Source organism: Cotesia glomerata, linkage group LG7, assembly GCF_020080835.1.
Source record: "Cotesia glomerata isolate CgM1 linkage group LG7, MPM_Cglom_v2.3, whole genome shotgun sequence".
NCBI lineage: Eukaryota > Metazoa > Arthropoda > Insecta > Hymenoptera > Braconidae > Cotesia > Cotesia glomerata.
In genome coordinates this window covers 206,871-465,184 of record NC_058164.1, presented here as the reverse complement: position 1 = coordinate 465,184, position 258,314 = coordinate 206,871, and the positions used below count along the sequence as shown (strand labels likewise).

The 258,314-nt window shown below is 32.2% G+C and overlaps 32 protein-coding genes and 4 long non-coding RNA genes across 67 annotated transcripts; 17 read left to right on the top strand and 19 right to left on the bottom strand.

Moving 5' to 3' along the window:
- On the bottom strand, positions 1-1,670 carry LOC123268252 (uncharacterized protein C9orf85 homolog; the record flags this gene model as incomplete). The annotated part of the gene is given in 3 exon segments (XM_044733180.1): positions 1-54; positions 981-1,419; positions 1,530-1,670. Coding segments are annotated over 2 exon segments (484 nt in total), but the record flags the coding sequence as incomplete, so codon positions are not given.
- A 1,293-nt stretch (positions 1,671-2,963) lies between these two features.
- LOC123268941 (speckle-type POZ protein-like) lies at positions 2,964-8,400 on the bottom strand. The gene is made up of 3 exons (XM_044734404.1): positions 8,300-8,400; positions 5,692-5,924; positions 2,964-3,613 (listed from the first exon to the last, which is right to left on the bottom strand). Exons 1-3 carry the CDS (start codon positions 8,398-8,400, stop codon positions 2,964-2,966), a joined length of 984 nt encoding a protein of 327 aa, XP_044590339.1.
- Positions 8,401-39,947: 31,547 nt separating this feature from the next.
- LOC123268390 (cysteine-rich with EGF-like domain protein 2) lies at positions 39,948-42,559 on the bottom strand. The gene is made up of 4 exons (XM_044733399.1): positions 42,178-42,559; positions 40,604-41,267; positions 40,431-40,526; positions 39,948-40,340 (listed from the first exon to the last, which is right to left on the bottom strand). Exons 1-4 carry the CDS (start codon positions 42,343-42,345, stop codon positions 40,117-40,119), a joined length of 1,152 nt encoding a protein of 383 aa, XP_044589334.1. The 5' UTR covers positions 42,346-42,559; the 3' UTR covers positions 39,948-40,116.
- A 425-nt stretch (positions 42,560-42,984) lies between these two features.
- LOC123268388 (coatomer subunit alpha) lies at positions 42,985-48,310 on the top strand. Its single transcript, XM_044733398.1, has 4 exons — positions 42,985-43,211; positions 44,395-45,619; positions 45,698-47,812; positions 47,900-48,310. The coding sequence occupies exons 1-4, from the start codon at positions 43,132-43,134 to the stop codon at positions 48,134-48,136; spliced, it is 3,657 nt and encodes a 1,218-aa protein (XP_044589333.1). The 5' UTR covers positions 42,985-43,131; the 3' UTR covers positions 48,137-48,310.
- Positions 43,400-44,202, bottom strand: LOC123268391. Its single transcript, XM_044733400.1, has 2 exons — positions 44,033-44,202; positions 43,400-43,962 (listed from the first exon to the last, which is right to left on the bottom strand). The coding sequence occupies exons 1-2, from the start codon at positions 44,060-44,062 to the stop codon at positions 43,468-43,470; spliced, it is 525 nt and encodes a 174-aa protein (XP_044589335.1). The 5' UTR covers positions 44,063-44,202; the 3' UTR covers positions 43,400-43,467.
- Positions 48,311-50,316: 2,006 nt separating the features above from the next.
- Positions 50,317-51,214, top strand: LOC123268744. The gene is made up of 2 exons (XM_044734094.1): positions 50,317-50,446; positions 50,517-51,214. The coding sequence occupies exon 2, from the start codon at positions 50,535-50,537 to the stop codon at positions 51,039-51,041; it is 507 nt and encodes a 168-aa protein (XP_044590029.1). The 5' UTR covers positions 50,317-50,446; positions 50,517-50,534; the 3' UTR covers positions 51,042-51,214.
- A 433-nt stretch (positions 51,215-51,647) lies between these two features.
- Positions 51,648-60,936, top strand: LOC123268976 (host cell factor 1). Of its 2 annotated transcripts, none has more exons than XM_044734442.1 (5): positions 51,648-53,011; positions 53,635-54,342; positions 55,044-55,189; positions 55,283-59,165; positions 59,993-60,936. In XM_044734442.1, the coding sequence occupies exons 1-5, from the start codon at positions 52,852-52,854 to the stop codon at positions 60,103-60,105; spliced, it is 5,010 nt and encodes a 1,669-aa protein (XP_044590377.1). In that variant the 5' UTR covers positions 51,648-52,851; the 3' UTR covers positions 60,106-60,936. The 2 variants fall into 2 exon arrangements, with proteins under 2 accessions (XP_044590377.1, XP_044590376.1); XM_044734441.1 differs by having other exon boundaries at positions 55,044-55,195.
- Positions 60,937-63,679: 2,743 nt separating this feature from the next.
- Positions 63,680-76,941, top strand: LOC123268979 (dihydropyrimidinase). 3 transcript variants are annotated; one of them, XM_044734450.1, is made up of 11 exons: positions 63,680-64,016; positions 68,084-68,178; positions 68,240-68,552; positions 70,182-70,361; positions 70,483-70,596; positions 72,236-72,465; positions 73,351-73,687; positions 73,755-73,910; positions 73,975-74,260; positions 74,338-74,413; positions 76,805-76,941. In XM_044734450.1, exons 1-11 carry the CDS (start codon positions 63,978-63,980, stop codon positions 76,827-76,829), a joined length of 1,851 nt encoding a protein of 616 aa, XP_044590385.1. In that variant the 5' UTR covers positions 63,680-63,977; the 3' UTR covers positions 76,830-76,941. The 3 variants fall into 3 exon arrangements, with proteins under 3 accessions (XP_044590385.1, XP_044590384.1, XP_044590386.1); XM_044734449.1 differs by lacking the exon at positions 72,236-72,465 and adding an exon at positions 71,157-71,389; XM_044734451.1 differs by lacking the exon at positions 76,805-76,941 and having other exon boundaries at positions 63,681-64,016; positions 74,338-74,422.
- LOC123268978 (epidermal growth factor receptor kinase substrate 8-like protein 2) lies at positions 76,565-88,148 on the bottom strand. 3 transcript variants are annotated; one of them, XM_044734447.1, is made up of 11 exons: positions 86,969-87,160; positions 80,816-80,871; positions 80,451-80,683; positions 80,041-80,377; positions 78,754-79,961; positions 78,447-78,564; positions 77,494-77,538; positions 77,264-77,410; positions 77,033-77,198; positions 76,824-76,959; positions 76,565-76,750 (listed from the first exon to the last, which is right to left on the bottom strand). In XM_044734447.1, exons 2-11 carry the CDS (start codon positions 80,859-80,861, stop codon positions 76,667-76,669), a joined length of 2,520 nt encoding a protein of 839 aa, XP_044590382.1. In that variant the 5' UTR covers positions 80,862-80,871; positions 86,969-87,160; the 3' UTR covers positions 76,565-76,666. The 3 variants fall into 3 exon arrangements, with proteins under 3 accessions (XP_044590382.1, XP_044590381.1, XP_044590383.1); XM_044734446.1 differs by lacking the exon at positions 86,969-87,160 and adding an exon at positions 87,995-88,148 and having other exon boundaries at positions 76,566-76,750; XM_044734448.1 differs by lacking the exons at positions 77,494-77,538; positions 86,969-87,160 and adding an exon at positions 87,995-88,148 and having other exon boundaries at positions 76,567-76,750.
- LOC123268981 lies at positions 82,381-88,537 on the top strand. Of its 2 annotated transcripts, none has more exons than XR_006510337.1 (3): positions 82,381-83,787; positions 83,861-84,058; positions 88,160-88,537. It is a non-coding gene; the product is annotated as an uncharacterized LOC123268981 (long non-coding RNA). The 2 variants fall into 2 exon arrangements; XR_006510338.1 differs by lacking the exon at positions 88,160-88,537 and having other exon boundaries at positions 82,381-83,094; positions 83,356-83,787; positions 83,861-84,389.
- A 230-nt stretch (positions 88,538-88,767) lies between these two features.
- LOC123268980 (cytochrome b-c1 complex subunit 8) lies at positions 88,768-89,540 on the bottom strand. Its single transcript, XM_044734452.1, has 3 exons — positions 89,389-89,540; positions 89,012-89,180; positions 88,768-88,944 (listed from the first exon to the last, which is right to left on the bottom strand). Exons 1-3 carry the CDS (start codon positions 89,395-89,397, stop codon positions 88,850-88,852), a joined length of 273 nt encoding a protein of 90 aa, XP_044590387.1. The 5' UTR covers positions 89,398-89,540; the 3' UTR covers positions 88,768-88,849.
- A 415-nt stretch (positions 89,541-89,955) lies between these two features.
- On the top strand, positions 89,956-102,233 carry LOC123268977 (lysine-specific demethylase 5A). Of its 2 annotated transcripts, XM_044734444.1 has the most exons (13): positions 89,956-90,905; positions 91,095-91,455; positions 93,565-93,781; positions 93,863-94,023; positions 94,104-95,238; positions 95,371-95,498; positions 95,584-95,778; positions 97,591-99,567; positions 99,655-99,739; positions 99,835-100,334; positions 100,430-100,570; positions 100,655-100,797; positions 101,875-102,233. In XM_044734444.1, the coding sequence occupies exons 2-13, from the start codon at positions 91,210-91,212 to the stop codon at positions 101,957-101,959; spliced, it is 5,013 nt and encodes a 1,670-aa protein (XP_044590379.1). In that variant the 5' UTR covers positions 89,956-90,905; positions 91,095-91,209; the 3' UTR covers positions 101,960-102,233. The 2 variants fall into 2 exon arrangements, with proteins under 2 accessions (XP_044590379.1, XP_044590380.1); XM_044734445.1 differs by lacking the exon at positions 89,956-90,905 and having other exon boundaries at positions 91,029-91,455; positions 100,450-100,570.
- A 1,091-nt stretch (positions 102,234-103,324) lies between these two features.
- On the bottom strand, positions 103,325-104,622 carry LOC123268973 (protein roadkill-like). The gene is made up of 2 exons (XM_044734440.1): positions 103,624-104,622; positions 103,325-103,534 (listed from the first exon to the last, which is right to left on the bottom strand). The coding sequence occupies exons 1-2, from the start codon at positions 104,489-104,491 to the stop codon at positions 103,530-103,532; spliced, it is 873 nt and encodes a 290-aa protein (XP_044590375.1). The 5' UTR covers positions 104,492-104,622; the 3' UTR covers positions 103,325-103,529.
- A 168-nt stretch (positions 104,623-104,790) lies between these two features.
- Positions 104,791-106,373, top strand: LOC123268975. The gene is made up of 3 exons (XR_006510336.1): positions 104,791-104,823; positions 105,386-105,566; positions 105,894-106,373. It is a non-coding gene; the product is annotated as an uncharacterized LOC123268975 (long non-coding RNA).
- A 729-nt stretch (positions 106,374-107,102) lies between these two features.
- LOC123268434 (plastin-2) lies at positions 107,103-118,387 on the top strand. Of its 3 annotated transcripts, none has more exons than XM_044733480.1 (4): positions 107,103-107,508; positions 116,309-116,739; positions 116,813-118,028; positions 118,101-118,387. In XM_044733480.1, exons 1-4 carry the CDS (start codon positions 107,458-107,460, stop codon positions 118,347-118,349), a joined length of 1,947 nt encoding a protein of 648 aa, XP_044589415.1. In that variant the 5' UTR covers positions 107,103-107,457; the 3' UTR covers positions 118,350-118,387. The 3 variants fall into 3 exon arrangements, with proteins under 3 accessions (XP_044589415.1, XP_044589416.1, XP_044589414.1); XM_044733481.1 differs by lacking the exon at positions 107,103-107,508 and adding an exon at positions 114,930-115,006; XM_044733479.1 differs by lacking the exon at positions 107,103-107,508 and adding an exon at positions 116,118-116,232.
- A 785-nt stretch (positions 118,388-119,172) lies between these two features.
- LOC123268435 lies at positions 119,173-121,043 on the bottom strand. Its single transcript, XM_044733482.1, has 3 exons — positions 120,799-121,043; positions 119,991-120,718; positions 119,173-119,565 (listed from the first exon to the last, which is right to left on the bottom strand). The coding sequence occupies exons 1-3, from the start codon at positions 120,827-120,829 to the stop codon at positions 119,326-119,328; spliced, it is 999 nt and encodes a 332-aa protein (XP_044589417.1). The 5' UTR covers positions 120,830-121,043; the 3' UTR covers positions 119,173-119,325.
- A 1,013-nt stretch (positions 121,044-122,056) lies between these two features.
- LOC123268322 (dehydrogenase/reductase SDR family member 11-like) lies at positions 122,057-123,326 on the bottom strand. The gene is made up of 5 exons (XM_044733299.1): positions 122,991-123,326; positions 122,807-122,933; positions 122,514-122,646; positions 122,292-122,435; positions 122,057-122,234 (listed from the first exon to the last, which is right to left on the bottom strand). Exons 1-5 carry the CDS (start codon positions 123,289-123,291, stop codon positions 122,199-122,201), a joined length of 741 nt encoding a protein of 246 aa, XP_044589234.1. The 5' UTR covers positions 123,292-123,326; the 3' UTR covers positions 122,057-122,198.
- LOC123268321 lies at positions 122,441-132,928 on the bottom strand. Of its 2 annotated transcripts, XM_044733297.1 has the most exons (4): positions 132,794-132,928; positions 132,039-132,724; positions 131,721-131,968; positions 122,441-122,463 (listed from the first exon to the last, which is right to left on the bottom strand). In XM_044733297.1, the coding sequence occupies exons 1-3, from the start codon at positions 132,825-132,827 to the stop codon at positions 131,735-131,737; spliced, it is 954 nt and encodes a 317-aa protein (XP_044589232.1). In that variant the 5' UTR covers positions 132,828-132,928; the 3' UTR covers positions 122,441-122,463; positions 131,721-131,734. The 2 variants fall into 2 exon arrangements, with proteins under 2 accessions (XP_044589232.1, XP_044589231.1); XM_044733296.1 differs by lacking the exon at positions 122,441-122,463 and having other exon boundaries at positions 131,648-131,968.
- Positions 124,462-127,590, bottom strand: LOC123268939 (putative oxidoreductase SadH). The gene is made up of 10 exons (XM_044734403.1): positions 127,266-127,590; positions 127,081-127,207; positions 126,886-127,018; positions 126,652-126,795; positions 125,701-126,013; positions 125,494-125,620; positions 125,286-125,418; positions 125,056-125,202; positions 124,588-124,944; positions 124,462-124,525 (listed from the first exon to the last, which is right to left on the bottom strand). The coding sequence occupies exons 1-9, from the start codon at positions 127,564-127,566 to the stop codon at positions 124,909-124,911; spliced, it is 1,461 nt and encodes a 486-aa protein (XP_044590338.1). The 5' UTR covers positions 127,567-127,590; the 3' UTR covers positions 124,462-124,525; positions 124,588-124,908.
- LOC123268318 lies at positions 128,339-129,782 on the bottom strand. Its single transcript, XM_044733294.1, has 3 exons — positions 129,632-129,782; positions 128,865-129,541; positions 128,339-128,779 (listed from the first exon to the last, which is right to left on the bottom strand). The coding sequence occupies exons 1-3, from the start codon at positions 129,660-129,662 to the stop codon at positions 128,429-128,431; spliced, it is 1,059 nt and encodes a 352-aa protein (XP_044589229.1). The 5' UTR covers positions 129,663-129,782; the 3' UTR covers positions 128,339-128,428.
- LOC123268320 lies at positions 130,111-131,499 on the bottom strand. The gene is made up of 3 exons (XM_044733295.1): positions 131,352-131,499; positions 130,524-131,230; positions 130,111-130,446 (listed from the first exon to the last, which is right to left on the bottom strand). The coding sequence occupies exons 1-3, from the start codon at positions 131,383-131,385 to the stop codon at positions 130,225-130,227; spliced, it is 963 nt and encodes a 320-aa protein (XP_044589230.1). The 5' UTR covers positions 131,386-131,499; the 3' UTR covers positions 130,111-130,224.
- Positions 132,929-135,409: 2,481 nt separating the features above from the next.
- On the top strand, positions 135,410-136,252 carry LOC123268323. Its single transcript, XM_044733300.1, has 2 exons — positions 135,410-135,595; positions 135,672-136,252. The coding sequence occupies exons 1-2, from the start codon at positions 135,425-135,427 to the stop codon at positions 136,026-136,028; spliced, it is 528 nt and encodes a 175-aa protein (XP_044589235.1). The 5' UTR covers positions 135,410-135,424; the 3' UTR covers positions 136,029-136,252.
- Positions 136,253-137,054: 802 nt separating this feature from the next.
- LOC123268317 (ataxin-7-like protein 1) lies at positions 137,055-141,675 on the top strand. Of its 3 annotated transcripts, XM_044733292.1 has the most exons (7): positions 137,055-137,297; positions 137,820-137,876; positions 138,018-138,122; positions 138,188-138,582; positions 138,613-139,086; positions 139,875-139,925; positions 140,050-141,675. In XM_044733292.1, exons 1-7 carry the CDS (start codon positions 137,213-137,215, stop codon positions 141,058-141,060), a joined length of 2,178 nt encoding a protein of 725 aa, XP_044589227.1. In that variant the 5' UTR covers positions 137,055-137,212; the 3' UTR covers positions 141,061-141,675. The 3 variants fall into 3 exon arrangements, with proteins under 3 accessions (XP_044589227.1, XP_044589226.1, XP_044589228.1); XM_044733291.1 differs by having other exon boundaries at positions 138,188-139,086; positions 140,050-141,674; XM_044733293.1 differs by lacking the exon at positions 139,875-139,925 and having other exon boundaries at positions 137,056-137,297; positions 138,188-139,086; positions 140,050-141,670.
- A 5,083-nt stretch (positions 141,676-146,758) lies between these two features.
- Positions 146,759-168,173, top strand: LOC123268306 (KN motif and ankyrin repeat domain-containing protein 2-like). 2 transcript variants are annotated; one of them, XM_044733270.1, is made up of 11 exons: positions 146,759-146,989; positions 156,391-156,480; positions 157,005-157,207; positions 157,285-157,543; positions 161,873-161,988; positions 162,216-162,296; positions 163,677-163,907; positions 164,232-165,490; positions 166,231-166,834; positions 166,910-167,351; positions 167,412-168,173. In XM_044733270.1, exons 2-10 carry the CDS (start codon positions 156,438-156,440, stop codon positions 167,336-167,338), a joined length of 3,225 nt encoding a protein of 1,074 aa, XP_044589205.1. In that variant the 5' UTR covers positions 146,759-146,989; positions 156,391-156,437; the 3' UTR covers positions 167,339-167,351; positions 167,412-168,173. The 2 variants fall into 2 exon arrangements, with proteins under 2 accessions (XP_044589205.1, XP_044589204.1); XM_044733269.1 differs by having other exon boundaries at positions 146,760-146,989; positions 166,910-168,173.
- Positions 168,174-169,321: 1,148 nt separating this feature from the next.
- LOC123268315 (BET1 homolog) lies at positions 169,322-170,511 on the top strand. Of its 2 annotated transcripts, none has more exons than XM_044733290.1 (4): positions 169,322-169,464; positions 169,587-169,711; positions 169,786-169,949; positions 170,021-170,511. In XM_044733290.1, exons 2-4 carry the CDS (start codon positions 169,693-169,695, stop codon positions 170,177-170,179), a joined length of 342 nt encoding a protein of 113 aa, XP_044589225.1. In that variant the 5' UTR covers positions 169,322-169,464; positions 169,587-169,692; the 3' UTR covers positions 170,180-170,511. The 2 variants fall into 2 exon arrangements, with proteins under 2 accessions (XP_044589225.1, XP_044589224.1); XM_044733289.1 differs by having other exon boundaries at positions 169,587-169,720.
- A 778-nt stretch (positions 170,512-171,289) lies between these two features.
- LOC123268314 (growth factor receptor-bound protein 2) lies at positions 171,290-174,238 on the bottom strand. 3 transcript variants are annotated; one of them, XM_044733285.1, is made up of 7 exons: positions 173,672-174,238; positions 172,883-173,333; positions 172,465-172,562; positions 172,276-172,395; positions 172,017-172,182; positions 171,756-171,929; positions 171,290-171,681 (listed from the first exon to the last, which is right to left on the bottom strand). In XM_044733285.1, the coding sequence occupies exons 2-6, from the start codon at positions 172,958-172,960 to the stop codon at positions 171,756-171,758; spliced, it is 636 nt and encodes a 211-aa protein (XP_044589220.1). In that variant the 5' UTR covers positions 172,961-173,333; positions 173,672-174,238; the 3' UTR covers positions 171,290-171,681. The 3 variants fall into 3 exon arrangements, with proteins under 3 accessions (XP_044589220.1, XP_044589222.1, XP_044589223.1); XM_044733287.1 differs by lacking the exon at positions 173,672-174,238 and having other exon boundaries at positions 172,883-173,034; positions 173,108-173,606; XM_044733288.1 differs by lacking the exon at positions 173,672-174,238 and adding an exon at positions 173,533-173,551 and having other exon boundaries at positions 172,883-173,138.
- Positions 174,239-179,176: 4,938 nt separating this feature from the next.
- LOC123268316 lies at positions 179,177-184,530 on the top strand. Its single transcript, XR_006510209.1, has 7 exons — positions 179,177-179,734; positions 179,830-180,434; positions 182,109-182,370; positions 182,428-182,492; positions 182,559-182,786; positions 183,322-184,346; positions 184,420-184,530. It is a non-coding gene; the product is annotated as an uncharacterized LOC123268316 (long non-coding RNA).
- A 1,886-nt stretch (positions 184,531-186,416) lies between these two features.
- On the top strand, positions 186,417-192,194 carry LOC123268311. 3 transcript variants are annotated; one of them, XM_044733280.1, is made up of 6 exons: positions 186,417-186,511; positions 186,943-188,038; positions 188,103-188,646; positions 190,734-190,830; positions 190,939-191,254; positions 191,574-192,194. In XM_044733280.1, exons 3-6 carry the CDS (start codon positions 188,498-188,500, stop codon positions 192,014-192,016), a joined length of 1,005 nt encoding a protein of 334 aa, XP_044589215.1. In that variant the 5' UTR covers positions 186,417-186,511; positions 186,943-188,038; positions 188,103-188,497; the 3' UTR covers positions 192,017-192,194. The 3 variants fall into 3 exon arrangements, with proteins under 3 accessions (XP_044589215.1, XP_044589213.1, XP_044589214.1); XM_044733278.1 differs by having other exon boundaries at positions 186,943-188,646; XM_044733279.1 differs by having other exon boundaries at positions 186,431-186,522; positions 186,943-188,646.
- Positions 192,195-199,753: 7,559 nt separating this feature from the next.
- On the bottom strand, positions 199,754-202,506 carry LOC123268308 (integrator complex subunit 13). Its single transcript, XM_044733272.1, has 8 exons — positions 202,428-202,506; positions 202,127-202,357; positions 201,984-202,058; positions 201,626-201,912; positions 201,473-201,563; positions 201,200-201,407; positions 200,248-201,121; positions 199,754-200,172 (listed from the first exon to the last, which is right to left on the bottom strand). Exons 2-8 carry the CDS (start codon positions 202,340-202,342, stop codon positions 199,893-199,895), a joined length of 2,031 nt encoding a protein of 676 aa, XP_044589207.1. The 5' UTR covers positions 202,343-202,357; positions 202,428-202,506; the 3' UTR covers positions 199,754-199,892.
- Positions 202,507-202,956: 450 nt separating this feature from the next.
- LOC123268313 (40S ribosomal protein SA) lies at positions 202,957-205,171 on the top strand. 2 transcript variants are annotated; one of them, XM_044733283.1, is made up of 5 exons: positions 202,957-202,989; positions 203,316-203,474; positions 203,572-203,777; positions 204,275-204,562; positions 204,759-205,171. In XM_044733283.1, the coding sequence occupies exons 2-5, from the start codon at positions 203,342-203,344 to the stop codon at positions 205,062-205,064; spliced, it is 933 nt and encodes a 310-aa protein (XP_044589218.1). In that variant the 5' UTR covers positions 202,957-202,989; positions 203,316-203,341; the 3' UTR covers positions 205,065-205,171. The 2 variants fall into 2 exon arrangements, with proteins under 2 accessions (XP_044589218.1, XP_044589219.1); XM_044733284.1 differs by having other exon boundaries at positions 202,963-202,993; positions 203,333-203,474.
- Positions 205,154-206,597, bottom strand: LOC123268310 (SUN domain-containing protein 1-like). 2 transcript variants are annotated; one of them, XM_044733275.1, is made up of 6 exons: positions 206,465-206,597; positions 206,070-206,398; positions 205,806-206,006; positions 205,579-205,746; positions 205,435-205,518; positions 205,154-205,369 (listed from the first exon to the last, which is right to left on the bottom strand). In XM_044733275.1, exons 1-6 carry the CDS (start codon positions 206,526-206,528, stop codon positions 205,199-205,201), a joined length of 1,017 nt encoding a protein of 338 aa, XP_044589210.1. In that variant the 5' UTR covers positions 206,529-206,597; the 3' UTR covers positions 205,154-205,198. The 2 variants fall into 2 exon arrangements, with proteins under 2 accessions (XP_044589210.1, XP_044589211.1); XM_044733276.1 differs by having other exon boundaries at positions 205,229-205,369; positions 205,435-205,529; positions 205,580-205,746.
- Positions 206,598-206,705: 108 nt separating this feature from the next.
- On the top strand, positions 206,706-208,331 carry LOC123268312 (abscission/NoCut checkpoint regulator). 2 transcript variants are annotated; one of them, XM_044733282.1, is made up of 6 exons: positions 206,706-206,886; positions 206,976-207,181; positions 207,255-207,480; positions 207,551-207,847; positions 207,928-208,112; positions 208,150-208,331. In XM_044733282.1, exons 1-5 carry the CDS (start codon positions 206,839-206,841, stop codon positions 208,096-208,098), a joined length of 948 nt encoding a protein of 315 aa, XP_044589217.1. In that variant the 5' UTR covers positions 206,706-206,838; the 3' UTR covers positions 208,099-208,112; positions 208,150-208,331. The 2 variants fall into 2 exon arrangements, with proteins under 2 accessions (XP_044589217.1, XP_044589216.1); XM_044733281.1 differs by having other exon boundaries at positions 207,928-208,331.
- Positions 208,332-208,661: 330 nt separating this feature from the next.
- LOC123268309 (BAG domain-containing protein Samui) lies at positions 208,662-221,557 on the bottom strand. 3 transcript variants are annotated; one of them, XM_044733274.1, is made up of 3 exons: positions 214,941-214,979; positions 214,385-214,841; positions 208,662-211,085 (listed from the first exon to the last, which is right to left on the bottom strand). In XM_044733274.1, the coding sequence occupies exons 2-3, from the start codon at positions 214,439-214,441 to the stop codon at positions 209,232-209,234; spliced, it is 1,911 nt and encodes a 636-aa protein (XP_044589209.1). In that variant the 5' UTR covers positions 214,442-214,841; positions 214,941-214,979; the 3' UTR covers positions 208,662-209,231. The 3 variants fall into 3 exon arrangements, 2 of the variants coding, with proteins under 2 accessions (XP_044589209.1, XP_044589208.1); XM_044733273.1 differs by lacking the exons at positions 214,385-214,841; positions 214,941-214,979 and adding an exon at positions 221,074-221,557; XR_006510208.1 differs by lacking the exon at positions 214,941-214,979 and having other exon boundaries at positions 210,998-211,085; positions 214,729-214,934.
- A 782-nt stretch (positions 221,558-222,339) lies between these two features.
- Positions 222,340-226,076, bottom strand: LOC123268307. The gene is made up of 10 exons (XM_044733271.1): positions 225,928-226,076; positions 225,516-225,806; positions 224,784-225,439; positions 224,495-224,707; positions 223,977-224,423; positions 223,696-223,894; positions 223,446-223,618; positions 223,288-223,385; positions 222,957-223,218; positions 222,340-222,889 (listed from the first exon to the last, which is right to left on the bottom strand). Exons 1-10 carry the CDS (start codon positions 226,055-226,057, stop codon positions 222,374-222,376), a joined length of 2,985 nt encoding a protein of 994 aa, XP_044589206.1. The 5' UTR covers positions 226,058-226,076; the 3' UTR covers positions 222,340-222,373.
- An 8,905-nt stretch (positions 226,077-234,981) lies between these two features.
- On the bottom strand, positions 234,982-245,371 carry LOC123268874. 7 transcript variants are annotated; one of them, XR_006510317.1, is made up of 8 exons: positions 245,178-245,371; positions 244,442-244,952; positions 244,236-244,375; positions 242,762-242,859; positions 240,135-240,276; positions 239,750-239,937; positions 235,703-235,791; positions 234,982-235,015 (listed from the first exon to the last, which is right to left on the bottom strand). It is a non-coding gene; the product is annotated as an uncharacterized LOC123268874 (long non-coding RNA). The 7 variants fall into 7 exon arrangements; XR_006510316.1 differs by having other exon boundaries at positions 244,442-245,042; positions 245,178-245,192; XR_006510319.1 differs by lacking the exons at positions 234,982-235,015; positions 245,178-245,371 and adding an exon at positions 235,585-235,605 and having other exon boundaries at positions 244,442-245,030.
- LOC123268873 (bypass of stop codon protein 1-like) lies at positions 238,239-248,369 on the top strand. 3 transcript variants are annotated; one of them, XM_044734299.1, is made up of 5 exons: positions 238,239-238,353; positions 239,466-239,980; positions 240,056-240,310; positions 247,578-247,666; positions 248,336-248,369. In XM_044734299.1, the coding sequence occupies exons 2-4, from the start codon at positions 239,535-239,537 to the stop codon at positions 247,645-247,647; spliced, it is 771 nt and encodes a 256-aa protein (XP_044590234.1). In that variant the 5' UTR covers positions 238,239-238,353; positions 239,466-239,534; the 3' UTR covers positions 247,648-247,666; positions 248,336-248,369. The 3 variants fall into 3 exon arrangements, with proteins under 3 accessions (XP_044590234.1, XP_044590233.1, XP_044590235.1); XM_044734298.1 differs by lacking the exon at positions 238,239-238,353 and adding an exon at positions 238,823-239,001; XM_044734300.1 differs by lacking the exons at positions 238,239-238,353; positions 247,578-247,666; positions 248,336-248,369 and adding exons at positions 238,823-239,001; positions 245,353-245,663.
- The last annotated feature ends 9,945 nt before the right edge of the window (positions 248,370-258,314 follow it).

The following is a 258,314-nucleotide window of genomic DNA, read 5'->3' as shown; positions in this document are numbered from 1 at the left end:
CTTCTTCTGGATCATCCTTGGAATCTCTCGGTTGGGCCGCATCTTTTTTGATACCTGGACAATTAAATAAATTATCAAATTACTCTAATGAATTATTTATGATAGAGAAATCAGCTTACAAGAAATGACCTTGTATCTTGTGAACTATTAACATTTTTGAAGATATAAACTCATCGAGACCTTTCATTTGAGTACCCACATCAATTTTTCATATATTTTATATATTTATATATATGTATATATGAAAAATATATCAAAAATGCATGTGGGTACTCAAATGAAAGCTCTTGATGAGTGTAACATCGGGATGAGCTTATATCTTTTAAAATATCATTAGTTGACAAGATACGATATCATTTCTTAACTATTGATATTTTCAAGAATATAAGCTCATTTCGATGTTACACTCATCAAGAGCTTTCATTTGAGTACCCACATGCATTTTGATATATTTATATGTATATATGAAAAATATATGAAAATGCATGTGGGTACTCAAATAAAAGGTCTCAATGAGTGTAACATCAGGATGAGCTTATATCTTTAAAAATGTCGATAGTTCACAAGATACAATATCTTTCCTTAACTATTAATATTTTTAAGGATATAAGCTCATCCCGATGTTACACTCATCAAGAGCTTTCATTTGAGTACCCACATGCATTTTTGATATATTTGTCATATATACATATATATAATATATATAAATATATAAAATATATGAAAAATTGATGTGGGTACTCAAATGAAAGCTCTTGATGAGTGTAACATCAGAATGAGCTTATATCTTTAAAAACGTCAATAGTTAAGAAAGTACAGTGCAATTTAACAAATGTAATTATTTAATGAAGCAAAATTTTATTTATTTATAGTTCACTATAGTGACTGGCAAGGTTGCTAGTTATTAAAAAAATCTAAAAATTTTCAGATATCAATTACTTTCAATATCACAAATTAATTTAATTTCGCAAAGTACTAACCATTTCTATTCATGTAGCGCATAAACGTCCTCCTACGCCTCTCAGGCAAGGTCTTGAGCATCAGCCTGAGTTCCCTGTCGAGCGTCAGAGGTTTATCCTCGACAGTGGGCTTGACAACCTCAGTCTTTTCCCCGCACTTGGGACAGACCTCGTGCTTACTGGCACAGGGTCCACACATGATGTGATACGCATGTTTAACGCACCTCTGCTCACACTTGCAGCAATTACTCGGAGCCTTTAACGACTTGTACTTCTTGTACTTTATCTTCCACTCGATAACTTTCTTGCACTTTTCACAGACGTTGACAACCTGGATTTTGTTTATCGCCTTTGTCGTATGTGAGGTGTCGTGCAAATTATTTTTAAATGCGTGTCTATTCTGATGCTTCTGCGGTCTCGAGCGAGCCGAATTTCCCTTTTGACAGCTCATTTTGTTTCACTACAATGAAAAACTTAATATTATTGCTGTTATATTAATAATTCAATAATAAAAATTAAATTTTTATTCCGTAAACTACTTTATCAACATAAGCCTGATAAATTACTCACCTTTTTTTTTGGAAAATATTTTTATTTAAACTTAAATAGTGATTAGTAATTTTTACAAAAAATTATAAATTTAATTTTTTTAAACAAATTAGATAAATAAATTTTAACCTTATTGACACGTGTTAACAAACTGGAAAAATAACAACTAGTAAAGTGGCGCGCGCGTGGAGAAAGTTGAAACTCACGCGACTTATGCGCCATCTGGAGATGGTAGAAATTTTTTTAAAAATATGCTATTGTCAAGAGACATCTAATTTTAATTTTTACTTTTATTAAAAAATGATATTTTAGAAAATTTTTAAGTTAAAAAAAAATTTTTTTAATGGAATAATGTTTGTTAAAAAAAATCAGAAAAAAAATAATTGAGCGGAAACATGAAAAGCTTTATAAAAGCAAGTACGTTTGACGATAAGGGACAGGCTAATGAGTTAAGCGGCGGATAATTAGACCTGGGAGGTAATAAATGTAAATATATAAAACTGGGTAAATTAAAATGTCTTGTGATAAGAGGAGGGTCAGTAACACTTGATAGGAAGATAGGAAAATAGTAAGATGGCCATATTATCGTTGTCAGCGATCCCCGAAGAGATCATTGAGATCATCAAGAGTTAGCAGTGAGTACAGGCATGGTTTAATATAAACAAGCGTATAAGTACCAAGTAGCCTGGTACTGGGGAAGCCGAAGAAGCCCCCGAGGCCTCAGACGAATCATCGTCTATGTTTTATCCTCAAAAACCAGTTATTGCCTGAAAGATTGTTAGTAAGTTCCTTTCTTCTTGATCAAGTCCGTCCACATCACTATTTTTAAAATTAAATAATTATTATTTTATTTTTTTTGCCTTTCCCCGCTGATTGTTTTATTCGATAACGATTCGCTAATGAGTGTATTGAATCGGGAATTAACGTAAACCGACTCATCTTAAGATCTGTGTCCGGATAATCTTATGATAACGGGGAGATAATTGTAAGATTTTATCTTTTTTTTTACCTTTATTATTTTCATCTTAATTTACTTGCGGTACATAATATATTATATTTATGGACGAAAAAAATACAATATAGATTTATAATTAATCCTTTGAGTTTATCCAAACTACACATTAACTATAATCGTATGTAATGTATGCTTTCTTGTTCGTAAATATATTATTTATAAATTATCCCTCGTTCATTCATTATTTTTTATTGACTTATTCAATATTTTATTCCATAAACCTTTTCAAATCTTTAATTGATAATATAAAAATTTTTTTAAATATAATTAACGTAATTTAAAAAAAAATATTTTTTACTAATTTTTTCAGCTTTTTACTCAAGTCTTGATATTTTTTCCTTTCCTTCTATTTTTGAAGATTTTTCATCTATAAATATCGAAAATTAACAATTAATAAAATTTAAAACTATTTAATTGAATCTTTAAAAAATGAAAATACTTTATGGACGTTTTTGCGCATTTTTCCGTTGATAAAAATCCGTTGAATTTTGAAATATAATCAAGCCTGGATTCAATTTTTCTTTCTCCCATTGCTTGTACTCATTTGACTGGAACACCTCAGCAGGATTGATATTAATGAATTTGATGACATAATCAGCCAATTTTTGAGAATTGCCTAACTTAGCCACGGTCAAGGTCCTCAAAGCATTCTCGGCAGACAAAAATTGGCTAAGTGATACTTCACAAATATGCTTGAGTGCTTTTACTTGATATCTCTCGGCAACTTCAAGCAAATTCTGAGCAAATTCATCCAGGTGGATCACCTGGTCTGTATAAATAAACTCCAGTAATTTAGAAAAAATATCAGCTTTAACACGTGGGATTGAAATTTCACTTATTTGGCTAGATATGTTGTCCTGGGTAAGCATTGCTGAAAATACAGAACTTCTAGCATGCAGCAAAACTTTATGTGCTTTAAATTCTCTTTCTTCGAATTTTATCACAATGTCGGAGCCTTTTTTAGTACGATACAGTTCTTTAATATCATTAGCTATCAGGCTTGTTTCAATTTTGGAAGGCAAACCATGCAGATTGGAATCAGTGTCGTAGACGAGAACCTGAAGTCCTACAGTTAAAATATCATTTTTTGCTCGACGGGCAGAAAGCGTCAACTTTCGGCCCGCTGCGCTAAACGAAAGTGCCGCTTTCTGCCTTCGTCGAGCAAAAAAATAGTATACACCCCACGGGAAGTAAATAAGAAAGCCTCAGATCACATGTTTGTCAACCTCGGCTTCGCCTCGGCCGACAATTACATGTGATCTGAGACATTTCTTACTTTACTTCCCTAGGTGTGTAATATACTATTACCAATAATTCATCTTTTAGGTCCCATAATTTTTTTTTTTCGATAAATTCCCAATAACCGTTTTGAAAACCAACCATAAATACTTTCCTCAAATCTTTAATCATTACTCTTTCATTTTTTTTATCAAGAATATAAAATGTTCCATCAACAATAAATTTTATCATTTTGTGTACCACAGGAGCTGTTTGTTTTAGTAACAACGACACCCATTTGTTATTTTCAGGATTTTCATAGTTGTTGAAATACAAATTTAACTGCCAAGTTTTTTTATTTGGACTGATCCCCGATGAGAATTCGTCCGAAAGAACAGCCCCGTAATTATCCTCATAATCCGACTTTTTGTTGAATAATTCTTCAAAATTATTTACTTTCCATTCATAGTTTAATTGTTGAACCTTTTTATTGTCGACATAACCTCGATCCATTTTTGCTGATAATTTTAATCTGTTATTATATATGGTTGAATTGAAATATTTAATATGAATAAAAATGTTTTCTCTATAATTTAATCCAAATATATGAGGAGGTATTATTTGTTTATCGCGATATTAAGAAATATTAATAATCGTAATTTTGTAAAGCGTAAACTTTGTTCTACGTCGCAGAATTGCTAACGTAAAGGACGTATACCACAGTGGAATTTCCACCTTAAAAGAGTGATGCAGCGCCACGAATAAATTTTAAATTAAATTTAAGACTAACCAATTAATTTAATTAAATTTTTTTTCCTTTATTATTCAATTTATTCAAACAAAAAATCAGAATAAAAAATGTTTGTTAATGTTGGATTATTTTGTCAATAATTTTATTATTAAAATATTTTTAAATTTATTAAAAAAAAATTTTTTTTATCTAACAAATTTAAACTTATTAATAAATAAAAAACCAAGTTATCTAAATAGAAGCAAATTAAAATTAATTAACGCTCGGATTTAAGTTGTTAATTATTTAGATAGTCGTCAGAGTATGAAGCCAGAGAGGAAATTAAATAGTTAATGTACAAACAAAAATAGACAATGCATTTAAATATCTTATCGAAGAAAGGAAATAACAAAAGTAGGAGGTGAAGAAGGTTGAGGAGGAGGAGGAGATGCAAAAAGTATAACCGTGAGTAAAAATCACTAAAGGCTAAAAGTAAAGTCTATCATTATGAATAAATGATATCGTCATTAGTGATTCTCGGTAGAGATCAGCTCCAGGACAACCAATAATTTATTCGGTAACAAGAGCTGGTGGTGTTGCCGATGAACCTGGAGGTGGAATAGGAGTAGTAGGAGGCCAAGCCCAGATCAAACCAGCGGAACAGACAAAGACAGATAAAAAGTTGAGATTGATTTTCACATTAAACTCATTTAGCTTCAATATCTATCTATCTATCCTATTTGCCGTCTGGTTATCTCTTTCTCTCTCGATCCATTGTATCAGCATAATATCCACACACCGTTCCAGGTGATTCTGATGCTGGCTCTGCTACTGCCGGGGTCATTACAGGTCGAAAGTTCGCCAGGGCACCTATAGATAGATCACCTATCAGAGACCCTCTTTCTTCTCTTCTCCCCCCTGCTCCCTTCCGTCGCGCTCTGACAGGTGAAACAATATAAAATATTCAACGAGAAGCCTTAACACGACCGACTGTCAATCTGTCAACTATTTCACCAGGTTCATTTCCCTGCTTCCGTAGCTTTTCCTCTCCGCCACGTCAAAAATCTCTCCCTGGCAATCCTGCTCTGTCACACCGCCATTACATAATAATATACCATAAATTTTCCTCTTCCTTTTTTCGTCTGGCTGGCAGACTGGAAGACTGATGCTAAACATTTAACTTTCTATTAAAGTCGTAGGTGGAGATCAGAGAAGCGAACTTGCTTCAACTAGCATCTGCTTCATCCTCAGCCTCAGCCTCAACCTCCAACCGGGATAATAACCAACGAGGTTTACTGTAACGTAGACAATAAAAGTTAGAGCCACCGGCCAGCAGACTGGTGAATGAGCAGTACTTTGAAATGCTTTTAAAATTTTAATATTGTATGTCTGACCCATATCTTCTCCATCCCCATTGCACGTTTCATACGATAACTTGTGATTCGTCTCTCCTCTTAAACAATACCATATAATATATAATAATGCATATAAAGAGAATACGAGGACGAGCTACGGTTTGACAACCAGAAAAACCAACTCTTTATATGTTATATAAATATATACCACATCTTCCACGTACGTACGTACGTGTGCCAAGCTCCAGGATTTATTCAGCTGGTTCGTGCTCGGTAACAGAGAACACCGAAATCCCCGCTTCTGGTCCTGCTTCTCATGATACACTGTCACCTGTATAGGAGATACGAGCTTTGTAAATGCAATATTTATTTTTATTTTTATTTGCTTTATCCCAAACTAAAAGGTGTATCCACAGAAGAGACTAATTTGAATGCAGAGTGACACGTCCAAATTTTCATATATATGATCAAGGGAATTGTTCGGCCGGGGAATTTTCAGCAGAGAGTTTATTTAAAAGATCATTTTTTATTTTTCTGTTGGTAAATTTAATATATTTTTTATTTATATAAAAATATTAATTAATAAACATTGTTTGCTGTTACAGAGCCAGGAGTATTTACGCTTGAAAATAAACGTCCAAGGTAATTAAATCCCAGCGCAAAAATTTGTTTTTCAATCGCTAAATCAACAGGTAAAAATACTAAAATGTTTTTACAATAATATTTATTTTTATTTTATAAATTAACTAATAACAATTTTGTTTTTTTTTTTTTTTTATTTAGAATTAAAGATAAAGGAAAATTTATCTGGGATTTGTTGGGTACATGTTACTTTAAGATTGAAGCCATGGTGAACAGGAGAATAAAGGCAGTCGATTCCTAGAAAATCGGTGAGTAAAACTAAAATACACATTAGTTAGATTTAATTGATTGTTTGTGTTTACTTCAACACGTTTTATCGTGATCTCAGCTTCTTAGAAAGCGAATACTCGCCCACCTTACCGGTGTTTGCATTTATCAGGCAGCTCCTCGCTCCTCGCGGTCCAGAATCTATTCTCTCGAGTCAGGACTCAAGTCAGTGGATATAATATAATATTATACACAACTATAGGCCTCTGTACTCTGAGGCGAGTAATTAATAGCTGCGTTTACCGAGCTGATGCAACAAATCCATTAGATTTAATCCCCGGCGTATGTCATTGGCAATTCGAGTTTCATTTTACATTTTATATTTATACCATTGCAATATTACAATACCATAAACATTTACAACTCGACAGGTACTTACAATATTAAATTCATGCTAACATCACCAATAATTATTGAAACTTTTACTTGTTCTTGATAAATTATACTATTATAAATCTAAATCTAAATTGTTGGATAGATACCCTTCTCTGATTATGATTATTGCCCGAAAGCCAGTTTCAAAACAAGGCTTTCTGAGCAACAATCAAAAGCATAAAGAGTATTCGATGGCACTTTCAAGTTGATCAGATGTCTTGAAACTTTATCCTGCAAATTAAATAAATAAATTTTATTTATAGATAAAATTAGTTAATTAAAAAAAAAAAAAAAAGAAAAACAAGCTCAGTTTCTTTGATGTCCAATGCAATGGATTAAGCATCAATAGAGTAGAGAGTAGAGAGTAAAATTTTTATTACTCGCGACAACAATAAGTGGCTTTACCCTTTCACGGTATTATTTTTTAACTTGTTCTGAAAGGGATTAAATATTAGTGAAGATTATCCGATAATATTTTTATGGGAGTTACCTCGAGTTTATATTTTATTAGACGTATGACGCGCTGCTCACAATAATAAAACCTAAAATAAAATAAACCATAAAGTGAATTGAATTTACAAATAGCTTCATCACTCTTGAGCAATTATTATTTGAATAAAATTTTAGATTGCAAATCACTTGGCTAAACTTGTTGAAACCACAAACGAGTCACTATTGAAATCCCGAAAGTTAAACAATTAACGAAGCAAATCAAAGCAAAACATAAGTAAAGTTTGGTATTTAGTTAATAGAGTGAAGTAATGAGTAAACTAAAATCACAAGTCACTAACTGTTTGTATTGTATTGCTAGACTGGGTAGCAATAGACTGATGAACTGATGGAGTGATAGTTGAAGAGGCTGATAGTTGTAAGAGGTTCGACCTCGTTGCTCCGAGTCGCGAGCGCGAATGATACCACCGAATGAAAGGGTTGAGATGCTGGGCAGCTTTCGGATGAAAGCAGTGGGGTAGTAAAGGTCTGGGGTAGGATACTTGGCTCAAGTGCTAATGGAGGGAGTTAAATATACATGTATATATCGCGGATGGAAAATGGAAAGGGCTGCCGGAGGGTATATAAGGTGGTGGAAGAGCTTGAGGGTGGGATTCGCCGGGGGATTCTGCGCGCAGATGAATTATTCTCTCTCGCGGTCGCCGCGGCAATTCGCATGTCCACGCGACCACCGGTTTACCTATACGGTGTCTGTCCATTAATTGTTCTAATCTCCGTAATTTGACAATTAGCCAGGGTCTGCAACCGTCGTAGACGGGCTAACGGAATCGCGTCAATCATTCCGCTAATGCGACCGAGTCAATGCACCCACCGACGCTCTACTCCACTCTGATGATGTCTTTCATCTCCGTTTGCTCTTTCTCTCTCTTTTCATTTATATATATTATATTATTATACATATATACGTCCTGATAAATTTCCGTCTGCTCTCCCTCGGTTTAATTCCAACACACGTCATTGGGGTTGATTGATTTGTTTTTATTAAATACACTAAATATTCATCTACATTTGCGTCAATATTTTTTAAAATTCTTACTCTAGTAAATATTATTTGGTTCAAGGATTTTTTTCTTTACTAATATTCATTTTTTTATTTTTTATAAAATATTCAAAGAAATTTATCATCCGAGAAGAGTGAACTGGTTTATGGGCCGCCCAATCTGAAACACACAAAAAAATATTATTAATATTTGTAATATAAATAAAAGTGAATTATATTTATTAACATTAAGCGCTTTGGAGCGTAAAAAGTGGTAAAAATACCGAGAGTATAGTTGTCTCGAGTTGTTGAGGGAACATTAAAAAGTACTTTACATCTCTGGTGGCAGTTTTCCTCTTTCCAAGTGCGGGCGTTGGAAAACCTAAATAAAGAGCAAAAAATAATAACGATAATTCAAGTCGCGAATAAAAAGAACCGAGAGAAGGCAATGAACGGGCCAGGGCCAGATACTGATACCAAACTGAGCAACCAGCCAACTCTGATGGAATGGAACGGGAGACCAGAGACCGAGAGATGGATAACATAACCGAATGCGAATTCGAATGCGAATAGATTTAATGCTTGAGGGACTGCCGAGCAAATGTATGTGAGTTTGTATCCATCCCGATGTGGGTCCTAGCAGAGTTTAAAGTTTAATCGAGAACCAAGGTCGCCCGGGAGCCACTGAGGAGTTGAGAGGCCACGTGAGTAATCGCAACCAGAGATCCACGTGGCAAATGCTCTGTAGAATATCCACACACCAGTTCAGTCTGTTGTCCCCTGTCTATCTGTATAATGCGTATAATGCCTGTCTGTATAATGTTGTAGCTTGAGTTTATAGCAGTGTACCTACCAAGTGTAGGCTCACGCTGTGTTCTGTTCCTGTTGATGCTCATGTAGGTGTGGGTGTAGCTGTAGGTGGAGGTGGAGGTGTAAGATAGGTTTACTAATGTACACTTGGCTCTAGTTTGAGGATCTTGAGTGTCTCGAGTACCCGAGGGATGTTGCGACACGCTCAAATCTCATCTCTCAAATCTCACAAGAGCTCACTGCTGCTTAGTATGTTGAATCGCAGTCCAGTCACCAGTCAGCACTAATGCTTGTACATATCTACAGGTATGTACTACTGTATGATGTACCGTAAGTGTTAGTCCATCGCCCAGAGGGAATATGCAACATTACATTACATTCCGGATTAACGCGTTTGATATTCTGAAAAAAAAAAAAAAAAATTGAGTTAATTAAAGAAAAATTTTTTCATTTTAAAATTTAAATTAATAGTTTAAAATTTTAAATAAAAAATCTCTCAAAGTATTAAACAATAAAAGTCAAAGTTTAAAAGTTTCAAAAACACTCAACTCTTATCTTATAATCTTTTTTAACTTTTAGTCGATCCACGGAAGATCGTATCCACATTTCCGAGCGGCATACATAACAGTTACAAAGTATTTTATTTAGTTTTTTATTGAGTATATTTGAGAATTGGGGAGCACATGTCGGTTCTCAGCTACTAGACTACTCGAATGGTCCTTATAGGGATTTTTTATGAAGATTAAATGTAAAAGTATAAAGCGGAAATAGAAAGATAAAATAAAATACCGAGAAGATAAATCGAGCGGTAGTGTAACTGGGATTGTATTTTTCGATACAAATATTTATCCTGCTACTTGGAGTTTTTTAATGTACCGTGTACCGTTTTTGCGAATATAAATGAATAGAGACAAGTGGGTAAGCGGTACAGCTAGGAAGTGAAAATAAGGAACAGAAGGGATAGGCATCATTTTCTATTTGCCTCAATATAAATACAACGGCGTATATCGTATCGTATCGGGTCGTTTCCTCGCTGAATGCCTAATGTATTTGTCCTGTAGATTCGATTCAACATTCAACATTCAACTTAAACTGCTCTGTAATATATAATAATGGTACATATGTACACTATATTATATTATATACTTATACACATGCGAGAACAAGAACAAGAGCACGAGGAGGACAGACAGCAGTTCGCTGTTTCGACATTTATTTATATGGCATTTGAATCCCATGTCGATCTGTTAATTTTTTCAACGTCTCCCGATTCGAGAATTTAAAAGTCAATGGGGTGAGGTCACGCGAGTTCGAGTTGACAGTCATTTAAATTCAGTGGTCTATTTTAACAATGATAACTGATAACAATATATCAAGTCCACAATTATCCAAATTATCCAGAGTATCATTGCACACAAATATATTATTAATATTATTATAATTAATAATAATAAAAATATTTAGAAAAATTAAAATTTTATTGTCTAAAAAAATTCTTCTTGTTCCAAAACAACTTAGATTAAAAAAAAAAATTTTTTTTTAATTTGACAAACTTTCAAGACAAGAAATTTTTCTTAGTATAAGATTTTTTTTTTTTTTCAGTGTAATAAAATAAAAAAATAGCATGTGTAAAAATGTTATTTCTTTTTCTTCAACAGAGAATATTTATTGGACAATTTGAAATAAATCCCGACGGATACGGATACGGGTGATCAGTTAATCGACTTAAAAATAAATACCATTTTATTTACACAGTAGCGTTAAATTATTTGTCGGGTTTTTGCGATAAACTTGTTAGTAAATTCCGTTAGGACAGAATGGAGCTAATAAATAAATATTTAAGCTCGGCTGAGTTTAAGCAAAAGTTAAAAAAAGGTGATGAACACACAAAAGAATTTTGTCAAAGTGTTGAAGGAGGAAATAAGCAAAAATGTAAATATATTGAGAGATTTAGTGAATTTCATATGCAATATAGGGTTATTGAGGAATGTTATCGTCATAGTTGAAGGTAACGGAATATCCCAGACATTTCTGACAGTAGCTACTCCCCCTGTATGCATAAGTATAAATGCGATAACATACATAGGTGTATACATCTACATCACTGCAGCAGTCTCATTGGATTTAGTTGCCTGTTTGTGAGCATGAATACACTCGACGTACATGAAATTGTTTTGGGAGTGCGTGTTTCGCTAATTCTAATAACAGCGGCAAAACACATTCTCCACTCGGCTCAGTCTTTGGGCACATATATGTCATATATGTAGTACACGAAGTATGTATTTTATAGAATATCTTGTTAAGGTATACGCTGATGATGGATGTTTCAGGAGATTTAGTGATATATAAGTGCGCTCTCACACATGTGTGCTGAACCAACACACTCATTTCGACTACAATCCACTGTACGCTCCTATATTATCTCGAGAATAATGAGCATATGTTGGCGTTGTTCAACTCAAAGTATATACGCGCCAATGTGGATTTTAATTAATAGCCTTTCTCTCTATTATTTCTTATGGCATATCAAACCAAAAAAATTCTATCTTGTCTTCATTATATTGCCTTTTTTTGGCCATTAAACGTCTTTGTTGTCAACAATCAACCGACAAATCTTTCTCTTTTTGTATTAATATTCTTAACTGTACATTTAAGCAAATACTCTCAGTGAAATTAAAAATTTTTATTAAATATTATCAAGGATTATAATAAATCAAAAACTAAGAAAGATGAAGTAGAAATAAATAAAATTTTAAAAAATGATCTGCCAAAAAAATAAACCAAGATAAATGAATATATTATTTTAGAATAAAATCTATTTTTTATAAACGTCATGACAAGCAGAAACAGATGAAAGGAAAGCAGATATAAGAGAAGTATCATAGGTATGATATATATACAACACCGGGGATGATATTTTAATTGGGTAGTATTATCGGATCACCGCGTTATGTAGCAGCAGTTTAGTGGAGTATAGGTGACATAAAGGAGTTGAGGACCAGCCACTGTTGTAATATGTAGTACATGCATTAGCATACGCGTGTCTTGGTATGTTCCTGTCAGCCACATCTTTATCCTTAGATTATCCTTCGGGCACGAGCTCACATCACAATACCGAATGAACAGGTGGTTATATACTTCCCAACACACGGGGTTGTTTGACATTCTTATTCTTGTCCTCATTTTTATGTATATTTTTATTACATCTCTCCATAAAATGCATCCTTGCACATCTAGAGTCGAGATTAATAACATTTTGATTAACCCGTTAAAAAATTTAAATAATTACCCGATCTAATCTTGAGCTCGGGGGCTTAAAGCTTGCCAAGGTGATAGACTGATAAGAATAATTAATCTTGAGTCCAGCGAACGAGTTTAACACAACTTATTTATCGTATAGAGTCTGGAGTTACAAATAGTAGGTACCTTTGAGAATAATGAAGGCTAACGATATCTGCTGGAGGATCAATAGAAGTTAAGCCAAGGCGGAACTTGTATGATTAGACGTACGCAACTTTTATTTGTCTATATATCTGTTTTGTGATCTTTTATGAGCAACTAACGAAGAAATAAACAGATTGCCTTCGTTAATATTATATTAGTATCTTGCATTGATCTTAGATGCTTCAACAATAATTAAAGTAATAATAATTTATAGAAAAGTATCGATTATAAATTTGCTAATTAATTTTTAATTTATTTAAAAAAAAAAAAACTTCTGGGTTCTAATTACTCTATTTCTTAAATTCTGGGAAAAAACAAGGCGAGGATTTAATGCCAGCAATTATACTGTTGAGTCAATGGTTTAATTGTTATATTACATTATTATCTGACAAGAAGCGTCATTAAAACGAATGCAGAATGATAATAACAAGAATAACAAAACGAATAAGAATAAGAAAGATAAATTTGATGAGCAGTGAGCACGTACCTGCTACAAAACGCTCACCGGTGGGTTCTGAGTAGTCTACTCGGTTTCTAATCCCCAATAATTCTCAGCTAAGTGTATTATACTGTACTATATAATGTTATATATATATATATATGACAGCGGAGAGCAAAACTGAGGCTGATTCCGTCAAAAGTTTAATGAAAGGATCTGGGGAATAAAGGATAAAAGAGAAAGCATAACTGGGTCCGACACGATTAGTTGTTTTTTTAGCGATTAAGGGAAAAAGAGGACACAAAATTAGATTCTTACGCTTGGAGATCCTTGGCCCCCTTATTCTAACGACTCTCAAGATACAAACGCTTTAGTTTGTAAAGTCTTCCTCTTCCTCTTCCTCATCATCATCCTCCCCCGAGCACTCGAATCTGCTCTCTACTTATTCGACTCTTTACTTCTATACTCTCTTACTCTATTTTTCTTTATTCTACTTTATACTCCTCTTTCACTGGAAAACCACTCGAACAATAATTTCTCGAGTGTCTGATTAAAAATAAAAAAAAAAAAAAAATCCGATTTCAATGACTGGGAATTTAAATTTATAATTCAACATTTTTATTATCTATTATTCATTTTAAAATTATAAATTTAAATTAAATATAAAGCAAACTGCTTAAATGATTATTATAAGTTGTTAATTTTTTTTTGCTATGATAAAAATAATAATGATAATAGTGTAGAGTAGTGGTGATGTAATTGCGGTGGAAACGACAAGTTTTATAATGCTGGGTGGGTAGTCATTCGTTAGGTATTTTAGAGCGCGAAAACCCTGACAAAATGTTTCTCGCTCTCGTACACCGAGTAAGTATCGTCTAGAGCACAGTAGCGATGGTTAGCTATATGCGTATGCTGTTCACTTGTACATTTAAACGGCACGTCTACATTTTCAACCGGTTGCCAAGTGAAGTGGTATCGTTACCGGCTGACGTGATGCATAAATACTACATACACTCTGTTTCACGCAGGAATACCAAGGAAAACTCAACTCAACGTCGACACCCCAAGGATACCTATCGAGATAAATGCAATAAAGAATCCACTAAAAAAATTATTCTATAAAAATAAATATAATGATGATAATAATAATAGTAATACAAGCTAGTACGGTGGAGAAAAAAATTCCTAAGCGAGGTGTTTCCCAAGACACCGCATCTGTCTCCTAAGCACATTTCTTTCAGCTCAACAAGCTAAAACTTTTCAACCGAGATGACAGCTATTTTATCACTTTAACACTTTAACACTTTTGACTTGAACTATTTGATGACTTTATACATGTATAATATATTAACCGGTGAATTTTCTTGTACATATTAGGGTGCATTGAAAAATTGACAAATATTTTCTTTTTCAATAATTTAAAAATTTTTTTTAATTTTAAAAAATAACTTGCGAAATATTATTTGTCAATGTAGTGTAATGTTATTTTAATCCCATTCATCAGATGATGGATATTACACTTTATTTGACTTATGTGCAGTAGCAAGACCTCTTTGATTGAAATAAATAAAAATAAAAATAGTTGCGAGTGCTGATTGAAAGAGACGTGTAAATATTTATTGAAATTATAAAATAGAGAGTTAATATTTGTAATTGAAATGCTATTTGAAAGTTGACATAATAATAATTAAGAAAATGAGAATAAGAAGATCGAGTTACAAGTTTTCTCGACTACCGTTCGTTTGGTTTTACTCACTCGATGCTTTGATATTGATGGACGGCCAGGCAAAAGGAATAATCGAATATATTACCATTATCATTGTTATTATTGCTGGTGGATCGTGTGAGGCGGTTTGTAGATGCAAAGGATGCAGAGGATGTTGAGTAGGCTGTAGACTGAGGACCGGGGGGATAATATAAATAAAAATAAAAGAAGGTGGAAAGAGGAAGAAGTTGAGAGAAAAGATGAGAGTGTAAAAATTTAGTAGGGGCCTGCATGGTGGAGGATGGAGGAAGCAGCTCGAGTTATTCTCGGTGATGCAGCAGAAATCAGAGTCGGGTTCCATTATCTGTGAGAAATAATCGGGAAAGCACGTAGGCGTAGTCTTACGCCGGTTTAAATGAGATTTACAATAACTAAGCAAGAAACTCCGGCAGGATGCGATCAACCACCAAAGCGGAAACCTTTTTTTGTCGGTCAAGGTTTTTAAATTAACACTGACGTTTTACTTTTTTACTCGGAATCCACAATTTGATTACGCGCGCTTCTTTTTTATTTACTTTTATTTTATCTAACTAACTGTTAAGGGAGATAACGCCGGTGATACCTTACTCTGCTTTGATTAATAGATTACACCACCAGCAATTTCTGGGGAACGGATTTTAATTATAAATTTGACAACAGATCTTTTTATTTTTATTTTATTGATTCGCGGAATAAATTTGTGAGTCCTTGACAAGGTTATAAAAAATTTCTAAGATTGTTTTACAGCTGGCAGTTGAATAGAACAAGCTAATAATTATTGTTTAAAAAAAAAAATGATCATTATTGGGATTACGAAAACGAAAATCAGCTCGACTGAATTAACAAAAAAATAAATGAAATGAAATTGATAAAAAAGAATATAGAGTTGAGTACGTTTTATTGGTTATTTAAAATTAAATGTTAGTTCAAGTGGTGTGTAAGTAATATCGAGACTATTGACTAAACGCATTTTACGTATGGTAGACACGTCCGTAAGCGATAGCACGAAATCGATATGAATAAAAAAAAAAACTGTATATGAAATAAAATAAAACAATTATCTTGGCATTGTTAATCGCCAGCAGACTTGTTAGACTTTGAAATAAAACAAAACTGCCATATGGAATCGTATTTGATATTTTTATTATAACAGTTCACGTAGCAAGTCTTCTCTCAAAGAATTTGAATATTTATCAATATTTTAATTGCGATCGGTATAAAAAAATAATTTAACAAAATAAATTTTTAAAGATGCTGTTTATTTATTTGCTGTTGGTTATTATTTATATTTTTATATAATTATAAAATTAAATAACGTTAGTTTGCTCAACAAACGATTGCAGCATCAAGTAATCTATCAATCACTTAAAAACTCGATGGTTGATATCGCAATATCAATATTTACTGAATCGACGATCGCTCAGGAACACATATATCTATATATATATATTGTATCGGCTGATAAGTAAATAACCGCGACTGAAAAATATCTGTAATTAATAAATTAAATGAACTAACAAAAATGGTTACCTTTATCTGGCGAGTTATGCAAGAGGTGAATTTTTTGAAATATTAAATATTAAATTAACTGCAAATAGAATTTTTACACAGACCAAAAATTTAGTTTCTTTTTTTGTTGAAGAAATTTAAATATAGTCAGATGAAAATACATCTATGATATTTCTCGTTTTGATTGAATCGAATGGTAGAGTGTGTTGGGCAAATATTGAATCGTGGTTAATCCTGTCTGGTCTCTACTCGCGATATCCAACAACTAAATTCCTCTTATAATTGTCAATTTTATATGCTGTTTTCAATTTATACTACTCTAGTTTGTTCATATCGTTGAAAATTTGATAAATTACTCATTTTATTTTTAAAAATTTTACTGAAAACATAAATTCAAATTAAATTAAATTTTTTTTTCTACCACTGTAGCATGGATAGCCTTGAGAAGAGTTGTAAGCAGGCGTTAGAAGTATTATTATATCTTATATTGCATTTATATTGCTCCAACTGTTGGAGTTTAGTTAGCAGGTTCCAGGGTAAAAAGAGCGCCAGAAGGAATGGAACCAGTTGCAAATTAATGCTCAGAAGCGATTCCGGGAACGCAATCGCAATATCCAACTACCAACCAAGCTGGTAATATCTAGGGAAAAGCATAAATATTATTCCAGCAAACTATTAGCGCAAGAAGTAGAAGAGAAAACTCATGAGACTCTCGAAGAATTCACAGGCTAGAGGTGTCATCGACGAGGTTTTCTAGCAACTCGTCTGATAAACTTGTTATTCACTTATACTTTATCTTTGCATAATACTTAAACAGCTGGCTGGTAATTAATGTTTCAATTAGAATCGTTAATTATTGTATTAATAATAATATTCGTATTGAAATCGTTCCTCACATGTCAATTATTTGCTTTTTATATTTAATTCTCCCAGATTAGCAACTTTATTCTAATCAGGCTGAATATTGGGCAACGATAAAAATATTTCATCCAAAAAAACACATTCGTTCTAAATATATATCGTCGATCTGTATCTGGATCTATCTATATCGTGTGAGTTTAGTTGTTAGCGTCGTGTGATGTTAACTATCTATCAGTTATGTAGAAGAAACTCGTTTGGTACGCCGACGGCGACGTCCAAGTGCGAATTCCATCCATGGTCCTTTTATTCCACCTTCCACCTTATTCCACGGCTCCAACTTGAACTTATATTCAACTTCTCAGTCTCGGTCTAACTCTCAGTCGACATTCTCTTGCCCGAGGCCTAGCATCAGACTCCTGGTAGCTCCCATTCTTCCTAGTCCTGCTAGTCCAAACCTGAATAGCAATAGCGGGAAAGTAAACAGGCTTCCAGCTCCCAGAACAGGATCATATCTGAATTTAAATCGGAATCGAGCCCACGGGGCTAAACTTCCTTAATAAAACCTTCGCGAGTCAATAGTCCTGTCTTTCGTTCTTCAAAATGAAATAGAGAAAATATTTAGCCATGAAAAATACTACCGTGGAGAGAAAAAAAGATCGGATATTGAGAGTAGTGTAAAGATAGCCGTAAGATATTTAAAATGCCTCGGGAATCCTTGTCCTCGGAGTTTCATCGTTTTGTATCTCGGTTGGGTTGTAGGTTGTTATGTTATATTTTGCTCTAAGATTGCACGAGTAGAGTTTAAGTTAGTGTATATAAATGATGAGATGAGGATACACGGGTAAATACAAGTCATGCTCCAACCGTACATTCTTTGTGTGCAGAGGTTCTCTACATCACAATATTTTCAGGAGTTATTGCTTATAAATATAAACATTTTTTACTACGTTAACTCGACTCTATTTACCTCAAAACATTTTTATACACGTCAATTTATTTCCCCTTTAAATCTCCCGTCGATGCAAACACTCTTATCTCATCTGTTTACTCGGAAAAAAATTATAATGACTTTTTCATTGAGATTAACTGTGAGTTGGGCTCGATCCTTGGACTTCTTGGTTAATTTGAAACGACGCTAAGTCTTGGGTAAAGATAGAGTGACCCAATTGGGTACAAACTGTGACATTAAATATTTAATAATTTATAAAAAAGTTTTTAGGAAACAAAGAGGGGATTTATGATTCATAGGGGAAGAAAAGAATAAAGGAAAAAAAATATGTAAATTTGGTCTTATAAATGTTACTTTAAAAAATAATTAATAACCATAATGGGAGTTTATATTAAATGAATAATTTATCTGGAAGAGGATGTTCCGTGGTTGAGATATTTATATGAATATATATAAATATATATTAGGTAGGGAAGCGAATGAAGTGGGGGAGGGCTGTACTTGTAAGTATGATAGGTTGTGAACGAAAGCTCAAAGGCAATGCAACTTTTCCAGTACCATGATGGCAAAAGGACCTCTCGAGACGACTTGTAGTAAATTGACCCAGTTTAATGATCTCTTCTCTTCCTTTAACATCTTCTTCTGCTTCTTTTCCTCTTCCTGTTCCTTTTTCTTCTTCACTATCGGCTCTCAACTCAAACTGCGATGCTACATCCAGCATCCAGCATCCAGCATCCTCCATACCAGGAAAATTTATTCTGGTACGCTTTTATTACCTCAACATTTCAGCAGAGCTTAAGGCCAAGGGTTTACCAGTGAATTGTCAAAGAAAATAATGTATATAAAAGACCATTGAAAAATGATTGAAAACTTTTGCATTACGATTGACTGCTTTTTAAATATTTCTCTCCGGTTTTTTGCCTCCAATTTTTTCCCTATTTTGTCGCACTTTTTATCATCCTTTTTCAAATACTAACTTTTCCGCGCATTCAAATATCAATTTAATGACTACAACTATTCCACCGTCGCCATTTTATTTTATTTATTTATTTTTTTAATTTAATTAATTTTCCGTTTTCATGTTTCGATATTGTTTTTATTTACAGCTTCATTTAGTTATAGTTAATCAATGGCTAAATTTAATCTCATTAAAACTACAGCTAAATTCTGAATTGCGCGTCTATTAAATTCAACATTATATTATTTTAATTATCTTCGGTAAGTTTGTTTTCCAGTAACGAATATTCCGACGTTAATTACATAACGTTAAATATTCAAACAATTTGTTTGGTAAAATTTAAAACAATATCTCGAGCTCTTATTGTTTTCCATCTGTATTGTTAAAACTTTCTAAATTGAGAAAAAAAGAAATAATAAAATAAAGTAATCGTCGAATGAATCGTTATGATAAAAAACTCTGCTACAACATATACTTTTTAATCTTCTATATTACATCTCCAATCAAGAGTCAATCCTTTTTTCTCAGTTTGTTTGTATTTTTTATAAATATTTTTATTTATTTTCCCGTTTATCAAGTTTTCACGTGAATGAGTCGACGCAGCCTGTCAAATGTATGTAAAATATTGGCACATCTCGGGAAAAAGCTCTTTAAAAAGCCTTCAATTTCATCTCTCGGCTCTCGGCATTCGGCATTCGGTTGGTGAACGGAAAAACGTAAAAGAGCAAGTAAAGGAAAAAAATTATAAATAAAAGTATTTGAATTTAAAATAAAGATCTGGTATAAAATCTGGCAGATGAAAAAAAAATAAAACCCAGTCAATTATAAATTGATTATTAGATTTACGTAATGTAAATTACTCGAGTACATAAAGCTTTAAATTTAATAGTCTGTACCAGCAGATAATCCGATATTTTTAAAAATTCTTCAATTGAAATTTATTATCATTCACCCTAAACTAATCTCTCTCTTTATGTTGCGTTTTTTGTGACATTCCCCTTTCCCCTCTGGTATTCTCGTCATCTGTCCTCACACATGTACACACACTCGCCATTTATAGATCTGCACGTATAGTACGGTATGTATAGGCACGGTTTTCCATCTTGGTCATCATCAGGATAGGAACCCTCATCTCCGTTCTACACGTGGATCCTCGGCGCTGGTTTCCGTTTCACCCGTTCTCTCTTCTCCCCTTGTCCTTCTTTTAGTCCTTGCCCAGCTACATCAAGCTGCGGGCTCCACACCCGATCATACCCTACCGATACAATCGATCGTGGTTTCCCTCTTTACTTTACAAACGACTCGTTTCATTCCTCTTATATTTAGTTTATTTTATCTGAAAGTTATTTTTAGTTTTTTTAAACACACCCTTTCATTAACCAACACTTTTTTTTACAACTTCCAACATATGTGTGTCACCGAAAGTCATCTCTCAATATTTATCTTTTTTGACACATTGAATAATGTTAATATTAACAATTCTGCCGATAAAAAAGTATCTTAAATATTTTAATCAATTAACAAAGTGGCAAAGAGTCTCAATTTAAATTTACGAAAATGAGTTGCTAAATAGCTTGTACCTAAATCCCGTAAAATCTGGTCAGCCGCCAAGTTTATCGCAATACAGATGCGAAAGACTTTAGCTGCTATCTCCTGTCTTATTCCTCGTGGAATATAAGAAAATAAAGAAAACGTAAAAACCGGGGAGCAAGTTGGTATTGAATAGCGGATAGGAGGATAGGAGGATAGGAGCGCGACTGAAAAAAGGGGAATATTTATCTCAACAACACAAGAGACGGTCTACGGTTAGGTGTATACTCGCCATTTACAATCTACATACATACATATATACGCTAAATAGAGCCAAAGAAAATATAAGAAAAAGATAAAGAAAAGTTTAGAGCAAAGCGTATACACCACACACATAACAACCACACCGCAATCTTTGTTGGTATTGGTGAATACATAAATGTATAAGTGTAGAGCTTTAAAGTAAGGTGATGTACCCTGCTATATGTTATATATTATATGTTATATGTTATATGTTATGTGTATGTGGCTTGACCTCAACAGTACGTATTTCTCGCGTTTACGGCTACTGGTCTGCCCCGTACGTGCTGAGTTGTTAAATATGTCGTCAACTTGGAAGGACCTTTGACCCGGTACGGGTACCAAGTGCTAAAACTACGTGCCTCGCTACCGGTTCCAAGCGTATAGTAGTCCGTCCCGAACAGTTTCAGTTTGTAAGCTCTCCGAGTTTACTTTTTTTGCCGAGATGATGACAAGAGCTGGTTTCCCCAGAATAGCCGACACACTGCCGAGCAATCACCCAATTTCTCCTTTCTCCTCTTGGAGCTTTAATTTCAAACTTCCAGCCATTCTCTATACTCTATACCAGCAACGAACACATACTCCGCACTACACGCTGTTATTTCAAGCTTCTCGAGCTTTTTTTCCTCTTCCTCTTTCGCTGAACGACTTGACCAACACGATTTCGAGGAGGTCGTTAAATGGAATTTCGATTTATTAAATTAAAAAAGTTGCCGCGGGAGAACTTATGGGTTTGTTATTTAAAAAAATATCGATGTTACACATTTTATTTTATAGAATAAAATTAATATTAATGGTTTTGGGCTCGAGAACACACCCCGGGTGTCTTGTACTTGGGTATAAGAAAAAGCAAGACAGCGGGCAAAAAATACGGAAAAGGGATAGGCCTAGCTCGTCCCACTTGGATTGTTGTCATAGCAACCAGCTAGGGATTTTCGTTCAACCAGTACAGCTCTTTTCGTTCTTTCTTCTTCCTTCTTTCTTCTTTATTCTTCGAGTGACTGGCTAGAGAAAGAAAGTAATGCGCCCTTTACTTATTTTCTGGAAGCTGGAGCTGAAGGAACCATCTTGAGAACAGAGCCCACGTAATGACTAAGTTTATTGGTGAGACCTGTCACCGGCCGATGGCTTTTAAAACTCAGCGGAAACTTTTGAGCTTAATAACAACGATACAAGATTAGCCGAGATATTTATAAAGCTTTAAAAGACTCTCCTGTTTAGTTTTTGTTGCTGCTGCTCCTGATGGTAATTTAAGTTTGACGTTAATATCAATGTAACGTTAAGAAGCTGAGTTTCTTTTTTTTTTTTTTTTTTTTCCAGTTTGATTCTTCCTTTTTCCGTCTGAAAAATTGCCAATTTCTCAATGGGTAATTAATTTCCAAGTAGTTTAAATTAGCCAGGCTGGAAATTCCTGGGAAAGCTCGCTTTTTTTATAATCCAAGAGGATAATAAAGTAATTAATGAACAAATAAATGGATCAATCGAGGCACTCTGTTCCTTGACATTAAACAAGAAGCGTAACAACCTACAGGAATGCCGACTGGCTAAAAAAATAATGCTCGGTTAATTTTTCAACAAATAATAACCTTTTTATATTTTTTACAGCCGGTAAGAGCCGTCTTAAATCCCCGGCAAAAAAGTTTTAAATAACAACAGCAATACTAAACTAAAAAATAAAGAATAAGAAAAAGTTATTCCGTTATAGAGTGGTTAAATTGTACGTGATGCAACCGGAGCATAACGCCAGTGGGTACAATAGTTCTTTCTCATTCTGTGCTGAGGAATATAATGTAAGAAGCAAAGCCTAATACTAAAGAAGCCTCTTGTTCGTTCTTGGTTCTTCTTTATACTTTAGTTTACTTATTGGTGAGCGTACTGGAGGATCCAACTAGCTCTTGTGATTTGCGATCTTCCGAGCGCAAGACAACAAATGTACCTACTACATCTATATAGGATGAAACAAGTGAAGGTAAAGGTAAAAGCTAAATAAAAATGTCTGTATTTTTATCTTCGTTTAACCAATGAACGTTTGAGTACATGACAGCAGAAGCGTAACGCTTCGGCTGACTCTTCGCACGCTCAGGCCAACAAAATTACAGAGGTTGTTTTTCGTTCCATGAAAAATCAGGCAATAATGCGAAAAAGTTAGTGACTGAGAGATGTTTATATTTTTGCTGAGAAACCGAGATACATATTATATTATATTGTACACACTACTGTCATTATTTATATTTATACCTACTGTAAAGCTACACTAAAGATGATAATCCTTTTCAAAGAATTACCAGGAATGTGATTTTTTATTGTGAGAAATTTTTAAATTATTGTTATTTCTTGGAAAATTTCATTACACTTTCATTTGGTTCTGTAGCTTACTACAGAAAATAATAATATAAACATAAATAATCGTAGCTAAATTAAATTCTGAGAATTCTCATAACACGTGAGATATTTTTCATCTTTTATCCAAACCGGTATTTTTATTAAAAATACTTCAATAGATAATAGACTGTTATCAATAACTTTAAATCTCGAGTTAGTGACACAGTTTGGGCGTCAGAGCGTGGCAAAAATGTGAGCAAATCTCTGAGAATCACTGGAGCAGATCTAATTATTTCCTTCTGTTTCTGTTGCTGTGAGAGGTTGAAAAAATAAATTATTTGTTTTCAGTGATGTCTTTCGGCCGTTAAAATTATAAATTCAAATTAAAATAGTGTAATAATTTGCGTGAGTAAATAAATAAAGAGGGACTGAGAGTTTAGAGGGCAAAAAGTAGAAGCTTTATTGGAGATAGTAGGGCGCTAAGATTTTAAACATTAAAGTAAAAGCCCGAGGAGGAGTTTGGGAATAAAATGATTCATAGCGGGTTTTGGAATATTATGAGACGGTCTAGGCCAACTTCCCATCTCCATCTCCATCTCCATTTGCTACTCGTGCAACTTTCATCTCTGATTAATTACTGCGTCGTTCAATTACTAAATCTTAAGTAACACTTAATTACAGTGAGCATCGAGCGCTGAGATAACGACAGTAGTTTCCAAAAATTATTTACCCAGTTTAGTTTAGTTATACATCTTATATATATATATGTATATCTTCATAGTAAAGTGTTGCTGCTGAAACAGAATTGACCGGGAAAACTCAACGACAGCAATTTTAATATTTACTCTCAGTTATTTTAAATTCTAGCCTCTACTGCTACCAACAACTTTGTAAATATTTCATCTGGGAAATTAAACTTTTCATTTTCGAAACAAACTCAAATAAAAACTTAACTAGATTTTTTTTCTCTTAGTTTTTATTTTTTATCCAGCTGTTAAGTTTTCTCGCTTTCAACACTTGCTTTTTATTTTAATTAAACAATTAGATGAAAATAAATAAAATAACGAGTAATGAGTAACGCCACGAGCATTTATTTCCAGTGACTCATAAATATAAAGCATAATCGAGAATTATTTTATTGGCAATAATTAGAGCATTTGAATTATTCCCACATAAAATCACTCTTTAATTGATTTTTATTAAGTTTAAGTCAATTAGAGACACCTGATTACGATAAGGCTTTACTTAAAGAACATCGGTGTAACTGTTGCACGAGCTTAAGTCCCGCATTACATTAATGTCTAATAAAAATATATATATATATTGGTTTATAGTCCGATTGCGGATCGAGGGAAATGCAAACTAGCCACGTTAAACGCCGAGGAATAACTGAATAGAGAATAGACTGAAGACATTAATGCCGAGCTTAGGATTATATTATATCGTATCGGTGGTGCTTATACAGTATATGGCAAAACTAAACCTGTAGAGCAGTCTGTGTCTTGGATACTCTTGGAGGAAAGGAACGCGGTCTTTATTTCGAGTTAAATGGTCATTAACCACTAGATTACAGACGTACGGCACTTGTCCCATCTTTATCGGGCTTCTTAACTCCCTCTGTCCTCTTTATATAGCATATAGTTTATAGTATAAATATACACCACACGGTAGTTGTTACTCTTAGGTGGCCTTGAAAATAAATACTCGCTAATGAGATAATCCCGGTTTACTTCAATCGCCAGGACACATTGATGCAACAATTTATAAATTGCTAAAAAATTTATTTATTTGTTTAGAAACAATTTGTTTATTTTTATGGAATTGTATAAAGTGTAAAAATAAAATTTCTACACAAAAGGAAAAAATTCTTGACTTTATCTGTGTACACTCACTTATTATTGAAGAGTCTAAATCAATGTTGATTAACAAATAAAAAATATTTATTAGCAGCTGATTTATTATATTTAAACAGCGATTTGTTAACTGTTAAATATTTTTTAACCATTAACAAATATTGACTCTATTTCAATAAATCATCCTCAAATGATTTATTATCTATTAATAAATCTGTATCAAAGGATCTAAAGTTAAAAAATAAATTATCAATAATTAATAAACATTACAAAATTCTTGAGTCAGTATTATAAAACACCCAAACGGATGAATAGAATATCGAGTGATTTTATTTGTTTTTGGATTGACAAAACCGCGACTAGACTGCTGAGAATTTGAGATTTAGTATTATACATAAGGGGAAATAAAAAATATAAATAAAAGAGAAGAAAAGAGACTAAGAGAAGGGAATAAGAGTAACGGTCTCTCGAGTTAGCTCGTGACTGAAAGAACTAAATAAAAAGAGCCTACATCTTCATTCTATCTATTCCTCAGCTCCTTTTTATTTCTTTATCCTTTTTTTTACTTTTAGTTTGTGTTTTTATTTTTATTTTTTGGTCATTGTACTGGTACACCGGAGCCTAAGTGAATTGAAAGAGCCTCGGGCTAAAGGAGCACCAGTCAGTGACATTTGACTTCTCGAATTCACATTACATCGGGTTTCTTTAAAACTAGGCTGCCTGAAATCCTTTGTGCGGATCAATGCCTCCGCTCCATTCACCAATAAACAATAAACAATTAAAAATAAATAAAAAATTAACAATTAGCAAGAATTTAATTTCGGTATGGAGTTTAATAATTTAGACGTAAATATTGGGTAGAGTATTCCGGTGGGAATAGCAAGGCTCGAGAATCCTTTTAACACGAATAGAATGGAGTAGAATCCTTGTAGCTGAAGGAACGTCGTTCAGCAGCCGATCTGGCGGTAGCTGAAACCACGAGCTGAGAGCCTGGAGGGTATCGACCTAGCCTAGCGGAATCTCTAACCTCGAACGCGGTGGTGTACACGGGACACGGGGAACATAACCAGGAAATGGTTGTAGAGTTCCACAATTCTCCAACTAAACGTTACCTCTAACTCTGATATACATTTTCCTTCATTCCCTGTTTCTGCTTCTGTCCTCAATCATTCTCCAACCCGATTCCCGCTATGTAATGACAATGACTATCAGCAATGTGTACCTTGATAGGGTAATATCCGAAATATTGTCGCCGACAATTCGATCAATTCTCTAAACACCGAATTTACATCAAACATTTCAAATTGCTGAGCTCCATCAAATCAAATCAAATCAAATAAAATAAAATGATTAAGTATTAATTTAAATTGATAAAACAATTTACCTTATTATCCAGCGTCCTTGTCCTCAAGTTATTGCCAAGCGGTGACCTCGTCCTTGGGGCGAAAAGTTTATTATCTTCCTCCTTGCAGTCGGTCGTTGGTACGGAGCTTAAGCAGCTGAGAAGAATAACCACGCGTACCGATAAATCACGACCGAATAAATTTTTTGTCGCGTTAGTTTTTAAATTAGAACAAAAAATATAAAGTGCAGTAGTATAGGGTAAAGTGAGGCAAGGGCAGTTAAGGTTCTGATGCAAAGGTTCGAATAGTTTGAGTTAAGTGTAAAACACGTCCACCTGACTCGAGTCCCCGTGACGGAGTGCCGAGACACAGTTGTGCCGACGCGGTTACTACTCCGGACTCCGAGTATCCCTCTCATGCGCTTTTCCAAACTCGCTCCACCCCACCCTCGCCCGCGCTGCTCCAAGTGGGTTCACTATCATCCAACAATCCCCACTCTTATCATCCTCTAATCTTTCTCTTCCCTCTCACCTCTTTCCTCTTTCCTCTTTCCTCCTTCCTTACACTGTACCATTACACAAGCTTATGCTTGTACTCGTACTCACATTATCTATATATACATAAAACAAGTACTCTTCTTTAGTTCTTCAGCCTCGTAGCCTCAGATGCTATTTCTTTATCTCACATTTTAGCCGTGCCCCGTACCGGTTAAGCTCTATCGTGTCACACTTGCTTTACACTTTACACTTTTTATTCCACACAATTCTTTTCATTCTTTCCTAATTACACCATTACATACATTAATCCTTACTTGTCTTTTTTCACACCAAGTACTCAACTTTTTAAACTTTTTTTTTATTTTTATTTTCAATTCTTGAATTCTTGAATTTAATTGATGCCTTTGAGAACAATTACTCAAGGATTATTTTTAAGAATAAAAAAAAATAAAGTGGATCTTTGCCCTTCCCTCGCTAATTCATCCCTTAGCTCGGCAACCACATACTCACATATTATATACATTTATATATATATATATATTGAAGATATAGACATGTGTGTGTGTTGCGTATTCCCCACTTGAGTATTTGGTATCGCGAACCAGTCAGCAGGACGGCGGAATGTTACGTCACGGCGTGGGCAGGGACCAATCAGGAGCAAGCTGGTTCTACACATTTCGAACCGCGACACGTGGACGCGGTCGTTCGTGAATGCGTAAATACATTCGCATGATAATGCTCTGGTATATACGCTCTATGTATGTACGAGGGTTAAACTCTCTACATACATATATAGATGTACATATGTGTTACCTTCATCCTTAAATTCAGCACACGGTTCAGAGCGATTGCCAGGAAAAATTATACCCTACACCCGTTTATCCATAAAATGGCGAAAGTTATTTTTTTATTAATTGTTTTTTTGCATAAATTTATTCCGGATTTTTTTGAGGTAAAGTTATTGAAGTTTAAATTTATTGAAGTTCAGATTTTAATCAAATTATTATTTATTTGAAGTTTGAAAAAGAATTATTGTTATTTTTTAGTTAATCGAATTTTTGAAATATTCCTTCGCTAAATTTATTATTGAAAAGTTTTTGAATAAAGATAGATAAATATAATTAGATTAGACGTAGAAGCCATTATTAAAACATCCTGTCAGTCAACCGCGAAGGATATGCGAGGAATGACTAGTTAAAAAAAAAAGTCGTGATGATCTCCATAATTCTAACGGAGGAAATGAATTTTGGTAAATGAAATTAAACACAGATAAAGCGAAACTGGCGTTTATATTTTATGTGTGACAAGATAGGATAATTTGTAATTCAGTGAATAATCCATCTGGACTGTCCCACTTACCACTTGTCTATCGGAAAATCGAGCGATCAGTCTGACATTTTCTGACCGGAATAATTGAGAATAATTAAGCACGATTGGTTTTAAGTCGGCATCAAACTTCCATTTAGTTTAATTTATAATTTATAAACCGCGTCGTTGTATTCATAGAAACGTCATTTATCCAGAACTCGCGAGCCGTGAATATGAAATATACCACGTATACCTATAGTATAAATATGAATATCATTATTATAGTCCTCCTCATCCTCATCCTCTTCCTCCTCCTCGTATGCTAAAATTACAGAAATAAAAAACCGATCATAAACCTCTTACTCGGCAGTCTTTTATTTTTTAACCTTTTGATTTATAACTCCACAGTTCTGCTAAATAAACGTCCGTTACATTTTTTTTTAATTACTCCACATGTCACGCGCATACACACGCACTTTGTTTTCTTCTCTAGAATTAAATTGTGCGTCGAATTTTCGTACAAAGGGATTTTTATACGACTGATATCATGTCATGAGTTTTTGCGATCCTGTTATTATAGTTTCTTCAATTATTGTTATTTATTTGAATTTTATTTTTTTGTTATTCAAATTATTGTATATAAGTTTAAGTAAGTAATAGGATATTTTATTACAAATCAGACAATTTTTTTTATAAAATTCTCACAAATTAATTTTTAAAAAATTTTCTTATCAATGTATGAGCTTTTTCCTGAGTGTTATTGGGCGACTCGTTGAAAAAATTAGACTGCGTAATGTGTGAGTAATCAAACTGACGGAAAAATAAAAAAATGGGTGGTACAAAATGTCATTGATGCATCAAGAGACCACACCTTCCTAGATGAGCTTGACCAGCAGTTGCCAGCTGAGTGGCTTATTACGTTTCGTATCAAGGACAAATAATCGATATGTCCATACCATAGGGTCGTAGATTTGATTCCGACCAATGAGCTGAATTGCCGGTTTGCTTCTCTCCGTTTTTGGGGTCCCAAATCCACCCTCGAACCTTTCTAACTCAAATTTTTTCCCCTAATCTCCGAAAAATAATACAACAAACTTATCTCTCCTTCCATACAGATATATTATCCGGATGAGTGTGTGCGTAAGCGTCGCATCGGACATGTATCTTAATTTTTCTTCCACATAACAAAATGGCGCGAGCAGGCCTAGGTTTTTATAAAAAGTTTTTTCCCGAGTATGGAAACATTTTATTTCCAATAATAAAGGATTTGTAATGAACAAATAATTGGATCGGATGAAAAAAAGGTTAGAAAAGAATTTCTTAATAGGCACTTTGTTCAGTAAATAAAAATTTTATGCACTTCTTGGATGAATAACTTTTTAAAAATTTTATTTTATGAAGAATAGACGGAAAACACCGAGAAACTGGTTTTAAACTATACAATAGTAATTATAGTCTTTCCGAGTTTGTTGTATATTATATTATATTATTATATACATACATTTATACCAAGAGTAGGCTTTACTTGTATTCCTAGGTTATTTCAATGTTCGACGATGCTTGATGAATCGAGACGAGTCGGTGATCTTTGACGATCAACGGGAATTTACTTCCGCGAGGTTTTTTTATCCCAGCTGCCGCCAATTTCCTATTTCCTCACTAACAAATTATTCTTTTTTATTCGTCACCATCATTATTATTTTATACTCTAATCACTGTCATCTATTACTCTGATAATTGAATAATTCAGCCTCTTAATATATTTTTTATTTCACATATACACTGATAAAAAACTAAAAAATGTAGGCCGTAAAACACTTCATAATAATTTTCTTGCATCAAAATTATATCTTTTTAATCAATTTAATATTTTTTACCAACGTATAAAATTTTACATTCGACAGAATTTAAATTGAAAAGTTAAAATCGAAAACCAATACAAAGATTTAATGCAGCATTTCCCAACAAAAAATTTTTCACAGTATTTCAAACCGTGAAACAACTTTCTCATTCCTCACTGGAATTTCTCAATGTATCTATAAATAATTTTTTTTTTTTTTTTTTAATTGAGGGATGAATCAAAGTCATGCTACAAAAGACAGGTTTTCCGACGGAAATAAAAAAAAATGAATCAGCTAATTTGTCAAGGTATACCGTGGAAAGCGGAGCCAACGGTGCAATCGAAACCCAACAAAAAGTAAACGGTTTAACTCGCGTTACATAAGTATAGGGCTAATCAAAAAGAAAAAAACACAAAGCCAAAGCCCGGGAGCCGCTGGTTTCTTCCCCTCGTCCCGAAATTCCATCCAATTTCATTGAATTTCGAAACACCTACCATTAATTTCCAACCGCGATGTCTTAGCGCCACCTACGATATACAATTACAAATTACACTAGAGCAACGGAAATTGAAAATTGGAAATTCGAAACGGTCATTTAAATAAACTTCATTTCCCCGACTCACGCATCGACAATTAACGCATTGCTGTTTTATAAATAAAATAACAAATTCCGTGCGTCTTTGCTTTGAGTATAAGGTAGACGGTAGATGGTATATCGATGAGCGAACGGCTGACTCGTACCCGATACCCGAGGGATGACGATGACACGGTTATAGGGTGGGACACCCCTAAAAAACTAACCCACCCTCTTTCCTCTTACCCCCTCGATCCCTTTCTCTTTTTCGACCACCAAAGAACTCAACTATTATACATATATACAATCCACACACATATCCCGTTGGCTTGGTCCCTTTTTTCCAGCTCGGCACGCGTCGAATGCGCAAGAGTTGACGAAAAAAATAAAAAATATAAATTTATAAAAAAAAAAGCGAAGAGTTGATGCACCAGGGGGTAATGAGTTGGGAAAAATTAAACGTGACTTGAAAATATTTCCTTTCGGATTTAGCCATCTGCTATCTGCTATGATTTATGATTGATTGGGCCCCGAAAAGTTAAAAAAGGCGTTATTGCGTCAATGTAATGCTATGCATTGGATAGAAATCTAAAAATGAAGAAATGAGAAATAACTCGATCTAAAAATTGAATGTTACGGGGAAAAAGTAAAGCTGAAAGAGCAAATCCGTGTGGAAGCAAAGGTATTTTACTTCTCGCGAGAAAATCTCTTCGGATCATTGTACCCAGAGCCAGAACCAGGAAGATCACGAATTCACGGCAGCGTGCATCATCGATTCCTTTCGCTCTGCTCGAACGAGCATCTCGCTCCACTCCAGCTAGTACAGTCTACCGATGGATAGTAGAAGCTGGTCCTTTTCGAGTATAAGGTACAAGGTACAGTCCCAGAGCCCAGAGTCAGTCGAGCTAAACCGACCTAAAGACGTATATATCAGTAAAACACTGTAGATACCTCTCTCTCTGCCTACATCCATTCCAGTAGTAATAGTAATAGTAATAGTAGTTGTAATGGTAATACTAGAGACCAGAGAACCGATCGCGCACTTATCTATGCGGTCCTTGCTCCTCCATCTTCACAGTTCAACTAGTGCTCATAGTTTTAGTACATAACGGAAGTAAAGGATGAGAGAAACTATAACGTTTATCCCTCCAACTGCTCAAAGCTCTTCCGAGGAATCAAATAATTTTCTTATTCGCGTATATTACGTCTGTACACAGTCAAACGCTAAATTACTCTCAGCTTTGCTTTACTTTATTTAACTCTACTCTACTTACACTGAATTGAAGCACCGCACTGTCAATCTCAAAACATTAAACATTTGTAAACCTCTTTTAATACTCCGGCTAAAAACTATTTCGCGTTTTACTTCCTCGGTCATTTAACAATATTCCTTTAAACCATTTAAATTTACCGTTAGAAGAATAAAAAATTGCGGTAAACTATAAAAAACAAATTAAATACAATAAAACCAGCTAAGTGACGGACTAAAAAACCGCAAGTTAGAATTAAATCGATTTCGAAGAAAAAAAATAACTTAAAGTACAAGAGTAAGTTTCTTTAGAGTTAGTTTTAGTTTTTTTTTTAATAATAATAATGGTCATATTTACCGATTTACACATTTTGTTGTTTCGATATTTTCGATTGTTTGGCACAACACAAAGGTATTGATTCAATTTACATCTATAAATATTTATAAATAGCTCCTTAATATTAAATTGCTGACAATAAAATAAAATGAAATGAAATGAAATTAATTTAAAATATACGAACGCATTAATGAAATTTATTATTGGAATTTAAATTTGTATTGCGAACAATAACAGTTAGTAAGAATGAGAATAAAATCTAAACGTGTGTAGATCTAAAATCATTGGAGTGAAACAGTGTAATCCATCACTTGAATCCCACTAAAATTCTATTAACCACTGAGCACAATTACAATTCCAAATCGATCCACATATTTAAATATAATCAAATTTATTCGACAGGCTCTATCGGGTTTTCAATCAAATTCAAAGCAGTTCAGTCTAAAAAGGTACAGAGACAACATAACAACGCGAAAGAGTGAAAAGAGAACGAAAGGGCACGTGTCCCTTCGCGTAACACACTCACGTCAAGACTGGTATGGCGCGAGAGTTCGACCCAAGATCGGTTCGCGTATTATTATTTAAAACAACCCTTCGAGCGATTGAGCAGGGGGTAAGGACCACGATCCCGGTCCCGGTCCCAGTTTTTACGCACACTTACTATATTGCTTGTATTACCAGCCCACATGCAATGGTTAAGACTTGTGTTGTGTCGACCGTTCCCATTTATTTATATATCTATATTTATATGTAAGTCTAAAATCCGCGACGTGTGTGTGAAACTGTCTGAGTGTGTTATGAGGTACAAAAATTCAGTGGGGGGTTAAAAAGTTGGGGTAAGGCTTAGTAAGGAGGAAGGGTGAACAGCCTCGCGCGTAGACTAGGTCCAGGTGCCCGAGTGAAGCCTTTAGGGTTGTTAAAAAATATTGAAGGAAGGGGACCAACTCTATTCTCCCTTTTTTTAGACCAATCTTTCTTAAATCGAACATCAATACATAAAAAACACTCGATAAGAATTTTTTAAAATTATTATTACAAAAAAAAAATAATTTATTTATAAAAAATTTTATTTTTGGCCTATAATAATAAATAAATAATTAAAATTTTATAATAATTATTGTTATTATTTTTATAACTATTATTTATTACATTACCTAGAAGAATTAATTTTATTTTAACAAAATTTGGGCGGACCATTCTGGCGATCCATCTCTACAAAAATTATATTATATGGATATATTATATTGAATATTGCGAAGTGTTTGCGACGAAAAATAGTATTTAAAACTTCGAGTACAAGTTTCAAATACGAGAAAATAAGTTATTTACGCGCCATCTGTTATCATCGACCGCGACTGCGTCTTGGAAAAATGTGTAGCCTACTCTTGAAGTAACGTGCACTATCGCTGTCTTGCTTCTCGGGCTTTCACAAGCGTTGTCTCCGTCTGCTTTGTTGTCGTGCTTTTTCACTGGGTTCCAAAGACTCCATCGATAACTGGGAGTACATAACAATTTCGGAAGTAAAGAGATAATCATTGATTGACACCGAGGAATGACGTCTTTGCAATTCAATCTGCGTCACTCACGTGGCTTTTGTTTGAATATTTAGCATTACTTCTGGACTATTCAATGACGCTATGACGCTCGAAGATCTTTAAGAATTGAGTGGACAATTGTTTTGCTCGAGTATTTATTAATTAAATCAATAAAAAATTACTACTATTATTTCAATTTGTCAACATGAATTAAATTTTTTACCTTTCAAGGTGTAAAAATTTAATTTTGTTTCGAAGCTAAATCTGAAAAATATTAAATTTTGAAGATAATAAACGTGTTGTGTTACAAACAGCACCGTCAAAAATTATTATTAGATATATATTTCAAATTGAATATTGCAAATGTTCCATCAAAATTATTGGAACTTAACAACATAAAATTCCATACTGCAAAGAAGACAAAAAGCAGCAGCTAGCCATCTACTGGCAAGTAGAGAATCAATTGACAGAACACTTAGACTTGAGGGAGTATATTGTGTAGTGTATATTGTATATTATATATATAGCAGTGTGAATTACATTCCCTTCTATTCCCTTAAGTACAGAGCTTGACAGTCCAAAAGGGTTGTCATGAATAATACAATCCCGTTGCGTGGTTTCGTGAATGACAACTACTGCGTAAAAGAAATAAAAACACCCGAGTCAAGGATTTAGAAAATTTTTTTATCTTTTTACAAAACACTGCTGAGTGATCGTAATAGGATAGGAGTTCTTTTCCAGTCTCTTCGGTGCGGGCTTCTGGGGACTGGGAAGAGGGTTGTCGTGTTGACAAGCCCAGAGAAAATAGAAAGGGTTGGAATGACGACTATTTTTTTATCTATTTTTTTTTAGTCATTAACGTTTATGTTTATTTTTGTCTTATGTTACTTAAGAGTAATAAATTATTAAAAATTATAAATATTCATATATTTTCATGTTTATATAATTGTGTATTGATTTGTAAAAAGTAGTAAATATGTAGACGTGAGGTTCTTTAGAGTTGTTCCTGAAATTAAGTTTTAAATTTATTTGCCCGTAAGATAGACGGTCGAAGATATATTGGAAGGGTCTGAGAATGAGATTCGTGTCGTATGAGAATGTGTGACTCGGTTTGTATGAGACACTTGTGTGTAGGATGCTGGCTTGCTGGTTACGTTAGAACATTTATATAAAATAAGAAAAAGGTCGTTGGTTCAGATCTACGCGGCTCGCTGCAGGCGCTTTTACTTCGCTCCGCTCTGACTTCAACTTCACATGCATTATGTGCTCCTGATACTTTAAACTTTCAAATCGTTTAATTTTTAAATAAAAAAATTATTTTTACAACTAAAGGGATATTTTAAACGATTAATCTTTATTTTTCCTGTGAAAAAATTTTTTTTTCAAGTAATTTGGAGCTACGGGAGTAGCCGCTTGCTTCAAAAATTATTTAATAGATATACATTTCAAATTGAATATTGCAAATTTTTTTCGACAAAATTTTACTTATAAAAATAAATTATAACTCTCTTCATAGGAAAATTTTTTGTCGTTTTAGCCATCTATCGGCAAGTTGTGTTTGATGCTATTTTTGAAATATTATTAAATAAGAAAATGTAACTGTTACTGATTAAAATTTACCACGATAAAATAATTAACTACAATTATTTTTATCCATAAAAATGACGTATTTATCTACTAATACTTCGTGATCGTTTTCCTCGTCATATTGATCAATCACATTATTTGCAGAAATTATTATTATCCGTTTTAGAAAAGCCCACATAAGTGAGAAAGCTTTGTCAAAAATTGGAATAGATATATATTTCAAATTGAATATTGCAATTTTTTAAATACCAAAATTTGATTATAAAACATTAATCCAACTCTCTTAGTAGGAAAATACTTTGTCGTTTTGGCCCTCTGTCGGCAAGTCACGAATTATCTATTGGCATGCAAATAAAATCTATTTCATTAATTACATTAAATATACAACTTTTCTTGAAAATAGAAAAATAATTCAAACATCAATAAAAAAAAAAGTAATTTTACATTGAATTTTATGAAACAGTATTTAATAAATTTTTAAATAGCAAAACAAAGTTTGAAAACTGATATTTTTATTTTAATTTCCAGCATGGATATACATTCTCCAAAAAAAAACCTAAAAACTTTTAATTTGACACTTAACACCTGAAAAATTATTGAATAACCAGAATCAGATCCCATTTATCCCAGTACGGAACAAAAAATAAACCCCAGCGAACCTCCACTTGTCTAACGAACGAATAAACTGCCCGGACTTCACCCTCGATTTGCAGTCTCCATCTCTCTCCCCGACTCCTTGGATCCATTCGTATCGCTCTAAATAATTCTTGAGCCGAAACTGCAAGCGAAGCACAATTCGCCATAAACTTTCCTCCTAACGATGACGGAAACAAGCAGGGAGAAAAGAGTTTCCCGTGAGTTTATACACACATCAAAACTAAACAGACGTGAACACGATTTGTCTGAAATGTACAAGTTACAAACCATCAACTCTATTATCAGTTTATTTTTAATCCCTCAAACTTCTCGGACACACATCAGACAGCTCCGAATCATAATACAGCTAAACTTAAAATCCATCCTCTATCAAAATCCTTTCTCTTGTGGTAAATAAAAAATCAGAACTTTGCTTTCAATAATTAACCCTCTTAATAGCCTGCCCATTAACAATTCGGGGAATTAAAGGACAAAATATTCATCGATAATAAATAATAGATGAACAGAAAGTTCATTGACTTTGTTGAATAGTGTAAGACTTGTAGGACGTAACTTAAATAAACAGGGTCGTCGCGACGGTTCAGTTGTTACCTCATGGTTTATGCTTTCCTACTACTCGCGATCAATCGGATGATGACGATGCTAGTGTCACTTTCCACCAACACATTCCATTCTGTATATATCATTACAAGGGATGTACTTTACTTAGAGTTACATCGGCTGGAATATACTCTATAAAATAATAGGATTGCATCTGTATGATATACTCGAGACTTGGAGATGTTTTAAATAATAAATGACCATCACTGTCACTCTGTGTCACCGAATATGCATTGGAACCCTCAACCTCTCTTGGAATATGCATTTGTCCCTCGAATCAGTTATCTGCTATGCTCACCCCTTTCCCTCAGAACCTTAACTCATCATCGAGCCCAACTCATCCACCCTTTCTCTCTTATATATTCCTACCTTTATCTATTCTCAACTAACTCCTCCTCTTCCTATTCTCGGTATATTCGAGATAGATAGATAGATAGGTATACTATAGATATAGATAGAGTTAAACTGTAACTGGAATACTCGATCTAGCATTTAGCAGCCCTTCCTTTCCTAAATTATAAACCATTATGTCATTATTAATTCGTAATGCCGGACCTTTCAATTCACCTATCAATTTAGCCAGTTGCGACCCCTAATGCATAAATATAGAAACGAATCGCGTGTGGACGTCACAAAATCAACGTGTCCAGTTTATACGCCGAATTAAATAGCTATATAAACTATTACACTTTAAATTCCGACGACAGACGAAAACACTCACGCTTTTGACAATTGATTTTGATAATTTAATTATCCTTGTCACGTGGCCATAACCAACATCAAGCCGGAAGCTAAACTCTATTTTAAATCGCCATCAGCTCGATACTCTTCTCATCAAATATGCTCATTACTTTCTATTTAAACATTCGAATATTTAAATAAAAATTAATTTTTACTCGAAGGGAAATCTGATAAGTCTTTATTGAAATCTATAAATTTTTAATAATGATTTAAATTTCTTAATCATTGAATTTAATTTTTTAATTTAAAATATCATTGGAAAATTAAATTAAAAAATTTTATGTATAATTTTTACAACCCCGGATAAATTATACTATTTTAATCGTAATTATTTAAATGATTGACTTGATCAGATAATGAATCAAAAAAAAGAATCTTTTTATATTAAACTTATCGGATTATTAAATTTATTAGTAATTAGATAAATTGAAATATAACTGACATGATTGCGGGATAAAGTTAATCAAGAAGTGCCCCGTGAAATCGAATTACAAAAACATAATTACAATCATGGAGTAACGTGTGTATTATTGAAATTATATACCTTGAGGATTGAGTAAGGATATGTACTTCTTGCGGTGTGAGATGTGTGCATAATTTGTAAGGTTGTGAGAGAATACGAGAAGCTTCCTATCCCTATTTATCCATATCCATCTCTCGCAGTGCAACAATCTCTTTCTCCCTCAATCTAAAGTACAGAGCGCAGAATACAGACTATTATTCAATTCCGTGAAACATCATTTGAGCAGCTGCCAGTCTATTCAAAATCGTCAAATGGATATAGACATTATTCGCAATGCTTAAATGTGTGACAATTACGCCGAGACTTAATCCGGATACCGAATTGATAATTCATCTCCTCGCGGCTCTGATATATATAACTTCCATCTCAAAAAGCTCGCTAATGTAATATTACTTTTAAATTAATATTTTAATAAACTCACTTTATTTAATATTTCATCTTTCATACCATACAAGTCGCTTGAATTTTTATTTTAATTATTAATTATTTTTATTTTAAATCCCGCTTAAACATTCAAATGAAAAACTTATGTAGCGGCTGCTAGTTAAATATACAACAGTTTAATTGCCAGGTAATAAAGTTTAACAGATTTTATTTGAGTACCTGAGTACTTTATAGTTTACTTTATAATTTACAATGAAAGTCCGTTATAAAATTTGATACTGAGGGTGAGCGTGAATTTAACGCCCTCCCCTTACTATTACCTTTAAGAGTAATCTATATTTCCGATTTTCTACGCAATACTTTTTATTGGGCATCGATTGGCCCCCGTGGAGCCTAGCTGAGCAAGAGCTGCCTAATATTTAACCCCGTTTGGAGAAAAAGACTCTTGAAAAAAAGAGTGCGTTGGTAAAAAATATAAAAATGGTGACAATGGTCGGGGGCCAAGGGGGTAACCCGCAGCGCGAGAGGGGTGTGCTGGTTCCTGGTTGAAACTTTTATGAAAAAATAAAAAAGAGAGTTGAGAGATAAAGGTGGAGCGAGTAAGCGGCTGCATGGGTTATCCATTATCCATTATGTTATATATATTTGTGCCCCTCGTGGGCTAAAAAAATCGAGAAATCCCATTGACGATCACCCTATCCTCGAAATATCTGCAGAGGAAGGAAGGAAGGAAGGATTTTTGAAAACCCGTGACAAAAGTATTGGGTACGATATTTTACCCCTAACTTGTGCTATTTTAAAAGCTACGGCTAATAGACAAAAAAGTATAAAAATATAACAAAAAAGGATACTCTTATATATTATTATATAAAAAAGACCAAAACTATTGTATTATTTTACGCAGACGCTTAGAGGTCGCCTTTGGTTCTTTTAAAAAATAAAACTTTTTAAATAATCGCTCCGCTTCCTGCTCTCGGTTATTTTTTCTCCACGCATTTACGGCATTGTCCTCTTCCTATCCTGTGCTCTGTTGATGCTGATACCCAGTATCGCACCACCATAGGGATTACCGTCTTTTATTTCGGTCTTACGCTCTGCAAGGCACAATAAAATAAAATAAAATAAAAATATAGTCAACAAAAAGCCTCCGTACTTTTGGATTTTCTAAATAAAAATTCCACTATTTTTAAAACTTTATTACCTGATTTTTATCTTCAAGATTATATACTTACTTTTATATTAGCGGAATTTATTTGGATTAGTAAAAAAAAATATTCATAAATTAAAAATTCACCGAGTTTATTTTAAGCTTTTTGATTAATTTTTTTCATTTAAATCAATACAGTCTTAAAATAATTAATCATCTAAATTGTAAATTTCATTAAAATTGGAAGAATAAAATAACTCCACTTATTTTTCATTAAATATTAATAAAATTTCAAACTTATCCAATAAATAAATAAGCAGAGTTGCTCGTAAAATATGTACAAAAGTTTAAAACAACTAAAAATATAGATCTATGAGATCTATAGACACTTCTAATGTACAAGAATTTCCACACAATTCATCTCAACTAAAAATAAAACTTTGGAATGTTTTGAGTTAATTAAAAAGAACTAATTTCAATTTGTAGGAGGTAAAAAGTCAACATTGGGCGTAGTGTCTTGAACATTAGTGTTAGCAATCATGTACTCGGAAACAGATATGTAGAGTGCGACCATCAACCCGATAGCACTAGCAGCATAGACATTGCCCTGCAGAATAATGTAAGTTGCTAGGCAGAGTCCAAAGTAAGTTGCGTATCGCGCCCAATTCTCGCGCTGCTTACGACCGAGGATATCCGGATCTGCATTAAAAAGAACAGTCTCGCTTTAATTTAACAATAATTATTTATTTATTTATTTATTAAATAAAAATTACAATTCGTCTTTCATACTTATACAAATATTGTCTTTCTTCTCGTAGTCATCGGCGCATTTGACACACATGTCTGGGCCATCTGCTATGCATCCGTTGCACGCCCGGTCACATTCTGCAACCAAGTCATCAGTTAATAATCACATACTCAATAATTTATGACGGTGATAAATCAAAATCTCAGATACTTACTCAGACATGAATATCCGCCGTCTTTATTCACGCAGAATTGATTGCCAGGACAATATTTATCGCTCTTGACACATTCGTTTACATCAGCGCAGCCTCCTTTCTCCTGATCGACGACCCAGCCTTTTTTACACTCACCCTGGCAGTCCGCGGGGCCAGCACCTGTACACCCGTCACCACACGCCTCGTGACAACTCGAGCACAATAATTTCGTCTCGTCTTTGTAAGATTGATAGTACTTTTTATCGCACTCGCTGCAATGCTCTCCGGTGTACCCTTTGTCGCAGTGACACGTGCCGTTGCCTTTTCGCGTGCCAGCGCCGCGACATTTTCCATTGTTGCCGCAGACATTGTCGGGGTAACCTGGACACTCTGAGCAGTCTTTGCCCCACCGGTCCTTCTGACAGCACCTGGCTGTGAAATCCACGCAAATGTAAGCGAAGATATCCGGATGGAGGTCCTGGTGCTTGAACCACCACTCTTCTATCGCGGTTTCTAAGTCCTCGGCTAATTCTTGGCACTGGATTTCACCGCGGATTACGTCCTTGCACAGGTTCTCCTGGATTTCAGTCAGTCTTACTTCACTTCTGGCATAAGATTTCTGGTTGTCTTCTTCCCATGCCGTGTCACCGCCTTCAAATTTGCCTCTTTTGGTTTTTTCTATACCCTGTAATGAAATACAATATCTATATTATTAAGAAAATAAGAAAAATTTTTTGGCCAGTGTATTTATATGATAAAATGGGTTAAATTTGGTATCATTAGAAAGGTCTTGACCTGGAGTTAACTCTTTTCAAGGTTTCATATCATTCTCACCAATAGCCAATTTATGATGATAAGTATTTAGGCTGCATTCAAAAATGCTCTATCTCCAGATAAATAATTAAGAAATGACCTTTTATCTTGTGAACTATTGACATTTTTAAAGATATAAGCTCATCCTGATGTTACACTCATCAAGACCTTTCATTTGAGTAGCCACATCAATTTTTCATATATTTATATATATTATATATATAAATATATGAAAAATATATCAAAAATGGATGTGGGTACTCAAATGAAAGCTCTTGATGAGTGTAACATCGGGATGAGCTTATATCTTTAAAAACGTCAATAGTTAAGAAAATACAGTGCAATTTAACAAATATCTCATGAACTATTGACATTTTTGTACTGTATTTTCTTAACTATTGACTTTTTTAAAGATATAAGCTCATCCCGATATTACACTCATCAAGAGCTTTCATTTGAGTACCCACATCAATTTTTCATATATTTTATATATTTATTTATATATATATGTATATATGAAAAATATATAAAAATGCATGTGGGTACTCAAATGAAAGCTCTTGATGAGTGTAACGTCGGGATGAGCTTGTATCTTTAAAAATGTCAATAGTTAAAAAAGTACAGTGCAATTTAACAAAATTCATTATTTAATAAAGCAAAATTTTCTTTATTTATAGTTCATATGTTCCGGCAATCACACAGTGACTGCAAGGTTGCAAGTTTTTATTAATATTATTAGTTAAGAAATTAATTAATAATACGATAAGATTGATTGCAATTACCTTTTGAAAACTTTCAATGAGCACTCTGCAGGCAGCACAGTCAGGAAGTCGTTCAGAGCGAAGTTTCTCGGCTTTTACATCAGTCGGCGGCTGCAGAGAAGCTGTACTGTATATAATTGAGCAACTTGTCAGAGTAAGTAATAATAAAATAAACTTTATATATTTCATATTAATCACAAAACACTTTTAAAAAAATTTTTTTAGGTTTTTATTTATAAAATAGAACTTTTGTTTAAAAAATTGTATCTGTAACTGGATACTGTGTAAAAATTAGTTAATAATTGTGAAATAGTTATTGTTAGAGGTTGGATTTTGTAAAATGTTGACAGCAACAAAGGCCACCTGACAGTTCAGCTCCAATCCCGACAGAGCATGCGTAACTTCTTGGCCAATCGTTACCTACCGCGTATTATTTAACAATGAATCTACCAAATCTACCAAGTAACAACAATATATCTCTTAGAAATTAAATACGTGGTAATTTATTATTTTTTTATTCTAATGATATTTTTAAATTAATATAAATAATTAAATACTTTAATTTAATTATAAAAATTTATGAGTGATGAAAAATAAATTTTTTTTTTTTTTTTGGCGTAAATAATTGAAAAAAAATTATTTTTAAAATTTTACAAAATATTTTATATTTTAAAATTTTTTTCAAAATAAATTTCACTGATGATAAACAATTCTTCAAGCTTTAAATATTTTCCGACAGGTGGAACGAGTTTCATATTTTTTTATTTTGAATTATAATTTCTGTATTATCAAGCCAGTGTTTAAATTTCCCAGAAGAGTGCGCTAAAAGCACAATATGTCAAAGACGAAATGTTATCACTTGTGACGTGTCAAATGCCGAGTTAAAAAATTACTTTTAAGAATAAAAAAGTTTTAATCTGTTGTATGAAAAAAATAAAATAAAAATAAAGACACTTAAGTAAAAAATAATTTAAAATGCTGACTAAATTTGAGACAAAGTCAGCTCGTGTCAAAGGGCTGTCTTTTCACCCCAAAAGGCCGTGGATTTTAGCAAGGTAACCTTCAAACCTCACATTAATTTATTTATTTAAAAAAAAAGTACAAATATTTATTACTTACTCATCTAATTATTTAAAATTTATCTAATTAATCTCCAAAAAAAATTGATACCTTTTTTTGACAATTTTTTAGTTCAAAGTTTCGCTAAAATCTGTTGGGCTCTCTGTCAATAAAATTCATGAAATTAAACTTTCTCAAAAAATTTATTCAAATTTAATTAAATACATAAAACTAATTTAAAATTTAATAAACTCAGGCAGTAGTTGAATTTTTATTTTCAATTCTGGTATCTGTCGAGTTGTCACTGGAGATTTCTACTTCCAATCTCGCCCCAGTTGCCAACGTATCATTGCTACGGTCATCCAGCTTCGCCTGAACAGTCACATTGGTACTCAATTTTTCATCTCCAGTAGACTTTCTCGCCGAATCAGTGTCATTTTTTTGTTCTTTCTTCTCGACAATCACAGACACAGCGCTTTTACGAGCAGAACCATCAGTTTTATCGTCAGGCGTGTTAAAATTATCCCGAGAATTAACAAAAGGGTTTGCTGTTCCGTCGTGAATTGGTGCAGGCGTGATCCAAAACAAACGATACGCGAATTCATTTGGCTGGTAATAACCCGGTGGGTAAAAAATCTGTGGAAAACTCTGTTGAAATGGATTTCCGAAGAGGTTTGATGATAGCGGATAAATAATTTGTCTCTTCTTCAGGTTATTTTCACTGAGACTCTCCCTGGCTGCCAGCATCTGCAACCAAACAAATTTCTATTTAAATTCTCTCTAATAAATAGCAAAATAAATTAAAAAAATAACTTACAGAAATAAATATCAAATAAATAGACCACATATTTAAGATTGATAAATAATTATCGTGTTCTTAAGACGAATTAACAAAAGCTACTGCATAAAAAATAAATCCAGAGGCAACAGTTATTGCAGAGATTGGTTATCGCGACTTCATGGTCAATATAAAAGCAATAAAACATCATAAATCTAAATCTTAGTCATTAAAATTAAAATAAACTTCTATAATCGATATTTTGCAAACTATCAATAAATTACAGCCTAAGACTGCATCAGTATTATTCATTTCACCTGAAACTAATGAAATAATTCAATCAATTTATCACCACACACAACTAATATATTTTAACAAATTAATTATTTATTCCATTACAGTTTGCACAATGGAGTCATCCAGCTGTGGGACTACCGAATGTGTACCCTGCTTGAGAAATTCGACGAGCACGATGGACCAGTCAGAGGAATTTGCTTCCACAACCAGCAGCCGCTGTTCGTTTCCGGAGGAGATGACTACAAAATTAAAGTATGGAACTACAAGCAACGTCGCTGTATCTTCACGCTGCTGGGCCATCTGGACTACATCAGAACCACGGTGTTCCACCACGAGTACCCTTGGATCCTGAGTGCCTCTGACGACCAGACCATCAGGATCTGGAACTGGCAGAGCCGAGCATGCATTTGTGTGCTCACCGGACACAACCACTATGTAATGTGCGCCCAGTTCCACCCATCAGAAGACATGATTGTCTCCGCGTCGTTGGACCAGACCGTCAGAGTTTGGGACATCTCCGGTCTGAGGAAGAAGAACGTCGCTCCTGGTCCCGGAGGTCTGGAGGAACATCTCAAGAATCCTGGATCCACGGATCTCTTTGGACAAGCTGATGCTGTTGTAAAGCACGTCCTGGAGGGCCACGACCGAGGAGTAAACTGGGCCAGCTTCAATCCTACTTTACCATTGATTGTCTCCGGGGCTGACGACCGGCAGATCAAGATGTGGCGAATGACCGACATGAAGGCCTGGGAAGTCGACACCTGTCGTGGGCATTACAACAACGTGTCTTGCGTGCTGTTCCACCCACGTCAAGACTTGATTCTATCAAACTCTGAGGACAAGAGCATCCGAGTCTGGGATATGGCCAAGAGAGGCTGTCTCCAGACATTCCGCAGAGAACACGAGAGATTCTGGGTACTTGCAGCTCATCCAACGCTCAATCTCTTCGCAGCTGGTCATGACTCGGGTATGATAATCTTCAAGCTGGAAAGAGAGCGACCGGCTTACGCTGTTCATGGAAATCTTCTGTACTACGTCAAGGAGAGATATCTGAGGAAATTAGATTTCACCACCTCGAAAGACACCGCAGTGATGCAGCTTCGTGGAGGAGGAAAAACTCCAGCTTTCAGCATGTCGTACAACCAGGCTGAAAACGCGGTTTTAATTTGCACCAGAGTTCCTTCCAATATTGAAAACAGCACGTATGATTTGTACATGATTCCCAAGGACGGAGATTCGAGTTCTGATCCTGAGACCAAAAGAGCTTCGGGTGTCACTGCTATCTGGGTGGCGAGAAACCGCTTTGCTGTTTTAGATCGAGGATACTCGGTAATTATTTATATTTTTTATTTTAATTTTAATTTAATAAAAAATTAATTAAATACTTATTTTTTTTTGTTTTTTCAGCTGGTGATTAAAAACCTTAAAAATGAAGTTACGAAAAAGGTACAAATTCCCAACTGCGACGAAATATTCTACGCTGGAACTGGGATGCTGTTGCTCCGTGACTCAGATCAAGTCACACTGTTCGATGTTCAACAGAAACGTCAGCTTGCAGAGGTCAGAATCTCCAAATGTCGATATGTAGTATGGTCAAATGACATGTCACACGTCGCCCTACTGTCAAAGCACACTGTAAATATCTGCAATCGTAAACTAGAGTCTCTCTGCTCGATTTCTGAAAACACGAGAGTCAAGTCCGGAGCCTGGGACGATTCGGGAGTTTTTATTTACACAACCAGCAACCATATCAAGTACGCGATCAACTCCGGCGACCATGGAATCATCCGAACACTGGATTTGCCGATTTATGTAACGCGTGTCAAGGGCAATCAAGTCTACTGTTTGGACCGAGAATGCAGACCCAGAATCCTGAGAATTGATCCTACTGAATATAAATTCAAGCTTGCTTTGATTAATAGAAAGTATGAGGAAGTTTTGCACATGGTAAGAACTGCCAATTTAGTTGGACAGTCTATCATAGCGTACTTACAGCAAAAAGGCTACCCAGAAGTGGCTCTGCACTTTGTAAAAGACGAAAAGACCCGTTTTGGGCTTGCTTTGGAGTGTGGAAACATCGAAGTTGCTCTTGAAGCTGCTAGAACTTTAGATCAAAAAGCTTGCTGGGAGAGTCTCGCTCAAGCTGCGCTATTGCAAGGTAACCACCAGGTCGTTGAGATGTGTTACCAGCGAACAAAGAACTTTGAGAAGCTGTCGTTCCTCTACTTGCTCACTGGCAACTTGGACAAGCTGAAGAAGATGACAAAGATCGCTGAAATACGTAAAGACGTCTCGGGACAGTATCAAGGAAGTCTTTTGCTCGGAGACATCTATGAACGCGCAAGAATTTTAAAAGAAGCTGGACAAGCTTCCTTGGCCGCAGTGACCAAGAAGATTCACGGAATCGCGAACGAAGATGACGAAGAACAGGTTGAGTTAATTGGAGATGAGTTCCAGGAATTGGAACGTGGTGCTATTTACCTGAGACCTTTGGTACCAGTTCAACAAGTAGAGAACAATTGGCCGTTGTTGACCGTCTCTAAAGGATTCTTCGAAGGCGCGATGATGTCAAGAGGAAAGAGTCAAGTCGCTGCTGCTCTGGCTGCTGTCGAGACTGAAGATGACACTGGAGTCGCCGAAGGCTGGGGCAATGATGAAGAACTAGGTATTGATGATGAAGAAGGAGTCGAGGGTGGTGAAGCTGGCGAAGACGGCGAAGAAGGTGGTGCCGGATGGGAAGTCGAGGACGTCGATTTACCTCCGGAGTTGGAGACAAATGTTGCTGCTGCTGAAGACGGATACTTCGCAGCTCCTACGAAAGGAGTCCCGCCGTCTCACCACTGGGTCAACAATTCTCAGCTGGCTGTAGATCATATTCTCGCCGGGTCCTTCGAGACTGCTTGCCGTCTTCTTCATGACCAAGTCGGTGTTACCGAGTTTGAAGCTTACCAAGCTCACTTCCTAAACACTTTCGCGAGGTCCAGGACCAGTTATGCTTGTTTACCGAATATTCCTTCGCTGAATGGATTCCCGCTGCGTAACTGGAAGACAGCTACGCCTAAAACCGGGCTTCCTGCAGTTGGTCTTCAATTAACGGAATTGGTCCAACGCTTGCAAGTCTGCTACCAGCTGACAACTGGTGGTAAATTCACAGAAGCTGTTGAAAAATTACAGGCTATCCTTCTGAGCGTTCCTCTGTTGGTTGTTGACACCAGACAGGACATCGCTGAGGCTCAGCAGTTGATACAAATTTGCCGGGAGTACATTCTTGGTCTGAAAATGGAGAGCGAGCGTAAAAACGCTCCTAAAGCAACACTCGCCGAGCAAAAACGAGTCTGCGAGATGGCTGCTTACTTTACCCACTGCAATCTCCAGCCAGTTCATCAAATCTTGACCTTGAGAACAGCTGTTAACTTATTCTTCAAGCTGAAGAATTATAAAACTACCGCTTCCTTCGCCAGACGGCTCCTCGAGTTAGGGCCAAGAGCTGAAGTTGCTCAACAAGTTAGAAAGATTCTTCAGGTATGTTATTTTTTTTTTTTTTTTTTAACTATTTTTATTTTAGAGATATTTGGTAATTATAATAATTTGTTTCATTTTATTATTCAGGCTTGTGACAAGAATCCAGTTGATGAACAACAGCTGCTGTATGACGAGCACAATCCGTTCGCGCTATGTGCTTCAACTTACACGCCGATTTATCGAGGAAAGCCGGAGGTGAAATGTCCTCTCTGTGGTGCCAGTTACCACCCGCAATTCAAAGACTCTCTCTGCAAGGTCTGCGATGTCGCTCAGGTTGGAAAGGAGTGCATAGGATTGAGAATAAGTTCTTTACAATTCCGATAAATATTATAAATATTGATAACTTGATTCTCGAAAATTTATCTTTTATTATATAATCGAAACTTTTTTTTTCGATTCCAAACAATCGAAGTATTTTTCTTAGCATTTAATATGATTAATATTGAATTATTTTATAAGAATATTTGTAATTAATCAATATATTATATAAATAAATATTATAGTCAATTATTAATACATGTTCCTATTTTTACAGGAATTTTAATTATTAATTTTTAATTTATTGACTTCAATTGTACTGTACATCCCTTCACAACTCAGGTCAATTTTAATTCTAAATTTAACTCGGGTTTGGATCTCCAAAAATTTGTAGATACCTTCTTAATTTTAAATAATTATAAACATAATTCTCTCAACCTAGCTATGAAATTGAAAAATCGCCAAACGTTTATTAAAATTGTGTAATTAAATAAGAATTAGTACTCAAAATACTTTTATTAAATATACAAGTTGTATACAGTACTTGTGATTAGGAAATATCTTCTGCTTAAGCGTTTGCACAATAAATTGGCACACTAGAGTGCGAACCTCTCCCACCTGACAGAAAATCAAAATACAAATCCTCACCTGCAGCGGTCAATTTTGAAATATTTTAGTTCCACGCTACCACTGCTAGCGTCTGTTTCGTACAATATTCATATTTATACATATAGTATATAGTTAGTTTAAATGTGGCTTCAAAAAAACTAAACACGTGTTGTTTTATAAGTTTCAAACATAAATATTGAGTTTGAAAGATGAACGAGGTTTTCTAAACATATTAGAAGCGAATTGTTTTATAAGTTTCCAAATATTGTTACAAATATAAATATTAAGTTACAATTATAAGTGAGGCTTCAAAAAAACTATACACGTGTTGTTTTACAAGTTTCAAACATAAATATTGAGCTTGAAAGATGAACAAGGTTTTTTAAAGATTTTAGAAACTATTTGTTTTATAATTTTGCAAATATTGTTATAAACATAAATATTATGTTACAAATATAAGTGATGCTTTTTAAATATATTAAACACAAGTTGTTTTATAAAAGTTCAAATATTATTTATTTAATAAATAAAAATGACGAGTGAACAAAAATTTATCAACTTGGTTACAAAATTAACAGAAGACTTCAATGTTCATAAACGACATTGCTTCAAATTTGGATCCAAGCAGCTGACCGATAAATTGATGAGATCGTTGGAGGGAACTATAAATAAAATTACAAGGTCTATTGAATATGTGAAAGAATTTTCGAAAAGAGACCAATCTGAATGCTGTACCAGAATGTTGGAAGAACTTGTCGAGGAAGTGATGGAAGATGAAAAATTTCTTTGTAAGAGTCATTTTTTAAAATTTCTTCAGTACCAATATCGAGAGCTTCAAATATTGTTCCGGGGCTACGCAAGAGAGAAGCAAAGAGACGCGGAAAAGCTTGACAGAAAAATTGGACAATTCCCGGAGTACGCTCTGAAGACGCCGGAATTCCCGCAACATTTAACATTACTGGGGATTCTCGACGACGAAGAGTTTTCTTCTCGTGACAAAACAGTTTCGGAACGCGTTGAGGACTATAAAAAGAAGATACAGAAATTAGTAGATGACAAGCGACACTTTGAAGCTGTTGAAAAAACCAGGCTCGAAACTTTTGTTACAGTACAAGAGTTATCGTTGATAGAAATACGAAAAACTCAGGCATTTTTGCGTGAAAATTCTATCGACCACATCTCTACTGTTAGGGACTTGGGAAAATTTTGTAAAAAAGGCTACCTGGATTCTTTGGATTAATTATTTTATAAGTATTAATTTGTTTTATATTTATTTTAGGATATAAAATGATTGGAACTATCATTCCAAAATTATGTATTATAAATTAAAAAATTTTTTTATTTGCTATTTTTTATATTAAATCATAAATTATATAATAATATGTATAAGAAAAAAAAAGTTATTTTTTTATTGTATTTTAAAAACTATAAAATTTAGTTTATTTTAATGTTATCATACAAATTATAGAAAATTTCTATTTATTATGTTAAATTTTATCTTGAAATTGATTATTTTAATAAAAACAAAAATATTATGCTCAGCTGCTTCATCTAATTATTATTATTAAATTAAATTTAAATTTTCCCTCTACTTTCGCGTCATCAAATAAAACCGCGTGCTTTTTTTCTCCCCACCCGGAATTAAATTCACACTACGAAAAATGTATTTATTTATATTTTTAATTACACATTGTCTTTAGTTCAGCATTATTTGTGTATAGGCAACCGAATCGAACTATTGTTTGACGTTTCTTCTAAAAAATTACCGTAAGTATTAAACAAAAAAAAAAGTAAAAACCAAATGTAATATTAAATTTACAAAAAGTTTCTTTATTAGAATAGAAGATCGAAAAAGATGGCAACAAATGCACCCCGAATAAACGAAAAAAAATTATCTGATGATGAATATAGTGCGCTGTGTGAAATAAAGTATCTTCGTTCAACCCTGTCATTTCTTCAGAAGCGCGTAAGGAGAAAAGCGCGAGTCCAGTACCCGTACTATCTAATGTACGATGAGATAATTGGAAAGTTACCGAAATACGCGGAAAACTCCTCTGAATTTCCGGTACATCTCCAGTTTGAGGGAATTTGGGACGATCCTGAAGACACACACGACCGACAGACGTTGCATCCCATTCAGTATTACAAGAAGAAAATTCGCGCCCTCGAAGAACAGTACATTTCAAAGCTAGATGAACTTATGGACAATCAAGGACAGCTTGCCAACGAGGTGAAGAAAGCTTTGCGTATTGAGAGAGCAAAAGAGAACAGCTTTCTCAAAAAAGTTGATTTTGATGACTTCTGGCTGGACAAACTTTCCCAGAAGAATAAAACTTCCGGGTATCTTGATGATCTTGATTAACCTTCGGTTACGCTTCCTAATCAATTGCCAAATCGATCTTTCCTGATATGTATTACAGTCATGCTCTATTTTTAAATATCAATATTACACACTAGTCATAAGTCATAATTATATTTATTTTATTTATATTTATTTATTTAAATAGCCAATAAAAAGTATTACTAAACAACTTATTAATCATTATCAAATATTTACTTGGTATTTTAATTTAAGTGTTAATTTATACGACTTCCGGTGTATTTTTAAAAATTCAGTACCGGAGTTTAAATTATTGCGCCTAATCCAATATCAAAAATAATTAAATTTTCAAAATATTTGATTGAAATAAAAAAAAAAAATTTAATTTAAATTAATTTAATTTTTTAGTTAAAAAATTTTAATTAAATAATATGCGGTACTTGTTAACCGACTGCGGTCCTGTGCTCATACTTACTTTATTAATCATCGACGAGACCTTCAATTGTGTTGCATATAAATTCCTGCAAATTTCTAATTATAAATTAAAATAATCAAATTAGACATCGCAATATTTAAACAAATAAATTTTTAGTTTAAAAAAAAAATTCTCTAGGAACAAAAAAGTTTTTATAAAAAAATAGTTGGCAGCATTTAATTATTACAACGCGTGCAATGGTGGATGTGTTTAGTGTAGAGTTTGTGCTAAACTTTATGCAATTAAATTGTTTATCCAGCTAACACTTATCCAAAAAAATTAAATCCATTCACCGGCATCTTGTAAGGGTAATTTCCTAGATACTCAGCTTTTATTTAAATAAATTTTCTCGAACATAAACAGTGCGCGCGAAGGATCTGTGTGTATGTATTGTGTCGAGTTTTCATTACAAACCCGTCATTGTAACCTAAAAATAAAAATAAAACCTGAAAAATAAATAAAAAAAAATAAAAAATTTATTGTCATGCAAATAACTCAGCATTTTTTTAATTGTAAAAAATGAAAAATATTTGATTGAAAACAGTTGAATAAAAAAAAGAGTGAAAGCCGAAATATAAATCAGTGTCAGCAACTGCCGGCAGTGCAGTAAACATTGTAAATTTATTTAAGGTTACCTAGACTGGATTGAACGTATGCAAGTTCTCACACTCACAGTCGTGTGGGTCTTTCTTGTTTGTGTTGAGTTGTTACAAGGTCCTCTATCTTCGTTCTCGGCACACACTACACCCGCGTAGTGGAAAGTCTCGAAAAGATATACATGGTCTATAAGTATAAGTATATATCTATAGTATATATAGATAATACAGATATACACTCACATTTAAATAGAAGAAGACGAAGAGGGCCCCTGCGAGGGTTGCGTTCACGGTAGAACCCGCGCGTATTTATCACGCTCTCCATTGGAATAATAAAATAAATAAACTTGGGTGCTGATAGTAACCTGTAAACAGAGAGCAATCGACCAAGTGTTTTATATTAGGTTGGATCGAGCTTACGAGCTGTGCAATGGTGGTCAGTAATTGTTGAGGGAGTTGCTGTGTAATAAAAGGTTGTTCGGGTGAACCAAAACGCCGGGAAGGTTAGTTGGAATAATCTCAGCCCAGGGCAGTACAACACCAGACTCTAGATGGTGTGCAGTGAAATAAGTTTTTGAGTGACTCTAGTAGATTGGTGAGAAAAAAAACAACTTGGTAAATACCGAGTCGGTGTTTGAGTTTATTTAAAATATCCTCCAGACAGTGATAGTCATTAAATAATAAATAAATAAACAAATCTAAATAACAATAAATAATAACCGGGCCGTATGCTCGCAGGGTAATACGGTGTTATGAAAAAATGATGTGATCGACGGTCATCATGGCGGCACCCATGTTGAAGTGGAAACGGATCTCAAATCCAAGCGGACCTCAACCTCGACCTCGTCATGGACACCGAGCGGTCGCTATTAAGGACCTTATGGTCGTATTCGGAGGAGGAAATGAGGGAATTGTTGATGAGCTTCATGTCTATAATACAGGTGACTTTTATTATTATTTAGATTTTTAAATTTTAAATTTTTACAAAGCCCGTAACGTTTGGACGGCACTACAGCCCTTGTGCTGCCTGCCTGCCTGCGTCTATAAACCGACCAGAGCGCGCCGTTTCCGTGATCCAATATGGCTGCTCACTGCAACATCATGATCACCGGCCGGACTTGATAGTAAACACCGATTATTTATTTTTAAAACACCCAGTACAATTAATAAAAACCTGTGAAAGCATTAATTAGGCGGTTGAAAAGTAATTTTACGGTGCTGCCGGTGATCTCGGGCTGATAAATCTCCATTAAAGCTCGGGTAATCTGACATTTTTACAGTGTATACGCGCGCGGGAGCGGCCATTGCTGTTCTCTTCCCCCTCTATTAAAAATTACCCACAATTCAATGCGAGATTTTTACTCTCTCCTCTTCCTACCTCACCCTATCTATAGTTACCTTTATTTTATGTACGTCCTCTGCTATGCAAAGTACGGCCAGTTTCAGGTTGATGCACCCGCATGCGCGTCCAATAGGCGCGTACTTTGATTGCAGCTTTGAGTCATAATGATAACTGTACACTCACGTATTTACTTATTTTTTTTTTTTTTTCTTTTTTTTCCAGCAACAAATCAATGGTTTGTTCCCTCTACAAAGGGAGATATTCCCCCAGGTTGCGCCGCCTATGGATTTGTCGTCGACGGGACGCGAATTCTAGTCTTCGGTGGAATGGTAGAGTATGGAAAATACTCTAATGAACTTTACGAGCTCCAAGCCAGCCGATGGGAGTGGAAAAGACTCAAGCCAAAGTCCCCCAAGGATGGACCACCACCGTGTCCTAGGCTTGGACACAGCTTTACGTTGATCGGAAATAAAGTTTTCCTGTTTGGAGGTCTCGCCAACGACAGCGATGATCCCAAAAATAATATACCGAGGTACTTAAATGACTTGTATACTTTGGAACTGCTGCCAAATGGACAGACCGCGTGGGAAGTCCCCAAGACTTATGGGCCTTCTCCACCACCTAGAGAGTCACACACCGGTGTGGCTTACACTGATCGAACCACCGGGAAATCCTGCCTGGTTATTTATGGGGGAATGAGTGGTTGTCGTTTGGGTGATCTCTGGTTCTTGGATGTCGATTCAATGACCTGGAACAAACCAATCGTTCATGGACCGACACCACTGCCTCGGTCACTACATACCGCAACTCTTATCAATCACAAAATGTATGTTTTTGGCGGATGGGTGCCTCTTGTTGTTGATGATGTCAAAGTTGCGACACATGAAAAAGAATGGAAGTGTACTAGTACTCTAGCTTGTTTAAATTTAGGTTTGTTTTATTTTTTTAATTATTTTTTAAATAGTAAGAAATATTTTATAATCTATATTATTAAGAGAATAAAAAAAATTTTTTGTCCGGGATATTCATTCGAAAGTTCTCTATCTCTAGATACATAATTAAGAAATAATCTTGTATCTTGAGAACTATTGACATTTTTAAAGATATAAGCTCATCCCGATGTTACAATCATCAAGACCTTTCATTTGAGTACCCACATCAGTTTTTCATATATTTTATATATTTATATATTTCACAAATACTATAAATATAAAATACATGAAAAATGCCATGTGGGTACTCAAATGAAAGGTCTCGATGAGTGTAATATCAAAATGAGCTTATATCTTAAAAAATGTCAATAATTATGAAATGACATTGTATTTTGTCAACTATTGACATTTTTAAAGATATAAGCTCATCCCGATTTTACACTCATCAAGACCTTTCATTTGAGTATCCACATCAATTTTTCATATATTTTATATATTTATATATATTATATATATGTATTTATGAAAAATGTATGTGGGTACTCAAATAAAAGCTCTTGATGAGTGTAATATCGGGATGAGCTTATATCTTTAAAAACATCAATAGTTAAGAAAGTACAGTGCAATGTAATAAAAGTAATTATTTAATAAAGCAAAATTTTATTTATTTATAGAAATTTAATTATTATTAATTTATAGAAACGCTGACTTGGGAACAATTGACCGTGGACTCGACGGAAGAAAATGTGCCTCGAGCTCGAGCTGGACATTGCGCCGTAGGAATACACAGTAGACTTTACGTTTGGTCTGGCCGCGATGGCTACCGTAAAGCATGGAACAACCAGGTTAGGGTTAGTTTTTAATTAAATGAAAGCGACTATCGCTTTTGTAATATATTTTCAATAAAATCTAATTATTTTATTTAATATTCTAAATAGGTATGCTGTAAAGATTTGTGGTTCTTGGAAGTCAGCAAACCTCCAGCACCATCGCGAGTTCAGTTAGTCCGAGCATCCACAAATTCTCTGGAAGTAAACTGGACCCCAACACCATCAGCTCAATACTACATCCTTCAAATACAAAAGTACGACATGCCCCCTGCGACTGCATCATTCCCCGCAGCATCTATGCCAGCAGCAGCAGCTACACCAGCTCCTCCGGCGATAACTTCTGCGCCAACACCAACACCTGCTGTGCCAACTCCAGCTGTTCATCCTCCAACCCTAATTTCTACGCCAATTCAAGCTCCACCAGCACCGGCCCCAACTCCAGCTCCAACTCCAGTTCCAGTCGCTGCACCAATTGCTCAACCAGCTCCTCCAGTGGTTCCGAAACCGGTTCCAGCAGTTCAACCACCCGTAGTCACCACTGTGACTCCAGTCGTAGCTGCTGCTCCACGCCCAGCAATCACCCAGAGCCCCATTCGCGTTCAAGCTCCAATTCAACCTGGAACTCTTCGACCCATCACAACACCAATTGTCAAGCCAACACCTCCTTTGAGTCCCCGAGTGGCCACTGGCAATGTCATCAGAATTCGCCCACCTGTAGTCACTTCGGTGCCCGCTCCAGTGATGCCAACTGCCGAACAGACTCCAGTCTCAACAGTGACAACGACCGCTGGACAATCACCCTCGGCGATGTCTGGTATCGCCACTTTGGCCGCTGCTGCAGCAGCTACTCCTAAAATCAGCATGAACAATGTGCCAACCAACGTAGTTGCTCAAAATCCTACCAACACTGTGCGAATGAAGACTATGCAACCGGGTCAACAAATCCGATTCGCAGCACCGGGCTCCACAGTCCTTCGTGCAGCTTCTCCTCAACACAGTAAGCAAATAATCCTTCAAAAATCTGGACAGAACATCGCTGGACAACCACAGATTGTTCATTTACTGAAAACGGCTGGTGGAATGATGACCACTGGTCCTAAAGTTAATTTAATACCCGGTAAAACTGTCCAAACAATTGGTGGAAAGACCATCAACCAAGGACCTACTATCCTTCGACTCGTTAATCCAAACACTGTCGCTGGATCTAAAATCATCACATCAATGAAGGGATCTAATATAGTAACGATGAGCAAAGGCCAAGCTATTGCGGGCAAACAGACAATAATGATCACTAAACCCGGCGGCAATGGAGGCATCGTCGGTAGAACAAATCAAATAATCGTCGTAACAACGGGAGGTGGTTTGAGAACTGTCCAAGCTGTTACAACGTCCCAGGCTGGTCAAGGTGGAACGATTACCACTCCGGTTAATGTTTTACCTTTGTCAGCGGCGAACCATGTCACCAATCAGCAAGGAGTCAAGATGATTGTAGTATCTTCGGGTGCAATGGTGGGAGGTACTGGTGGAAAGCCAATTACCATAACAGTACCTGGACATGGAGGTGTTCCAAAGACTGTTACTATTACCAAAGGTGGTCAACAAGCTATATTTAACCCGGCAAAGACTCAGATCGTTACGAGCTCCCAGTTCCAAAAGGCCCAAGACGGTACGGGCAAGCCAGTGACCTTGCAAATGGCTGGAGGCATCGGAGGAAAAACAGTCACCCTGGTACCGACTACCAGCTCTATTGTCAGCACTGTTGGAGCTGGAGATTCATTTGATACCAGTAAAATGCTCTTTATGCCGCAAAAACAGCCTTCAGCCTCCTTGGCGTCGACTTCCGACGGTCCAGCAACTACAGACGCTGCATTAGCTGCCCTGGCTGCTGAAGCTGGTCTCATCGACCCGGTTCAGGAATCCTCAGGTCTCAATTTTATGGTGAATGACGACGGAGCTGATGAGAAAGCCGAGGACAGTTGTAACGGCAATGAAGCATCAACAACGGCTGCTTTGGTATCTGGAGAGGCGATGCAAGTCGACGGGGATGGTAACTTTGTAATTCCTCAGGTTGATGGACCTGGAGATATTTTTTCAGACGACGATGACACTCCTGAAGCAAATGACGAACCAGAAGTGGAACAGTCTGAGGAAGCGGATCCCCCTCCGCAACCCGAAGCTCAAGAGAACCAAGAAGCTGAACAAGAAGTCGACCAAGCTATCACTGAAGACGCGCCTCAAGTTGAAGAAGCTGCTGCGAAAGAAGAGCCCGAGTTGGAAAAGAATCCCGACACTGAAACGGAAGAAGCTGACACTGCTTCCGCCTGCGAGACGCCCATGGAGGCCAGTGAGCCTGATTTACCGTCTGAAAGCGATATGCAAATTGTCAGCAACGCTCCTTCCGAGTCGTCTCTCAAGTCTGAGCTGTCTGAGCCCACTCAGCCGACAGAGTCGATAGAGGCCAGTTCCAAAAACGAACCTGAAGATAAACTCGAAGCTGAAGCTGAAGACAAGCCTACTGTTGAAGACGCTGAGACTTTGCAAGAGGAAAGTAAACCTGAGAGTCTTACAGCAGAGACTCCTGCTACTGAAGCTGAAGAAAAAAAAAATCATGACTCTGACGGTGACAATGAGTTTGAGAATCTCAATGCTGCGATACAGGAAGAAATGAACAAAGCCATGGAGACTGAGAGCTCGCTTATGGCTGATAAATCTGAGCCAGAAGTCCCGATGGATGTCGATGAGCCGAGTGTTAAACTTGAACCTGAAGCTCCTGTCGCTTCACCAGTTGCTGATCGAGTTCCATCTCCAGCTGTAGCTCCATCACCGGTTGCGTCACCCGTAGCTCGGGTTGCGTCACCCGTAGCTCGGGTTGCGTCACCTTTAGTAGCTCCAGTTGCTTCACCTGTGGCTCGAGTTCCCTCCCCAGTAGTAGCGTCACCAAGAGTTGCATCACCAGTCGCCCGAATTCCATCTCCAGAAGCCCGAGTTCCGTCGCCAATAGTCCAAGCTGCGTCTCCAGCGGCTCCAATGGTCGCAGCGGCGTCTCCGTTGGCTCAGTCACCACTTGGACAAATAAAAACAGAAGCCATGGAGCAGTCTGCTGCTAAGGAACCAACTCCACCGCCAACTCCTACAGCCGTGACCAATGGACGCATCGCTGAGCCAGAAGCCAACGAGTTGTCGCAGAAAGTAAATGTTCCCAGTCCCACGGAGCCAATTGCTGTTAGTGAAATAAAACAGGAGGCGTTTGTGAAGAAAGAGTTGCCCAAGATTGAGAAAGAAAACAACTCGAGGGAAGCTGATGACTCGACGGCGTTGACGACTCTCGCGACCGCCGCGCTGGGATCTGCCGAGCAAAGTGTCAAAGTAAAAGCTGAGCTTACTGAAGAGGAAAAGAAGGATCTGGACTGGTTCGATGTTGGTGTAGTTAAAGGTACTACGTTTGTTGTTCAACACTATCATCTTCCTGGAGACCAGCCACTTGATATGTCGTTACCTCCTGCGGAAATATTCAAAGACAGGATCCAAGTTAAACTGGAGTCTGGTACCGCGTATAAATTCCGCGTCGCTGCGGTAAACAGCTGTGGAAGAAGTCCTTGGAGCGAAGTTTCTGCTTTCAAAACGTGCCTACCCGGTTACCCCGGCGCTCCCAGCGCGATAAAGATCTCCAAGTCTGCAGAAGGTGCTCAGCTCTCTTGGGAACCGCCTCCCAGCAATCTTGGACCCATTTTGGAGTACTCGGTGTATCTGGCTGTTAGAAGCGCCAGCGCAGTGTCGAATAATGCAGGCGAGCCGACAACAGTCGCGGCGAATGCCAATCAACTGGCTTTCATTCGGGTCTACTGCGGGCCCACTAATTCCTGCTCTGTGCCGAATAGCTCTTTGAGCGCTGCTCATATGGACGTCACTACAAAACCCGCGATAATATTTAGAATAGCTGCTAGGAATGACAAAGGTTATGGACCTGCTACCCAAGTTAGGTGGTTGCAAGGTAAATATTATAATTTAATAATCTATATTATTAAGAGAATAAGAAAAATATTGTGTTTAGGATAGTCATATGATAAAATTGATTTTTTTTAGTTAAATTTAGTGTCATTGCAAAGGTCTTGACTTGAATTTGTGTCTTTTCAAAGTTTCATATCATATCTTCATAATTAAGAAATGACCTTGTATCTTGAGAACTATTAACATTTTTAAAGATATAAACTCATTCCGATGTTACACTCATTGAGACCTTTCATTTGAGTACCCACATCAATTTTTCATATATTTATATATATATTATATATATGTATATATGAAAAGTATATAAAAATGCATGTGGGTACTCAAATAAAAGCTCTTGAAGAGTGTAACATCGGAATGATCTTATATCTTTATAAATATCAATATTTAAGAAAGTACAGTGCAATTTAACAGATATCTTGAGAACTATTGACATTTTTAAAGATATAAGCTCACCCCGACATTAGACTCATCAAGCCCTTTCATTTGAGTACCCACATCAATTTTTCATATATTTATATATATTATATATATGTATATATGAAAAATATATCAAAAATGCATGTGGGTACTCAAATGAAAGCTGTTAATAAGTGTAACATCGGGATGAGCTTATATCTTTAAAAACGTCAATATTTAAGAAAGTACAGTGCAATTTAACAAAAAGTCATTATTTAATAAAGCAAAATTTTATTTATTTATAATTCACAAGTCACGGCAGTCACACAGTGACTGCAAGGTGCTAGTAATTAATTAATTATTTATTTGAAGCATTGTAATTTATAAATAATTTTTTATTTTTAATTCCAGATCCAGCGACGGCTGTGAAAAGTAATCCACAGGTAAAGAGACAAGTAAGTGATGCTCGTGCAGTAGGCAATTCGCCGATGAAAAAATTAAAACAAGAAGACTACCACTCGTGAGTACGTACTTCCTACAAGTTTGACGATGTTTAATCGTCCACAAACCCCGTTTTAATGCTACTAAACAACAACAGTAACAATAACTAACTATAAATAAATAAATAAATAATATAAAATAAAAATTCTATATACAACTCCCCCGTATTGAAAAAACGTCACCTTTAATTTTCACTAATACGCATGACAAGGCGTTAATTACTGCGCCAAACAATCGATTGTGATTAGGTAATTTAACTCGGACCACGAATACGTGACTTGAGTAATTAATTATAATAATAATAATAATAATGTAACAAAGAGGTACACCAGGTGTTCGTTTTGCATTACTCGGTATCAAAGCCTCAGACTATCTATTTTTATTTTCTAAATAATTTTTTTACTCCAGTAAAATTTTTCAATACATATCGTTAACTACAGTGTTATTCGCATAATCTAATAGTTGAAGATATTTTTTTTTATTTACAGCTCGTTTTTATTAAACATATACAGAATAATGTTCATTAATTTATTTATTCGTTCTAATCTTGGGGGATAATTGGATACTTTTAAATATTTTTATTTTAATTATCAAATGATGTAAAAAAATCAATAATAATAATAATAATGGGTAAATTTGTGGATTTTGATAAACGTGAGGAAGAAATTATGTTGAGATAATTAAACTCTTGTGAGTTGATGCAATGACGGTGCTAACGTCTCAAAAAAATCGTATTCGTTTAACTAAAGTAAACGAAAGTAGACAAAAAAAAAGAAACTACTGACAAACATCGTATAAGTAGCAAATAAAGTAATTGAATCACAATGAAGAAAAATAGTAATGATTAACTGTTAGAAAAAAAACAAATGGTAACAAAACGTTATGACGTTATTTTTTTACCGATTCCATGTATACCCATCCCATTTGATCAAAGCACTCTAAGCTAAATAAAAGTTAACCAATTTAATAATTTAACAGAACTATGATCACTATAAATAATCACATAACACCAGAATAAATAAAATAATATGGAGAAGATTAAATATCGATACAAGAACTATTTTATTATTATTAATTAATTAATATTATTATATTATATTATTATTATTATTTTTTGTCGGTTGTTATATAAGATAAACTGTAAAGCTCTATGTATTTTATGTAATGCCGACTTCTAAATTTTAATTTTCACAAATAAATAAATTTATAATTATTATTTTTATTTTTATTGTATCATGTAGAGTTTTTAAATGCCTACATTCGTGGTTAGACGGCTATAACTTAGACGCAGAGGAAAGAAAGCATAATAAAAATGTTTAAATGGTCATTTATTGGCTCACTTTTAATTCTTCCAGTTTATTTTTCAATAATTAATAATTTTGATTTGATTTCATTGTCTTTCATGTGTAAGTGTGATTTTTGGTTATTTTATTCATCGCTAAAATTTTGGCTGAATTTTATTTACTCTAGAAATAAGAAAATAGTTCAATAGACTTTTTATTTTTTGAAAAATGGCCTTATTTTGTTTAATCATTAAAATCTGTGGGATTTAAAGTGCCTAGGATGTAAAAGATAAAAAAAAAGAACATAAAATTTTTATTTTATTTATATTTTAAATGGAAGAATTGAATTATTTAATTTAGAAGCAATCTTATGAGTGTATTTATTTCTAGAGTGAGGAAGTCAAAAATCAAGCGTGTCCATAGTTTTACAAAAGAACTATGTAGAGTAATTTATAAGAGATTTTATAAATTGAACAAAGCTAAAGAAATGACAATGCAACGAATGTTTATTATTAAAACATTTGTTAAAAAAAAAAAATGATAAACTTTCCTCAAAAATTAATGACTTGGTTGTAAATCAAAAGCAACAATTTATTTCAATCAAAGATTAATTTTTGTCGATTGTTTTAATTGTCGCAATTTAATATAACAAATATTAATTTAATTAAAATGATACTTAGACTAAGATCCATAATAAATATTATTATAATAATAATTATTACGAATTATGCTTGATGATTTCAGTAGTTCTTCATGGTGAAGATAGACTGACTGTAGTACTAGGTATTGAATTTTGTATATAAAAGAGGATTAAAAGTTTAAGTTAAAAATTACTCGTGTTTTACACGGCGATGGATTTTATATTTATCACTTTTTTTTTGTATAAAAAAAAAGTAGAAAGTAATAAGTGTAGATGTGAATGAGGAGGAGCAAGATAACGAGAATTTATCTGGAATATTTATAAATTCAAAAATATACTAAACACATCTTGTATATTTCTGCTTAGAAGCAACTGAGACTATTACAATTGAATTGAATATTAAATTATATTAAGGATAAATAATAATAATTAATTAAGTACTGAGTGGTCGTGTGAGTGTAATGATTTATTATCGAAATTTGATATTGAAAGCTAATAATGATAATTATTATTACGATAAAATAAATAATTTCAGTTTGTTTAGGTCTCGAGTAAAATTTTTATTAATGTAGCTAATTATTTAAATGTCACAACATATATATGGTTTATAAAAATATGAAGATGAAAATTTATTGTATTTTTAGTGGCAAGTCTTGAACTATTTATAAGTTAATTTTACGGCAATTAGTTATTAAGATAAAAATATATATATACATATGCATATAGAAAATTAAATAAATTGATAAAGCGAATAAGTAATAATAATAAATAATGACATTTTCCTCTCGTTTAAGTTACAGTTACTTACACATTTTGACATCTAATAAATAATAAATAAATTCTCTTCTATGGTACGATTAAGTAAATATAAATACATTATATAAATATTAAATATATATTATATAATAAAGATTCAAAAATAAATGTCAATTTTTAATTCTTACATTCATTTAAATTTCTTCCTTGATCCTTAATTTATTTTTTTAATAGAATTAAATAGTGTAAATATATTTTTTTATAAATTATTAGTTACAAAGGTTTGATTTATTTCTAAAAATAATTTATTTTTTACAAATTGAAAGAAGTGTAGTACTCTTGTAGAATTGGTAACGACCGGTTATGTTGAGCAAGCAACGAACTAGCGTAGGACATGACAGGGAAGTTGAGAAAAAGAAACATTCAATGCGGTTCAGCAGCAATCCTATCACGTAAATCCTCTACTCGCTGTCCATAACGATTAGTGTCCTAAAATAGTATTAATTTTTTCTATCCACTTCTTTTACCATATCAGTAAATTCAAACGCAATAATTTAATTCTACAAATTATCCATTTATAAATTTATAAATTTATAAATTAAAACTTTACAAATTAAATCCCAGCTTAGGTCGGAAAGTCTCAGTATCCAGTATCCAGGATCCTGCAAGAATAAGGAAGCAAGATTTAAGCCGATTAGAGTGAAAAAGTAGTGATTTAAAGGAGCCGAGTCGTTGAAGTAAAAAGGGAGGACAAAAAAACCCCAGCTCATCTTCTAAAACATAAAAAATAACTCTCATATCTTCTGTTGTCTGCTCTGTGATACTTATACAAGATACAAGCAATATTGTAACTAGTGGGCGTCGAAGTGGGGACCCACAGCACAGCCCCTTCTACGAACCGCGAGTCTTACACACCGTACATCGCGCAGTGCATTTACGACACCAGTCGATCGCTGGCTCTTTAAACGCGAAGCGCAAGCTCGAGCTTACTCTCTTCAGCTCCTCTTTCATCTTCTCCGTGATCCTGCGTACTCTGCCGAGACTCGAGTTTTATCTCCGGTGGCCACCTTTTTTACTCAATTATTACATACCCTGGACTTGTTAATTCGCTGGAACAATAAATCCAAGTAAAATCGATAAAACTTTAGGACTGTGAGTTTTTATTTCAGTCTCAGTGCCAGTGGTTTTATTTGAAAAATTTTTCCAGTGATACAAAATGAGTACGCCGGTGAAAAAGGTCCCGATTCATCTGCAGGTCAGTTTCTTTTATTTATTTATTTATTTATTTACATTTATAATAAATTCATATTTAAATTTAATTAAGTAATTTTTTAATTTAAATACCTTGAAGATTTTTTTAAAGCTGTATAATTGATACGCCCTTAATTGCAGTAGTAATTTTTACTTGCCGGCTTACTCGGTGATTATTGATGAGCCCGAGAGTACAATAGCCACTCAATGTTAAAATAGTATCAGTAATAGTAATAGTAATTGTCGATTTTATTTATATACGTGATCGCTCGGTTGCGTAACTGTTGATGCACTTGAACAGAGAAATACGAATATAATTATTGACAGGTTCGGATCCCATAACAGGCGATCGCTAAAGTTAATAATAATAATAATAATAACTAATAATACATTCGAATTAAAAAACAAATCTCAATACGCGTGAGTTAAATTGCTCGTAAAATAATAAATCTGAATAATTTATCCACGGAAGTATGCTTTGCAATTTATAAATAATAATTTTATTTTCATTTCTATTCTGTTTAAAATAAAATAAAATCTCAGCAGGTGTTTCGCGACTTTTGAGCACTCGATATTACCGAGAGATAAAGTAATGAAATGAATTAAAAATAAAAGTAGTGATTGATAGGACTTAAACTCAACTCAAGTAGCTTGTAAATCTTTCACCGCTCTTAGGCCTCTCAGTCCTTTCATCTCTGATCTCCGATCTCAGATATATCTCGGAGGTATTTTTTTTTTCCTCCAACTACATGTATTATGTATCGGTTAATGCCGCTAAAAACTCCAGAGTAAATCGGTAATGCCAGGACTCATCAACTCGGTAATATTATTTAGTTACGGTCGTTGGCTCCGTCATCTCGGCACGTGGTGTCAATTCTCTTGCTCATTATCTCTTTAGAAATTGAATTTACACGTTTTTGTAAAATAAACTACGGAATTTTATTTATCATTAGCTGTAAAAATAAAAATAAAATTTTATTATTACAGCTAAGCAGAGGAATGAATTATATTTAGTAATTTATGTATCAAGGGTGAAGAAAATAATGCGTAGGTAACCATGTGGGCATGACCAAACTAAGAAAAATAAAAGGGAAATTTATTTTTAATCATATCTCCACAATCACTCACCACTCTCCACTAAAGGGATCGCCGAGAAATTATTGATCCGGGTTTTTTAGTCCCTGGTATTTCGAACAAATATTTTCTGTAATATAAATTATATTATATATAATAATCAGGTATTTTATCTATCGGCTGATAGATAAATTTGTTATCATACCGTTAAAACGGGCAATTAATTTAATTTATCGAATTAGAGCTCTAAAAAATAAAGTTTTTTATTCTTTTGATGCTCATTAAATGTTGTTATTTCTAGAAAATTGTTTGCCGAGCAGTTAAACTTTAAGGAGAACTTTGATGAGCTGAAATACAGAGACAGAGTGTAGGACATAACAGAGTAAGTCAGCTCTGTAACTGACAACCGGAACAATCGGTTGTCCCGTTAGAATTTACGGTTGTAGTTGGCCGAACTAAACAGCGAATTTGTTTCATGATAATGGTAATGAAACCTGGAATTACTTAAACAAATTTTCTTGGCTTTGAATGTTATTGAGGTGAAGATAAAATGAATTGTAAATCCGCAACTTCATTGTCTTGACTTCAGAAGTCTGCGGTTTTAAGAATCAATCTTACGTGAGAGTTTATTACCGTACAATGCATGCAATATGTAAGAAATGTCTGTGCCTTGGTAATGTACATGCTAAATTGCGGAGTTTTATGTACTCGAGCCTTCCGAGGCACTGCGATATAGAGGATGATATAGACTTGGAATGGAACGACCCGACACAAATCGATAGTTCGTCGACACTATGTCGCGCTACGGATAGAACATTAATGTGAGAATTTTTAACATCACACTCCCAACTTATATAATTATTTTAAACATCATGCGTGTCATTTAGTTTATCTATAAATAGCCTTTTGCTTACGACTCTTTATTGTTTATCATTTTTTTTTTTTTTTTTTTTTTTCAAGCAAAAAACATTTATCAATATAACTGTTTTTTATTCAAATCAAAGTATCAACTTTGTTTATTAATTACATATCGCAAATAAATAAATAATTTAAAATACTAACTTAAAAACTTTTGTATTAATAGTCGCAGAATTAACTCGAGCAGAGTAATTTTTATTTTTTCGCACCGTCTGATATATCTATATTTATCCAGATGATGCTCGCGATCTACTTGTGTCTTTGCATTCAGCTAGTTCATCTTCAATACATAAAGTACGGTCCTAGGGGCTATTATACGCTCTGAAATATTGAACTTGAGCCAGAATAAGCGGGCATTTGGGTCGAAGTACTCACTTCTCAAAATACTTAATTTCCCAGCCTAGTTTTAAACTTATTATTTCCACGAAAATCGACATGGGAATGCTTTCAATTTGGTCTCCGCCCATGTAAATATTTTTCACCCACGAAAAAACATTCATTTATTATTTATAAATATCATAATACGGGACAGGTGTCACTTTGTCTATCATTTCCGGGGGTTTTCGCACCAGCCCGACGTTTTTTGTTATTATTACTTTCTATCTTCCCTCACCTGAAACAAAAATAAAATTAATTCGTCACTCAAAAATAAAACTTTTAAAAAATCCAAACAAAATCAGTTGGTCTAGACCTTTACGACGTTTTTTAATGACCTTTCACTTTGTTTACCGACCCTGACATGGAAGAATATTAAAAAAGTGGAGGCTGGGGCTCTGTTGATAGTCAGAAAGAGTGAAAGTGTCTGATAGTATCTAAATTACAGGAAGTATATTTTGGAATAGTCTCAATCCGGTTTATTTAGTTTTCTGAGGTCTGAAATATCGAAATATCAGAAAGAAAATACAGCAAGTTTATTTATAAAAGGCGTGAGCGGTAGATTACTCGTAATGGTTCAGGAGGTCAGCGATTTGCGAGCGCATAAATAATACGCTCAATGTTTACGCTCCGTAACAGCGCCGGGAGATTAGGATCCGTTTTGCGAATATGAACGTCCACTGGCTGGTATGGTGATACTATACGCCGTCTATTCTACACAGGGGCCAGTCAAGGGTAGCCGTCAACTCTCCAATGTTAAACACTAGAAAATCCATACCTTAGTGCACTCTACAAGCTACGCTGAGGTCATAGATGGAAATAATCACGGGGTAACAACCCTCGCCACAATACCACTGCCTAGCTTGGGGTTGCTTGTTACTTTCTGTACAACTCCTCTGCGTGGAAGAAATTTATTCGCCCTCCGCTTTCTCCCTTTTAGAAATATATATTCCTTCAGACTTACGAGTCTTTTTGTATTTTTATTCTTCTTTTGATCAATACGAGGATTTCTAAAACAGTAGACCAAGATTTAGATTCCGATTTGAATTTATAATTTAAATAAACACCAGATGTTCTCAGATTGCCTCGGGTCTAGTCTAGAAAAGTAAACAGTCGAGTTAATATACAAGTTTTTTAAAACCTTTCACTATCTTAAAATCAGTAAATTTCATTTTTTTAAGTATATTGTGTAATAATTAAATATTCTATGTCTTCTTTATGTAAATTCATTAAAATAAATTCGATTTTAAATTACATTTTGTAGAAAAAAAAAAATCAAAATTTATCAATATACTGATTTAAAATAATTTTAGTATCAAGTAAAATTCATATTTTTCGATTAAAAAATTTTTTCTATTGAATTAAGCTGATTGTTTATCAGTGTATTAATAAATGATACCTCTTCGAAAGATAAAAAATAAAACTACAACATATTTAATATATTAAAGGTAAAATTACATTGCAGTGGCTCGTGCCGTATAATAACAATCGACAAAATTACATAGAATTATATGAACACGGTTGGATAGGCAACTAAGCTGTAAGACGTCAACTTAATGATGTACTGACACACTTTATCATACAATATACAATGAAAATGATAATGATGTGCTTTACTTGCCAACGAATCTATGACATCGATAATAAATCCTGTCAACCGTGATTCGATCAATTGAATAAAAATATCCATTTATTTTTTTACAGAGTGCTGCAAATCGGCTGCTGATTAAGAATGGAAAAGTTGTCAACGAGGACGGGATCGTTGACAGCGATGTTTACATCGAAGACGGAATCATCAAGTAAAATTAATTTTAATTATTAAATTGATAAACTTCGATTGACCTTTTACAATTTAAACAGGCAATTGGGTCGAAACTTGATAATCCCCGGAGGGACGAGGACAATAGATGCACGTGGTAGATATGTGATGCCAGGAGGTATTGATCCTCACACTCACTTTGAGCTGGAGCTGATGGGCGCGACTTCGGTGGACGACTTCTATCAGGGGACCAAAGCCGCGGTAGCAGGTGGGACCACCATGATAATGGACTTCGTCATCCCCCAGAAAGACGAGAATCTTCTGGAGGCTTACGAGAGGTATCGGGCCACTGCTGATGAAAAAGTTTGCTGCGACTACGGGCTCCACGTCGCGGTCACCAGCTGGAATGCCAGAGTAATGTCGATCATAAATATTATTATATTACATAACAGATTTTATTAGTATCAGTTGAAGCAAGTAGAGTAAAATTATAATGATAATAATGGATAAGTGGAAATGAGCGTAAGGTCGTTGCGCTGTATGTGCTCTATGACTTTCGCACGCTTCTACATGTCCTACCGATTACTCTACAGTGAGTCATAATTCACGGGTCTTAATTTTACAAAGTTACTTATGTAATTTATTTATCTAATCGCAAAAGTCTTGTCAGTCATGTTTTTTTTTTTTTATCTATTTTAGATTTCAGAAATTTTATTATTGTGTTTGCAAAAATTTTTCTATTTTCTGATTGTAAAATTTTATTATTTCATTGTTTTTTTTTTTTTTTTCCAAAATTTTATTAGTTTTTAAAAACAAAAAAAAAATTAACTTGCAATTTTGGCTCTCAAATGACCTTCTTTAAATCATCAGGGATAATAAGCGTTATTTATTACCTCAATGCTCTAAAAATAACCCCGTATAATTACGAAAATAATAGCTTATCACTCAGACCTGTTTCCAAACTCCCACGCTATTTAAAACTAAAATACCCCGCAGTAATTTAACACAAATCATCTAAATGTTTAGCAATTAAATTTTAGCTAAAAAAATGTATCACGTGATTTTGAATTTAATTTCCTGTTAATATGTAACCAGGAAGTTTGCATAAATGAATCAGGTTAATAGAACATACCTATTTTTTGTCTACACTACAAAGACCGTTTGTGTTAATTGTACATTAATTATAATTATAAAGGTATTGTTGCGAATGTGTCGTGTAATTTTTTTCTAATAATTACTCTACCGCGCGACCGTGAGAAGAAACTTTTTTACAATCTTTTACTTAATAAAACAATTAATTATTAGTATTAGTTTGATAATTAATTAACGCCTCGGCTTACTTGCAAGTTCTTATCGACAACTTAGGAACGTGTCAAAGTTTTTATCGCCAATTAGTTGAATCTAATGCGATAGTCGCAGAAAGATTGATAATTATTAATTATTTTTTATGTCAAAGCAGGGCTAAGAAAGTGTTGCGGGATAAAAAAGGGCAACAAAACTCGTTGGCAGCTTTCTACTTTTTTATCGTTTAATCCAAATAGAAACACCGGCAAGTACAAGTACCAGTGATTCACCCATACTTTTAAGTAATGTGTTACTTATTCTATCTTTATGTTAGTCTTGCTGGTACTTCTCGAGCGTGATAAACAATCAGCCTACTTATTTTTTGCCTCCAACGCTGCGGCGTGACGAGTTCAACAAGCTTTGATCAGATGAAAACAAAAACAAATCTTATTTAAATAGTAATTGCCCTATAAGTAAATTAGAAATAACAGTCTGTATTTTTTAAAAGAATTTTTTAATTAAATTTTCTTGTTATTAGTGATTGATTTTTTTTTTTTTTTCAAGTCATTGAGAAAGTAGTTGCGTGCATTTGCATCGTATAAAACCTTTGACCCAGTTTTCCGACCGGAGAATGATGAGAACCGAGATTACATCGTTGTTATCGTCTTAAAGTTATTAATTTCTTTTATAATCAATAACTTATTTTCTCCTTGTTTAAAATTAATTAAAAATATTTTTTTTAACTTGTTTATTTTTTAGACAAAAGAAGAAATGTCAATTCTGGCCCGAGAACACGGAGTAAACAGTTTCAAAATGTTTATGGCGTATAAAGATTTATTCATGCTTCGTGATCCGGAATTAATAGAAGCATTTACCGCCTGCAAAGAATTGGGAGCCGTAGCGATGGTCCATGCAGAAAACGGCGACATTATTGCCGCTGTAAGTTATAATTCATAAGTCATAAGTCACAAAACAAAATAATTAATACCAATATAATTAATACGCGGTACTTGCTATTCTTCATTCGGGTTTTCATGATCGAGTGATTGATTTATTGCAGAACACAAAGAAGTTATTGAACGCCGGAGTGACAGGACCGGAAGGTCACGAAATGTCTCGTCCGGAAGAAGTTGAAGCCGAGGCAACACACAGAGCTTGCGTCATTGCCAGTCAGGTACTTTTAATCGATCTTTATACGATAAAGTTTCACTTCAAGAACAATATTTTTTTATTATTCCGCTTGAAAAATTTCTTTAGTATCTAGTCGCTTGTTATTTATTATTTATTATTTATTGTTGTTGTTGTTGTTGTTGTTGTTGTTGGTGTAAATTCAATTGTCAATGTCACGAATTTGCGGGCAGGCACTTATGTTTTATTCGCTCGTAAGTTAACAGCATAAATAAGGAGCTAAGAATTTTAAAAACTTCTATTCCGCATCACAGCATGGAATCTCACTTTGTTTTTTACACTTAGCTAGCGTCCTGACAAAAGTAACATTGACATAAACGTGCCGACACTCGAGAGTTACGACCGGATGTCACGACTCGTTTATAGTCTCTACTAGCGAACTATCGCCATATTTTATTTATTTTTAAAAATCATATTCTTCTCTGGTGAATTATTAATAATTATCTGAAAAATTTCATCAGGATAATTGACAATTGAATTTAGCGATATTATTTATTGTTATGAATTATTATTGCATGTTAAATATTACGGCACAAATACAATTAGGTTGGCTGTCCATTGTACGTAGTGCATGTGATGAGTCGTAGCGCAGCGGAAGCTATTGAAGAAGCCCGGAAACGAGGGGTTTGTGTTTGGGGCGAGACCTTGGCCGCAGCTCTTGGTACCGACGGCACCAACTATCATCACAAATGCTGGCGACATGCTGCTGGACATGTCCTCAGTCCACCGCTTAGACCCGACGAAGATACTCCCAGAGATCTTATGGTCAAATTGGCTTTGTAAGTTTTCTTCTTGCCGACTGTAAATTAAATTGTCCAGCATTTAATAACATTTTATTCATTGGTCATGATATAAAGTCAATTATTGTTCATAAAACTTGTCTTCTTTTTTATACAAAAAAGAAGTAAACATTTAAAATTTTATGTAATCTTTAGTTATTCATGATTGTAATTGAGGGCATCAATTATTTACACTGTGTTGAAAAAAATTTGGAATTCAATGAGCCTGATAAAGCAGAATACAAATAAACAGTCAACAAAAGGTTTAACACCTGCGATATTGCCCGATGAATGAACTGTTATTAATTTTTTTAAGGACAATAAAAATAAAGACTAACATTAAATGTAAGAGCTGACAATTTACCTGACGACTTTTTACACCGGCTAAGAATTTTTTCCAGAGAAAAGACGTGCCGCAGTTATTTTTATCTCGTTACCTTTCATACTTTTATATTTAATGTATAAAGAGCAAGTAAAGACGATAAATAATACCCGAGGTGACAGATATTCTCACTATTTATTTTCTCAGTTAGTCATACATTGAAACTACATAATTGTCAATTGTTAAATGTTTGCTGACTCCATTTATAAGAATAAGGTTCAAAGTTAGTATAGTGTACTCGTTTAATTGTCATTTATTTTTTTTTATTTGCTATGCACTTTATATTTTTTAGCATGACATCAGTTTTCCTTGGCTCATTGTCTGTATTTAAGTTATTGTTTAGCACGAATTTAATGTAATCCGTAGACGTTTAAGAAAAATTAGCCATTTTTGCACTGAAAAATAATTTTTACTTGGAATGCGTCGCAATATATAGTGGCCTATATATTTTTATAAATATATAGGTGAATTGTCCATTGTACGTATCGGCAGTGATGAGTAAGTCATCGGCGGACGTAATCGCCTCGAAGCGGGAGAATTTTGTGGTGTTTGGGGAAGCCACGGCAGCTGGTGTAGGCGTCGACGGGAGCGAGCAGTACGGAAAAGACATGGAGAAGGGACGACGTTTTGTTACTAACCCTCCTCTTAGACCCGACCCCACGACGCCGGCCTATTTAATTGAAAAGCTTGCCGAGTAAGTATTGTGATGAGTCCCGATCAATGAACCCACTCCAATGTTGTCATCACTCTCATTATTACCAAATAAAAATAAATATTGAGTTTATTTGAATAAAATATGGATAAATATCCGGTATTTCAACTTGATATGCTATTCGAAAGTTTTAAATTATTTAAAACTCAAAACTTTTATAGAAACTTGTGATAAATAAACTACATATTTATATATGTATGTATGAATAAAATCGATTAAGAGTAAACTCTCGAATTTACCTTTTTAAGGAGTTTCGATGAAAGTTTTGTTTTAAATCATGAATTTCTTTTGAAAGTTTACTATTTTCTATTCATTATTCCCTTTTATACTTTTGCAACATTCTTAATTAATTACTTCTTTATAAAAAATTAGTAATTGTTTGTTAGGCCGTAAAAAATCTGTTAAAGAATTTTAAAAACTCTTAAAAACATTTTCTTACAAATCAATTAAAGTTTGATGAGAATTTTTACTGAAGAAACATTATAAATTTATTACAAAGTATTATTAATGTAAAATAAATTATGATGTAATGTATTTAAAGAGTCTGTAAGTTTGATTTAAAGGAATTGAGTATAATTTATATAGTGTTACTGAAACAGGAAGTACGTAATAAGTAATAATCTAAACAATTTTGCCTATTTTGTCACTTTATATAACATAAATTATATATTTATTTATCATCAACGATTCTCTAGCATAAATATTTATAAACTATTATCACTATTCATTTATTACAACAAGAGCTGAGGAAAACTGAATAATCAAGTCAATATAATTATAATATATATCTCTGAATTTGATTAAAATAATGTATTTGTTAAATTTATACAAATTTAATTGAATGAAAAACTGATATTTTTAATTTAGGGACGGATTGCAATGCGCGGGAAGTGACAACTGTACTTTCAATGCCGACCAAAAGGCCTTAGGCAAAGATGACTTCACTAAAATACCCAACGGCGTCAACGGAGTCGAGGATCGGATGTCTGTTGTTTGGGAAAAGGGCGTTCATGCTGGTATTATGGATCCCACGAGATTCGTCGCTGTTACAAGTACAAATGCTGCTAAAATATTCAATTTGTATCCGCGAAAGGGAGTTATTGCGGTAGGGTCGGATGCTGATATTGTGATTTGGGACCCGAACCGCAAGCGAGTTATCTCTGCGGATACTCATGTTCAAGCTGTTGATTTTAATATTTTTGAGGTATTTTTTATTTTCTTTTTCAACAGGAAGTTTTTTATTTAAAAATCTATTCAATTGATTTTTTTAGGGAATGGAAGTTACTGGAGTTCCAGAGTATGTTATTGTCAGTGGAAGAGTTTGCGTTGATGAAACTGACTTGAAAGCGGTCCATGGATACGGAAGATTCGTCGAAACACCTCTCAATCCTCCGTATGTTTATGAAATGGTTGAAGAACGTGAAAAGGTAAAGAAGAAATAAATAAATTGACTTATAATTAATAAATCTAATTAAATTCTTTTAATGACAGATACCCCGAGGAGTAGCAAGAAGTGCAGCAGAATCTAAAAAACACGCTGATGAAGACCTGGCGCGTGCAAAAGCTCGCGAAGCTGCTAAAGTCGCAGCTGCTATGCGAATGCAACCGAATAATAATCACACCAACGGCAACCACGAGGCCATGCGCAATAAACCAAAATTACGCGAAATTTCTTGCACTCCTACATTACCAGAATCCGCAGTTGTCACTCCTTCAGCTAAGGGACCGCGTCTAGAAGGTCAAAGAAATCTTCAAGACTCAACATTCTCTATCAGCGGTAATTTATTCTTCATTACCTGATTTCCTCTGTTTAATTTTTAATTATTTATTAATAAAATTAATTTAAAATTACAGAAGATACTGACGAAGCCCGACGTGCCTGTATCCGGGTAAATAACCCACCGGGGGGTCGTAGCGCCGGAGGATTCTGGTAATTTAATAAACAAACAGCTGAAGGGTATGCTTATGCGCGGGTAATATTTATTTTGACCCAACTATCGGATAAAAAGTTTTAAATGGACGCAGGATAATTAAAATCCTCAAGGGGCTTTTTATTTTTCGCTACTCACCAAATACTAATTGTTAAGTTGTCTATCCTCTGTCGTTCTCAATCTTGGTCACCATACAACTCATATTTATCATCAAAATATATCCATGATAATTAATAATAATAATAATAACAATTATTATTGTTATTTAAATAAATAATCAGGCTTAATCAATTATGTTTAAGTACGACCAAATATTTTAAACTCATATTTATACAAAGGGTGCATTTCGAAATATTTTATGGAAATTTGTAGCGAAGAAATAAATTCAGCGCTTCTTACAGCTAAAATAATTTTTTAAATTAATTAAAAAATATTTCGGAATACACCCGTAATATCACTCATAACTCATACTTCATTATTTATCAGTAGAATTCCGACGAATTACTATTTAATTTTATTTATTAACTCCAGTAATGACTTTTAATACGCCAACTTAAAATAAAAAAATTACACAAAAGGCTAATAAGTAATAATTATTAATTAATAATTACTAACGTAGTAGTGTAATCAATAAATTCATTTTATGTTAAAATGAACATCAAAATAAATATTATAATTTGTGTAACGATTGGTCGATTGATATATAATTAGTTTTAATTGATTAACAGGTTGGGTATGTTTATAAATAAAAGTATATATAATATACATATATGAGTGAGTTTTGAATGTTATGTGTATGTAGATTTACCATGCACTGCGTCTCGAAGCTTATCCACGTGAAAATAAATATTAAAGTTTTAAAAAAAATATTAATTTAAGCTTTGTTTCGCGTTCATTAAATATGAGACGAACGCACAATTAAATCAAATTTATTTGTTTAATTATTATTATTATAAAAGTATGTTATATATTTAAATTGATCTCTACAATAATAAAAATAATTGTTGTGCTCGTTGCAATTGAACTTTTTTTCTTTGATGTTTTTAAAAATTTATTAAATAGTTTATTTGTTTTATTTGTTGTTGGTATTTATCGTAATTAAATACGCGAAAGTATAAATGGTTCAACTTGCGAAATAATGAATAAGATAACTTTTTTCAATTAAAATAATATAACTAAATATTTATTGTTGAATATTTAGTTATAAATAAAATATTAAAGGATAATCAAAGATATTTAATAAATTTTTACATATGTTAATACGTCATACGGATGTATAAAATAAGTGGATTACGCTGCATACATTTTTACTGTCATTAAATTTCAAAAACAATTTTATAATAAAAAAAAAAAAATGAAATAAATATTTAAAAGAAACAGCCAAGAATTTTTACCATCGACATATCGGTGTTTAATTAATTTTTTTTATACTAATAAACATTATTAATTAATTGTAAATGTTGTACAGTGTAAATCCACTTTATTATTTATATTTTTTCTGCAAGTCGGATTATCGAATTCGGCTGCAGTCACTGTGGGTATTTTACTCCAAATATATATATATCACTCGAACCTTGAATGTATTAAACCAAAACAATAATAAAATAAATAATAATAATAATTATAATAATGATAAATAGTAACAATAACAATAAGAAGGCAACTAAAAGTAGTTTAGAGGAACTTTTCTACCGATTCGCGATCGCATTTTAAATTTATTTATACTTGAAAAAAAAAATATTTTGTACTAATTATTTAATAAATAAACTCGCGTAAGAATTGACGGTGCCTGATTAATGTTTCGTTTGCGTTTAAGCAATTTATTGTACTTTTAAATAAATTACAAGGTCTACGCATACCAATAAAGGATATGAGAATGCAAATGGTGAGAATTTCTTCTTTTAAGGTAGCTTGCGCTGAGTTCACATCTGTTTACAAATTAATATTTAATATTAACAATACATTATTATTAATTATTAATTATTAATAAACATATTTATATTAACAGTTGAATCCATATACTTAACGATACAACTTTAGAGTACATTTATTTATATCTGTTATAAATATGTATGTGATTGCTTTTAATAAATATATTAACATACAATAATAATTATCAATAACTACCGCATGAGTTTATTTATTTTATACTATAATTATAATTATAACTAATCAACTAATATATATTTTCTGACACCAGTCTTGTGTGTCTTTAAGAAAATAATCTTATAAAAATATTTATTCAGAGGATTCTAGTCTTCAATGCTAGTTTCTTCAACTTTCTTCCTTGCTTTCTCGAGTATTTGTTTCAATTCATGAGTTCTTGCTGTGTGATACTAAAATATAAATTTTCGACGATAAATAATACTAAAATTCAATTTTTTTTACAGGAATTCCGGAGATACTTACGCCTGAAGCATTTCGCGAAAGCGTTAACTGCCCATCTAATCTTCTTCCTTCAACTAGACCGCAGTACTGTTCCAATTGTCTTTTCGTTAGACTGAATAACTCTGAGCCAGTCATGTCTTTTAACTGCCTGCATATTCTGTTGAAATATATATGTCAATAACTGCCATAATTAATTAACAAAAAAAAAAAAAAAAAAAAAAACTACTTACTTATCAGAGAAACCTTTAGCAGAAAGCCAGTTCTGAACTTCGCTGGGCGTCGATTCCTGATCAATAAAAATTTCAGGTGTCTTCACAACGTCGAGATTTTTCTTCTTGTCCCGGAAAAGTGTTAACACATACTTCAACTCTTTGTGCATTTGATCTTTACCATTTTCTTTAAAAATATTTATCATTAATTGTTTTACCAATCAAAATAAAGTTATAGAATAATTATTATACCTTCAGTATAAGAAGAATTACTTTTCATAGTACCACTTTTGCTGGAACTGATTGAACTTACTTCCGGTGCTGAAGGAGAAGGTAATGGTGGAGGGGGAGGAACTGTTCCATGATTTTTTTTTTTCTTCTTTTCTTCTTTAGGCTCTTCTACAAATCAAAAGTATGAACAATAAAAAAAAAAAAAGCCATTAATTAATAATCACCCAGAATAATAATTATTTTATGCGTACCTTTGATGAAGATAGCTTTTAAACAAGAACAGGAAGCGAAAAAAGCTGTAAAGCTCAAAAAATAAGTAGAGGGTAATACGGACACATTTAAACAACAAGCTAAGGACTCCCCAATTAAAAGCTCACAAAACAAAGACAAAGCAGACAACTTATATGTTTATATGTTGGAATACATTTATTGATATTAATTAAAAAATATACGATTTACATAAATTACAATAGAAATACTGGACGGATTTAATATCCTTGTCCTGCAGACAAAGTCGCTTGTATTTATATTATTTAAATTATCCGAAATTAATTTTTTTTAACTTTTCAATCACCCAGGACGTTGTGAAACCGACTTTCAACTGTACCTTCATTATTTAAGTCTTTGTAACAATGATTTCACAATTATAAATTCATTAAACCAGTCCCACGGTGTCTATATATTTTTTTTACCCACTGGAAGACACAATTTTTAATTTTTCGTAATAATTATTCATAGATCGATTTGATTTAAAGTACAAGTACAAATACAAAGCACATTAATTTGTTGCAAACAAATACATCCCAGACAATACAGAGACAAGACATACTTATAAAATTATTTTATTTATATTATTATAATTAATAGTAAATCCTAAAAAAATATTTCAATAATTCGCAGTTAATTTACGATACTATCAAAATATTTTTAAATAAATTTACTGGGTTGTTAATTATTTAAAAATAATTATGTAAGTTTTAAAGTAGTTTTATCGACTAAATTTGGTTAGTTGATTGATAAATACTACTTACAAAATTATAATTAATATTTTAATAATAAACACTGATTAAAAAACACTTAATTTATAATATATATGTAATAAAATATATTCCAGTTTTAATAATTTCCTAATCTTAAATTAAGCTGTAGTAATTTAAAAATAAAATTTGTTCATTAAAAGGGACTTAAAAATATCGAAATTCACCTTTTTTACCTAGACGTTCTTTTCGCACCCAGTCGGCAGGTGCGGGTGGAGGAATAGTGTGAGGTCTGTGAGTCGCTTCCGGTCCAGGACTAGTACTAGTTCCTTCAATCTCTGAATCCTTTAACATAAATCATAAATTAAATTATTAACAACAATTAATCTCCAATTGTTATCTTTCACAAATTAACTGTTCAAATGCCAAGTAAATGTCAAGCAAAACAATGATCTTTGACATTCTATTCATAAAAACAATTCTGCTAATAATAATATATAATAACGGATTAAAATTATTCAAATCTCAACTGACCTCATAATTATAACCGTGTCCTTGTCTCTGGTATCTCGAGGTGTAGAGCGGGTTGTTGAAGACATCATTATCCCCAGCGTGGGCTTGATTATGTGGAGCGACAATCGTGTGAGGAACATGAGCGACCTGTCCCCTGGAATTCCTGGCCTTCCACCAATTCCTGGTGTCATCCAGGACCTCCAGATACTCTCCCCTGACCACAGTCAACTCCTTGTCATTATTTGCGGTGCGCGGGTAAGTGACCTGGACGATTTTGGCCCCCTTGGCCAGCAAGTCGTCGAGCCAAGCCTCTTGAGCGCGATCAGTCGCAGGAGTTCCGCGAGGTCCGCGTTCAATCGAGTCGACAGAAATGTCGCTGTGAGCTCGCGTCTGATCGACTCTTTCCCGGTCTTCTCTGCTGTACAGCTCCGACCCAGGGCCGTAATTTCTGTCAAAGTAATCGTTACCACGCTCTTCGCGGCTCTCGTACTCCAGGTAGTCGCTGCTGTAGTGAGACTCTTCGACGTCGCGATGGTTATAATAATTATCCGTCTGCTGCTCGGGAATCTCGTCGCGCTTCTGCTTGTCTGCATTGAGCAGCGAGGCCAGATGATCGTGGTCGCGGTCTTCTGGGATGGGATACTCCGGGGACCAGCCGTCCATGAAGATCGGGTGGTACGGCGGGACGTGGCCTTTCCACTGATCGCGAGGGACTAACCAAGTGTCGCCCAGCGAGTGCCACAGCTCCGTTTCCTTACTGGTGACACAGTTTATCAGTAAATTAACCGCCTCGCGGGTCAGCAATGGCGACACCACTTTGCTGGGTAGATTCGTGTCGTAGTTGGTATCGTGAGAAGCGTCGACGATCAGCGCCAGAGGTGTAAAAAGGAAATGCACTAGCTCTGGAGCGTTTGGATCGTGGATATGAGCTTTTAACTTGGCGAGTAAGTTGAACGACAGCTTGAATTTCTGAAAAATGTCAATGAACTCTATTTCTGGAGGTGGCTTTGCTCGCATGGTCAACATTCCGTCGCCCAAATTCCGCTTCTTGCTCTTGCGATTGCGACGTCTTCTTTCCAGTTCGCGAGAGGCTGCTGCTGCGTGTTGTAGCCGCGCGATGAATTTTTCTATGTCGTCGAAACAGTGGTTGAGAATCGTCACATCACGCTCGTACTTTTCAGACGATGTTGATGATACTTCATCGTTGTTTTCTTCGCGATCATTTGGACCTTAAAAAAATTTTTTTTTTAATTAGTATGTCAAGTAATAAATATAATTGATAAATTTTTTTGTAAAAAGAAGAAATACCATTGGCATTGAATGCTGAGACCTGCTCACGAACATTGACGCCATTGAGCGGTGGTTCTGGAGGCGGTAGAGCCGGTGGAGGAGGTATCTGTCCTCTGGGACCACGTGGCGAACCTCCGGGGACTAATTTTCCCATTTGTAGCATCTTTAAATCCTCGACCAAGTCCTGAGCGGATATACTTTGGCACTGGAAGATATGCATCTCTGCGCGCTGCCCAGAACCACTGTCATCTCCCACGGTGAACACCAGAATGTTGTTGTACATCTCCATTGGGTCTCGTGACGTAAAGGCCGTTGGTTCTTGGATCAAGGCTGCTGGAAATCGTTCCATAACCGCCTGAAATAAATTAATTATCTTGTTTAATGTAATTGTCCATAAAGATAATGATAATTATTGTTTTAATAAATACCCCGGTTTCGTTGTCCATTATTAAAACCCAATTACGCTCGAGACGTAGCTGCATTTTTTGGCTCCAGATACCATTGCTCTTCTCCAACTGAAGAAGACGACGCATGCCGTCAGCCGGGTAGACTATTCCGGTGTCTTTAGTGACTGTGAAAGTGGCCAAGTGCTCCATCATGTAGGTCGGCTCCGTTCCGCCACTACGACTTCCAGATGAATTCGATGGTCCACTTGGCACATCTTTGTAAATAAATTATAAGTTATTGTAATTTATTGCTAAACTTTTTACTGCTGGCCAATTATCCGTGATTTTATTAAATGAGAGAAAATATTATGGTAATTTTTTTGTTAAATTAAACGAATATTAATTACCTTTGGAATAGGGTGAGGAACTGTGGCCACTGTTATAGTACGGCATCTTTGTTTATCTGTTAATTGCAAAATAAAGTTGTTTAGATAATTAATATGTACTTGAAATTAAATTAAAAAGAATGACATAATTTTTTTTAAGAACAAAGTTAGTCCGGACCAACAAAGTTGGTAGCTTAAGCGGTAGTAAGTAATATAATGTCCGGCTGTTCTTGCTCATCGCGACATGTCGTATCCGGCAAATGTAAGCAAGACCATCAATACAACAAAACCCAACCCGAGAGCTCCGTACTTGGTGACAGGAAAGCTAAACTACTTTATGTTGAAATGAAATTCCAATCGGCCTAATTTGCCCCTTGTATTTTAAAATCCTATATTACTTCCATTTATAGAAATGTTTTATTATTTTTATTGTCATTACAAGTTTTTTCTTCCCCCGATTGGCAATGTCTTTCGTGATAGTATTTTTCCGATGACTTTATTTAAAAGATGAATGAAATTTATTTAAAAATAATATTATTTATTGTCAACATTAGTCGATCACGTCCAACTTTCTCATCGTGGAATCACGGGGCACTCAAGTCGAGTCAATTGATCATCCACCAGTCAAGTGAAACTTTATATCTCCGGCGAGATTTTTTTTTTTTTTTTTTCTGGTGTACAACATACATTTCGTTATTATACTTTATATATTATGCAGGCATATACATAGTTATGAGACAGATTCTGCAGAATGGACTCTCAGCAAGAGCTTTTGGAAGATATACTTTATCTCGATACTCGGATCACAATATATATGTGTAATAAGAATAAAAATAAAAGTAAGATGAATATAAGTCGCATGAGAAGTGCATAAGACGGGCAACGAACTGCAGGATAACGGCATTTGCCCATCTCAAGGAATTTTATTCGATTTAACAAATAAAATATCTCATTTAATTTAATTTACTATTTTTTTATAGTTAATAATTCAACCGGGAAGATTTGCACAGCAATTATTTAATATAAAAATAACAAGTGCATTCAAGGACTTGGAAATGTCTACTTGACTCTTAAATGTCACTGAAATATGTCTGAGATCCATCTAGGGAAGTTTCACTGACTCGCTTCTTTCATAAAGATTCAAAGCCTTGTATATACTTATCATTATACACATATACTCAATGAAAGTACTTAACTTTATATATATATTATTATTGCTGAAACAAATTGAGCAACAAAACTTGAAATAGACAATTAAAATTTATAAAAAATATTTATATGCATATTGTGAAACAATTACCGGATTTTTCTATCGACATTTAAATTAACTTGAGCTGAGCTAATAGTCATCTTACGTGTTTTTAATATTAGAAAGTTTTTATTGAAAAACAAATACCGTTTTCCATCATTACACGCAATAAAATATTTAAATTGCTATTGTGCATTTTTCAAAGCGAAAACTTATTTCATTTATAATGATAATGTTCCATACTATATGCAATAACTAATAATAATAATAATAATAATAATAATGAACAAGTGGTTAATAAAAAATGATAAATTAAACACTTGATTACAGGATCATTATACGCCACGACATGTAACGAATTATTTTTTATTTAAAATGTAAATGTTGATGATGTACGATGAATCATGTAAGATGTTTTCGTAAAAGGTATGATGATTTAACGTCAAGAGTTCATCAACTATTGAAACAAGTATTGTACTTGCGTTGTGTAGGATGTTAATTACACAAAACAATCTTTTTTTACTCGTTCAAATGAGAATAAAAGTGAAAATATAAATACCATTATTTTAACACGTAAACTTTGATCACTGAAGCAAAACAGAGAAGACTAAGAAGAATAAGAGTGACAACCAAACGTGAGTAAGCTAAACCACAAATTGGTTACTCCACCGAGTACGGTGATTCATTTTCACATGGGTATTATTGTACACCTTTTTGTAAATTTTGTTTGGAAGAAAAAGTGATGAATCGCTTGATACTGCTGCTGAACTCTTCTGTTCGTACATGAGCCATAAAGTACACGTAATGTCATTTGAGCCTACGCTGGTAGCATTTTAAATGAAAGGTCGTCGCAATATAATATATATATATGTATTTAACATTCAGCATTTATGTATTGCAGTTGCCAGTCAGGAGTGAAATATCAATGTATGCCAACCATGGATCAACTATCGATAAATATTTTCACTTAAGAGATTAATAACTACTAGTAAATAGCTAGTTAAATAAAAATTAGGTATCGGCATCGACTGTCACCGGAAGTTAAGAGAAAGTGAGTGATGAAATTATTGGACGGTAACATCGGATCCAATTGTCGTGACAATTATATAACATTTAAAGACAATATAATAGACTAACTGTGTCATTCTTAAAGTTAACTTGTCTTCCTGAGTTGCAAATAGACGGGGAAAACAATTAGGCTATTAAAATAATTAACATGTCTTCAGCCAGCAGTCTAATTATATTTTACGTCGCGTTTTTTATTTTAACTATTTTTTTTTTTTTTTTATTTTTTTTTATTTTATTGTTGCAGAATTCTGTAGCAGATAAACCGAGTTAGAATATTCTCAACATTCTTTAATTACGTATGGACTTAAAAGGGAAAAAATGATCGGGGATGCCGATCGCTGACCCATAAAAGTATGTAACACACCTACTATTATACTTGAGAAGTAAACGGAAAACATTTAAACGAGAATATATTTGAATATCATGTACAACACCACGGTGCGATATATATTTATTGACGTATAACTATGGTTGTATGCAGTGAGCCCAAGGCAGTTTTAATTCATTTTAGATTAGACGTGAGTAAACGCTAAAAGCTTTAACGATTAGATCGTTCTAGGATGATAAGTGATATTTAAGTTACAGCTGATAATAATAATAATGATAATTAAATAATGTTTGAGGAGTTTATCGAAAGTAAACAATTGTTTATTGCCAGCTTAGGATTTCTTTCTTGGTATATTTTATTTCTTCCTTGAGTAATCGTCACTCGGTAGTATTATATTATAATACGTGTGTGTTTTTTCCAGATAAGGGATGTGCTTTTGATTGGCAGTAACCTTGAGGTCTTCAAGGCTAGTAAGTCCTCAGTTGCAGTTAAAGAAAGATCTTCCGGATATAAAAGAAAGTTGGACGTGGACTTGGATGGTTATTGTTATTATCCACGCTGCATATTTGTATACTGTACGGGTCGGTGCAACCAATGTGTACTGCTCTATGCATTATAGGTAGATATAAATACATAGATATGTAGATGTAGAGTGAGGACTTGGGAACCCCATAACTATAATTAGAGAAGAGTTACCACACTCGCAGTTCATCGACCGTTACGCCTATCCGTGCGCGCCATTTCGCATTCGATGCATCCAAGGATTTCGTTTCGAGTCTTCATATGTATTAATAAATTTATATAAACATATATTAACCATCCACGCGATACGTCAACCCGTCTTTGCATTCATTTCCTCAGCTATTCTTTGCTGATTGTTGTGATACACCTTGAGCAATTGTTATAAGTTATAAAAAGTAACTTGTTAAATATTGAGCAATTTTTTTTTTTTTTTTAGAATATATATAATTCGGAAATTGTAATTATAATTTAGAAAGTATAATTTATTTAATAAAATTAATTTAATGAAAGTATTTTAAAGATATTAAAAATAGTTGTCATATTTATGAGCTTTTATGTATTTAAGATGTTTAAAGAGGACTTTGCGGCTTGTAAACTTGATGTAAGAGTATTTTTTTATTTTATACATTTATACACACGCATGAATATATGATATTAAAAGTTGGATATGGTATAGTACCTTTAGTTGTGTAAGAAGAGTGAAGAGAACCGCGTGAAATTACTTATGAATGCGCGACTCGACACGCCCAAGTTGAGCAAAAAAAATATTAAATTATGGAATGTGTCGTGTAATACCGTCTTGTTTGTTACGTCCTTGAACGTACTCGTACCTTCAGTGAGCTAAAGAATTTAGGACACCATTATGTATTTTTTATTGCTAAATTTATTTTCGTTAAGTAAATATTGTCTTGAATCTCGATAGATCTGCGAAAGAAGAAATGTCATAAACCTTTCCAGCTGAACGTACTTTAACTTATTATTTTGAATTATATCACATCAAGAATCCTTGACATGATTTTATATTATCTACCACTCCTTGATCAGAAGTGATGAATAAATATTTATATGTTATTATTATTTTTATCATTTGATTTTTTATTGATATAATAGCAATGAAATATCCCAAGAATTTATTTATTTCTTTAGTGAATGAACTTTTAATCAAAGACTTGGACTGTTAAGTAAAAAATTCTCTCGAATTGCAGCTTAATATGTTTAAGATGAGGAAAAGAAAAAAGAAGTTATCGAGAAAATGAGAACAAGAGATGAGAGGAGAGAGCACGACCTCTTCTTAGGAATGCCACTCGAGAGATTCTCATCTCAACTTCAATTTTATTATTTATTACTTTTCATTTTATTTATTCCACTCTCATGATTAAACAATTTATTTATTCATTCATTCAAACAACTGTATCCATCAATAAAATAATTAAAGGGTGAATAAAATCAACTCCCACGAAAAGGTACACAATAATATTACTATCGGAGCAATGTAATTATCAAAACCGATTGAACAGAGTGTATACAATTAAACCGGATACGAATGGTGAATTTAAAATAAAAATAAAGCAGAAAAAATGTACCGGAACGTCAGTACAAAGAGTTAAGTAGCAATAAGGGAAAAAGGGGGCCGGGTAAGGAAAAAATCCCGGTATTTTGCGCTGAACTAGCCGTATTATACTACATCCAAGTTACGGTACATTAAAATGATAAGGTTGTGCGGGTAGAGTAAAAAAATGAGCAGTCTATGATGTGATGTGATGTAGAAATGGAAATCGCGTGACACGAATATTTTGTTTTATATTATGCAGGTTTTAACAGTAAAAAGGGGTTTTAATTTATCGAACGCTTATCAATTATCATAGAAAACGCGATGGGTAACGTTTGAATCAAACCAGTCGAGATGCCCGCGGTGAATCGTTATTAATGACGCGGAAACTGACCATATATATCGCACCTGATTACCTGTGTATCTTTATGTACTTTTAACATGATACATTTATTACAAACTCTATTCATTCATAATTTTTATTTATCATACGTGCGCTGAACTTGGTTATTATTCTTATTACTTTTTAATAACTACCTACGCTGTCCAGTCAGTGCCCGTGAAAAAGAAAACAAATTCATTTTAATAAATTATATCAACAGTTTGGATTATTTAATTATAAAAAATTATCTTTAATTATACTTTAGATTGATAAAAATAGTCACAGGTTCATCAAAGTTTTTAATAAAAAATTTAAGTGATTTTTAGAATTGAATTAACGGCTAAATTTATTACATTAATTAATTTAATATCGATCAATTAAAAAGTTTTTATTTTTTTTCATCAAGCTAATAGATATTTATTAAATATAAAAATTACTTAGAACAATTAAAATCGATAAAAAATTTTTTTTTTCCTTATTTCAAGTAAAATAATATCTTATCGCTATTCCACGAAGGTTTTTTTTTTTTTTTTGATTCACCGATAAAAATGTTAAAAAAAAAGTGTTTGTAAGTAGTAAAAAAATATTTTCATTTTAAAATGACAATTGTATTGAAATAAGAGTCATGATTAGAATAAATAATTCAATATAGTTGGACGTGACGTTAAAAATTGATTGAAAGAAGATATACCCAGCTGCGTTTGCAACGTAATATTGTTACATGAGGAAGAAATATATCGATAAAATGAATGTATATTTATCTTGATACGATGACTACCGATCAAGATATATTTTTATGATTTAGTTTATATGGTATCGAATGTTTGCGAGAATCTCACAGAGTCTGTCAACTAATAAGTAAACACGCGATCTCATGACAATTCACTTAATTTAATATGTGTTACATTACATTAAGTGTAATTATTTTGATAGTAACCACACGTGGAGTTTATTTGAATAAAAATACTCGGAGCATCAAGTTTTTTGCAGGAAAAGTATTCATATGGTATGCAACCTCAAGTATATGTTAAAGATACCGTTAATTCGAATGGAACGTGGCAATTATGAATTCTTACCGTCACTTATGACGTTTGATATTTCAGCGCTATCACATGTCATTAAATAAATCTTAGCTGATAATTTAAATGAATAATATCCTCTGTCGATTTAAAATACCAATCTCAGTCTGGGATTTAAAGCAATAACAATTATTTATATGGAATATCGGCAAGCAACACCTCTGCCTACTAGAGTTGTAACAAAACAATAAAACGATAAATTTAAATAGTGAAATAGACAAGACAGAGATACCTAATGCATTGAATACTATCTCTTGTAATACAAACTAGATATTAAATTTTAAATTAAAATATTTAGTAGTTGTAAAGATCGGAGTTTTAGCATGTAACACGTAAAACCACACAAGAAACATCTGGCTTTATTGGTATCTTTTTTTATCGAGCGTAATAATCCTATGCCCATGGTCCCATGAACAAGGACACAACACGGAGTATTTAATGGTGTTGGTATGCCCAGAGAAAATAATCGGGAGTTCACTGAATTAACATAAATTCCAACACTTTACGTCAAGAAAGTAACCGTTTGAATGATTATTAGAATTCTCGAGTCAAGTCTGCTACACCTTGCTACCGATTCTTCATAAATAGGCTAGTAAATAATAAATAATAAATGGAAAAAAAGTGCATGCGGGAATATCGTCAAGTATGGAGAACGCCACATCAACTAAAAATCCACCCATCCTGGCTTGTATTAAACCAGACTTCCGTTTTAAATCAATTGTACGTCATTAGCGAGAGAGTTCCTTCATATTTGATAAAACAAACTAAGCAATTTGCTACTTGTGTATCCACCTCATAAATACCTTGATAAGTGTCTGAAGATAACTCTTATTTACTTAAAAACTAATTTACTTTACTTATTTTTTAACATTTTAAATATTTTCAAATCAGGTTTTAATTCTAAATCACTCAAATTTTAGTATTATTATTATTATTATTATTATTATTGGTTCCCGGCACTTGCACAGTATTTTAATGAAGAATACTTAGTTTAGGACACACACTTAATTGTTTATTACTTACCTATATGTATATATTTACAAGACTCGCATACTTGTACGCACACAAGTGTTTTTTATTTTTTATTATATTATATTATACTTTGAATAGAACTTGTGCTCAAGTCGCACTCATCCTCGACTGGAAATACCTGAGCTACTACCTGAGGTCGTCTCTTCTACCTTTCAGACGCTGACTTTCTATTAGGCGACCGCGATTGGTAGGATTTCACTCCCACTTACGAGACATTATTAAATCGGATCCGAGGCTCCAAATCGGTCACTTATTCAGGTGCGTATGGATTAAAACTATTTTATTTTTTTTATCGTCTTACCTGGGGTTTTTTTTTTCAGCCCAATCACTCACATTTTTTTCCAACCCTGAATTTTTATTATTTTTTAAATCTTCGTCAGTCGCTGAAGCATTCTATTAATATTTTTTATCTTAACAAGTTAATTAAACTTTGACAAATATTACCTAAGCGTTGATTAAGACATTTAATAATTAAAAAAAAATATTTTACATTGATGAAAAGCTGAGGCGTAGATTAAAAATAAATAATGAAGACGTCGTGATCGTCGAGCGTGAAGAATTTCAGCAGGAAGAAATATCCATAAATAAAATCAGAGCTGACACAAAAATTTACCGCAAAAAATTTGATTGCTTATGAAATAACCGTGCTGGTGAATGCTGAATAACTAAAGTAATTTAAAATTATATTTATTGGAGCATTGAGCTTTATTTACATGTTTATTTTTTGACTATTTATTATTGAAGAAATAAAATAAATATGTATCTTATTTTAACCAAGTTAATTATTTAATTGTAAATGTGAATTTTAATTAACTAGCATTTTTTTAATTGACATTATTTATATATTTATACATCATCAGCAAAGTCACCAGGCTTCTTTCTGACAACACGCTCGTGTTCTTGAATAGCCCATGAGTAAATCAAGTAGTAGATGGCGATTGCTGTAACAAAAATTAAAATTGTTACACAATTTCATTGGAAAAATTATTTTATCATAAAAATACATACGCGGAGCGACACGAAGTACATTCTCACGGAATCTACGAAGCATGTTAGGAACTCCATGGCTGATTGCACCACCAAAAGCCTTCTGCTCAAAAGGACTGAGTCTGAAGTAGACAATACCTCGGATTTTGGCTAAAGTGCCAAACCCTCCTCCAGAACGCAAAATTTGAGTCTGAAAAAATTATTTATATATTATTATCAAATATCTCAATGAGTAAATCAATAAATATGACAGATTTGCGCAATCATTAAAAAAATTCATTTCATCATCAATGACATATTAAAGGTTAATTTTTTTTTTTTTTTTTTTTGACAGAACAATCAATAATTGTTATTAAAAAATATATATTTTTATTAATAATTATGTAATAAATACTTACAAGACGCATTTTTACTCCAGACGTGAACTAAAACCACACAAGAGTGAAGTAAGTCTAATTCTCAGCAACCTGACCAAAAATATTTCCTAGATCTAGTGTTTATTATAGAACTGCCAACAAAAGAAATTATAAATTAATTGGTAAGTTTTTTAATTTTCTCATTGGTCAATTGCGTCGTCATCTTAACTTTCTCTGACCAATCGCGAGTCTCCGTAAATCTCCGGAACTCGAACATTTCCGAATCCAACTGTCAGCAGCGCCACTTTAATCGATTATAAATTCGACAATGTGTTTGTTAATAAATTAATAATTAATAATTAAAAATTTACATGAATTTCTGTGTTGATATGAATTATCAGAGCTTTGCGCAATGTTTTCATAATTTTAATCAATGATATTTAAAATGACAGTTTAAAAAAATTTACAAAGACATAAGTGAAAAAAAAAAAAAATTTTTTTTTAAATAAATAAACTATAATTTTCAAGAATAATAAGATGATTTTGTGACTTTAGATTTAATAGAATGTAGAGAGAGTAATAAATTTTGAATATGGTAATTCCATATTTGCCCGTACGGCGGCATATCGAACGTTTTTCACATAAAATTAAAGGGAATATCCGTAAAGGTAAATTCACCAACACGAATAAAATATTAGTACGAGTAGGAACCCTGTGATAGGGGCAGCGAGGGGAGGAATAAAATCTGCAGAGCAGAAGCAGCAGCAGCCTGGCAGTGGCCCGTGCGCGAACGCGACATACACGAGATCAACTACACCAATACACTTATATATATGAGAACAAACACATCCCACACTGATAGAGCACATATTTATATAATATATATATATATATATATATTTGCAGGTACATACGATATACTATAACCGAAAACTAGTGACTAGTGTGTGGTGTATATATTCGAGTGAGGAGCAAGGAGCATTGTGGATTAGTGGACTAGTCAGTAGTGTTGTTTGTCCGTTAGTACCTTGCGTTTTGGTAGCCATCCTCGACCCACGTCGTCTTCGAACGGATCTCGTCATACTCTTACTCATTACTCATTACCGTCTTTCGCAGCGTACTTTTAAAAGTACAAATAATTATTTATTGTAGTACTATACTGATAGCAGGTGCTGAGATTGGTAATTTCGACGGCGCTCAGAGTCTCAGAGAAATAAAATGTACCATTACTTGTGTTCCTGTCAATAATTTGTTTCTACATTACTCTACGAGCATCGTCAGTACTACTTACTACAGCAATCGTTGATATAAATTACCATCAACATCTACAGCTCCATTCGACATTATTCTGCATGTAAAATAAATATATATCTGATTGTATAAAACTTACGACAAAACAACGACATCGTCACGGACATGATCGTAATGATGGCAGGACGGGGAAAGTGTCGAAAGAACAGTGAAATGGATCCAGAGTGATTTTTTACTTTACAAATGATATATTATTTATCATTGGATTTATTAAAAACTGATACAGATACAGAATAATAATAAATAAGGTAGAGAGAGGCGTGACAGTGATTTATAATAATAACTACAGACATTACGCGATAGCTTTTCAATTTTGTTAAACTATACTCATTTTTTTTTTGTCAATAATTATTCTTAAAAAAAAAAAAAAAAAAAAAAATTAAAAAGAAACAATTATTTAAATTATCATTATTATTTCAAGTTTTGTGGGATTTTAGTGGCTGGTGCGTAGCTGCGTAGGATCCATCTAAGTTGGCGTCGTCGTGGCTGCTAATAATTGTCGAATTTTGAGTTCTCGTCGTGCATCGTCGCGTGCACTAAATAGGACGAGACATGGTGTCCAAGGTAAATGATTTTGAAAACTCAAGATACAGCAGGGCTGCTGCTTACATGAAGAACATGATAGGCGAGAAAAGTTCTGGCTGCGGGGCTGCCGATTCCGACTTTGAGTTCGGTGCACCTCCTGAAGCCCCTGTCTTCGAGCCAACAGCCGAGGAGTTCCTCGATCCTCTGGGTTACATCGCCAAGATTCGCCCGATTGCTGAAAAATCCGGGATATGCAAAATAAAACCACCGCCTGTGAGTGTCTTTATTTAATTTACTAATTATTTCCGTCACATGTTTTTTGCCCATTGTTTTTAATTTTAAGTTTGTGTCTCGCGTTAGATTACATCAAGGTGGATCAGGATGTTCTTTGTTGTGTCACGATTTTTGCCAGTTACCCAATCAATCGAATATAGGGGTGTAGAAAAAAAAATATTCGTCAGTTCGCTGTTTCGTGTCAATGTCCTCTTTCTTCTCCCGTGTTTGGCTTTTTTTTATTAAATGAAAGCTGGACGAGTTTATACCGACACAAAAGTACTCTCGAGTACTTGTAAAATCCCTACTAAAAGTAAAAAAAAAAAAAAATAAGAATAATTATAATTGGGATTTTTTAAAAAATACATCAGGGTAAATCGTGCAAACGGGCCATCGCGTTGGTACGTGACAATAGAAAGGAAAGTGGGGGTAATGTTAGGTGAGACATCGACAAGGAACTGATATAAATGCACATTTCGAAAAAAAAAAATATTATTTTATGATAATTATTCTTATGATGTAACAACTTTTAAAGAGTTGGAGTAATTTTTAAGTTTCCATTGATGGAATTAGAGTAAAGCTCGTTGGAAAATAGTTTTTAAAATTAAATGTTTCGGATTTATAAGTAACGGTAATGGCTCTTAGGCCAAGTACACCCGCAGCAGTCTTTAGAGTTTTCTCGATATATAAAATGGCCGGGACAAAATTAACAATGTCAGCAAAGGGCATGCTTCCATTTTCTACTTCCGGATTTTATCTCTTTTCTTAAACTTTTTCTCGGTCTTTCCTTTTCTATCTGGCTTATTTCATAATTATATGGAAAGTAAAAATATCAAATGACTCTGAATACATAATTTTATTTTATGATCAGAACGTAATTTATTTTTAAAATAAATTGTGTCACAAAAGAGCTTCCAAGTAATAACTATTGTAATTAAAGTCGATTTTTAATTTACAATTCCGATAGAATTTATAAATTTAAAAGCTAATAGAAAAGGATTGACGGGAAAATTCCCTCGCGGCTTTATCCTAACGAATCGATAAAGACAATTTACGATCCCCTTCTTCTTTTATTCATACTTTATATAGACGTCATTCAAAACATTTTTTTTTTTTTTTTTTTTTTCAATATTTTTTTCTAATTATTCTATCCTTAAGTTTTAATTTTCAACAATCGAACTAATTTTCTCAGTATTTCATAATTAAACTTATTTCAACATTGATACTAATTAAAACAAACTAATCAGCATTACTAATGAACAATGAAGAATAATAATGATAATAAAAAAAATATAATCCGTGATTCTAATTTAACTTTTTAAATATGTATGTATAAAATATGTTTATTATTGATAAAATTATTTAGAGCAGACTTTAGTTTGAAAATTGATTTTTTTAAAAGATAGCGTGTCTTTTATCTCATAAATTATCGGGACATGTCGATATTATCCGTAGGATCCTTGTGAAATAATTTTAAATTACTATCCTTGCGTATTGTGTCACTTTAATTAAACGTTACAAAAAAAAAAAAAAAAAAATGTTTATTAAAAAAATAAAAATAGTGTTTGTTTTGGGGGAAAATGGCCATTTTTATCGGCGCTCTAATGCACGGTGAAAAGAAACTTTGGGACGCCATTATAGATGTGATGTAACAAAGAGAAGCCGTTTCATATTCATATGGAAACTTTACATGTGCTCGCAACGTTATTTAATCTCTAGCAATTATTTTAGTTTATTATCTAATAAATCATTAGCTGAAGATAAATAAAAACAAGCATTAGACACAGTTAATAGCGCTCCAATTTGTTGTTTGGTCTATTGATTTTCGGCTAGGCAATATATAATTTGATTTTAATTTTTAACTACAATGTCCATAGACATATATTAATTTGGTAATTATTATTATTGAGCAATATTGCCCTGAAACTTTAATAATTGTTTATTGTTGCCAAGTTTTTAGTTTATTTACAAACAAGTCATAATAAAAGATTGCGTGTTGGTATCACATTACTATGCTTGATATTAATATTATTTTCATTTTGGTATATGTTTATAAAAACTAAAATTTAAATCCCATTGCTAACGACCATTTTGAATTATTTTGTATAGAATTGGCAACCTCCATTTGCCGTGGACGTCGACAAATTTAAATTTGTACCGAGGATACAGAGGCTAAATGAGCTGGAGGCTAAAACGAGGATAAAACTCAATTTTTTAGATCAAATTGCTAAATTTTGGGAGCTCCAGGGTTCCTCGTTAAAAATTCCACTTGTTGAAAAGAAAGCGTTGGATCTTTATTCGTTACACAAAATAGTCAGCGAAGAAGGTTTGTAATCCAATTTATTTTATTCAATTGTCAGTTCTTCAGATTATAAGTTCAAATGACTAATTGATTCGTTAATTATAGGTGGAATTGAAACGGTGAGACGAGAACGAAGATGGGCGAAAATAGCGAACAAATTAGGATATCCCTCAGGAAAAAGTGTCGGAAGTATTTTAAAAAATCACTATGAGAGAATTTTATATCCCTTTGACGTATTCAAGCAAGGAAAAAATCTCGGTGATATTGTAAGTATTTTTAAATCCATGTAATTCGATTGGTTTAGGTAATTCATTTATATTAATGACGGTTAAATTAATTTAAATAGAAAATCGAAGCTCCAGAAATAGAAGCAAGCGAGAAGAAAGATCGCGATTACAAGCCACATGGTATTATATCACGTCAACAAATAAAACCACCAGCAGCTAAATTTTCTCGTCGATCAAAACGTTTCACTGGACAAGATGAGAAGCAAGATGTTGCTGCAATTAAGCAGGAAGACTGCAAAGAAGAATGCGACTCGGACAATGAATGTAAGGAAGAAATTAAGATGGAAGACGATAAAGACAGTAAAGAACTCAAGAAACTCCAGTTTTACGGAGCTGGACCTAAAATGGCGGGCTACAATACCAAAGAGACTAAAAAATCAAATAAAACACGCGGAATAAAGTATACGTATGACTACGATCCACTTGCCAAGTACATTTGTCATAATTGCGGACGAGGAGATATGGAAGAGAGTATGCTGTTGTGTGATGGTTGTGACGATAGTTATCACACGTTCTGTCTTCTTCCTCCACTCACAGAAATTCCCAAAGGCGACTGGAGGTGTCCTAAATGCGTAGCCGAAGAAGTTTCCAAGCCCATGGAAGCCTTCGGGTTTGAACAGGCCCAGCGGGAGTACACTCTCCAACAGTTTGGGGAGATGGCTGATCAGTTTAAGAGTGACTACTTCAATATGCCCGTTCACATGGTACCCACCTCACTTGTCGAAAAAGAATTCTGGAGAATAGTGTCTTCCATTGACGAAGACGTCACTGTTGAGTACGGAGCTGATCTTCACACTATGGATCACGGTTCTGGATTCCCCACAAAAACCAGCGTTAATTTATTCACCTGCGATCAAGAGTACGCCGAGTCTGCGTGGAATTTAAATAATCTTCCAGTACTCCACGGCAGTGTTTTGGGTCACATTAATGCCGATATAAGTGGTATGAAAGTCCCGTGGATGTATGTCGGTATGTGCTTTGCTACATTCTGCTGGCACAACGAAGATCACTGGAGCTATTCGATCAATTACCTGCATTGGGGAGAGCCCAAGACTTGGTATGGCGTTCCTGGGTCAGAGGCCGAAAAGTTTGAACACTCGATGAAGTCTGCTGCTCCAGAGCTGTTTCACAGTCAGCCTGATTTACTCCACCAGCTGGTTACTATAATGAACCCGACTATTTTAACAAATGAAGGTAATTTTATTTGTTATTTTTTTTTAAGATAAATAAATGGCACTTGATTATCCGTTGATTGAATAAAAATGATTGAAAGAATTTTTAGTGGATAATTTAATTAAACGCCGGGGCTATTGATTTAATTTCCAGGTGTCCCAGTATTCCGAACGGATCAACATGCCGGTGAATTTGTTGTTACGTTCCCGCGAGCTTATCACGCAGGCTTCAATCAAGGCTATAATTTTGCCGAAGCTGTCAATTTCGCTCCTGCCGATTGGGTATGAATTAATATTGATTCTAATAATTTTATTTTATTACAACCAATAACAGTAATTTTAATTATTTATTTATTTAAATTTTTAGCTGAAAATTGGGCGAGAGTGTATTACCCATTACTCAAATTTACGCAGATTTTGCGTATTTTCACACGATGAGTTGGTTTGCAAAATGTCTTTGGATCCAGACTCCTTGGACATTGGAGTTGCGACCGCTACTTATCAAGATATGTTAACGATGGTCGACGACGAGAAGAAGCTAAGAAAAAATTTGCTTGAATGGGTAAGTTTTATAATTTAATTTTCTTATCATCGTATAATCGTCGAGTATAAAAATTAAAAAAAGTTAGACCTAAAAGTATGAAATTCATTAAAAACAATAAATACGTGTTATTTAGTCGATTAGTTATCAAATATACCGATAATCTATATCTAAAATAAATGCTAAATATAAAATACGCACTCACACACGGTTGAATGAACATTACACCGTGTATGTAATAATAACAAGTATAATATCCTACATACACCTACACATCCAAATAAATAAATAAACACTCACAACGAACGCATGACATTAAGTCTCGTTTACATTTAAAATGGTCGACTGTTACCGCTCGTGGCTTCCACCAATACATTTTGAATAAAAATATCATCGCGCGCACCTTTAGCTTCCATTTTTCCCACCGCGGATTATTTCTCCTACTTGTGGATCCCTTCCCCACCTCGTAACCGCCATACATTTTGAATCAAACATTCGACGCGCGCATTACCAACACACTCTCAACAATGCCTGTTTCTATTATCAAACTATACAAAACTTACTATACGTATTAATCCACATACTCACTAACACAGCTACAAATACTTGTCCGACTAGTTGAGAGTTGCTGAGAGCACTGTTGTCCACGTTACTAGTAAAAAAAGAAAAAAAAAAAAAAACTAAGATAAAAGATAAAATAAAAAGAAATCAAGTCCCGGACACTAAAATGCTTCTCAACAAGTAAAGCCTCGCAACGTTGTTCGTTGTTGGCGCGTATTAATTTTCTACCGACTAGCAACATCGTCATCATCGTGTCGTCTTCTATCAATATATATATATATATATATATATGTGTATGTATATGTATTCGTATCATTTGCTCCATTTCGTACGACAGTAACTCGTAAAATATATATAATCTAATAAAATAATACAAAGTATATTTATAAATAAATATTAAGGTAGTTTTTAAATAACCGGCGTTAAAATTTTATTTGCATACGTTATTGTCGCGCTGACCTTGTGATTATTAGCACCACTTGTGTATCCATCATTTGTGCTTTACTTGTGGAATTATATAACGTATTAATTTTTTTTTATTCTTTAAGGTAAGAGCAAGTACATACATGTTATAACACACAGTAGAGTGCTTATGAACAGTCATGACGAGGTTATGTTATTAAAAAATAATATAAAAAGTCATTTTAAATCCCACTGTCGTCATTTCGTGTTCGATAACTTTATACATTTAATATTTAACATGTGTATACATCCATTTTAGTTGATTTTGACGAGTCACATTACTCATAAATTATATTATTATTTATATCACGAGGTAAATTAATTATTTAGTTTTACCAAGTTATTATTTATTTACTGTTATCAACTAAAAGAACATTTAAAAAATTTTTTTTATTATTAATCAGATTGACCGGCAAGTTGAGTGTTGCTTTTTTTTTTCTTCGACATTCATTTATTTTTTAATTGACCCATTAAAACAGTGTGATTGATTTTAATGTACGTGATTACAAACATATTGGCGTTTTATTACTTTATCTTTTTGTTTTAATCAGAAACTTAAAAGTCTAGCAGAATCTAATATATCGAAGTTATATTGATTAATAGATGAGACGTAATCTTAGTGAGTGCTTGTGTTGGAACTTGCAAGTGATCTATTTATAATTTATTATAATTACAATATTTAATAAAGTTAGATTTTTGAGGTTAATAGTATTCATATTGAGTAAATAAATTTTTCTGAGGATGAATTACATTAAATTTAATTGTTAAAATGAAAATTAACGATTAAAAAATATTTTTTTTTTTGTGCAGGGTGTTACAGAAGCTGAACGTGAGGCATTTGAATTATTACCAGACGATGAACGTCAGTGTGAAGCGTGCAAGACGACATGTTTTCTCAGCGCAGTGACTTGTTCGTGTCAAACTAACCAGCTGGTCTGTCTGAGGCACTTCCGTAATCTTTGCGATTGTTTACCGGAAAAACATACCCTTAGATATCGTTACACGCTTGATGAATTGCCAATAATGCTCCAAAAGTTAAAACTTAAAGCCGAGTCTTTTGACTCGTGGGTGATCAAAGTGAAGGAAGCAATGGACCCCAAGGGGGAGAAAATTGAGTTGAGTGAATTCAAGGATTTGCTGAGTGAAGCTGAAAACAAAAAGTTTCCTGACAGTGAGCTGTTGACAGCTTTGACCACCGCTGTTCAGGATGCCGAAAAGTGTGCCAGTGTCGCTCAACAGTTGTTAAACAACAAACAACGGACACGAACTCGACAGACTGTTGATACCAAGTACAAATTAACAATCGAAGAGTTGACACTTTTTTACAAAGAAATAACTAATTTATGTTGTGAATTAAAAGAGTCAGACGGTGTTAAATATATATTGGATCAAGTTCTCCAGTTTCAGAAAGACGCCGAGGAGTTTGAAGCACAGAGTGATGACTGTGATTTAGATAAACTTGAGAAGTGTATTGATTTTGGTGATTCTATTTGCATAGAACTCCCACAGCTTGTCAAATTGAAGCAAAAGTTACATCAGATACAGTGGCTGGATGAAGTTAAAACTATGTTGGACGAATCGAAATCTATTACAAGAGAAGAACTCGTTAAATTGATCGATCAAGGTAGGACAATTTCACCCCACATAACCGTTGAAAATATGCTATCTAAATTGCAACAGCTTGTGGTCAATATTGACAAGTGGGAGGAGAAAGCTAAAGGATATCTACAAGCCAAGAATGGTCAGAATATCAGTGTTATCGAGGAATTCATCCAGGAAGCCGATGAAATCGATGCCTATTTACCTAGTCTTGATAATCTGCAGGATATATTGAACAAAGCCAAAAACTGGACCAAGACTGTCGAAGAAATTCAGGCACGTCGTGAAATTTTTCCGTATTATGATACTCTGGATGAGCTCGTACGTAAAGGTAAAAATATTCCTCTGCATTTAGAACAACTTTCAGTCCTTGAGTCGACGTTATCACAGGCGAAGGCCTGGAAAGAACGAACAGCCAGAACATTTTTACGTAAAAATTCGCATTATACTCTGATGGAAGCTCTATCTCCGCGAATTGGTGTCGGTGTTCAGGCAATGAAGACCAAAAAGAACAAGGGAGACGAGAGTGCTGGTGCTCTCTATGTCTGTGACACTAAACTCGATGACTCAAGTGACTCTGCGAACGTTGTTGCTGCTTTTAAACTTGCAGAACAACGTGAAATGGACGCAATGAGGAGTTTAAGGGAAAGAAATATGCAGAAAGGAAACACCGACGACTCCAGGTTTTGTGTCTGTCGTAGGTCACGCTTCGGCTTGATGCTCCAGTGTGAGCTGTGTAAAGATTGGTTCCATTCGAATTGTGTGCCTCTTCCAAAGACAATACACAAGGGTAAAGTACAATCCTCACGGGAGATTAAATTTTTATGTCCGTGTTGTTTGAGATCGCGTCGACCACGTCTAGAATCGATTCTGGCACTGCTGGTGGGGCTTCAGAAAATTCCCATTAGACTACCAGAGGGTGAAGCACTCACTTGTCTTACTGAGCGCGCAATGAACTGGCAGGATCGTGCCCGGCGTGCTCTAGCCACCGAAGAAATATCCTCGGTACTCACAAAATTGTCGGCATTGTCACAGAAACTCGTTGAAGCTGCTGCACGTGAGAAAACCGAGAAAATAATAACTAGCGAGCTCAAGAAGGCGGCTAATAATCCAGAATTACATCAACGAGTACAGGCTATTGCGCCACTGAGTGGTGTACATTCTGATGACAGTGTACTCAGCGCTGCTGTAAGTATTATTATTATTTTTATCACACTAGACTCGCATTATTATGTGAATTTATTTAAATATTCATTTGTTATTCAAATGTTACAGGATGATGACGATGATGTTGTTACTCTTGATGGTGATGAACCTTCATGCAGTACTTTCAACAGTAATGAACATGCATATTCGTTTAGTGAGTTTTTATTTATTAAATAAATATTATTTATTTTATTTTTAATTAACTAATTGATAAAATATTTTTTTTTATTTTTTTTTTATTTTTATTAGTATCTAAATTACACCGTAAATTACAATCGCAAGGAGGTGAGAGTGCAGTAACCTTGTCGATAAGCGCTCGAACAAGACTTGAAGACTTAATGATGGAAGGTGATCTACTTGAAGTGGCTCTTGATGAGACTCAAGACATTTGGCGAATTCTCAGCCATACAAATAGCCCCACAACAGTACGCAAGTATGCGACATTCGAAGAAGTCCAGGCAAGTTTCAATTCTGATATGAAAGACGCTAAAAAACGTGGAAGAAAAAGAAAGTCTGACGAGTTTGATATGGGTAAAACAATTAGTCGGCAGAAAATAGTTGACGAAAAATCTCCAGCTAATACTCCGAATGCTATTATCAAGAAGAAAGGTGCTAATACACCGACTGGAGGAAGTGGAGCTGGAGCTGGAGCTGGAGCTGGAGCTGCAGCTGGAGCTGCAGCTACTGGGTTAAATAACAAAGATAAGAAAATAATGCCACAAAGTCCGCTGAAACGTGGACCTCGTAAGGTAGGGAATGCAATTCTGCTTATTTAATTGGATTTTAACGGTACCCGGCTACACAAATTACTGTGGTCTGGGATACAATGTAAGCTCGATTTCAGTTTTATTTGAATTGTTGTAGATCAAACGAAAGGATGGCGAAGATGTGCCCAAAAAGAAAGGAGGAAACAGGAAAAAAACCAAGCAAGATACCTCTGACGAAGAAGACGATTGTGCAGCCGACAGTTGCCTTCGACCAAATGGTAAATTTTTGTTAATTTAATTTTTTTTTATCATTTTTTTTTTACTTGCTTATTAATTTAAATGTTAAAAATTTTTTTTTCAAGGACGTGAAGTCGACTGGGTACAATGCGATGGTGGATGTAACGGGTGGTTCCATATGCACTGCGTTGGTCTCGACAAAACCGAGCTTGCCGAGGAAGACGACTACATTTGCAGTAATTGCAAAGACGCGGATCAAAACACAACGGTACGAAAAGTCAGATAATTATCCATCTTTTCGTAACCTATACCTAGCCACATCACTTTAATGCGACATTCTTATTCTTATCATTATCATTATTAATTACAATTAATATTATTATGATCAATAATTTACTATTACTACTATTATTATTACTCATTTTATTTTGTTTCTTTTTATTGAGTTTCGGCTCGCATGAAGGCTGGTGCTATTTGTTTCGAATATTTTATTTTTCATTTTTCATGAACAATATTTCGTTGATTATTATTATTTTTATTCGTTTCTTTCGTTACTGCATTCGATAAAAAAAAATGAAGAATATATATATAAAAATATATTTGGTATTAGATGAGTTTAATAACATTTTTATGCATTGTAAAAAAGAAAAAAAGAAAATAACGTCACATTTTTTGTACTTTCATTTCATCATCATTATTTTTATCGCTCTATTAAAATAATAATAATTATTTTTTTTTGTTCGTCTTCCGTAGACTAGAGTTTAGAAAAAAAAAAAATTATATAATATAAAATTATTATTTTTATTTTTATTACTATGATTATTATTATTATTATTATTATTTTGTTTAATTTGAAACTGCGTGTACCCACCAAAATATTCATGCACACTAACATCGTCACTGCGATTTATTTTTTATTGTACAGAATTTTAAGTTACCTACGCATTGTTTAAAATTAGTTGCGACATTATGACTATTATTATTGATTATGATAATTATCAACATCCATTAATTTGCTTTGTATTATTATTTAGTTAGCTTGTATTACTTGAAGTTATTGTTTAATCGAGTTTATAAGTTCACTAACGACAGAAAACAATCAAGCTTGAAAAAAAAGTTACAATAAAGTCATTGAAAACAATATTTAAAAATAAATAATCATTTAATTACCTAAGTGAGCTTGAAAACTCGTGCCGGTAATTAATTAAAAAAAAATTTTTGTTCTGTTTAATTTATTATTGTCATAATTTGTTCATTTTTTTGGATTATGTGTAATTGTAATTCAATTATATAAGTAAAGATGTATTGTTACAATGCTCTGGATGCACTTGTATATCTTTATCAGTCCCAGGGTTACCTCAGCGGGGACAACGAGCCGGACATTGAAGAGCCCACGTCCTTCGCCAGAACCTATTAAGTCTCTGCTGTAAAACACCGCACAAAGTCTTGATGGATTACACTATTTATTTATACTATTATTATGTTTATATATATATATATATATATATTTTTTTTTTTTTTCCGTATAAGACCTTGATCACGCGGTGTTGTAGATAGACTGAAAGATATATATTTAAAAACAATAGATGTAAATTAAATAATTTAAATTTAAATAGGAGTGTGTTTTCTATGGAAAGAGCGAATTGAAATTTTACACAGATGGATAATATAACTTATATAATCATATCTACTTTGCCTTCTTAACATACTCTTATGAAAAATAAAAACGTTAACTAAAATTAAGTACCTAAAAATCCATTTTCATTTTTTTCTTTTAAATTATTTATTTACAATTACAATTTATTATATTTTTCATAACAATGATGAAAAAAAAAAAAAAAAAATTTGACATATTTACAAATAAATAATTGACTTTAAGGATATGATTAAGATTTGTAAATATGCAATTTAATATTATGATTATTTTTTTTTTCTCGCATTTGATACTATAGATATAAAAAAATAATTTAGTGAACTAAAAAACTGTATTTTTATTTTATTCATGTTTTTTAAGTAAAAGGTAATTAATTGTTTTTTAAGACAAGAGAGTTAAGAATGTGTGACGCGATTTGCAAACTGTATAAATCAGAGTTTTATAATAGATTACAATAAATAATTAAACAGATCAACAGTATCACGTTTGTGATAACTCTTTGTACAATTATCCATTGTTAATTGATCAATATGTTTACGTATTTTTAGTTTTACTTGCTAAAATAATTTAATAATTAAATAAATGACAAGATACTGTATGTAAATTAGATTTAAGCACATGAGTGTAACACAGTGTGTTTTAAATATGAGCATACTTAAACTACGTGTTTCTCGACATTTAAAACAGGCTGTGAACTGATTATAAATCTTAGAATCCAAAAAAAAACATGAAACAATAAAGAAAAATAAATATATTCAATACATAAAACTTATTATTATAAATATTTATATTTTTTTTATTAATAAGACGAAATATTTATTACTCCATTTATTTTTATAACAAATTAATTTTTACTTACTTTTTTCACGTGTTGTAATAATTTTATTTAAATGAGCGCTTTAATAAACAGCTAGCGCCATCTGTTGGATAAGACTACTAGTAACTTTGGTATGGTTAATATACCATTGTATATTCTTCCCGCGTGTCGCTAGTTTCAATAGTCAACAATGAATAAAACTGAAAACTTTGAATCTAATCTAAAAGAATGCTCAATAAGTATTTTACTACATTCAGTTTAAAGTTTTTTAAATTTTATTCAAAAAGACCACCAAGGGGGAGTTTTTTAAATTTGTCAACTTAAAATTTATCTTCATAAATATTTCATGTAAAAGTTTTCCCCCAAGAATAATGACCATATTACTTATTCAATTATACAATTTTCTACTTGTCAGTTTACCTAAAAACTATTGTATACAAACACAAACGTGTTTCTTTCAACGAAAGACTAAATTTCGATGAATTTAAGGAGAAGAATAAGTAATTAAATTAACATGAAAATACTTTATTTAGTTTAAGTACAAAATATATTATAAATAACATCTTATTCAAATACATTGTTTGCTATTTTGAATAAATGTATATATGTAATTAAATCTTTAGCATCACAACGCTTTGCAAATTTCAAAAAATCATTAGCATTTTCCAACGTCAAGTAATTCTCGCTGAGTGACTTTTCGCACATTCGCTTTAAGATTTCCAGCTTGAACCGATTAGCAACCTCCAGCAACCCCAAAGCGGAATCCTCAAAGTCAACAATCTCGCCCAGGTAAATAAACTGTAAAACTTTTCTAATCTCTTCGTGACTTATGTCAGTAACAGCTGCAACACTCTTCTTTCCATTCGGTTGCTCACGAACTTTAGCGAACAATTCTGGACAGCGATTCTTCAAAATGTAGCTATGAACCGGGTACCCCATTTTCTGGACCACTATCAACACGTCACTGTTTTTTCCTCGGTTAAAATACAACTTCTGGTAATAACTGGGCACTTTATTTTGATCCAGCTCGATTGGGTAATCAGCTGGAAATGGATCGTTGTCAAAATAAACCTGAAGCTCGACACGCAGCACCAGAGTGTCTCCTTCAATTTGTTTTTTTTCTAAAATCTCTTTGAAAGTCTTTTCACTTAAAAAATACATCACAGACTCACAAGACTTTTCGTCATACTCGCCACTAGCTCGTCCCATGAATTTAAGCCTCTTGGTGTCACATGTCATGTAAACACTGTGCGTAGCCCTGACACTTCCATCTTCAAATCCAGATTGACACTCGACAGTAATCCAAGAATCTTCATTATCAAATTCCAGTTTTAAGCACCACTTGTCTTCAATCATAGACCCAGATGACAAAATAAAATATTCACTGGACTTTCTTTCATTATTCCTGAATAAATACGAACTTATGTTTGTAATCGCCCACTCTTCAGCACATATGCGAGTATTAACTTCTCTTGTTTTTGTCAATCCCATATTTATTTTATTTTATTATATTTTAACAAGTGATTTACATTTAATTTATTCCACTCGTTGATCAAAAACGTGAGTTGCTAAAATGGCCGTTAGAATAGAATAGCGCAGTGCCAAAATGTACTTTTCTTTTGGTAGGGAGTGAAAATTTCCAGTGGAAAATGTAGAAACCCATTTCATTGGTTAATTTATTCCTACTTGAGTGTAAGGCCCTAAATCCTAGTTACATCCGGTTTTATTATACATATCAATATAATTTATTTTGATAAATTTAAATAGGCTTATAGTAATATTAAAGACTTATTAGATGCTTTTATAAATTTTTCAAGTATTTAGTAAATATTTTAGATAATGTCAAGTAGTGAAAAAAAAAAATTAAAATTAAAATTTTTTAGTGCTCTAATATCTGAGTATTTTATTTGTTATCAATAAATTATTTATTTAATTATTTTTTTTTACTATCAACCAAATCAAACTGATAAATTTTAAAATGATATAAAAGAATACTTAAATATGAGTCACTGAATGATTTTTTTCTCTTACAAAACAACAAAATGAATCATCATTGCATTATTTTATTAATCATGACGAATCAATCATTTGGTTTTTTTTTTTTTTTTTTTTTTTTTGTTACATTAATCATCAATTATTAACAATGACAGTATAATATAATTTCTTTGATTATTTTTCAACAAAAGAAATCAAGTATAAAACAAAAGTGTCCTTCACTCGGTCAAACTTATCTTCGGAATTACTAAATTTATCAATAATTCATGCTGGCAGATTTTCTGATTCGTTTCAGTAAACTTTTAATCGTCATTAGTCATTACACGTGTAATTAAAAATTTAGCGTTAAATATGTTTTATATATAATAATAATATTAATAATAATTGCAGTGTACTTTTCGGCGGTTGATTAATCGCGTCTGCGAAAAGGAGGAAAAACAAGTTACAGTACAAACAGCAGATTGTTTAAAGGGTCATCGAACTGGACCTGGAGTTGAACCAATAGCACGTACCGCGGACTCCAAGGACTGAAAGACGTGAATGGAGACCACTTCAGAGCTGAACTCAAGCGGTATGACGCCTCCATATTTAAATTTAACTTTATCCAAAGGATCTTTTCCGGGTAGTTTATTTTTTATTTATTCATTTCTTACTAATTTATTGTTCCATAAATTTTATTTCTCAATAATTCATTGACGTATTTCCTCTCAGTTTCGTAAGTGATTCAGATACACAGATAAAATTATTTCAGCTGATAAAAATAAATCGTACTGATTATAAAACGTTATCAATGTCATATAACTAAGTGTGATGTGCGATAAAAAAAAAAAAAATCATTGTATCAACTATTACCAAATAAAATTTTCTCTTTACTCATACTTTTATTGTACTTTTATAGGACAGGATATTTCCGTGAGAATAAACACTGGCCTCATTATCCAATCCAACTACTACTAACTATATACAGTGTTTACTGTTTATAACTAAACAAACTACATCAGATCGATATCGATATCCAGTTAATGAGTCATCAAATTCTTCTACCCTGCTCTATTGGCCGGTTGTAAAAAATAAATCATCAAATCATAATTAAGTACTTATATTGATGATCATAAAATTAACGCAATTACAAATACAACCGGTACGCGTATGCTAAGTAATGATAGTTTCCAGATGACAGGCCTCGATGATTATTATTTATTGTTAATATCTCCGAGATTTATATACATAAACTTTCACGACGTAACCACTAAAGAATTTTCAGTCGCAAGGTCGAGAAAGGATTGGAACGGAATTCCCATTTGATTTCTATCTAATTTTAAACTGCTTTCTTTCCTTGATTGTTTTTTTTTTCCAACCTAATCCTGACATAAGCATTAAAAAATGATAATGATTTAAATATAAATTATTCTTCTTAATATTTTTCAGCACATGGCATTTTTGTAAATAAATTTTACAAGAAAAAAACATTTAAAAAGTACACATGCGATATTTAAGAGTAATTAATCAATTTGTTTATTCAAAAATTTTTAAAATTGCCGGATGTCTGTTATTTTCGTACCATGAAAAAACAGTAACATTATAACACCGGTATTTTTTAAAAAAATGTTTAAAAATAAAAAATTGATGAGCAAAGAATATTTTATTTGATATTAAAATTTTTCGTTTTGTAGCCTGATTACAATTGCAATAAGTTACTCAAGTCTAACAAATTATTTAAATATTAAAACACGTGTCGAATATTGAGATTGGGTAATAATAATTATCATCGGAAAATAAATAAAATAGTGTAAATTTAAGTAATTGTCACACATTATCTTGTTTTTTGTGCTTAATTGTTACAACTATGATGATACAAAAGTAGAAATACTCTAAAAGCTTACTACAAATGTATAATATTAAACCAGTATAGGAGAATATATGTATATAGAAAAGTCAGGTTTAGTGATTCGTGCATTGGTAGTGACTTGCGCGTCTCTTTCACAACCGTATCCCCTTCATACATGTGCACGGTTTTTAAAAAAGTCTGTGTGAGAGTACGAGGGTACGTAAGTACGAGCTGGTGGGGATTGTATACTCAATTCGCCGTATTTCGGAGCTCGTTCTACTCCCGCTCAGTGTTTAACGTTCAGTTGGCTCCGCGATTGGGCTACGTAAACACTAGACTTTTATATTTTAAAATAATCTATTTGATTAGTTATTAAAAATAATTAATAACTAAATAAATAAATTGGTTTTCCAGGCGGGGAAGCTCCCTCGAGTGCTCGGATTAATATTTCGGAGCGAGGGCCCAGTGGTTATTCTTCGGCAAGTGCCGGTTTGTTTTTTCGGAGTGGAAAAAATATTTTTTGAGCAGAGTCAAGCCTAGAGAAGGATAAAAACAAACCCCGCGAGTGAGATAAAAAGAGAGGGTGTGCGGGCGTGGAAAAAGGAGTAGAGATCACGGAAGGATTCAGGCAAACATGGCCACTACTATTGACGACCGGCAGGAGCTCTTGGAGCAATTTCAAACGGTTAGTTGCTTATTTTGTTTTATTTTATTAAATATTAATTACACTAGCTTGTTTTATTTTAATTAATTTATTAAGATTATTCCGTGTCTTCGAGTGACTACAGTTTTTAGAGAAATAATTACGTAATCTGGGTTTTTTCGAGTATACCTGGGTATACTTGGGTATCGATCGGTGGGTTATCATTTGCCGCGTGGGATACCTGGGCACCTCGTGTTCATGCGGTTTTTTTTCAGTGTAACTTGCCAACCGGCATTCTTAGCTTGTCGCCATCCTTTTGTTACTTTGTCAGCGGATTTTTTAACTCCTAGCCCAAGGATTCCCTTTTTGAGTCTCATTCTCTCTCTCTATTCATAAGCAGTGACTTGACAAATCAATTCTTTACTCCAATTTTTTTATAATAAATTAAACATCTGACAGTTTTTTAGATTTTTTTTTTTTTTATGAAAAATTAGAAGAAAAATCATCCTTATAAATTTTTGATAATAATTTCTAAAAAAAATTTTTTTTAGTACCATGAAATGGAGTAAATTCTTATCTATAAGTTTATAATTAACTCTGAAATTTATATTAAAAATAGTTATTTGTGTCATAGTTGATAAAAAAAACTTTCCCAAATAACTCGATGAAAATATCTAGGCAATGGATGTTATCTATTGTCTTAATAAATAAATTAGATGCAGCACATGTCACTCTCTGACAGTTAAATCAATAAAATAATAATATATTTTTAATTACGCGACACTATTCAAGGTCGCGTGTGGTCTTTACATGCTTATCTATCGATAAACATAATAAGTTAAAATTTAAATATAATTACATACATGTAAGGAAGAAGACCTGGTAGTGTTGCGCGAATGAATAAAACTGTTTATATAAAGAGGGAAAAATTAATGGGATGACTGTTTTTGTGAGTCATCTTGCGTCACTTTTTAACTGAAAAAACAATCATTGTATTGATATATCAAGGAAGTTGTATTACATACTTGGTACTTTATATTTTATTTATTTTTTACTTTAAATATGTTAGAAAAAATTTTCCCAAGTACTTAGCGGCTTTAAAAAAATTTAACGGGCAAGATAATTTTCGAGATAAGGAATGTTAAAAATATAAATTTAAAAAAAGAATTACTTTAGTTATTAACATGTGCGTGAACTCTTGCATGCATTTATGGATTTCTGTCTTCATTAAACCGTTATAATTTATAAAAATTCCTCCAAACCGGAGTAGCATTTTATTTTTAAAAAACAACTTACAAAACAAGTTTCGCGTTAAGAATATTTAACTTTAATGACTATATAGTACATGAAAAAAAATTTAAATAGTCGATTGATTTTAAAAGCTACCTGAACGAGGTAGAAATAAAATTTCCGATGCTGCTTTGAAATTGAAAATAATTTTATTACCTACCGTAGTTTTCACTTAATAACGGTAGAGGAGAGATAACTCGATAAATCTTCAGGAGATATTAAAAAAAAAAAAAAAAAATACAAAATTTTTTATCTTCCAACACTCGAAAGACTTTTAATGAACTGTCGATCAAAGACAATCTTGTTTGTCAAATTACTATCACAACATTTTAGCCCCGATACAGATACCAATCCATAACAGCTTTTAAAAGAACAAAAGAGAATTAAATTTTAAGAGGACAGATAAAATTACGTTCTTCCGGCGTGCTACCGCCGGCATTGTCCTAAAAATCTTCAATTATTCTATTGATCGTATGCAAAAAACAAAATCCCTTCATATTCACCACTTGTTATATATTAAATGGAACTCTGGATGTTTTGCCGAGACCTAGGGTTGTGTCTACTGCAAGGCACAAGGCATTAAGTATTGAAAAAGATGGCCAGTTCACCCCACGCACACCAGACACGTATTTATGCGCCGCAAGTGTATGCACACCCCATAAAATATATATCATATACATATATGCATTGGTTCTCAGTTAGGGTGATAAACCCGACAGATATCTGGGCTTTGTTGCTAGGGTAACGCCTCGATTCTTAGTCCTTAGCCCTTGCCATATTTTTTTAATTAATATCTGTCTTTTCAAATCAATACCTTTTGTCAATTGTGAATAAAAAAAAAAAAAAAAATTACTGTAATAATTAAAAAATTACAAAGTGTTATTAGGGTTTTGTTCGCCTCGTAAAATAGCGAGGGTGTCTGCTGGAAAATGATTTTATTTCACACATCATATATGATTGATCATCTTAATATTTTCCTCCAGGCGATTGTTTTTATTTAGAAATCCTCCGGAAATTCCTCACCGCAATATCCTGGTTTTGAATTTCTTTTCGCAATATCCATACACCTTGTGTCAGTATTTGTGATACGCTTATAATTATTAACTCTTTGTCATTAATAAACAAATTCCACGTCATTTAATACTCAAACAATTGCATTATATTTACCGAGACAAATTAGCCTTGAATGTTTTTAATTATAAAATCCACTGTCTGCGCGTATTTTTATTAAAATTTTAATACTCCAACAATTACCAGCTACTTGTTTAAAAGTTAGCGTTTTATTTTTTTTTTTTTTTTTTTTGTCATTGTGTGGATGCATTTGTTACGCAAGAACAATTATTTATAAATAATGCCGTATGAGGATGCAATAGTACAGTTCGCTACACCTTTTTTCGCCATACTATACTTTACTTAAATAATAATAATAATATATATATAAATAAAGCGCGCATATATATTTACAAACTAGTGTCTAGGCTTGAGAAATAATCCAACCCATTGTTTGCCGTAAAATCACCGGTCTCAACTCTCAACTCGGATTTTTTTGCTCTCGCTGCAAAAAGTAAAGACTAAAATAGTTCACCTTTCATCTTTTGATCTTTAGTTCCTTTTAAATATTAAGAGTAATACTAAAAGTCTTATTGACCTGAAAAGACTCTACTCGCATTTGAATAAAAGCCTGCTCGCTACTCAGAAAATAATTTTTTATTTTTTATGCTTTGTCATAAACATAATCCTAGTTAATAATTTATAAATTAAAAATTATTAAAATAATTTTAAAATGAAATAATAAATTTTTTAACATGTCCTAGATATCATGACGAATGTAAATATGACACTTATATTTATTCATTTAAAATAACACGTGGGCTCACAAGGTTTTGACCTTGGGGGCATGTAAATTAACGCTTACACATTTTTTATTCGAACAACCTTTTTTTATTCTATTTCTAAAAGTAAAAGTCTTTAGCTCTAGCCGATAATTATTTTATCTTAATAAAAATTGTAAAAAATTATCTCAGCTGTATAATTATAAAATAATAGATTAGCTCGCTATTTAATTGACTCATAAAATTTTACAAGTATGTAGAAAAAAAAAAGTTTAATTAATTATGATAAAGAATAAGTTATTAAATGAAATATTTAATAGAAGTAACTGTACAAAGGCTATTTAATGACAAGTATGACTCTAGTTTTTAACAAGAAAATTGCGTGTTCAACTTCCTTATCACATTGTATATTATTTAGCTCTAAAAATACTTAAATGCTTCATAAAAGAAAAACTTCAATTATTTCAAACTTAAAGAAATTATTTTTTATATGAAAAATCCGGTGAGTTGAAACGAAATGAATATTTTTCTATCAATAACTTTTTCAATGGATTTGGCAGACTCACAAGCACACAGTTCAATTATTTTAACTTGAATATACTTGTTCAACCGTAAAAATAAATTCTGAAAGCAACAATTTACTCCATTGAAGATTGTTGAGTCAAATGTTGGGAGAAATTTATTTAAAAAAGAAAAATTATACTCTTACTGTAATACAACATAACTTCAACTCCACAAATTGACCGTCTGCATTAATTTCACGCTCTTAAATTTCAAGTAATTTTTAACTTTTCTTACCATTTTCTCACACTTTTATTCATATATTTTTTATTTCATTCAGAGTTAGTCTTATGTCATCCCAACGATGACCGTCTAATCGAATTACGCGTAAAAAAAGCTAACCCGCAGTAGCAGACTTTGATTTATATTCCACCGCCGTACGTTGCATATGTGTCAAGTAAAGATGTAGATAACTAATTATTCTAACAAAACGTACTTGCAGTGACTAAACCTAGATATACATACTGATTACTGACATATTGCATTGTGTATAATTGTTGAAAGCAATAACTTATGGTATGATACTGTCAAAAATGAGTCACCCAATATTGATTGTAAGCAATCTTCCTTCTGACTCATGCATGCGATCCTTGATTATTCTCTATCAGTTAAATAAATAACTGTTTACTTATTTACCATAAATACCTTCTTTTAAAATCATAAACCTAAGACATAAATTATAAACAATGTCACACGTGTGTTTACTTATTAGACCCCCGGCGCGAACGTCGCGTTGGCACGTGACCCTTTTTATACAAGTTAAATCTTCATTTTACCATCTATTTTTATTTTTAAAAATATGAATCATTTTTAAAAATTATTTTAAGTATTGTAATTAAAAAATAAAATATCCATTGCGAGCTTTTAGTAATTTCAATTAAAATTATCTTCATTGTACTTAGTGTCCATTATCAATAATTAAATCCACACGCGCACTTAGGGCAATTTCAAATCAAATAACAATAATGATGTTTTAAGAGGATTAATTTGCAGAAGTGCATAAAAATAAAGCGAAATATATCAATGAAAATAAGACGCTTTTTATTCACATGAACTATAGAGTTGTGGAGTTATATTATTAACTCACACCTTGACTAGTCTTTTACTTTCAACGTCTACATCTGCACTTATCCAAGTTTGTAAATGTGGATAAATATTACGGAAGCTAATTCTCAGGCCTAAGGGCGGCCAATCCTTTGTCTTAGGATCCCACGATGAGCATATTACCCATGTATGTACTTATAATTAATCCTTATAAACCTCCAGCGTTAAAATAGAGTTCAATGAACCGAAATTTTTATTTATACCGTATGCAAACGGGTTTGTTTGTAATTTTTTTAAAGAGCCAAATTCTATCTTTTAATTTCTAAAAAAAAAAATAAAAAACTAATCAACTGTTTGGCCTAAAAACCTTGTAGGGAATGCAAAAACACCTGAATTGGTTTATAACAATCGTCAAAAATAAATTTTTTGATTAAAAAAATTTCCTATTAGAAAATAAAATTAAAAAATAGAAAGTGATGATATCTTTGAAATTCTTTCTACCAGGTGGTGAGTGTATCGTATCGTACGGCAGATACTCGGTTAGAATACCAACATACTTTGCGGAAGAATAAATATACATAGAGATGGGCTGGATGAGCGTGTGGGTGAACGATAGTGGATAGTGGATAGTGGGTGCAAACGGGTACATCCACATCCATATAACCAAACCACAACCAGATGCATACATACATGCCCATATACTCTCATACATATATGTAATGCTCATATAATGTACAAGAGCAGAGTATAGTGGTTTGTACATAACATTCCACACTAAAGATTCTTTGTCGTTGATTCTCGGTCTTGTTTGTCGTTGTCTGCTTTTATTTTTCCCCAGTCCAACGTGACTGGTTTCCCCTTGAACTCTGATTAAAGATACACCGTGTCCTAAAACTATATATAATCCTATCCACGACTCTAAATCCTAGATATAGTCCAGGTTACTTATTATATTACAAAATTAATCCTGCGCTCACCAATATATACAACAGTAATAATTTTAAAAAAAATTCCTCTGCATTAATGTACATATGCATATTTTGTATTACAATTTACGTAAGAGGTTTAACATCGTAATCTTGCGGTAGAGTTACGTTAAAATAGGTCATAAATAGGATTTATGAAACACTTGAGTAAGATTATATGTGAGAAAAATAATAAAATAGGCTAATTAAATGAATTAATAATCTCACTTATTACTATGACTAGAGATGATAACGTTTCTTATGTTTCTTTGTTTGATCTTTGTTCACAAACATTTTAATATAGTAGATAATAAATTAAGTGTTTGAACATTAACATGTCATCTAATATAACTTTAATCTCTCTCTTCTCCATTCTAATTGGATAACCATAATTATTTTTTAATCGACAGAAGAACTCATCGGAAACGGAGAGTGATAGGCCGAAAATAGTCTCTGATAATGATATTAAAGAATAAAAAAAATGATTATATTTTATTCGCGTGATTGCGACAACGCGTGGGTAATATGAATCACGGGATATATCAGTCACTGAGTCACGTTAATATTTTTCCGGTTTTAAAAGTTTAACCAGTTATTACCGAGTGTGTTGCCTGAAAAATGAATGTTTACGTTTGTTGTGATGTCCCATTGTAGACTGGATGGATGGCTGGCTGGCTGGCTGGCTGGATATACTTATAAATATTAAGGTTGTGCGGGTCAGTGACCTCCGTAGTTGTTGTCCCACGAGACATGTTAGGTTTTGAGCTTGATACCAATCCAAGTGGATACGAGCTACAAATGGGTGACAGCCTCGCAAAGGGCGGACTGACGGCAATGATCCGCAAAACGTGGGCTGGTTATTGCAATTAGCCCGACAACTGACAACAGCCAACAGGTTTTTACGTTTGTTCCATAACACCAAGACCACTCAACAATTTAGAGCTTCTAGGAATCTGCTACTGGATTTATATTAATTTACAGTAACAATTATACCGCTCCCTTTTATCGTTTTTTCGTTTTTAATTTCATTAATATATCAACTTTCAGGCCTGAACGTGTAATTAAACGGTGCTATTAGTTGACTTGATTGAATAGTAATTATAATGGTGTCAGGTTTAATATTATATATCACAAAGTTTATATAGACATAATAAATTTGTTAAACATAAAAAGTATTAAATATGATTATTATAATTAAATAACTGATGATGCGTAATTTAAGTAGACGGTATTAACTGAGATTATTACACTGTGAAACAAGTTGCAGCTGCAGCATCAACCTCTTGATATATACTCGGTATGAGTACCCTGGTTTAAAATTATAACTTTCAACTCTCGACATGTGTTTTCATTGATAAAATCATTTTTTAAGTTTTTTAACATATTTTTATAATTAAAAACACTCATTTTCTAACGATATAGTTGACCTAAAAATTATTCATAATCTAAAATTAGAATAATTTAAAACATTTATTTATTATTAAGAAAAATTTATTTTGCTCTCTTATAATTAATATACAAAGACAAAGGATAAGTAGTGTTGGTAATGAATAATTTACACTAAGAAAGAGAAAACTTGTATAGTAACAATAATTGCATGTGTTTAGTTCAAGGCCGTCAATTGTCATCCGATATACAAATGTCCTCGACCTGGGATAGGAGCTTAACTTTTATATTTTATTCTTATTGTTATTATCATTATAACAATATATATATATATATATATAAATCCACTCACACATTATAGCAGTAGTATTTGTACGTGAGAGTCAAAACGTGATGTAGAATGTAGTCAGTGCCGATAATACTAGCTAGTATTGTATACGAGTACACGCTGCGAAGCTACAAGTACTCACTTTAAATCCTTTTTATAATTTAAAGCCTGCATTATAAATACGTTCCCTGAAGTCAATAATTTATATTTTTAATTCGAATAATTCATCCGAAAATTTGCGATAACTTTTGCGTCCAAATCAACTAAAATAAGTACAAAATTATTTAAACAGTTATAAAAAAAAAAAAAAAAAAAAGAATATAATATAAAATAATGAGAATGAGAATGAGGAAAAATTTTAATAGTAATTCTTTAGTTGTAATAATTCAAAATGATAAAAGACATAAATCTACGAATGCCTAGCATTCCACGGTGTCAGTCTCAGTCATCAAGTAACCATAACGGTGACGACATGGGTTACTAACCAGCCCGGCTATTACCGAGTTTGCTGGAATAAATAAAATATATTCTATCCTCGAGTAAAGACCTTTTCATTTTATCATCATCATCATTATTATTATTTTAATAAAACTCTGCGCCGATTTGTCCTTCGGTGTTATTGTTATTGCACTTGATCTCTGCTCTTTCCTCGGTAATGTTAATATAAAGACTTCAACAGATTTTTTGCATCCATCGTTTCATGGAACAAAACAAAACTAAACTGTATCCGTGGAAATTAGCTCAAGTATTGTTTTCCATTTACGCGACGCTTTTTTGCGCCATTAAATAATATAAATGCTGAACAACTAACAAATAAACAAGCTTTGATTTAATTTAATTTTTTAAAAAGTCTAGACTTTGGTGTTTTTATAAAATAAAATGTAACAGGAAGGAAGCCTAGCCTGGCAGACGGATATTGGGATAAATTCAAATTTAGTTTCCAGGTGATGAAAAAAAAAAAAAAAAAAAAAAATAATAATAAATAGGTAGTTATTTCCTGACCCGCACCGGTACCGGGGATTTAATCCTTCACCCAATTACGCGCTTATTTAAAGTAATTACTATAAACCACAAGCCGTAAGCGTTATTGATGATCGATTAGATAAAACTCGCACAAAATTCCGCGAATGTATACTTTTTTTTAATCCGATCTGATAACGATAAGCATCGCGAGTCTCATTGATCTGTCGGAGTTGATACCGTCTTTATTGCAGAGCTATTTAACCAAATAAAAGTTTATTTTGCTTTAAATATTTTTAGTTGTTGATAAAATAATAGAGAAAAAATGGAGATGCTAAAAATGAAAAAGTGGAACGTTATAGATGAATACTTGAAAGATTTTCCCAGTTTTTTTAAATTAGTTGGTTTATTATTATTCTATCAAGTACATAAAGATTGCCATAATTTATATTAATGATTTGAATTTTTGCTTTCAGATTGACGAGAATGGCGACGGATTCATCGACGTAAAGGAGCTGAGGAGCGCGCTGGACATTTGCGGGTTCAAGATGCCGGGGTACAAAGTGAGGCAGATGATAGAGGAGTACGATGACAAGCAGCAGTTCCAGCACAAAGGCCGGCTTTCCTTCGACGAGTTTGAGAAGCTCTGCAAGGAACTGAAGGCCAACGAGCTCGGCTCTACCTTTAAGCAAGTGGTCTCCAAGAAGGAGAATCTCGAGACGCTCGGCGGTATTTCCGAGGCATCCAGCGAGGGTACCACTCACTCAGTTAGGCTCGAGGAACAATTAGCCTTCAGCGACTGGATTAATACCAACCTGGGCAGCGATCCAGATCTCAAACACTTGTTGCCGATCGATCCAGAGGGACGGCTTCTCTATGACAAAGTCAAGGATGGAATTTTGCTCTGGTAATTATTTTATTTCCACATTAATTATCATTTTTTAATTGTTTTTTTATTGATTTTTTATTTACTTTTTCAGTAAAATAATAAATCACTCGTGTCCGGATACCATCGACGAGCGAACGATAAATAAAGAGAAATTAACACTGTACAGAAAGCACGAGAACTTGACTTTGGCGTTGTCATCAGCTCAGTCAATAGGTTGTAACATAGTAAACATCGACGCGCATGATTTAACAGCCGGAAGAAATCACCTGGTGTTGGGACTGCTTTGGCAAATAATCCGGATCGGTTTGTTCAATCAAATAACCCTTGAAAATTGCCCTGGACTGGCGACGCTGCTCCAGCACGGCGAGAAAATAGAGGATCTCTTGAAATTATCACCCGAGGCAATCCTACTGCGCTGGGTTAACCATCACCTGGAGAACGCCGGGGTGGCTCGTCGTTGCAACAACTTCCAATCAGACATCACCGACTCTGAGGTCTACACTTATTTGATAAAGCAAATTGCACCGAGCGGGACCGGAGTTACTCTCGAAGCGCTAATGGAGCCTAATCACGTCACAAGAGCCGAGATAATGCTCCAGCAAGCCGCCAAGCTCGGCTGCAGAAGCTTCGTCACTCCCAACGACGTCGTCAACGGCATTTACAAATTAAATTTGGCGTTTGTCGCTAATATGTTCAACAATTATCCGGGACTCGACAAGCCCGCGGAGAATATCGAGGACCTCGGTTCTCTGGAGGAGACCCGCGAGGAAAAAACCTACAGAAACTGGATGAATTCAATGGGAGTCTCGCCTCACGTTAATTGGCTCTACTCTGATCTCGCAGATGGGCTCGTTATCTTCCAGCTCTATGATATTATCAAACCCGGTACTGTTAATTGGCCGAAGGTTCATACTAAATTCAGCAAACTAAGAAAGTTTATGGAGAAACTGGAAAATTGCAACTACGCCGTGGACTTGGGAAAGAAAATGAACTTTTCTTTGGTAGGAATCGCTGGTCAGGATATCAATGACGGTAACGCTACGCTTACTCTTGCCTTGATTTGGCAGCTCATGAGAAGCTACACTCTCTCTGTTTTGTCGGGTCTTGTTGGAAATTCCGGAAAAACTGTCGAGAAAGAAATCGTACAGTGGGTTAATTCTAAACTTCAGGCTGCGGGTAAAACCAGCAGCATCAAGAGTTTCCAGGATGACGCTATCTCGACTGGGAGACCTGTTCTCGATCTTATTGACGCTATCAAGCCTGGTATTGTCAACTATGACTTGGTAAAAACCAGCGAAACTGAAGAGGTAATTTTTTTATTAATTTTAATTCATACTTTTTATTTTATATATTTTAATAATACTTTATACAAATTTCAGGATAATTTGGATAATGCCAAGTACGCTATTTCATTAGCAAGAAAATGCGGAGCGAGGGTTTATGCTTTGCCGGAAGATATAACAGAAGTTAAACAGAAAATGGTAATGACAGTATTTGCTTGTCTAATGGCCACTGATTACGTTCCAAACATGGATTCCAAGCAAAATAACGTCACGCAAAATAATGTTAATAATGTAAACAACGTTAACAACACCAATAACGTCAATAATGTCAATGGACAATCATAGATTTATAAATTTATTAATTATTATAATTTTATTTTTAATTTTATTTTATATAAAAAGTCTTTTTTTTTTTGTACGTAATTATATATTGTATGATTAATGCATTGTATATATTTCTACTTGATCGATTAGATAAATAATTCAATCACGGGAATCAAATGTTTTTTGTTTGACTGATTTTCTGGGAGTAGTTCAAATTTATAACTTTCTTATTTTTTTTTTTTTTTTTTTTTTTTTTTTTTGCACTAAATTAAATCAAAATTGTATATGGCATTCCAATAATAATAATTTATATTATTATTATAGTAATAGTTACAATTTTATTGAAAAAAAAAAAATAAGAAAATTTTACTAGTTTAATTGTATAATTTTATTGTTATGAAATTAATGCGCACAATAATGTGTAATCGACGTGCCATTAATACGTACGGAAATGTCGATAGAATAATATTAATTTTACGATTTATTTATATATTATTTCCCTTTGTACTTATATAATTACTAGGTAGTATTGATAAAGTCTTTGAATAAATAAAATAAGCGATTATTAAATAATAATTAATCGGATACTAAGATTAAAAGGTTAACGAAATTATTGCTTCGTATTTAAAAAATAAAAAAACATACATTTATATATTAGATAATAAAATATTATATCAGCGTCTTAAAAGTTTTAAATCTTTGTAAAATTTATACGTAAACTTTTAAAAATTTATTTATACATTTATATTATAAATAAATTGCTAAATACGAGTAACTTTATCCCTAAAGGGGCGATTGCAATTTTTTATCACTCGAATACGAGTTTTTAAAGACTAATCAGTGATTTCATTTTTTATAAAATCATTTATTAGATTGAGAGTGTACATGGTTTATATTATGTAATCATTATTTAAATAAATTCAATCTTACAGCTAAAAAAAGTCTTTATTATTCATGCACTTGTAGTTTGAGTATAGTAATTTAAAAAAATTAATTATTAATTTACAATTGGTGGATCATTCGCAAATATTGTAGCAGAATGAGATGAAGTAATTCGTTTGAATTCATCAGTCGCTGGTTCAATGGACTCCAAATACAGATTAATATGTTCATGACTATCACCCAGTTTTCCATCATTATTTTTAACCATATTAGAATTATACTTCATTGTCCCAATATTTTGGCTGTGAGACTGGAAGCCATGAGGCGCTACGATAAACGTGGTGACTGAAGATTGCTGAAATATCCAAATTACAATTATCTATATTATTTAAGAAATGTCCTTGCATCTTGTGAACTATTGAAATTTTTAAATATATAAGCTCACCCTGACATTACACTCATCAAGACCTTTCATTTGAGTACCCACATCAATTTTTTATATATTTTATATATTTATATATATTATATATATGAATATATGAAAAATATATGAAAAATGCATGTGGGTATTCAAATGAAAGCTCTTGATGAGTGTAACATCGGGATGAGCTTATATCTTCAAAAACGTCAATATTTAAGAAAGTACAGTGCAATTTAACAAAAGTAATTGTTTAATAAAGCAAAATTTCATTTATTTATAATTCACAAGTCATGGCAGTCACATAGTGACTGCAAGGTTTCTAGTAAACTATTAAAAAAAATTAAAATAAAATTTATTACCATTGTAATATTCAAAATAGCAGGTATAAGTCGATTATGAACTTCTCCAAAAATAGTAGGACTTATCTTGGTACATTTTTTGACATCTCTTATCTTATCCATGGCAATCATCGGGCTCTTATCTCCGTAAGCAAACGTCTCAATATGCAATTTGTCCCCACACTTACTGTCCCAGCGCATGCCTTTGAACTTTATCTGTTTGGATACTTCGAAGGTGGTCTCGCACTTTCCAATAAGGGACTTTTCCGGAGCGACGACTTCGACGAACGCGAATCTCTCTCCTCCCTTGTCAAATTTGTCAAACCCGAAATCCAAATGGCTGGCAATCATCCGAAAGATATTGAGCTGTACGCCCTCAATCGAAATCGGGACCTTCAACTCCTTAATCCCGCGTTTCTCGTAAATAATCTCAAACTTGTGACCAATAAGCTTGGCCACCAGCTTCTGGGAGTCTTCATCACTGTTTAAAATCTTGGTGCCTTCCTCATCTACGTTGTAGTTTATTTTCTCGGCCTCATGGACGTAGCACTGCAGCGCGTCGGTAAATTCCTCAGCTTTTGTTGAAAAAGGTCGGCATTTTACAGTCATTGTTGCGTTTACACGTAATTTCATCTCTGGAAGTTCCTTTTTAATTCCCAAATTTACTCCGAATTTAAATAAATACTCCGGTCCAAACTTCCATAGCTCCGGCGACTCCTCTCGACACGTCTCTAACCCAATCAACCCAACTGTAATTTTTTTTTTTTTATAGTTTTTAATTAATTAATATACTTTTTAAAATGAAGTAATGATAATTTGAAATACTCACTGACAAATGGTATCAAACTGAGTGTCTTCATCCCGTAACGTTAGCTAAGATTCTGTAGCGGCAACAAAATAACCGATTGAAGTTACTTACGTTGGCTTTTATATTAATTCTGACTTGATGGGTATTATATTAATATAAATTGCGAAATTGCACTGTACTTAAAAAGCACTCGGCTCATCGGATTGACATTCATCACCCGTTTAATTGGATAATCGTTTTGATTATTATATTATAGATTAGAAAATTACATTCACTAAATTCTAAATAAATATTATAATTTTTGTATTTTATAAATTTTTAAATTAAACCAATCAATACTTTAAGCTCTAAAAAAAAAAAAATTAATGTAACATATATTTAATAATTTTACAACAAATAAATTATTAAAAAAAAATTGACATGTAGAAATTTAAAAAAATAATTTTTTTGTTAAATAAAATTGTCAAGTGACTGCTAACTTAAATTTCATAGAAATAAATACAGTATAATAAAGCTCGACAAATGCATAAAGTTAACGCTGACTTCTTATTCTGGCTATTGAATTTACTTTGAGATACAAATAAGACAGCGCACATGTTATTGTGTGGAGAATTTAGTTTCCGCTAGAAAAAAATAAAATATTAAAAATAAAATGAAATAAAAATAGTATAATAAAAATATATATTTACCATTTATGATGAATAATCCAACCGATTAATGGACAAATCGGAAAACTGAACAACACGTAGCATACAATGAAAATAAAACTGAGAATAATGAATACGAAAAAGTACTGACAGTATTTTTTGAAAACATTTCGACAAATAAAATGTCGCGTCTGGGCGTTATTGTCGTAAGTTAAAGAATCTATTGATAGTGTACCAGGTACACGGCTCATTTTATAACTTGTATTATTGGTATTATTATTGTTAATAAGATAAACGTCAGCTTAAGTAGAGCAGAGGTTGTAACAGAGCACTGTGAATGACGAAATCCAAAAACAAACTGATGTCACTGAATAAAATGTTGAGCTTTTGAAGCGTCTGCTGATGGTGCTGCTTTATACTTTTTTTATCTGCTAACTAAGAGACTTTATTTCTCTGCGGATCTGCAGGTCGACTCAATAATAATCTTCCCGCTAAACTCCAGTCGCGTACGGATACCAATATTCAATAAATTACATCGAAATACTCGATCTAGTCGAGCGTTAAAGATAAATTAACGGATATACAATTTACCAAGTACTTGATTCGATAATATTTTTATTTCTTTCTGTCTGTTGCTTTCCCAACTGCGGCTTTATTCAATTTATTAGCTTACAAATTTTAAATTCTTTTCAAATTTTTCCTCTACACTTTAATACAATCTACAAGCATTTTATTTATCATTTTTATTTCGGTTCAATTCTGATAATTTATAAATTAACATCTCACTGGATAAATCACCAAGTCGTCAAGCTGAAATAATATTCATTTAATTAAAAATTATTAATAAAAATAAAAAAAATTACTTACTTGCACATGCGGGGGTGCAGATAGAGCAAATACCAAACAGTCAGCCAAATCTTTCGGCTCCAAGTACGGGAGAATCTTGTACATGTCCGGGTTGAATCCGCCAAGTGAAATGATTTCAGTTTTCACCAATCCTGGGTAGAGACCCTGTTTAAAAATTAATTAATTAATTCATAAATTAATCAAAAAATTATTAAATATAATTAAAAAGAAAAAAAAATTTACTGTGACACGAATATTATCTTTATTCTGACGAATTTCCAGCTTGAGAATATCAGTGAGAGCCCTCATTCCAAATTTACTCCCTGGATATAAATTAATCGGCAATGGCGGGAATGTAGCATTGATACCGTAAATACTGATAAACATTGATAAAAAAATAAATATCAAATTGTAATGAAAGTTAATACTTTTGCTTGTAATTTTATAAACTAGATATCTTATTTCGCAGTATCAATTGCATTTCAATTTTTTATTTTTAATTATTATTATTGATTTTAATAAAAATTTGATTTTACCTATTAATATTGAAGATGTGAGCTTCATTTTTGTGATTACGCATCGACTTAAGAGCTTCTCTGATGCAAATTGAAGGAGCAATAAGATTCAAATTGACTACTTCGCAAATATCTGACGTCTCTACAGCTAAAAATAGCACCCAAAATTATTTTTTAATAAATTTTTAAGTAAAAAATAAATTACCTGCGAGTGTGCTGGATCTAATAGTCCCCGCGTTGTTGACAAGAACATGGACCCCGCCGAAATTACTCTCGGCAAAATTAAAGGCCTTCAAGATGTCACTTTCATTATACAAATCGCATTTCATATAATGAAACTTGCCCGTGGATGAATTATTAAGCTCTGTCAACTTTTTAAGTTTGTCTTCACGACGAGCTAGACCCAGAACATTCAGCCCATTAGCAACAAGTGCTTTGGAAATAGCTTCGCCTATTCCAGAGCTGGCTCCAGTGACAACCGCGAGTTTTCCCAACCAGCGCTCCATCCTCTACGGGGTTTAATTAAGTACTGAAGACTTTATTTCATTACAGAAAGTTATTTTTGATATTCAATATTTAATATTATATATTTACATATAATATACTTACATATATCTTGAAAGCAAGGTTTTATTTTACGTACACTTGCAGTGTGAAGATATTGATATAATATCAATGTATATAAATTACGTAGTGATTAAACTTTCATATGTTAACAATCATAACATTATTTAATGAGAATTAATTAATTAAAAATATTTTCATAAAAAAGTATAATTTGACATCTTTTATTGATAATTTAAAAGATTATAATTAAGTGTACAAATTTAATAAATTAAATTAATTTCTGCACAATCTTAAAAATAAAAAAAATACTCCTAAAAAATGATTTATAGTCCTTTAAAGTTATTTTTTTTTTTTTTTTACAGTTTTATATTCATAAAGATAAAAATGGTACAGAAACAGGATTGGTAATTTCTGGTAGTTCAGTATCAGTGATTAGCTGAACTTTTTGTAGATTTAGGTGAACTAAGTGGTCAATATTAATTTTACCTCGATCGGTATTAAAAATAGTTTTCTTTTTTATACGAAAATCAACGAAATCTGGGGAAATTATGGTACGATGTTCAAAATTTTCCAAAGAAGAAAAGATATTTTCTGAAACTGTAATTCTACCTCTTGAGCATGACTTAACATCCCTCAATTTATGATATATATTAAGGATATTCATAGAAGAATTATACTTGAGGGTTATTTCAGGTGGGAAGAGTCTGCCCATCAATCTACTTTCATTTAATTGTTTAAAAACTATTCGGGAAGTGCATTCTCCATTGATTGTACTTTCTTGTATTACGTCTTGTTTTTTGGAGATTGCTTCTATCCACTGTATATTTATGAGATTCGCGATGTCCGAAACGGTGGATATTCGAGAGTTCTTGAGCTCATCACTCATCAAAAGCGACTCGACTCCCGTTGAATTGAATATTATTTCAAAGGGTTTACAAAATTTTACTTCACCACAACCAAGTCGGGTTCTTTTTAAAGAATTGTTCATCCTCGTGAAAATGGCCAAGTCGTCAATAGTACACCGCGTCGCTTCTGGTCGTACTACTCGACATCTTACTCCAGCAGTTATTTCAGAGATCTCTTTCGTTACAGGATCTGATTGTTTTTCCTCCAGACTCCGGAATGTGAAAAAATACTCGGATCTGGTGATCAGCGGGTCACTTACCAGCGCAACTGTTCAATAAATAATTTTATTAATAAATTTTTTAAAAATTAGAATATATTAAGACACTCACTGAAGAAATAAGGAAGGAACCAGTCACTCATGGTCTTGTCGTTTAAAAATACTTTGAGAATATAAAGCGAGAGTTCTGTTAAACCCGTATTCGTTCCCCAGTAAATGGATCCCCAACAAAAGATAACAAATTATCCAATTGCTCTTGATTAAAGTAAAGTAGAATAATATATCATCTTTTTTAAGTCGCATTTTGCATGAGAATACGAGGATTCTGTTTAAATAATAAAAATAATTTAATTACCACAATCTTTTTTATATTTTTATTTTATTTACTATACAAAAGTCTAATCATGGAAACAGCGATTTTATAATTCGTATTTTATACTGCGATTGCAGTTACAGTGAGCTCGTCGATCTGAAACAATTAATTTAATATTTTATTATTTCTTCATAATTCTTTAGGTGTAAAAACTTTGATTACATTTTTTATTTCTAAACAATTATAAATATATAATTAAGTACTGACCTGAACTTTTTGCGGCATTGAAAGTGCAAATATAACACAATCAGCAACGTCTTTGCTTTCCATGTACGGCATTGTATTCAATAATTCATTGGTTTTGTCACCAAATGCATTTAATATTTCCGTTTTAACTAATCCCGGGTGTATTCCCTTTTTTTAAAGAAAAAAAAAAAAAAAAAAAAAAAAAAATATGTTACTTATGCCATAATTATTAATTATTTAAAATAACTTACGGTAACCCGAATTTTATCTTGTTTTAGTTTTATCTCTCCCTTCAATGTATCTGCCATTGCTCGCAAAGCGAATTTACTCGCCGGATATAAATTCATAGGCACCTCTGATATTACTGCATGATGACCAGCAACACTGAAGATATTAAAAATATTATTGATAATAACTACAATAAAATAAAATAAAATAAAATGAATAAATTTTATTTACCTGTTAATGTTAATAATATGACCATCATTTTTGTGTTTACGCATCAATTTGAGAGCTTCGCGAATACAGACAGCCGGAGCGAGGACATTTATGTCCATAAGTGATCGATAGTCTTCAGTTTTTGCAGCTAAAATATTTAAATAAATGTGATAATAAGTAATTGATGATTAATCATGATGAAGAAATAACGTTTAATTAAGACTTTACCGTCAAAAGGAGCAATGAAGAATACTCCAGCATTGTTTACCAAAATGTCAAGGCAACCAAAAGTTTTTTCAGCGCAAGCAAAGGCCTTCAGAATGTCCTGTTCATTGCGAAGATCACATTTAAGATAATGGAACTTTCCTTTGGCACCTTTGAAACGTTGAGCCAATGCTTGGAGCTTGTCTTCGCGACGAGCTAGCCCCAGAACGTTAACACCAGCATAAACTAATTTTTCAACAATAACTTCTCCGATTCCGGAGCTTACTCCGGTGACAATAGCAGACTTTCCGACCCAACGATCCATTCTTACAGACGATTAACGCGATACTGCCGAATAAGTGCACTTGCATTCAAGTTATACTCAACTAGTTTCAGTGAATAAATACTCACTCTTGTCTATCAGCAGAAAAATAATAAAAAAAGTACGATTAAAGGAGATAATTGGTATCTTACTTTACAAAGTCATCATGAAGCTGCACTTTTCAAGGTTTCATTCGTACGTCTCGCAGCAATTTGCGCGATTATTTTGTACAAACTTTGTCTTTTATTATCAATCATAACAATTATTAATTACCATTACCTACTCAATGTAAATTGATTCATAAATATATAATTAGTAACTTTTCTATGGCTACTATGCAAATTGACCTTCTGACAATGCATCAAGAAGTTATCAATCATTGCTTATGCTTACTTTGACTAATGTTTTTTATTTGATAAAAAATTCTTAACTAAAACTTCACACTTATACAATGACTCGTTGAAAATATAAATTACACAGTCTTATTTTCAAAGTAAACAATTTATTTTATTCTGAATTGCAATTACATCATTTTCATTGTTTGCTGGGTACGCCGCTAACAACTAGCTGATCAATCTGCAAAATTAAAACGGTTTAGTCGAGTGTTTTTTTTTTTTTTTTCCTAGTCAATAATTGAGTATTCGAGTAAATACTTGAACATGTAGTGGGACTGATAGCGCAAACATTATGCAATCAGTAACGTCCTTACTCTCCAGAGCGGGTATTACATTCAATACATGATGAAGTTTTTCTGATAAATCAAACAGTTCTGTATTGGTTGCGCTAGGATAGATCCCCTGGAAAATTTTAATAAATTATTATCATTTTATTAATAAAAAATTAACTCGATTTAAGAAAAAACTTTGAAGAATTTCAAAAAAACTTACAGTGACACGAATATTATCATTGTTATCTCTGACTTCTTTTTTCAACGTCTCAGTCATTGCATGTAACGCGTATTTGCTTGCAGGGTACAAATTTATCGGTAAATCCGCCGCTCTTGTATTAAGACCGAAAACACTGCAAAATAAATATAATTATCAAAAAAATTATATTTATTTTTATCAGTAAATATAATATACCTGTTGATATTGATAATATGCGCTTCATTTTTATGCTTACGCATTAATTTGAGAGCTTCTCGGATGCAGAGAGCAGGCGCGAGGACATTCAAATCCAGAAGTGTGCGATAGTCTTCTGTTGTGGTCTCTAAATAATTTTTTAATTAATTAAAATGCTATAAAAATATTAAAATAGTGATATTTACCAGCGAGAGAGCCACCCAGCATAATACCAGCATTGTTTATTAAAATATCGAGCCGTTGAAAATTATTTTCCACGTATTCAAAGGCTTTGAGTATGTCTTCCTCATTGCAAAGGTCGCATTTCAAGTAATGAAACGCGCCTTTTGAGGATTTCAAATTTTCAGACAGCTCCTGGAGTCTGTTTTCGCGACGAGCCAGTCCCAGGACATTGACACCAGCAGAAACTAACTCTTTAGTGATCGACCTGCCAATTCCTGAACTTGCTCCGGTGACGATCGCGAACTTACCTGTCCAGCGATCCATTTTAGCGCTCGAATACTGTCGGACTACTGATCTGAGCGGCTTGATCAAGGCGAAAAATTTATCAAAAATGAAGATAAAGATAATGATTTGTATTTATTCATACTTAATATTTGCTATATGTATTTGGAACGCATTCCTATTTATTTAAATAAGTAATGATAAAGATTATTTTATTTACATTTTCGCCCTGATAAAAAAAAAAAAAAAAAAAAGTATCGAGACAAAGAAAGAAGTATTTAAAAGTATTAGTTTTCTAATCAATCTAATACTTTTCAATACTTTTTTTTTATTCAGGGAGTTGTTGAAGACCTGGAATATTTTTACCAAAAAAATTTATCCTGTAAAATGTATAAATATAAATTTATTTTTATGTTTTCATCAATTTAAATAATATTAAAAAAATTATTTCTTTTAATAAGATAAAAATTTAGCATAGATTAGATAAAGATCGTTTAATTTGCAATCAAGGCTAAGTATTGATTAAGATATTAAAAAATCTGAGTAATCTTTGCATTATTTGAGTTTAATTACATAATAAATAAATAGAATAATCATTAAGCAAATTGTTGGTGTTAATTAAGTCTTCTTGACCTTTGGATATAACATTATTATTCAGTAGTATAAGCAAAAAGTTTGTTTATCCTTTTTTTACATATGCAAATACTAGTGATTCTTTTTACTCAACAGATGGAGCCATATAAATTAAAATTAATCAAAAGATTTTAATAAATAACTAAATTTTTAATCAACAGAAGGTATATTTATTTAACACTCAAAATTATTACGCAAACTTATTTATAAAAATACTATTAATTAATAAATGTATTTAAATATTAATTTTTTTGACCACTCTATAGTCTTATTAATCATCATCTTTTTCTTCTTCAGAGTTACTCTCATTGCTTTCTTTACTTTCTTTATTTTTTTCAGTTTCCTTGCTCTCTTCAGATGATTTCTCAACATTATTATTATTATTTTTATTATTATCATGAAGCCACAATCCAGTTATAATCCCCGCAGATGCTGGATTTTCGATGACGGTCGCATTATGCTCATCATTAATTATTGAATCAAATACAACAGTTACATTTTCACGCATCAATTTGTACTCGGAAGTGTTGTTTGAATCTTGAAGCTCGTGCAGCTCTAAGGTCGTCTGAGTTGAAGATATGAAGGCTCCTCTGTCGACAACTACCGAGCTCTTTGAACTTGTCTGCATAAATAGAAACAATATTCATCATAATTCATAATAAATCAATAAAATAAAATATAAACATAGATATAAAAGTAAAACCTACAATATTAACAGATACTTTTGGATTCTCGCGCCATCCCTCGCGACTTCCGAAGAAATATGGAGAAATAATTTTGCAATTATTCAAATCTCTGGTCTTGTTGATAGAAACTCGCATATTGGGCGTCCACATTTTGTATTTTCCGGTTTTTTCATGCGTGGCCGAGTGCTTAGTCTTATGCTCCTGCAATTCAACATCAAAAGTAGTGAAGCATTCACCCGTGGTGAAATTCTCCCAGTTTTTATAAGCTCCCTCGGGTTTCCCCTTCATATCTATTCCAATATGCAGCTGGTTCACTAAGTATCTCAATTTATCGAGAATAAGCGGGGAAATATTAGAGGGAACGACCATTTCCTTGATACCCAATGCACTCATTTTCAGCTCAAAGTGTACGCCAGTAGCCGGCTCTATCAATCCAACACCAGGCATAACTTTCGGCGGCGAAGAAGAGTCTGTTGAATTGTGAAGTCCCAAAAGCATTTTGGAGTCTTCCAGATAACACTGCATCTCTTGCAGAGTCATCTCAATTGGCCGACACTTCAATTGCGTTGTCAAGTTGAAAGACATTTTGTGGTTGGACTCCTGGGTCTCGTTAACCCTCGGAATCATTTCTGCGTTGTATGTCACATTGTAGATCACTAATTTATTCACCCACGAGTCACTGTGCTCCAGCTGGCTCACTTTTCATTCATAAACAAAATTTTATTTGATTAATAATTATTAATTGATTTATTTCAAGTACAAGGAAGTAATAAATTTATAAAACTCACCGACCAGCAGAGGTAAAATAATAAACTTCATGATAGACTCGAGTTATTTTTCAGATTGGTTAAATTCTCTATTCTGTGGCTCCTTTTATACAACACTCGCTGTCTTTTAAACCAATTACTCAGATAATTTTCATTAAATATAATTTTCTTAAATTTATACGCCTGCATTAATATAATTGAGACACTTGAACAGTCGCATTACTCACAACTCTAACATTCTAACAAATTTTATTTAAAATTTTTAAGATACAATTGTAATTTATAATTTAAATGCTACCTAGCAAATATTTCAATTCGATGTCACTCGAGGACTGAAGCTCCAAAGCCGGGGAAGTTCAAAGACCTCAATAGACGATGGTCTAGTTGATTCTCCATTGGCTCCCCATCCTCTTGACAATATAAATCTCGGTAACTTTGGATCGAGATGAAAATAATCCACAATATTTAAGAAAGATTTTAAATAAATTTTAATAAATAAGTTTAATTGTTTCAAATTATTTTATTGCATACTCTTCAACTCTGTTTTACATTAATAAGCTTAATTATTTAAATATATAAATATTTAAAAGCAACCAATTATATATTTTTTTAATTTATCCAGCGTAATTATTTATTTCTTCACTGGAGCAATCCCTGTTGAATTCATTGTACTTATCCTTTTCACACAGCATTGGTTCAATTTTCTGCAAAGTTAAGCTTGCAGACTCGTCAATAACGTACTTAGATTTGTCTCGGTGATCGTTAATTGATACTTTTACTTTGGAGAAAGATGTAAAGTTTGCGTTGCTGATGGTCATAAAATTTTCAAATGAATTCTGCAACAAAAGTAATAAATTTTATATTAATAATAATTGCCCGGATAATTAATTTAAAAATCAATAATAATATTTACGAATTTGATGTCAACATCGGTGTCCTTAGTGTGGCGATTTTCTCTGTTCATAAAAAACGAATAATAGAAAGACCGGTCGTCACATTTGTCGCCATCCATTTCCATCATGCGAGAGATCTCAATGGGACGGATCAAGTCTTCATCGGGTCGAGCAACCAAAAATAAACTCGCGGGAAGTTTCTTCTGATGACTAAGAGCTGGAGACCGTGTCACCAAAAATTTGGAGTGACAATTTCCTCTTGAGGTGTTTACTTTTCTTTCAAAGTTTCCAGTCAATGCTGAAGAAAAGTCCAGACCGATGTCCAAGGGTTGGGCGAGAGCTCCCATCATATTGCGACCAATTGGCTCCACTTCAATGCCGACCCAGACGGTGCTCATTCCGTTTTTGGTAAAATCAATGGTTATTGCATCCTGCTGGAGGGTTTTCTTGGTCCAGATGTCCAGCTCAGCGGACTTTATCTCAGACCTTCCGCGTTTTGAGTCTCCGAGGTACGTTGATTTAACTTGAGTGTCGTGATAAAAACAATATGCCTTGGATTCTATTGATTGACATGTCAGCATTGTCTGCACGTCAAAGGACATGTCAGAGTGATTCGATTTTCCATGATCATTTGAGTATATCTTGGTTGCATGGTTGTGAATAAAATATGTCACTTCCGCTCCGCGTTTCCAAACCTCCGGGTCTTGCCCAGAGTCAAATCTTGCCGCTGAAAGTCACAATTATATTCAATAAAGGATAAGTGATGCGATGATGATGATGATTATTATATAAGTAAATTAGATTAAATTTTGGGTATAGTTATTTAAAAATATTATTTAAATACTTACCGAGTAAAAATGGAAGTAGAGTAATGATCATCATGATTCAAGAGTCAGGAATACTTTACTGGTTTTTATAACACGAGACCGTCCCCTTATATGTTGACTACTCTAACCACTATCACTTACATACCATTATTCCAATTGGCTATACTTATCTTTAATATGTATTTTTACATTTGCTCCGCTATTTGTTAATTGAATTGGGTAATTCAAGCAACCCGAGATCTTGCATGTCAAGGTCATCCTAACAATCATCCGTAACATTGAGACGTTAATTGGTGTTAGGACTGAAAGACACTACCTATGATTAATTCCTTTATTTTCTTAACAAATACGGATACATAATAGGCATTGATTTACATTATAAAACTGTATTAATTAATTAATTATTAGTATTGACTATTGGGATCTTTGTCACATTTATCAGGAAGAACTCCTTTGATGATCGGGCTATTGAAAGTCGGAAGCTGATCCTTGGCCGGAAAAATAGACTCGAGAGTTAGCTTCACGTGGTCCAAAACTTTGCCCAGTTTCTTCCGGTTCTGATCGTAAAGGTCGTTCTCGTTGTTTGTTTCACTTAAAAATTTATTTTTGGAGATTTCTATCTTGCTGTCTGATGTTTTCTGTGGTAATAAATATTCAATTGAACTTTACGCTCTAAAAATAATTAAAAAAAGAAAAAAAAATACTTACCAGAAGACTCAAAACATCTCTGTAGACAAGCCCAAGAGTATAACGAGTACCAAAGAAAGGAGCGACACATCTGAGACACTCTTTAACATTTCTTTTCTTCTCAATTAGCATGATTTCGCCGTTGAGCTTTCCCAATTTTTCCAGCGGAGATAAATCAAATTTATTCTCCTTACTGGCTTCATCTTTGAACGGAGATCGAGTGACTTTAAAGTCGACGTCGCACTCGCCGACTGTAAAGTTTTCAAAAGACCTGTATGTTGGCTTCATCGTGTCCGAAAGATCTGTTCCAATGATCAATTGATTGGCGACCAACCGCGCCATGTTGACACAGAAATCCGGCAAAACTGGATCGCTCTTCTCGAGCACGTAACTTTCGATTCCTCGGTCGTTGAATTTTATTTCAAACGGGACTTCGATAGCATTGAACGGGCGGTAAGTTTCGTTGGCAGCCGGTGTTGCTTTTTCTGGATTGAATCCGTCTTGGACATTCAGCCGGGTGATCTTTGTGTCGTCCATTTTACATCGGAGAACGTCGGGCTCGCGTGGCCGACATTTGAGTTTTAAATAGAGACCGGTACCAAGATATTGACCTTTATCACTGTCCAGAGAAGTTATCATCTTAACTTCTCCGGAAAAAGTATACTCTGGCCCGAATTTCCATGTTTCTTTGTCGCTAACTTGCGCAGCTAAAAGTAGACCAATTAATAATTGATTTATTTGTTTAGACAAGAAATAAATAAATAACGTTTTCTTACCCAAAAAAAACGGTATTAGCTGAAAGAGCATCATGGTGATGAACTGTCACTTGAGATCTAATAAATTCATCTAGCTCTACAGAGGTTTATATACTCTGTACCTTAACTGCATCAACTATTTTATTGGAGGATTAGTTAGATCAAATTAAATTCATTTAAATGTGACATATTTATTTTTTTAATTCTAATGTGCAATTTTTTTATTGTATTTATATTTTAAATAATGCAGTTATTAAACGGATAAAATTTTATCTCTTTTTAAAAAAAAAATCAATGAATTATTGAGCTAGTGATTTTAATGAATTAAATTTAATAATATAATTAATGAAGAAAATATTTTGATCAATAAAATTGAAGAGTTAAAAAAATTTTTAGAGTAAAAGAAAAACTCAGCTATGCTCGATAATAATTTACAGTGAATTTATAACGCTGTCATCGTTTATTTAATAGAGAAGATGTAATTTAGTCATTAAAGCAATTTGTATTCTTAATTATAATCATGGTTTTATGTGAAAATTGGGTGATGACAAATGAGAGAGATGTTGTGAATTGTAAGTTTGATTCACTAATTTCAATTATAGCAATAATTTAATTTGACACGTAATTTTTAGTAGATTTTATAAAAATCTAACTATTGCAGCCGTCCTCATGGCGCAACTTTGAAAAAATTTAGTCGTTTTCTGACTCAGTTTGTCGAGTTGAGTCAGAAAATGTGTATAGTTCAAAAGTTTATATATATTTATACGATATAACGCGGCTTGTAAGCACGATAGCGTTTTCAATTTATAACCGATTCTTCTCAAACTCAACATGCTTTATCTATCGATCAAGACCAAGGTTAAGTTCGAAGATGAGCTTAATCGGGCGAGTAATTTGGAAATGACAGGATTTTGAAATTTTGAAAATCGTAAAAATTGATGTTTTTACTTCAACTTGATATAATTACTGATCGAGACAAGATATAAAAATTCGGTAAAATGCATCGTAAAGCTCTTTTAATATGCTTCAATTTCCACTACTCAGAAGTGGTAATAGCCTCAATATTACTCCTTTTAGAATTCGTTTAATGAAACAGTTTTACTGTTGCAGCCGTTTTAGAATTATTGTCTGCATCATAGCTTAATCATGATGTAAATTCAATAATTACGATAATGATTAGTCTTTCGTGTAATGTTTTCAGGTAATTCGTCAGTAAATATGTCACAAATTAGTTCTATATATTGTCTTCTTCAATTAAAATTTTATCCGGTTTCAAACATCTGATTGATTTGCAAATTGTTGTTCCTAAGCAGTTATTTAAAATTTGGTCATTTATAATTCAAATTTTATAATCTTTGCAATTGTTTGAGAAACTTTTTCTTTAAAAGTTAATTTTTTTTCCAAAATTTGTTCTAAATAGTTTTAAATTTATTTTACATTATTAGTGTTATTATATTATTTTATTAAAAATCAATTTTCTTTATTTGAAAAATCTACTTACCATTTCGGCTGCCGTATGGCCTTTTTTAATTTTAAATTACTCTGAAGAAATATTTGGACAGTAAAAAAATAAAAAATAAATGTTTTTATATTTTTGAAAGTCAGATTCATAAAAATAAGGGTATTTTTTATGGTGGCTGTAACTCAAGATTCATTATTATCGGGTATGTTAAAAAAATGATCTTCAAAGAAGTATATGATGGCATTTAAAAGGTAAATATACTTTACTGTCTCAAGTAATAACCTTTGAGTCTGCGTATATATATTTCTTTATTTATAGTCTTCAATTGTTCTTTTAAAACCCAAACTTTGTTGTCTTATCTGAGATCATAGCGATAAATAAAACCATAAATCCCGGGATATAGGAAACCCAAAAACCGGACGTATAGTCAGAGTCCAGTGAAGAAGATACGACACGCCAATGCCCGCAAAATACCCAACTTTGATGACGTCATTGAAACGAGACTGCAAGCAACGGTATCTTTAAATTCTAAAGAATAAATCAATATTGATTGATAGATCGCAAGGGCCAAAAAGAACATCATAATTAAATAGAAAACTTTTTTTAATATTAAATTTAATTTTTATCGATTTTTAAAACATTGTTAACAATTTTTTTAACCCCGAAGACAAAGACTCGTTGAAAATCAGCACATAAAGATAACCAGCGAATATTCAGCGTTTATTGTTGGAAAAACCCATTGTCTATTGTCACATATGCATCACTCGTCTGCTGTTCTATTGTTTACATCAGGACAAGCGACAAAATTCAACTGGATTCACTCAAGGCCCCAAGTATTATATTCTTGCTGTTATTTTATTACGATAATTGTCCAATTGTTGATAATTTGCCACATGGCTCAATGGTTTTACGCCTGGATTTATCATAAATTGATAGCAATATTATGTCATGCATACGTTGCAGTAAATATTTTTCTAGACTCTATATAAATAAAATTACGAAATAACAAATCGATAAATATTTATCGATTTTCGGAAATTAATCGATCGAATCTTTTTTCTCTGATTTATTTATTTGTTTATTTGTTTATTTTCCGAAGACATCATCGGGATTAACCACCGGAATAATTAACTCCAAGTAAAGTAAAAAGTCTCTCCTACTCTTGCGAAATTTCCCAGAATGAGTCGCGAATGTTGGCTGAGTGGGGGCTGAATAGGATAAAAGTCCGATGGATTATAAAAAGGAAAGCAGCTTGTGTTGTTCTCGTATTGCAATTTAGCTCACGATCACGTGCGTGTCTTCAGCTCTTTCTCGAGTTAATTTTATTTATTATCACATTTAAAATAATTATTAAAAAAATGGTAATGTCTTGAAATATTAAAAAAAAATAAATTTATAAAATACTTATAAATCTTAACGTATGAATTTTATTTACAGAACAAATACTGTTTAGTATTAGCAGTGTCTATTGTAGTCGTACAATCCCAAAGACCACCATATGCTGGTACGGGTGATCGTCTGCCAGCTGTGCTGCCTCAATATCAGACATCAAACCAGATTCAAGATCTGAGCGAAGGACAAAATGTCACGGCGACAGATAATAGAATAAACATCCAGCCAAACTCGCCGCAAATATTAAATCTTCCTGTTGACGCTCATGGGGACGTTGATCTGATCAACAGGATCCAATCCTGGCCCAAAGAGTCTCAGCCCTTTTGGTACCTCAACTGGAAGCAAATCGAAGAACATCGCGGTGGACCTAGCTCCGTTTCTTCTACCAGAAGATCCAATTAATTTTTATAAATAATTATTATTATCATAATTAAAGTACTTAATTTTAAAGATACGTTTTTTTGTAATTAAAATAAAAAATTAAACATACCCATGGGATGGAACCGGTTTATTATGCCCTTACGCATACGATTATTTAAATTACCCAAACCGTCTGGTCATAAATCAATGCGCTGTAGTAATAATAACAATAAAACTTTAATTAAACTCTAGATGTCTTAAATAAATTGACAATTTTTTAATTTTATTTAACAAAAAGATTTGTTCGAAAAAAAATTTTTTTTTTTAATTTCTAGATGTCATTTTTTTTTTTTTCTAATTTTTTTTTTGCCATAATTTATTTGTTATAAAATTTTTTTAATTATTACATATATGCTACATTAATGACATTAAAGTTAGCAGTTGCTTGACAATTTTTTGATTTTTTTAATAAATAAATTTGCTCCGAAAAATTATTTCCAAAAAAATTGAATTTTTAATTTTTTTAATTTTCTAAATGTCAATTTTTTTCCTCATTTTCTTGAACATGATTTATTTATTAAAAAAATTCTTAAAATTATAAAATGTCTGCTAAATTAATTTTTATGCTACATTAACTTTCGTAAAATAATTTCAATACATTGTTATTGATTGATCAATTGCTGAAAGGGTTCATCAGCTGGTCAGTATTGACAAAAATTTATTTGTTATCGGAAATTAATGGGATTTCGTGGAACGTGGTGAACCTCGTGTTGATATGACTAGAGCGAAAGAGAAAAAGAAAAAAGAGAAAGAGGCTCTACTGGGCTTGATCACCGGCGTGCGACATTTAAAGTCATCATGGTCATACCACAACACAAGCGCTTCTCGCGGCTTGTGCACGAGTATAGAGTATAGTCCAGTACTCATTCATTCATTCTGCATATACGTGCATTTTATGAGATGGATGGGTAACGTTAAGTGTATGTGTGAGGTTATGTTTGTGTTTAATACTCGACTCAAGTAGTCTGAGTACTGTGTGGTGTGTGCTATAGATGGGAAGGTTGAATATTTACAAGGTAATATCACAACATATACACTTACAGAGCAACGTCTAAGTCTAAAAGTACTTAGCTGGTTGATTGTGAGTTCAGTCTGACACTACCACCACTTTAGATTGCAACACTCACACACACACGCTCTGTGAGTTAAATATTAGTGCCGCGGTAATGTCGGGAAGTGACAGCCCAACGTTTTTTCACGGCCAACCCTGGTCCAGCTGGATCGAGAGGATCGGCAGAGACAAGCCACTGAGTATGTACTTTGTTTATTCTACTGTGATTGTTGTTTACTTGGTGATTTTCTTAAATATTAACCCCATTTTTCTGCCAGTCAAAAGTGGATCGGGCGTCGAGCAAACATAACCTAACCCGGGCTGGCTCTTTGTCATGATTCACAATTTACCAATACATTTATATTTTTTTTTACTCTAAATGTAATGTGTCATTTTATTTTATTATTTTGAATGGTTATGTAATTTTATCTTAAAAAATAATTTATCGAGTATTTACCAACAAGTATGAATTATTTATTTTTTGGATCATTAAATTTATTGTTTATTGAAAATATTTATTTGAAAAATAATATTTCAGTGATGACGTGTATTTTAAAGTAGAATGTGTGTTATTTATTGAATTACTTAGCAAAGTTATAAAATTTATTTAAGAATTATTTAAGAGTTTAATGGCAAGAGTGTCATTGAATAAAACAGTGATGCTTGTAAATTTATTTTATTTTATTTTTTATTATTAAATATAATAATTTATTGTGTTGTAGGTGATGAGGAACCAGAAGCGGAACCAGCGAGCTCCGTTACTCGCCTGTCAGCAGATGGTAACGGTTTTATTATTTATTTATAAATTAGTGTAAATAATAACTAGAATGGAACTATATATTTTAAAAAAGTTATTAAAACAATCATCAACACATCGTACGAGTCCAACAGTGCCCCAAGATATTGTTTATAACTTTCAGACATTGATCTTTATGGATTTTGCCCGGAGCGAGACACATTCTATGGGGTCGTCTGCGAGATTTGTAATGCCATCGTCAAACCTCAGGCTCTCATCCAGCATATGGGTAATTATTATTATCATTATTTTAAATATAAACCAAGCATTATTAAACATAAAATAAATTTTCAGAGAGTCGACACGCATCGGGGACTGTCAACTTGCCTCCACCATCAGCACCAGCTTCCAAGACCCCCGTGAAAACCCCATATTGCAAAGTCTCGAAGCTCACCAAAAAGAGCCAACCAACGACGCCCTCCTCGGCTGGGACCGCCACGGGCGGTGGGAATAGCTCAGCCACGAGCAACTCTAAAATCAACTACTCGTCGGTCAAAAGGAACGCCGAGCAAGCAAACCTCCAGCAGCCGGCGTTGGCGAACGCGTCGCCGAGGTCGCCGCTCGACTCGATTGGGATCTCCAGCAACTCAGCCCTCTCCGGGTTGCCCTCCAGTCCGGTCAAAAGCCCCAGCAGCAACGGGAACTCCACCAATGCCACCAGCAACAACAATACCAGCAACAGCACCACCAACAACAACAACAACAACAACAACAACAATAACAACAACAACAACAACAACGGTACCTCAGCAAACTCCACTGGTGCGACGTCTACGTCCACGACGGGCCCCGGGCAAAGGCGAAAGCGTCTCAAGGCAGACCGCGGGCTCGTCAAGGACAGAGAGTACGACCCGGACAGGCACTGCGGGGTCTGGATCGAGGAGACGGGGAAAACCTGCACCAGGTCTCTCACCTGCAAGGCTCACACGGTCTCGCTGCGTAGAACAGTCATCGGTCGGAGCAAAAGCTTCGACAAGCTCCTCGCCGACCACCGGGCTTCGAAGGAGCTCCCGAATAGGACGCCGAAAGTAACCGTCACCGGGACTGTAACTGTCTCGACGGCTTCCGTCTCCGGATTGACCGGAGTTTCTGGGGCGACGGCTGGTGTTGGTCTTGTTGGAAACAGCAACGACAGCGAGGCTCCTGGGTCACCGCCTGTTTTATCTCTACCGGACACTTATCCACTGCCAAAGGTAGGGATAACTCAATCACTTTGTCCCAAACGTTTGACTGTAGTTCTTCAGAGATTGATTATTAATCAGTTTTTCTTTTGAATATTATCAACAATTAAGATTTTTTCATTATTGTTAAACTTTTGACGTTACCATTATCATTATTACTAGTACTAATATTGTAATATATATATATATGTATATATTTTTTTATTTTTATTTTTATTTCATTTGTATTTATCAAGTTTATGGAGTCGTAAATATTTGTCATGTACAGTGTAGAGTTTATTTTTTGTAAAAAATTTTTATTGATGATGGTATTTATTGAAGAGAATTCAACAAAGTACACTGAAATGTTATTATAAAAAATTCTATTGAATTTGTTGGTTATTTATATAAAAAAAATAGTAATACTGGTGATAAATAATATTTTGTAAAAAAAAAAAAAAAAAAAAATTCTAAATTATTTAAAAACCGTGAGATTTATAATTCATCATTTTTGTATAAATTGTCACCAGTAAATTTAATTTTCTGTGGAAATATTTAAAAAATGATTTACCAAGGTTTTGTAAAATCAATTCAATCGTCACACGCTTGATAACTTATCGATAGTTTTATTATTTTTATTTTTTTCAAATAATTGGCGGAATGAAAAGTACAGATAGGCTCGAAAACCGCTGGAGCCATTTGGAGCGTCGTGTATTGATAAAAAAAAAAAAAGAAAATGAAAATGAATGATATTACAAAGCAAAAGTAAAATGATCGGGGTGTCACACAGTTGATACTTGTTTTTGTTTTTGTCATTACAGGCTGTTGATTTGCTTTATCGGTGTCTGGCCCCGCATGGCTCCACTATACCTGTAAGGCATGGTTCCTTTTTGGGTCATACTTTACGACCCGCCAATATAAGATACTTAAGCCACCGTCATTCAACAGAATCCACGTATCTCAACTCTGCAAAAACGCTCCTTTCTTATTTTTTAGACTAAGCTGGAAGAGGATTTTGCTAATGAGGAATTGAGACTGGAGGCCTCCAGGTCCGCTGCCAATCCCGTCAATCCTGCCGTGGTATCCTCATCCCCGCCATCAACTGGACCACCACCTTCGTCATCATCATCATCATCAACACCGTCGTCATTGGCGCCAACCACATCCAAGTCAATGCTGCCGCCGATTTCAGTGGTGCTGCCTTCGCTGTCCCCGATCGCCAACGACACGTCTCAGCACATATCCACGCTGATCCCCGTTACCTCGAGCCTGTCCTCGGTTGTTTCAGCCTCGCTAGCGGCGCCCCAGCCCCAACTTCCCAGCACTGTCCTCGAAGGGGAGACCACGTGTGACGACGAGTCCGAGAGCATGACTCTCTACTCCCCGGTATCGATCTTCAAAGACACCAAGCCAGCCCAGGTCGTCATACAGATTCCTCGGGTGAATCCTGGCAGCAACATCACTGCCAACAACAGCATAAACATCAACATCAACAGTAACAGTTTGTTACAACAACAACAACAACAACAACAACAACAGCAACAATCATCGTCGTCATCATCATCTGGTCATCAGCACCAGCCGTCATCGATGACAGCAGCGACTGGGTCAGCCTTGGCCAGAAACAGTTATCAAGGCTCGTCGATGCCCAGTCTTGCGTTTGATGACCAACTGGATCACCCGAAGCTCGCCAACGGCAAGAGGCTTAACAATAATAACGCCAGCGCCAATCATACTAATTCTCTTCTCCTCAGTCCCATGGGCAGTTCCAGTACCACCAGCAGCAGCAACGCCACCAGTAGGTCTTCCAAACGAAGCAAGCATGAGTATCATCACCAAACGGAATTCCCTCGGTCTATCCAGGTCGAAGCTACCACGACTTCGACGCCCTACTCGTCACACTTTAGTGACATTGCCTGGTCTAACTGCCACCCTGAACCTCTCGCGGTCAGCCGGTGGCTGCGTATCACCTCCACCCGTAAGCAGTACAACTTCAATATTCACTGACATAAGATCCCACCCACTCCGGGCTGAGGACTCGAACGTGCTGCTGCTGCTGCTGCTGCTGCTGCTGCTACTGCTGCTGCTGATAATGATGACCGTATGCCTTGTTTGCTTCTTCGCCAATTACTGCAGTGCCGAGTCCAAAGCCCGTCGAGTGGGGTCACTAATAATCTTCGTAATAACCACAACAATCATCAAATTTAGGTTTTTTTTTTTTAATTATCATTGTTTTTATCACTTTGTTTTATTTTACCAGATATGACGATTGAATTGATTTACGTTATTCCGGGCTTTCATTTTAAATTATTCCGATTTGTAATTAAATTTTTATGCTTTTATTCGTTAACGAAATTTTAAATCTGCATGAGTGCTGTAAATTATCATGGCTTTGATATTTTTAAATACTGTAAATATTTATTACGATAATTATTATTATTACTTTGACACGATAACGTAGAGCTTAAATTTTCAGTTTAAAATATGTCCTTCGTACTAGATGTTTATATTTTTTTATTCGTAATGTGATCTCTTTTATTTCTTTTTTTTTTTTTTGTCTCTCTGTCATTAATTGTGCGCGTGAATTAGTATAAATTGATAAAAATAATTATATAAATATGAAAGAAAAATTTTTTTTTAATTTAAATGAGTACGGGTATTAAATCATTAAACAACACTCCATTTTTTAACTTAATTTTAATAAAACCACAGAAAATTGCATTTACTGTAGGCCATTATGTGTTAAAAAATTAAAATTAAATAATTGCATCGAATTTAAAATTAACAGCTTAAATTAAACTGTTGAAATTTGTCTTTGATTTATAAATTATTTATAAGTCTCACGAAAAAATGTAACTGCTAACTTTATATAGATATAATTATACAACAAAGAAAATTATGTGAGGCTATTTGTTCGTAGTGAATTTAAATTGAGAAAAGAAAATGCTTGTATAATTATATCTATTTATTGTTAAAAAATTTTTTATTATTATTATTATTATTATTATTATTATTATTATTATTATTATTAAGGCCTCTTGATATTGATCACAAATTAATCGAACAAACAATTAAAGAAATAAGTCCAATGAAATAATAGATAATAATATTTAACGAGTATTAGTAACTGCTAGTATTCATTTTATAATGCCCCGTGTGAATTATTATAGTTAAAATAATAAATATTTAATTATAAATGCTCAATAAAAATAAACGAATGGCAATAATGTCAGACGTATAAATAAATATCCCACACGTTAAGTCAAGTCAGTTGTATGTAAATTTATTTATAGTAATTAATCGTATAGTCTTAATAATTATTACTTATATATAAATATATTATATTAATTATTGTTGTTAATCTAAGACTGCTCCTGTATGTGTCTTTTTTAATTATCCAAGACACTTTTTATTGTATTCTTACGCTTAAATACGACTATAATCTTTTTATGATGATTAGAATGATATTATATAGTTGATTTAATAATAATAATAATAATAATTATTATTATTATTATTATTATTAATATTATTATTGACGTAATATATGTGTTATGTGTGTTAAATTAAATCCGACCTTTGGGTTTTTACAAATACCTCGATAAATTTTTGCCTCATAATTAATAATTTGTGAATTCGCGTGAATGAAAAGAGACGAAAAAAGTTAAACAAAAAAATTATAAAAGTTTACAAATCAGGCTTTATTTATTCATCTTGAAATATTGTTGTTTGTAACAATTTTTTTAGATTGTTACTCTGAAAAAAAAAATTGTAAAGTATGAACGCGTTATTTCCTCATAGATTGTGATATTTACGTGTAACGTACAGTAGAATACTGAGGAATGATGGTAGGCTCAAATGTCCCTGCTGATTGTTGATTTTCCAGAGTCATGTGCTTCCTTGTATAATTTAAAAAACATAAAATAATTGATTTATTTCTCTTATTTGTTAAAATAATACAGACTCTCTGAAATTCAACAAAGTCGAAAGTGCTGAACTTGCCATTTAAATTCTATTGAGCAGTTGGGCAGCTTTACTTAAAATTAAAGTGTGTAATACATTTTGATGTTTACTTGTAAATCCAGTGTTAAGCGCAAGATTTGTCACTATAATTGTTTTGTAAAATTAACGTGAAAAAAAAAATGATAAGTGCATTTGTTTAATTATTCTGACAAATCTTGCTTATTTGTTTAATTATTTTGTTTGTTATAAAGAGACATTTCGCAATGTCTCATGTACAATTAAGCTGAGTGAGATATTCCAAATAATTGTGCATCTGTAGTCTAATCATTTAATTGGTAGTAAATTTATAATTATTATTATTAATGAAAAGAAAAAAAAAATGATAATAGGTTGCGTGATTGACTTGTTAGGATAGTAGTTTTAAAAAACAATTCATAAACAATGAAATTACGTATTGTTCACATGTATTAGATTTAATTACAAAAATGTATATACATATAGAAAAAAAAAAAAAAAAAAACTGACGTGAGATTGTAAAATAAAATTACAATTATCTAGAGCCTGTTCTTGTGGAGAGTACGCGGATTGTTGTAGATGATCTACGTAAAAAAAAAAAAAAAAAAAATGATTACTATTATTATTATTATTATTTTTATTGGATATTAATAATTGTAATAGTACATAAAATAATAATGTCATTTATTTTTTTACGATGTAGAAAGCTCTTCCGTAATTTTTTCAAGTACGGTTTTATTATTTTTGTTTTTTTATTTTATTATTACGGAATGTGGAATGAATAAGTCAAGTCATTATGGTAATTTTAGCAACTAGCGTTTTCTCGGTTATTTAAATACTTAGAAGTTTGCCGTTTGAATTATTACCTTTTGCTATTTATTATTACTTTTTTTTTCTATATCAATGTACTTAGATCACTTAGATACTAAACGTCAATGATTATAACTTTACACTTGAATAAATAAATTTGTTCTTTATTAGTGGCTTGCGTTCATTTCACGTTCCACTTAAATTATTAAAATTTGTGACATTTAATTAAAAATATATGTTTTATATTTATTTATATATAACTAAAGTCTTTTATTTTTATTTTTCCTTTTTCCTCAGGCACTAATTTTTTTATAGAAAATTTTGGAGTTATTTAAAGATATTCGAAAAGTAGACATGATTATTATTTTAATTACAATTTAACATAAACATTATTATTATTAAAATTGCTATTTTGTAATAATAAACAAACTAAATTTTGTCTTCGTCTACTTGTCTATTATCTTTAAATAATTAAATAAAAATAAATAAAATAATCGTTAAACTCAAATAAATTTTGATGTTCTAAAATTATATATAAAGGAAGACTATAAAAAGGTCAAGGAATTCCTTAATTCTTTTATATATGTGTAGTATTAAAATAAAAAAATAATATTAATGATATTAAAAATAAATAAGCCAAATGTTTAATTTATTAAAAAAAATGAACTAATGAATTTTTTATAAACGATTAATTTCATCAGTATATTCATATATATCTTCCATATATAAATTTATACTTTAGACTGAAGAAATAATCTCGAATCTAAAAAACAATTATTCTACGTATTATATTAAATAAAAAAAAAAAAATAATTACTAATTAATTAATCATTGTAAATGAACGTATATATTGTAACATGTATAAATAATTATCACGGCGTTTGTATACCAATAACATACCTCAAAATCAATCATCATTATATCAATTAAATAATTGTTATATAAATGATCGTTAACTAAAGTTGTAAAACTACGCACTGGAGCTTTTCAAAAATATTTAAAACAATTCCTTGTAAATTGTTAACTACTTTCTTCGAAATATAATCTATTAAAAAAAAAAACAAAAATTATTCAAACTATCATCAATTATTAAAAAATAATGAAAAATGATTATCTGATTGAATGTATTTTAAATAATAATAAAACTCTGAATGAACTAGCCGTGAGGTCCAGATCTTCCAGCACATAACAAACAGGTCCACCCACCAGAAATTCCTTTTACACTATTGACCATTGACGTACGTGTCTCTCATGATATGAGTATAAGAAGGTAAATGCTAAATGGTAAATGGTTACTGTTAATATTATCCATTATAATTCTGAAGATCATAATAACCGAACACACGCATTTAACAATATGACATAATCAGTTAAAAATACCACGTAATAATATTTCTTAATCCATCATTTTATTTTAATATAATAAATGTAAGTAGTAATAAATTGCCTAAATTGTTTCCTTTTTTTCTGACAAGTTGACTCTTGATTGAGTAAGTGTCTGAGTGGTGCATCCACCTCGGATAACGTTTAATGGAATAATTCCTCACTGGTGATATGATAAACAATATTTTTATTTATTATGTTTTTTTTTTTCTCGGGGTAGTGGGTTGTGGGTAGTGCATCAGTCAGGGTTAAGAATATTAATAAATCACCGCGATGAGTTAACGAGAATTTGTTTTATATTTAAATAAAAGTACAAGTTACAAGTGGCTCTAGAAATACAACGGTAAATCTGGCAGTCGCCACCGAAATACACCAGCTGGTCTACACTCTTTGTACCATCAAATTTACTTTCGCACTCGACAATCCAAGAAAATCACGTTGAATCACCATTCTCAAATATTTCACCAGATATACATATTGCCATTATGTTCTTTATATTTTATTATTATAATCTCAACAAAAGTACCAGTGATTCCCTAAAAATCTCAGCGGGAAACCATGCCACCTGCCAACATAAATTAGTGCTCGCAATTCTGCGGAAGAAAGGAAGAAAGAAGGACTTTCAAAATTTAAGTAGTAGTATATTTAGTAAAAAAATAAAGTTATGCTTGGTATATATGAGTTTATAAAAGCCTCCTAAACATATCTATAAATTATCTTTTCCTCTCTTCTTGGATCTTCTTGTTTGGTTCTTCTGGACCAGACTCTAGACCAAGAGTGTTCTATTATACAGCGATACCGAGGAATGACGGCTATCTTGATGACATTCTACAGTTACCCGTTAAATAAATTAAAAAAAGTTAAGTAATGTAGGTTTATGTCCTCTACGTGCTGGATAACAAAGTGGGCGTACGATCCTCTCTATCAAACACTTAATAAACTTGTGTAAATATAATTCGACTATTTATTAACTACCCAGATTGATAAAAGAATTCATTTTATTAAAGAAAATTGTGGATAAAGAATTTTCTTGCTTGGAAATAATATTTTTTGAGAAAAGAAAGTACATGTGAGTGTAGCAATAGCAGTAAAAAGTAAAAAGGTCTTGAGGGCCCAACATCAATATACCTGGGCATCAGGAACTGTGATGGTCTGATGGCGAGACCTTGGACCCCCTGAAGCCTTTTGTTCCTTTCTCTATCGAGTAAATTCCTTCCTCGTTATCCTTATCCTTATCCTTATTCTTGCTCTTGAGATTATTATTATAGGTACTGTTGTTCTATTCCGTCTTGCTCCATCTTGTTCTCAAAGCAACCTGCCGCAGCATCCCGCGTCCTCGGGTCTTGAGTCTTGGCTTCTCGGGATAAGACCAGCAAGTGGGAGATGAAGACTAGCTCTTTCTTTCTCCTACTCCCAATCACTCACGGCAACACATCTCGATTCTCTCGCTCCAGTCTCTGGTACTATACTCGATTTAGTTGTTTTTTCTTATTCGCGCGGAAAGAAGAGGGGACACGCTCGAAAGCGACTGAGTCGGGAGTCGCGCACCGGATCTCACAGAATCCGCTGCAGTTACCTCTCTCTCGGTAAAACAACACCGTTTAAATCCCCTGTTCACTTGGACAATTATTTAATAAATAAAAAACACTCTTGTACTCATCTTCTGTGTCTATTTTATCAATTATTTTTATTATTTCAAATAATACACTCAAGAACAAAAACTATCTTCGGATTATGGAGCGAATTTCAAACTCACGACTCGCAGGTAAATTATTTATTTATTTTTATTAAATATATATATATATAATACTAGATTTCCAAGATAATATGGTAATAAACGGTGATGTCACATGTGACCCCTCTTCCCCATCAAGGTAAATCATAACAACTGCATTAGATTGTTAAATAAAATATAAACATATCATGGTTTGTTTACTTTTTAAAGAAACACAAGTGACTCGATATGTAAATAAATATTTAATCAGCAAACATAAATATAAATAAAAATAAAAATGAAAACTTGATGACATTTATCAAGAAAGACATCAGCTTGCTCCTTAAACTTTTACAGTGATAATAATAAAACATAACAAGGAAATAGAAAATAACATTTGCCTTGATATTTATTGTGTACACATAATACCAATCTACTCGTATTTGACACACAATGGACGCGTGGGCTAATATAACGTTAAATTCCATTTTGATATTATTTACCGTACAGTACATACATGTACTGTAAGTACTGGTTGCCCTAAAAAAGCTCAACAAATCCCGCAACCGGGTCCAGGAGAATTCTATACAGAATAAAAAATAAAACAAACAGCTAAGGCTGGTTAAATTGGTAGCGACAAATCATAGACGCGACAGAATTGGTTTTCAGTATTATATTAGTGTATTACATATGACATACAAGTGGGTTGTGTACCCGTACCGCACCAGAACCTATTTATGTTCTCGACTGAATCATTGTTAGCTTTCTACGTACACCCATTGCATGTTCTACTCTGGCTGGGCATCACATTACTTTACTCGATAATAACTAAATAAATAAATAAATAACTAACCATAACCAGCTAAATCAATCAAACTAATCAAATCTAAGCTGTAAATAAAAAACTCCACCGTAACACCCTGACATATTGTATATATATATATATATCGGTACTGATTACTCTTATCGGCCTGTACTGGCTTTATTGCTCTATATGCGAGTAAAAATCATAGTAATAAATAAAATATGTAAAAAAATGTACTACTCCCACTCTTCTGGCTCCTATCGCTTGACAAAGTTCATCAGTCTATTTAATAATCTTACTATTAATGTATTTTTATCTTGTTTTTGACTATTTAAATTAACATGTTAATTTATTATTTTCTAATATTATTTTATTTCACAAACACGCTTGCGTAACTTGGAGTAAATAATTAAGGTTATTTCTATTAATTTAAAATTGAATAATAAAGTAAACTACCAGGTACTACGATATAAAAAATAATAAATATTATTACAATAAATGAATATAAAATTACAAACGCAATTTGAATGACTACAGATGTTCCGGTAATAACTCTTCAATTGGTCTTCTCGTTTGACGAGTGTATACAATATGTAGCTACACGCATACATTGCATAATTGTAAACAATCATCCGCCGATTAATGCAAGTTTATGTCTATATCTGCAGAAATACGGGTCACCATATTATACACACGTCCTTTTCTTATATTATTTATAAAACACACTTAGTTGAGTATTTATATCTAAGAGTTAATATTTTTGTTTAAAAAATAGTTAAATATGTAAACGGTACTGGTCGATGTGTGTTTGAAATAAAAAGTATTGACGGAAACACCGATTGTGTAAACGGCCTCGAAAACCACCCAGGAAATGTAGTATAACTGAACCGATAAGCTAAAGATTGTAGAGTACAATTCGCAGGTGCGGCTCGTACTAATTCTCTATCTAGTTTCATTTTATTTTTTATTTTTTTTTCATTCTTGATTCTTTACCTCAACACGAGTAAACCTCTACGCGACTCAACTTAATACCGGGGAGTTTAAACACTCTACTCTGGTTGGTGACTTTATTTCTGACCCAGGTTAATTCTCTCTTTTTGGATCGTTTGTTCGCGGCACGTCTTTCTTCTCTTCTCTCATTCCGAAGCAGAAGGACCGTCCGTTCTTCCGACTACACAGATGTACATATACAGGGGTTTTGTCAGCCAACTTGTGCTCAGTTTGTGCGCACGTGCGTTCTCATACCATTACTGGGATTATTTTTTGTACAATAATACCTTTTTCCTTTTTTACGATTATTATTATTATTATAGTTATATTACACGTAAGTATGACAATAACGGCAGACCGCGTGACTGCTCCAAAAAAATATCTTAAAGATCGGTAGACTTTGAACAACACCTGAGACTATTATACTTTAGCTTAGAGCCGATTGTGTCTATGCTATGTGTGTACATATGTATTTAAATAGATTAGAGTTTATGTTTATGGCTTGATATATGAGTCTTATCATTGCAATTTAAATTAATGCCTTCTCGACTAATTAAAACCGCGGACGACTTCAATAAATAACCGACGTACAAGACTCTGACATATTTTATTCAATTATTGCCGAGAGTAAAAAAATTTACTTTTATTTATAAATTTATTATTGACTCAATTACCAATTACCAATCAGTAGATTATTTTTTATCTGCACTGTTATAAATAATTTATTTATTTTCTATTAAAAGCATTAGAATTTATTAGCGAATTATGTTAAGCGCGTATTTATTTAGCTTTCTCTTTCTTATTGGGATTTTTTCTTGCAATCGATGCACCAGGAAACCACCCGGCGACTTTTAATTATTGTGCGGCTCATTCACCGGTTTATTTACTTTTTGTCCTCGTGTGAATCAAATAAATCAATGCATGCATGAGTACAACCAATTATCGGCATTTTAAACGAATAAATTATAAATATAAATTTATTTACGTAATTTATTGACGCAATTTGCTAACTCTTTTCCATCCAGCCGCGAAAAAAGTTAATTAGGAGTCTTGACTAGACATTATGACTAACTTTAGTAAAAAAAAAAAAAAAAAACTCAATTTTTAATTACGAAATATTAAAAAATAATAAAAGTTTATATAAAATTACTGGGTCGCGTTTTTACAAACGTTTTTTTGATAATAAATAATTTATAGAGATGTTTATTGGCTTCCTGACTGTGTGAGTCGGCATTATGACGCAAAAGTAACATCACGAAGAAGCTATAAAGGTAAAATACCACTCCCGATCTTTAATCGTTCTTCATCAGTCCTCGAAAATATTTTTTTATTTAAAAAACGTATCCCAATTCACGGTCATTTATTTGCGCAATTCATTCACGTGTAATAACGTTATTTTCATTTTTATTATTATTATCATCTTGAAACATTTCTCATTATGTACATAGATGTATATCCCGCGTGTATTGTTGTGCGGACATTTATTGTCGACTTAACGTCCTACTCGTAAAAAATAAATTACAATAAATGTAAATAAACATTTATTGGAAATAAATGTTGCATAACGTTGACACTTGACACGGTCGTCGACTCGCTCAGTAAGTAGTAATAAGGAGTAAAGAGTATAAAGACTAAGTAGTGAGGAATGGAATCTAATCCTATTGAGTTTATTTCATAGAATCGTTTTCTTTACCTACTTGCCATTTCTGGCAATGTCTCGAATCGGTAATCGAGCAGTGACTATTAGTTGTAAACTTGTGAGTTAACATAATGTGTAACTCAAACTCTGATGTGTGATGATCAACTCGATCTTTTTATTGTACAATTTATATATCTATACAAATCCAATGGACTAGTTGAGTGTTACTTTTATTTAACGTACCTTTAACCACCTTTACGTCAAATTAACATTAAATTACTACGGCTACTACATACTACTAACTGCGTTTGTCTTAGTATCAAACATAAACATAAACTGTAGAGTTAATATAATATAAAAGGTACAGTGGACTTAACAGACTATACTGAATAACGTTCACTCGATTTGTAATGGCAATGAACGCATCATTTTGCTGTAAACACACTGCACACTAGACACTACATATATATATATACGTACTCACATCTATTTAATCTCTCGACAATTTATGCAAATTACAAATAAGGCTAAACTTTGATATTTAACTCTCTGTACTCACATCAGATCGCTCTGCAATTTAATATTATTATCATTAAATCGAAAATGCATCTGAATAATTGCTCACCGGTAAATTATTGAATTAATTCTATATTCCCATTTGATTGAGAAGCATAAAAAGCTTATTAGATATATCTAATGGATAATTATAAATTATGCGCTTACTTTTAATTCCATGTAAACCATGCTTCATGGGTTTATAAACTTGTTGGGTTAATCGCAGTCGAGAATATCACGTTTTAATAATGTAAATAAGATGTCTTTAAAGATAATACAGATGTCATATGTTATTAGTTATTTTATTTTATCTTTAAGATTTCTTCCGAGATTAATTTGATAAGTTTTCATTATACAGAAAAAGAATTTTTAGTATTAATATTTTAATATCTTCATAAGATATTCAAAGGAAGAAATCGTATCAATAATATTTTTTAATTAAACATAAAATTTCTTTGTGGATTTAAATCGTGAGACTATTAAATTTTAATAAGGAATAAAATAAATGATATTTAATTCTGACAGGTTTGTATAGACAATGAGAGTGCGTTAAAGGAGGTCGAAGAAAGTTATCCTAATTATAAAAGTACAGTCGAGCAGTCAATGAAGTAGACATTCAGTGTATGTAATGTATGGTGGTCCGGAAACTCCTACGACCACCCTCTCCTTCGGTTACAAACCTTATAACTCTCCTCTTGTTTTCTCATGTGTGACTCTCCTCTCCGTGTATGGAAAAACGCGCTAAAAACCAGTTCGACGTTAAAAACACTCATGCTCATGCTCAAGCTCACCGTAGCAGGCATATTATTATTATTATTATTATTATTATTATTATCTTTAAATAATTATCATCCGTCAGTTGAGCCCAAAAAATAATACGAGGGAAAGAAATACAACCCTGACGTGAGACGTTCATTATGTTAAACTTCAGATAAGCATCTTTAACACTTGGGGATTATTTCTACAAAAGAAATTTTCACCATCTCAAATTTGGTTATGACACTCCATTGTCCCTAATTTCTCGGTAATATTTTTTCTGTAAAGCGCCGCACTTTAAAATTTATTCTACGGAATTAGAGATTTAAATCAATAAATCCTATTGTAAGTATTATTTAATGGCCTTTCAATAACCAATTTTATTATTAATTGATAAATTTAACGTGGGCAGATATTTTCTCTGTCATATATATTATTATACATTCATTTATGTATTTATTAACGTACCACACACGCTTTTAAATATAAAAACATGTCAAAATGTTCTCCGAAAGTAACAACTCTAATAGTTTAGCTGCATTAATACATTGAAATTTTATATTTTAAATATATATAGAAACAGACTGTTACCTTTAATAAAACGGTTGCGAGATTAAATTACACATATTACTCAAGTATTTTATTATTAAATGAAGCATTAATTCTGATAGCAAGTGCTGCTTATGCTCATGATTTTAAACTCTCAATACCAGTAGCTTACATAAAATATTTTTTAATTTAATTTTTCTATTAATAGATTATTTGCTTGGAAATAAAGAAATAAAAAAAAAAAAAAACATGACACGCAAATATTAAATATGTAAGCTCAAATATTTATTGTAAGTGTACCGTAGTCGCGACAAATAAAACGCCTTCGCTGATGTACATATGTACATATACTGTAACGATATGAGCTCGCGAAGTAGCCTCGGGCCCGTTTGGTTGCATCAGACCCCGCTCTTGTGACAGTATGGACCCCCTTTTATTTATATTATCGCGTTCCTCTGTAATTTAATATATTATTATATGTTATATTTTATTTTATGATTTATGAATAAATGTATAGCTATAGTTATGCGAATATATATGTGTAAATTGTCGTAAAGATTATTTACGCGGCAATTCAGAGAGAAATGTCACGATGATGGAACTGACGGGTTTGGGTCCCTTTTATCTTGACTCCATCTCATATGTGTAAATGCCACTCACGCATCCAAATATGGTCGCGTGTCAAAACTCATTTTGAGAAAATCTTGATGACAGAGAATAATATTTTGTTTCATCGATAAGTATATTAATTTTTCATATAATAATAATAATAATAATAATAATAATAATAATTAATAATTAAAGGAAGAATATGATACAGATCGATTTAATGATATTCATTGCAGAAAACTTGTTGGCTTATACTAAGGTATATTATATTTAATATTATATCCTTTAGCTTACACTTGGTACTTTGGAGTCCAAGGTCACTGCCTCGGACATTTTTCTTCTTGACACCCAGTGCAAGGATATAAAGAAACACACATCATATATAAAGGCTATATAATATAAGCTGCCTTTTATTATTTATTCTTAGTCATTTTTTATTTTCATTTTGTTATTGTATGAGCACAATATTTTATTATCATACTATCATACCTTTGAATACACAATGACCAATAAAAATTTCTCATTTCACTTCTTATTCATACGAACAAGGGCTTTACTTGATCCTTCAAAGGCTTATTTAAAATATTAAAAACCCCGTTGTACTTTATGTAGTTATTTTTTAATTAATAATTTTCAATTGAAGTAAAATTTAAAAATCAGAGAAATTAAAATATTTAATTTTTTGAATTTAATTTAAAAGAATAAATTAAGTGATTGGTTAATTATTTACTCAACTGTAAACTTTTTTTTACGGTAAATTGCAGCCTTTTTTATTACGACACTAAAATTAATCTCTTGAATACGATTATCGCATGGATGAACAGTAAATGTCTATTGTTAGTTATCTGCTCAGTAATTTCACATCGGGGCATTGATTCGCTCAAATTAATACTCACGCTCACTAATAATTATATTTATTACAAATTACAAGATTAACCCGGATATAAATTATATACCTTCGTGCGTCGTTGGGAAAATATTTACTAATTAATATAGCTGTGTTACGTCCGCCGAAGGTTCAAGAATTAATTAGTGTTTTTTAAAATATCTGAAAAACAAATAAATTTTAATCAACAGGTAACGCTTTAATGATTCAAAGCATTTTAATTTAATTTTTTTACGTACAGTGACTAATCCTTAAATAAATTATCAGATTATCGCTATTTATGGTATTTTTATCTCGAGGTTTTCTAATATATTATATTTATATATAAATAGGCTGATAATAAAAATGTTAAAAGGGTCACGGCATCAATCAGGCAACCCTTTTGAGGGTTAATATTAACTCTATTCATCTCGGTTGTCGGTTAAGGTTATTTTAAAATAAAAATACAAATTTATATTTAGCCGAAAAAATTCTTCGTGACACCTCAAAAATCATCTCTCTCCCTGTCTATTTTTTATCCGACTAACACACTTCCGGCGTTTCTCTCATACTCTTGGTTAATTTTTCTCTAAATATTATTCAATTGCCATTCATCTCTAGACGCGACAAATAAAAATAACTTCTTTATCACTTCCGGACGGAAAAGCTTTAAGAAATAGATTCGATAAATAAAATCTTACCGGGCACAAAAGGACCAAAAATATATATAAATCGCGCCTTTTAATAAAATAAAAATCGTAATCTTGAAATACGAGACATTAACTGGCGAAAGAAATCTTATAAATTTTAAGTACAAAGAGCTTTAAAGGAAATTTAAATAAAGTTATTAAATAATTTAACGACTCTCGTCGAAAAAATTCTTTTTTTTTTTTTTTTTTTTTTTTTTAAATATTCAAGAAATATACTTTTTCTTCTATTTTAGTGGCTCTGCGACTCATTAAAATCTCTCTTCTCATCTCTTCCCTTTATGCTTATCCGAAACTAGTGCCAAGAGACTCCGGACACTCGACAAGGAAAATAATATATATACCTAGTGTGTATAATTTTCCTAGTTCTCATCACTCTAATATATATTATTTTATATTTATATACCAACTGTGGAGTGAAGACAGCTAGACAACTATTATAAGCCATATTAATACATTTATTGTTTATGAGACTGTACAGTGGATTTGTTACTTTCATTCGCCATTTTCTCTTCTACGCTTCAAACCAAAAAGATAACTAATATAACTTTTTATAAATTCTACAGATAAACCTCTTATCACAGGTTGTTATCAATTTTATCACACATGAGACACGATATATTCAAAAAATGTATTGAATTTATTGATATAACACTTGTGATTGCAGCAAGACATATTAATAGTCATTATTTGTTATTGTTCTGTGCAAGTATTAATAATATAAAAGCAGGAAAAAAAAACCCTTTTATTTGGTTAATTCACGATTGTATGATCGAGAGTCACGATTGGTAACTACAGATTGGTTGGTATCGGCTCGCGTCTAGTCGTGTCGTGCTGTCTTCTCCGACATATTTAATTTTTTTTCGTTAAAAAAGTATTGGAGAGTTTTAAATAAAACAATAAACGTGCCGCCGTCTAACTCTGTCTGTCATCATTGGAATAAAGCAGGCCATGGTTTGTCCGTCACGATGTTTACTTTCCATTGGATATAGCCGCCTTCATCTCCCATCAGTTATATATATACATATATATTATTCCAACTAGATATACTGTGACACACGTCTCAATAGATGTACGTGAGCCGCTTGCAGCCAAACTAACAAGCTGTATATATATTTATATTTATATTCTTATACATTTTATCCATCGGATAACTTTGTATCGGATTATCGGTATCTTTAAATCGTTAATCGGGGATTTTATTTTTTTCTGTTTAGATGTAATGATGCCTCCTCTTTAATCTTTTAACATATAATATATAATGTCTAGTTGTTAAAAAGTTCAAGTGCTGTTTAGTTTAACCCGTTACTCAATTTGTTATCCCGCAGTACGTGACGCGGTTACATCTTATCATGTGGGAATTCCGCGATAGTACTTTATTCTGTATGAGATATATCTTTCTTGGCACAATCGATGGAAAGAATGAAGAAAAATTAAAAAACTCGTCAGACCTTAAATCCGGGTACTAAATTAGACTTAGTTATTTGTGATTTATAATTAAATATAAAAAATTTAAGTACAAGGGGTTAATTTAAATAAATAGTGGCAATTTTCTTGAGACTTTTGTGTGTTTGATTTGACTTTTTCACTGCTGTACTACTGGAGGAACAAAACGGAGCAGAAGGACGGATGGATTATGCGTATGGAGAGTGGAGAGTGGAGAGTGGATGAGAGTAATGAGAAATAGGAAGCTGAGTGGGCTTGAGATTTTAGAGTGCTCTCAAGTATTTAAAAGCTCGCGTTGGGGAGGAGCAGTACACACCACACCGCCATACCACACATGTCACGTACAACCCATTTTAAATATGACAATTTTAAAATCTTGCGAGTGGTAATTGCTCCGCGTTCCTTGACTAATTGAAAGCGTTCGAAACATCTTGGAAAATAAATAAAAATTTATGTTAGAATATGTTTTTAAATTTTTTCATGGACTTTAATTTTAATAAATAAATTAAAAAGATAATTAATGTTTTACAGGAAACAAGGGATGAATCCGTAACGAGGAAGCGTGAGACCCTGAAGAAATGGCACTGACCGTATCCTCGCCCCGCGTTTTCAACGGAAACGGTTAGTAAATTACTGTGACTAATTCAATTTTCTTCGCAAAATCCGAGTTCAGGCATACTTTTATTTTTACCTTTTATTTTAACCTCTTTCTCTAAAAATGTGTTCCTAGAGTGAATTATAAATAAGCTTAATAGTAATTGTAGTGGAATATCTTTGAATTTAAAATAAATTACTTGTGGTTGACGGATTTTCGGGTGACATAAAAGAATTATAATGCAAAGAAACGAAACAAGATGGGTAAGAACGCGGCAGCCGTGACGTGCAAACCAACGTCTTCTCCTCGCAGTCTTTACTATATTATATACACGTGTATATACGGCTAACGAACTTTCATACACTTGTTAAATTATTATTATTATTATTATAATTATAATAACTGAATCTGTCGCTGGAAAGTGGCCAATAGTTACAACATATTTTGGCTTATTATGCACCCCCGCTGGTCATTAACCTCTATAACATCCACAATTTACATAACTAGCGATTAATATAAATATTAACTATAGTTTAAATTATTTATGTAGTGGGAAAGCAGGCTTATGGATCTACTGAATCAACCTCAGGCAGCAAATGCATTTGTTGTCCTTATGGATATCACATTGACTTGGATTTTGTCGAGTACTGCGAGGCTGTTGCAGCCGGAAACATTGACAAAAACACTATCGAGAGACGGAAGAAGCGCGAAAGACGGAGACAATGCCAATCTATGGAAATTCTACTCGGATTGGTAATTAATTTAATACTTCTGATAATATTATTCTCGATTCTCTAATTATCAAATTAAATGAAACGATTAATTTTCAGGTGAGCCCGACATTCAGCGAACTTGAAAACGAACTGTCGAAAATATCACAGCAGGACGAAGGAGTTTCAAACGGAGTAACGACCTTACCGAGGTCAGGTCACCAGACCAGTCGACCCGGAGGTAACAATCCTCATCCGTACCATCATCAACACTCGACGGCCCTGGACTTGAGTGACGTAGTCGGGGATTTTGAAGCGACTTTGCAGCGACTGTCTAAACCCTACAAGAATTATGATCGCAGGAATCAGAGCGAAACCGGTAGGTGTCACGTGACTACCCGCGCATTTTTATTTATTTCTCTCTTTATTTTTAAAATTCCTATCGTGTCACTTGATGCCCGAGTGGAGGTTTCAAAACATAATAATTTCATTACTTAATCATATTTGAATTTGATGCTTTCTCTCTTAATAAGATGACTGCTCTGTCCCGCTGATAGCTGATATATATATATATATATATATATATATATATATATATATATAAATGAAAGTATGTAATAAGCCGTCACAGTCACGACTTGGCTGACTTCTCTAGATCAGTGAAACAAATTCTCCTGGGAAGATCTCACACCAGCTTAACTAAATAAAATGAAAATACTTTGATTTATACATTTGCGGGCTTTATAAATCAGACTGCAACGCTTCTTATCTTTATAATTCAAAGCAACTGAAAGAAAAAATTATATTTCTCAAGAAAGTTTACCAAACTATGAAATCTTCGCGGTCTATCCGTTTATTTTTAAAACAATAACGTGCAAGGTGTATGTACATATAAATAATTATTCACTTAAGGTCTATATATACCATAGTATGAACTTCCGTTCTCATAGGGAACAATTTAAACAATTGGTTAGTTACTAATTTTGCAACGTTATTATTTTATCGCAGTGTGAAAATCCTGTTGATCATCGTAATCACTATGCTTGTATATTTCTTCTTATTTTTTTAAAAATAAACAAGACTTTCTCGGTCTTAGTTTCAAACCGTCAAGGGATGATAGTTTTACGACCCGAGGTGGCGGTTCAAATATACGCCGCGCAATCAAGTTTTAGAAGTTGAGTCGTAATCGGCAGTGCGTGTCTGGAACCACCTGCTTCCGCTTATAGCTTCACTGATTATTCTTTCGGTCGTTTTTAATGTTACCAGCCAGCTTTTTAACTCACAAGACAATAAATTAATTAATTACAATCAAAGTTGAAATATAACTGAAAAGTTTTGTAACGTAAAAATGAAAATGAAAAATATCGTTAAAGATATTGTCCATAAATTTCACTTTATCCAATTGAATTGACAGGGTACTTTCGAATTATTGCAAGCTTAATAAATGACGCTGTCATTTGAATTTCTCTGGCAATAAATAAATAGCAAAAAATATTTAGTCATATTTGTATATCCGTTTAGTCGAAAGAGGAAGAGGAATTGAAGATCTAAAGAATAAATATGACCCGCAGGTTGAGGATAAGATCGTAAAATACTGTAAAAATATTCAATTCCTGTTCATTGATGAAAAGATCGGGAAGTACGTTTGCTATAAGCGCAAGGTGAAGATATTAAATTTAATACTGCTGTACATGGAAACAGCTGCGACCACCTGTTATTAACTAGAGTGGTTCAGGACATACCCACTATCCGAATAATGGGACAAACTTTATTTTTCACAAGTTTACTACCAGCATAAATCGACATCCTCCTAATCAATATGCGTGAAGACTTTTTATTTTAAATAGCACATGACAATAACACAACAATTCCTAAAATGCTGGCTTATAATTCTCACGCTGTCCAAGTACCTGTTCTTCTATCACTTTTCTATTCAAACAGGTACTAACTACCAGCAGATTTTCAGCACCTTTATACTTAGTTTATTCAAAAAGATTTCTGATTTTGCAACACCAGCATATTCATATCTTCTTTAAATATTAATACACAGTTATTTTATTTATCACTTGTTGTGAAAATATATTCAAATTTTATGTTAACCTTTTTTTTTTTTTTCATTGATACTGAGAATTATTTTTCATTAAATTATTGAGAAAAACAATTTATAAATATAAATATAAATTAAATTAATAAGAAACGTTAAAATTATTCAAAATTTTAAACTTTCTAATAAATTTCAATAGACTTTAATTAAAAAAAAAATTCAAATTACCTAATTATCTAAACAGGTCATCCATATTAATAAGCTATAATTAAGCTGTTTTAAATTTAAAAAACGTGAGAAAGTATAAAGCGAGTGAATAAAAACAGAAAATGTGAATGATACTTATAAAAATATAGAGGACAACTAAATTGAATGTAGTATTTTATGGAATAAATGATCAACTGGCATCTGGTGGTAATTGCAATGTTTTTCCATCACACAACGAGGTTCAGGACAAAAAAGACTTGCAGGTCTATTAGAGATATCGGACCAGACAATTTTGGAGCAACCTTGCGCGCCAGCGACCACCGACTCACACATATGGCGCGGTCTCTTATCCACCTGTCCCACCAGCCCACTGCCATGCTGCTTGACGTTTAACGCTCAAGTTATTCTCATTTCAACGAACAACTGCCAGTATTTTATAATAAAAAAACTTCCAGCTCTTTAAATTTTAACACTCATTATTCTGAATTTTAAATCAACATTCGATTGTTAATAAATAAATTTTATTCTCGATTGGTTTATCAAACAACCCTGACATTAGTCACTCTGAAAAACAATCGCAAACGCCGTGATCTGTTTGTTTATTTAACAACCGATCTCTTATCGACAACTGATTGGATTAATTAGTTTAATCAACGGCAATTGAGTGATACAAAAAACTAATAATTGTTTAAATAATAATTGAAATTATTTAACGGAGTTAACGGAAGGAAGGAGCAGAAATAATCCCCCTCCCTCTAGTTAACCACCATAACAATAATATAATAGAATTGTTCTCTTCGTCGGCTGTTGATTCGTCCGGGTAGTCTTTTCTCTGTCAGTCTTTCTCTTTGTCCCGCTTCGGTCTTAGAGGTACTTGCTCGAATACTCGTGATGTAGTGATGTGTAGATTTACCGGCGAAACATAACAGTCAAACGCGGTCTCGCGGTGGCAAAACACGCATCAGCCTTCCTTCACTTAGAATTTTTAAACCAACACACTCATTTTCTTTTTAATTATTTTATTTTTAAATTTTAAATATCAACCTCGAGATTATTTATTAGTTATGTAATTTATATTGTGATACATATATATATGGATTATTCTTTTACGCAATTATTATTTTATTTAGTTACATACATTATTTGTGATAAAATAAGTGAGAGTGACACTTCATTATTTTGTAATTTCAAAATGGGAGTAAAAAATTTTTTTATGAAACGTTTGCCTTTCTGCAAATTAAAAAAGAAGAAATATCGTAAGTCCTAGAAGTATTTTATTTATTTGATAAAATATTTAAATAATTATTAAATTTGTGTTGTCAAGTACATATATATTGCGATTGATAAGATAAAGTGATAAATTAATAAAAAACAAAAAATTGTAATTTAAATAATAAATTTTTCCCGAGTATTGTTCCTTATAAATAATATTATTGTTACATATAAAGAAGACTAATGTGTTTCGATTAATGTTAACGTGTCGGATAATATTTTTCTCATTGCTCAAGTGCGATAGGGATAGGAGGTACTATTGACCGTCTGCAAGTATTTCCATTCACGTCAATTGCGGGGGCAAAGTTAATAAAACTATATAATATATAAATATATACTCCTATAGTTTTGCTCTACTCTTTTATATTTATATTTATATTTATACTATTATCTGCTCCGAGTAGAGCGAAACAAGTTGAATTCATTATCAAGTTTTGCACTAATCCACAAGTGTATCAACACTTACACTCTATTATGTATGTAATATCTCACACCCGAATAAATTATGTACATTATTATTATCACTAGGTTCATTATTATATTTATGATTTATGCTCACGATCTCCTACTCGACTTATTCAATCTTCCATTATACATAAATTTTCATCCATCTAACGAACTATATTATGAAAAAAACAACCTCTTTGTTCCTTTTTTTTTTTTTTTTTTCTTGCAAACGTTCAAGATTGAAACTTAAACCATTTGATAATTTTAAGTAACTGGATTAATTTTAAAGACTGAGTTTAAAATGAAATACCGTTTCACATAATGGAAAACGTCTAACTACTTTCACAGAAGCTACTGATGCAAAAAAAAGCGAGCGAGAGAGACGAAAAATACGAACACAAAACTGTAAATTATTACTATACTGACTTTGTTGTTTTCTTGATACTCTGATTCTAATTTAAACTATTAATGAGAGAGCCTCATCGCGTGATAAACTCTCTTATCGGCGAAATATCATCTATCGGAGTACTCTTACCGACTCAAGTCGTTATATTACTCGAGTATGTGAAGTATCATGCTTACAATGCTAATTAATATGGGAATAAATATTTCTAAAAGGGTGAATAACATACCTCCAGTTATATTATTAAAACCCACAGAAAATTATGCAATTTTAATTACTTAATAAAAAATTACAATAATTACGAGTATATTTACGTAAAATTGTTTATTTAAAAGATGGAGCGGCGATTGGTCATGCAATTCAACACACGATCCACGCGGATCATACCACGGATTTCGATGCCTCGAGTGTGGGGAGCGGAAACTCAAATCTCAGTGCAGGCGCGCTTCAGGTAAACAATATTCGATGTTATTGTCAAAAATTTAAAGATCTGAAGATTAAAGCGGAGATTTGGTCTTAAGATAATGGATACATTTCTCCGGAAGGACATTATTATTATCTTGACCATCAATCAATGAAAAAGATCACTTAAATTGATACTTAACATCCTCTACCTGCTCCCCCACAACACTTCATTATTTTTAGGACGCTAATGAACCAATATTTAACAACTTTCAGAACATCAGAGAGCAAATGGCGATGTCGCTTGAGAGAATGAGAGAGCTTGAGGACCAAGTAAAAGCGATCCCAATGCTGCAGGTATAGTTTTTATTTTTTTCAATGAATCTCGCAGTAAAAGCGCCTTAATATAAGCTAAAAATACTTATTTTCTTTCCTGTATTATTGTACATTGTACACTGATAGAAGGATTTCTTAGTATTTAAGAAGATTTCTTTGTATTTAAGAAATCATTTCTTAAACATCATTTTTTAGTATTTAAAAAATATATTTATTTCTTGGTATTTAAGAAATATTTTTTAAATACTAAGAAATGATGTTTAAGAAATGATTTCTTAAATACAAAGAAATCTTCTTAAATGTTAAAAAATCCTTCTATCAGTGTACACTGGAGCAGTAAACGAACAAAACTTTGTCTTCGTCCTTCTAACGCCTCAGTGAATTTTTTTAACTGTCCATATACCTGATCTCTATTTTTGAATGGTCAAAAACAAGCCACAAGGATACATAGACTGTAGCGTTGGCAGAATAAACTCCCCAAGCCGGCTTAAAATATTTAAAAAAAATACCAGAATATTTGAGAAAAACAAAATTGGATTTAATTTAATTGTTAATTTAAATTAAATATTCCTGAACATAAAGTTTCCAATTGAATTTAGTCTAGACCTAGCCTTATCCAACTTATAGTTTATGCTACTGCTGTCTTCGTCACGCGTTAGTGTTGCCTCTCTTACGGGCTATTGCTCACTTACTTCCACGCATGACTTTATTTGTTTACTTTACTAGTTTATCAATGATTTCTCAAAAACTATGTGGTAGGGAATTCCATAATTTTGTAGGGTAATTATACATGTATTAATCTAAGTAATGTTAGTTTTTCGTGAAATTCTTAAAATTTCTTCAATACAAAATACTCTTTTCCCATACCACCTGTGTAAAAATATCATTTTTAATTGCAATTATCTTCGGTTAGACGTGGTAAATCGTCTCTAAATTTTAACAGCGTGTGTATTATTTATTTAACTACTTCTATACGGAGTTTGGGAGATTTCTTGAATTTTTGCTTTTTGAGCCTAACTAAACTTTTGGGCCCTAACTACCTTAATACCTTGTATTTAATGTCTAATATCTCACCTCTCGCTTTGATGCTCCTTGGCGGCTTATGGACGTTTCTAAATTCTATAGTAATAACACAAAGTACATTGTACATTGTGTGAAATAAATTCTTTTTACTTATAACGTTATCTAAACAGTCGATGCATTCAGTATTCTGGAAAACTTGTTACCGTCAATACCAAGTTCTTCTTTCCACTCTCTTTATTTTTCTCTCGTGCTTAAAAATTATAAACTTTCAATTCTAAAGATATTGTTTAGTTTATTTTACTTTGCGTTTTAAATAAATTATTTTCCAAAATGTGTATCCTAAATTTGAATCATAATAATCATCATAAAAAAAAACAGGCTCAGATGATTGTCCTGAAAGAAGAGAAGAAGAAGCTCGAGAAAACTGTCGACAATTTCAAGCAGGATAATTTACTAAAGGACATAGTGAACTCGAAAATTCAAAATCAACTGAGAAGCAATTCATTTTCATCGGAAAAACTGCCACAAAAATGCGTTGCTGTAAACACGAGGGACATGGGAACTATGTGTGGCGTTATGACGCGAGATGTGGGAGTTTCACACCAACAGGTTAATTTTTTTTCTTTTTTTTTTATTTATATATCTCAAACGCCTTCTCTAGTTCACAGTTTCTATAAATAATTAATTGTTTTTGTAACCGTTCAGGTTTGCTCTTGTTATTAATTATCCGCCATTAACTGTTTGTAACAAATATGTCTAATTAATTAGACTTTTCTCTGACGATTAACGAAAGAACTCAAAAATTTTCGCTCTAATAGTTACAACGCGAGTCTGTACTTTCTAAACTTTCATGACGCGAGAATTATGTACTTCTTATTTAATATTCTCTTTTATGGTATTGTAAATTGCATAAAAATAATGATTATTTGAAAGGTTCGGACACGGGACGTCGGAATGACTACAAGCACTCCAATCCAAGTGATAGGCCGTCCAACCGAATTTACAACTGTAAAATTAGACGACTTGGACTTTGAGCCGAGGAAAGCTTTTGGCTCTCCAACGGCCAGGAGAAGTCTAAAAAAATATCAATCACGTGAAAATATCACCTCCATCTACAGCAATAAAGACTCCTCGAGTTTATCAAATCTTTCGCGAAGCAGCGAGTCCAATTCTACGCCTGAAATGAAACGAAAAAATTCGCTATCAAAAATTCCCTCGTATCAAAATTTGTCGTCGCCAAAAGAACTCAAAGACTCGTGGACTAACACTGAAAGTGCAAGGCTGACTCGCAGTGATTTATTTTTCGAACAAATTTCACCGGAAATCATAAAAGATCCGGAAGTTCGTAAGACCCGCAGCTCTGCTACAGAAACAACAGTTAAAATGTCTAATCTTTACACCTCAGAAGAGGTAGCCCGCATGGTCGAGGAAGCTGTAAGCAGGTACCGCAATTCGATGACTAAACAAATGGCAACAAAAGGTATTCAGTGTCTGAAAATACTTCCGAAGAAATTGGCAATGAGACATAAAGAAACCCAAACGTCAGAGCCCTTCAAAATGAGGTCTCATGTCGGAGTGACCGTTAAGCCCCGCACGTCTGAAATTGGAACTTCGATAGGACCATCAAGCCCAGGAACAAAATCAATAGCCATTGGACCGGATCCTGTTTCAATCGTACAGCCGATTTCACTAAATTCAATGAACTCAAGGAGCCATTCGTTCAATTACGGTGACACTAAACCCAAAAGGAAAACTACGAGGACCGTTGGGTTGAGTGTCGAAGGATTGATTAAAACTACACCCAAGAGTACCGACACTGTGGGCCTCTCGCCAAAGAGACGTGAGTTCGGTACATCGCCTATTAAGAAAAAGCTAGTCGACGTTTCTGTTGGTGCTTCTGTCAAGCCACATATTTCTATTTCCTGCGCTGCTAACTATTGCGACAACTGCAAAGAAACAATAAAAACACTTGCCAAGCAGATTTCAAATAATAATGAGAATATGTACAGAAGTTTGGATAACTCGCCGAACCAAGCAACTAATGGGGTCTCGAGGATACCAAGACCCGCGAACATTAACTTAAACACCACTGATCTGAAAAAGCAATTCAAGAGGCAAGACACCTACACCAAAATTCCCGTTGGAATCATACGCTATGATGCCGACAACAAAGAATCGTATGATTGTAATAAGTGAGTATTTTATTTATTATCATTATAATCTTTTTTTTTTACTGCTGAAAATAATGTTAAGCTGGGGATTATTGTTTTTAGACAAAAGAAAATGTTTGTTGCAAGGGATGAAAAAGCGCGTGCGTGTCCAACAGCTGCACGTTCCCCACGTAATTTCTACCCCTTGTATCAGCTTAGTGGTTCTGGTATATTACTGTATAGTAAGCTGCCAGGATTTGCGCGTGCGTCATACCAGGCTAACTGGTTTTATTTGTTGTATTCGTTATTTATCCTCAGTGTTCGCGACCCACGGGTTGTATATCTTATTATTTTCTATTTGCCAGCTAAAATTATATCCATACTTAATAATTTTCGCTTTTGTTGATTCGTTGGTTTTTATTACGCACAAATTTTTTATTATTTTGTGGGAATATGTCAGATGTTACGCGCGTGTGATTGTGAATATAAATTAATATTAGAGTATTGAGTCTATTAAAATCAATGCTTCAACAACAATATTCGAGTGTTGAAAATGATATGGAATTCCGCAGACTTAATTCCCCGCGCTTTCAGCGGTAATCTTGCTTATCTAATTTATTCATATGTATTTCTAAATTTTTGTAAAGCTGAATAGAATATAATTAAGAAAAAGTTATCAATATCAAATTTATTTTAGTATAAATCCTTGAATCTATTGATTAAATATTATTAATAAAATATATTACATAGTCTAATATAAAAAAAAACTTCACCTATTCTAGGCATGAAATGGTGGGAGAGGAAATCAAAAACGACACCACTAAAGAATCCAAAGAAATAATATCTCCTGAGAAAGAAATAAACAGTGAAGAAAAAACAAGCCTACCGGATTCAGCGTTATTTGAGCCAATACGCGATAAGTCTCGCGTGAAAAAGGAACCGTCGAAAGAAATGCGCGCGGCATTAAAAGTACTGAATGACAACTTGAAAAAATCTCCCAGCAAAAATATTTCCCATCAGACCAAGAACGCCACCAACGTAATCCAGCAAGAGTGGTTTAAAATATCGAGTGTCGTGACAGCGAATCCCCTGGATGTCGAGGACTACTTGGACTGCTTCGAAGAACACTCAAGCATCTTGCTGGAATACATCGTAAACATGGTCGATACCAATGGAAACACTGCAATGCACTACGCTGTTTCTCACGGCAATTACGATGTTGTTTCAATTCTTCTCGACTCAAAAGTTTGTGACATTAACAAGCCAAATGCTGCTGGTTACACTCCTGTGATGCTGACAGCCCTCGTTGACATTAAAAATTCAACCCATGCCTCCGTCATCACCAGACTTTTCCAATTGGCTGATGTTAATACTCGCGCTAAAATTGTAAATATAATATTTTCTTTTTATTCATCTAATAAAAATTTTGTTCTGTTATTAATTGATAAATTAAAATATTAGCATGGACAAACGGCGCTGATGCTTGCTGTATCTCACGGAAGGACAGACATGACCCGATTGCTGCTGGATGCTGGAGCAGCTGTCAACATCCAGGACGAGGATGGTAGTTCTGCGTTGATGTGTGCCGCCGAGCATGGGCACGCCGATATTGTTAAGCTTTTACTGGCAAATTCAGACTGCGACACATCAATCGTGGATGTTGACGGCAACACAGCTCTGACCATCGCCGTCCACGCGGGCAATCGCGACATCGGGATGCTTCTGTACGCTCACGAACAAGTCAGCAGAGGTACGAGTCCGTACTCATCTATGAGAAGAAGTCGACGGGGTTCTAAACCCACAACACCAACGGGACCTTCTCCGTCAGCACCAGCCAGTCCTGCCCCTTCGCGAAGATTTACTCCCACGTCTAAGTACTCCGGGAAGTAATTTTCAATTACTTGCATTTGTTTTTTTCTTTTTTTTTTTGTATTTTTGTTGAACGATATGAAGAGACGTAATTAACAAGATGTTTATTATTTTGACGCATATATATTTTTCTATTTCTCAATCTAGGATTTCAAAACAATCTAGAGAAGACTAGTCATTTTTTAATACATTAATTATAATAATTATTGATTATTTTTTAATGATAACTATTGATATAATCAAATTAAAAGGGGAGATTAGTTTTCTCAGGTGCTTGGAAGCAACTTGGTGCTCTATTATCAAATTTGTTCTAAAAACTACTAAGTAAACACATTCCCCTCCTCTTTTTCTCAACGACTCAATATTTCTACGTGTTATTAATTAAATATTGTCCTGATTCATAAAGAAAGTGTTAATCGATAGTTTTGATGTCTTCCAAAGTTTTAAATATTTATTCGATCGTAATATTTGGTATTAAGTAGCACTAGACATTCCAGATACGGGGTTTTTATTATGATATTTGATAAAAAAAGGGCCTAAACAATTTTTAAAATCATGGGGAACAATTAAGTTTTCTAGCATTTAGATGCTTTATAGACTTTTAAATAATTATAAAATAATAAATAAAGACTAGACATTGTCCTACTCAAAAAAAAAAAAAAAAAAAAAAAAACCTTGCATTTTGGAATGATAGTCAAAAATCGTCTGACTAGATTTACTAATCGTTTATCCTATTCAAATAAATAAATACGATGTATCAGACTGACTTACTTACACATTGTGGTAGTATAAAAATTTTTATTAATCATCGTCGAGTAGATCATGTCTGAATATATGTTGATAAATCGTTAGAAAAGAGGAAAAAATTAATTCATGTAAAATTTATCTGTTATTGAAAGATTTTGTTTGATTTTATTTTTAATCAAGTAAATGTTAAAAAAAAATTAAAAACAAATATTTGTTTATTAGTACTTAAAATAATTCATAAAATGATAAATACTCTGGTACCGATGTAATAAAATTTTTTAATTTTAAATTTAAGTCGAGAGGGTTGTGAATAGTTGAAAAAAAAATTAATTTAATTAATTTTGTAATCGTATGATTGATATCAAACAAAATCTTAGATTAATTAAAAATGTTATGATAACATATGTTGTATGTATTCTAAAAATTTGTATAAATACTGAAAGAGTAAATTAAGTTTAATGAAAATGTAGATGATGGTATATCTATTATCATGTTAATAATAAATAATACTATTGATGTAAATGTGATTAAAAATACGATGTTTAGGAGTGTTAGATGAAACAGATATATTATAGAACATAATTATTAAATATGTTTTTAATTGTTTGTGCCTTCAAATGTAACATAGTAAATATTAATAAATATTCGAGTGATTAAATTAATTATTTTGTTCCTTAATTAGTATCATGATTTGTCCAGATGCTGATATTATTTTAAGTCAAGTAGTATAGTTGACTGTCGTCAGACACGGATCGGAATAACTTTTATTAAAATTATAAGAATTAACATTCGATCATTTCTCGTCAACAATGTTTGATCTCTATTAATTTAACACTTTTATAAATCATTGATATTACCTTTTATGTATCCAATACTGAGTAGCAAGCAACTGAACATAAAAACTATAAATAAAAACACTTAAATTCACTATTGACACTTGACAATTTAATTAATAACATTCAACACTCACTGTTTAAAACTTATTTAAAATAAATCAACTGACACTGATCACTTAACGAACAATAACTATAAAAGAACTGATGAAATTTATATAAATTGAAACTCACTATTTGTTTTAGTCAACTATTTTTTTGTTTAGAACTTGAAACCAATTTTACTGAATGTAAATTGAATAAACTTTAAACGCGCCGTCTATAGGAACTTATTACTTTATCAAAGGTCGACAGGAGAGATGTCATGTGTGCGTGAATCTACTTTAGAAGCGCCACCTAGTGTTGGTTTTCAAAACTAAAATTCATGGACTTGTCAATGAGGAGTAAATTTTAAATAACATGGATTATTATTTGTTGTTTAATTCTTTGACGTGTCTACTATGTCACATTGTCTGTAAAATGACGTGATAATTTTTAATTACTTCACAACAGCCGCAAAATACCAAGGTATATTTTATAAATTTATCTGTGCAATTCATAATCCATAACTGTTTCATCATTCAATTATGTTTTTATTGTTGTGATGACGTGTCATTTGAATAGTTAGTTATAACGATACCTATTTACAGATATTTGGATAAAACAACTCCAGGAAATGTTATCGAGGTCTACAAGTTAGCTCTCAAGACTTTATTTATTTTTTGTTTGCCAAAAGACAAGTAAAATATCACAAAAATGAGGCGATCACATTCTGGTGAGAGGGGTGAGCGGTTTGCTAGTTAAAATCTTCTTATTTTTTGTACTTATCTTTTTAAATAAATTTTTCAGCTGGCTACAGCTACGAGCCTTTACCAACATCCTCAGGGAGTCATTTGGAGCAAGAGAATGAGCGACTGGAGGAGGATCTCAGCGATAAAATTCATGCGTTGAAATCATTATCTATCGACATTGGAACTGAGGTCAAATATCAGGATAAAATCTTGAGAGACATGGTAAAATATTCAAGTATTTTAATTTAATTAACCACTCGGTATGTTTATTTTATTTTATTTTTTCATCCTAGGATGATGATTTTGAAAGAACAAGTGGCTCACTAACGTCTTCAGTAGCTCGAGTTATTAGAATGGCCAAAGCTGGACACAATTACTACATAATATATTTATTTTTATTCTCTATTTTTGTCTTCTTCGTATTATGGATTGTATTAAAATTCCGTGGGTAAATTTAGTAATTTTAATCGTAATTATAAATCAAAGATAAGTTATATTAATTTGTAAGCTGGATATTTGTAATAAAACTTATGTAAATATATATATTTTCTTTTAATTAGAATGAATTATCCATGTAAAGATAACTTTTTCTACTTCTTGTTTATCAATTAGTAGAAATACCGACCTAGATTTACTGATTGTTGCATAAATATTATCTGTGAGTACTTCCTATTGCTATTACTCACATTTCTGCTAACTTTTTACTCGCCAGAATGCTTAGATTTAACGATTCAATTAAAAAAAAAATTGTACAACAAATAATGACACTCAAAAGTTGTTTTTTAATTGTTTCTTCTTTTTTATTTCAATAATCAATTACTTCATTCATACATTGCAGGTCAATATAATTAAATAAAATATGGAGTTTGTGCGTAATCAATATTTATAAACGGCAACTAAAGAATAAATTTAATATTGAGGCCTAATGTAAAGTATAATTAAAATTTTTATATCGATTTTATTAACTTTATTTGAAATCAACATATGTATAATAAGCGTGTTATAGTAAACGATATAAAATAAATGTAACTTTTAACTTTATTTATAAACAAAAAAATAAGATGATAATATAATATTAATAATCCAACGTATTTATTATTATAATTATAGTAAATTTAATAATATATTGTTTTTATAATAACGAAATATTAGGCCTTTGTTAGCGTTGTAATATATCTTCGCGATACATAGTATCAAAAAGAATAAACTATAAATCGAGCTTTGTACGCTACATTTAATTTAATTGCAACACAAAAGCCAAGTTAAGACTCATGGTGGGCTACGTACATCATTTTTTTTTTTTTTTTTTTTTTTTTCTCGTATTACTGACATTATAATAACAACAGTAATCATAATCACATTAAAAACATAATCATAATAATAATAATAATTAAATATACGTCGTGTAAATTTTTAAAAATAAAGTACACGCTAAAGTTACCGAGTAAAAATATTGTCACAAAAAATAATTCAATTTCAATCCGCTTGCCAGTACATAAAAAAGTACAAAATTTATCATTAACATTACACTACGACAAAATAGTTTCTTTTTTTTTTCTTCTTCTTTAACAATAACTATTGAAATCGTTATAGTGATGATGAGCAACTTATGCGACATAAACGGATATTCTATATAATACGTTAAGTATTTAATAATTATAATTAATAATAATGGAGTAATAATTAGTATCAAATATCATACATGTATAATAATTTTATAAGCTAATAATGACATGAAGAATGGCAACAGAATGGCATATGAAAATCAAGTCGAATGTATTTATTTATTGGTGTTTTAGTTTTTACTTTTTTTTTTTTTTTTTTCTTTCTTTAATTACTTCCAAGTAGCCCACACGATGAGAAAATAATGTCCGATTACTTTAGCAGCTTATCTGATTCTGTCTGTACATGATAGAGGCGATTATGGTCCTTAATGGATGTTGGCAACAATAATCTATTGATAAATAATCAATATTACTTATCTTATTTTATTTAAAATTATTAATATTAGATTAATAAAAAATTCACCTAAGAATGATAAGGAGTAACATATGTAGATGGAAATAATCCCCGTCTATTTCCAATTTCCCCGTGCCACCAATGCTGATCCGTGCGATCTGTTACAGTGATAACGTCACCTCTTCGAAATTCAAGTTCACCAGGTTCTTGTGGTGTGAAATCATACAGGGCTTGTACTAAACACTAAAAACAACGAAAGAGAAAAATAAATTTATTATAAGTTATCAGTCAATGTCAAAACCATAAACGGTTAATTGGTTGATTAATTACCTCCTCTGGTATCATGTCACGTAGCTTAACGTCCTGAGAACGTGATACTGATGCCGTACGATGATATTCCACTAATTCATTAAGGCTACTAAACTTTACTACCCACAAAAAAAATTTACCCTGTGCATCTCTCAGGACTTTGAAGTGTTGAACGCCATCAGAGCATCTAGATATCATAAATTAAATACCATTAATTTTTATTTTGATTTTATATATTAAATATTGAGTTTATGATTGATATTAAACTATAAAAACATACTTGACAGATAGTGAAAAGTCTCCAGGAGAACTCTCGCTGATTCTTATCAAAAAGGCACCCTCGTGTTTATTCGAGAGGAGTCTTTCGGCGTCAGCTCTCGTTATCCGGCCATAGTACCAGCTAAAAAATAAATTACTCGATAAATAAGATGCATTGAAGCGTAAATATGAATAAATTGATAGTTCTTACTCGTGATTCTTCATCTCGATGTAATTACTAGGTATCAGACCTTCCTTTGAATCCAGTTCAGCTCTATACCAGTTCATATCGTCCTCCATGTTTAGAATCTGTGGATAAACAATTGACCTTAATTAATATCAATTCAAATACAAATAAATAAAGGAAAAATAAAAACACAGAGACAGTAAATATTACAAATATTGGATATGAACTCCAGCAGAGTCGAAATTATATGATAAATGACACCCAAGTGTGATATAAACAGTATCGGCGTATCATTCGTATCAAATGATTATTATCATTACAAACAAAACGACGATAGCTTACAGGATACACGATATGTACCAACATAACTAACATGTAATATTTAAAGTCGACTACAATGATATATTGTACAAGTATTAATGGATGTGGTTAAAATACGAACCTTTAAAACCTGATTTCTGCGAAAACTGAGCTCGTCCTCAGCTGTTGCTGTAAAATCATGTTTAGCGGTAGCCTCCATTCTTAACGTCAAAAATACCAGTTAAATGTATCCGTTTAATTGTAACACCTTAGTCTGGTATTTATTTTATTTGCCTGTTATTGGAGTCAATAATTACAACGTTTAACCTTCGTTGGCTCGAAAAATCCACTTTCAAAAAATACTTGCCAACACCACGATCACGTTTCACTTGCTCACGCTGATAATTTGTAAGTTGTAATAGTAATTATAATAGCCCAAGGAGTTTTTATGGAGTAAAAAAATACATAAATTTGAAAAATAAAGGTTATTAGTTGTGCTGAAGACAATAGGCAAGGTTGATAGGTTTTCTCTTTACTTATTTAGCCTCCCCCTCAGGTCTCTGGCACTTCTTTTCAGAACAAGTGTACACTGGCTATAACAATCTTGCTTATGTATGTAAGTATATATATATATATATATATCTATATACATATATACTGTTAACTCGTGTGTGTCCTATTTTAAAACTCGTCTACTAAATAATAATCACAACAATCAATCTTATTTATCCACTGGTGTCTATCAGTACATACTAATAGTTTAAATTTTTGTCTTTTAATTTTTGTACTTACTTTTCAAAATAATTTACAATAAACTGTCACTTGTAATGCAATACGCATTTATTATGTATGTATAATAAAATGTACTTAGATATATATATATATATATATTTATATATATGTATGTATGTATGTATGTATATATTAATACTTAAGAGCACCCATGATGGTGTTTGTCTTATTATCAGACGTAAAATATTCTCTCTCTTTTGGTCTCGCGAGTATTATCCCGATCTATAATCCCGAGTGATATCCTGAGCCTGAGATTAATTAAATAATAATAATAAGTTGGTGTAAGATACGAGGATGAGGATGACGACGAGGACAACAACGACGACGACGACAACGGCGGATGCCTCGACCACCTCCTCAAATTAAATTCCTTTGCGCAGCCACCTTTGCGTCGACAAGCTCTTTCTCTCTCACTCTCCCGTTTCTTTAATCTCTCGGCCTTTTCGACTCGACAACTACAACTACCAATAAATACTTTAGCTACAGGCCTATCTGTATTCCCCACTGACGTCACATTCGAGATTATTCCATACACTCTCACCAGCGCACTAAATATACACTACACTTGTTTTTTTTCTCTTCATTTTATTTTAAATATCTGCTTATAAATAAACGTCACAATTTTTTGTTATCATCTCACTACGTCACCAGATTTATTGCTGATGTGCTATGATACTTTTTTTTTACAACCCATAAATAATTATTTGCTTTTTTTTTTTTTACCTCCAGCCTTTCTTTAATTGCTGTACTAATTTTTATCGGGACTATTTTTTTTTACACGCGTAGATACGCATGCGCGTTTGCTACTCGCCATTTTATTGCGCCATGTTGTTTATTTTCTTTTTGATATTTATATTTTTTTATTAATCATCTACCGACACCCAGTTTGCTTAATTACTCTCATTTCAGACACCCAAATTAATTAATTTGATGACCTGATAAATAAATCATCATCCAGGTCGAGAAACAGCTGAGAATAAACTCAAAATTTTGGAGTAATTTAAAAAAAATTTGAATTGTACAATGATACCACCAAAAATTATATGTAGAAACATATATCTATTACTCTAAGTAAGTACTCGGTAATTGATGTTTGAAAATATTTAGTACATGATATTGAAACATATACTGGCGTAGTAATACACGTGCAGTAGCGCGGAAATTAAATTATTTTAGTGATACCGATGGCAGTTTGCTGTTACAATTTACTTGTTGCCATAAATAATAAAGATAATAACGTTTGTTGTGAAATACAACAATTATTTAGCAGCAGTGACGCATAAATTTTTTTTTTTTTAATTTATTTATTTGTTATTTGAATTTGGATTTTAACAAATAAATAAATAAATCATCGAATTAAATCAAAAGCTCCACAGTATCTAGGATTTATTTAAATAATTATGAATTTGTCTTTTTGATCGCCCCCCCTCCCGGTAAATCCATGAATAATTGCGTGTTCACTTCCTGCTCTCTATATCCGCTTTACTGTTGGTGCCAGACTACTTCCGCCCACACTCAATAAAAATTGTGAATTGTGTACAATTCGATTAAGATAACTATCCTCCTGTCATTGCTTATTTTTATTTAATAATTACAAAAAAAAAGAGCAAAAAATAATTAATGGATTAAAATTTTTAGCTTAAATTAATTGAAAACTAAAAAATGCATAATTCATATGATTGAAATAACCGTTCGACCTTGCGGTTGGCATTAACAATCATTGTAATTACCATCTACATCAGAGTTTACTCCAATATTAAACTCATACAATACGTTTGTAGGAGATCTCGTACTCGTGATTAGACACGGGTTTTTACTGGGTATCATAAAAAAAATGAAAGCTATGAAAAATATATTTCTCAAGATTACTCGGCTAGGATATCGTAAATCTCAAGTCTCAAGGTAGATGAAAATATCGATTGGACCTCTAGTTGAAAAAAACTCGTAAGAGAAATTAGGAAAGGTGCGATAAGGAAAAAAAAAGTCAAGAAGCAATAAGCAGAAGGTACCATCTAGCTGTCAGATGATGAAAGACGCTCATATCAGTATCATGTGTATTTTTATAATCAATCCAATGAATTTAAACGTAAATAAAAGTCTAAACTTCTGTAAAATAAAAAAGAATTAATTTCTGTTATTATTTTATGACACGTGTACTGAAATATAACGTGAGAATTATTTTACCTTAGGGTCAGCGATCTTACAATTTAACCGAAACTAAATTGTCTATGTCTATGTCTATATATATGTATATAGAATCGATTGCTTCAACAAATATTCCATGAGATGCTCAAATGACTCACGTGTCTTCCCCACTAGTCAGTGTCATGTTGCCCTCAAGCTAAACTCCAGATCTACAGATATAATCTATCTACAGTACGGCGTTCAAACTAATATAATATGAAGTAGACGACGACGACGACGACGACGACGACGACGTTTATACCTTTGCTGTGTATTTACTTCTCTACCTACAAGTATACGAATATTTAATAATAAATAATTAAAATCAGATAATTTAAACCTGAAAATAAATACTCGGTGGAACGAAAGAATTTACAAGTCAATAAAATGGTGCAAATTCCGAGCTCGAGGAATTTATGACAGTTTTTATGCGTCAACGAAACTCGGGGCTAACGCTACAGGCAAAAGTGACTTTTGAAATATATTCTTCTGTGTGCTGTAGTTAGCTTCAGCTACCTAACATAACGACAACTATACATAACTCAACTACCATACAGCTTCACAGAGCACAGTCTGACTTAACTCTCGAGAAGAGTGAGATCGTAAATTTATTAATATCACCTGAGAGAGCGAGAACGAGACTTTCTGAGAGAAATTTGTACCAAAACCCTGACGTCATCTTCTGACGCAGGATCGAGAGTTTATACCACTACATAGACTGGGATGTTGTTATCCAACGAGCAAAATCCATCAGCCGCATATATTCTTCACTGCTTATATTTTACTTTCTGCTGGTTTTGCTCTTGATATATATATATAAATTATTCCGGACCATTTGATGATACTTAAAATATAATATTCAAATTATTATGAATATTTATGTAAAAGTCATTTTTAAATATTTTATTTTTTAAACCTACCTTTCTTCAATTTACATCTTGATACTTGAAATCTTAATTTTTTTATTATAAATGTTTTGTTAATTATTGAAATTCTTTCTGAGAAATTAAATATTTAAAATTATTTGAATACTGAAAATTCTCAAGTCAAAAAAAAAGCCAAGTTTGATCTTTTAAAGCGATAAACAGATGCTAAAAAGAAGCCAAGAAAGTGCTGCCACCTAGGAAACTAATGCTGTTGATAGAAGAGAAAACTGCATTGGTTTTATTAGCATTATAAAATGAAGATTTAAATGCACACATACGCTGTGGATCTGGTGGTGTGAATTGGGCTCCGAGAACTCAAGTGTACGCCACAGGAAAATCAACAGATACTTTGATGCAAACGTCTCTGCTCACATAAATGGATCGTTGTAACAGGTGTTTTTAGCTGACAGAGAGGGGGTTTTCACAGGTGGCCCTCAACTCACTGAGCGCTTCACTTTATATTACTCTCATCTGTTGTATAAAGTATTAAGTATTAATGTAAACACGCTAATGTATAAGTATATGGAATTAAATTTAAAGCACTTGACACAAGTAATAATAAAAATAGAGCTTTGTACAAATAATAATATAGTAACTCTATTTTATTTAAATAATCTTTAGGTTATTCACATGAAAATTTTTGAAATAAGAAAGAAAGAAAGAAAGAGAATTGAATTCTCTTAGGATCATTAGCGTGAACCACCAAGCATGGAATTCCCGACCACGAAAAACCATCCGGTTGACTATGAGCCTACTCAACCGATCTCAGCATTCGGTTTACCCGCAAACTCCAACCACTGGTTTTCCCAATCTTCGTGTTAAATTGCATTAGCATTTCAAGCTTGAGTACTGGTAATATCTCTCTGGTGATACCAGAGTTGCTAAATGTTATTTTATATAAATAATCATAATTAAAAATAAAATAGTATATACCGTCTGCCAGAGAGACAATCAAAATATGCCTTGACATCTGATAAATACATAAATTTACTGGGTCTGGTCGCATACCAGTCAATCGGATTGACTGACCAGTCGAAAATAATTTCAATACATCTCTCACTTTCAGCACAACACTATCCAATATTGGATTTGATTCTGTACATGTTGAAGAGTGACGTGTTGGTTGATATATATGTGGATATTTTTGATTCATTATGTAGGTATGAATCTATGGTTATAGTATATAATATTTAAATGTATGTGTAGATACATTTGGAGTGGACACATTGTAAATGTTTGAGGATTATTGACGTGCAATTGAAGCAAGGAAAGGCAATTAGCAACAGCAATGATTAATTAATCAAGTACATTTCCATGTCCCATCACGTCCATGTGTCCATCCACCACCTATTTCTCATATGTATATTCACCCTGTCGGGCGTTAAATATTGCTGGACTGCTCAACGTTATATATGCATATTTTAATTATTATTTTCAATATATTCGTGTCATTAATAATTTGTATATCCATTTTCAGCGTTAATATTTTATAAATTAAATTATTAATAATTACAAGGGATATTTGCATACTGATAAAAATATGTAGACTGACAAATAGGTGGAAAGGTTTAATTAAACTAGACTGGCTCGTTTTGATAATAAATTTAGGTCCATCCTGTAACTCACCTCAAATAATGTTTTAAATAAATAAATTCATACATTTATTAGAATGTAAAAAGAGTGAGTTTATAAACACATATACATATATATAGGTGAAGAACACACCGTACCGTTTATTCACTGGCAGATCCCGCTATTTTATGGGAATCAAGAGGGGATGAGAAACGTTGTTGTCGCGGACTACTCGACCCATATAACCGATACGAACAGAACAGTGAACGAACCACGCGTGGCTGATGCGACACACATATACTTGCAAATATATATATATATATAAACACAAGAGAGAAAGACAAGAGTAATCTCTCTACTTACTACTATCTGTTGGCAAACGGGAGTAGCACGTGCGCGGATAAATGTATCTTGTACTCTTATCCATGGGCATGGCTAGCCGGTGGTTGGTGGTAGGTTGTAAGTGCTAAGTGGCAAGTGGTAGGTGTTTTAACTTTAATTCAACCGCGACAATAGATCATCCAATTACAACTAAAGACATCAGCTGTCGAGCTGTCTCTCCTGCTTCTCACCAAAGTTTAAAGTGACAATACACCTCTATCCCTACTTTTCCTCCAATTCTTTGTCTCTCTCTTTTATTATTTTATTTCTCTGATGATCGCTACTGACTACACAATTATAATAATAAACACAACGTACTCGCTTGCACACTAATTCTCTCTTTTTCCAGGTTTGGTGGTATGGCATCGACGATGATTCGCTAACCAGTATCGGTACCGTCTACTACAACTAAACAGCCATGATGAGGCCATTAATTTAATGTCTCACGGCCATTCACCTAGAATTATTATACTACACACCACCACCACCACCACCATCACCGATCAAGCTATATATACATATTACTACTATTATAAGTATCGATATTGTTGCTGTTGTTATTATTATTATTATATTCATTCATAAATTATTATCTTACAAGTAAAATGTATAAATGTAAACTAAACGGTCGTTAGAAAAATAACGTGCGATCGTGGGCGAGTCATTGTTTTGCGCTTACGTATATTATTAGGTAGCGTAAATCCACATGTATATATCTATATCGTTATGCATGCAGTTTTATCAAAGTGGATGTTACTAATAATATATGTATATAGATGTACCAAGTACATGCGAGTAGCTCGAGTGATCCGAGACGTCACGTGCTCTCTTATGTTTACACTGAGCCAAGTGGTGTTGCTGACCTGGGTCAAGGTTGTCCCAATGCCTGTCGTAATCTTTGATTTAGATAACATGCTCTTTACAGTTATTGTAACTAAACGCTTGCGTATTAATATTATTAATAAACGTATTATATATTTACAGACACGTCAATGTTATCTTTCGATAGTTATTATTATTGTTAATTAATATACACTCAACCTCGACAGTCATTGACCACAAATTCCAATTAGTGTTAATCAATTAACATTTCAAAATTAAATACAAGAATTATTGGGGGATTGATCTAATTAATTGGGGTAGGTAATTAAGGTAGAGCATTTAATTAACAGTATCAATACCTGATACCATTTGATTGAGAATTTATAATTTAATAGTGGATTATTTATTACAGATAACAATGTCTAGGAGGATTAATTAATCAAAGGGATATAATATTGTCATGTGTGGCGGATCTTTATAATTTTTCTTCCGATAAGATAAGACTAAGTAAAGTATTAGTTAACTAAGAAATCTGACCGGTACCAGAAGACCAGTACCAGTAGCGGCATATTACACCATTCCTGTTTGTATATATAATACAAATACTATTGAATCGACGGTACGATACCACCACGACGACGACGACAAGTGTACTCCACTTTCATTCATTCAGTAATTCTAAAAATAAGCTGCTGCCGATTCACAACGCATGAATGACAATCGAGTTGTAGGGAATGGAAGGACGTAGTGCGGATACGGGGAATTGAATTCTTCGTCCTCTATACTATACTTGATCCATATAGATATATATGTGTATACATCTCTTCTATCTCTCTTATTGCTCTAGCTTTCTCCTTTGGTCGTTGGTTGACCCTGAAATTTCGCGAAAATCGATTAACATAGATTTCACTACTGTTACTGTTACTGTTACATAAATGTGTGTTACACGGAAGAGAATTCATCAGCCAAACACGTTCTCAATCTCTGGTTCGAGAGATATCAACAACTAACAACCCGGTAATTTTGGAGCTTCCATTTGAAAATATGTTAATTAAGTTGTGCTGAGCGTATTACATACATAAGTGTGTACTTAGTTTAATTTTCGATATTCAGGAGAATAGAAAATATGTTAGTTTTAGCTTGAGAAAACGTAGATATCGATCTGATCGGATCCCCCTGGTATAAACATGCCGGTTCAACGTGACTATGACAGCAGGGGCGGATCATCCGATAAAAAACATTTCCCGGATAGGACGTACCATGCTACACTTACAATATCAGCTTCTACTTTGGTCCTTCTATCTTTATATAATCGATACACACATACACTATCTCCTAGACTTTTATTTATTGTATTAAATAAGCTATAAAATATGTTACTGCTCAATACATCTTTTTAGTTGTTCTCTAATATATATATATTACATAAAATACATAAATCCAATAACTTTACTCTTTCTCTTTTACTTTACAATATATTTTAGTTGTTACTCGTGAAAGAATTTTTAATAAACGCATATTTTAACCTTTATTAGACGGGTAGAGAAAATTTGCATAATAAAAAACATACCAAGTCACAAATTTAAAATGAAATATTGATATTCGTTGAAAAATTTTACATTTTCATTTTAGATTATTATTTTTTCATTTAAAGTATCGCTATGAAATTATTTGCTCTGGTTTCGAATAACTAGATTTATTGAAACGCCAAACATTTCCGCAGACCAATAATGGATAACTACTTTAACATCATAAATTGTTTTTTGCATCAATATTGAGCTTAAAAATATCGGAGCCCTTATTTTTTTATTGATAATATTTATCTCACGGTGGATGACAACCCTGTAAAGAAATTAATAGTAGAAGAACAAGTCTAATTGATTGTTATAACTCGAAGGACATTGAAAAAGCCCCAAGTTTATATGTGTCTATAGTATAATATAAAAATAATTATTATCATTATTAGTAATACATCAAATAAAATATAAATGTAGACGTAGCCGTGGATATACACTTGACACGAGGAGTTCCTTTTATTATCAAGGTCATCGTATCCCTTGTGACAAACAAGTAAAATAATAACAATAAAATAAAACAGTATCACATACAATTAGATTTCATAGAATAATAGAGACGCAAAGCGAATGACCTGTTGCTGAGACAATAAACCATTCAACGATCAATGGCTTTATTTTTTAATTTTATTAGATTACATCCTCGTACTCTACCGCCAACCAATAAAAATACTAATTTTCCATTTACTTATTCAACTATTCGTTTAAATAACTTAAAAACTTGTCGATGTAATTAATTTTATAAATTTAATACAATTTCTCTTAAATTATTTTTAAAAGCATTTCGATTGGAGCTTTGCGCTCAACACTCTGCATAGAAGAGCAAGTTGAAAATCACTGGCGTATTTTATCAAACACAGCTGCAGCGATATTATTCATATCTAGAGATATAATTCACATACTCCAAATAACTTTTTTAATAATATAAACAAATATTTCAACTGTGAATAATATTATATACCCATTTATAGAATTACAGTTATACAGAAAATAATAGATAAAATAAAATTTAATTTTACAAAATAAATAATTACGTGAATAATTAGTGAATACACGGTTATCTGACCAGTGATTCTCATGATAATTAAAAAATACAAATATATATTTTAATTTATAGGATAACGTGGAATAAACGTGCTGGAATGAAGTCTGGCAACCCTGTACAGAGTTGAAGTTGCGGGGTTGAATTTCAAACGTTTGCAGCAGCGATACGAGGGGCTTACAGAGAACCAGCAGGCAGCAGCAGACCTCTCTACACATACACAACACACATACAATATTTAGTTGTATAAAGTAAAACCGTGTACAGCTTAGTAGAGGGGACTAATACAAACTCAAGCACGAATACTACTACAAATACCAAATAAAGGCTTCTGTTGGTATGGTTGATGTACAAGCACACATTTATATTACTTGAGCTTATATTATTGTTGTAGGTGTGCACCGTAGCTGCTTGGTTCTATACTTACTTCAGTGGTATCGCATCGATATATGTGTGTATGTATGTATATTATAACGGTGCGTCGTAGAACGCTGACGGTATTTATACGTATATGTGTGTATGTAGGTAGAGAGCAAAGAGGAGACGACGGCCATGCTGCCATGCGGGTTTATGGACGCCTGGTAGGCGGACAAACAGAGTGGAAAACTGACGGCCCCTTCCTTTACTTATATTACTTGCCAGGTTGGGTTCAAGTTCCGTCACCGGTTCGACGATTTTACCGTCGCACGAATATCCATAACATAACCAGCAGCAAGAACCTAAAAATATTCAACTCCACTCCAAAACAACACAGTATTTTTTTTATTTTTTATATATATTATATCCGTTTTTAAATATTTATGTTTAAAAAGATATTATGATACATAAATTAACTAGGGCTGACCTGTGATCTTTAACCCTTAGTTATCTACTATCTATTATCTCTATCGGTTTATCCTTAAATATTTCAATGCATAGTCATAAAATCCATAGAGTACGACCTGGGTTTGTATAAATGCCTCTACCTGAAAATTATTATAAAAGAAACGAGCACGTTTATAGTTATACGTTACACAGGAATACCAAAAATACCGAGTGAGTCGAGGGCTCGGATTTAAATTTAAAACCACTTAAAATAATTACTGGGAAAAGAAAAAAAAAAAAAAAAAAAAAAAAGAGACATTTTTTTTCCGTTTTATTCTTTCTGCTAGGGATAGAGAGTTATTTAAACATTTACTAATTGCTTAAGTAATAAAATAAAATAAAATTAGTAACTATTGTCAAAGATATATTTATTATTATTATGATTATGTATTTTTATTCTATAAACGTAAAGTTAAAGTTGTAGTTTATAGTTGGGTGTAGAGCATGACTCGCTCAGCGCTTTCCATCATATCAGTATGCCTGGCTCAAGTTAACCGATGAAGGATGGAGTAGATGCTTCGATGTTGGTGTCTTGGTGCAAATAGTCGATGTATTGGTAGCATCGGAGTCCAGGGTTGGTGTGTGTATGTGTGTGCGGCTGTCAGTCCAAGAAACAAGAGGAGAGAGCCACTAGACAAGGACAGGATATAAGATAGAGGAGATAAGAAAGACTATATATACAGTACACGTGGAGCAGTACGTCCGGGTGAGCGAGTGAGTACATTGTAGGTCGATTTTATATGTGTATGTATATTTATACGTGTGTTTGCAGAGATAAAGGACTGGGACTGGGGCTTGGTTGAATGTGTGTGTGTGTGTGTGTGTGTGCTAGTGCTTGGTGGGATTATCGTCATACTGCCGCCAACATGTACAGCATAGCACTAACACTAAAAACCGAGAACGAGCCGTCCCTGGCTCCACATCCCACGGACTACGGACTACCGACAACTGCCTAGCCGATGAAACTGGATGTACCGATGTACCGATGTGCCAATGTAATGCCAACTACTTTCCACACTTGTAAACTTTGTCTATATATAATATGCGTGCGCATAAATTCACCATCTGTGTCTCTCCTTAATAGATCTATGTACACTATTTTATTCTGGATGTGTATATGTGTGTATAATGTTGTAGCTAGACTACTCCACGTGAAGAAGAAGAAGAAGAAGAAGTAGTAGTAGTAGTAGTAATGACATGTGAATCAGAAGGGAAAGGATTGTCAGGCATTGCGATGCTGTACCACCTAACGTCTCTTCCAGATTCGATACTTTACTCTATTTGTGTCATCCTTGCTATCCTTACATCTACGTCTCAAATGATAACATACGTCAAGATAAATGTATATACATATATGTTTAAGTTGTAGCAGATGCGTAGATGATGTAGAAATAGGATCTGGTGTTGGGTATACCATTATATATACCTTTGGTGAGCTGGCAGTACAGGGTAAGCTGGATATATATATAAATTTAATTTACGAGTTAGTATTGGTGGACATTTCCACGTAATCGTTTGATAGTATTTGAAATTTAACAGGACAGCGGTGAGCGATAGGAGCAGAAGCAACCCCTGTTGTGCTGATGGAGATTGTATTTGGTTTAGTTGGAGCACCCAGCAGCTGAATGTTCAACAGAACATAATGTTGAATCCCCTGTTAGTCGCCCAGAATACAGACTACTGCTGGCGACTGAGAATTGCTAGCGAATGAGGCTACAAGCGAAAGCTCTCTCACGTGTTATTCTATCTAATGTTTGTCTCTCTTTTAACATACATGCTGTATGCTGGCTGGCTGACTATGCATTCGTATGTATTCATCAACATCATCATCATCATCATCATCGGCATCGTCGTCGGCGGCGTCATGATCGTATAAATACAAAAGCAGTAACGTGCATTCGCGTGAACATCCTTTGCGATTAAATTTAACGTTGATGATACTGGTACTGGTATTGGTATTGATGGAACACAAAATACTAATGAAAACTGGATATGTATACGGTATGATGCATATCTCGTGTGGAAGGATCAAGTCTCGACATAGCGTAACGAGTAACGACCATCATAGATATCAGAGTTTAGTTTGTTGAGTTAGCACAGTGAGTTGGAGCGAGTACTGTTGGGTACGGGATACGGCACTGTCGCGTACCTCCCAGGCAGCCTCAACATCGATTTCTAGTCGCTTACCCAGCAGCACGATCGAGCGAGAGAACAGAAACAGAACAGAACAGAACATCAAATATAATACTACCTCTATATTCTACAACGACCACGACGATGATGATGATGATGATGAAGCCTTGTCGTGGCGACATAGTTCTATACTCCTATCCTGGTAGATAGACATTCTATTTTATTTTATAATAATTTTATGTTTGACAAATATAAAATCTGATTTATATTTTTTTGTAGGATTTATATAAAAAGTATTATTGATGAAAAAAAAAAAGAAGAAAAGCGTATACTCGACAGGGTTTGACTGAAAAATTTTCAATTGGACCCGAAGGCTTCTTCAACAAGGGTGCAAAGTATTAAAAGTAGTTTTTTTAAGCAGCAGTACAGAAGCAGAAGCAACGCAGCTATACGCCAGTAGAAGTAGAATGTATGGAAGTAGTAGGGATTGTTGGAGGAGAGTTGAGTCGGACTTTGCTGGCGTGGCTTCCAAGGGGAGCTGGGGAACCAGAGACGAGGGACAGTTGGCGTGGAAGGTCGGTTGCGCGAGCAACGTGATACACTGATACACCAGAAATGTATGTCCATGTACATACAGACGGTGTAGATGTAGAGTGTAGACTGGCTCTTGGCTCAGTTGGCTCTTGGGGAATTATTTAAAATGATGATGATGATGATGATGATGATGCAGGAACAGTGGGGAGACCCAGTTGGTAGCGATGGCGCTGCCCTCGTTCGGGCTTTGGTATTACTATAGTTAACGCACGAGCAAACTAAAAGCAAATCGACTTTACTGGTGGTTTATACTCGTAGCCTTTGTAGGCACTGTATCCGTACCCGTACCCGTACCCGTACCCGTACCGAGCAGTAGAGCGATTCGATACATACGTACGTACACTGGTATAGTATACGATTTATAAGAACTTACGAACAACCAACCCGATACGAGCATTGAGAATTTAGAGTTACATTATCCAAGTTGGAACTCTCTCCTCGTAGCTCCGTAGCTCCTCGTTGGAACTTTGCCTGAGCAACTCCAACGCTGACGATCTCTATACTGTGTGGTGCTATACTGTTCTCGATTTCGATTCAAATAAATCGTCGTTACATACAGTACATAATAGTACATCCTCAGCTCAGCTCTAACCGCACCAAATACAAAACGTGGGAGCGTGTGAGTAGAGTGAGTGTGTGAATATTATCATCATTGGCGTATGCGCGTGTCTTTAAACGACACCCTACCGTACGTGACCGTCTCCTAATTATTACTGTATGTACCAACTTTAGTGCCCGAGTCTGAGCCTCTACTGAGCCCGAGAGAATAAGAAATAATAATAATAATAATAAAAAAAAAAAAAAAAAAAAAAAACAAAACAAAACAAAACAAAAACTATACATTGACGCACCAAAGTGCATCGTGGCTCCAACTCTAGCAACTACTGGTGAGCAATCGGTACCTACTTGATTATTTATAAAAATAACAACACTCTGTTATACTTTTTATTTTTATTATTAATAAGATATTTAATTAAATTAAATTAAAATTATAAATACTGTTTGTGAGTTTTAGAGCAAATATTTATTTATTTATTTATTATAATAATTTAAATATTTTTTGCTCACTCACTGACAACTTGTAGCCTCGTTGTCTTGGTCATTATCCACACACACGCATACACCTCGTTATTGTTATTGTCATCGTCGTCATCGTCATGGTCGTTGTCGCGGTTCTGTGTGGTGTGTGTATAATAAATAAATAAATAAATCTAGTTATCAGTTTAATTTTATTATTGATTGATTATAACACTGGATGTTATTATTTATATTTAATTTATAATTTTTATGATTTATTTTTTTTTATTTTTCAAAAAAGTAATCACCAGCCGTGGGAATGCTGCTGACATACGTTCAAATGAAGCGTAAATGGAACGAGTGACATCGCACTGAAAGACAAGGATAACAACGACCACGTCGACTTGTACTACGTCTACCAGTGGAGAAAAGTATACTGGCTCTTGTGGTGATAAGCACTGACTTTAAAAACCTCACCTTGTGTTTATTTTTTTATTTACTTTACTGTTTAGTTTTTATTTTAATTTATTTTTATTTCTCTTTCTCTTTTTTTTTTTTTTGTATTCGGTAACTTTAAAAACTCCAATACGATACGAGTCATCATTGGTATGGTAGAATATCTGGGAGCGCTGCGCTGGTTTTCAGAGCTACAAAAAATATAATTGTCTGAAGCCGGTGGAAGAGCGGACAGTACTACAGCAGAGACGAGTATCTGCATTTAATAATTTTTAAATTTTCCCGGACGTACGGCCGAACGATTGTCGTTTACAGTTGAGGTCGGTGGCTGTTGCGACGAGTGACACAGTCGAAAATTTAACATATATATACATATATAAAGATAAAAAAAAAGAGAGACAGAGAGAGAGAGAGAGAAAAAAGGCTTGCGTGTGTAGAATAGCGACGCGCTGAGAACGTTTAAAAGAGAGAGAGGGAAAAGATACCGAGGAGGCGGTATTTACTGCTCCGTAAAGTGGTGCCCCCTATTGGCTGAGCACTTCCCTTCCACCAACAAGAAACAAGGACGGCGAAGGGACCGAGTGTGGGGCTTGATCGCACGATTCTCTCCCACCACCAGAACATTAAATTTCGCAAGCACTGAGTATCGCGCCCTATGAAGTCGTAGTGAGATTATATTTGAGTCCGTAGTGAACGGTACAGCACCGGACTTACGACTACTCGTAGGTTCTTTAAAAAGTTTTAATTATTTAAAAGAAAAACTGTGACTGGATTTTTATTTTTTTTTTCTTCATTATTTTTTTTTTTCCAACTAAAATTACCGTGAGTCTGACAGAGAAGCACTGTCGAGTTTCTGATTGGTCATAGTCGAGGGAATAGTGGGTTTCAACAGTGGAAGAGAAACCAGTCGTGTCGTGAACGGCTTCGTGTTAATATCGTTGGTGTGTTAAATAAGAATAATAAAATATAAATTTTTACTAGTTAAATAATAAATAATTGTCCCAGATCGTATTATCGGTAACCGCGTGGATAGTACGCATTGTATGTCCATGCTGTTTGGTTGTTCCGTCACCGGCAAATACGAGAATACGAGTTTATGTTGTCAAGTAGTAGTGTGAGTAACAGTAACAGAAGCACAAGCACAAGCACAAGCACAAGCAAAATCAGCATACAGAGATAGGGTGAAATAGAATACTACATCTCACTCACGCGGCGGTTTTCACTGGCAAACTGCGAGAGGGGAGATTATATATTTTATTTTAGTTAAAACCACCAGAGTAACAAGCACCGACAAATATATAAAGATTAACAGAGACAGACAGATTGTATTCTACATACTGCTCTGTCCGAGACGTTGCTGTCGCCCTCTATACGTCTAATCACAAATTACAGTTTTCACAATGGCTTCCGTAAGGGATACGGCGACTTTCTTTCTCGAGGGTACGGCAAGCCAATTCGAACACGTTATTAAATTGTATCCCCAGGCATTGAGACTCAAGGCCGATAGGAAAAACAAGAAACCCGAGGAACTTATCAAATTGGACAATTGGTAAGTTATTATTATTATTATTATTATTATTATTAATACAGTAATGTCATATCTATATTTCTATACATTATATTATCTACATAGAATATATGTCCTTTATAGATGTATTTTTTACACACATGGCTAATGTTTTTCAGAGTTCTGTCTTTAATATTTATTTTTTAAAGTCCGCTATACAAGTTGATTCGTTTTATGGATATATTGATAAAGCCAATATTATTTAGCTGTTTTGAGTATATACAGAACATACGTGTAAAAGTACTACCAGCAGAAGTATATAATATATAAGCAGTAGCAGCAGCAGCGACGGGTTTAGCTTTTACAACACACAGTACACACCACGGGACAATGAACCCGTACCATGCCTACTCGTCAGTTTGCCAGCACGTAGCACACTGTGCCCGTGTATTTGAGCGCACAACTTCCAATCTCAATCTGTTTCCCCTCGTTTATCCGATACCACCCCCCGCGATTCGCCGACACATCTCTTCTCTATTAACAGACACTCACATATACCTTATAGACATTGACAATTAGGCAGTCTTTAAATACCCACACACTCACACAAGCTAACTACGTCATCATTAATAATTGTTTTCCTTTTTTCATCATCATCATCATCATCATCGTTACCACGAGTTTTATCAAATATACACAATTGTCACGTGCTCTGGTTCTTTTCTTTTTAGTAAATACTTAGATCTTAACCTTTTGTCTTTACCGCTTCTTTTTTTTTTTACTTTTTTTCTTTTTTCCAATTAGAGTAAAAAATTTAATAAATCATTTTGTCGCTATAAAAAATTTATATCAGCTTGACATTTAATAGAAGCGCTAAAAATAATTTTAGATTCTCTGTCTAAAAAAGTTTAATCAATTAAATTATTTATTTATTCAAAAGATAACTCATTTAAAGGTTTAATTATTAATTGATCTAATTAACTTGAACTTAATAAAATTTAATTTTATGTAATTATTGATTTTTACAGTGACAATAATAACCCACTAGATTTTTTTATATGTCGTTTATTAATAACTTTAAATTCAATGACAAATGTTATTTGACAATTGCTAATAAAATTACAAACCTTTTTACTTTTTTTTAATATTATTTTTAACAGAGTTCATCAGGAAAAATTAATATCGTAGCGACGGCTATTGATCGTCAGCTTTTTTTCTTTTTTCTTCAATCTCACTCTATTGATTCCGAGTCTATTTAAAATTTATAATTTTTTTTAAGTAAATAACGATAATGAATAATATAAAAGTTAATTGTCAATAAAATTCCGAGTAATGAAAAAGTATTGTTTGTTACTTAGCATTTGTTAAATCGATAATCGATACTATTGAATTTCAATTTCACTTACAGTATTACTTTTAATTTCTGTAATAAAAATTCATTGAATCACATTAATTAATTAAATACTCAATTTACTGATTAAATATTATTTAACATCAGCATTGAGGAAACCCCGATTAAAGTTTGAAGTTAAATGTTGCAAAGTTTAATAAATTTTGGAGTTGGAGCTTAGCACACGGTACTAATACATAAGTGCATAGCTCTTAGTGTCAGACATATGTCACTATTATCACAAAAACCCCATTAAACTTTTTATTTGCCAATCAATCCACTTTTTTTGTTTATTTCAAATTTAATAACAAATTATATTTACGCACCTGGCTGCTTACGTAATTGTTTTAAAATTTTTGAATTGTACTCTGATTATTTACTTGGTTTTTTTTTTTTTTTTAATTAAAAATTATTTTTGTATTACATTGTATTATTTATTTATTTATTTATGAGTAATGAGTTTTATAGAGAGTAATAGAAATAATAAATGAAGTATATAAAGAAGCATAGAGCGAGTGATTGTGTCAAGGCTGTTTTTGTTGGAGTGCGTTGCGTGCTAAGAGCGCCTCTCAAAATGGACGCAAGTATGCTGACGCAGCATGCTCAAATGTAACTCTTTCCTCATCGTTGTACATCCTATACCAATTACTAAATTTATATTTTATTTTAAAAAAAACAAATTAAAGCTCTAAAATTTTTTTTTTGATTAAATATGTATTTTTTAATTGTTATATTTCAGGTATCAAAATGAACTCCCAAAAAAGATAAAATCCCGTGGCAAAGATGCCCATCTTAATCACGAAGAATTAGTTCAGACAATGAAATGGAAGCAGACAGTAAGTGTCATCGTTAGTTTAAAGAGATGAGAAAAAAAAAAAAAATAATATAAAGTTGCGTAATTATTTGGTAATTAATGTATGGTTGTTTTTATTTTTTAATTTTAGCGAGGCAAGTTTTACCCACAGCTCTCATACTTGGTAAAAGTAAACACTCCCCGAGCAGTGATGGCTGAGACAAAAAAAGCTTTCAAAAAACTTCCAAACTTGGAGCAAGCCATTACAGCACTATCGAATCTCAAAGGAGTCGGGACGACGATGGCGTCAGCACTACTCGCAGCCGCATCACCCGAGCACGCTCCCTTCATGGCTGATGAGTGTCTCATGGCGATACCTGAAATCGAGGGCATTGATTACACGACCAAGGAGTACCTCAATTTTGTTCAACACATCCAGACCACCGTCGAGAGGCTTAACCAACAGAGTAAGTGCCTACTTTTATGCCCTTTTATTTTTAATTTTAATTGAGGGAACAAAAAATTCAAACATTTTTTTTTTTTTTTATTTAAATGTCTCGTTCAATTTTTTTTAAATTTTAACTATTGATTTTTCAACATAAAATAATATATTATAATTATCCGATGTATTAAATCAATAATATTGATTGTTGAGATGAGAAAGAGAAAACTGTAGTCCATCTTAGATAAAATTGAAAAAAAAAAAAAATAAATAAATAAATAAATAAAAGCTGGCGTTTATAAAAATCGAGGGCCGACCATGACTGTGGATTAATAAAATTACAGCGACGAATGGAAAGACCTGGAGCCCTCATCGAGTAGAATTGGCACTGTGGACTCATTACATAGCATCTGAAATGAAGCCAGAATTGCTTGATGGGATCCCCGGAGTCACGGAAAATGGAAAAACTCACTCATCGAGCAATGGAGACGCGACTGAGCCCTCAGACGACAGCAATCAAGATGCAGCTGTTGTTAATGGAAAAGAACCAGCAACGATTGATCCAGCTGCCATCGACGAGAACAGCACAACCACCTCCTTTACCGAGGACTCTATGGACAAACCAGCGACTCCAATCACTGCTGCTGTCGCCAGTGAAGACACTAACGATTCGTTAACAACAAACGAAAATGAAGATTGCAGCAACACATCAAGGCCAACTGACAGTGAGGATACTGAAGATTCACAGGACGCTCAGGAACCACCCATTAAAAAAATTAAAAAGTGACCTCAAAGCCTTAATTCATCATTAACACAACAACACAACCACCCTATCTATCATAGCCTTGTGTCGGCCAACATGACTCCGATCACGGCGAGACGTTTTTAATCGCGGGAGTTACCACCATCACCACCATCTATTAATAAAATAAAACAATTTAATAAAAAAAAAAAAAAAAAAAAAACAACATTTATTATTACAATGATTATTATCACCATCACCTCAGGGTCGCGAAAGTAATATCCAAACAAACTTTCCCAATTTTACATTATTAACAATTTAAAAAAAAAAAAAAAAAAAAAAAAAAAAAAATTCAAAAAAAAAAAGTTATTCGTTTTCTCATCCTAGCTAGGATCTCGTATTTAATTACTATTATTATCATTGAATTAATTAACTATAATATTAAAAAGGCCGATGTTCTTTTGTTTAATAATTGTAATAAAAAATGGCTTGTGCTCCTCCGTGTTTTTGTCACGTTTTATTGTAAATTATAAATATCAATTGAGAGATTAACATCACTCCAATCAGTCGATTTATTACGAAAAATAAATTTTCCTTTTTCGATATATACTTTTACTAAGTTTGTGTTTGAGTAAATGTCGCGTGATCGGAGGCTGCCTTACACACTGATTGCGCGGGTACGATCCAAACATGAACAAAAATAATAACGCGTAATTTAATGTAACAATTTAGTTTATTTATGGTATATATTAATTTCTTTACTACTTTACTGTTTGTTTAAAATTATTTAATATTTCACTACTTATGTCGTCGATAAAATAATTTGTATCATTTGTAATGAAATAATAATTGACCCAACGTGATCATTTTTATAAACATTTCGACACAATGGCAAAATAATTATTAATTATTTAATTAATCTATTATAATTATAATTATTATTAATTATCGAATCATTACCATAATTTATAGCTGAAATAAAATATGAGTAAAAAAACTGCATGAGTGATGCATAAAGCAAACCAAATACCTTGTAAGTACATTAAGGGAAAATAAAAAGAATTAGCTTTCAGTCGACTTGACTAGAAAAAAAAAAAAAAAAATAATAAATAAAAGCAACAACATTTATTAAGAGCGGTTGATAGTTGATTTTCAAACGAGTTTTGCTTATGAATAAGATAAAATTTTGAAAAAAACGCTTCGCTCTTACGATAGATAATTAAATTATCTATTGTAAGAGCGAAGCGCTTTTTTTTAGAAAATTTTCATTTATTTATGCATAAAGTTGTACAAGTATGACGAAGATACTTTCGTTTGTCCAATAGAGGGCGAGAGAGAGAAAAAATGTAAACCCTTCTTAATAATGAAAACAATTAACTAAATGAATAGAGGAGAGAGATAATTGCAGATTAAATACAAAACACACTGCACTGAGATTTTTTTTGTACAGGAATATTGAAATAAACTAGTATTTTTTCATAATAATACAACGTCGAGATAATAGTAATAATAATGATAATTATGACAACAATAACAACAACCCAAACATTTAATTATAATAACATGAGTATACATTGAGATCGAGACACAAGAAGCAACAAGCAAATAATAATAATTAATAAAAAAAATGAAATTTCTTGAAGTGTGAGAATGGGGTAAAATGGCTGAGTATCGCGAGTGCCTGAGTTTTATGTGTACTTGTATGTATTGTTATTGTATGTTGTGCTTTTGTATGATTATTACTGAAGAGAAAAAATAATAAAAAAGGGTATACGAAAGGATAATGTGAAAAATTATTAATCAATAAGCTTTTCCATTAATGATAATAAATTTTGTTACTACTCAATCATTATTATTATTACTATTACTATTGAAACACAAAATACACACACATATAAACACACTATTCCCGTGTTACATAGATAACATATTGTAATAATAAAATTTTGAATGCTACGAACTACAGCTAAAGTCGACATTTAATGCAGTTTTATTATTAATTATTTAATTAAATAAATAAATATACAAACTCAAAAGAGTTAATAAAAGTAGACAAAAAATAAGTAAATATTGGATTCTTTTTTATTTCCAATCTATTTTGTATTGTAGTGATAAACTTTTTTTCTCTTTTGAATTGTACAATTAATGAATTTGTGGCGGTTTTTATTATTATAAAGTAGTTGATATATATAGTTAATAAAGTGTATTTATTTAGGAATAAATAATCCCGAGACAGTCGATCGTTATTTCGTTGCTCGTGGCTTGTGATTTTTTCTTTTTTTTTTTTTTTTTTCATTAGTAATGAAAAGGTAAAATAAATAATTTTATTAATCAACTAATTTTATAATTATATTATATAATCGGTATCGATTATTATGATTATGAGAATCTATTATGTGTATGATTCGCGCTGACATTCCATAAATTTAATAGACATCAAGACAAGTCATTAATTTATCCATTTTATTCATCTATTATGTCATTAAATAATTAATTAACACTATATTATATGAAAGATTCTTATTATAATTATTATTATTATTTTGTATACAAATATATATATAATAATAATAATAATAATAAAGATAAATTTGTGAATGAATGCGCGGTATTATTTTTAAGTCCGTTGTCGTTATCGACTTATTCGCACGTCATTCATTTAAAATAAATATACACTAATGTCTAATTAACTTTGTTTTAGCAAAAAAAATTTTTAAAAAGTGAAAAAAAAAAAAATTGTATAATTAATTTTAGATCCTCATTTAATTGTTATAAGTGTCCATTTTTTTTTTGTATAAACAATTTATAAATAAAAACTAGCCAATAAATGAAACATTATTAATTAATAATATTTAATTAAGTAAATCATGTTATTGTCATTACCGATGTTTCATGTTTTAAAAAATCAGCAAGTAAAAAATAAAAAAAATAATAAAATATTAAAAAAGCGTAAATTTATCATTAATCATTTTTTTTAACATTTCAATTTTATAAACTCGCGAACGCTACTCTAATAACAACAGCCTTTTTAAACTATTATTATTAATAATAGGATAAAAATGTTTAAAAAACGTGCGGAGCACTGCCATGGAGCGACTCGCCGTCGAAATTTAGATCTATTATATTAATTATTATCGTAGTTATACATTTTAGAGCACTTATTAAATATAAATTGCATGTAATTGTAAGTCCAGGATTATTGATAAAAAAAAATCGAGCCGAAAAGCTTTTGGATTGGTAGTTTATAAGAGTAATAATAATAATTAAAAATAAATGAATAAATAAATAAAAGACTTCTCTTATTGTACCTCGTGTTGTAGGACCCTGGAACAATTTATATTATAAAATAAATTAATAATAAAAAAAAAAAAACATCCTAGCGCTGGATACGATAGATTTAGATACTTCACTTATGGCCTTAACATGCAGTTAACAAACAACAAATTAAATAATATACCAATCCACTATTATTTATTATAATATTATTAAGGAGTAATTATTATTGTTATTATTTTTTAAGTAGCTTACAGTGAGACGAGGATGAGAAAGCGATCCAAGCTTTTTAATAAAAATAATAAATTTAAAAAACTTATTTTCGTGCTCTGGTGGTGTTCGGTCTTGATAACTTATTAAATAATGATTCCGAGCACTCTTATATAAATAACGCTATTTATATGTATTTAATAGTACTCGTAAGACAAAGGTAACTGCGATTCAATAAATAAATAAAATAAAATAATAATAATAATAATGATAATGATAAATGATTGTAATTATCGGAGTGAATATATTATGTACTGTAGTGAATGATTATTTAAAAAATAAATAATAATAAAAATAAATAAGCTTTATTATTATTTAGATAATTTTAATGACAACCTCTGGATATAATATTATAATAATAATTAAAATAAATAGGGAAGAGATAGATTGCGGATGATACGGTGACCTAATAATATCTAGAGTGACATAGAATTTAAATAAGTTGTAGTAATAGTGGGAGATAGCAGTGTCTAGACCTGCAGACGTATCTCAGACTCATATATATATATTTTATTATAAAGGAATACTTGGTGGTATTCCCCGAGACGTGTTGGGGTGCAGGCGGTTAGTTACACTCAATACACGCTCACCTACCAACAATACATTTATATATATATAATATAAGAGAGTAAGAGTACTGACATACATACACATTGAGACAAGCCGCTTATTCAACTTCTCTATACTTGTGAAACAGACTCTGTATCACATAATATAATAATTTAATAGCTTTAAAAGACAGAACCAGTTAACAACACCTATACAATAACAATAATATATAAAAGGGACTAAGTATAATAATAATAATAATAATAACAAGTGTTGCGGATAAGAGAAGAGAGAAGAAAGAGGGGGTGATTGGCCCGACAGGTCGTTGTTATGTGTGTGCTCATACTGATGGTGATACTCTTTGGATTACGTCACAGACAGCAGAAACAACTGGTTGCTGGTACTGCTATTGCTAGTGCTGGTGCTGGTCGTCAGGAGGGTGGTGTGGGGGAGGGGAATCGGGAGTCTTCCAAAGGGGTTTCCCGGGGCTCGCGGGATGGAATACGAGGTTCTCTGATGCTCTACTGGATGTAAAACAGAGAAAGAAGAATAGAGGAGCAGAGGAGCAGAGGAGCAGAGACCATCACTGAGAATGGAGATCCGCGGTGTAGTGCGGGTGATACTGCTGCTGCTGTGTACCAGACGGATGATATACAAAACACAAGGTCACGAGTAAGGCTTTTACTTGTATTTGTAGATATATAGAGTAGTATGTGGTATCTGTAAACATTGAGTGACGTAACACGTGCGACCTGCGACGTGCGACTTTCCTCTACATACCATCTACCAGCACATGTTGTTACTCTACATTCATATCAACATTATACTTTTACTCTAACCGGGTAGTTTATACTCACCAATTATCAATACATTATCAGGCCATCTACGTCCTACTGCCCTTCATCTCTCTGTCAATAATATTAATTCTCATTAACATTTTGATATTTAGTTCATTTTATAAAAAGTTTAAACAGTAATATTTCTTACAATATTTTTGAAAGCAAAATATCCAGCTTAAAAAAGTGAATGTCATTTTAAAGACTTAATGAGGAGGGTTTTAAAAGCTTCAATCTATCTTTAAGAAAAATTTCTAAGTATAAATAAGGTTTTTCACAAAATTCAAGGACGTTAATTTTTCATAGGACTGGGCAGTCCGGGTCGGCTAATGCATTCCATTCACCAGGGTAAAGTCCAAACTTTACTCAAAAGATAGCTATAGGTATATAGATATAATGGTGTGAGCTGTCTGTAAATATACTTTGTAGTCTCTCCATTTGAAGTTATATCTTCTAGCTTAAACCTTATACCTTATACCTGAGTTAGGTGGAGCAGTACAATATGCTGTGAAATACCCAAACCAGTCTCAGTCTACTGGATCCTTTGTACAGCCGAGGATTTATACCCTGGCTCGGAATACAAATATATTGTACCGATGGTCTTCTCTACTGTTAAAGTAGGTAGCAGGCAGCCTGCAATAGGATATAAGCTGTAAACGTTTCTCGAGGGTCAAAGTTTCTCTTTGTCCTTTCATTCTATAACACTGTGCTGTGCTATGGGTATACTAGCTCAGCATTTTCAATTTTATTTTTACATTTATTTTTATTTTTATACTTATAGAGTAGGCTTTGGGCCAGAGCGAGAGTTTCTGAGAGCTGTGCTTTGAACATTCTCTCCCTATATCTACTATTGCTTCCAAAATCCTTATCCCTGTGCTCAGTATATAGCCTCAAGCTCACTAAAGTTAGTAGTAGTGCTTTTGCTTTTGCTTTTGCTTTTGCTGATGATGATGATGATGATGCACTCGCTTAAACGTATGGGTATAGCAGCTGGCTTATTCACAGCCGGCATTCTCTACACTCTATATTATGTACATATATATATATAAAACAGTGGGGTTGCTGGCTGTGGTGGTTCTCTTTTTCAGAATTTTTTCTCTTCCTAGCCTGGCATATAACGACACTGCGGGCTTTCAGAGCCAGAGCCAGGGGCGTAACAGGGCGTAGTTATTTTGTGGCGTACGTTCAACTAATACTCCTATCCAGCTTGTTATTTATTCCAACAAATATATTCGTTAGATGTTTAAATAGTTGTGAGCTTTGCTGAGATCATCTTTAACATTGCTGATGTTGCTCAATTTTTTTTTTTTTTAATTATTTTCTCTAAAACATTTGTCGAGCTTTTATATAATTTAAATAAAACTCTGAACTGGTACTGAAATTACTGGGTGTTTATTTTTATAAAAAATATGTCGTATTGAAAAAATTGAATTATTATTGCACCGAGTTGTATAAAAATAAAAAACGAGGTGATTTTTATTATTAGATGTAGATAGACAAAAGAATGAATGATGAATTATAAACTGGTATCGGCCGCAGAGCCAACAAGCAAACCAACCGGACAATAGATCGTTATTTCCGTGAATATAAAGCTAAAATAGTTCCTATCGATTTACGTCTACACAGTCTATACATACACATGTATATTTCTATTATCAGTTTTGCAATAACTTTATCAATATTTTATTTTAAAATTTCATCGGGTCTTTCTTCTTTAATTAAACAACCACTAGTCTTCTCATTCTACTTATTAAGTACAGTAATAAAATTTTAGTCAATTTTTTTACAGTATTTAATTATAGCATCGAGTATTTCTTGCCAGTGTAATTGAATCGGTATGACCATGACAGTAACAGTTCAATGACATTATTGCTATCCATCTACATCATACAGGTTGTTGAGAGGTATTAATACACTAGAAGAGGAAGGTAACGAATAAAATTAAGTTGTGCTTACAACATATAGATATACTGTAAGCTGGTAATCGTACTGAAACACACCGCACACCCCCACTAATAACATACACGAGTGAGTATAAAATACATCAGCAGCAGTAGCAGCAGTAGCAGTAACGTTGCACGTACCAAATGTATATGTATACAATACGAACCATTGACCACACCAGGGATATCGTCTGTCTCGGGATGAATGAACCGTTACGTCACGCACTTGCACTCTCAATGTCCCCGCGTTTCCTCTTCATCCTCTTTATCCTCCTCTTGAAACCACCGCCTCCTCTTCCTCTTCCTCTTCCTCATCCTCTCACTCTTTTTATTATACGGTCGTTTCTTCTCTTGTTCTGAAGAGAGTATCACTCTAACTATTTTTTGTATATATTTTCTGTGCTGCTTTTAATCAACACTTGATATCAAACTTCTTGCCCTTTAATTCTGTTCACCATTATTAAATTTATTCTTTCTATTTCAGGACTTTCGCCGTGCTAAACAATTCGCGTTTGTATTGTTATCATCATTGGCGCGTGTACGTGAGTACGGTATTGCGTTTCTTTAATCGATTAACCGTACATCAGCTGGAGATAACACCACAAACCCTAAGTACACTCGATAGGGGTCAACGTATTATTTTAATATAATATTTATGCCAGGATGTAAGTGTGTATTGTCATGCAGACAGCTACTAGACTCACACGATTATTTCACTCTGATAAAATATTTCTAAAGTCACGCTAAATTTTTTTTTTCTCTGTTTCTTTAATTTATGTTTTTAGATTTTTAATATCCGTTTGTTTTTAATCCAGAGTCGAATTAAATTGCTGGGATAATTTTTTATAATTTAAATTCAACTAAAAAATAAAGAAAGAAAGAAAAAAATTAGTAATTAAATAGAGTGAAAATTATTTTTTAAAAAATATTCTGTATTTACAAGATAAATCATTGTGATAAATGATTAATGTTATAAGGCTCGCGATAATTTAGATAAAGTATATACGCATTAAAGAAAAAAAAAAAAAAAAAAAAAAATAAATAAATAAACTAGGTCTCGACAATGGTCTCACGGGGCTCTCGGCCAACTTCTTTTAAATTCGGGTATAATTTAGCACGTGGTCCGTCACTATTAACCCGACCATGGAACTCGGGTCGTCGATCTTTCGGCATACTTCGATACAGCCAAATATCCAAGAGACTCTTTGATACGCTAATTTTTCGCTCTTGTTTTATTGCTGGAGTAGCTGTACAAGCAGGCGGTGACATTGGTGAGTCTGTTGTTGCCCGGATTACACTTGCACGTCCACCCATTTCCTCTTTTCCAATTCTAATAACAAAAAAATTTAATATTTAATAGTAAAAAATAATAATTATTATAAAAAATAATTAAATAAATAAATACCCATCTAATTTTCTAGTAGCGGCATCAAGCTCAACTTTATCTTTATCGCTCTTGTTTCTAATTTCAAGAAGACAAATAAGGACTTCCATATGCATCTGAGAATTATCGGCATGTGCTTTTACAAATGTCTCAAGCTCTTCCCATAACAAACGATAATGCTCTTCTCGACGAATGGTACTTTTTCCGCCACGTCCGCCTCCAAGATTCGGGAGAGCCAAGCTCTCGTGTTTCGATTCCAATTGCAATAAATTGAACATTAATTTCTTGCATTTTATCAGATCGTCTTTCGTCATTTCCTCTTTTATCATCAGCTCTGGAAGTGGATCGATTATTTGTTTTAAATTGAACATCAGCGTACTTGAAATTGACATTGGCCAGTAACGCGTATGACAATCAAGTCTCGCCTTCATTTTTGGAACCAATTCATCTTCTTGATTGTTGTTTGTGCGTTTCAACGGAGCCAACACATTGGCTCGCATCAAAGCACCAAAGTCAGTGATCCGGTAATCGGTGACACGTCCTCCGCAACCCTCACTGATTGACGGTGGATCTTCGAGGACACTGCGCGCAGTCGACAGAGTGTGAATAAATATTTCTCCACCGTGAGACGCCAGCAAGTGTGATATTGTTTTGCCGCCGCTCTTGCGAACCATTTCCAGCATAACTGATCTACCGTTAAGCAAAAAGTTTATTAAACACGAAGAGGGACGACTATTTACGTCTACCGGAGTTATCCGGTGCATTGCTGTGCAGTTTTGCATCTCTGATGCGCTGCAACCGCGAGGTGTACACCATTTTAATGTTACTGTTTCGTACTCTGATCCTTCTTCGAATCTACGAAACGTTTTCAATAATGCTGAGTCCTGGGGGTTACCTAAAAAATATTTTTATTTATATTATCTCTCTATTATTAAACAGTCAATTTTATTTTTATAAAATTTATTATAATTACCATTTAAAATAGAAGAATGAGCATTAACTGAATGAAAAATTTCGACATCGTAATTAGCCGAAGAACTTGCATTTTGCTCCTCTTTCATTGGAATTCCCGTTACTGTTGTACTCGATAAATTATAGTGTGACAAAATCAAATGAGATAATTTTGAGTGTAGAGCTGTTGCTTTCATAGAATGAACTTCCATGGTCAGCAAAGGTGACAACTGTAAATAATAAGTCAATTATAAATAATTAATTGAGTAATATTAGTTTGTCGCTAAATAATTACCTCTCTGGGGCTTTGGTTAGTCACTTGAGATTCAATAGTGGTGGGGAATATATTCAATATAACTAAATGACAATGATGTATTGGCATCAAACTGGAACAAAAATTTAATTCATTATAAATAATTAAAATCATTGTAAATAAAATTTAACTTACTGATCAGAACCCATTGCAATTTTATTTTGCTGAGTTAGTTGATTTAAAAAAATATTTTCCAAGCTCTTCATATTGATGTCATCTCGCGCGCTGGTTATACATACAATGCGCCCACGATTTAATAATTTATTATCATTTTCATTCAAGGATGTCCTTATGGAGTGCTGAGTTTCCGAGCACTCGGTCAAAGCTTCTATCGCGACTCTCAGACCATGGATAACTGAGTAATCAACACCGGGCTGGTGATTTCGCGGTGGTATTCCAATTATCGCCATTCCATTCATTATCTACATTAAAAAAAAAAAAAAAAAAATTTAATTAAGTACTTTTATTGATTAGCAATAAAATAAATTCTTACATGAGCTAAATTCTGCTGGGTAGGACTCCAAGTATTGAGAATGTGTGCTGCATGATCGCTCACCACAAATCTCACCTGTAATTCAGTGATTTTCATTAATTTATAATAAATAAATTTGATAATTTATATTCTGTTGAACATACCAGCTTTCCTGAAGGGAATAAATCCCAAACGATTCGACAATACTCCATAGAAGACTCGACACTTGTCGTCCATAGTGATTTACAAATTGGAGCTAGAGGTATATGATTGGGACCACGACTTTTTAAACACTCAAATTCCAGAGGACTGTCTGTTGAAATTCCAAAATATGGAGTATGATCCAATACAAATATTGTTTTATGGTTTGCTGGGAACATTGTTTAATAATTTATCTGTAAAATAATAACAATTTATATTATTGACAGGCTTAACCTCAAAGTAAAAGAACATATGTATACTTACTGATATTTATTGTTAAACAAATTAAAAATTAAATTGTCATTTTTTAATAAAATTTATAAAAATTTTTCAGCTGGAGCATTTTTATTAATAAAATAATTGATTTAACATGACAATAATGCAATTGAATATTTACAATAAACAGCCGGTTTATTTACGTACTTTCAATTAAAAATCATATCACACTCTCAACTTGTTTAATCGATTATTTAGAAATCTAGGGAAAACTGAGCAGTAACCTTCAAGCGGTAAGTTAAAATATCTGTAATAACACCCAACAGTAACAAAAAAATTTTATACGTCAGTACTTGAAGACTTCCGGTCAAATTAATATAAATATTTTTATTAAATAAATTATTTTATAATATTAAAAAAATAATATATTAATAATTTTTTATTTATTTTACTCTATTATTTTATAGGCTAAAAAATTATCAGAAGTAAAATTTTATTGAAAAAGTGTTTCAAAAATGTGTCAATATTTTGACTATATTAGTCTCAAATGGACGTACAATGTAATCATTTCTTTTCGTTCAAGGATCTCTTGTAGCTTAACTCGAAGCAGGTTAGATTTTCTAATAATTTTCATAATTATGATCTTATTAATGATTTATTTAATTAATCCTAGTCATTTAAACTTGAATTACCCATTTAAATAATATAGATTAGTTTTAGTTGGTTATTTTTCATAGGAAACTACTAAAAATTCAATCTATAAAGTTGCCATGATGGAAGCACATGGCTATAATTTATAATATTAATTAATTTAATGAATTAATGGTGTTTATTTCCTTGAAAATTTGTGTTTTCATTAATAAAAATTATTTAAAATTTTTTAATTGAGTGGAAAGCTAATTAAGATGCCGGCTTATTAAATGTTATTTGTTTTAGGTTAAGCGTTAAGATCCAGCGTTACGATGTCGGGTGGCTACGACGTTTTGAGCCTCAAGGAGGATGATATTACCAAGCTTATAGCTGCTGGAGCTCATCTTGGCAGTGAAAATGTCAATTACCAGATGGATCAGTACATTTACAAGCGCCGTGTTGACAGTAATTATCATATTCTTTATTTATTTATTTTTTTTTTTTTTTTTCATCACCAATATTTTATTTACCATCAATAATTGTTATTCTTGATTGATTTTAGGGATCTCCGTGATCAACATGCGTCGCACCTGGGAGAAGATTTGCTTGGCCGCTCGGGCTATTGTCGCAATTGAACACCCAGCGGAGGTATTCGTCATCAGCTCTCGTTCTCAGGGTCAGCGTGCTGTATTGAAATTCGCAGCTCACACCGGAGCAACACCAATTGCTGGACGTTTCACTCCTGGTGCCTTCACCAATCAGATCCAGGTAATTATCATCCGCCATTGATGAAAATTAAGTTAGCCGACATTTAAAAATTAAAAAAAATTTTTTTTTTTTTTTTCATTAAAAAAAAGACTATAAAAAAATAAAAAAAAATTTTTATTTGAAAAAAACTTTAAAAACTGTAAGTGTAATTTTTTTAAAATATTTTTTTTTGTTCTAATTTAATTATTAAAAAAAAATCAAAAAATTAAAAACGTCGACTAACTATGAAAATAAAGTTAGCCGACATTTAAAAATTTTTTTTATTAAAGAATTATTAAAAAATTTTTTCCATTTGTTAAAAACTTTGAAAACTATAAGTTCATTTTTTAAAAAATATTTTTTAGTTATAATTTAATAAATTAAGCAAAATAAAAAAATTAATAATGTCGGCTAACTTTATTATTATCGACTAACTTTAATATTATCCGCGATTGATATTTATCAATCAAAAAAATAATTAGTTTGACTTATTCAAAAAAAAATGATATTTTTTCCAGGCTGCTTTCCGTGAGCCAAGATTGTTGATTGTTACTGACCCTCAAGCTGACCACCAACCAATCACAGAAGCCAGCTATGTCAACATTCCTGTGATTGCCTTCTGCAACACCGACTCACCTTTGAGATTCGTTGATATTGCAATCCCTTGCAACAACAAGGGACCCAACAGCATTGGTCTGATGTGGTGGTTGTTGGCTCGTGAAGTTCTTCGTCTTCGTGGATCGATTCCCCGTGAAACCAAGTGGGACGTCGTTGTTGATCTGTTCTTCTTCAGAGAACCTGAAGAGGTATTTTATACCTTTTACTACTATTTATTTATTTGAAAAAATAATTTATTGTTTTAATGATGAAAGATCTTTAACATAATTAAAATATGTTGATTCTTAATGGCTTAATCTTTTCTGACAAATTTAATTATCGTTAACTTATTTTTTTTTTAATAGTAACTTCAAATATTAATTTAAAAATAAATTGTAATTTAAGGTTGAGAAGGAGGAACAAGCAGCGAAAGAAATCGCTCCACCACCAGTGAAAGAGTTTGTACCGGCTGAGTCGACCACCGACCAAGGTTGGGGAAATGAAGTTGATTCAGTTGCTCCAACTACTGAAAACTGGGCTGACGATGTCGCCGGAGTTCCCGCTTCCAGCCAAATGGCAGCAGCGGCTCCAGCTTCTGGTTTTGCATCATCTGGAGATTGGGCAACTCAGCCCTCAAACGAGTGGTCAGCTTCAGCACCTATTACACAGCCTGAGACCTGGGGTGGCAGTGCTCCTGAGAAATGGGCATAAACAAAGCCTATGTTGACAAAAATATTTATAAAAAAACAAAACTTTGTATTTTGTATTGTACAATAAAATGTCCGAGTACAATATATTCTAAAAATGTCTTGAAATTATTTTTATTGTAATTATAATTATAATAGTTAGTTATTATAAATTAATTTTTTCTTTGGCAAAAGTACTGAATCGTCAGTACTGTCGTAAAGTTTTCCATGAACTCGGAACCGATAGATGCAAGTGTATTCTGGATTACCCCAATTCGAAAAGATTTGCAACATAATTAAATTCAATGGAATTTTTGTCCTGTCACTTTTCTGTAAACAATTATATTTTGATTACTTTAAATAATTTTTTTGTGTTTAAAATTAGTCAAACTTACAGTGATTTGAAATATTTGAGACGATGGTCCATTATAATTATATTGAAATGATCCTAGAATTAAATATTTGTCGCGGAACTTGCCCTGTAAATACGTAAACAAATTGAGTAATTTAAATAAAATTTAATTTGAGAAAATACTTACGAGAACGCGAAATTCTTTAGGAGCAGAATTGATAGTTCCAGTCAACGAAGCGGTTATTGGAATGTGCTCAAGCGTGACACTGCTCACCAAAGCTGTGCGTGCCAGTTCTATCTCAATATTTCCATGGGATCCATGAAACGCCCAACATTCTCCCGGTTGTGTCCATGGCTAAATTTTATCATTCAATTGAATTGAATTTAATTTAATTAAATAAAAAATTTACTCACCTGAATAACTTTACGCGGCGTAAAGTAATTTGGCTTCCAAATTGGAATGCCAAAAATTGAAAACTCAGCAGCATGAGGCTGATAGAAAGATTCGGTGTCTGGTATTGAAATAATTGTACCACCAGCAGCTTCTGATGCAAAGTCTGGCATCAAGTCGCCTAAATTTTTGTGATATTTATTGAGATTCTTCAGCTCTAGATGCTAAAAATCAATCAATTTATCGGAATTCGTGATTAAAATATTTAAATAAGAAAAAATAAGTACCATTCGCTTGATAGTCATCTCAAGACTGAAAGCTTTGCTCTTGAGATGAGTCAATTCGTCATGAATCAAGGCTTTGTAGGATTCTGAAGCATCGGAGATTGCCATTAACTCTTCTCTGGGAAAATTTTGCGGTTTTCTGTAGAAAAAATCATTCAAGTTTGGAGTATAGACAATACTGTAGGCTATCAACAGTCCAGCTCCAATACTCATGATGAAAAATGATTCTATAATTGGTTTTATCAGTCTAAAAGATTTCTTGGTGACATATCCTACATTTTTTAACATCCAAACATCGATATTCATCAGTGTTAAAATAATCATTTCAAGTCCTGCAATTTTTTAAAATTAAAATAGATGAATAAATAATTTTATGGGAGATTCCTTGGAGTATTTACCACGACTGTCATATTTTGATGCTCTAGAAGAAGCAGGTACTACTTTTATTGAATTACTGAACATTTTTTTTTTTTTTTTTTTTAATTATCAATATTATTATAATTAATTCAGGATAAATAATTTAAATCTTTTTAATAATTATTTGTCAGTTAATATGTCGATAACAATGTGCTCGACAATTCCCCTGATATTTACATCAGAAATTATAATGACATATATAAAATAAAATAAAATGGAGTTGCGCTGTCGATGAATAAAGTGACGCAATCCTGAACATTAAGCCTTAATGTGGAGTATTTATATTACTTAGCTTTTTGAATAGTTGTCTATAATTATATGTGAGTGGTAAAAATTGAATAATTAACCAACTAAGATGTCTTGCTGCGCTTGTCAGGCTAAATTTTCATTGTTTACACGTGAAGTAAGTATCAACCTTCAACTGTCATTAGGTTATATTTACATATATTGTATATTATTATTTTTAATAATGATAACTTGATAAATTTTTAGCATGGATGTCCTAGCTGTGGATTTTCTTATTGCACTAAATGCCTCAAGTACAAATATAAACTGCCTGATGACAAAATAAAAAGTGTCTGCGGTCCTTGCTACCACCGATTAGTTGTCACAGCTAAAAATTACTACACCAGCAATGAATCTGATGTTCCATCAGTTAATTCCAACAATTCTTTGCTACCTGTGGATATTGAACAAAAGTATACTTTTTTTTTTTTTTAAATTATTAATTATAATCATTTAAAAAATTTATGCAATAAATTATATTGATAGATTAAATTTACTGGACAATCCTGAGAAACCACCAATAGTGATGTATAAACAAGGCCGCTGGGATCAGTTCAAAGCTGGTCTAGATCCAGAAGACCAAGTTCTAGTTGACAGACTGTCCAAGTTAAAGGGTCTGGATAAACAGCAGTCAGCTCCGACCACCGAAGAGATCCAGAGACGTCTTGCTATCTTAAAAGACCAAAATCCAGGCTATAAACCACCGATTAATGTATTTCATACCTGTGGCTACTTTTTTTAATTTTATTAACGTATTTTTTTTTTTTTTTTTAATAAAACAGATTTATCAAATGGATACTCGGACAAACGACCAGAAAACTGATGATTTGATTCAGCAGTACTTTGCAGAGCTGAATTTATCAAAAAGTACTTCGACAAAGGACACTGAGGAGAGACTGAATAAATTAAAAGACATTGACCCGTCGTTGCCTTCAGCTTCTTCGTCGTACGCCAACGCTCCTGATCCAGACGAGTCGCAAATAGTCAAGAATATGATCAGCAGAGCTATTGCTGAAGCCGCTTTGGAGAAAAAATATGGAGAAACAAGTGAAGAGCAAATGGATTTAGAGATTAATGATGTGTGTATTTTATTCTTTATTAATTTTATTATATATATATATATTTATTGGTAAATATTATTTGCTTTCTATTGAAATAGAGTTCTGAAGAATTCTCGGATCCTGAAGTATCCTGTGCTATGTGCAACAAAACGAGTGAACTTATAAGATGTCGAGGTTGTCATGGGGATTTGTACTGCATGCCATGCTTCAATGATAACCACGATGAATTTGAATTAAAGGAGCACAAAATAATTAAGACAAACTTTTAATACGTACCTCCCAACAAACGGAAGTTTATTATTTCTATATCTCTGTACTCTTACTGATTATGATCGATGCTTTACACTTATGTAATTAAAATAATCTAAAATCATGTGCTTCAATTCTTCTATTATTTATTTTTTTTCTCACGCTCAATTTTTAATTGTATTTACCAATAAACTCACTGGTAATGAGGGATTGTATTTATATAATGAATAAATTAATTTGTTTTTTAAAATAATAGTCATTAATTTTAAAATAATAATAAAACGTTAGATTTAAATAAAATATGTCTTTTACATATATTTTACCTTGGGAATAAAAGTAGACAAAACTTGTATCGCAATTCATGTAGGTAGTTTCTGTACTCTTATCTTGATACATCTTCTGGAGAACGTGAAGATATGTGATGATTTATATGCTAATTATTATCATTAAAAGAAAAAAATCAAATAACAGTGGGAGGAAAGAATTAAAAAATACCGGTTGATAATTTTTTTATTTTTATTATTTACTTATTATTGTATTTTATTTAATTTAATTACGAGTAAATAAAAATAATAGAGAAATATTTATTATCGTTCTTATTTTTTATTTATTTTGAATAATTAACGCAATACATATTGATAAACGTATAATAAATTAAATTAAATTAACGTTAACAAAAATTTAATGGCTTTTTCTTTTAATTATTCTATTAAAACTTTTAACAGATGGCTTTTTTTATTTTTATTTATTTATAAATATAAATAATTAATATTAAAAATTTAAATCTAATTACAACTTTAAAATTTAACGTTGTATTTTTTTATTATATTCACTACTATTATTTTAATATAAGAGCACAAAGACAATTTATGAAAAATAATTAATTGCAATTAAAAGATAAAGATAATCATCACAAGTTACGCTGAAGTAAAGAGAAATAAAATCAGTCTTCTGCTGATTATTTTATCTATTAAACAAGTCTGTGAATTACTGTAATTAATCCTTTTAATTTATCAAATAACTCCAGCGAGTCAAATAAAATTAAATCATTTTTATTATAATTTTTGATTTTGTTTACATTACTTAAAATTTATTTTTACGACAAATATAAATAAAATAATAATAATAGTAATAATTAAAAAAAATTATTATATTACTGAGCAAGTCGACTTTGCTCTTCGGAAGCTGGTAGTGGGATCGGTTCCATCGAAACGGGCGTTTGTTTTTTAGCTTTTTTTAATTTTTTTGGTGACTTTGCTGGGATTGTTTCATTGGCCTCTTTTTTAGTATTAGCCTCGTTCTCTTTTTTTAATTCCGTAGCATTTTGTGTAGTCTGAGTCTCTACTGGCTGGACCTCCATTACGCTATCATCACCAGATTTTTTTTCTTCAGGAGCTGTTTCCATAGGAACACCAGGAGCAGTCTCACCAGTTGTTAATGCATCAGCCTCAGATTTATCGGCATCCTTTGGTTGAGAATCACCAACAACAGGCTCCATTTTGGTGGGTGATGGCAGAGGAATGGCCTCTTGCTGTTCCACCTTAACTGGAGTCTCGCTCTCCATCGGCTCGACCGACTCTGCAGACTCTGCAGACTCTGCAGACTCTGGTGGGCTCTGTTCCTCCTGTTGTTTGATTTCGGTTGTCGGAAGAGGCGCCTTCGACTCCAATAAACTTATCGAGTCTTGGATACTCTTAATCGCGTTCTTTCTCGCCTGTCTGACATTTTCCTTGCCCTCAGTCTCGATGTCATCCAATTTAATGAGCTCCCTCGTCAACATTTCATCGAGATAAATATACTGTTTGTCTTTTCTGGAAGTACCGTTCCACTGTTTAACCTGTTCCGTTAACGAGTCAACTTCATTTTGAACCAAAGCGACTTTTTCAAGGGGATCTGTTGGTACCACTTGTTTACGAGGTTTTGGAGATTCCTGACGCTTTGGTTGTTCTTGTTGAGGTTGAGGTTGTTGTTGGTTTGTCTGTTGGTGATGTTTCATATGAACAGGGCTTTGATCCCGTCTTCTGTCGTCGTGTTTTAATGGGGAATGAGATTGATTGTGATGGGTGGTCTTTCTTATTGTCGGGTGATCGAATGTGTCTTGGAAGGGATCTTGAAAGTGTTCTTGAAATTGTGGAGGCCAGTCTCTGTTCCTTCCACCAAAGTGTTGATTAAATTGGCTAGATGGCCTTTGATAATTTGATGAATTGAATTCTGGGTGTGACGAATCAAATGCCGGCTGATAGAACCTTGACGGCGATTGTTGTCTGACGTACGGTGGCGCCTTGCCTTTTGAAATTACTGGCTCATCGCGACCTTCTACGAAAATTGGAATATGCCTGACATTGCTTTGTGGTTGGTGTTGGTGCTGCTGCTGCTGCTGCTGCGGCTGCTGCTGCTGCTGAGGTGGAGACTGACTTTGAGGTGACTGTTGCTGGGAATTTGGTACTGCATTCGGATTCTGGTTTTGATTAGTGTACTGTGGAGTAATGTCTACCCTGGAAACGAACCGAGGATTTTGATTCTGTTTAGAATTGTTTTGGTTTGGTTGCTGAAACTGGTCCGGTCGATTTTCCGGAGGCGCAGACATGGATCTTTGTCCTCGGTCGGCCTTCTCGAGATTCTCCATATTGTGACGATGCTGACCAATGTCTACGGTGTTGCGCAAACCGTACTGGGGGATTTTGTTATTTCCAGTGACTTCCTGGTGTTGTGGCTGGTGCTGATAAATTAAATCTGGTTCGCCGTGAGAACTGACACCACTGGCACCGCTGGCTGCACTCGCAGCACTGGATCCACTTGCTTGACTACGGGCGTCCTCGTCTGGATGACCCTGTTGGGAATGACTTCCCGAGCCGCGTCTTCGGTTACGGAGTGTCCCGTGAAAGGGTATGTCGCCCCAAGGTGGTCCCAGCAGATGCTCTGCAAATTCTGGATGACGGGCCGCCAAATCGTCCAAGTGGGATCTTATATCCCGTCTACTGAAACTGTCGTCGTCGAACGGAAAACCCTGAAACGATAATAAATTATTTGTCATTTATAAATATATAAATATTGGCGGTAAGTATTAAGCAATGTAGTGTAATTTAAAATAAAAAATTGGTTATTTGATAAAAGAAATACCAAAAATGTTGGTGATGTCGTTTATTTATTCGTATAGTTTGCGTAGGCGACACGCTTCATTGTCGTCACGACCTCGAACGCGTAATTCAGGCAACGTCACGGAAATCACACGCCTATAGTTAGATTATTATCTTACAGCATGACTTTCACTCTATTTCATTTTTAATTTGTTTTTCTTGTTATAATTTTCCATCATCATCATCATCATCATAAGAATCATAATCAATGTTACTACCTGGTTGTTTGGGGATTATTTTTTATTTTTTATTTTTTATTTTTTAAGGATAATATTTATTTATATTTATAAAAGTACGAAAATAAACGAATATGTATAACGACAAGTTTAAATAAAAAATACGGGTTTTCGTATCATATCCATTTAAAGAGCTCTAAAGTTGTTCTTCGGGTTCTCCTGAGATTCTGTGTGGAGGTTTAACTATGAATCAGACGGTTGCTACTTATGCTACACGGAAAATATAATATATCTTTTTTATTTATCTCTTTCTATTACTTTGTATGTATTACATATTGTCATTAGCACCGTTTCATATTTTATCTTTTCGATAACAAAAAAAAAAAAGTAACTAAACATGTCAGTATATATTTTTTAAACGAAAATTTTTTTGTTTAAAATTTATCAAGGATAAAAAAATACTAATAATTTATTATTTGAATAACATATCCGTTATTTAAAATAGCTTGGCAATTACTTAACGCTACGGAATTCATCACAGATGTAACGACAATGCCTCTGTATTATTATTATTATTATAATGATTAGTATCTGAAGAATAAAAAATTTTAAAATTGAAAACAGCTGCGGTGAGACTGAGACGACAAGTTAATGTTAATCACCTTATATGGAATACTCGCTGACAAACTCAGAAAACAAAGCGATAACCCTAAGAAAGTAAATACACACTTGACAATTTTTTTTTCTTTTAATATTTACACACCACATATACTTTTATTGTGGCAATAAAATATTTTATTCAATTATTCAGAGTTTAAATAAAGCTAATTGCGGTTAAAAATAAAATAGGAATTATCTCTTGGAGTAATTAATTAATTTTTTTGATAAATTTGGTAAAAAAAATCACAAGTATGAATCATCTTCTTGGATTAAATATCTAATCGGAATTAAGAGCACGTGCATTGGAGGATTGAGCGACCTTCTGTCAATTATTTAGAGTAAATTATAACAGCAATTAACCGCGTGTAGTATCTAGAGCAGAAATTATATAAACTATTTAAATAAAAAATTTTAAAAAGATTATTTGATGTAGAGGAGCTGTTAGTGCTCTTATTCGCATAGTTACATAGTTATAAATAATTTGCAAATTCTTTTCGCCAGAAGAGAATAATAATAACACGTGGTGTCTGGCGTGTACGGTGATATTACACTGATTCAGAATTGCATATATTTATTATACATATATATAAATGAATCGACAAGATTGAAGACTGCGCAGAAGAATAAGAAGGCAAACATCACGAGCTTAAAGCAAGAGCAGCATTCCTCACCACAATCTCTACCTTTTATGATCTATCCTTTCGATTTCTCTTTCTTTTTTTTTATGATTATTATTATTGTTATTGTTGTTGTTGTATTATTAAATATACTAATCGAATCTTTGTATCATTATTATATTATTATATATTATGTCGGCTGTTGGTAGTTGGTTATGGGTGATGGTGACGTCAAGCCAAGTCCCAAAGAACATATATGTGTGGGATAAATAATTATTATAATAATAATAATAAATAATTATACGTTGTGTTACGGGTATAGAGCTACTACATGAGTTATTGCGATTATTCATACGTTTAATTACTCAATTCTTGATATATTATTATTAATATTCGTTAGTTTATTTTTATTTATATTTTTTATTAGCGATTCCGCGAACAAATATTAGCGGTTTTAATTATTCCCGGCTCTCAAGAGTTTTTTTATTACTATTTTTATCGTTTAATCATTAGTTTAAACAATAATAATAATGTTTTTGTATTTCTAAATATAAAAATGAGGTTTCTATTTAAAAAAAAAAAAAAAAAAAAAAAAAAAAAATAATCTTATGAAATAAAACCGTTTTAAACCGGTCTTATTAAATATGATAGAACAAATAACAGTTTGAGCGAGTATTCGTGCAAATAGGATAAGTCAATCCGAAAACTGTTGGCTCATCAACTCAAATACTATAAACATTAAGCGCAACTAAATTTAAATTAATCGCATACCGATAAATTTTATAGTTTGATACTTGTCGAGCACTTGAAACAATTTTAATTAAATTTTATTGAGTAACAACTATAATATAATATTCAGAGAGTCTTTTTTTTCTTTGTTCAAGGCTCTGCAAGTATTTGGTTAAGTTTTTCGAGAGTAACATTTCATTTTTTTATTTTTTATTTGGATGGTATAAGACGATGACGACTAAACTTTAATATATATCGTGAGTGGAGTATGTATTATTAGAATACGACGGCTCTCAGTAGTTTCTAAGGCTTTACCCAACACGCAAAATTTTTTAAAACAATAATTGGAGCGTTTTTTTTTTTTCTTTTTTAGTAAATTTTAGTAATCAAGGAAGGAAAAATTTTAAATTTTTTATAAAGATCAACAATTGGCCAATAAAATTTCAATTGAAGATCTTTTGGTGGGTAATGATGTTATTTGTCTAGCAGTGGTAGACAACAAACGACCTTTCTTTATACGAAAATTCTGAAATAATCTCGTTTTCTCAACCTTGATAACCAAAGAACGAACCAACGAACTCGGTTGATTGATGAACGCGCCTGCGCCGAGGTCACAATCTTCGAAACTTGTCGTTGTCGTCGTCGTCGTCGTCGTCGTCGTCGTCGACAACAAGGACGTCCGGTTTAAGGTTTGCATCGTATTAAATTAACAAAACAAAATATTTGCAACGAGTCACCAGTACTATACTTTCGATCTCCATCTACCGATTTTACTTACTCATTTTTTAAAAATAAAATTCAATTTAATGTTATTTATGCTCCCAAGAGTCCAATAAACTTTTTGTGTACATGTCTGATGTTTGTATAATTGTATGTTGTTGTTGTTTTTTTTTTTTTGTTTGATCTTAAAGAAAGTTTAGTTGTTAAAGATTAAAAATAGTTGTTTACAGAGTAGGCAGGATAGAGGGGATTAAAAACAACACTTACAGGGTCCAGATCTCGGCCAAATTTGGATGCAGTGTCCACGATGACAGGCGAATCCATATTATATTTTTGTTGTGTACACGGACTTTAGGTTGCACGTGCTGATACGACTATTTCTCGAACAATTTGCCCTAACCCTTAACGAAATTATTTTTTTTTTTCTTACTCTTTTAATAAAATTACAGATACTGGAGTTTTTTATCCTCTCTTTTCTGCCGTTATTTATTTTTTAAACTATAAATTTTCTAATTCAACTATTTGTTTGATTTGTTAATAGTCTGGGATGAATGCAATAACACACTGGTTTATTTTTAAAAATCTCATGAGATGTGATGAGATTATTTTACCGGCAAGGTTGGCTCTTCAATCAGCCTCTGCTACAGCCTGAGTCTCACTCTTCTCTCTTCTGGACTCCAGTGACTACTCTATTTAGTTTACCGTTTATTATTATGCAATCCACCTGATGATATAAATATTTTTTATAAACTTCACCGCTCTTTTAATTAAATAACCACTCAATCGTTTAAACAAAGATATATACTCCCTATTAATTATTCACCTTTTAGATAAAATAATCGAATAATTCAATTAAACTTTGCACAAAGTTTTTTTTTTTTTTTTTTTTTTTTTTAATACTAACAGTATGAGTGACGTTTGTATAAGATACTGACAGCTGGTCCAAGACACCAGTATTTTTATAAACTCGCGCGGCGCCAGTGCCTCCGTGGAAGAACTCGGAACTAAAATCCGCTGCGCGGTAGTTTTTGCGCATACGCAGTCAGCCTATACCGCTGAAACCGCTGAAACCCACACGCGGGAAACCTCTAGAAATTTCCACAAGTTTCTGTCACCTTCTGGACGCTACTACATTCCGGATAATAATTATTCAAAGTTTACATTTTTTTACATCTTTTGCTTGGTTTTTTTCTTTTACAATTTTACATCCTAACAATTTAATGTTTTGTAACAAATAGTAATGACTTTTTTTCTTATTTTCAGAAACTTTGCCCGAGTTTTTCTAGTCATCTTTGGCTGCAATGATTCACCCGTGTAATTTTTCCAATACCCTAATTGTTTTGAGCAATCACGCCGATGAATAGATGAATAAATGAATAAATATCAATTATTATTTAAAATAAAGAATGACTGTTTTAATTTGACCATAAAATAATTTTAGATTGATGATTAATTTGATTTGACAATTTGTAGCATTAAAACGGCGCATTGTACTCATACTTGCGGGAATAAGTAGCACAATTGGAATCCATCCAAAATTTATATTATGTATTCCAAGAGAATATTTTATCAGAGTTAAGGGCACACGTTCATTACTTGACCTTACTTTTTTTTTTTAGTTTATTAATTAATTTTCAATATTATACTTATTATATTGACTATAAATTAAATGATTAATAGTATAAAAAAGTGTGACAAGATTCTATTTTTATTGTACGGGTGTGTTATTTTCGAATTCTCCTATTTTTGAAACAACTTTCTGTCGAGTTTTAAAAGTGATTTAATTAAAGAGCGGTAATCCTTTTAGAGATAAAATAAAATTATCATATTCAATGAATAGAGTTGTACTTTTTAGTAAAAATTACCAATAAAATATTCAATTTGACAGGAAGGCGTTATTAAATTTATTATTTAAAATATCACTTTCTAAACGAGTGAATTTAATACCACTGTTTTAATAATAGATTTTAAAAGTAGAAGGAATTTAAAATAAAACAACAACTCAAAATGAGGTTAAAGTCTGTGACTATTAATTTGAATTTGAATTTACTTGCTACTTTTTTAAGCTCTATTACTTTGTTAATTTACAAAATTTTTGTAAATAAAACTTTTATTCAAGTTTTTATTAAATAGGTTGGCCCATTTGCGTTCTCAGTTACTGGAACTATTGATTCGCCTGACCGATATAATAACATTGCAGTACACAAATACCAAAGAAAAGTAATGCATATGTGTATACAATATCTGATCTCGTGTCAAGATTACGTGAGACTGACCTTCGTTAATCTCACTTACGATAAACAAAAAAAATTCACTCTACGTAATAACATTAACAACAATTCCTCTTATATAATCTTTATCTGATAACTCAAGCTAATTTTGGTAATTTATATATTTTTTTTTGTTAATTTAAATCCTTGCATTAATTGTTTTAATTGATAAATAATGAAGATCGATGTTTTAGGTAGTGTCATCTATTGAGGATCGAGAGCAGAGCGGTCAAGTTGATTTTGACTTTTATTTGAATTATCTTTCGAGCAACTATATACTTTATCATTTAAAAGTTTTAATTGTAAATCGTGCAAGTTAAGTATAAAGTATTATAAATAAAAATGGCTTGTTACATTGGTTTAAATAGAGAACAGGTTCTCATGATCTGAGCAACCGTGAATGATCGATAATGACGATCGATGATCTACGGAGATCGATAGAACTATCAGGCGCTCATGAGAGACCAAGAGTTGTTCTTCACCACTTACTGTGTGTAATATAATGTAAATGTGTAGACATACACACATTATTTAGCTTCGTATACACTTACAAGCTAAACGTTCAACCTGCTTGCCTGCCTGCCAGTTACTTTTCTGTATACATATTTACAAACTTTACTCACACATTTATCTATCTATATTATGTCTGTTATGTTTGGTATGACGTCATATTTTTCTACCTATTGCCGAGCTGTGTATCTTGATCTAGTGTGCAGAGAGTAGAGACAGAAAAACGGAGATACAGGTTTCTCTATTATATGTATATGATTGTATATACATACTTGCTATATGCTATATGTTTAGAGCTTCGTTAAAGTTTATTGTAATATATTCATATATATATATATATACATACGAATACGAAATATGCGTTTAAGATGTTTGATTACCTGTTGTCCTATTTTTCCGGTTCTTACTTTCTATTTGCATTATTATACACATCAATCATATCACTGCTATCATTACTATGTTAACTTATTTATTATATATGTCAACAAGTTATTATTTAAATTCACGTTGTTTAAATATAAATCCTTAAGTTAACTTTATAAATAGTAATTTAAAGGCAAAGGTGTGTCTTAACAAAGAATCGATTCAATAAATACTTGACCTGATTATTATTCCTTTTTATCGAAAGGTTCTGTTTGATTTACTTTAAATTTATTGAATAAATTTTTATAACTTTCCTGCTGCAGCAACAATTGTAATAAATAAATAATTGGTTGATTGATTGATTTCTATATAGTTTAAAGTTATGAATATTTAACGACACGTGCGCTTATAATTGAACGGTCGAGTTAAGTGAATGCCAGTGCTCATATTTTAATGATCAGGTGATTATGATTACAATAAAAAAAGTTTAAGCAACATTTGTATTTTTTACCCGTCAGCTTAAAACCTTTTAAGAGTATGTACGTAGAGTATATGTTGCTGTTGAAACGTGTGTATAATTAACAATGAATTGCTAGCGAGGAGCTGACGAGAGACAACTTACTGATAATTCTATACGATTGTCCAAGGTGATTAAAGAATTTTTACTCGAAAACTTTTATTAAAATAAAATAGTTGATAGCTTTTTTATCGGATATATTCCTGGAAATAGACATACTATTAAATTATCTAATTATTTATAATGGATTCTGTTGTAGTACACTCAATATAATAAACTAATAGCGATTGACGGCCGTGTGATCGTTCAATTCGCTAAATCACGCCACACCCATTGTTTTTAATACATATATTTGTAATGGGAGTGGATTTTTTCCTCTAACTAAATTTTTTTTTCTTAGAAAATTGAAAAAAAAATCTAGTTTTTCCATTTTATTTTTTTATCTTTATTGCAAAGAATTTGAAACATTGGTGTCGTAAGGTTCTTGAACTCGTGCCATAGTCTCTCTCGGAGTATCTGTGAAGTGAATAAGAAAGAGTGGTGAAGAGACTATAATGGAGAGAAAAAATAATAAAAAATAATAAGAGAGAGTAATAGTAAAAGAAGGCATTCCACACAACATGGATACTACTTTTTAGCTTATATTACTATCTCACTGTTTACTGTTTTTATAAATGCATATTTTACTCTACTGGTAATTTAGTCTCTCTCATCTTTTACTCTCTTTACTCTCTTTACTCTCTTTACTTTTTACAACACTTGTCAAGAGTCTTTGGTCTGACTGGCGCCAATTATTGCTAAGAGAAGTAAAGGTGTATCATGCGCTTTTTATTTTTATTTATTTTCTCTTAGCCCTTTTTCAAACGTATAACGTAACATCTCTCGTCTCATTTCCCATTATTAAGTATTCTATCGTCTACACTCAAATATTTTCCTTTTTATTTTATTCTACGCACACGCTAGACAAAGAAGAGCCTTCTTTGTAAAAGAATAAAATCTAAAGAAGCTTATAATCGGTGATAGGTTGACAAATAATAATTCAAGTTATATATGATGAAAGTTGGGAAAGGAAAATAGCAATTTAGACGTGAGAAAGTCAATATCAATAAGTGGGATGAGTAAATACCACACCAGAAATAAAATTGCTTTCCCCTTTCAAAAACATACTTTTTTATTTGAATAACTACCGTGATATTTTTTTTATTTTTTTTTCACTTTTAAGACGAGTGTCAAAAAAATACTCGATTGCTGAAAGTCTGCCTCCAAGATTAAATTTCAATATAAAAGATATTTATTATTAAAAAGTTGGACTAGATATGCTTTTATTTATATTATTTTTTGTCTAGCGAATAAAGAGTATTTGAAATAAGTGTGCGATATAATTTATAAATGAAATTATTTGCAATTGTGTACTGAAATGAAAGAGGATCAATGGCGGTTATTTTGAGAGTGGATCGGATCTCTTCTCTGGGACTCTCGGGTTAGGTTGTCGAGAACATTCTGTGTAGTTTTTATTCTCGTTGGCCAACCAAACCAAACACTCTAAGAACTAACAACTGCGAATTATTCGCACTGAGAGTGAGAGTAGATACTCTATATACTATATACTATACCTAGAGTTTTAACTCGGTGCACACTTAAACAACCCCCGCTATCTCTTTGGTTGTTTAAGTGAGCGTCGAACATCTACTCACTTAGTAATAAAATTAGATCATTGTCTTTCTCTTTTTCTCTCGCAGTATCTTACAAGCAACGCTCTCAAATATTTGTTACCAATTAACTCGCATCAATTACACAATATATAATACTCATTTACACTTGTTACTCATCTTTGTAACCTTCTAACTCTAAATTCAAGTACAAAAATATATTTAATATAAACAATTTAATATTTATTTACAACAGTAGCATGTGTTTAATTCAAATCAAATCGAGTATTGTTCATCCCTACACATCTTCCTCTTAAATTTGGTATATCCCTTTTCCCTTTGTTTCTATGAAGAGTACCCTGATATTGCATTTAACTCGCCCTTCGCATTAGGGGTAACTTTAATCTAGTTGGGAGCAGAACATGAAATTGCAATATTATATATATATATCGACTCATCCATCATACTTATAATCGACTCGATCACTATAGAAATTTTTCAGCCAAAAATAAATTCTTCTTTATTATGATGGGATAACAATAGTAGGAATTATAATAATAATAATAATAATAGTACGTGAGAAAGACGGAAATTTAAGTGGAAGTCCGACGATATAAAAGTTTTTATTATGTAATCGATGACGGGGAAAAATAAAGCAATCACAGAGCAAGAGTGGACTATGGTTAAGCAGGAAATAAAATGTTTTTTTATGGGATAATATATAAAATCTTTTGGCAGCCACTGAATAATAATAATCAGCCGGAAAGATACGATCGTAGATGAGCATTAAATTTTGTTAACGGCTGCCAACAACTTTAAGGAATGTGTCACGTATCGATAATGTTATCTAAATGACTTTCCATCGAACTGGGAAAACCGAGTGACAGCTAAGGAGAGACAAGGACCCTTGAAATAAATTTTTCTCTCATGATTCATCTTTATTTTTCTCTTTGTCTTTGTTGTCTCAAATTTTCCTCAACTAAATAGATCTATACATACATATATATATATATTATGTGTTTAGTAGTACATTCAGAGATAAAATCAATGTCGTTGTTTTTAATTTAAAAATAATTTTTTAAGAATGACATAATCATTTATTCTATTAATTATCAGTGATAAGTAATAAAATAAATGAGGTTCGTGTTTTTTTGTTATCTTCTATTGGTTTTGTGTGCTACAAAGTTTTTAATTAATAACCGAAGCGTAAAAAAGTTATACTATTAATATTTTATTTATCTGAGGAAGAGTAAAGGCTGTTGGAGAATTTTTTGTTTGGTAATTTATTGAGTAAAGACGTTTTCTTAGAATTATTTTATCAGAGATTGATATCCTCACTATTTTAATTAATTTATGGCTTATATCTGATCTTTATTGAAACGTTTTAATTTTCAGAATAAATATACGTACATGTGAAGCAATAATGTACGGTCTAATTGTTATTATATATATCTTAATCACGTGATACACGTATGCAATAAAATTATTTTTACAGCCAATCGACTAAAAAAAAAATAATTTATAATTATCATTCTTAGATAATTATTATACAAGACTTGTCATTGAAGGTAAATAAATATATATATATATATGTATGTATGCAAATATTTATTGCAACAGCATAATGAAAAATAAATAAAAAATTACCCGTGAAAAAGCGTGCCGATCAAATGGATCCCTGGTGGTTCTCGAATTTGGTTCAAAATTTTTATCTTCATCATCAAAATGCTGTTTCAATTCTTGAAATAATTCGTCTCCAGATTTACCGCGGAGTCTTTCACCGAATTTCGGTCTGTCGCGAAAAAAATACGACATGTTATCTACAATATTTTGTTTCCTTTTTTTATCAAACTATTAATACAATAGATATAATAATAATAATTATTATTATTAATGTTTTACTACACCGGCACCCACTCACGACTCACACACAACACCTTTGTACAGCGTTTGTGTTTTTCTTATCACTCGGATTTTATTTAACTTTCGAATTAATAAAAATATTATTTTTAAAGATGGTCATTAATTAAGACTTGCGGTGCTTTAACGTTATTGCGACACTCAATTAAACATTTAAAAATACCAGTCTTTATTTTTAGTATAAAAATGTTTAACGAAATTTTTATTGGTGATTAAATATAAAACATTATCATCATCATCATCATCATCATCATTATAATATTTAATAAACTCCACAATTTTAACGCGCCAAAAATATATTTATAAAATAATCACTAATATTATATATTAATATTAATATTTCACTGTTTACGTGAGAGATAAATTGAATTAATAACTAAAAAAACTCACAGCTCGTGCCAATTTATTACAACAAATGTAACTTGATATAAATAAATTTATGAGATGAAACTAAAAATTTTGAAGAAACCAATTTTGGTGAAAGTTTTTTTACGCGTTTTTTTAAATAGCTACTGCACCAAGTACCCTCTACAAGTAAACAAGTAGATACTCAAGACTTAAGACTTGTTACGATGCAAGATCCAACTCGATCTCTTCATTTACAAGTCTCGGGTAGTTTTAAAGGCCCCTCACTATTACACGCAAAACCTTACTCCCGTATATTATATATATATATATACATATTTATAACTCTTAAATGTCACGCATGCGCACGATTTCCACGTGATCTATCGGCTCTTTTTTTTCTCCTATTTTTTATTTTTTAAAGGTGATTTTTCAATATAGGTACATCCACTCTGTCTAATGTTAAAAGTGAAACCTCTAATTAATACTTGTTAGTAAATAAATAGTAAATAAACTTTTATTGTTATTATCGTATTGTCATTATTATAAATATTCAACATTTGTTTATTTGTTTTTCCAACGATTTGATTAAAAATAAATTTCTGAATGTATGATAAAAAATATTTTGATTTCTTTTTTTAATTTTTATTAAGTAATACTTTTATAAACATTATTTATTTATTTAATAGCAGTCCATTGAAATGGTATCTGTTTGTGCGTAAACTGTTAGAATGTCATCTAGAATGGAATCATAGGAAACGGTGTAAGTATTTAACCAGTTGCGTCTTTCAGTAATATAAGCATCAATATCTGTGTTGAGAATGTGGGACAAAAATTGTTCTCTTGTAACTTTTGATATACGACCGAGGGCCTCGCGTTTTTCGTTAACACAGTCATCGTTCATTTTCAGAGAATTTTTGTACATTGTCGCCAATAAACTTGAGTCATTTGAATCAATAATGTCATCGATTATACGTGATAAATCTTTTTCAGGATTTTTACTACTTGATTCTGAAGATTTTAATGAATAGTTGGAGTTTGATTTACTGTTACATGGATTGCTGTACAAATAAGTGTTATTTTGAGTTGGTTGGTCTAGTTTGTATTTCAATAACAGACATTTTAATTCATTTATTATGTCTGCAGCGGATTTTGATACTTCAAAATCACTCTCATCTTCCAATGTCACCAATAGTACCTGTAATTAATTATTGCATTGTAATATTTAGTTGATTGTTACTATTTATATGATAAATAATTCTTACTCCAAGACAATTTTCCTTGGCCATGTATTGAAGAACTTTATTCAATCGATTTTTTATTTCTTTGTCATCGAGTTGGACAATTTTTTTGTGTTCTTTAGAAAATGTTACCATTGGAAATTCACCATCCAGCATTCCTTGTTCAGTTAATTGAAACTTTATGAAATCATGCCAGTAACTCAACGCATTTATTTTAACTTCCCAATGGAGATCTAAAATTGCTGCTACCACCATTGTATGATTTATTGTATCGAGTACAGTATTTCTGTAATAAAAAAATAAATAATTTTAAAATTAATTTGTCGTTTTACATGCAATGTAATCAAATACTTACGGCCACTGTCTGTAAACATATAATTCTCTTATTAATATCACGACTTCTTTTCTAACAATAGCTTCACTTTCTTCACTGAATAATTCTATTGATCTTTCCTAGAATAATTATAATAATTAGAGAGGTAAAATAATTTATAAATTAATAAAAGTACTTACAATTAAATGTAATGAAGATAATTCTTTGTTCCATAAATTATTTATTCTTACAGCAATAGCTATAAATTTAAGAGCGGAGGCTCGAACATAACTCTCTCCATCCTTCATTGCAATGTCAGTAACAAGTGATAAAAGTTTATTTGTAAGAATAAGTTCTTGGAATGCTGGATACGCTGTTATTAAATAATACTTATTAGTAATTTAATTAGTTTAATTAGTTTAAATTTAAAGATAAAAAAAATTAACTTACTGGTCTCCGAAATATTAGCTATAACCAGTAATACTTCCAAAGCACTATCACGAACTTCCCAATTGCTGTCGTGTAATCTTTTATACAAAGTTGGTCCGATATTGTTCATATGGCTCTCACCGTTGACCAGCAATGCCAAATTTGGGGGCATAAAATTTTCTATTGCCAATTTACATATTTTCAATGCTCGTACACAAAGCTAAATCAATATTTATACTACATTAATAATAGTAGATATTATAAATGGATTAATTAAAAATAAATAATTATTCAAGTCTCACATTAGGTGAAGTTCCTGAGTGATTTAAAACTTCTTGAGCTAAAGAAAGAACACAAATGGTTTCAACGCAATCAGACCATTTAAATTGAAACTTTTCTGTCATAACCGCAACTCCGTGTAACAAAGTTGATAAAAAAATAGGAGTATCGACTATGGGATCTCCATCAAGAATTGACTTTCTTACAACATTTGTCTGGTGATTTGGTGGAGGCTTCATACATTGAATTTGACTATAACTATTACTATTCTGGGCTTGGAGGCAATTGTCACTGTTTTGACGTAATGCAGACAGCAAAATAGGACTGGTATCATGTGAATTTTCATTTGACATCTGTGGTATTTCGCCTCGACAATCACCATCATCTTGCATTTCATTGCTGTCGGTTTCGGATGTTACATAATTTTTTAATACATGACACATACTTTGAAATGGTATCACTGCAGTATCCTACGGAGAGAAAATTATTTTTTAAATTAATCTTTTTAAATTAGCAGGTATTTGCAGTATAAAATACTTACTCTGTCCATTAAATCGACAACTTCAAGCACCATTTCAATACAAGATTTACAGATTAATTCTAGCGGTAAATCTTCCTTTAACATGACATCTCTTGCTTCGTATGCCAATCTCTGGATCGGTTCGCAAGTTATACTAAATAATTTATAAATAAACATTTCAAAAATATCATATTTTTTATAATTTTTTTTCAAACATACAAACAATGGAGTGATCTGTAATTTAGAATAAATATAATTATATGAGTTTAAAATTGGTGTTTTATATAAATTCATAAATAAAAATAATTACCATAGATACGACGATTTGATGTTCAAATTTATGTTTAGTCTCTGGTGCATGAAAAGCCTGAAGATTTTGTAATTTTTTCCAGTAAATCAATGAAAATTTATTCGTCCTAACTAACTCGGTGATGTAATTTTTGGATATGAATAAAGTCTGTAAATAACAATAACCCACACGAAATTTATTCCAAGCCTCTTGACGAACGACTGTTTCATTGTTCTCATTAGTTTCAAATCCAAACTTTAATTTACTAAAAAATATCAAAACCCATAGCTTGTCAATATTCGCAAGAAACTTGGTACTAATACAAGCTTCAAGCAGTGCTTTTATCCGAACTTCGAGATTTGCAATGTCATAAAGTAAATTAGGAATGGTATTGTCCAGGCTATTGAACAACGTATTTTCTAGAATACTCGTTATTAAATTAAGTGTCGTTGACAGAACTCGCGTTTGATCTAAATATAAATCCTCAAGTGCTGTGTGTACTTGAATACCATAGGTATCATTAATAAGCGGTTCGGATACTTTTTTAATAATTTCTGTACATAAATCAATATTTTGAGATTCGTTTATAAGTAATTGATAAATAAATTTTTGACTTTCTCGTGTCACATACATTGTGTGATTTAATTGAGCAAATTTTATTACGTCTTTCCACATACCTGCAAAATAATAATTTTTTTTTTATTTTTAAATAGTTACATCATTATAATAATTAAAGAAAAAAAAAATATTTACCTGAATCAGTTACCCACTTTCTACCACTTCTATGATCAATAATGTCAATTAACATTGTAGTATAAGCCATTTTGACAGATGCTGATAAATCATCTTGCCTCAAATTAAATATATCGAGTACTTTATCATAAATATTTAATTTATTAAAATAATCAAAACAGTTTTCATTTTTCCCCATTACTCCAATCAACTTTACAGTAAATACAGTCACTGATTGACATGGTTTATTATCAATCCAAGTTTGACAAGCCTTATCAATGTAATTTTTTATTATTTGACACTGATCATCAGCTAAAATAACGAGATTGTTAGGTAAATTATTTATTTTAATTACAAATGTTATTGAATTTTTTAAGGTTATATGAATTAAAAGCTCAATAATTCAATGATATAATAATTAAAATTTACTTACATTTGGTTATTGAATTGGCAATATGAGTCAGTAATAAATCCAAATATGTTGTTGAAGCGACATTATAATTTGGTAATAAAAACAATTTTAAAACTTCCAACAATTTTTCATTAATACTTGATGTTTCCATTTTTTTTTAATTACTAAAAAAATAATGTGCGCGCGCGTCCACCATGGAAAACAATGGAAAATATGACGAAAAATGTTTCATAAAGGTGTGCGCCGCCATGATTGTGTTATTTATTAAAAAAGCTGCAGGTGGCTCTACATTTCAGTCACATCACAACGCGCGAAATCGAAACTTAAATTTAAAATTCATGTAATTGATTAAAAAAAGTATCAATTGATATTTTCAATAAAATATTATTTTTAATAAATTACCACGTGTTTTAATTTTAATTTTTCAACATAAAATTGTTAATTTCTTTGTTTAAAGTTACTTTTTTTTTCTTAAAAACTATATGAATGGATGCACGGTGGCTTGCTCTTGCTCTAAAAAATATTCGCGGTCGCGAATTAGTCGCGGTTAACCTATAAAAATAATAAAAACTACAAAAATCAGCAACTCCCAAAAAGTCACGTAAGGGACACTAGGGTGGGGGTTGTAGTGGGGGTATCTGGAAAGGGCATATGAGAAGGGGCAGTTACCCTGAGGAGCTCAGTTCCCGGACGGCCGGCCAAGGGTGCACATCGAGCAATGATGTCGTAAACTTTGCCAGTCGTCCATATTACCCTCTCGAGTAGTTTTTTATCGCGTCTTTTTGTGTTTTGCGTATACTAGAGTCGTTTTATAATTTTCAATAAAGTAGAATCAGTTTTGAAAAAATTTAAAGTGTAGAGTCATACTCGTGTTAGTTATCGGTATTTTCATTAAACTTTCACCACGCTGCCAAATTGATTCGCGTTTTTGTTGATTTTTTTTAGACAATTATTAAATTAAATTCAGTGTTTTTTTTTTATTTTAATTAAATTCAGACACATCCACACACAGACATACACACACAATTACCCTAAACCTTTACTTATCTTTCTGTCTATCTTTTTTAATTTTATTCTCGGTCAGTTTTCTTATAAATTGTAGAGTCATTTAATTTTTTTAATTAGCTTCAACCCTTAATCATACACACACACACACACACACTTCCGGCTCTTCTTAAAGGAGTTTCTTTCAACTCTTTTGGGGAGAGTTTTCTTACCGTTCTCCGTTCGTTTGCTACCATTAGATTCTCGCGTCGTCTCGTCGTATTTACAATTCGGTTTATAATTAGTTCGGTGGTTTTGTGCGTTCTTTTAAATAATTAATTATTAAACGGGCAGTTAGCGTAGAGTCAGTCGTCTCGGTGAATTTTCACAAGCGTGAAGTATCGTTGCTTGATGATGGTGCGCAACATCATCTTGCATATAAGATCTTCCTGGGAAATCAAATTAATCCTGAGCTGTTCGAACTCATTTGGGATTAAGCATGTTCACCCCCTCAGTGCCCGGGCGCGGCTTGGGTGACGGTTTAATCCCTTTTAATTTTCTCTGATCAATTCTTTTGCTTTCAAGTTTTAAAATTCATCGAGCGACATTGTTTAATTAAATAATAAATAAATAAATAGAGTCATTTTGTTGCCAACTGCCCCGTTTTTGCTCGCGATTAGTTTTTTTTTGCTAACAATGATAATAAATAGTATACCATCGAGCTGATTTCGCGGTTCGCGTTTTTTCTATCGCGGTCTTTTCGGGCTCCACACTATCTTTTCACACTACACACACACACTCACCACCCCCTTACCAACCCCCCCTTTTTTTTTTTATTAATTAAATAATAAACAATAAAGTAGAGTCATTTTTTTTATCCAAAACTGACCGTGCCTTTTAGCGTCACTTCTTTTCTTTTCCTTCTTTCTTTGTCGTGAGAGCCTACTGACGACAAAACCACTCCTTACACTCTTACTTACACTTCAATAGACCGGTTGCAGTAGTTTCTTTTTTTTTTTACAATTAAATTCATCGTTTAATTAATTCATAAATAAATAAATACCGTAAGTTCACGCGTGTGGGCACAAACAATCGAATCGCAAAAGTATTTATGAATACTTTTTGCATTCGATTCGTTGCCATTTTGTATTTTTTTTCGTGTTGTGAATCAATTTGGCATTCATCATCAATATCATCTAATAATACCGATAATTAATGCGAGGTTTTCAATTAGTTCGCGTCAATTGATTTTTATCGCCATTAGATTAAATATAAAATAATAAATAATTTAGTGAAAATCGAGAGGGTATAAAAAGGGGGCTGCTAATACGTTTTTTTAGTGTGTTTATACAGGAAGTGTGCCAAGGAATCAAGGACAAGAGGATTCAGCCAAGGACCAGGACTCAGTAATCCAATCAAGGACCAAAAAGTAAGGATTACTCAATAATAAAAGTGTTAATGTGAATAGTGTTGAAAGTGATGACTTAAAGATATTAATCAGTGATTGATTAATGTGTGTCTAATAGATGGATGGACCAAGGATTAAGGTAAAAGCCCAATAGATGATCACGTACCAGTATATGATCACTCCATGTATCTGTATATCTATATTCACAAATATAGGTATACAAATACATGGAGTGATCATATACTGGTACATGATCATCTATTGAGGCTTTACTACAAGAATAAAAAGTGTTATCAGTGATTAAGGTAAAAGCCCCAATAGATGATCATGTACCAGTATATGATCACTCCATGTATTTGTATACCTATATTTGTGAATATAGATATACAGATACATGGAGTGATCATATACTGGTACATGATCATCTATTGGGGCTTTTACCGTACACAAGAATAAAAAGTGTTATAAGTGATTAAGGTATTAAGATATTAATCAGTGATTGATTAATGTGTGTCTAGATGGATGGACCAAGGATCAACGACCAAGAATCAAGGACCAAGGATCGAGGACCAAGGACTAAGGATATAAAACATTAGGATTCAGCCACGGGACCAAAAGACGGAGCCAAGGACAGAGGATTCCAGGACGAGGACCAAGGATCATAGGACAAGGACCAGTGTAACGAAGGACAACAAAAAAAGTATCAGGTTTTTTTATTACTATTTATCTTTTTAAATTTTATTTTTATTTACATTTTTATTATAGCGCCCCCATATTCATTTACCCCTTATAATAATAATAATATTCGTACATAATTTCTCTTTTCAGCAACCCGATATTTATTCACCCCCGACAGTAATAATAATAATAATTTTTTATTTTAGCGCCCCGGTATTTATTTAGCCCCAATAATAATGATAATTATATTTATTAATGTTTTGATTTCAGCACTGCTATATTTATTCATTTCCCTTAATAATAGTAATAATATTTATTCATGTTTTATTTATGCAATCCCATATTTATTCACTCCCAATGTTAATAATAATATTGTGTATTTATATTTTCCTTAAGCACCCACATTTATTTACCCCCTCCCCATAATCATAATAATCATATTTAACTATATTTTTATTCCAGCGCCCCCATATTTATTCACCCCCAAATAATAACAATAATAGTATTTATTTATATTTCTTTTCAGCACCGCTATATCTATTTACTCCCAATCCTAATAATAATAATAATTCGTATTTACATTTTTCTTTCAGCACCCCTATTTTCATATACCCCTACTAATAATAAGATAATTTGTATTTATATTTTAATTTTAGTACCCCTATATTTTCCCAATAATAATAATAATAATATTTATTCATATATTTTATTCCAGCGCCCCCATATTTAATTACCCCCAAATAATAATAATTCTTATTTATATTTCTTTTCAGCACCCCTAAATTTGTTTTCCCCCACTAATAATAATATTTATTTATATTTTTTTATTTCAGCGCTCCCATATTTGTTTACCCCCAAATAATAATAATAATAATAATAATAATAATAATAATATTTATTCATATATTTTATTTCAGCGCCCCCATATTTAACTACCCCCAAATAATAATAATTCTTATTTATATTTCTTTTCTGCCCCTAAATTTGTTTTCCCCCACTAATAATAATATTTATTTATATTTTTTTATTTCAGCGCCCCCATATTTGTTTACCCCCAAATAATAATAATAATAATAATAATAATAATAATAATAATAATATTTATTCATATATTTTATTTCAGCGCCCCCATATTTAACTACCCCCAAATAATAATAATTCTTATTTATATTTCTTTTCAGCACCCCTAAATTTGTTTTCCCCCACTAATAATAATATTTATCTATATTTTTTTATTCCAGCGCCCCCATATTTGTTTACCCCCAAATAATAATAATAATAATAATAATAATATTTATTTAGATTTTTTTTTCAGCACCCCTATTTGTATTTACCCCCCACAATAATAATAGTAATTTTTATTTATATTTCTTATTTCTGCACTCCCCCTGGTTAAAAATACTGATTGAAAAGAATTGAAAAGCGGTCACTCCATGCAAACTGTAAATCTATATATACAAACAAAAGAATTGAAATGATTGAAAAGTATTCGAATTTCATAATTTTCAATTCTTTTCAATCAATATTTTTAAACAGGGCCCATATATGTATTTACACATTATAATAAGAAAAATTATTATACCGGTATAATATTTTATATCGTGTGATTGTATGCGAGTAATTATTATTGTGTGTGACGTATGATGTGTGTAATTTTTGAGCCACTCTAAAAAGTGGTTTAATTTTGTAAGCTGTGTCGGCCGGGTTTCTCTGGGGTTTCCCAAAAGTTTGGCATTAAAAAGCCAAACGAAGGCCGGTACAATTAATATCGTTACTGGTTAACGATATTAATTGTAGGTGAATGCGCACAGTTGCGTCCCCAGTCGCGTAATTTTTTTTTTTTTATTCAATAAAGCGAATACTCGCCCTAACGAATAAAATTCTGCCTTATCATTTATCTCAACCCTGTTCCTTTAGTCTTAATTAGCTCATAAGTAGATTATAGTTAGATTTAAGAAAGATTTCTACATGTTCCTGCGGCAGTTTCAAGGATATAAACATACGGTAATTATATATTATTTATTTAATAACTATTAATTAAATTTAATTTTAAAAAACAATGAAAATTATAGACAAAAAATAGAAAATAAAAACAAAAAGAAGTAAATCGTTCTCGAATTAAAATTAAATCCATCACTAGTAAAATACTTAAATTTAAACAGTTTCGGGCAATTAAAATTTCATACTTACCATGATTTACTGCAAGCCGCACCAGAAAATTTAAGGAGGTCCTTTCGCCGCCAATGTAAAATAAAAATATTAGATTATGAGTAAATTTAATTTTTTCTAATAGTTAAGGTCCTTATTTATCTTATAGTGAGGTTTAAATTATACTTTACCGGACAAATTTTTGAAAAAATAACATTTTTAAATGTTAGTATTTGTTCAGAGTCTTATGAGAAAATCAGACGTTTGCAGTATTTCTCGAATTATACTATCAGTCATGGATTAGATGAAGTAAAAAAACTAAAATCAGATTTTCCAAATATTCAGGTTTCTTTTTTGCAATAAAATATATCAGTTACTGAGGATATTTATTGAGAAATTAATATTTAAAAATCACAAAAATTCTCAAGTTACCTACAATAAAATGGAGTCAAAAGATTTGGCAACGTTGCGTAGCGCGCAAGCTTCAGACCATTCAATAAATTCAAACTAAACTTCAACGCGCTTATGTTTTCATGCATACTTTAGTTAATTTATTGTTAACAAATTTTCATAATTCATAATTGAAAAATAAAACAATAATTAAAAAATACTAGCATTCCTGCCATGAGACATTAGAATGTTATGGTTTTGTGACTAAACATTTTTAATTAATTTATTTATTTACACTGACTGCAAAAAGTTAAACACAGTTAAGGTTATATTGTGCAAATAAAAATGTAAACAACCGAAATAAAGCATTGCCAAATCACGGACAGGTTACTAACAGCTGATTTACAACAGTCAAATTAATTTTTGTATTTAACTATTTTTTTTTTAATTTTCAAAATTTCAACGATTAATGCCTCATATACTATTTATTTTTAATTTTAGGAATTTTTATGGGTTTTGTATTTTAATTTATTGAAAATTTACTACTACAGTTGTTATGACTCAACTGGAGCAGAAAGGACTTCCTTAAAGAATCATGCTTAAATTTACTTACAAACTAATTACAACTAAAGGAAAAAGAATCAGATAAATAATAAGACAGAATTTTTTTTTTTAAGGGAGAAATGATTTGCTTTATTAAAAAAAAAAAAAAAACAACATTTATCTACAATTAATATTATTAATCGGCAACGACATTGATTGAACTGGCCTTCGTTAAGCTTCTCGTAATCATTCTTTTTTTTTTTTATTTTTTATTTTAATCAAGTAATGTAACTAAATTTTAATATGACGCGATATTATTGGATAATTGATGTTAATTCTAATATATTATCTAACAACTGTTTTTTTTTTTTTTTTTTTTTAATTAAACCAATGGTTGTTTGGGAATTTTGGAATTTTTTAAGGGTAATTTTTTAATAACCCAAACAGTTTTTAAAGAAACTATTACTAAAAGACTAGACTTTTTTTTTTACTTCATACTTTTTTAATAATTAATAAATATATATATTATAATTACCTTTTTAACCCATGAGCTGCGCCAGGAGAGTTGATGTGAGTCTTAAATCTAATTATAAACTACTTAAAATCGAATTAAAACTAAGGGGAAGGAATAAGCCAAATAACAAGACGTGATTCTTTTGTTTAGGTGAAATAATTCACTTTATTGAATAAAAAAAAAAAAAAAAATTACGCGACTGGGGAACGGAACTGTGCGCATTCACCTACAATTAATATCGTTAACCAGTAACGATATTAATTGTACCGGCCTTCGTTTGGCTTCTTAAAGCCAAACTTTTAGGAAACCCCAGGGAAACCCGGCCAACACAGCTTACATAATTGGACCACCTTATTGCGGAGGTCCATTTATCATACATCATACATCACACATTTATCATACAGCACACAATTATAATTATCTCACTCATACAATCATACAATCATACAATCATACAATCATACAATCATACAATCATACAACATAAAATAAGATACAAACAAAATTAGAAAATGATTATTCTATTATTAATATTATAGGTGGAAATTAATTATTTAACGGGGAGCTGAAACAAAAAATTAAATTTAATTAAACTGATAATATTAGGGGTGGGTAATTCTGGGGAGCTGAAAAAATTAAATAAATAGGAATAATAATATTAGTGGGAATCAGATTTTGGGGCGCCCCAGGAAAAATAATTAAATAAATAATAATGATAATATTAGAGGGGATTAAAATTTGGGGTGCTGAAAGAATGAATAAATAAGAAAAATATTATTAGAAGGGGATTAAAATTTAGGGTGCTGAAAAAAATGAAAATAATAAAAATAATATCAGGGAATAAAAATTCAGCGCGCTGAAAAAAATTAAATAAATAATAATAATAATATTAGAGGGGATTAAAATTCGGGGCGCTGTAAATAATTAAATAATTAAATAATAATAATATTGGAAGGGGTTAAAATGTGGGCGCAGTAAAAAAGAAATAAATAATAATAATAATAATAATAATAATAATAATAATAATATTAAAGGAGGTTTTAATTTGGGGTGCTGTAAATAAATAAATAAATAATTAATAATAATGTTAGAAGGGGTTAAAATTTAGGGTGCTGAAAAAAATGAAATTAATAATAAAAATAATATCAGGGAATAAAAATTCAGCGCGCTGAAAAAAATTAAATGAATAATAATAATAATATTAGAGGGGATTAAAATTCGGGGCGCTGTAAAAAATTAAATAAATAAATTAAATAATTAAATAATAATAATATTGGAGGGGGTTAAAATGTGGGCGCAGTAAAAAACAAATAAATAATAATAATAATAATAATAATAATAATAATAATAATAATATTAAAGGAGGTTTTTAATTTGGGGTGCTGTAAATAAATAAATAAATAATTAATAATAATGTTAGAAGGGTTAAAATTTAGAGTGCTGAAAAAAAATGAAATTAATAATAAAAATAATATCAGGGAATAAAAATTCAGCGCGCTGAAAAAAATTAAATGAATAATAATAATAATATTAGAGGGGATTAAAATTCGGGGCGCTGTAAAAAATTAAATAAATAAATTAAATAATAATAGTATTAGAGGGGGTTAAAATTCAGGGTGCTGTAAATAATTAAATAATTAAATAATAATAATATTGGAAGGGGTTAAAATGTAGGCGCAGTAAAAAAGAAATAAATAATAATAATAATAATATTAAAGGAGGTTATAATTTGGGGTGCTGTAAATAAATAAATAAATAATTAATAATAATGTTAGAAGGGGTTAAAATTTAGGGTGCTGTAAAAAATTAAATTATTAAATAATAATAATAATCATAACATTAGAGGGGGTTAAAATTTGGGATGCTGTAAATAATTAAATAAAAAATAATAATAATAATATTAGAGGGGGTTTAAATTTAAGGTGCTGTAAATAATTAAATAAATAAATATTAATAGAGAATAAAATTTGGGGCACTAAGAAAATTAAATAAATAATAATAAACATATCAGGGGGAGTAAAATTTAGGGGGCGCTGAAAATGATTAAATACATAAATAATAATAATAATAATATCAGAGGGGATTAAAATTTGGGGGACGCTGCAAAAAAATTAATTGAATAATAATAATAATCATATGTGAGGGAAATTAAATTTAGGATTCTAAAAAAATTAAATAAATAATAGTAAAAGTAATAAAAAAATTATAAAAATACTAATTTACTCTTTTTGTTGAATCCCAGTCCTCTTGATCCTAGTCCTTGATTGAATTGGTCGGCTCTTCTGGTCCATGGATTTCCTCGTCTTCCGCTTGAATTCTTGAATCCTCGGATCGTTGGTTGCTTGCTGGTCCTCTCGTTCCTTCTCCCGTGAATTGTTGAATCGCTGGTCCTTGTCCTTGAATTATTTTGTCATCCTTGGTCCTCGCATCTTTGGTCCTTCCTTCTGAACATACCACAGAACACACTGTTAAGTAACTTGTTTAATTCACTATAAGGTAAAAGCCCCAAAATATGATCATGTACCTGTATTTGTATTCACAAATATAGGTATACAAATACATGGAGTGATCATATACTGGTACATGATCATCTATCGGGGCTTTTACCTTACACAAGAATAAAAAGTGTTATCAGTGATTAAGGTATTAAGATATTAATCAGTGATTGATTAATGTGTGTCTAGATGGATGGACCAAGGATTAAGGTAAAAGCCCCAATAGATGATCACGTACCAGTATATGATCACTCCATGTATCTGTATATCTATATTCACAAATATAGGTATACAAATACATGGAGTGATCATATACTGGTACATGATCATCTATTGGGGCTTTTACCTTAATCACTGATAACACTTTTTATTCTTGTGTAAGGTAAAAGCCCCAATAGATGATCATGTACCAGTATATGATCACTCCATGTATTTGTATACCTATATTTGTGAATATAGATATACAGATACATGGAGTGATCACATACTGGTACGTGATCATCTATTGGGGCTTTTACCTTAATCCTTGGTCCATCCATCTATTAGACACACATTAATCAATCACTGATTAATATCTTTAAGTCATCACTTTCAACACTATTCACATTAACACTTTTATTATTGAGTAATCCTTACTTTTTGGTCCTTGATTGGATTACTGAGTCCTGGTCCTTGGCTGAATCCTCTTGTCCTTGATTCCTTGGCATACTTCCTGTAGAAACACACTAAAAAAACGTATTAGCAGCCCCCTTTTTATACCCTCTCGATTTTCACTAAATTATTTATTATTTTATATTTAATCTAATGGCGATAAAAATTAATTGACGCGAACTAATTGAAAACCTCGCATTAATTATCGGTATTATTAGATGATATTGATGATGAATGCCAAATTGATTCACAACACGAAAAAAAAAAAATACAAAAATGGCAACGAATCGAATGCAAAAAGTAGTCATAAATACTTTTGCGATTCGATTGTTTGTGCCCACACGCGTGACTTTACGGTATTTATTTATTTATGAATTAATTAAACGATGAATTTAATTGTAAAAAAAAAAAGAAACTACTGCAACCGGTCTATTGAAGTGTAAGTAAGAGTGTAAGGAGTGGTTTTGTCGTCAGTAGGCTCTCACGACAAAGAAAGAAGGAAAAGAAAAGAAGTGACGCTAAAAGGCACGGTCAGTTTTGGATAAAAAAAATGACTCTACTTTATTGTTTATTATTTAATTAAAAAAAAAAAAGGGGGGGGGTTGGTAAGGGGGTGGTGAGTGTGTGTGTGTTAGTGTGAAAAGATAGTGTGGAGCCCGAAAAGACCGCGATAGAAAAAACGCGAACCGCGAAATCAGCTCGATGGTATACTATTTATTATCATTGTTAGCAAAAAAAAACTAATCGCGAGCAAAAACGGGGCAGTTGGCAACAAAATGACTCTATTTATTTATTTATTATTTAATTAAACAATGTCGCTCGATGAATTTTAAAACTTGGAAAGCAAAAGAATTGATCAGAGAAAATTAAAAAGGGATTAAACCGTCACCCAAATCGCGCCCGGGCACTCAAGGGGTGAACATGCTTAATCCCAAATGAATTCCCAAAGATCAGGATTAATTTGATTTCCCAGGAAGATCTTATATGCAAGATGATGTTGCGCACCATCATCAAGCAACGATACTTCACGCTTGTGAAAATTCACCGAGACGACTGACTCTACGCTAACTGCCCGTTTAATAATTAATTATTTAAAAGAACGCACAAAACCACCGAACTAATTATAAACCGAATTGTAAATACGACGAGACGACGCGAGAATCTAATGGTAGCAAACGAACGGAGAACGGTAAGAAAACTCTCCCCAAAAGAGTTGAAAGAAACTCCTTTAAGAAGAGCCGGAAGTGTGTGTGTGTGTGTGTATGATTAAGGGTTGAAGCTAATTAAAAATTAAATGACTCTACAATTTATAAGAAAACTGACCGAGAATAAAATTAAAAAGATAGACAGAAAGATAAGTAAAGGTTTAGGGTAATTGTGTGTGTATGTCTGTGTGTGGATGTGTCTGAATTTAATTAAAATAAAAAAAACACTGAATTTAATTTAATAATTGTCTAAAAATCAACAAAAACGCGAATCAATTTGGCAGCGTGGTGAAAGTTTAATGAAAATACCGATAACTAACACGAGTATGACTCTACACTTTAAATTTTTCAAAACTGATTCTACTTTATTGAAAATTATAAAACGACTCTAGTATACGCAAAACACAAAGACGCGATAAAAAACTACTCGAGAGGGTAATATGGACGACTGGCAAAGTTTACGACATCATTGCTCGATGTGCACCCTTGGCCGGCCGTCCGGGAACTGAGCTCCTCGGGGTAACTGCCCCTTCTTATATGCCCTTTCCAGATACCCCCACTACAACCCCCACCCTAGTGTCCCTTACGTGACTTTTTGGGAGTTGCTGATTTTTGTAGTTTTTATTATTTTATAGGTTAAGCGCGACTAATCGGCGACCGCGAATATTTTTTAGACCAAGAGCAAGCCACCGTGCATCCATTCATATAGTTTTTAAGAAAAAAAAAGTAACTTTAAACAAAGAAATTAACAATTTTATGTTGAAAAATTAAAATTAAAACACGTGGTAATTTATTAAAAATAATATTTTATTGAAAATATTAATTGACACTTTTTTTATCAATTAAAACTGTTAAATACTTATTTACAGTACAATCGTTTCATAAAACTTATTTAATTTTTAAATGTAAATTAATAAAATGTGAAATATAAAATGATTTTTAAATTTCAAGTTTTCATTTCGCGTATTGTGATGTGACTGAAGTGTGAAGCCACCTGCAGATTTTTTAATAAATAACACAATCATGGCGTCGCACGCCAGTGTGACACATTTCTCGTCATATTTCTCATGGTGGGTGCGCACGCTTATTATTTTTTTAGTAATTAAAAAATAGAAACATCAAATATTAATAAAAATGACATTAAAATTAGCAGTCACGACCATTTTTTTATTTTTCTTAACTAACTAAAAGGATAAAAATAAATTTTTTAATTAATTTATATTGCAAAGATACATTTAGCTCCATCTAGCGATTATTTTCTTCGTAACTATATACAACCGTTAAAAACAGCAAATAGCAGAAAGCATCAGTAGAAAATAGAAAACACGAAAAGAATATCACACATTCTCAGATATATACACATATATATGTCACTTATTAATACGGATTACTGTGAGCTGTAAGCAAGTATGATGTGTGAGAGTGTGAGAGGTAAGAGATGATGTCCAGTGTATGTACATATATTTAATAACCGAGAGAAGGAAAAATAAAAATTAATTCAATGAAACACACGGAAAAATAATTATTAAATTTGTTTAAAATCTAATAATAATTAAATCTATAAATATTAATCTAAAGGGATTATAAAAATGAAAAAGTATTATAAACAAAGTAAAATAAAAAGTGAAGTCGGAAAAAAAAAATCGAGAAAGAGAAAGAAAAAAACTAGTTTAAAATGTAATTTTTTATTTCATTAAAATTTTAACAATTGTTTGTTGTGATGAATTTATTAATTGAAGCAGTAATTACATTAAAAGCAAAATATTAAGTTCAAGTGATTAAAAGTAAGAACAAGTTTTGGCTTTTGCTGGTGTATAAGTTGATGATGCATGGTATGGACTGGTATAGACAACAAGAGGCTCCACCGCACCAATGGATTAAAAGGCGGCCCCGTGTGTTAGCACTAAAAGTCGTGGTTTAATTAATTATTTTGTTTTATTTTTTATTTTTTTTTTAGTTAAGAATATATACTATAAACTGTTAAAATTTTTAATAATTAATATCAAATTTTGTATACATAAAATCGGGTTAATTACAATCGATTACAACAATGTGGTGATAATTAAATATTTAAATTGAGTAAGTATAATCGAATAATAAAAATGAACAAAAAACTCGAGTCGGTTATTAAAGTTTTAACAATAGAGCTTCTGAAATTTATTTTTTATTATTAATAATAATTAATATTGAAGAATAAAAATCGAAGTTATTAACAAGTTATAAATGATAAAATGGATGAATATAGTTGACTTGAAAATAAAAATTAAGTTAGCCGACATTTAAAAGTTTTTAGGATTTTTAATAAAAAATAAAAAAATTTTAAGTGCAATTTTTAAAAATCTTTTTTGTTCTAATTTAATTATTAAAAGAAAATAAAAACTAAAACGTCGGCTAACTTTAGTATTATGACTTAAAGCCGCTAATGTCACTTACTGAACTTTGACGTAATATTTAATAATAAAAGTCATCATAATAATATCTATAAAATCAATATTTAATAATAATAATTTTAAAAAAGTAAAAGAAAAATTTTGTTTATTTAGATATTTAATTATTGGAGCTGGAGAAGATTAAAAAGGTTAAACAGCAGGTGGTGGCAGTGGTGGCTTTGGATGGATACGATGAACGCTAACACGAATCATGCAAAATATAATTATAAAAGTCATCGGACGGTTGAAGAAGGTGCCTTTGACTCGAGGAAAATTAAAAAAGAGTCTAATGAGATTATTTGTGGAGAAATTGATAGTGGAAGCTACGATACTGGAGCATCTACAACAACAACAACAACAACAACAACAACAACAACTAGTACGGCAACTACAACTACCTCAACACCAACGCAAATTTCGACAACCCCATTATCATCAAATAATTTAATTAATGATGATCATTCATCTGCAATAACCCGTGAACGCAGTACAAATAGTTCACGACAGTCCAATGGTTTTCATCCCGATCTTCAGGAGATTATTGCTGCTAAATTAAATACCAACTCACATGGATTGTCATTGGCAGCTAAAAATGATAAAATACGTCATCTTATTGAGGATAGTATCAGGTTTGTTTTTACTTTAATTTAATAATACTTATTATTATTATAATTATCTTGATTAATTATTTAAAAATATTTTAGTGAGGAATCTAAACTACGAGTTGACGAAATTTATCTTCAAGTTGAACAGCTTAAGGTGGATGAAAAGTTACTGTTGTACCTGAAATTGCCAGCATTATTGACAAATCCTAGTGGTACGGTTGATCCATTGAGACAACCATTAAATCCTCTTGGTAATCGTTATGAAATTCATCAGACTATTATGTGGATTAAAACACATTTGGAAGAAGATCCTGAAGTCTCTTTGCCAAAACAAGAAGTTTATGATGAATACAAGTAAGTAATTTTAATATTTATTTTTTTTTTATCAAAATTTTTAGACCCTGAAGCCTTAGCTTCCTAAGGGGCTTACATACTAATGAATACATAGTAATAATAATAATAGTTTAACAGTAATGGAAATGATAATAATAAAAAATAATAACGTTGTCTTAAAGCAAAGTCTATCTAAGTTACGATCTGAATCGAGAAACCCCATAAGTCATATTTTTCGAAATCGAGTTTATTGGATTTTTCGGTTCTTTGAATTACCCCTTACTTATAACAGCACCAAAAATATTAAATCCGTGCTCGAGACCTAACCAATCGGTCGATATAAATCTCGTTTAGTTGAGAAACCCCATAAGTCAGTGACTTAAGGAGTTTTTCGAATAAAAATTCAATTTCAAAATTCTAAAAAGAAATTTTTTTTTTTTTTTCTTCAAAAAAAACTGAAAAGAAAAATTCAGTTCAATGCAAAATACTTAAATTTTCATAATTTTCTTAGTATGGGTTTAAAAAAATTAAATTAAATTATTGTTTTAAAACTTTAAAACTATAAGTGCAATTTTTCAAAAATATTTTTAATTATAATTTAATAAATTAAGCAAAATAAAAAATCAAAAATGTCGGCTAACTTTATTATTATTCCAGTAATTGATTTCTGTTAATTTTTTCAATTATAAATCAAAACAATTATATTTTTTTTCTTAAAAATTTACATGTTTTTCATGAAAAAAGGTACTAAACCGTAAACCGAACAATCAGTAAAAAAAAATGGTATATTATTATTTTAAGTAAAAAAAATTGTAGCTAATTAAATAGTCTTTTCTAAATAAAACAGATTTTTTGCAAAGACATAAACTATAATTTTTATATTAAACTTTTAGCGTCTATCCCTCGAAATTTTAAAAGCGGTACCCAGAATTTAAATAATGTAAATTAAATAATTTTTTTATTTATTTATTTAAATATAATTTAAAAATAAATAAATCATTTTTATAGCTAAAAATTAGTGAAGTTAAAAATTATTGAATGTTTTGAATTGAGTTATAATTAAAAATTTGTTTTGTCATTAATAAAAAATGTAATTAAAAAATTAAATATAAATATTTCTCATTTTTTAATGAACATATTAAATATTTCACATTATTATTTTTAATATTAATCAATAATACGTTATAATTCTTTTGAAATTTTTTTAATCATTTAATTAGTACTAAAAATATTTTTAAAAAATTGCACGTGTAGTTTTTTAAATTTTTTTACATATGAATTTTTTTTTTTATTTTTTTTTAATAAAAAAAAAATTATTAGATGTCGGTTAACTTAATTTTCATTGAAAATTTTATAATTAATTTTTTATAATTTAATTTTTTAATTTTTAAATAATTAAATTAGAACAAAAATATTTTTTAAATTGCACTGCCAGTTTTTAAAGTTTTTATAAATGAAAATTAAAAATTTTTTTAAATGATTTTTCAATAAAAAAATTCTAAAAATTTTTAGATTAAATTAATTAACATTAAAAATTTTATAATACTAAAATTAACCATTTTTAATTTTTTGTAATAATTAAATTAGAACAAAAAATATTTTTTTAAATTGCACTGCCAGTTTTTTACAAATGAAAATTAAAAAAAATTTTTTTTCAATAAAAAAAAATTCTAAAAATTTTTAGATCAACTTAATTTACATTGAAAATTTTAGTTGTGCCTATTGCCATATTTTTTATTAAAAACATAGTCAAAAAATAAATATTCAATTATCATTTTTATTTGCGCTTCAATTAATTCAAAATTATTTAAATTTTCATGAAAATCACTAATTTAAACTAATAATTAAACCTTTAAATATTAAAAATAGGGTCAAATGCGTTCTACTTTGAAACCTGTTCAACTACTGGGTACTTTACCTTACACTTAAAATATTATTCGACATTAATCACCTGAGCAAACTCATAAATTAACAGAAAGATAATTGTGTAATCTAACAATAAAGTATCTAGCGCTTAAACGTTATCTTTATAATTAAAAAAGTATAAATTTATATCTTTAAATATTTATTGACATTTTTGGTAATCGATAATATTTTTAAGCAATCTAAATCTGTGAGTGTTTACAAATTAAAAACATTCCTGAGTGTTTATTTATTAAAATTAAGTACGCGTAAAAAATTAAAACACGGTGCCAATTTTCTAAACAGTTGAGCTGTAAGTAAAATAAAAATTTGTCGAATGACATGCATAGAGTCGCGATTAAACCCAACCATTAAATACATTTAAGTATTCATTGAAAGATAGCCAGTAATACATAGAAGACCTTCAAGGTTTCTATTATTACAGACACTCAAACCGTTCTACTATTAAACTTTTATATTTAGAATAAAGCTACTTCACTAGACAAGCTTGAAAAAATACCTCAGGATAAAACACTTAAAATTTATTTAATATTAGATTATCGGACTTACTTATTAAATAAATGATTATCGACTTTTAATTTGCTGTAAGCCCTAAAATCATCTGGTAGTAGCATGACAGGTATGTTTACGTGACTTAGCTCATTTATCTGCAGAAAAAAAATACAATAACAATAACAATCCACCTTTATTTATTTATAAACATTTTATATTAAAAATGATGTAATAATTAAGAATCAGCAATTAGATGCCAAGTGTGTGAACGTGTACGTGAAATTCATTTACATATTAGTACAATAATTGATACGAATCACGCGACGTAGCTCCAATAAAATGTAATTAATTTTTTAAATTGCAGAGCATGAATTTTTAATTATTGATTTAAATCAAGCTGAAGTTTGCTGACTACTGTCAATTTTTGGATTTTATAATAAATAAATTACTATTAAAAAAAAAATATTTAAAAAAAAGCAACAATAAATTTTTATGACATTATAATTAGTCACTAGGGAATTTTTTTAATTGTTTTTAGCTAACAAATTTGTTCAAAAAAATTATTTTAAAAAAATTGCATTTTTTATTTTTTAAAATTTCTACACGACAATTTTTTTAGCCATAATTTATTTAAGAAAAAAAAAATTCTAAAAATTATTAAAGATTTTTATTAAAAAGATTATTATAAATATAATAATTAATTATAATATTAAAGTTAGCTGTCACTTGACCAATTTTTAATTTTATTTAACAATTAAATTAATTCTAAAAAATTATTGTTAAAAAATTGCATTTTGAATTTTTTAAAATTTCTACATGACAATTTTTTTTTGTAATTTTTTTGCCATAATTTATTTAAAAAAAAAAAAATTATTAAAGATCTGCTAAATTTATTTTTATTAAATTTTTTTGACATCTACAAATGGAATTTTTTAGAAAATTTTTATTATTGTTATTAATTATGACATTAAATTAATTAATTAATTAAATTAAATCAACAATTAAATTAATTCTAAAAAATTATTGTTAAAAAAATTACATTTTTTAATTTTTAAAATTTCTGCATGGCAATTTTTTTTTTAATTTCTTTTGCCATAATTTATTTAAAAAAAAAATTCTAAAAATTATTAAACATCTGCTAAATTTATTTTTATTAAATTTTTTGACATCTAAAAATGTTAATTAAATTATTTCTAAAAATGATTGTTAAAAAATTGCATTTTTAATTGTTTAAAATTCCTACATGCCAATTTTTTTTCTATAATTTATTAGAAAAATTGTTAAATGTCTGCTAAATAAATTTTCATTGAATAATTTATCGAAAAAAATCCTAAAATTCATCAGATGTCAGCTGACTTGAGTATTATGATATAAATTGCAATAATTCTACAGGGTGATTAAATAATTCAGTTATTGGGAACAAAAATAAAATCAATAACTTGAATAAATACTCGTCAAAACAACTTCAAAGAATTTTACCAGGAAAGTGAATTTTTTAGGAGAAAAAATTTTGAATAATAAATGTACTTACAGTATGATTGACACCCCACATAAAAACACTTAGGAGTGGCTCGTTGGCACGAAAAAGCTTGACCTTTTGATGCTTAACACGAAAGTGTTTTTTCTTGAGCTTTGAGAGCCCGCCAGATGAGTACGGTGTCGACATTTTAACTTAAAAAAAATGTTTTCCAATAAAAAAAAAAAAAAGAATTTTTAGGGAAAAAATGATAAAAATACCTGAGACGGAGATGGTTACTGTCAAGGTGTCAGTGTGACTAATTTATTGAGTGTGAATAATTTTTATAATTTTGGTGACTTATCAAAGGTAGAACGCAATAGATAAACAGTCGTAGCAAGCCGATTACGCCATCGACTTGTGAGCTCACACGATCACTTAAATCTTCCGGTATGTGTGTGTATAATCCGACAATTTATATATTGACATTAAAATTATTCTATTTATTATTATTACTTAGTCGATATTTATACTGGATAATTTAGCAACTGTCCGGTTCCAAATTTAGGTGGTTTTTATTCACAAACACAAGCGGGTTTTTCCGTCTGTGTGTTAGTTATTCACTGGCATTTAATTAATTTAAAATTTTGTTTTAAACAGTAGATGTACGCGGAGCGATAGTCAATCGGCTACTGATCTCTTTAAAAATGGCGGATGCCGACATTGAGAATTGATAAATATAATTTTTAACTACTTGTCTGCCACCTCTAGTTACGTTTATTAAGCTTTTAACTGATGCCCGCGCCATGTTAATGAGAATGTGTCATGAGGTCACGCGCCGTCATCATGAAAATAAAGTTAGCTGACATTTTAAATTTTTTACTGAAAAAATTTCAATGAAAAAAAAATTTTCACACGTAAAAAACTTGAAAAACTATAAGTGCAATTTTTAAAAAAATTTTTTGAATTATAATTTAAGAAATTAAGCAAAATAAAAAAATCAAAAATGTCGACTACATTTATTATTATGCCGTCATCACTTATATCACTTATAACACAATGCAGGTGGCTCTACGGAATGATCACGGTCACTTCACAACACGCGGAACGAAAACTTGAAATTTTAGTTAGTCCATTTTGATTTTTTATGATGATTACATTTAAATGAATGAATTTTATGAAACTATCACAGTTGCTTTGGCGCCAGAAATGGAACAAGAAAGCGGGCGATAAAAAAACAATGATGGCCGATGCTTGCTGTTGTCATGAAAACAATGATGGCCGCCGGAGTTTCGAGTTTTTGACTATTGCCACGGCAGCACTGGGCCAAATTTAAGAATGAAATACGTTTTTATTAGTATAGTAAATTTTCTGAATATTAATTATATCTTAAAAATTAAATAAGTTTTATGAAACGATTGTACTGTAAATAAGTATTTAACAGTTTTAATTGATAAAAAAAGTGTCAATTAATATTTTCAATAAAATATTATTTTTAATAAATTACCACGTGTTTTAATTTTAATTTTTCAACATAAAATTGTTAATTTCTTTGTTTAAAGTTACTTTTTTTTTCTTAAAAACTATATGAATGGATGCACGGTGGCTTGCTCTTGCTCTAAAAAATATTCGCGGTCGCGAATTAGTCGCGGTTAACCTATAAAAAATAATAAAAACTACAAACATCAGCAACTCCCAAAAAGTCACGTAAGGGACACTAGGGTGGGGTTGTAGTGGGGGTATCTGGAAAGGGCATATGAGAAGGGGCAGTTACCCCGAGGAGCTCAGTTCCCGGACGGCCGGCCAAGGGTGCACATCGAGCAGTGATGTCGTAAACTTTGCCAGTCGTCCATATTACCCTCTCGAGTAGTTTTTTATCGCGTCTTTTTGTGTTTTGCGTATACTAGAGTCATTTTATAATTTTCAATAAAGTAGAATCAGTTTTGAAAAAATTTTAAGTGTAGAGTCATACTCGTGTTAGTTATCGGTATTTTCATTAAACTTTCACCACGCTGCCAAATTGATTCGCGTTTTTGTTGATTTTTTAGACAATTATTAAATTAAATTCAGTGTTTTTTTTATTTTAATTAAATTCAGACACATCCACACACAGACATACACACACAATTACCCTAAACCTTTACTTATCTTTCTGTCTATCTTTTTTAATTTTATTCTCGGTCAGTTTTTCTTATAAATTGTAGAGTCATTTAATTTTTAATTAGCTTCAACCCTTAATCATACACACACACACACACACACACACACACTTCCGGCTCTTCTTAAAGGGAGTTTCTTTCAACTCTTTTGGGGAGAGTTTTCTTACCGTTCTCCGTTCGTTTGCTACCATTAGATTCTCGCGTCGTCTCGTCGTATTTACAATTCGGTTTATAATTAGTTCGGTGGTTTTGTGCGTTCTTTTAAATAATTAATTATTAAACGGGCAGTTAGCGTAGAGTCAGTCGTCTCGGTGAATTTTCACAAGCGTGAAGTATCGTTGCTTGATGATGGTGCGCAACATCATCTTGCATATAAGATCTTCCTGGGAAATCAAATTAATCCTGATCTTTGGGAATTCATTTGGGATTAAGCATGTTCACCCCTTGAGTGCCCGGGCGCGATTTGGGTGACGGTTTAATCCCTTTTAATTTTCTCTGATCAATTCTTTTTGCTTTCCAAGTTTTAAAATTCATCGAGCGACATTGTTTAATTAAATAATAAATAAATAAATAGAGTCATTTTGTTGCCAACTGCCCTGTTTTTGCTCGCGATTAGTTTTTGCTAACAATGATAATAAATAGTATACCATCGAGCTGCTTGCGCGGTTCGCGTTTTTTTTATCGCGGTCTTTTCGGGCTCCACACTATCTTTTCACACTAACGCACACACACTCACCCACCCCTTACCAACCCCTTTTTTTTTTTAATTAAATAATAAACAATAAAGTAGAGTCATTTTTTTTATCCAAAACTGACCGTGCCTTTTAGCGTCACTTCTTTTCTTTTCCTTCTTTCTTTGTCGTGAGAGCCTACTGACGACAAAACCACTCCTTACACTCTTACTTACACTTCAATAGACCGGTTGCAGTAGTTTTTACAATTAAATTCATCGTTTAATTAATTCATAAATAAATAAATACCGTAAAGTCACGCGTAGACAAACAATCGAATCGCAAAAGTATTTATGACTACTTTTTGCATTCGATTCGTTGCCATTTTTGTATTTTTTTTTTTTCGTGTTGTGAATCAATTTGGCATTCATCATCAATATCATCTAATAATACCGATAATTAATGCGAGGTTTTCAATTAGTTCGCGTCAATTAATTTTTATCGCCATTAGATTAAATATAAAATAATAAATAATTTAGTGAAAATCGAGAGGGTATAAAAAGGGGGCTGCTAATACGTTTTTTTAGTGTGTTTATACAGGAAGTGTGCCAAGGAATCAAGGACAAGAGGATTCAGCCAAGGACCAGGACTCAGTAATCCAATCAAGGACCAAAAAGTAAGGATTACTCAATAATAAAAGTGTTAATGTGAATAGTGTTGAAAGTGATGACTTAAAGATATTAATCAGTGATTGATTAATGTGTGTCTAATAGATGGATGGACCAGATTAGGTAAAGCCTCAATAGATGATCACGTACCAGTATGTGATCACTCCATGTATCTGTATATCTATATTCACAAATATATAGGTATACAATACATGGAGTGATCATATACTGGTACATGATCATCTATTGGGGCTTTTACCTTACACAAGAATAAAAGTGTTATCAGGATTAAAGCCTCAATAGATGATATGTATATGATCACTCCATATATTTGTATACCTATATTTGTGAATATAGATATACAGATACATGGAGTGATCATATACTGGTACGTGATCATCTATTGGGGCTTTTACCTTAATCCTTGGTCCATCCATCTAGACACATATTAATCAATCACTGATTAATATCTTAATACCTTAATCACTGATAACACTTTTTATTCTTGTGTAAGGTAAAAGCCCCGATAGATGATTATGTACCAGTATATGATCACTCCATGTATTTGTATACCTATATTTGTGAATACAAATACAGGTACATGATCATATTTTGGGGCTTTTACCTTATAGTGAATTAAACAAGTTACTTAACAGTGTGTTCTGTGGTATGTTCAGAAGGAAGGACCAAAGATGCGAGGACCAAGGATGACAAAATAATTCAAGGACAAGGACCAGCGATTCAACAATTCACGGGAGAAGGAACGAGAGGACCAGCAAGCAACCAACGATCCGAGGATTCAAGAATTCAAGCGGAAGACGAGGAAATCCATGGACCAGAAGAGCCGACCAATTCAATCAAGGACTAGGATCAAGAGGACTGGGATTCAACAAAAAGAGTAAATTAGTATTTTTATAATTTTTTTATTACTTTTACTATTATTTATTTAATTTTTTTAGAATCCTAAATTTAATTTCCCTCACATATGATTATTATTATTATTCAATTAATTTTTTTGCAGCGTCCCCCAAATTTTAATCCCCTCTGATATTATTATTATTATTATTATTTATGTATTTAATCATTTTCAGCGCCCCCTAAATTTTACTCCCCCTGATATGTTTATTATTATTTATTTAATTTTCTTAGTGCCCCAAATTTTATTCTCTATTAATATTTATTTATTTAATTATTTACAGCACCTTAAATTTAAACCCCCTCTAATATTATTATTATTATTTTTTATTTAATTATTTACAGCATCCCAAATTTTAACCCCCTCTAATGTTATGATTATTATTATTATTTAATAATTTAATTTTTTACAGCACCCTAAATTTTAACCCCTTCTAACATTATTATTAATTATTTATTTATTTATTTACAGCACCCCAAATTATAACCTCCTTTAATATTATTATTATTATTATTTATTTCTTTTTTACTGCGCCCACATTTTAACCCCTTCCAATATTATTATTATTTAATTATTTAATTATTTACAGCACCCCGAATTTTAACCCCCTCTAATACTATTATTATTTAATTTATTTATTTAATTTTTTACAGCGCCCCGAATTTTAATCCCCTCTAATATTATTATTATTATTCATTTAATTTTTTCAGCGCGCTGAATTTTTATTCCCTGATATTATTTTTATTATTAATTTTATTTTTTCAGCACTCTAAATTTTAACCCCTTCTAACATTATTATTAATTATTTATTTATTTATTTACAGCACCCCAAATTAAAACCTTTAATATTATTATTATTATTATTATTATTATTATTATTATTATTATTATCTTTTTTACTGCGCCCACATTTTAACCCTCCAATATTATTATTATTTAATTATTTAATTTATTTATTTAATTTTTACAGCGCCCCGAATTTTAATCCCTCTAATATTATTATTATTATTCATTTAATTTTTTCAGCGCTGAATTTTTATTCCCTGATATTATTTTTATTATTAATTTCATTTTTTTCAGCACCCTAAATTTTAACCCCTTCTAACATTATTATTAATTATTTATTTATTTATTTACAGCACCCCAAATTAAAACCTCCTTTAATATTATTATTATTATTATTATTTATTTCTTTTACTGCGCTCATATTTAACCCCTTCCAATATTATTATTATTTAATTATTTAATTATTTACACCCTGAATTTTAACCCCTCTAATACTATTATTATTTAATTTATTTATTTAATTTTTACAGCGCCCCGAATTTTAATCCCCTCTAATATTATTATTATTATTCATTTAATTTTTTTCAGCGCGCTGAATTTTTATTCCCTGATATTATTTTTATTATTAATTTCATTTTTTTCAGCACCCTAAATTTTAACCCTTTCTAACATTATTATTAATTATTTATTTATTTATTTACAGCACCCCAAAATAAAACCTCCTTTAATATTATTATTATTATTATTATTATTATTATTATTATTATTATTTATTTCTTTTTTACTGCGCCCACATTTTAACCCCTTCCAATATTATTATTATTTAATTATTTAATTTATTTATTTATTTACAGCGCCCCGAATTTTAATCCCCTCTAATATTATTATTATTATTTATTTAATTTTTTCAGCGCGCTGAATTTTTATTCCCTGATATTATTTTTTATTATTTTCATTTTTTCAGCACCCTAAATTTTAATCCCCTTCTAATAATATTTTTCTTATTTATTCATTCTTTCAGCACCCCAAATTTTAATCCCCTCTAATATTATCATTATTATTTATTTAATTATTTTTCCTGGGGCGCCCCAAAATCTGATTCCCACTAATATTATTATTCCTATTTATTTAATTTTTTCAGCTCCCCAGAATTACCCACCCCTAATATTATCAGTTTAATTAAATTTAATTTTTGTTTCAGCTCCCTCGTTAAATAATTAATTTCCACCTATAATATTAATAATAGAATAATCATTTTCTAATTTTGTTTGTATCTTATTTTATGTTGTGCGATTGTATGATTGTATGATTGTATGATTGTATGATTGTAGGATTGTATGAGTGAGATAATTATAATTGTGTGCTGTATGATAAATGTGTGATGTGTGATGTATGATGTATGATAAATGGACCTCCGCAATAAGGTGGTCCAATTATGTAAGCTGTGTTGGCCGGGTTTCCCTGGGTTTTCTAAAAGTTTGGCTTTAAGAAGCCAAACGAGCCGGTACAATTAATATCGTTACTGGTTAACGATATTAATTGTAGGTGAATGCGCACAGTTCCGTTCCCCAGTCGCGTAATTTTTTTTTTTTTATTCAATAAAGTGAATTATTTCACCTAAACAAAAGAATCACGTCTTGTTATTTGGCTTATTCCTTCCCCTTAGTTTTAATTCGATTTTAAGTAGTTTATAATTAGATTTAAGACTCACATCAACTCTCCTGGCGCAGCTCATGGGTTAAAAAGGTAATTATAATATATATATTTATTAATTATTAAAAAGTATGAAGTAAAAAAGTCTAGTCTTTTAGTAATAGTTTCTTTAAAACTGTTTTGGTTATTGAAACATTGCCTTTATAAAATTCCAAAATTTCAATTAACCATTCGATTAATTAAAAAAACAGTTGTTAGATAATATATTAGAATTAACATCAATTATCCAATAATATCGCGTCATATTAAAATTTAGTTACATTACTTGATTAAAATAAAAATAAAAAAAAAAAGAATGATTACAAGAAGCTTAACGAAGGCCAGTTCAATCAATGTCGTTGCCGATTAATAATATTAATTGTAGATAAATGTTGTTTTTAATAAAGCAAATCATTTCTCCCTTTAAAAAATTCCTGTCTTATTATTTATCTGATTCTTTTTCCTTTAGTTGTAATTAGTTTGTAAGTAAATTTAAGCATGATTCTTTAAGGAAGTCCTTTCGCTCCAGTTGAGTCATAACAACTGTAGTAGTAAATTTTCAATAAATTAAAATACAAAACCCATAAAAATTCCTAAAATTAAAAAATAAATAGTATATGAGGCATTAATCGTTGAAATTTTGAAAATTAAAAAAAAAATAGTTAAATACAAAAATTAATTTGACTGTTGTAAATCAGATGTTAGTAACCTGTCCGTGATTTAGCAATGTTTATTTCGGTTGTTTACATTTTTATTTGCACAATATAACCTTAACTGTGTTTAACTTTTGCAGTCAGTGTAAATAAATAAATTAATTAAAAATGTTTAGTCACAAAACCATAACATTCTAATGTCTCATGGCAGGAATGCTAGTATTTTTTAATTATTGTTTTATTTTTCAATTATGAATTATGAAAATTTGTTAACAATAAATTAACTAAAGTATGCATGAAAAACATAAGCGCGTTAAAGTTTAGTTTGAATTTATTGAATGGTCTGAAGCTTGCGCGCTACGCAACGTTGCCAAATCTTTGACTCCATTTTATTGTAGGTAACTTGAGAATTTTTGTGATTTTTAAATATTAATTTCTCAATAAATATCTCAGTAACTGATATATTTTATTGCAAAAAGAAACCTGAATATTTGGAAAATCTGATTTTTAGTTTTTTTTACTTCATCTAATCTATGCCGGATAGTATAATTCGAGAAATACTGCAAACGCCTGATTTTCTCATAGTACTCGGAACAAATACTAACATTCAAAAATGGTATTTTTTCAAAAATTTCTCCGGCAAACTAGAATTTAAACCTTACTATAAGATAAATAAGGACCTTAACTATTAGAAAAAAATTAAATTTACTCATAATCTAATATTTTTTATTTTACATTGGCGGCGAAAGGACCTCCTTAAATTTTCTGGTGCGGCTTGCAGTAAATCATGGTAAGTATGAAATTTTAATTGCCCGAAACTGTTTAAATTTAAGTATTTTACTAGTGATGGATTTAATTTTAATTCGAGAACGATTTACTTCTTTTTTTGTTTTTTATTTTCGAATTTTTGTCTATAATTTTCATTGTTTTTAAAATTAAATTTAACTAATAGTTATTAAATAAATAATATATAATTACCGTATGTTTATATCCTTGAAACTGCCGCAGGAACATGTAGAAATCTTTCTTAAATCTAACTATAATCTACTTATGAGCTAATTAAGACTAAAGGAACAGGGTTGAGATAAATGATAAGGCAGAATTTTATTCGTTAGGGCGAGTATTCGCTTTATTGAATAAAAAAAAAAAAATTACGCGACTGGGGACGCAACTGTGCAGTATTCACCTACAATTAATATCGTTAACCAGTAACGATATTAATTGTACCGGCCTTCGTTTGGCTTTTAATGCCAAACTTTTGGGAAACCCCAGAGAAACCCGGCCGACACAGCTTACAAAATTAAACCACTTTTTAGAGTGGCTCAAAATTACACACATCATACGTCACACACAATAATAATTACTGCATACAATCACACGATATAAAATATTATACCGGTATAATAATTTTTCTTATTATAATGTGTAAATACATATATGGGCCCTGTTTAAAAATATTGATTGAAAAGAATTGAAAATTATGAAATTCGAATACTTTTCAATCATTTCAATTCTTTTGTTTGTATATATAGATTTACAGTTTGCATGGAGTGACCGCTTTTCAATTCTTTTCAATCAGTATTTTTAACCAGGGGGAGTGCAGAAATAAGAAATATAAATAAAAATTACTATTATTATTGTGGGGGGTAAATACAAATAGGGGTGCTGAAAAAAAAATCTAAATAAATATTATTATTATTATTATTATTATTATTTGGGGGTAAACAAATATGGGGGCGCTGGAATAAAAAAATATAGATAAATATTATTATTAGTGGGGGAAAACAAATTTAGGGGTGCTGAAAAGAAATATAAATAAGAATTATTATGATTTGGGGGTAGTTAAATATGGGAGCGCTGAAATAAAATATATGAATAAATATTATTATTATTATTATTATTATTATTATTATTATTATTTGGGGGTAAACAAATATGGGGGCGCTGAAATAAAAAAATATAAATAAATATTATTATTAGTGGGGGAAAACAAATTTAGGGGTGCTGAAAAGAAATATATAAATATGAATTATTATTATTTGGGGGTAGTTAAATATGGGGGCGCTGAAATAAAATATATGAATAAATATTATTATTATTATTATTATTATTTGGGGGTAAACAAATATGGGGGCGCTGAAATAAAAAAATATAAATAAATATTATTATTAGTGGGGAAAACAAATTTAGGGTGCTGAAAAGAAATATAAATAAGAATTATTATTATTTGGGGGTAGTTGAATATGGGGCGCTGAAATAAAATATATGAATAAATATTATTATTATTATTATTATTATTATTTGGGGGTAAACAAATATGGGGGCGCTGAAATAAAAAAATATAAATAAATATTATTATTAGTGGGGGAAAACAAATTTAGGGGTGCTGAAAAGAAATATAAATAAGAATTATTATTATTTGGGGGTAATTAAATATGGGGGCGCTGGAATAAAATATATGAATAAATATTATTATTATTATTATTGGGAAAATATAGGGGTACTAAAATTAAAATATAAATACAAATTATCTTATTATTAGTAGGGGTATATGAAAATAGGGGTGCTGAAAGAAAAATGTAAATACGAATTATTATTATTATTAGGATTGGGAGTAAATAGATATAGCGGTGCTGAAAAGAAATATAAATAAATACTATTATTGTTATTATTTGGGGGTGAATAAATATGGGGGCGCTGGAATAAAAAATATAGTTAAATATGATTATTATGATTATGGGGGAGGGGGGTAAATAAATGTGGGGTGCTTAAGGAAAATATAAATACACAATATTATTATTAACATTGGGAGTGAATAAATATGGGATTGCATAAATAAAAACATGAATAAATATTATTACTATTATTAAGGGAAATGAATAAATATAGCAGTGCTGAAATCAAAACATTAATAAATATAATTATCATTATTATTGGGGCTAAATAAATACCGGGGCGCTAAAATAAAAAATTATTATTATTATTACTGTCGGGGTGAATAAATATCGGGTTGCTGAAAAAGAGAAATTATGTACGAATATTATTATTATTATAAGGGGTAAATGAATATGGGGGCGCTATAATAAAAATGTAAATAAAAATAAAATTTAAAAAGATAAATAGTAATAAAAACCTGATACTTTTTTTGTTGTCCTTCGTTACACTGGTCCTTGTCCTATGATCCTTGGTCCTCGTCCTGGAATCCTCTGTCCTTGGCTCCGTCTTTTGGTCCCGTGGCTGAATCCTAATGTTTTATATCCTTAGTCCTTGGTCCTCGATCCTTGGTCCTTGATTCTTGGTCGTTGATCCTTGGTCCATCCATCTAGACACACATTAATCAATCACTGATTAATATCTTAATACCTTAATCACTGATAACACTTTTTATTCTTGTGTAAGCTAAAAGCCCCAATAGATGATCATGTACCAGTATATGATCACTCCATGTATTTGTATACCTATATTTGTGAATATAGATATACAGATACATGGAGTGATCACATACTGGTACGTGATCATCTATTGGGGCTTTTACCGTACACAAGAACAAAAAGTGTTATCAGTGATTAAGGTATTAAGATCAGTAATCGATTGATTGTCTAGATGGATGGACCAGGATTAAGGTAAAAGCCCCAATAGATGATCATGTACCAGTATATGATCACTCCATGTATTTGTATACCTATATTTGTGAATATAGATATACAGATACATGGAGTGATCATATACTGGTACGTGATCATCTATTGGGGCTTTTACCTTAATCCTTGGTCCATCCATCTAGACACACATTAATCAATCACTGATTAATATCTTTAAGTCATCACTTTCAACACTATTCACATTAACACTTTTATTATTGAGTAATCCTTACTTTTTGGTCCTTGATTGGATTACTGAGTCCTGGTCCTTGGCTGAATCCTCTTGTCCTTGATTCCTTGGCACACTTCCTGTAGAAACACACTAAAAAAACGTATTAGCAGCCCCCTTTTTATACCCTCTCGATTTTCCCTGGATTATTTATTATTTTATATTTAATCTAATGGCGATAAAAATCAATTGACTTTAAATTGACGCGAACTAATTGAAAACCTCGCATTAATTATCGGTATTATTAGATGATATTGATGATGAATGCCAAATTGATTCACAACACGAAAAAAAAAAAAATACAAAAATGGCAACGAATCGAATGCAAAAAGTAGTCATAAATACTTTTGCGATTCGATTGTTTGTGCCCACACGCGTGACTTTACGGTATTTATTTATTTATGAATTAATTAAACGAAGAATTTTATTGTAAAAAAAGAAAACTACTGCAACCGGTCTATTGAAGTGTAAGTAAGAGTGTAAGGAGTGGTTTTGTCGTCAGTAGGCTCTCACGACAAAGAAAGAAGGAAAAAGAAAAGAAGTGACGCTAAAAGGCACGGTCAGTTTTGGATAAAAATGACTCTACTTTATTGTTTATTATTTAATTAAAAAAAAAAAAGGGGGGGGTTGGTAAGGGGGTGGTGAGTGTGTGTGTGTTAGTGTGAAAAGATAGTGTGGAGCCCGAAAAGACCGCGATAGAAAAAACGCGAACCGCGAAATCAGCTCGATGGTATACTATTTATTATCATTGTTAGCAAAAAAAAACTAATCGCGAGCAAAAACAGGGCAGTTGGCAACAAAATGACTCTATTTATTTATTTATTATTTAATTAAACAATGTCGCTCGATGAATTTTAAAACTTGGAAAGCAAAAGAATTGATCAGAGAAAATTAAAAAGGGATTAAACCGTCACCCAAATCGCGCCCGGGCACTCAAGGGGTGAACATGCTTAATCCCAAATGAATTCCCAAAGATCAGGATTAATTTGATTTCCCAGGAAGATCTTATATGCAAGATGATGTTGCGCACCATCATCAAGCAACGATACTTCACGCTTGTGAAAATTCACCGAGACGACTGACTCTACGCTAACTGCCCGTTTAATAATTAATTATTTAAAAGAACGCACAAAACCACCGAACTAATTATAAACCGAATTGTAAATACGACGAGACGACGCGAGAATCTAATGGTAGCAAACGAACGGAGAACGGTAAGAAAACTCTCCCCAAAAGAGTTGAAAGAAACTCCTTTAAGAAGAGCCGGAAGTGTGTGTGTGTGTGTGTATGATTAAGGGTTGAAGCTAATTAAAAAATTAAATGACTCTACAATTTATAAGAAAACTGACCGAGAATAAAATTAAAAAGATAGACAGAAAGATAAGTAAAGGTTTAGGGTAATTGTGTGTGTATGTCTGTGTGTGGATGTGTCTGAATTTTAATTAAAATAAAAAAAACACTGAATTTAATTTAATAATTGTCTAAAAAATCAACAAAAACGCGAATCAATTTGGCAGCGTGGTGAAAGTTTAATGAAAATACCGATAACTAACACGAGTATGACTCTACACTTTAAATTTTTTCAAAACTGATTCTACTTTATTGAAAATTATAAAACGACTCTAGTATACGCAAAACACAAAAAGACGCGATAAAAAACTACTCGAGAGGGTAATATGGACGACTGGCAAAGTTTACGACATCACTACTCGATGTGCACCCTTGGCCGGCCGTCCGGGAACTGAGCTCCTCGGGGTAACTGCCCCTTCTCATATGCCCTTTCCAGATACCCCCACTACAACCCCCACCCTAGTGTCCCTTACGTGACTTTTTGGGAGTTGCTGATTTTTGTAGTTTTTATTATTTTTATAGGTTAACCGCGACTAATTCGCGACCGCGAATATTTTTTAGAGCAAGAGCAAGCCACCGTGCATCCATTCATATAGTTTTTAAGAAAAAAAAAGTAACTTTAAACAAAGAAATTAACAATTTTATGTTGAAAAATTAAAATTAAAACACGTGGTAATTTATTAAAAATAATATTTTATTGAAAATATTAATTGACACTTTTTTTATCAATTAAAACTGTTAAATACTTATTTACAGTACAATCGTTTCATAAAACTTATTTAATTTTTAAATGTAAATTAATAAAATGTGAAATATAAAATGATTTTTAAATTTCAAGTTTTCATTTCGCGTATTGTGATGTGACTGAAGTGTGAAGCCACCTGCAGATTTTTTAATAAATAACACAATCATGGCGTCGCACGCCAGTGTGACACATTTCTCGTCATATTTCTCATGGTGGGTGCGCACGCTTATTATTTTTTTAGTAATTAAAAAATAGAAACATCAAATATTAATAAAAATGACATTAAAATTAGCAGTCACGACCATTTTTTTATTTTTCTTAACTAACTAAAAGGATAAAAATAAATTTTTTAATTAATTTATATTGCAAAGATACATTTAGCTCCATCTAGCGATTATTTTCTTCGTAACTATATACAACCGTTAAAAACAGCAAATAGCAGAAAGCATCAGTAGAAAATAGAAAACACGAAAAGAATATCACACATTCTCAGATATATACACATATATATGTCACTTATTAATACGGATTACTGTGAGCTGTAAGCAAGTATGATGTGTGAGAGTGTGAGAGGTAAGAGATGATGTCCAGTGTATGTACATATATTTAATAACCGAGAGAAGGAAAAATAAAAATTAATTCAA

What these genes read in the sequence shown, in the direction of transcription:
- LOC123268941 (XM_044734404.1), bottom strand. Translation starts at nt 8,400, where the DNA reads ATGATTGACGCGATTCCGTTAGCCCGTCTACGACGGTTGCAGACCCTG. An exon ending in AATGGACAGACACCGTATAG is followed by an intron (nt 5,925 to 8,299) that starts GTAAACCGGTGG and finishes GTATTGTTTAAG; the next exon opens with AGGAGAGACGAATCACAAGT. An exon ending in GCAGATGCTAGTTGAAGCAA is followed by an intron (nt 3,614 to 5,691) that starts GTTCGCTTCTCT and finishes CTGCCCGTCGAG; the next exon opens with CAAAAAATGATATTTTAACT.
- LOC123268390 (XM_044733399.1), bottom strand. Translation starts at nt 42,345, where the DNA reads ATGAAATATATAAAGTTTATTTTATTATTACTTACTCTGACAAGTTGC. An exon ending in TCATTGAAAGTTTTCAAAAG is followed by an intron (nt 41,268 to 42,177) that starts GTAATTGCAATC and finishes ATTTCATTACAG; the next exon opens with GGTATAGAAAAAACCAAAAG. An exon ending in CGGCGGATATTCATGTCTGA is followed by an intron (nt 40,527 to 40,603) that starts GTAAGTATCTGA and finishes ACTTGGTTGCAG; the next exon opens with AATGTGACCGGGCGTGCAAC.
- LOC123268388 (XM_044733398.1), top strand. Translation starts at nt 43,132, where the DNA reads ATGCTGACTAAATTTGAGACAAAGTCAGCTCGTGTCAAAGGGCTGTCT. An exon ending in AGGCCGTGGATTTTAGCAAG is followed by an intron (nt 43,212 to 44,394) that starts GTAACCTTCAAA and finishes ATTCCATTACAG; the next exon opens with TTTGCACAATGGAGTCATCC. An exon ending in TTTTAGATCGAGGATACTCG is followed by an intron (nt 45,620 to 45,697) that starts GTAATTATTTAT and finishes TTGTTTTTTCAG; the next exon opens with CTGGTGATTAAAAACCTTAA.
- LOC123268391 (XM_044733400.1), bottom strand. Translation starts at nt 44,062, where the DNA reads ATGTGGTCTATTTATTTGATATTTATTTCT. An exon ending in TTTATTTGATATTTATTTCT is followed by an intron (nt 43,963 to 44,032) that starts GTAAGTTATTTT and finishes GTTTGGTTGCAG; the next exon opens with ATGCTGGCAGCCAGGGAGAG.
- LOC123268744 (XM_044734094.1), top strand. Translation starts at nt 50,535, where the DNA reads ATGGCAACAAATGCACCCCGAATAAACGAAAAAAAATTATCTGATGAT.
- LOC123268976 (XM_044734441.1), top strand. Translation starts at nt 52,852, where the DNA reads ATGGCGGCACCCATGTTGAAGTGGAAACGGATCTCAAATCCAAGCGGA. An exon ending in GCTTCATGTCTATAATACAG is followed by an intron (nt 53,012 to 53,634) that starts GTGACTTTTATT and finishes TTTTTTTTCCAG; the next exon opens with CAACAAATCAATGGTTTGTT. An exon ending in CCAAGTTAGGTGGTTGCAAG is followed by an intron (nt 59,166 to 59,992) that starts GTAAATATTATA and finishes TTTTAATTCCAG; the next exon opens with ATCCAGCGACGGCTGTGAAA.
- LOC123268979 (XM_044734449.1), top strand. Translation starts at nt 63,978, where the DNA reads ATGAGTACGCCGGTGAAAAAGGTCCCGATTCATCTGCAG. An exon ending in TCACCAGCTGGAATGCCAGA is followed by an intron (nt 68,553 to 70,181) that starts GTAATGTCGATC and finishes TTTATTTTTTAG; the next exon opens with ACAAAAGAAGAAATGTCAAT. An exon ending in CTTGCGTCATTGCCAGTCAG is followed by an intron (nt 70,597 to 71,156) that starts GTACTTTTAATC and finishes AAATACAATTAG; the next exon opens with GTTGGCTGTCCATTGTACGT.
- LOC123268978 (XM_044734446.1), bottom strand. Translation starts at nt 80,861, where the DNA reads ATGCCGTACTATAACAGTGGCCACAGTTCCTCACCCTATTCCAAAG. An exon ending in AGAACGTCTAGGTAAAAAAG is followed by an intron (nt 77,539 to 78,446) that starts GTGAATTTCGAT and finishes TGAGCTTTACAG; the next exon opens with CTTTTTTCGCTTCCTGTTCT. An exon ending in TTTCGCGAAATGCTTCAGGC is followed by an intron (nt 76,751 to 76,823) that starts GTAAGTATCTCC and finishes TTTATATTTTAG; the next exon opens with TATCACACAGCAAGAACTCA.
- LOC123268980 (XM_044734452.1), bottom strand. An exon ending in TGTACTTCGTGTCGCTCCGC is followed by an intron (nt 88,945 to 89,011) that starts GTATGTATTTTT and finishes TTTTTGTTACAG; the next exon opens with CAATCGCCATCTACTACTTG.
- LOC123268977 (XM_044734444.1), top strand. Translation starts at nt 91,210, where the DNA reads ATGGTGTCCAAGGTAAATGATTTTGAAAACTCAAGATACAGCAGGGCT. An exon ending in TGAACATGCATATTCGTTTA is followed by an intron (nt 99,740 to 99,834) that starts GTGAGTTTTTAT and finishes TATTTTTATTAG; the next exon opens with TATCTAAATTACACCGTAAA. An exon ending in ACGCGGATCAAAACACAACG is followed by an intron (nt 100,798 to 101,874) that starts GTACGAAAAGTC and finishes TATCTTTATCAG; the next exon opens with TCCCAGGGTTACCTCAGCGG.
- LOC123268973 (XM_044734440.1), bottom strand. Translation starts at nt 104,491, where the DNA reads ATGGGATTGACAAAAACAAGAGAAGTTAATACTCGCATATGTGCTGAA.
- LOC123268434 (XM_044733479.1), top strand. Translation starts at nt 116,158, where the DNA reads ATGGAGATGCTAAAAATGAAAAAGTGGAACGTTATAGATGAATACTTG. An exon ending in AAGGATGGAATTTTGCTCTG is followed by an intron (nt 116,740 to 116,812) that starts GTAATTATTTTA and finishes TTACTTTTTCAG; the next exon opens with TAAAATAATAAATCACTCGT. An exon ending in AAACCAGCGAAACTGAAGAG is followed by an intron (nt 118,029 to 118,100) that starts GTAATTTTTTTA and finishes TACAAATTTCAG; the next exon opens with GATAATTTGGATAATGCCAA.
- LOC123268435 (XM_044733482.1), bottom strand. Translation starts at nt 120,829, where the DNA reads ATGAAGACACTCAGTTTGATACCATTTGTCA. An exon ending in CAGTTTGATACCATTTGTCA is followed by an intron (nt 120,719 to 120,798) that starts GTGAGTATTTCA and finishes AAAAAATTACAG; the next exon opens with TTGGGTTGATTGGGTTAGAG. An exon ending in CTATTTTGAATATTACAATG is followed by an intron (nt 119,566 to 119,990) that starts GTAATAAATTTT and finishes TGGATATTTCAG; the next exon opens with CAATCTTCAGTCACCACGTT.
- LOC123268322 (XM_044733299.1), bottom strand. Translation starts at nt 123,291, where the DNA reads ATGGAGCGCTGGTTGGGAAAACTCGCGGTTGTCACTGGAGCCAGCTCT. An exon ending in CACATCTTCAATATTAATAG is followed by an intron (nt 122,647 to 122,806) that starts GTAAAATCAAAT and finishes AATGTTTATCAG; the next exon opens with TATTTACGGTATCAATGCTA. An exon ending in AAGATAATATTCGTGTCACA is followed by an intron (nt 122,436 to 122,513) that starts GTAAATTTTTTT and finishes ATTTTTAAACAG; the next exon opens with GGTCTCTACCCAGGATTGGT.
- LOC123268939 (XM_044734403.1), bottom strand. Translation starts at nt 127,566, where the DNA reads ATGGATCGCTGGACAGGTAAGTTCGCGATCGTCACCGGAGCAAGTTCA. An exon ending in CAGTCCCACTACATGTTCAA is followed by an intron (nt 126,014 to 126,651) that starts GTATTTACTCGA and finishes GTATCGCGTTAA; the next exon opens with TCGTCTGTAAGAATGGATCG. An exon ending in AAGATAAAATTCGGGTTACC is followed by an intron (nt 125,203 to 125,285) that starts GTAAGTTATTTT and finishes CTTTAAAAAAAG; the next exon opens with GGAATACACCCGGGATTAGT.
- LOC123268318 (XM_044733294.1), bottom strand. Translation starts at nt 129,662, where the DNA reads ATGAAGTTTATTATTTTACCTCTGCTGGTCG. An exon ending in TATTTTACCTCTGCTGGTCG is followed by an intron (nt 129,542 to 129,631) that starts GTGAGTTTTATA and finishes ATGAATGAAAAG; the next exon opens with TGAGCCAGCTGGAGCACAGT. An exon ending in CAAAAGTATCTGTTAATATT is followed by an intron (nt 128,780 to 128,864) that starts GTAGGTTTTACT and finishes CTATTTATGCAG; the next exon opens with ACAAGTTCAAAGAGCTCGGT.
- LOC123268320 (XM_044733295.1), bottom strand. Translation starts at nt 131,385, where the DNA reads ATGATGATCATTACTCTACTTCCATTTTTACTCG. An exon ending in TCTACTTCCATTTTTACTCG is followed by an intron (nt 131,231 to 131,351) that starts GTAAGTATTTAA and finishes TGTGACTTTCAG; the next exon opens with CGGCAAGATTTGACTCTGGG. An exon ending in CCGATGTTGACATCAAATTC is followed by an intron (nt 130,447 to 130,523) that starts GTAAATATTATT and finishes CTTTTGTTGCAG; the next exon opens with AATTCATTTGAAAATTTTAT.
- LOC123268321 (XM_044733297.1), bottom strand. Translation starts at nt 132,827, where the DNA reads ATGATGCTCTTTCAGCTAATACCGTTTTTTTTGG. An exon ending in GCTAATACCGTTTTTTTTGG is followed by an intron (nt 132,725 to 132,793) that starts GTAAGAAAACGT and finishes GTCTACTTTTAG; the next exon opens with CTGCGCAAGTTAGCGACAAA. An exon ending in GAGATGTTTTGAGTCTTCTG is followed by an intron (nt 131,969 to 132,038) that starts GTAAGTATTTTT and finishes TTATTACCACAG; the next exon opens with AAAACATCAGACAGCAAGAT.
- LOC123268323 (XM_044733300.1), top strand. Translation starts at nt 135,425, where the DNA reads ATGTTGGCTGAGTGGGGGCTGAATAGGATAAAAGTCCGATGGATTATA. An exon ending in AAATAATTATTAAAAAAATG is followed by an intron (nt 135,596 to 135,671) that starts GTAATGTCTTGA and finishes TTTTATTTACAG; the next exon opens with AACAAATACTGTTTAGTATT.
- LOC123268317 (XM_044733291.1), top strand. Translation starts at nt 137,213, where the DNA reads ATGTCGGGAAGTGACAGCCCAACGTTTTTTCACGGCCAACCCTGGTCC. An exon ending in TACTCGCCTGTCAGCAGATG is followed by an intron (nt 137,877 to 138,017) that starts GTAACGGTTTTA and finishes TATAACTTTCAG; the next exon opens with ACATTGATCTTTATGGATTT. An exon ending in ACACTTATCCACTGCCAAAG is followed by an intron (nt 139,087 to 139,874) that starts GTAGGGATAACT and finishes TTGTCATTACAG; the next exon opens with GCTGTTGATTTGCTTTATCG.
- LOC123268306 (XM_044733270.1), top strand. Translation starts at nt 156,438, where the DNA reads ATGGCACTGACCGTATCCTCGCCCCGCGTTTTCAACGGAAACG. An exon ending in TCAGTGCAGGCGCGCTTCAG is followed by an intron (nt 161,989 to 162,215) that starts GTAAACAATATT and finishes AACAACTTTCAG; the next exon opens with AACATCAGAGAGCAAATGGC. An exon ending in GAATCGTATGATTGTAATAA is followed by an intron (nt 165,491 to 166,230) that starts GTGAGTATTTTA and finishes CACCTATTCTAG; the next exon opens with GCATGAAATGGTGGGAGAGG.
- LOC123268315 (XM_044733289.1), top strand. Translation starts at nt 169,693, where the DNA reads ATGAGGCGATCACATTCTGGTGAGAGGG. An exon ending in ATCACATTCTGGTGAGAGGG is followed by an intron (nt 169,721 to 169,785) that starts GTGAGCGGTTTG and finishes TAAATTTTTCAG; the next exon opens with CTGGCTACAGCTACGAGCCT. An exon ending in ATAAAATCTTGAGAGACATG is followed by an intron (nt 169,950 to 170,020) that starts GTAAAATATTCA and finishes TTTTCATCCTAG; the next exon opens with GATGATGATTTTGAAAGAAC.
- LOC123268314 (XM_044733285.1), bottom strand. Translation starts at nt 172,960, where the DNA reads ATGGAGGCTACCGCTAAACATGATTTTACAGCAACAGCTGAGGACGAG. An exon ending in ATCGAGATGAAGAATCACGA is followed by an intron (nt 172,396 to 172,464) that starts GTAAGAACTATC and finishes TTTATTTTTTAG; the next exon opens with CTGGTACTATGGCCGGATAA. An exon ending in GTGACATGATACCAGAGGAG is followed by an intron (nt 171,930 to 172,016) that starts GTAATTAATCAA and finishes CGTTGTTTTTAG; the next exon opens with TGTTTAGTACAAGCCCTGTA.
- LOC123268311 (XM_044733280.1), top strand. Translation starts at nt 188,498, where the DNA reads ATGGCTTCCGTAAGGGATACGGCGACTTTCTTTCTCGAGGGTACGGCA. An exon ending in CAATGAAATGGAAGCAGACA is followed by an intron (nt 190,831 to 190,938) that starts GTAAGTGTCATC and finishes TTTTAATTTTAG; the next exon opens with CGAGGCAAGTTTTACCCACA. An exon ending in CGAGAGGCTTAACCAACAGA is followed by an intron (nt 191,255 to 191,573) that starts GTAAGTGCCTAC and finishes ATAAAATTACAG; the next exon opens with CGACGAATGGAAAGACCTGG.
- LOC123268308 (XM_044733272.1), bottom strand. Translation starts at nt 202,342, where the DNA reads ATGTTCCCAGCAAACCATAAAACAATATTTGTATTGGATCATACTCCA. An exon ending in TATTCCCTTCAGGAAAGCTG is followed by an intron (nt 202,059 to 202,126) that starts GTATGTTCAACA and finishes ACTGAATTACAG; the next exon opens with GTGAGATTTGTGGTGAGCGA. An exon ending in GCTACTAGAAAATTAGATGG is followed by an intron (nt 200,173 to 200,247) that starts GTATTTATTTAT and finishes TTTTGTTATTAG; the next exon opens with AATTGGAAAAGAGGAAATGG.
- LOC123268313 (XM_044733283.1), top strand. Translation starts at nt 203,342, where the DNA reads ATGTCGGGTGGCTACGACGTTTTGAGCCTCAAGGAGGATGATATTACC. An exon ending in TTACAAGCGCCGTGTTGACA is followed by an intron (nt 203,475 to 203,571) that starts GTAATTATCATA and finishes GATTGATTTTAG; the next exon opens with GGATCTCCGTGATCAACATG. An exon ending in CCTTCACCAATCAGATCCAG is followed by an intron (nt 203,778 to 204,274) that starts GTAATTATCATC and finishes TATTTTTTCCAG; the next exon opens with GCTGCTTTCCGTGAGCCAAG.
- LOC123268310 (XM_044733275.1), bottom strand. Translation starts at nt 206,528, where the DNA reads ATGTTCAGTAATTCAATAAAAGTAGTACCTGCTTCTTCTAGAGCATCA. An exon ending in AGATGACTATCAAGCGAATG is followed by an intron (nt 206,007 to 206,069) that starts GTACTTATTTTT and finishes ATTGATTTTTAG; the next exon opens with CATCTAGAGCTGAAGAATCT. An exon ending in CGCCGCGTAAAGTTATTCAG is followed by an intron (nt 205,747 to 205,805) that starts GTGAGTAAATTT and finishes GATAAAATTTAG; the next exon opens with CCATGGACACAACCGGGAGA.
- LOC123268312 (XM_044733282.1), top strand. Translation starts at nt 206,839, where the DNA reads ATGTCTTGCTGCGCTTGTCAGGCTAAATTTTCATTGTTTACACGTGAA. An exon ending in CCTGTGGATATTGAACAAAA is followed by an intron (nt 207,182 to 207,254) that starts GTATACTTTTTT and finishes TTATATTGATAG; the next exon opens with ATTAAATTTACTGGACAATC. An exon ending in GCTATAAACCACCGATTAAT is followed by an intron (nt 207,481 to 207,550) that starts GTATTTCATACC and finishes TTAATAAAACAG; the next exon opens with ATTTATCAAATGGATACTCG.
- LOC123268309 (XM_044733273.1), bottom strand. Translation starts at nt 221,241, where the DNA reads ATGTCGTATTTTTTTCGCGACAGACCGAAATTCGGTGAAAGACTCCGC. An exon ending in ATCGGCACGCTTTTTCACGG is followed by an intron (nt 211,086 to 221,073) that starts GTAATTTTTTAT and finishes TTATCGTTTCAG; the next exon opens with GGTTTTCCGTTCGACGACGA.
- LOC123268307 (XM_044733271.1), bottom strand. Translation starts at nt 226,057, where the DNA reads ATGGAAACATCAAGTATTAATGAAAAATTGTTGGAAGTTTTAAAATTG. An exon ending in ATCAAATCGTCGTATCTATG is followed by an intron (nt 224,708 to 224,783) that starts GTAATTATTTTT and finishes TCTAAATTACAG; the next exon opens with ATCACTCCATTGTTTGTATG. An exon ending in ACTCAGGAACTTCACCTAAT is followed by an intron (nt 223,895 to 223,976) that starts GTGAGACTTGAA and finishes ATATTGATTTAG; the next exon opens with CTTTGTGTACGAGCATTGAA.
- LOC123268873 (XM_044734299.1), top strand. Translation starts at nt 239,535, where the DNA reads ATGGATACGATGAACGCTAACACGAATCATGCAAAATATAATTATAAA. An exon ending in CTTATTGAGGATAGTATCAG is followed by an intron (nt 239,981 to 240,055) that starts GTTTGTTTTTAC and finishes AAAATATTTTAG; the next exon opens with TGAGGAATCTAAACTACGAG. An exon ending in GAAGTTTATGATGAATACAA is followed by an intron (nt 240,311 to 247,577) that starts GTAAGTAATTTT and finishes ACGTTTTTTTAG; the next exon opens with TGTGTTTATACAGGAAGTGT.